This window comes from Emys orbicularis, chromosome 7 (genome assembly GCF_028017835.1).
Source record: "Emys orbicularis isolate rEmyOrb1 chromosome 7, rEmyOrb1.hap1, whole genome shotgun sequence".
NCBI lineage: Eukaryota > Metazoa > Chordata > Testudines > Emydidae > Emys > Emys orbicularis.
In genome coordinates, this window is record NC_088689.1 from 83197067 (window position 1) to 83453526 (window position 256460).

General features: G+C 48.3%; 2 protein-coding genes across 3 annotated transcripts; one reads left to right on the forward strand and one right to left on the reverse strand.

The window, feature by feature from the left end:
* The first annotated feature begins 78242 nt into the window (after positions 1 to 78242).
* Positions 78243 to 223075, forward strand: DNAH1 (dynein axonemal heavy chain 1). The gene is made up of 77 exons (XM_065408329.1): positions 78243 to 78320; positions 79191 to 79263; positions 81939 to 82113; positions 82774 to 82930; positions 83530 to 83662; positions 86832 to 86993; positions 87421 to 87673; positions 90198 to 90355; positions 91181 to 91392; positions 94011 to 94309; positions 94817 to 94967; positions 95443 to 95636; positions 99947 to 100172; positions 100930 to 101049; positions 102250 to 102332; positions 103074 to 103215; positions 104368 to 104523; positions 105987 to 106185; positions 107191 to 107444; positions 108253 to 108465; positions 116957 to 117121; positions 118240 to 118361; positions 119441 to 119546; positions 121112 to 121291; positions 122093 to 122233; positions 123825 to 123988; positions 129464 to 129577; positions 130283 to 130471; positions 131471 to 131576; positions 133067 to 133180; positions 135452 to 135601; positions 136130 to 136216; positions 136495 to 136681; positions 138373 to 138464; positions 139064 to 139218; positions 140579 to 140756; positions 141409 to 141603; positions 142303 to 142422; positions 143123 to 143281; positions 143597 to 143701; positions 145593 to 145733; positions 146268 to 146428; positions 147569 to 147726; positions 147920 to 148093; positions 148459 to 148497; positions 149823 to 150001; positions 150811 to 151041; positions 152391 to 152587; positions 153962 to 154097; positions 154430 to 154638; positions 155323 to 155494; positions 155901 to 156092; positions 157442 to 157552; positions 160550 to 160735; positions 168519 to 168710; positions 170647 to 170814; positions 173115 to 173306; positions 173849 to 173980; positions 174566 to 174691; positions 176082 to 176201; positions 177693 to 177842; positions 178190 to 178350; positions 179324 to 179549; positions 179651 to 179846; positions 196018 to 196169; positions 197914 to 198110; positions 198370 to 198514; positions 202289 to 202420; positions 204887 to 205057; positions 205571 to 205750; positions 206498 to 206674; positions 208666 to 208836; positions 217082 to 217212; positions 217935 to 218079; positions 220443 to 220649; positions 221449 to 221683; positions 222571 to 223075. Exons 1-77 carry the CDS (start codon positions 78258 to 78260, stop codon positions 222690 to 222692), a joined length of 12366 nt encoding a protein of 4121 aa, XP_065264401.1. The 5' UTR covers positions 78243 to 78257; the 3' UTR covers positions 222693 to 223075.
* Positions 223076 to 223172: 97 nt separating this feature from the next.
* Positions 223173 to 242166, reverse strand: BAP1 (BRCA1 associated protein 1). 2 transcript variants are annotated; one of them, XM_065408332.1, is made up of 17 exons: positions 242084 to 242166; positions 238978 to 239007; positions 238819 to 238873; positions 238213 to 238345; positions 237047 to 237166; positions 236440 to 236501; positions 236207 to 236349; positions 234350 to 234428; positions 232418 to 232487; positions 231762 to 231909; positions 231133 to 231317; positions 230258 to 230391; positions 227967 to 228439; positions 227546 to 227706; positions 226415 to 226507; positions 225632 to 225704; positions 223173 to 225058 (listed from the first exon to the last, which is right to left on the reverse strand). In XM_065408332.1, exons 1-17 carry the CDS (start codon positions 242118 to 242120, stop codon positions 224925 to 224927), a joined length of 2130 nt encoding a protein of 709 aa, XP_065264404.1. In that variant the 5' UTR covers positions 242121 to 242166; the 3' UTR covers positions 223173 to 224924. The 2 variants fall into 2 exon arrangements, with proteins under 2 accessions (XP_065264404.1, XP_065264402.1); XM_065408330.1 differs by having other exon boundaries at positions 232418 to 232541.
* Positions 242167 to 256460: the final 14294 nt, after the last annotated feature.

Here is a 256460-nt window from a genome sequence, read left to right on the forward strand (position 1 = left end):
GGCTGGTCAGAGCATCCGAGCTCGGACTGCTGTCCAGAGCGTCAACAGAGTGGTGCACTGTGGGATAGCTCCCGGAGCTATTACCGTCGATTTCCATCCACACCTAGCCTAATTCGACATGGCCATGTCGAATTTAGCGCTACTCCCCTCATTGGGGAGGAGTACAGAAGTCGAATTTAAGAGACCTCTATGTCGAACTAAATAGCTTCGTGGTGTGGACGGGTGCAGAGTTAATCCGATGTAACGGTGCTAAATTCGACATAAACTCCTAGTGTAGACCAGGCCTTAGAAGCTTACGTCCCATTGAAAGTCAAGTGGCTGCTGCGGGGGTGCAGCACATCTGAGAATCAGTCCGCTTAGTTAGGTACCAACAGGCGGATTCAGGTGACGAGCTGTAGGCAGCCACCTTTGCAAAGATCAGACAAGATCATCTTGTGTGGGTGTGCTGTCACAGCCAGAGCCACAGAGAGCTCTGCATGCCCACCTGGCATTACAGAGATCCCGAGACAGTCCGATCTGACCCCCCAGCAACCACCGAGCTGCCCTTTCTACCTTTTAGCTTCTCCGTTTCACTCACTTGATCTCTGTGTAATTCGTCTAGCTCTAGCAAACCAGTAAGAAGCCTTTTTGTCCTGAATGCAGCTAAGATACAGACCCTAGCCCTGCTCTTCCCCATCTCCCCCCATTCTTTAATCCCTCTCTCCTTCCCATACTCTCATTCCTATTCATTATTATTATTTGGTATTTGTATTATCGTAGCCCCCAGGATCCCAAGTCATGGGCCAGGACCCCGTTGTGCTAGGTGTTGTAGCGATACAAAGTGCAAAGCTGGTCCCTGTCCCACAGACCTTACGATCTTGCTCCCCTGTTTTCCTTCTGTCCATATGCCTGTTTCTCTGCTCGCCTTTCTATCTCACCATAGCTTCCCCTGCCAGGGGACACGGTATAATTTCTCATTACTATATAAAAAATTCCCAGGAATGACCATGTCCGGGGAAGATCCATTCCCTATCTCTGGCCAGGACTTTGGGACAACTGAATGTGAGACTGAACCCAGTGCATGCTGGGACAGGATTTGGGGACTGTAGGGCCAATGAAGTCTCCGCTCCTGTGAATAAGGGTTTGCAGGATCAGCCCTGGCTAAGGTGCATACCCAGGCAGCTCAGAGGTGTTGAGCTAAGCGGATCACTATGCACCTCATTAGCAAAGGTGAGATCCTTGTCCCATTGAAGTCAATGGCAAAACTCCCACTGGGCCAGACTTTCACTTGGAGTCTGCACTACTTTAGCTCAAGAAGCTCCTGGTGACAGATGATTTCATAGGGCCTCTTTTTCCATCCATTCCTCTGCAACAAATCACCAGCCATAAGAAATGCTAATGGTTCCAGGTCCTACTGACTGCCTGCCTTGCTCTCTGCATGTGAAAATCTTGCTGCTGGGTGTTTGCTCTCGGAGTTGACAGCAGTTAATGCACCAGGGACTGGCGCACTTTGCTGTTAGTGTATGTGTGTGTGTGTGTGTTTAATTTGCACACATGCTGCATCTCACGGCATCGCGTTAAACTTGATTCCAGGCAACTTCTGTGTCTCTAAGCTGCTGCAGTACAGCACAGAGAGAGATCGAATGATGTGGCAACTGGTACATGGACGGATGATGATGAGAGATGGATAGATGATGATGGGGATCAGATTTGTTTATGATGATAATTGGGGGATAGATATATAGATGGTGGATAATGATAATGGGGATGCATAGATAGATAGATGATGGTGATAGGGGAATAGCTAGCTAGCTAGATATGGATAAAATCACTTGGTTTGTGCCAGAACCTCTGGCTATTCCCTGCTGATCCCCAACATATGAGTACTGATCACAGAGTTGGGCAAGTTTCCGGAAGCAGGTTGTCATTCTCCCAGGCCATCTTTAAATGACATCTCGTTTCATCCTCCCCCACATCTACCCTTAAAAGTTACAGAGGATCTTCGGGCATGTGAAAGAGACACAAATGCTGGTAAATGATTAGCTTAGTTTAGCCAAAACACTTTGGCACTGGAAAAAAGCGATAGAATAGCATTCATTCTGCTAATAAACTCCTGGTATTTGCTTAGCACAGATGCAGGTCTGTCAGACGCTCGCTCCGGGATATTTATCAACAAAACACTGAACTGTGAAGGTCTCTGGACAGTTTTCTGCTTTCAAGATGCAAAAGGCTGCATTCTTTTTCCCCCAGCCACAAAAACTGCCTGTAAAATCCCCTTTGAAGAATGTTCCTCTTGCAGGGCTTTCTCTCTGCAAGCTCTCTGGAAGGTGTTTTTTTTTCTTTCTCTCACCCTCCCCTTTGGAAGACTTGCTCCTGCCTGATGCACCCTGGCTTTTTAGCAGCATGGCTCAAAGCTTCTGAGGTTTCTAATAGAGTTGGGCCTCTAGCTGTGGCTGCAGATTAATAATCCACAATGGCCAGTACAGTGAGTCATATGCAAGTGATGCAGGAGGGTCACAGAATCCCCTGTAAAGAAGATGGAAAGCGGACAGAAAGTGGCATCAGGACACAGCAGCAGTGGTTGGAGGTTTCCTTGGGATGCTGGAATATGTAAGGGGGTCAGCAGGGAAACAATGAAGGTGGTCAGTGACTGAGTGATCTAGTGAGAAGACAGTGGAGCGTAGGTGTGCAGTGACTTGTCATGAGATGCATATGGAGTGGGACCTGAGAACAGAGTCCCATCCATGCTTAACGTAAGAACATAAGAGCTGCCATACTGGGTCAGATTATGGGCCATCTTGCCCAGCATCCTGTCTCTGACAATGGCCCATACCAAAGCTTCAGGGGGAGTGCACGCAGCAGGGAAGTTTACTCCCTACTCTTACAGGATTCAAAGCCATGCATCTCAGCCTGCTCCTGTAAGGCTCCATAGCAGGGGGAGATGAAAGTTAAACATGACCCAGAGTGACACAGTAGGCAGAGCCCATAAAATGACCGTGTATTTCCCAGGAGTGGTTTAGAGTGTGGGACCTAGACCAGCCAGTCTGTTCAGTCCTATCCCAATCCACCTCTGCACCAAACCTATAACAGCAGTTCATCTCACCTGCCAGTCTCTCCTGCCATCTCTCTGTGAGCTGAGCGGTGCATTGGGCGAAGGGGGGTTTCCTTTCGGCAGTTTTGAATTTGCCTCCTTTCAGTTTCACTCAATGTCCTTGATTTCTAAAAATACTTTCTAAAAATGCAACAAGCACCTTTCTCAGACGTTTGGGACCACTTCCTCTTCTGTACGTATTTCAATCAATACGCTCCCTTTAAGTGCAGATAAGAAATCTAGATCAACAGAGTCATTTTAACTCTGACCAAATCCAGCTTTTCAGGGCATGGAATTTAAATATGCGTATGTGATTACAGCATATTTAGGCTGTATCTGAGGAACTCTACATTTATGACCCTGATTCAGCAATATACTTAGGCACTTGGATTCTCTGAATCATCCCATTGGAGCGACTGAGACTGCTCATGTGCTTACATTTATGCATATGCTTAAGAGCCCTTGCTCAACCAGCGCTTATATCCTTACATGGGTCAGATCTTCAAAAGTGATCATTTAGACGTCAAAATAAGTGGCCTAGGGTCAAGTGTGACCAGCTAAATCGAGGTAGAAGGTATTAACCTGTGTTTACATGAGGGAAAAGGTCCTGGCTAGGTTAGGGCTAACTGGCACATGTTAACTAACCCCAACCTCTTTTCCTAATCTTCATAAACCCATTAAAGGTTTGGAGGCTGGGGGATTGGTTTGTTCTAGCCAGTGGAAGCAGAGCCCTAACCAGGAATGCATTAAAAGCTGGTTAATTTCTTATTTGATTTTAAAACCTGTCTGGCTCCTCCTAATAAAAATAGATTAAAAAGCAAATAAAATGTTAATGGATGCATAAGTGGGGATAGACCTTGGCGTATTATCCTCACCACATGTCTCATTCACGCTGCCCCACAGATGTGCCCTACCCTGACTGGATATACCACCTCTAGAAATGAGCAGGCCCATGGCCCATTTAATCACTGGACTCCCTATTATGTCTGCCAGAGGTTTTGGGTCTCCCCAAGCATCCCTGACCATCTTGGCTAATGATGGATCTATCTTCCATGAACTTATCTAATTCTTTTTTGAATCCAGTTATACTTTTGGCCTTCACAACATCCCCTGACAATGAGTTCCATGGGTGTAAGCAGAGTCAGGATGAGCTCTACCCTGACATCTGGTGGTGAATTATGGCGAGTGTGGAAAAGAACTCCAGGGGCTGATCTTGTTTGCATAGGCACACCCACTCGCCTGGCATGGAACAACAGCAACTGAAAGTGGTTACTTTGGCTGGTGTGGGATCCCCAGTTTCTCTATTATTGGGGCAGGAAGAATAAAGTTTTGTTACCCTGATTCTGTGAATCAAGGCCAGTGGAACTGTTGTATGACAGAAGGACTGAGTGAGTCCTTCACCATTACCTAAGTAGCACTTGCTTGACAAGGGGCATGGGTTACAAAACCCAGTGAATTGAGAGAGGATGGGGACAGGTATTTGTACCTGATGGTATGGGCCCCCTCTGAGGGTTTGAAACACTAATTGCACCATCTCCTCTCTCCACTGTTGAATGTCAGAGCTAACTTTGATTCCATTAGGAGTCTAGTTATAGGCTGCTGAGCTGAATTCACTTTGGGCCAATGGTGCACCAGCACTAGGGCTCCCCTACTATTGAGCTGAAATTGCTAAGAGCTGAAATCACAAAAGAGCTAAAGTTATTAAGAGCTGAGATCACTGAGTGAAGTGTTAACAAGTGGGGGAGCCTGAAGCTATATTGCTCAGCAGCTGGCGGAGCAATTTGTGGGGACGACTGGAGGAGCAGCGTGGAGCCTTGTGGGGCCGGTTGGAGTGGCCCAAGGAACGGCGAGCGGAGCTGTTTGCGGGGACGGCTGGAACGGCTCACAGGTCGGTGAGCGGAGCGGAGCGGAACGGAGCAGCTTGTAGAGCGGAGCAGTTCGTGGGATGGCAGGAAAGTGGACTGGCTCGTGGTGAAGGCTGCGGTGGAACCCCCACGGAGAAACAGACGGCTGGCCAGCCTCGGATCACGTAAGGTGCCCCTTAACACCCTGTGTGCCCCCCCCTTCTGCTCTAGGGGCTGCACTGACCAGGGACAGAGACTTTGGGGGTTGTTGGACTTTTGGGACTTTGGGTGGTTGCTGGACCCAAGAGACTTTGGGGGTGTTGGACTTTGGGGACTCTGGGTGATTTTTGGGTTGTTGGATCCAAGAGACAAAGGGAAAGGACACAGCCCAATTTGCTGGGGTGAGTTTTGCTCATGGTTTGTGTTATGAATCCTGTTTGTGGTGTTTTTTTCAATTTTATGCTGATGTCGTTTACCTCATGTTATTAAACATTTTCTGCTACACTCAGACTCCGTGCTTGCGAGAGGGGAAGTATTGCCTCTTAGAGGTACCCAGGGGGGTGGTATGTAATTGTCCCAGGTCACTGGGTGGGGGCTCGAGCCGGTTTTGCATTGTGGTTATTGAAACGGAACCCCTAGATACAGAACCCGGCCCTTGCTGCTGCCAACTTAGATGGGCAGAAGGGTTACATGGGTTAATTGCACACTATGTGCAGAAGCACTTTCTCTTGTTTGTATTAAACCTGCTGGCTATTAATTTCATCGGGTGACTCCTGGTCTTTGTATTGTGGGAAAGGGTAAATGGCAAAGACTTTCTCTTAAAATTGAGCTAGAGGGGAAAGATTCCCCATCTCCATCCCCTGACTCCTCCATCCAGACTCTTCGGTGCATGTTCCAAATGTACCAGACAGCACATTACTGGGCCAGTTCCTCAGCTAGTTTCAGCCAGCAGAACCCTATTGACTCCAAATTGATCTGTGCAGATTTCCACCAGTGGGGGCTCTGGCCCACGGTAAGTCTCCTTCCGTCATTCCATGTTTCCAAGTATGAAAACTCAAGGCCCCTGGGAACCATCACAGGAATTCATGGCAGTGGAGGGGCTCCTCACAGCTGGCTCTTGACAGCTTAAGACAAGGAGGTAGCATTTTGCCCTTGCCTAGGGGAGAATCTCCTTCCTTTACCTCCATCTCTTTACTGCCTTTCTCTCCCTTTCTCTTTCTCTCTCTCTTCCTGCTTCTAGAGCCACGGTGCTCTGTTCCTGTTTGTGGTTGGGTCCACAGCTCTCCACCAGGCTTTTCCTCTGCCCTTCTGTGAACAAGAGCTCCCCCAACACCCCGCTCCTTATTCGGCTGGCACTGTATGAGAGGTGGGCCGGGGCAAGAGGGCTCGGAAAGGCTGGGCTGGTGGAATCTCACAGAGTCCTTTCAGCAGCTTCAGGCTATAAGTTTGTAAAAAATTAACTCCCGGTTGTTTTTTCATGTAATTGGGAGGAGGGGGCAGGGAGGAAAGTGGGCATTAGCATAAAAATCAACACTTCCACCCAGATCCCTCCTGCCTTGGCTAATTATCCCCTGATGGTCACCCCCAGAGCACCAGGCGTCCTACCCCCAGAGCAACAGACTCACCTTGCCACATAATGCCAATGACAAGCCGCTGATGAAAGATGAATTAAAGTACCATTGGTCCTCCTCCTTGCTGGCTTTAACCTTTCATTCACTGGTGGCTCCAGTGCTTTGCATGCCAGGGTGAGGGTGACTCTGGCTGTCCTGCTCAAACGCAACAGCCGACATCGGTGTTGTAACATGAGGGGTGGGTGATTGGTGAAGACCACACCTGGGTTAACACTTCCAGGGGAAGGTGAAACCTGCAGATGAGACAAAGGCCAGTCTCTGATGGAGATTCCAGTGCTCTGAACTAGGGAACATGGGTCTGAGTCTGCCGGCTTTACACTAATGTAACTTCAGTGGTGTCACAGGGATACAAAGCAGAGGTGAGGGAGGGGGATGTCTGGCCCCCCTGAGTCCAGAGAACACTGTACTGCAGGGGGGTGGGAAGGGGGATTGGAGGGGACACTGGAGGCTACTCGCTGTAACAGGAAGAGAGCCTGAGACCTAAGCCCTTCTATCAGAGGCCAGGTATGAGGCAGGACCTGCTCACAGAATTTGACAAGAACAGGGCTGATATTGCAGAAATACACATTCCTAAGAAGTGCTAGTCACAGAGTGTTCATGCAAACACATCCCGATATTAAATGGTACCAGAACATCCCGATATCAAGGATGGTATAAAACAGTCCCCAAGGATATGTTTTATACCAGAACACACTGACCACTTCTAAAAGGTAAGGTCAGGAGGACAGTACATAATAGAGATGTTTTGATTGAATCAACATGTACAAAATGGTGGGTGATAACTAGCGACGTCAGGGGGTAGTAACTAACTATATCAAAGGGGCAGTACTAACTTGTTTGTGTTGGGGTATAAAAATGTATCTCAGAGGAAGTATCTTTGGCCAGCCTAGAAAGCAGTGGAAAGTTCTGCTACTGACTGAGCTGCATCCATTGTTACAGGCAGGGCCGGCTCTACCATTTTTGCCGCCCCAAGTAAAAAAAAAAAAAAGCCACTCGGACTGCCGCCCCAAGAATGGACAGAAGGCAGCCCCTTAGCATGTGCCGCCCCAGGCATGTGCTTCCTCCGCTGGTGCCTGGAGCCGGCCCTGGTTACAGGCATACATGTATTAGCGGTCAGGTAGAGTCCGTGGGATACTAGTAGCGTGCTTTGTCAACAATAAACTTGGCTGGATGCCTTCATCCCTTAATGGATCTTTGGTCATTGGGTGGTTTGCTCAAGGTCTGCCATGCCAGCTGTCTGAGCAGGGCTGGGGCAGCACACAGATGACCACACACACAGCCAAACATCTAACCACACTCGCTACTGCATGAAAGTGCAAGGGGTAGCCCTGCTTACAGAAAGGGTCTGGGCACTGATCAGCTAGCTAGATGTTAGGGCTCAGATTTGCAGCTAGGTTCAGATTATCATTTGTACTACAGTAGTGCCCAGAGATGAGGATCAGGGCCTCATACAGACACCCAGTGAGAGACAGTCCCTGCTTCAAACAGCTTATGGTCGAAATAGAAAAAGGGGAGGAAAGGAAAGAGAGGGGCCCAGGATCACACAGCTAGTCAGTGGCAGAGCCAGGAACAGAACCCAAGTCTTCTGGGTCTTTGTCAAGTGCCCCGGCTATGGTCTCCTGGCAGGGAGAGAGCCAAGGTGTTAACTGAAGTCACAGTTCATCCTTTTCCAGAGAGATTGTCATCGCTTACTGCACACACACACCCCGCTTTTCACATTCCTAATGGCATTGTCAAAAACTCCCCTTCAGCGCAGAGGCTAGCGCAGTGTTGTGCAGCAAAGGGAATCTCACGTCTGTCGTGGAGCTAGCTTGATCTTGTTGCAGACAAGCAGACCAGGAGGTTGGGAACCAATTATGTTGGTACCAACTTTAGAAATCTCACTTAGTCTGGCTGTTCTTTGGGACGCTTGGTCAGAGCATTTAGTATTTATCATTTCGAGGTGGCTCAGAATGGCTTCAGAGAACAAATGGGATCAGGCTAATTAGTATTGACTGGGAGAGAGTGGAAACAGGAGAGGAAAGCAAAACAACCTATCTTTCTCCCAGAGCCTCGCTCTCTGGATGCTGCAGACTTAACCGTGTCTGAATGCCTATGTGCTGCTCCTACAAGCTTTTGGAGCTGCAAGCAGTTTTTGAATGGATCCCTATGTTGGATGGAGCAGAACAGAAGTTTGCTGGAGTGTTGTATAGATGCAAACCAGCCTTACCGTTTGAACTCTGCTTTTAGCAACATCAGTACCCATTGCTCAGTGGGCTGAGGTCATTTTATTGCTTAGGGAAGTGATGCCTCAGAATTCCTAGCATGCTGCTGCTAGGAAACATATTTCCTGAGTTATACCTTAGGGGTGCTAGCCAGCCATGTGGCTTAGTGCAGAGCCATTGCAATGGGAAAGGTACGATCCCTCTCCTATCGCCCAACTGTTGACTTAGGGGAGAGAGGCGGATGACTTTCTAGCTCACTTGAAGACCCCGGAGTTGGTGAACAGTGACCCTCATGAAGACAGACATGCCCCTCACGCTGAACATAGGGTTCCGAGCTTTGTGGGAGAAATGGAAGTGGCTGGGAGGGGCCCCTGCAGGGAGGGGGATCAGATGAACACCTGGAGGTTTGTGTTCTTCATCTCCAAGTGATCATGGCTGGGGTGGCTTCCTGCCAGTCCATCTCTATCCATTCTGCCAGGTTCGATCTGCACACCACATTGTGAACTAAAAGGCATGTGATTTTCACAGCTTTGGGGTGTGTCAACCTGAAAGAAGGAGGTGGCTGGAGTATAGATGAGATCTATGGGATTTTTCTAGCACCATGATGGCTGAATAAAGTCTTGTTTGATACTTGCTGCTTTGGCACATGGCTGAAAAAAGTGTGGCTTTATGATATAATGTCCAGAGCTGGCAAATACTGTGTGGTTGGTCCCGTTTCGAGTTGAGTTTGGTTTAGCAATGTTCACCCCCTTGTTGACTGGTTTTAGAATGGCCGGAAACCAGTCAAAAGATTAGTCTCCCTACCCGCATCTATCATCGGGGTTTAAGATTACCCAAAATAAAAACCAACAAGGGAGTGCAGGAGTAAAGCTCAGGTATGTTTATTAGAAACAAGGTAAGTAAACAGAGTGTGCTATAAAGGACTCCCAAAACAGGTAAGCAGGTAAAGGTGACACTATAACTGTACTGACTGTGACCAAAAAGGGTTTACTCCCTTCCCAAGATGGGTCCCAGGTAAGGGATATGGAAGATTTAAAAGGTCTCTACCATTTCTTGCAGCTTGTGTCTGGAACCTCCTGACCTCATGACGCAGATCGGGTCCGGAACCGACCAGGTGACTCAGCAAGGTGAGAAGTGGACCTCAGGCAACAGGTAGGTGGTAACTCTGCTTAATGCTGATGATTCTTCTTTCTTCTTCCCTGCGGCATCGTGGGTGCAAGTAAAATCCTGATGAGAGGGTGGCAGCTAGCAGCTCACCCTTGCATGCAAGTGTGTTAAACCCTCCCACAACCCTACAGCGCGGTGGTCTGGCTTACACACCTGAGTAGAACAAACTGCTGTGATCCAGTACTCTGCCACTCAGATGGGTAGCACCATCCCTCAGACATGCTAGCCCTACATGCCCTGCTGTTACTGGGCAGATCATGTCACATGGTTACCCAGTTTGCCACCTTTCAGCAAAAAGGGCGGGAAACTATACCTAAGGAGGGGAAAGAAAAGCAGCCAAGATGGATTCCCTGTTGTTAGGAATTCAAGATGGCATGTGGGTATTAACAACCAGAATAGAAATACACAAATTCTCCCCCCTACACCCTGTGTATTCACTCTCTGCAGATTGGTGTGACTGACTTTTCCAAGCACTCATGTTCACGGAAAAGGAATTTTAACCTCAAATACTCAGGGAACGTGAACTTCACACTTTCCAGGAGATTTTGCTCCAGAAACCTGATGATATGCGTTCCAGTCATCCACTTAGTGAACAGCAACAATACCACATTACCAACATAAGAATGGCCATACTAAGGGTGACCAGATGTCCGGTTTTTAAAGGGACAGTCCCATTTTTTGGGACTTTTTCTTGTATAGGCACCTATTACCCCTCACCCCCTGTCCCATTTTTTCACAGCTGCTATCTGGTAACCCTAGCCATACTGAGTCAGATCAAAGGTCCATCTAGCCCAGTATCCTGTCTTCCCACAGTGGCCAATGCCAGGTGCTTCAGAGGGAATGAACAGAACAGGTAATCGTCCATCCCCTGTCGCCCATTCCCAGCTTCTGGCAAAGGCTAGAGACACCATCCCTGCCCATCCTGGCTAATAGCCATTGATAGACCTCCATGAATTTATCTAGTTCTTTTTTTGAACCTTGTTATAGTGTTGGCCTTCACAACATCCTTTCCAAGGAGTTCCACAAGTTGACTGTGCGTTGTGCGAAGAAATATTTCCTTTTGTTTTTTTAAAACCTGCTGCCTATTAAAACCACAATCAAACAACACAGCTCAAAAGCAAAGAACCCAAATGCAAAACCCAGGAGCCAATGAGTTGGTAGAATAGTACAGTCACCTGATGACTTCAACTATCCATGCCCTGGCCCCCAGGTACTGACCAAGGAGATTAGCACAGTTCACTAACAAACTCCAGCAGATGAAGCACAAAGGGAAAAGATGAGAAGGCAGATGGGGTACAAATCCCTGATCTGATTCCATCCACTAGCAGCACTAAGACATCTCACAAGTATAGAGCATCGCAGCAAGGGAATCAAAAGACCGTTCTGTTCCTCTGCCATCGCCACAGCAAAATCCCAGCGCCGGAGCTATTCCGCAGAGTGAATTGGCTAATCCACCCAGATTGTGCAACCCAAACATCAGCTCCAAGCACAAGACCACATCCTACTTGGCTGCAATGATGGACCAAATAGATGCGGCTCTCACACAGGCAGGAAACTCTCACCTGGACCAGATCTTGGTAACCACCTGCCTCCATCACTCCCAATGGAGCCTGGCACCATCATGCACATGGATGCTCAAGAAGCCCTGAGAAATATTAGGTTACCCCCTGCAGAACGGATTCCCCCTCTTCCCTGGTCAGAGCCATTGGAGAATGGGAATTATCACTAGCCAGCAGCATACCTGCTGACCTCCTTGAAAACTGCTGTAGTCTCCCCAAAGTTCAAGGATGCGACTCTAAATGCCAGAGACTTTGTCAAACTCCGTTCATTCTCCAACTTCCCATCCCTAGGCAAAATCACTGAGGAAGGAGTTATAGCCAAGCAAGCACCAACAACAGTTGACATTTGCATTTTGCAGTTGGGCTTCAGGTCAGGGTAAAGCATGGGGACAGGCCAGGAACCATGAAGGTGACTTCCTCATGGCAAGGCCTATAGGCTATGTCTCTAGAATAGTCTGACTCGATCTCTCTGCAGATTTCAACACAGCCGACTACAGGGAGCTGCAGAGTCACCTCCATGGCCTGCCTGGAGACAGCGCAACACTAAACAGGTCCCAGTCATGCCTCTTCAACAGGATCCAGAAGATAGTCATGGCTGGGCAGCTCCTCCTTGTCCTCATGAGCCCTCCCTTGGGGGTCCCTCAGGGAGCCATCCTGACTCCCCATCTATTCAACATTTCCTCAGCAAGAGCATGAGATGGCACAGGCTCTGCTGCCCACAATACGCTGATGGCACTCAGCTGCCCATCTCAAGCTCTGAGGGCTTGTCTAGATGGACAGTTAGTGTGTGACGAGCTGGGGCATAAATCTACAGCGCGCTGGCCTGTCGGGTGCTTGCTGGCCATGTGGGCCCAGCTGCTGCACACTAAAAGTTCTCTAGGGCAGGTTGACGTAATAGAAGGTGATCAAAGCACACTGAGGAACTTTTAGTAAGTGATAGTAGGGTCCACACAACCAGGGAGTGTGCGGCAGGCTAGTGCATTGCACCAACTCTGTCTAGATGAGCCCCCATTTTCCATCACAAAGATGTTGCAGTGCTTACAAAAGAGCAGCACCGGGATGAGACACAGCTGGCTGCAACTGATCAAGAGGAAGCTGGCTGGAAGGGGGAAATGCTGTGAAGAAGGAGCACAGTATGGTTGGCTCCTTCCAGCCAAGCCCCAATCTGCATCTCACTCTTAAAAGCTAGGAGGAGCTGTGGGTCTTCCTTGATTCATCGCTGAGCCTAGATGGTCATGTACAATCGGTGGCCAATGACTGCCTTCTGCTTTCTAAGGAAGCTTCACCTTTGCTCTTGGAGGAGGCTCTGGCCACAGTGAGTGGTCCATTCGTTTGGCCCCTCCAGACTATACTCTGGTACCTGGGGCTGAACATGGAACCAATGGACAGCTTCAGCTTGTGCAGAATATGGCCATCTAGCACCTCAAAGGGGCGAGTGCTGCAAGCACATCACCACTGTGCTCTAGTCATTTCATTGCCTGGTCCTGCTCTTCAAAGCCATTAACAGTCAGGTCCCAGCTCCGTCCATGACCCACCACGACATCTGCGCTTACATGGTACAATGCAGCTTACAGTGCCCAGGTGGCAGCATGTGAGAGCTGGAGATAAAGCATCCCCGGTGGAGGAGATTCAACTGTAGAACGAGCTTCCAGAGGAGAGGAGATGAATCCAGAGGCGGATCCCCACTGGGCCATGCTGTCAGACTCCCATGCTTGAAAGAAGCTTTCACAACCTAATCAGAATGAGATTTTCAAATAATAATAATAATAATTACCAGTAGCAAACTGGGATACCTGTCGCAGGGCAGGGAGAAGAGCAGGAAGCTCTGTGACATCCATTAGGGACCTCATTGTGCAGGTCAACTCTTAGATATTGTGGTGATGGGCACCATAGCAAGTGCTAACGCCGGCCCTTCTAGCAGAGATGAAGTGGTAGGGGTGGGTGGCTTTGCCTATTGACTCGGGCAGTGTCATTTGAATGTGTCATGGGGTGATTAGGACAGCACCACCCTTACGGGGAAGGGGGACTCAAACAATCCCACTGAATGGAGGGAAATTGGTTGGGTGCTTCCATCCAAATGGAGTGTCACCCAGAAGGGGTGAGTGGAGATAGGGAAGAGACTCCAGCAGAATTCCTCTACCTCCCCACAAAAGAAGGGAGATGGATGTGAGCAGTGCTACCCACAAAAAGGGGAATTCAGGCAATCTGGGCAGGCATTCCAATCTGTCTTGCCACTCAGGCAAGCTTGACTCTGTGATAGATGGTCCCTTACAGTACATGAAAAATCACAACAGTATTCAGGTTACTCCCAGTCCCAAAGGCCCAGTCACTTACCCCAGGTCAATTGCACCTAAATCTCTCACCAAAGACTGTAGCAAACCCTGTAACAAACTAACTAAAGGTTTATTAACTAGGAAGAAGAAATGAGAGTTTTTTACATGATTAAAGCAGGTAACACACAGAAATGAGTTGCAGTCTTAAATTCCAAATGTTAGTAGAAACGTCAATAATAAGCAAACTTATATGTCTTTTAGGGCTAACCCAAGCTAAACAGTTGGGGATTCCTTACTTATGCTTAGAAATCCTCCCCCCCCCCCCTCCCCCACCGCCACCAGAATCAAAGCAACATGGAAATAATAAATTCTCCTTCATAGGCATTTTTATTCCCTTCCCCCAGCGTTCAAGCTATGATGGGACGACAGCTTGGGCCCGTCCCCTCTTCAGGGCTGTGGGGGAAGCAATCAACGAAGTCTTTGTTCCACAATGGCCCATTTGGTTTCCATAGTCCGTCCCGATGGGCAGGAGATGACACCTCTTGTGGTGAACAATTGGTAATGGTTCGCCCCTGAACGTGGGGGATTTACAGTGTTAGCAAACATTGTTAGAGCTACAGAGCTAGGATGACCAGATGTCCCGATTTTATAGAGACAGTCCCGAATTGGGGGTCTTTTTCTTATATAGGCTCCTATTACCCCCCACCCCCTGTCCTGATTTTTCACATTTGCTGTCTGGTCACCCTATACAGAGCCGACATTTAAATATTACTTTATAATATGGGCTTCAGATGTTACAAGGAGGATTAATACACGCAGCATCCTACAAGCATTCCATAAAGTCTAAACACGAAACACATTCTGATAACATTAGTATCTGTTTTAACTATACTAACCCACAGGTGAACCAGATTGGTTTCCAGCTCTGCATTTGTCAGTGTTCAGTGAGGCCCGGAGTGAGCTGGCACCTGGTCTGCCAGCGTCACACCTGTAACCACTTAAAATCCTAGGTCCTGAGAGCTGAGTGTCCGGATGCCTTTTGCCAACCATGGGAAGAGGCCTCGTGTGCATTGCAGGTTGGAGCTGCTTTCATTCTCTCTGCGTGTTCATATCTCCAAGTAACTCGCTGTCTTGGGCTGGTTCCCTCCTGCTGCACTGGCTTCCCCATCTTTGTCACTTTGCAGCACTCTCTGGTCCCAGTCCCAGCACTGCTGTTAACTGCTTCTCACTCCCACTTGGGTGGGGGACAGAAGAGGGGAGGGGTAGACATGGATCAGCCTGGCACTGGGCGAATCCCTGAGCCAGCTGACCCTGACCCTCTCTTGGCAGCGACAGGGATCTGAGGCTCTCATGTGGCCCAGATCAGTCCTCCCCCTCTCTCCCCTTGCAACCAGACTCGCTTGTTAGAGATGCAGGGATGACGGAGCCTCCTGACGGGCAGGAGGAAGCCAGCCACAGCCACTCCATCCATCAGGGCCCCCGCTTCTGCCAAGCGCATTAGGGGATAATTAAGTAAAAATAGGCCTTCAGACCAGTGTAGCTCATTAAGGGCTAATTAAGTTAATTAGTGCCAGGTGTGGATTGCGGCGCTCTCGCGCTTGGCTGTTGTTTGCTATAATTGCATTTTCTCAGCAGCTTCCTCCGTCGGGCTGGAACGCGGCCAAAGGGAAAGGTACTCAACGCCTACCACTGTTGGTGCAACAATGACTGGCTAATGTGCATCTAATGATGTCTGCGTGGTAAACAGGGCTCTTAACCCTTGCCTCCCCATACGCCCAGAATAATGTGCCACCAACAGAGAGCAGGGCCCAGTCCGGAGCCCCAGGCCTCAATACCCCAGAACCAGATGAGGCCTCTGCACTCTGACCCTAATCAAAGACTGATCAGCCTCCTGCAGGCAGGTTTGTGCTGGCTGATAGTTCTTAATGTGGCACAGACAGGCGCTGCACCTGTCTCTGGGACAGGCCGGCTGGCTCTGCCGTGGCTGGCTGGGAGCTAACCCTCTGTGCAAATTGCTGTGTCAGTGGGCTGCTGGCTTTTGCAGGGGGACAGTGCAGCCGTATTTATTTCTTTTGGTTTAGAGTTTTTTAAAGAATTGTTGGACTGGCTAGCAGTCAACCCCTTTTCTGTAGCTTTGAGCCCAAAAAGACCCAGGTGCTACTGACGAGTAGGGTTTTTTGAATGAAACAGGCTTCTTCCCAGTGACCTGGTCTAATCCACCAGTGAGTGTATCCCTCCGTGCCTGATCCACAGAGGATGGGAGGCCCAGGTCCTCAAAGATATTTAGGTGCCTAACTCCTAGCTCAGTACCTTTGAGGATCTGGTCCTGAATCTCTTACAGCCCACGGCCTGGCTCTTTAGTTCAACCTGTAGCCTCTGAGCTCCAATCCCTGGTGTTGGCTGCCCTGTGGCTGTGGCCTGCTGCTGTGTGTGATGAGGTGGGGAAAGGCTCAGAGGGAGACACCTACACACTACCCAGTGGGTTACACTAGGTCACTGTTACACCCTGAGGCTCCAGGTGTGGGTCTTGCCCTCCTCCTGTAGAGTAGAAGAAGGGAACGTGCTGCCTCAGTTGCCCCATACCTTCTTCCTCGGGAACCCTGCTATGGGTTCACCTTGTGCAGGAATGGGTGGGTTTGCTAGAAATTAAAACTTTCTAGTTTTTCTACCGAGTTAGGCAACAGTTCAAGATCTTTCCTGGGCTCCGGGCTCCCCACAAATGCACACACAGCTTCATCATTCTTAACCTCACCCACCAAGGAACCGGCCAGAGACTCAGCCTCTCCTGGTTCAGATCAGTGGCCTAGCCATCATGGAGGCTCTCTTGCTAACTTCAACCCCCTCTTCACAGCCCCCCCCCCCCAACTTGGCACATTCCAGATTCCATGCACTCCCCAGCCAGATACCTCAGCCAAGCTTCCTAATCCCCAGGCCCCAGGTCGGGCTGCACATTAACCACGTTTGACCATGTCTGGTTTGGTATTCCCACAAGCTGGTGTTGCAAACGGTTCTCCTACCCATGTAGACGGGGCAGACACGTTCACCCACCACTGCTGTAAGGAAGCACTGTTGATCCCTCAAGCTGGGTCTTCCAAGCGCCCCTTCTCTTATGTGTCTGGGAACTCATCAGGGCAGTCTGTTTGGTTTGTCTTGTACGGTATGAAGCACATAAATAACAGGGACTGACCAGACGTCTGGGAAACAAGCATTCAATGTGGCTACTCCCATCATCACCTGAGGAAGGACCATTTTTCACAGCGGCTCAGGAGAGAGCCAGATGTCAAACACAGCAGGTCTCACAGCATGGACAGAGGCCAGACAGGCACACGCCAACAGAGCATGCTGGCTCGGTCCACACCCAGCTGGGAGTGAACTGGCTTTCTGGGCCCAGCTGGACTGGACTCCAGTTAAAGGCTCGTAGGAAGAGGAGAAGAATCTGTATGGGGTTTCTGGGCCCACCTGGCATGGGTTCTGCAGCCCCAGTTTAACTCGTGGCTTCAGAGTGAAAGCTGCCAGTTCCATCTCTGAGCCTGAACTGCTGGAATCTGCTCAGCTCGCTTCACGACAAAGACACGTACTTTCCATCCAGGAGCCTGTCACTGTGCACTGCTGGAAATGTCAGATCAGGGGAATATCACATGCTCCCCCCTTATCTACCAGGAAACATCCAGCAAATGTCACAGGCTGACCACAGTGAGCCTTTGTGTTAATCCAATAATGGGGAGGGCGCATGGGGTGGGGGAGGGACAAACTGGAAAGAAAGGAGCAGCTAATACAGAAACTCTGCTGCTGCCCCCATTCAACTCAAGGGAAGCGGCAATTCAGGCAGGTTTGGGCACCCCACAATTTATTTTGGGCATAAACAGCCTGTGATAGCAGGGCTTGTGGGTCACCTCACCCTGCCGGACTTGGGGAGCAGAGGTGGGGCTCAGTTTACCTTACGGGGTGGAGGACGATAGAGTCTCAGTGCATCATGCTGCTGTGAGCTGGACCTGGGGTGGCCCTTGCTCCCTCACTGTTGATGCCCCATGCTAATGGGCATCTTCAGTGCCTCCGCTCATCTGTGTCAGCCCTACTGCAGCAGCTGGGAGAGGCAGGAGCAGCTTTGGGTTATGCCAGTGCAGCCACAGGGCACATCCTTGTGCAGAGGACTCAGGGCTCTCCCCTCCCAGAACAGAGGCACAGCTTAGAGGGAGCGGGGGTGGGGAATATGCAGAATGGGAGGGGGACCGAGCACAATAGGACCAAGTCTGCATGTGACATAAAGCCTTCATTTAGTGCCAGGCTGGGTCTTTAAGCACTAGGAAAGGGCTCCATGTGTGGTCCAGGGGATGGAGCACTTGACTGGGTCTCAAGAGACCTGGATTCCAGACCCAGCCCTGCCACTGACTCACTAGGTGCTATTGGGCAAATCACTTCCCCCTCTCTGTACCTCAGTTTCCCCCTCACCCTTTTTCTGTTTTGTTACTGGGTGCGCAAGCACTTTGGAGCAGGGAACAGTTGTCTCTATGTGCATGTACCCGGCCCTTGATCTCAGCTGAGGCCTTTAAGCACTACAGCAATAATGAAGTGGGGAAAGTTACTTACGCAGGGCCTCGAAGGTTTTCAAGCCCCTAACTTCCCTTGAGTTGAGGACCTGGGCTTTAATCGCTCGGTGTCAGCTGCCCCATCTGTAAAATGGGATAAGGGTTTCTACCTGCCTCCCAGGACTATTGAATGACATAAACAGCAGACTCCGGTAGCACACTCTGTGTGTCCTTTTCAGATTGTCATGCACGCCCACTTCACATGCACCGGCCGTCCCTGGAGAGGACAGGGTGGCATGCAGTGTCAGCACTATAGAAAGGGTCTGCGTGGGGAAAGGTCTGGAGGGAAAAGCAGCCCTGATTGAAAGTGGAAGCCAAGATCTTTACAGGGTCCAGGCCGAGTTACAAAGTGTCTGGAAGGAGCTTTCAGAGCCTCTCTAGGATAGTGGCTCAGTGAATTTGCTCTGGCGGTGATGAACAGAGAGCAGCAAAGAGAAAGGGCCGGAGAGAGAGATGATGGAAGAAAGCTGGAGAGTAAGCCTGAGAGAAACGCAGAGCATGTGCTAGATTCTGCTCTCCACGCCTGTGTGTACCTGGAGCGACTCTACAGCTGTCAACGGAGTCCCTGCATTTATGACGCTGGAACTGACAGCAGGATTCGGCTGATATTTTTAACATGTGCAACGTTCACTGAGCCCCATCTCCATGTGTTTAGTGCCCCTTCCACCACTAATGCCATTCTAGTGCTCATCCCCCGTGCGGCACAGAGCATGGCCCTTGCTGGTAACAGCCTAGCTCAGCATTGCTAACGCTCCCTCTAAAGAGAGAGGCTCAGAAATTATCCCTTGAAATATCGCTCCGAGCCAGCGAGGAGATGAATAAGCCAGGCGCGACTGCCATTTATTCATCAGCATTCTGCAGCTCTCTCCCCATTACCCCGGCGATGAATCAGAGCGAGATGAGGCAAGAGCCTCGCAAAGCTCCATCCATAATCTGTGCTCTAGTGCCGGTGCACACATCAGCCTCCCCGGGGGGTGACTTGTCTGCAGGCTCAGACCGATGGAAAGTTACTGCTCCTCACGCAGATGTGGCAGTGACAGTCCTGCAAGGGCGAAGGGAAAAGGAGGGGGTGGGGAAGGGGGGGGGCATTGGATTGTTACGTTGGCAGGCCGCTATCTCTCAGCAGCCAGATAATTGCCTTCCACTGACAGCCGAGGTCAGGCGTGACTGGCATCTCTGGGAGCATCTCCCTGCTCCGGGACCCCTGCCTGTCACTGCCACGCTTTAAGGCTACAACAAGTCAAGGCAAAAAAAGAACCAACCCCAAACCCTTGGCTTAGTGCCCCGGTAGAGCTGGGGACGGAAACACAAACAAAGCCCTGAAATTCAGAGCTATGGTGCTCGATCCATCTGTGCCCCATGGAGCCTTGCAGCTGTCGTAAGCCATCCCCCCACCCCAGCCCTTGGGGTACCCCAGTTGTTGGGGGAATTCCAGCAGGCATAAGTCAGGGCAGCTCACTCTAGATCACCCCCTGCAGGCTCATCTTGTGCAGGAGGCAGAGCGCGGGCATTCCTATGCCTTGGCTTATCCCTAATTGCTGGAGGCGCCAGTGGGAGCTGGCAATCAGGTGGATGCCAGGGCTCCCCATTGCTCCATCCCTGTGCTGAGCTCAACTCCACTGCAGGGCTAAACTAGACACCCCCGGCTCACACTGGAGTAGCCTGTGAATCATGATCAGTGGCAGTGGAGGCAGAAGCTCAGCTTCAGTCAATAACGCCCTGACCTCAGGACCACCTCTGTTCTGATTAGAGGCCAATCAATACCTGCCCTGCTGCTGCCCCTGACCTAGAAATAGCTTCTGCCTCCTCCCCTCCTGGGGCCAGCTTCTAGCTCAGCTGGCATCTATGCTCCCCGGTTTGTAATCTCAGGGAGGTCTCCTGTTGGGACGTCTGAGTCCTGGCTCCCTATTTCCCAAGGCCTGGTTCCTGCCTGGCTGCCCTTTTGCTCCACAAGCCACCTGCCTGGGCTTTTACCTTAGGAAAAAACTCCTCTCTGACAAAGCGGTTCTAGCTACAATCCACCCCCACCCCCATGTACCTCCCCTTCTCCTTGCAAAGAACAGCTGAGCTGGGGTAGGGGGAGGCTGCAGAGGTGGTTGGGGATCCAGCAGGGCTGTGCAGGGGAGCGGCGCACTGACTGGCTGCACCAAGGAGGCCAGGGTGGATGCTCGTCCCAAACAAAGGGCAAGTCTAAACTCGCCTGGAGCAGAGACGTAGGGAAGGGGAAGGGACCCAGGATGCTCTGCTACATGGAGCCAGTGGCCCGAGCCTCCCACATAGGGGATGTGGGGTGGCAGCAACAGAGGCTGTGCCCCCCTCAGAGTCCTGAGCAAAGCCCCAGTACTCAAGCATTGTGCGGGAGCGGTGAATTTCACCTTGGCTGAACAAACACAATAAGTCACATTGGTGCTGCTGAGTCCAAAAACCTATTAATTCAACCGCTGAACAGCTCCATCTCCATCTGAGCCTGATTCCCTTGACATTAGCCATAACAGATTCTAGTCCAATGCCTCTCCTCACCTCCCAGCCCCATTGTGTTCCCAAAAAGGATTCCACTGGAAGATGATGTGCCTTTGCAAGCCAACCTCTACAGAAGCTGAGCATCCTGTTTTTTCCACTACAACAGCTGATTTCAGGTGCTCATCCATTCTTGAAAGCTGGTCTGGCCACCTCCCTCCTTCCTGCCATGTTGACAGAATGATGCACCTTTTTGCTGAGAGCTCAACCTTTCCTGGGTCTCTGGCTACATAAAGCTTCTTCTCTGGCATTTGGAACAGATGCATTCTCATGGCTGAAGTTCTATGGTTCAGGTTTGCATTTAGGTCCTGTTTCCACTGCAAGAATCAACTGTGTGGAGGAGATCTGGCATGGCATGGTTCCCCCTTCTCCTGAAACAGTTCCATCTTGTAATGTAGATGGAACCAGATCGTGTCTTTGAAGCATGCGATAGTTGTTGGAGGCACAGTCACGTTCCAGCTACACTGTAAGGCAGAGCAGTAATTTAGTTGTGTTGTAGCCAGGTTGTGGTTGATTTTGTGTTTTAGACATGGCCAGAGGCCTGATCTACACACAAAGTTGTCCCAAATCAGTGCAACATCATGCCTTTAGTTAAACCAGTGCTGCTTGGGAGTGTAGAGAAGTTCTCAGACAGGTTTTGGGGGTGGAAGAGGCAGAGTCAAAAGGACAAGAACTGGGAGAGCAGAAAGGTTCCCCCTCTGGTGCACATATATAGGGCCTGTGAGCACTGGCAAATTGACTGCACTGGAGAGCTGTGTTATAAAAACACAGCTTGGTCTTGCCTGGGTTAATGGAATGTTGTGGTGTATAAGGACTGTGCTGGAATTTCAAGCTATCACTTTAAGTGTGTCGGGGATGGGGGGGGGGTGTCCTGGTTCTGCTTGCAGGCTAGCGGGCTCTGTAGGGGAGCAGGAGTCAGACTGGAAAAAGCCCACCTAAAACAAGGTGGGGTGAGTTGTGCCTTAGGGAACAGCCTGTTTTGTCTCTCTCTCTCTTTTTGGTTACTGTGTGTTGTTATTCTGGATTCTAAGAATAAAAATAGTGTTTTGTTGCAACCTTCCAGCAAGAGCATTTATGTTTTTATCTACCTGGTCACCAATGAACAAGGGGTTAAGTTCATATCAGCTGTCTCTTCTCTGGCACAAGTGCTCAGGGGTAAGGGCTCTAGGAGTGGCTGCTGTTTGAGAGGGAGCCATGAGAATACTTTTGGGAAGGCTCATAAGGAAGAGCTCTCTCCTCCCAACTCATTTTGATTTCTTGTTACAGACACTCTATGCCTTGAAGAAAAGACCTTGCTGCTTACAGTTGTGTTCTTTCCTGCTAAGTCTTTCCACCAGCTTACCTCAGATTTATCCAGTTCAAGCTTGTGTCAGTGGTTATTTTGGCTGAACTGGTTCCCAACCATCCTTGGCACAGGGAGATGACTAGTCAGTCGTATATGCAGCTCTTCCAAGAGGGACAGCTCCTTACATGGACCCATGAGAGGGTAGGTGTGGAGAACTTTAGGTAATTCGGTGATGGTGCTTTTCCACTGACGTGCATTTCTTCATATGCTGGGAGGAGAGATGCAGTGAGGTTAAAGTGAATGGAGAGTTGTGTCTCTGATGGAATTCACCATCTCTCAGGAGGCTACTCACACATCCCTGCCAGAGATCAGTTACCTCTGGGACCTGGAGAAATGACTCTGAGGAGCAAACGTCTGTCTCTGGATTGGATCAGGCTGCGCCACAAGGCAGGCATTTTAAACACCTTTTTTATTATGATTATTTTTGCAGCATCCCAAAATGCTCTGGGCCCTTCTTAATGCAGATGAATGACTTGATCCCTGCCTTTCAGCACTGGCAGTAGGAAAGCTTGACAAAGCACAGAAAGGAAGAGTTACAAACTGGCTGGAAGTACAAGGTTCCTATAACTGAGATACTGGTGGTGGTGTTCAGTTATCACTCAGTACTTATGGGCTTGAAAGAGCTCTGCTCTATTCTGTGACTGTGATCCATTCATTCCAGCTGGCTGGGCATAGCAACAGGTGTGTCTGCAGCATCCCGCCCAGGCTCTCCTTCTGGGAAGTCCAGCCCTTAAAGGCACAGTCCCCAGTACCACGCTTGTCATGAATGGACAAGGCCTGATCCAGCTCTCATGCACACTGGGTTTACAGCTGTATAACACCATTGACTTCAATAGAGTCACCCCAGATTTACATCAGTGTGAAAAGAGAATCAGAGCCATGCTGTTCACACCCCCATTTTGAATGACCCCAGCTATGTGCTCTGCTGTGCTAAAATACACTCGGGAGATTTTTCTGGAGTGAAGTCCAGTTATGTAACAACACCCCTCCTAGGATAACCTGCGGGACTGAACCCAGTTCCTATGGACCTGAAAGCACAAGCCCTTAGTGCATCGGCTAAAGGGCCAGGTTGCAAACAGCTCATAAAGTTCTTTACGTGGTGCACACACCAGAGTGAGCCAATGCTCCACAGTGGGTTAACATGGGTTACACAGACAGACCTATCCCAGTTCCTTTCTTCTCCCTGCTCTGGGGGTTTAATCACAGGCGGAGGGGGAAGCCTCTTGGTTCAGATATTGGCAGCACCCTTGTTTCGTGGTGGCCTCACCCACACCCCTGCGCTGCCCATTAGGATCTAGGGGGTATTGTGATGTCCCCTCTCTCTAGTGACAACAGAAGCAGCTGTGTGAGAATCTTGGCATGAACACCCGCCCCCACTTCTGTCAGTGCCACCTGCTGATGGATTACCCTGGCAGTGGGAGAGATCATGCTAACCTGCTCTTGTGTCTCATTCCTTAACGATCAGAGGAGGGCTGTTTTTTCCCTTTTATTCTCTCCCTTGACCCACCTAATGAGATTAAGATGCAGGGAAGGATCTGGGCTACATTCCTTGGCTCTCGCCTATGGAGAAACCACCCAGGGAGTGGAGCCTGCCTGTCCCGGGACCAGAGAAACACCTGGCTGTGCACATTCCCAGTACTATGTCACCTCTGGATTTACACCTCTGTCCCGGTACCAAGCATCAAATGTAAATCAGGAAGTGCTGGGAGGCAGGTCTCTTAAGCAGGCGTCTGGGTGGCAGGCGCTGGGCAGAGCCAGCAAGGAATGTTACTGCGCTGTGGGTGACATTCGATCACTTGCATCTCAGTCCCCAAGGCTGCGTGAGTTTGACACAGGTGCAGAGTTAGTGTATTTTTCACTACACCTTGCTGGCTGGAGCACCTGCAGTCCGGTGTCTCTTTGTGAACCTGGGAGGTGGGTGAGAACTTGTTAGTGCCTCTGGAAGCATGATTAATTGGAGGGAGAAACTTGGTGGGAAAGGTTTCTCACATCCCCCCCAAACTGGAGGGATAGAGGAGCCATAGGGAGATAGGCCCAGGGTGCAGGAAAGTTGAAGGGAGGGGGTGGTACTGCGGAAGCTCTGATAAAACAGGACTAAATTCTGATGCCCTTGCTCATGTTGAATAGGATCCTACTCAGCAGCTAGTCCTGTTGTAAGCTCTCTGAGGCAGGGGCTGTCTTTTTGTTCTGGGTCTGTACAGCAACTAGCGCATTGGGGTCCTGGTCCAGGTCTGGTTCTCCTCGGCACTATGATAATACAAATGATAACTAATACATTGAAGTCAGTGGGGTAAGATACCACCCAACACGAGAAAGGGTGTCAGAATCTGGCCTTGGCTGATCATCTCTTAGACTTCATTCGAAAGGATGCAGAAGTAGTTAATAAACTGGGTTCACTTCATTCACCCCTGAAATGCGGCCATCTCTGGGGTGGAGGGCAGCAGCCATTTAAAGTTCACATGCACAACTCTGATGCACTATAGTTCAGGACAGGACATGAGGAAGAAAACTACCTTCAGCTGATACTGCGGGGGAAGTTTAAGGACAGAATAAATTACCCAAGATGGGATTTGACAAAGGCGGTAACCTTGGACAAGTGTCTTGGGAGCCTGACCAACCACAAATGGTCCAGATCTCGGTTTTGCATCTTGTCCATATTATACTGTTCCTTAAATCCATGCTGGGGCATTGGCTCAGTGCTGACTCAGAGGGTCAGAGTGGAGGAGCCAGGACAAAGCCGAGAAGGAAAGGAAAGCTATAAGCCGTGGGAGTGTAGTTGATGGAGCACATTGGAGGCTAATACCGGGCAGTAGTGAGTTCTCAGTCTAGCCAAACATGGCAGGAAAAACAATGGAGTAGCACTGGGCTCCATTTGTTTAATATAGCACTAGTAACATTTTCTATAGTAAGGTCAAGCGGTGGAATGGAAAGTCGTCATTTTGTGCTCTCGCTGACAGAGGAGAACTGTGGGTATTTTTGGTGAAATGCAGAAGGATGGCATGGGGGCCACCTGCTTTTGGGATGATGGCAACATCTCAAAGATCCTGAGGTGAGCTGATGTGTCTAGTAGTTAGAGCAGGGGCCTGGCGTTCTGTTTCCTAGCACTGCCACTGATTTTCTGGATAACCTTGGGAAAGCCACACCATCCTGCCGTGCCTCAGTTTCCCCACCTATAAAATGTGGTAACAATGCTCCTGCACCGCCCAAGAGGGGGAGCAAGTATAATTAGTAGCAGTTTGTCTGCAGAGTTCCTCAGATAAGGAAAGGAGCTAGAGATGAGCAAAACATAATGAGGCTGAGCACTAAGGTTGTGCTCTGTGAGGCGGCTGCACTTGGGAATGCAGTGGTGGGAGGCAGGTGTAGCAAAGCATAATTCCTAAGGGGTGCTTGGAGAAAAAGCAGGCACATCCCAGCATAGTCCATTCAGTACTTCCTCCTGCCAAGATAGAGAAGTTGAGATCTGAGTTTACTTTCTGGGGATCTTTCAGAGGAGGACTTTAAAAACTTGGGTGCTCTCTGCGCTCTGTGGTTACTAAAAACCCTATGACACATCTCATATGGGGAATTACCATAGTCTTTTGGGCTGTAATTTCCCCTATTGTGTCTGGTGGTTACTGGCTCCCACCCAGGAGCGGCGCCAGGGTTTTTGCCGCCCTAGGCGGCAGCGCTCCTCCTCTGAGCATTCAGCGGCGGGGGTCCTTCCGCTCCACGTCTTCAGGGCACTTCGGCGGTGGGTCCCAGAGCGAGTAAAGGACCCGCCACTGAATTTCCGCCAAAGACCCGGAGTGGAAGGACCCACCGCCGCCGAATTTCTGCCAAGGGCGGCAAAATGCCGCCCCCCAAATCCTGCTGCCCTAGGCAACCGCCTAGGGTCACCTAGTGGAAGCACCGGCCCTGCTCCCACCCCAGAGCTAGCTGCATTTTTTGAATGCCTTGAGGCCAGGAGACCAACTGCTGCAAACACCACTCTTTGCATCAAAGCAAAGCTTGGCTGGGCATTGTAATTCTCATGGCATATGAGGCTGCAGCGAGGTGAGGAGCAGGCAGGTGGCTCATGCTAAGATCTAACGCCACAACCTCCCTGTGCATTAGTGGTTCTCACTCCCATCTCCACGGAGTGCGGCGCAGATGCTGACAGGATCATTACAGCTGCTATCTGGGCTGCTGTCTCTCCCCTCTCCCCTTCTCCTTTTGCATAATGGATAGGCTGTGAGTAATGGGAAATGGCAGGCCAGCCACGCTCGCTGGCAGCCCCTTAGTGAAGAATATGGAAATCTCATCAGTCCAATCAGGCCAGCAAATGAATCTGCCTTCCCCTGCCGATGTGAGCAGAAGGCTAAAGACCCGTGCTCCCCAGCTCCATGCCTCCCCCAGGGCGCCCCCACCTTTTGTGTCGACAACTGAGCTGTGAATTTAATTTTATGCAAGCGAAGCCCCTGACTTCCCCCAGCCTTCTCCCCACTTTCCTTCCCAGGCCTATACCAAGAGTTAGAGCGGGTTTGAGACTTTGTCCTGCTGCGGTTCCAGCAGCTCTGACTTCCCCAGGCAAGATCAGATTCTGGGGTTCTGCTGGTGGATGGCCCGTCTTGGCCTGCTGTCTCTGCTCTCAATCGATCTGCTTTCCCCAACTGCCTTGTGCGCCTCTTTCCCCATCTCCCCGGCCCTCCTAGGGGTCAGGCTCCGCTTCGGTCTCTAGGAGCTGATTGCTCCATAGCAGGTTGTTTTATGCCTCAACCCAGGCTAATGGGAGTTGATTCATTGTGGCGGGACTAGCGGAGACTCATGGGAGCCAGAACCACTCAGCACCCCCTCCCATCAGCGGTCTTGCCCTTGTCCGCTGAGCTTTCACCGGAGCGCCCAGCTCTGATAAGCGCCACAGTTCAGTGGCTCCCCAATCTCACTCTCTCCAGTTTATCCCTGTCCTCTGCCTGGGGTATCTTTTCTTTGCTGTGTTTAGCTGGTGAGTCTCTCGCGCAGGAACCACATGTTCGACCTACACCTAGCATGGTGAGGCCCCAATTCTTAATGCGGGCTCTGGGTGTCATGCACCCATGCCAGTTATGGACTGGTTACAGAGCTTGCTTCCGAGCAAAATACATACCAGATATGTTCAGTATAAAACCCTTTAATTGCCCTGTGGCTGATGTTAGCTTAAGGAAAGTGTGGTATATACAGGGCCACCTAGTGGCCGAACACTATAATACTGTTAGCATTCCATTACATCTCCCCCTTTTGAATACTACATTCCTACCATTTGCAAAATATACACTAGCCTCTTATAGTTGAAGTTCAGTGTCTCTGAATTGTGCTGGTTTTTTTTTAATTACACAATCTCTAGGTATCTGCCTTTCTATTAGTTAAAGTGACTAGCTATAGTCAGTGTGGAATTCTTGTGTAAGAACCTGCAGGTTTAGAACCTGGGACTATGGGGCTTTTAGTTGTTGATGCCTCTGCCCTGCTTTAGGAGGCTTTGACTGGGTGTTGATGGGAGAACTCTGTGAAGCTAAGCTTGGCAGGAAATACCACCCAGCAGAGCCTGAGTGGTGGCCCCTGTCAGTCCACTGATTGGCCGATACAAGTATTTAAGCCAGGAAGGAGACCTGTTTGAGCAACAGTGTAGACTGTCTGACTGCTTTTACTCCAGACCTTGCTTGTGATAGACCCCCGACACCAGCTTCTGACCCTGGTTCATCCTTCACTTTGCTATTCAATTGCTATCTGTAACCTGGTGCCTGACCCCGATTTCTTGGTAATCTGACCCTGCCCGCCTCCTGATGCCTGGCTCTTGGTCTGCCCTCTGGCCTGCCTTGGACTCTGACCTCCTGGTATCTGACCTGACTACTAGGTGAGAGCGCCTACATCCCAGTTGTGATACTTTGAGGAGTCATCTTCTTGTTTTGCATCTGCTATCTGTGAGTTTTCTCTGTTGATGATTCTTTTTGAGGAATAAACTGTAGATGTCATGATGTGGGCCCTGAATTCTTTTTCTTTATGACATTTGTCTATTTTTTTTTCTCCATCTGGTTTGACATGAACACAGTCACCAGGTTCTAGACCTAGCAGCTCTCCAACTCAGTGGTTCTCAACCTGGCACAGAGGTCTTCCAGGGGGTACATCAACTCATCTAGATACTTGTCTAGTTTTACAACAGGCAACATAAAAAGCACTAGTGAAGTCAGTACAAACTAACATTTCAGACAGACAATGACTTGTTTCTACTGTTCTATATACCGAAATGTAAGTGCAATATTTATATTCCAATTAGGGCTGTCAAGCGATTAAAAAAATTAATCATGATTAATTGCACAATTAAACAATAATAGAATACCATTTATTTAAATATTTTTGGATGTTTTCTACATTTTCAAATATATTGATTTCAGTTACAACACAGAATACACAGTGTACAGTGCTCACTTTATATTTATTTTTATTACAAATATTTGCACTGTAAAAAAAGAAATAGTATATTTCAATTCACTTAATACAAGTACTGTAGTGCAAGCTCTTTATAATGAAAGTTGAATTTACAAATGTAGAATTATGTACAAAAAAAACTGCATTCAAAAATAAAACAATGTAAAACTTTAGAACCTACAACTCTACTCAGTCCTACTTCTTGTTCAGCCAATCGCTAAGACAAACTAGTTGGGTTACAATTTGCAGGAGATAATGCTGCCCACGTCTTGTTTACAATGTCACCTGAAAGTGAGAACAGGCGTTCGCATGGCACTGTTGTAGCCGGCATCGTAAGATATTTACGTGCCAGATGCGCTAAAGATTCATATGTCCCTTCATGCTTCAACCACCATTCCAGAATATATGTGTCCATGTTGATGACGGGTTCGGCTCAATAATGATCCAAAACAGAGCGGACCGACGCATGTTCATTTTCATCATTGGAGTCATATGCCCCACCAGAAGATTGATTTTCTTTTTTGGTGGTTCAGGTTCCACATCGGAGTGTTGCTCTTTTAAGACTTCTGAAAGCATGCTCCACACCTCGTCCCTCCCAGATTTTGGAAGGCACTTCAGATTCTTAAACCTTGATTTGAATGCTGTATCTATCCTTAGAAATCTCACATTGGTACCTTCTTTGCGTTTTGTCAACTCTGCTGTGAAAGTGTTCTTAAAACGAACATGTGCTGGGTCATCATCCCAGACTGCTATAACATGAAATATATGGCAGAATGCAGGTAAAACAGAAAAGGAGACATACAATTCTCCCCCAAGGAGTTCAGTCACAAATTTAATTTACGCACTCTTTTTTTAATGAGCATCATCAGCATGGAAGCATGTCCTCTGGAATGGTGGCCGAAGCATGAAGGGGCATATGAATGTTTAACATATATGGCACGTAAATATGTTACGTGCCATATATGTTAAACATTCATATGCCCCTTGCAACGCTGGCTACAAAAGTGCCATGCAAACACCTCTTCTCACTTTCAGGTGACATTCTAAATAAGAAACAGTCCGCAGTATCTCCCATAAATGTAAACAAACTTGTTTGTCTTAGCAATTGGCTGAACAAGAAGTCAGACTGAGTGGACTTTTTGTTTTTGAGTGCAGTTTGTAAGTTACACTTTCACGATAAAGAGATTGCACTACAGTACTTGTATGTGGGGAATAGAAAAATACCATTTCTTTTATCATTTTTACAGTGCAAATATTTGTAAGAAAAATAATAATATAAAGTGAGCACTGTACACTTTGTATTCTGTATTGTAATAGAAATCAATATATTTGAAAATGTAGAAAAACATCCAAAAATATATAATAAATTTCAATTTGTATTCTATTGTTTAACAGTGTGATTAATCGCAATTAATTTTTTAATCGCAGTTAATTTTTTTGAGTTAATAGTGTGAGTTCACTGTGATTAATCGATAGCCCTAATTCCAATCAATTTATTTTATAATTATATGGTAAAAATGAGAAAGTAAGCAATTTTTCAGTAATGTGCTGTGATATTTCTGTATTTTTATGGCTGATTTTGTAAGCAAGTAGTTTTTAAATGAGGTGAAACTCAGGAGTACACCAGACAAATCAGACTTCTGAAAGGGGTACAGTAGTCTGGAAAGTTTGAGAACCACTGAGTGACATCTGCTGTAAACGTGTTCCTAAATTGTTCTACCCTTTTTATCCAATTTAGCTACTCTCTTTGTGTCTGGCCACTTTTGGAAAAGAATCAATCCCCACTTTGGGACAGTAGCTCTGAGTTGTCTTCCCGTCAGGAGTTGTGCTGGGCGGGCTAGATACAGTAGCTGCTATTGGGGTTGTTCTGAAGCTCAGAAAAGCAAGGAATGGCTCTTCCTGTTGTAGGATTTTCTTGGCTGTCTGTACAGCTCTCTGTCTCTCCATTCACTTGTGGGTAATGTGGGCTGCTAGTAATACGATCAAAATCAGATTTTGTTCAGAATGACTTAAATTCTGCTGCAGTGAATTGTGGCCCGCTGTCCATCACTAGTTCTTCTGGAATATAGAAGTGAGCAAAAGTGCACTTCAGTTTCTCGATAACACTGTGACATGTTATGTCTTTCAACTACATTATTTCTATATACCTGGAAAAATAGTCCATGACGACCAGATAATGATGTCCTCTGACATTGCATAAATCTGCAGCCAATTTCTTCCAAGGTCTGTCTGGCAGAGGTGTTGTTTTTAAAGGTTCTTTGTGTTGTGTTGGTCTGTTAGTTCCGCACTGTTCACCACACTGACGGGTTGGCCCATTCATGGCATTTAGTTAATCCTTGATGTCCTTCATAGATGAGGTTCAAGGATTCCTCCTCTCATTTCATTTGGAATAACAATTCAATTGCCTTTAATCAGAAGCCCATTTGACTCATTAATTGTCCTCACACTGAAAAGTAGTTGGCCAGCCAGCTTAGAGCTTCCTGAAGTTGTATATCTGTTAAGGTTTTTGCTTTTTGTAGCTGTTGTCGTCTCTTTTCTCATACTGGTCTGTATATATCCATGTACACCTTTACATCATCTTCAGGCTCACAGTCAGGTTGAGTGCAGTACTGCACTCTGTGACAGAGCATCTGCTACTAAAAGAATTTCCCCAGAAACATATTTAGCAATTTGGTTAAATTGTATTAACGTTATCAATAGACACTGGCATCTCAGCAGTGCTTGATCCAGGTCTTTTCCGCTGATGAAAGTTGCAAGAGGTTTATGGTATGTTATCTGGCTGGATTGGATTCATTTACACTGATATCTGTACAAGTTCTCACATGCCCATATGCTTGCCAGGCACTCCATTGCAATCAGTACATATCATTTGCCAGCTGCTGTGAGTGTGCAAGAGCAAAACGCTTCCACTCGGATCCATGTAGTTGCAATAAAACACCACCTAGGCCATAGCTGCTGTCATCCACGCTGACCATTGTGGATTTGTTCACATAATAGTACTTGAGAACTGGAACTGTTGAGATAATTTCTTGTACCTTTTTGAAGGCAATGTCTTGATTTGGCCCCCACACCTAAGATATGTTGGATTTTAACAGTTCATTTAGTGTTCTTGTCATTGTAGAAAGGTGCACTCAATTCTTGAATTGCTTTTACTTCCTCAGGGCTAGAACTGATTCCATCTTTATTTATTGTCTGTCCCAAAAACTCGCGTTGGGGTAGGTGGAAAATGCACTTTTCCTTGTTTAGCTTCAGTCCAGACTGACTGATTATGCTTAGGACTTTGTTGAGGGTTTTGTTATGTTTTTCCATCAAAGATCCATATATAAAATATTGTTAATGAAAACTACAACTCCATTTATGTCCGATAATAGTTCTGCCAGCTTTCTTTGAAAATTTCAGGTGCGCTGATAATCCCAAAAGGTTTTCTTTGAAAGCAAAATATCCCCAAAGGTGTGATAAAGGTAGTCAGTTTAGCATTTTCTTGCCAGATTCAGCTTGAGACATCCAGCTTAAAGAATACCGTAACTCCTTTAATCTTCGGAAGGAAGTCATCCAGTGTTGGGAGGATATATCTTTCTGTCACAACTGCTTCATTAAGACTTTTAAGATCCACAAGATTTGTTTTCCCATTTTTCTTTATACCTGGTACCATTGTAGCACTCCATGCTGTTGGCTCAGATTTTCTTGATTGTGCCAATCCATTCCATGCTCTAACTCAGGTTCTACATTATGACGTAATGGGATAGAAATCCTGCTAGATGCATGTACACTATCTGGTACAGCATTGTCTCTTAAGGTTATTTGTACTGGATCTCCTCTCACAAGTCCAATATCACCAAATAGTCTATCAAGTTCTTCCACCTTTCTCATTAGGCCCATCTTGGCTGCCACACTGCAGCTGAGAAGGTTTTTGGTCTGTGATCCTTTGATCACCTACACTCTGAGTGCAAACCTTTTGTCTTTTAAATTGTTTCTGTGATGTACTGGCCCATGCAGTTGAGAATACCTCCAGAGCTAGTCAGAGTGACTTCAAGTGACTTCAACACTGGGAGGGTGGCAGAAGAAGGATTAAAGCTATGATGAGATAACTGGCAATGTGGATGAAGGGAAAGCAGTGGATGTGTTATTCCTTGACTTTAGCAAAGCTTTTGATACGGTCTACCACAGTATTCTTGACGGCAAGTTAAAGAAGTATGGGCTGGATGAATGGACTATAAGGTGGATAGAAAGCTGGCTAGATTGTCGGGCTCAACGGGTAGTGATCAATGGCTCCATGTCTAGCTGGCAGCAAGTATCAAGCAGAGTGCCCCAAGAGTCGGTCCTGGGGCTGGTTTTGTTCAATATCTTCATTAATGATCTGGAGGATGGCGTGGACTGCACCCTCAGCAAGTTTGCAGATGACACTAAACTGGGAGGAGTGGTAGATACGCTGGAGGGTAGGGATAGGATACAGAGGGACCTAGACAAATTAGAGGATTGGGCCAAAAGAAATCTGATGAGGTTCAACAAGGACAAGTGCAGAGTCCTGCACTTAGGATGGAAGAATCCCATGCACTGCTACAGACTAGGGACCGAATGGCTAGGTAGCAGTTCTGCAGAAAAGGACCTAGGGGTTACAGTGGATGAGAAGCTGGATATGTGTGCCCTTGTTGCCACGTGTGCCCTTGTTGCCAAGAAGCTAACGACATTTTGGGCTGTATAAGTAGGAGCATTGCCAGCAGATAGAGGGATGTGATCATTCCCCTCTATTCGACATTGGTGAGGCCTCATCTGGAGTACTGTGTCCAGTTTTGGGCCCCACACTACAAGAAGGATGTGGAAAAATTGGAAAGAGTCCAGTGGAGGGCAACAAAAATGATTAGGGGGCTGGAGCACATGACTTATGAGGCGAGGCTGAAGGAACTGGGATTGTTTAGTCTGCAGAAGAGAAAAATGAGGGGGGATTTGATAGCTGCTTTCAACTACCTGAAAGGGGGTTCCAAAGAGGATGGATCTAGACTGTTCTCATTGGTACCAGATGACCGAACAAGGAGTAACGGTCTCAAGCTGCAGTGGGGGAGGTTTAGGTTGGATATTAGGAAAAACTTTTTCACTAGGAGGGTGATGAAGCACTGGAATGGGTTACCTAGGGAGGTGGTGGAATCTCCTTCCTTATAGGTTTTTAAGGTCAGGCTTGACGAAGCCCTGTCTGGGATGATTTAGTTGGGGATTGGTCCTGCTTTGAGCAGGGGGTTGGACTAGATGACCTCCTGAGGTCCCTTCCAACCTATGAAAGCAGCCTTGGGGAGGCTGTGCAGAACCCAGCTAATTAGAAGGGGGCTCATTGAGCCAGCCAATAGGGAGAAGGCTTAGTGGAGCAGGCAGTCAGGGCCAGGCTGGCCCATATAAGAAGGACTGCTGAGCAGAACAGAGGCAGTCTCTCCCTGGAGGCCAAGGGAGGAGGACTGGCTGCCCGGTAGGAGAGTTGAGAGAAACAGCACCATAGACAGAGGGGTGCTGGGCAGGGTCAGGGGAGCAATAGGGTTCTCCAGCCTGACGGCTGCCAGACCGAGGCCCTAATACAAGGGCGGAGAAGGTGCTAGGGCTGTGGGGAAGTGGCCCAGGGAAACAGATGGCGGAATAGGAGGAGGGGGCAGTACGTGGCTGCTGGCTATAGGGTCCCTGGGCCGGGACCCAGAGTACCGGAGAACTGGAAGTCCTGGCACAGTCAAGGAACTATGATGTCATTGGAATAACAGAGACTTGGTGGGATAACTCACATGACTGGAGTACTGTCATGGATGGATATAAACTGTTCAGGAAGGACAGGCAGGGCAGAAAAGGTGGGGGAGTTGCATTGTATGTAAGAGAGGAGTATGACTGCTCAGAGCTCCAGTATGAAACTGCAGAAAAACCTGAGAGTCTCTGGATTAAATTTAGAAGTGTGAGCAACAAGGGTGATGTTGTGGTGGGAGTCTGCTATAGACCACCAGACCAGGGGGATGAGGTGGACGAGGCTTTCTTCCGGCAACTAGCAGAAGTTACTAGATCACAGGCCCTGGTTCTCATGGGAGACTTTAATCACCCTGATATCTGCTAGGAGAGCAATACAGCGGTGCACAGACAATCCAGGAAGTTTTTGGAAAGTGTAGGGGACAATTTCCTGGTGCAAGTGCTGGAGGAACCAACTAGGGGCAGAGCTCTTCTAGACCTGCTGCTCACAAACCGGGAAGAATTAGTAGGGGAAGCAAAAGTGGATGGGAACCTGGGAGGCAGTGACCATGAGATGGTCGAGTTCAGGATCCTGACACAAGGAAGAAAGAGCAGCAGAATATGGACCCTGGACTTCAGAAAAGCAGACTTTGACTCCCTCAGGGAACTGATGGGCAGGATCCCCTGGGAGAATAACATGAGGGGGAAAGGAGTCCAGGAGAGCTGGCTGTATTTTAAAGAATCCTTATTGAGGTTGCAGGAAAAAAACATCCCAATGTGTAGAAAGAACAGTAAATATGGCAGGTGACCAGCTTGGCTTAACAGTGAAATCCTTGCTGACCTTAAACGCAAAAAAGAAGCTTACAAGAAGTGGAAGATTGGACAAATGACCAGCAAGTTGTATAAAAATATTGCTCAGGCATGCAGGAGTGAAATCAGGAAGGCCAAATCACACTTGGAGTTGCAGCTAGCAAGAGATGTTAAGAGTAACAAGAAGGGTTTCTTCAGGTATGTTAGCAACAAGAAGAAAGTCAAGGAAAGTGTGGGCCCCTTACTGAATGAGGGAGGCAACCTAGTAACAGAGGATGTGGAAAAAGCTAATGTACTCAATGCTTTTTTTGCCTCTGTCTTCACGAACAAGGTCAGCTCCCAGACTGCTGCACTGGGCAGCACAGTATGGGGAGAAGGTGACCAGCCCTCTGTGGAGAAAGAAGTGGTTCGGGACTATTTAGAAAAACTGGACGAGCACAAGTCCATGGGGCCGGATGCGCTGCATCCGAGGGTGCTAAAGGAGTTGGCGGATGTGATTGCAGAGCCATTGGCCATTATCTTTGAAAACTCATGGCGATCAGGGGAGGTCCCGGATGACTGGAAAAAGGCTAATGTAGTGCCCATCTTTAAAAAAGGGAAGAAGGAGGATCCGGGGAACTACAGGCCAGTCAGCCTCACCTCAGTCCCTGGAAAAATCATGGAGCAGGTCCTCAAGGAATCAATTCTGAAGCACTTAGGGGAGAGGAAAGTGATCAGGAACAGTCAGTATGGATTCACCAAGGGCAAGTCATGCCTGACTTGTTACCTCTGTTTCCCTAAAAACCAACCCAGGGTCACACTTGTATTAGTTTTATTACGATGCCGCTGAACAGATAGGAAAAAGATAGAGCTTATTCACACACACACACACAGTCACTGTATTCATACCCTCATGCACCCACCCACACACTTACACAGGCGGAGAGTTACCGGAGTCAGCATGGAGACCGAGAAGCCGAAGCATAGTGTGTCCGCCTGCGGTCACGAATCCAGGCTGCTGAGCAGGTCCCGCACACACCAACCAACTTGTGTGGCTGTTTCCTTTTTATTGGAACTGGGCGGCTCCTGTCACGTACACTGAGTTTCTCTTCTGTGTCCGTCACCGAGAAGCATTCCCAGTCCTTGCTCCTAGCTCCTGCATACCATGTTCTTCTTTTCTTTTCAGCACTTCCTGACTGCCTTCTCAGGGCAGATTACATCAGAGACACCTGTCTCCTGTCTCCTTGCAGTTTCTCTCCACCCAGTCTCACATTCACTCCCTTGTTCACACTTTCTTTGAATATTACAAAGCTTGGAGGGTCATACAAGTGGTAACTTGAGAAGGTTACAGATATAGTAAGGGTTACAAAACTTAAAAGGCTATATTAACTACAACTGAAATTACAAAGTTTGCAAAAGGGTTCTGCAAAAAGGTTGCAGAACTTAATAGATCTTACAATCGCATTTGAGCGGAGGCTTTTCATAACATGACTAACCTAATTGCCTTCTATGAGGAGATAACTGGGTCTGTGGATGAGGGGAAAGCAGTGGATGTGTTATTCCTTGACTTTAGCAAAGCTTTTGATGTGGTCTCCCACAGTATTGTTGCCAGCAAGTTAAAGAAGTATGGATTGGATGAATGGACTATAAGGTGGATAGAAAGCTGGCTAGATCGTCGGGCTCAACGGGTAGTGATCAACGGCTCCATGTCTAGTTGGCAGCCGGTTTCAAGTGGAGTGCCCCAGGGGTCGGTCCTGGGGCCGGTTTTGTTCAATATCTTCATTAATGATCTGGAGGACGGCGTGGACTGCACTCTCAGCAAGTTTGCAGATGACACTAAACTGGGAGGAGTGGTAGATATGCTGGAGGGTAGGGACAGGATATAGAGGGACCTAGACAAATTAGAGGATTGGGCCAAAAGAAACCTGATGAGGTTCAACAAGGACAAGTGCAGAGTCCTGCACTTAGGACGGAAGAATCCCATGCACTGTTACAGACTAGGGACCGAATGGCTAGGAAGCAGTTCTGCAGAAAAGGACCTAGGGGTTACAGTGGATGAGAAGCTGGATATGAGTCAACAGTGTGCCCTTGTTGCCAAGAAGGCTAACGGCATTCTGGGCTGTATAAGTAGTATCATTGCCAGCAGATCGAGGAACGTGATCGTTCCCCTCTATTCGACATTGGTGAGGCCTCATCTGGAGTACTGTGTCCAGTTTTGGGCCCCACACTACAAGAAGGATGTGGAAAAATTGGAGAGAGTCCAGCGGAGGGCAACAAAAATGATTAGGGGGCTGGAGCACATGTCTTATGAGGAGAGGCTGAGGGAACTGGGATTGTTTAGTCTGCAGAAGAGAAGAATGAGGGGGGATTTGATAGCTGTTTTCAACTACCTGAAAGGGGGTTCCAAAGAGGATGGATCTAGACTGTTCTCAGTGGTACCTGATGACAGAACAAGGAGTAATGGTCTCAAGTTGCAGTTGGGGAGGTTTAGGTTGGATATTAGGAAAAGCTTTTTCACTAGGAGGGTGGTGAAGCACTGGAATGGGTTACCTAGGGAGGTGGTGGAATCTCCTTCCTTAGAGGTTTTTAAGGTCAGGCTTGACAAAGCCCTGTCTGGGATGATTTAGTTGGGAATTGGTCCTGCTTTGAGCAGGGGGTTGGACTAGATGACCTCCTGAGGTCCCTTCCAACCCTGATATTCTATGAGTCTATGATTCTACCGTTTGGGCCTGGGTCCCCCCCGTCCTTTCTTCCCCCCCCACCCCCAATTGCCACTGAGGGGAGTGGCCGGTGCATGAACTGCATTTTCCCACTGAGGCGAGTGGCTAGACCAGAGACTGCAGTTTGCCACCAAGGCAAGTGGCTGGACTGAGGACTGTCGGGTCCTCAGAAGAGGATGGGGAGCGACGTGGATCCTAGAGGTGGAGGCAAGAGTGACGACAGGCGAGACACCACTAGACGAGGGCGCTCTGGCAAAATGAGAGTTAATTCCCAGGACAACCAGTAGGAGGCGCTGCAGTGGTGAGTCCCGCCCCATTACAGAGGGGTTGAAGGTGATTAAGTCCCTTCTGAGATGACTGTAAAGTTGACTCAGAAGCTGACATCACAGTCAATAGTCTTGCCATGAATGTACAATTTCACTCTCCAGGCAGGCTCTCTCAGTCATGTGATAGGTGCCAGAAACAATGGCTCTTGATTGCCACACTACAGCAGTTGGGGGTTGACTCATATTGCAGATAAATAGCTGGAAAATACCTATATTTTGTGAATATACTATACCTTGTGCCTTTGGTGAAACATATATCTGTTGGTCTATGACATTTTCCACACCTTGTGCATGTAGGCTGAAAGGCTTTGGTTTTTGCCTGAAATTTGTCACTTTTTATTTCAGGGGTCTTATGATGATTACTTTTAGCCTTCATGCTGTTTACCACTCCTGAGCTAGCTTCAGTTTGTTCAAGTTGCGCCTGCTTTTTGTTCTGTTTTGACTAGTTCAGACAGCTCTGCTATCCATATAGCTGTGTGTAGGGTTAAATCTGTCTTTAATTGGAGCTGCTGTAAAAGATTTTCATCTGTTAAACCAATAACCAGCCTGTCTCTGATATTTTCATATCTTGCAGTTCCAAAATCACAGCTTTCAGCCAATGCATGTCGAACTATTATAAAACATTCAACATTTTCTCCTCGTTCTTGAAATCTCTGGTGAAAACATACTCTATCATAACCCACATTCCTCTGAGGTATAAAGAAAGCATCAAACACAGCCAGAACCCTTTCATAGTCCTTTTTGACTGGCTTCAGTAAACCAAAGGATTTAAAGATATGTTCTGCCTGCTTCCCTATAGTAAAAATTAAAGAAGATACCCGAACATCTCCAGTTTCCTGGCAGCGCTTTGTAGCAATTAAAAGTCTTGCAAAATACTGCTTCCAGTCTCTCCATTGTGAAGGTTTGTCAAAGCTGAGGTCCACTTTAATCTAGTTAGTGTGGGTAACAGTAGTAGTGTAGGTGTGGTGGCATGGGATAGCTGCCCCAGTACAAGGCCACTGGGCAGCCTGGATATGTGTTCATGTGGCTAGTGTGTACTGGAGTCCATGCCACTGCCTCTTCATTGCTAATTAGACTTGAACTTGGCGGGATTGGACATGTTATCAGTGCAGGGTTGTCAGTGAGCCCTAGAATTCAGAGAAGACAGATTGCCTTTGGGAAAGAAACTGGATTGGTTGGGACTCGGGAGATGTGCTGTCAATTCCCTGCTCTGCCACACACTTCCTGTGTAGGGTGACCAGATGTCCTGATTTTATAGGGATAGTCCCAATATTTGGAGCTTTTTCTTATATAGGCTCCTATTACCTCCCACCCCCGTCCCGATTTTTCACACTTGCTGTCTGGTCACTCTGTTCCTGTGTGACCTTGGGCAAATCACCTGATCCCTCTGTGCTTCATGATAATATTTGTCTACTTAGGTTATAAATCCTTTTGGGATAGAAACTACATGTTTGTGCAGCACTTGGCACGAGGAGGCTCTCTGCTTTGTTGGAGCCATCAGGCACCACTGCAATACAAAAAAATAATTAGCTCTGGTTGGAAACCAGAATTTCCATTCCATCGGAAATTCCAACACTTCAAATTCTTTTTACATTCCAAATCAGAACAATAAGTCAAAATTTTGAGATTTCTCATGAAACGAAAGTTCTGACGTAAATTTGGGACCATCGAATGGTTTCATTCTATCATTTTGCTTCATTTTTTTTACTTACAATAAAATATTTTAGAAATTATGAGATGAATCCGAACACTAGAGCTGAAACAAAACATTTGTAACCCTAGTGAAACGAGAGTCCAAATGAATGATTTCAGTATTTTCCCACCAAAAATGTCATTGAAACTGGCATGTTCCCATGAAACGTCTCATCTTGGATAAAACCACTTTTTTTTTTTTTTTACGGAAAACTGTTCTGTCAAACTTTCCGACCATCTCTAATAATTCACTTCCACTGTTGCTCCAACAGCACCTGAATCTGCTGACTTTCAGCCTCTGTGCAAGGCCCATCGGTTTTCTTGGCCCTTAGACTGAGGACTCTTGGGTAGGAGAGTGCCCGTTGTTGAAGCATTAGTGCTGCTGGTTTAGGGTAATGTTTAATTGCTGGCTCTTGCAGCCAGCACATGGCTGCTAAATTGATGGTGTTCTTAAGCTGTGAATTTGCCCAGAGGGGCTGGGAGGGATATATGTCTTTATAAATCAAAACCACTGAAATAAACATACTCATCCAGCATGGTATAAATACACAAATATATACACGCTGTATAGTCTTTGTGTAGCATGCAGTGCTAGCTCAGGCTTGGAAAAGCCATTCATCTTCCCAAGCCAGAAGATTATGTCGTAAAACACTCTTAACAAGCAAAGACTGGTGCCCCGGCCTAGCTAGAGCTCAGGTGCTCTCCTGCATGTGCTGTCTGTATACAACAGTAATGATCCAAATGAGCTGCCACTCAATTCTGATCAATGTAAAACCACTGAAATTAAAGACTGAGGAGGCACAGAGTGTTGCAATAAATGTTTATGGCAACACTCTGTATCGTCAGATGTTGATTTTGACACTATGGAAATATGCAGTCAAAATAATGAGATTTGTCTGAAGCCATTGAACAGTGCCTGATGGGTGGTTAGAGAGATGCTAAACAATATGCAGTCTATAGTATGTGGCCATTCTTTTTTAAAAAAATTAAGGAATTTGCTGCCATTATAAACCATAATAGCAAACCTGGAGTCAATATAAACCTCCAAGGTAAAATTGCAGCCTAATAAAATGTACAATTCAGAGGATGCATTATACAATCCTATGGGATCAAACAGCAATAAATAACATTGTAGGCTACAAACGCAGTGTGTAATTTGCTGGAAAGTTGACATCGTTTACGGTTTGTCTCAATATATTTTTCATTTGTTTGATCTTCTAAATTTTTCTTTGTTCAGTCAGAAAAGCAAGTCCAGGAACTTCCAAGGCTGCTTAGCTGTGGTGAGGCAACTCAAAATCATTAATAATGTTAATGATCTTATGTTCATAGACCCAAAGCATTTATAAATTGTTTCATCCATTACTGAAATGCTGGCACTTTTGGGGGTGTAATACAGCTGCTGTGCTAACAGCAAACAGCTCTACGCTACAGGTTTGGGCAGGAAATGAAGGAATTTATAGAACCCAAATGAAACAGCTTAATTGTCTGTTGGGTTGGAAATATATAGGTCCATCAATGGCTATTAGCCAGGATGGTCAGGGATGGAACCCCATGCTCTGAGTGTCTCTGGCCTCTATTTGCCAGAAGCTGGGAGTAGACGATGGGATGGATCACTTGATGATTGCCTGTTCTGTTCATTCCCTCTGAAGCACCTGGCATTGGCCACTGTCAGAAGACAGGATACTAAGCTAGATGGACCATTGGTCTGAATATAGCCGTTCTTATGTTCTTATACATAATGCTCTTCCACTTATCTGGTGGGAGGATGAGAAGGAGACTTGAAGAACAATCTTAAAATAACAAAGCAGTTGACAATTGAGGATCATCTGATGAATTTTTTTATATTGATCTGAAAGTTTAAGATACTGGATTTTATTTAAAGGATCTCCAGGCAAATCCTCTCTCTCTCTCTCTCTCTCTCTCAGAAAAATGATCCCAGTTAAATATTCCCATGCAGGAGCCTTTGACCGATGTGCATACGAAGTGCTGGCTGGTTGGCTATGCAGAATGGTTAGCATTAAAGCATGATTGATACTGCAAAAGACTTCCCACACATTTTCCTCAGGTTTTAAAAACAAATTGTCATTGGCTGTGTTTATACCCTTACATCCCTCTTAAGCTGTTATTTAGGCAACATAGAATCCGGTCCTGCACTCCTTTCACCTCCCAAAACTCTCACTGAATTCAGTGGGAGTTTTAGCTGCACAAAAGGATACATTTTTTATCTCGGCTGATCTATCTTTGTTCAGTTTTATTAATATTGTAACAAACTGGCTAGTATTTTTTCTGCCCTCTGCTGGGTGGGATCAGAACTACTCATCAGAATATCATTAACCCTATATGACTAAGAGCTAAGGAGACACTTCCTTTAGTTCAAGCGAAAAGAGGCTGTATTTCAGGGTCAGGGGACCAAGGCCCTGTCGCAACGGGTCATGAAATTCCCAGTAGCTGTGGTATGCATCATGGTGACACTCTGAAGTCCTAAGTATCCATGGATTGGCTATGATATCAATGCAACATTCTATTTATTGGTCTCCCTGACTACGGTCTTCCTCCTCTGTAGCATTCTGAGCAGTTCACTTGTGAGGAGGAGGTGGCTATAAAGAGAGACCTATAATATGTTGCATCTTTCTTTTTTTTTTTAAAGAGTCTCAGAGGGACTTGGTGCAAACAGAAGCAACACTAAGCTGGCGCTACCTAGGCTGTGTTAGTTCAGGGGAAGGTGGGAGAGAAATCACTCTGGGTTTCCTGCTGCACTGGAGGTTTTAGGAAAGAATATAAACAACATGTGCTTTCTGTGTTCCTGCGACTTCATCAGACAAGTCAAATCTGAAGCACCTTGACAAGATGTTAGCAGCAGTAGATCTAACACTGCCTGCCCACCTGGTACTATTTTCAGGAACAGGATGCACTCAGTAGCCAGTGAAGAGCAAGCACTCCCACGAAGAAGGGATGTGCAATGTAGAGACACTCGGTGCAGTTACGTTGCACAGATCACCTGGCACTTTGCAGAGTGCCCTAAACTAAAGAGAAAGGGGAGATTTAGAATTAAGAGATGTAGGAATGACACAAGCTCCGTGCATACTGGTGATCAGGGCTGAGCTGGAGTGCTGTACTTGTATGGATTGGTTTAAAGGCCATGAAGAGGTGGACTGGGAACTGGAAGATGGACTTCTAGAGGCTTTGTCTAAACAGTGGTACAGTGGGTCCACGCTGGCTAGGATGTTGTGGGTGCGGATCAGGTGCAGTTCTACCTGTGGTTAGATATTTGGCTGCATTTGTGTGTTGTCCCTGTGTGCTGCCGCAGCTTTGCGGAGACAGCTGGCACAGCAGACCTCAAGCGAACTGCCCGATGACCACAAGACCCGTTAAGGTACGAAGGCACCAGGCCTTGTTGACAAAGCACAGTAATAGCACCTGGCAGACTCTACGCGGATACTAAGACATGTGTGCCCGTGACAATGGACGCAGCTCAGTCAGTGGCGGGACTTTCCATTCCCCCCGGCTGGCTCAAAACACTCTCTCAGAGATACCTCTTTATACCCTAATACAAACAAGTTACAAGTACTGCCCCTCTGACATAGTTAGTTATTGCCCCTGACGTGGGTAGTTGTTACCCATCTCCTTGCACATGTTGGTTCAATTAAAACATTTCTATTCATTACACTGTTATCCTGACCCCTCCTAAAAGATAAGGTCAGGATGTTCCTGTTATCCTTTGGGAAATATTTTTGTACCATCCTTAATATTGGAATGTTATGGTACCACTCTTCTGGAATGTGTTTGCATGAGTACTCTGTGCCTAGCACTTCTTAGGAATGTGTGTTTCTGCAGTATCAGTCCTGTTCTTGCTAGATTCTGTGAACTTGCAAGCAGGCAGAGCCTGACGTTTGCTCACTGCCTAACTTTTGCTAACTTTGCTTTATATCAGCAAAACTTGCCCACTACTTTAGCTCAGGCCTCATACCAGGTCTCTAATACAAGGGCTTATATCTCAGGCTCACTTCCTACTACACTACCCTACATCTACACTGAGGGTGCCACAGTGGTGTGGCATTAGAGTATTTAACCCACAGTTCCTGGCATGGCTCCTTCAAGGAAAGGCTTCTAGAATCCACTAGGCTTTCCAGGAGCCCTGTGAGTCAGTGGGTGAGGCAGTGGAACTTCCTTAAGTCCCTTGCTGATGGCACCATTTCCTAATCCTCCTCTCACAAGTGAGGCCAATGTTCTTGCTAATTTTTTCTTTGGGAGCTTTTGGAAAGCAGTCATGAGGCATCTAAATGGCTGTGATCATGCCTTCAGAGAGCCAAAGGCTGAGCTGAGCAGTTGAGAGATCAGGAAGCGATGGTCATCATGCCCACTGCTGCCTGCCTGGATGAATGGGTGCGTGGATGGGTGCTGTATTGGTAGATAACTGAGTGGTTGAAGCGCCACTTAGGGGGCATTCTCTGACCAAACAGATGGGAGCAGCAGTAGGTACAGAACTTCAGAGCGAGGAAGGAGACTCTTCTGTATTGCTGTGATAATCTTGCCCTGACACTGCAACACCAGATCCTGAGGATAAGACCTCCCCTTGGCATTCTTTCCCATGGTAAAGAGGAAGGATGGCCCATGGGTTAGGGCACTAGCCTGGGGCTTAGAAGGAGAACTGAGTTCTCTTCTGCCACTGACTGCCTGAGTGACCTTGGTCAAGTCACTCTTAGTGCCTCTGTTTCCCATCTGGAAAATGGGTATTAAAGATTGAGGCATGCAGACAATAGAGTGATGAGGGCCATATAAATACCTCAGATCTTGTGGAAGCAGGCTATCCTGGGTAGATACCAGTGAGTAAGGAGCTGAGTAAGGAAATGAGGGGCGCTGCTGTAGTAGAGATTTGTGTAGGGCCATGCACTGTGGCTTGCAGGGACAGATGTTCAAGGCATCCAATATCCCAGATTAGTTAGGAATTGACTCATCTGGGGTAGCCAAACTGTGAGGAAGTGCTAAGAGGGCCCGTGTGCCCATTCTGTGTTCTGCCCCCACACTCTCACCAGCAAGCCCTGGAATGTATTGACAGAAAAGGGTACTGGCCAACTGTGATGCTGGCCTGAGTGTGTCACCAAGGAAAGTTTGTGAATGTATGTGTGGGAGAAGCAGGCAAAGTGTGTGATGTTACCAGCATAACACACTGGACTTCTCGTGAGCAGGAAAATGGGACCTCTGCACCTACTGAACAGCATGGACATTGAGGGATTTTATATCCCCATTCTGGTTCTTGGAGACCCTGCATATGCACTCCTGCCATGGCTAGCAATCTTCTCCTGACCACCCAAACCCGGAAAGTGACAGAGGCAGGGTGGCGGTGGAGTGTGCATTTGGGAGACAGCAGATCTGCATCTTACTTTCAATGTCTAGTCGGTAGCTAATGATTATCAAATCCGCCTGCTGCATTTTGCACAACATACGTGAAGGTGAAGGGAAGGTTTCAATGAGGCACCTGGACCAGCATCAACCAAAACACACTCAGACAAGTGGTCATGGCTGTGAACATGCTGCAAAAACTAGACATGTTATGGGTGCCCTTACATGCTTCGGTGTGACCCAGAAAAGTAACCCACCACTTCATTGTATATTGAAAGCAAAGTATATTGATGGGTGTGGTGTACTGAGGACTGTTGGAATTGCAAATTATCACATTAAGTGCATGTGTGGGGATTTTCTGGTCCTGGCTGCAGGTTAGGGGGCTCTTTAGGGAAGTGTGAGATCAGAATCAGGCTGGGAAGCACCAGCCTAAACAAGGTGGGGTGAATTATGCCTCCCTTCCTTAGGGAGCAGCCTGCTTTGTCTCTTTCTGCTCTTGGTTAATGTATGTTCTGGATTCTAAGACTAAAAGTAGTGTTATGCTGACCTTGCAGCAAGAGTATTTTATATTTTTATCTAACATCTCTGTGTTTATGCTGTGACTGTAACAGGAAAGACTGCTGCAAGTGGTGTCCTGCCTGAAGAGGGTGACAGCTGAATAAAAACCTTTTGTCTTGGGTACCTGACCAGGGGCCTAGCTTGCAGCCACAGCACCCTTTATTAATCATCCAGCTCTCTTGAGCTTTTCAGGTGGTAGGGTTGTACTTTCAATGGTTTTATGCTCTCGTGGTGAGGGGCGGGGGTTTATGGAGGAGTGAACTGATTGTATTGCTATGAAAGGACCGTGATGTGCAGAGTGCACAGTCTTGTTTACAACCTCATGCACCAGCTGCAATATGGAAAGTGCATGTACAAGGGCAATATAGATATTCTCTTGCAAGTGGCTAGCGTGCATCTCATTAGGATACAGTTCTGCGGGGGGAGGGGCGGGGGAGTGTAGCTTGGGAAAAGATTGAGACAGCTAGAAAGTAGAGGGTAGTCCTAGAACTACAATCCTGACTGATACCATGGTATTGGTACAGGCAGAGTGGCAGGGTCTAAATGTTGGGTTAAACCAGCGGACAATTTTTCTTGTGCCTTTAAAGCTCTCAGTACATATTCCCCATTGGAACTGCCTTTTGTGTCTCCCTCTTGTTCCTTAACAATCCACTAGCAGGGTCCTAGGACCCAGGTTCTGAGTGCTCGCTGACCCGAGTCAGACTGGTTAGTGCGTGACGCTCGGGGGGGAGTGCTCAATAGTTATTAAAAATGAGGCTGTTTAAATGTTTCAGGATCCCTAGTTATGTCTGTAAAATCCTGCCTGTCAGTTAGGGAGCCTAAGGGATTTAGAGGCCAATTCCCATTAAGGAGTTGGGTGCCTCTTTCTGAGGCTCCTTTGATGACCCTGGCCTTGAGATTCCTGGTCCTGCCACTGATTTGTTGGGCAAGTCACTTAAGCAAAAGGCTTCAAACGTCTGCTAATTTGGGGAGGGGGGGGGAAGCTTCGGTTTTAGGGAGCTAAACTGGGTCACCTGGAGGGGGTTGCAGGGGTTGAGTTACCCATGGCTCTCATTGGCGTTGCCGGGGCTTGGCAGCTGTCAGGAGCCTAATGTTTGTGACGCACTGAGCTTTGTCTGGTGAAGGTGCCACAGAAAGGCAAAGCCCTATGCCGAGGGAAAGCAGCTCGGGGCTGGGGAGCATGAGGCGGGTCTGGTGGGTTTTGTTGTGTCAGGTAAGAGCAGCTGTGGTGGGAGTTGCAGAAAAAGAGAGATGGAAACAAAAGGCTTTTTTCCGGTGGGTTTGTATTTCGTGGGGGGGGGGGGGGGGCAGAGAGTGGAATTTCTTTTCTTCTCCCTAAAGTGCTTTTCAGTGCTGTCTTCCCTGCATGGGGCCTTGGTCAATAACATTCCTCACTCTGACCTCACGGAAGGAGACTGGCCACTCAAGCTGCCGCTGAATGAAATTCCTCTCACCTCACCCCTTAAGCATCCGGAGAGTCTGGCCCCATTATGACTGGGCACAAAAGTCTGGGTCCACAGCCGAACAAAGGGAACCGGGAAAGGGGGGGGAGGGGGGAGAAAGTGCCGGTTGCCATGGCAATGCTGGCCAGGCCGGTTGTTTTTATCAGCACGGGGCCTGGGTTTTCTGCCTGAGTTACAGGAATCCAAGGCAATTTATTTCAATTGGAGACAGAGGGGTTGGAGGAGAGCAGAGGGAGGGTGGGCAGGGTTGGAGCAGGCTCTGGCTTCGCACTGCCGTGGGGTATTTCCAGCAGGGCAGGTAAGGAGAGAGAGACTGACTCAGCCAGTATGGGGATCCCAAGATGGGATGTTCCAGTTTTACACACACACACACGGTTAGAGCATGGGAATGAAGCTTTAACAGGTCATGTCAACTCCCCCCCGCCTCCCATTATACAGCACCTGATCCCTCCCTGCCAACCCCCTCATACAACATATGCTTCTTCCTAGCCTCCACTCTCACCACCTGCATGTGGCATCAGCTCTGCTCCTGCCCTTTACTTCCTCATTGATCCAGCCCCTGCACCCTCTTTCCCCCCCCCCCTCCGTTGGGCATTCCTGAGTCCCTCTAATCTATTCCCACCCTCCACTGTGCCTCCCAGCCCTTCCTGACACCAGGCTGGGTCTTATCTGCAGAAAAGCAGATTAGGGGCTGTGACCTCCCCAGCTGGGACTTGGAAGTTGTGCTCAGTGAAGGGGAAAAGCTGGAGAGAAGTTGGAGGAAGAGAGCGGGTGCTTGGAGGAGCTGGGGCACTCTCTCAATACTGGCTGGTGGAATACAGACTTGCCCCTTATGTCTGGCTTTCTCAAGTGGTCGTCTGTCCACCCTGGAGGTTTTTTCTGCCTGACATCTTGCATCAGCACTTTGGGAGCTGAGACCTTTTCAGTCCCTTTGATTTTAACACACACACACAGAGCACAGACCCCCTGATGAATCAGAAAAGCACTTGCCCAAACAAAAAGCCAAATCTGCCTTCCAGGGACTCCTTAGCAGTGGTCACTGAGCTAGTGACAATTATTCCTTGGAGTAAGGGGCTGGGCTGATCTGAGGAGGTTAATAACTTCTTGGGTAGGGAACCAGCTGTGGATTGAAGTGTGAGGGGATCAGTTTAAGCCTGGGTAATACAAGGCATATGGCTGTGGGACAGAGAATGGGGATGAGCTACACATGCCCCTTCTGTTCACTGCTGCTATCCACCCAACTGAGCTTTACTCTGTTGTTTTGGTCTTCACTGATCCCCAGCACTCAGCGTGACCGAGTCTATACCACAAAGGCTCAGCTGGTTCTGGGCTCAGACAAACTGAATCTGTCAAGTTTGATCTGGCTTCTATTTGCAATTGTAGTTTGGATCGGCTTTGCCATAGACTCCTCCCCCAATTGCAACTTCAGGCCCAACTGATATCAATGGAAATACTTCTGTAGATTTCAATGGGCTGTGTGGAGCAGGCCCCCACTAAATATTCTGCATACAAACGTGCACTCATGCATGCTCGTGGAACTAGCAAGGCACCGGCCTAACTTCCCTCTTAGATGAACGCAATGTGATTGATCACCCTTTGCAATTCCCTCCCTTGTTGGCAAGTTGTGTTGCTGAATTGTAACTTCTTCAGGGTAGACATCATTTCTCTGTAAGGGGCTTAGCACACTGTTGATTTTAAGTGGAGGTTTTAGCCCTGGTGACAAGGCCAAATTCCAGTCTGGGTAACTACATTTGGCCTCTCTAAATTCCCCTGCAATTCCAAGCAGATGCAGTTCCCTTCACTCCCTGTCCTAAAAATGTCCAAACAGCTGTTTGATGTTGGTGAAGCTGAATGGCAGCTGCATTTCCCACCCTCATCCCTAGAGGGGGTGCATTTCATGGTGAGTGAGTGATCCATCCACACAATGCCAAACTGTGCTCAATACACCTGTGCTACCTGACTGATTTCAGTGGTACTGTGCAGGTAGGGTGACCAGATAGCCTGATATTAGGGGCTTTGTCTTATATACGCAACTATATTTTCCCCCTCTTTCCCCCCCCAAAAAAAGTGTCCCAATTGTTTACATTCACTATCTGGTCACCCTATGTGCAAGTGTAAATGAAGGTAAAATTTGTCCAAGTCTCTAAAGTCTATTTGGAACCTGCTGGATGAAGAATGTCTCTCGAACACACTGTCAAAAGAACAGTAAAGTTGCAAAGCCAGGCAGTGAAAGTTAGGAAATGCCAAAATTAAGGCTCCTTGCAAAACCTTATTTCAGCCCCCTATTGGGGGAGGAGGGTGCATTATGAGACTGTCTCTAATTATCACATACTATTTCTTTTTGCCACAGGACCCCAGCTTTATTCCGTGAATAGAATGGACCTGCTCTGGAAATGAATCAAAGTTACATAGTGAAGCAGGCTGTTGTATGTAGGAGGCCCTGCCTCATTTTGTTGCAGAAGCAGGAAGGTATGTAGTGAATGAGGCAGTGGATTGCACGAAGAGAAAGGATGGACTTGGTCCCAGTCTCCGCCCCATCCCCCACCAGCTTCCAGTCCCAGTCTCTCACTTCCCTTTCCTTGTCCCTACTCCTGTCTGCTGGTCTGGCTCATGTCTCCTCTGCATCTGATTCAAATGACTTCCTCCTCCACTCTGCCTGGGCTTAGAAGGGGTGTCACTGAATGCACAGGAGAGATGGACTCCCTGCTCTCCTTTCTGGCACCTGGTCCTGGAGCACAGCAGCCCAGATCGGCATTTCCAGAGAAAGGCCTGCTTAGCCCTGGGCTGAAATTTTGGGGAAACTAGCTGTCAAAATCCATGCATGTGCAACCTGCAATTTTTCAAAGGCTTACAACGTGGCCAAATGTGGGCTGATTTTCACTGGGATGGCAAAAGGCACATCCCAGACCCAAAGGCCCAACCCCCTGTTAAATTTCAAGTCATTGTTCCAAAGTATGGGGATGCTAGAACTTTTCAAAGAAAAGGCTGCCAGAATTTAACATGGGCAAAACCATATTTTTTCCTCTAGCCTTGTTCTCAGAAATGGCTGAACCGTTTTGGATGTTTTTTTACACAGAGAAAAAAATTAGCTTGAGGCAGACACCGTCCATGGAAAATGTCAGCCCAGACAATTAAAGCTTGGCAGAGTTATAAGCAACTGAAAAGAGGAGCTCATAATGGGAGGTGTACGGCAACCTTAATAATAGGTGGTGCTCGCAGCCCTGCCTATAATATGGTATTATTAATAATTAAAACAGAAAGGATCTGCATTCCTTATACTACTTAAGGTGTCAGAGATGCTATCAGCTGTAACAAAGGAAGTGCAAGACTATGATCTTGATTGGGTCTTTACAGGTACATGAAGGAAGAACTGGCTTTTAAATTTGATTTCAAAATGCTAGGTCACTTTTAAGTCTGCAATATACATTTGATTTGATCCTGTAAGCAGCTTAATATTGTGAATATTCCTGTTAATTGTGAAAATGGCCAATTTACCAAATTTTGCAGAAAGCAGTATTTCAAATGGCCAGAATACAAAATAACAGGAGCTTTCACTAAATTATCTTTGCCAATTTGTCATAGCACTTCTACATTGCTATGTCATCTTGCTATCTTCTATTATCCCTATATATTTATCACAGTATGGCCAAGGCATCTTAACATGCATTATCATTTCCTAGCTATGTAATGTGTTTATAACATGGTTGTATTATCAAATCCAATCTGTTTTATGCTTTATCTAGGCAATGATACCCTGCTGAGAGACACAACATGGTATTGCAACTTGTGCATGTTATGCTGTGCACTTTCTCATGTCCCAGACTGGGTCCCATGATCTAACATCTTAATCATAGGACTGGAAGGGACCTCAAGAGGTCATCTAGTCTAGTCCAGTCCCCTGTACTCATGGCAGGAGTAAGTATAATCTAGACCATCCCTGACAGGTGTTTGTCTAACCTGCTCTTAAAAATCTCTAATTAGGGAGATTCCATAACCTCCCTGGGCAATTTATTCCAGTGCTTAACCACCCTGACAGTTAGGAGGTTTTTCCTAATGTCCAATCTAAACCTCCCTTGCTTCAATTTAAGCCCATTGCATCTTGTGCTATCCTCAGATGTTGTCTACATGTGTGTGTGTATATATGTATGCCCATGAGTGGATACACATGTCAGCATCTGCATGGATGTGTGTGTTTGTGGATAGGTACATGTGTGTGAGTTTAAGGACCCAGGGACAAGAACCCAGGTCTGCAGGGGGTTGGGCAGTTGATAGTCACACAATGCCACTGGAAGGCCCTATGGAGGCACAACCTGAGAGCACTGTGGAGAATAGGTGCCGTAGGACATACCACCCATGAGACCTAAAGTGATAGTACCCTGTGACCCTCTGATTGGCCAAGTGTCCCTAGTTAACTCCAGGAGTTGCCCCAGGAAGTTGTCTAGGTAACCACGCAGAGTCCTCAGCCTGCTGCAGTGCCAGACTTTGCCTTGTCTCCTGATTTCCGGACCCTGACTCCGGCCTGACTCTGACCCGGATTCCTGCCTCTCAGTTCTAGCCTGGTACTGCCTCTGATCTCTGGTCTCTGACCCTGACTCTTGTTTATGGGACCTGGCCTTGCAATTCTTCCAACACCTGCCCGGTGACTCCCATCCCTGGTGGGCAGACCTCAGCCCCGCTGTAACCGCTAGACCAGACTGCCTATGCCCAGTCCCTTACAATGAGTCTCTGTGGGTAATTGTGTGCATGTAAGCACATAGGCACGTGTAATGGGCACGAGCATACAAGTGAAATGTATGTGCCTTGGCCTCACATTGCTTCTTATTGGAAGAAGATGGGTTTGCCTCTAACCTTCAGGAGTCTGGGCCTTTTGGTTGCCATGGCAGCCTGATCATCCAAATTAACCAGCACCGGGTCTGGAATCTCTGCAGATCCCAAGGGCACGGTGATGCCCCATGAGGCAGCAGAACAATAAAAGCCTCATCTTTCTTCTCCGTGCCTTGAATCAAGAGGAAAAGACAGTGGCAGCAGCAGGGCCTGGATTACGGTACTTGTTGCCATTTCCTGTTGCCAACAATAATAAGAGGGCATCATTAGTTTCCTGGGCAACGGGCTTTGTATCTGTGGCTTTTCAAGGGCCTCTTGCATTGGGGCCTTTATTGAGGACCCTATTTTCCCCCCCTTTGTCTGTTAGAACTATTGCTCTGTCTGATCCCACTCAACGCACCCTTCTCTGCTAGTCTTTCATTCACAGGAAGGCAGGCTTTTAACCCTCTCTTTCATGCTACCTGCTTTGACCTTTGGGCTAAAACAGCTGCTGAAATCCTCCCCGTCCCTGTTGACCCATCGGCCAACACCAGCTGCTTCTGGAAACCATGAAAAAGGAAGGTTGAGAAGGTGCAGTGAGGCAGCTCGGGGTGGACTGGAGACCGGGGATGGCAGCCCTTTTGAAGTGAGCTTGACAGTTGGAAACATGACTAAAAAAAGCCCATTCCTTCCCCACGTAATGGTGTCTAGGTCTGACCCTCCTCTAACTGACACTGGAGTGACTCCATTGAGCTCCATGGCCATTCAACAGTATACATCAGAATCGGGCCTCGCAGACATAGAAGCCTCATCTGCTTATTCTATTGGCTCAGGCAAGGCTTCATGCCCATAAGTCCTCTGCAGCCTGTTCAGCTTTGGATATGTCTACATTGCAGCTGGGAGGTGTAATTCCCAGCTCAGCTAGACAGACATGCACTAGCTCCGGACTAGCTAGCGTGCCAAAAATAGCCATGTGGCCGTGACAGCACAGACAGTGGCTTTGGCTAGCTGCCCAAGAGCAACCCCCTCTGCGGTCCTACATATGTTCTCACATGGCTAGCCCAAACTGTGTCCACACTGCTTGGACATGTACATCTACCTGAGCTGTAAATTAGACATACCTTTAGAAAGCAGTAACTGGGTTCTATCTTGTACCATGGTGCAATAACATGAGCTGACAATGTCCCACAAGCCCTGTTCAAAGGGCACAGCATAGCCCCAGGAAAAGCATGGACAACCTGGTGGACTATCTAAGTGTTAGGGCTTGGTGTTTTGGGAACCAGAAAAAAGCTGAAAATAGTGGTGTGTGGGTAAAGTTGAACAAAGCTGAATATTTCAAGGGACTTACTGAGTGAAATTCTCTGGTCTGTGTTGTACAGGAGGTCCAAGGAGATGGTCCTCGTGTTCCCTTTGGGCGTTAAAATCTATGAAGCTGTGTGTTTGTTTTTTGTGGGTTTCATTTTGCTGCAGAGCGCCCAATGCTGGGGCCACAATCATGTGCAATCTCATTGTGTGGCTGCGCTTTGCCATCCAGCAAACAAGAGCAGAGCTTAAGTCTGTGGTGACTCCTAGAAGCAATAGCCTGTGAAAACAAAGGCACAAAAACTACTAATGCCAGCATGCATCCCTGGGATTTTCCCAGTGCCCTTTCTCTCATAGCTTATTTCTGTAATGGGGGAGGAAACTGAGCAGGGAATCTGATATTTTGGCCCTACCCCAAGAGATGCAAATAAACATTCCAAATACACATAGCATGAAATTGGATCTAAAAGAAATGGGGGGGGGGGGAGATGGAGGTGGATCCATTATTCATGAAGGAGATAGTACTACAACAGTCATCTTGAATGGCCCCAAACAGTTCAGTGTAATGTTACTATAGTGACGCTGGCTAGGGATGGCCAACTCTGTGTCCTGTTAAGAGATCACTGCATAACGTAGAGCGATCAAAAAAGCCATAAGCTATGCACACACACACCTCTTCAGTGTGGAGAAGAGCAAAATAGGGCAGAACCCTCCCCCCCGCCCTGGTATTTGGGAGGGTGCAATTGTGCTTCCAGGGCATGCCCCCCCTTGACTCCTTTACAGGCCACAACCGGAGATCTGTGGGGCTGGGAGGGGCATTGCAGGACAGGGAGGGGCAGGCGCTGGATATGGTCTATTGCCCTTGGCAGAGCATGGATTTCTCAGCTGCCTGCTTTTGGAGAAGGGGGGGTGGGATGTAGGCATGAGCGCCAGTGGCAGCACAAGTCCTCTGTGTCAATCAGACTTCCTCCCCCTAAAGGGGTGATTGTGATTTTATGTTCCTGAACTCCTCAGTATGAAGACCATTTGCAACCCTCCCAAAGATGGAAATGCAGGATGGCTCCAATGTGAGCTTGTAACTATGGCTCGGCTATGACACTTTCTAGCTGTCTTTTCATGGATGATTTTTATTCTGTCTTCCAGGCAGAAGGGTTCTTTCTCTTCTTTGCTGCTTTGTCTCTTTCCTTTACTCTAAAGTCACTGGCTCCTGCTTAGCAGGCTGATTTCAATGGGTTTTGTGGTGCTGGATGGGTGAGTAGTGGTCATTACCACGCTTTGCACGTGGCTGCATAATGCCAAGTGGTGTAACATGGAGGCTACTGCATAGCAGCTCTCCTGGGGAATCGGAGGTTTCCGGGCACTTGGGGTTATGACTGTGAGTGCTGATTTGGCTATATACTGTTAGGGGCTATTCCCACAGCATACTGTGGCATTCTTTCTAAGGGATGGGAATGCGGATAGCTGGGAGAATAAGGACACAGTGAAGAAGAGGGGGCTTACAGAGAGACTGAATTGGAGAGAGCTGTAGAATTTGTGGATCTTGCTTTCCTCAGTGTGTTACCTGCAATAGTCTCTTTATTAGTGTTGCCTAAATTGTGCCTAATTTATTAGATGGGCTAAACTCTCACTTCTGTTTGCAGATTGTCACTGTTGTTTGTCTGTATTACAATTTCAGTGGCTACATATGTGTGTGGTGTGTGTGGAAAATGGCTCATTTTGTTGAAAACAATATGACTCCACAAAATGTATCAAGGCAAGGGTAATTTCTAGAGGAGAGAGACCCAAATCAGAAAGGTCAGATTTTCAGTCCTATAACTGAACATTTTAGCAGAATCTCACTTTGTGAAAATGTTTGAATGGTTTTGTTCCCATGTAGAAAGTTGCTGCGAAACTGAATTGTCGTCCTCTGGTCAGCTCTAAAATATAAAATACAACCCCTGAGAAGACAGTCCCTGCCCCAAATAGTTCACAATCTTAGTCTAAGATGAAAGAGAACAAGTAGATCCACCAAAGAGATGGGGGAGATGTGATGGGGCATCCATCCCACACTGGCAGAGAAGGGGTTAATAGAGCCCTGGGGAGGCTGCGTGGGAAGCAGCCAATAGGAGAGGGGCTGTGAGGAACAGCGAATCAGGACCCAGCAGGTCCATATAAATGGGAGCTGCAGAGCAGATTAGGTCAGTTACTGCAGGAAGCTCAAGGGAGAGGACTGGGCTCCTAGAGGACTTCAGGAGGGTAGCACCTCAGACAGGGCAGCTGCTAGCAGGGACTGGGGGAGCTAGAGAGTTCCTGGCTGGCTCCTGAGACTTCCAGGCTTGAGGCCCTGGGAAGAGGGTGAAAAAGGTGCTGGGGCCATGGGGAAGTGGCCTGGGAATTTGAAGCAGAACTGGTGGAGTAGTTAAGGAGAGGCAGTGGGAGGCTGCTAGCTACAGGGTCCCTGGGCTGGGACCTGGAGTAGTGGGTGGGCCCCCCTCACCACTGGGGAAGTGGCTAGATTCTAGAACTGAGAGGCCCCCCCCCCCAAGGGGGAAAACACAGTGACATGACCAGAGGGTCAAGTCAGGCAGAGGACGCTGCAGTATTTGGACTGAGGCGGGTCTGCAGGCAGTGACAATGATGGGTGAGGCAGGAAGAGGGCACACTGTCTAACAGAGCTACTTCCTATGACAGCCAGCAGGAGGTGCTGCAGTGGTGAGTGAACCCGTGACAGGAGAGCACAAGGTGGCAGTGAGATGATCTTGTTTAGTGTAATAAGTAGTGCCCAGTTTGATGGGCTTTGGAGCAGGCCCATAGGGAGACTCTGTTTTCCCCCTGTTACACCCCTTGCTAGCTGAGTGAATTTCATTAACTTGCAGTTTTTCTTCCAGACCTATAGCGAAGATGCTAAATAAGATGGGACTGAGCCCCAAATCCAGTGGTACCAAGCTATGCACCTCCACTGCCCCTCCCCAGTTGGACTGGCATTGCCAATTTCAGCTGCTTTCCAATTAAAGTGGCAATGTTTGCATCCACATTGACTTGCATTTCCTCTGGGCCTGCTCCTGTGAGGTGCTGAGCACCCTTGGCTGCCGCAACCTTCAGTAGGAGCTGAGGGTGCTCCATGCCATGTAAGACCAGTCCTGTGAGAGTAAGATTTGGTGAGACATTAGCATGTGTTATGCTAATACAAGTATATGGTGACTTCTGTTTTCACTTCACTCCTTCCTTGTGTAGTTCTAGCCAATAAAAGGCAATCACATGTCTTGCAAGACTCATGCTTTATAAACTCTTGCTTATCATGTATGGTTGTGTGTTACCTTCTGGAAGGTTATAGATTTCCTTCTTAGGAAGAAACCAGACCAAATACTGGGGGCAGGAGTCAGATTTGCCAAACAGTAACTACCCCTTCTTGCCTAGTCTGTTTATGGATACTGCATTCACTCTTCTCTAATCTTCTTGGGCCTTCCCAGTTCTCCGTAACACTTCAAATACCATTGCCAGTGATACACTGAGGGCCAAATACTGATCTGCCTCCCCATGCAAAGTGGCCTTTTAGGATTTATCTACTCAGGACAGGATGCACAGCAAGCTAGGGTGTGAATCTACAGGGAGCTAGCTTGCCACACAATAATGTTCCTTGTAGACAAGCTCTTATGTCACGTTAGTCCTTTTGCAGTGGATGGCTGCTGGTAGGGTAAAGTACTACCCAACGTGAATAAGGAGATCAGAATCTGGCCCTATATGTATCTAATTCCTAACATCCTACATCATCCAGAATTAGACTGAGTAACATGTTTTTTCATTTTCATGTGTTCCCTTAACTGCTCTTATCAATAGGCCTTGTAGAAATGTCTTCTCAGTATTATTTTTGCTTTAAAAAAGAATATTTCAGCCATTTGTATATTACTCTGTATTCCATCCTTAACTCTTTCGACGAGCATTAGGTCACTGTACCTTTGTACAGAATGAAGTGAAACACATACTCTCACAAGTACTCCTTGCTTATGCCAATACTCCATCTGTGTCAATAGGTTTTCTCAGGTGAGCGAGGATTGGGTTCTGTGGTTTTCCTTATGATCCTTGCAGGTGATGACACCAAATCATTGTGCATTGTGATGCTGTATCAAGGGAAATCTCGGGTTCAGCCACACTGGCTTGGAGCACAGACTATGCGCTGTGCTCATTCTGCCAAACACTGCAGTCGGAAGCATTTGGTTCTCACCTGGAATATGCTGGGCGGTGTATCTGGAAATTAAGGGTTGTGGTTTTTTTGGTTGGTTGGTTTTTTTTAATTGCACTTGGCTTTTCTGATCTTCCTGCTGGTGGTTGGCCTCTTGTTTAAAAAATGTCACCCATCAGCATGTGGGCCCAGTGTCAGACTATAAGCAAGTCCCCATCTGGCTTTAATTACTAGTGTCACATTGGCAGAAGAACATGCTATTCAAACACAAATGTTTGACGTTTGGGATAGAAAGCTCTTGATCATCTCCTTGACTAGGTTGCAGGTTAGGACTGAGGTGCATTGTTAGAGCTGTATCTACCTATCTAAGGTACTTATATGGGCCCCCTCACCATAGTGTTGGAGTGCCTTGGTCCTTAATGTATTTATCCTCACAGCACTCCTCGGGGGCAGGGCAGTGCTATTAGCTCCATTGTACAGATGAGGGGAAATGCACGGACTGTGACTTGCCCATGGTCACACAACAAGTCTGTGGCAGAGCAGGGAATCCTTGGCTAGTCCCCTACCCACTGCACCATATTTTCTGACAGGGAGCCCAGGACTGGAACTGTAAGTGATGCCCAAGATCAGGACTGAGGTGCATTTGTGGAGCTGGGTGGAAACTCAGGCCTGGAGTACCAAAGGGTGTACATGTGAGGAATTAAGGGACATTAGACTTACTGCCTGTGGCAGGGGAGATCAGATCAGGAATAGAAGGGGCTGATGCAGGTCTGGACTCAGATGCTGGGTGGAGGAAAGTTGCATGGTGCAGTAAGTACTGGAGTTCTGAAATGCACTCTGTGCGGACAGAAGGGACGCTTAAGTTCTTATAATGAACGAGCCATTCTATTGGGACGTGGTCTGGGTGGTTCACTTAGAACAAAACATATGGACTGTCTGAATGTGTAATTCTACACATGCCATTATTGGAAAGCTGGGAGATAAGGAGAAAGGAATGAATGGAGCCATCTTCTTTAAAGCAAGCCTGTCTGATCCCACAGGCTACATGGTGGTTCATGCCAGAGGCTGATGAAAGAGCTACTAAAATAGCATGGAGACTTGACCTCTGTCCATAGCTTGGCTTGATCATCTCCATAGAATAAAGTGCAGTCGTCATGCCCCAAGTCTAAAGCCATTAATGCACACCCAGGAAGCTAGAGGAATCAGGTTGTCCTTGGATCTGACTTGCCAGCACGGTCTTGGTACCCTTCTCCCCAGAAAGGAAACGGGACAGGAAATGGAGGGTGTTAAAGGATGTTTTCTCAAGGATGCTCCAATTCCATTCCCACTGACTCCAATAAAAATCTCCATTGACTTCATTAGACTTGAAGGGTCTAATCACTGCTTCTTTAGGGTGACAGTCACCTTGCTCTTGTGAGGCAAAGTGCTGATAATGGACCCAAAAGTCAGTGGGGAGAGCTTACTAGCCCTGAGGGGCAAGAGTCTGATCTTGCTAATTTAGCAGACTTAGCCATTCTCTCTCCCCTCCACCCCATTGCCACCTGTGGATAATATGGGACTCTGGGACTTTGGGTGAGAGAAAAGCAGACAGTGGCATGATACTTCACAGGACTCCTAGCTAGATTGCCAGATAGGGGTACAGAGGAGCACAGCTTCTGCTTGCTCCTAGGCATATATCCCAAGTTAGCTGTGGTATCCCTCTTTAGCATTGCACAAGCATCACCCAGAACACATGGCCAAATGACAAACTGTGGAAAGTACAGCTCCTGGGCTATCTCCCTTTGGGGGAAATGGTGCCCAAACTCACCAGAGTTGGGAAATGGGATTGTTTCCTTTCCTTGCACTGTCTGGTGGCTGCTGAGGCTGGCCTGAAATGCTTCGACAGCTAATTGTGACTTGTTACTTACTTTAGCTTGAGTGTGGGTGGGGGTGTATGTGTTACAGAAGATGTCGGCATAACAAATGTCTCCTCAATATATCAGCTGGCACCAGGGCTTCTTGGTGGCAGCATGTTTGCCTGAGTTCAGATTGCCTTGTTGTCCTCTCCAAGGAGCACTGCTTGGCTTGGCAAACTTTAAAGACAAAATGTGACAGACCAAAATCAATCAATCAGTAAATAAATTGTCCGTCTCGTTCCTGGGATTTTGCAGTTTATTAACACAGCACTGATGAAAAATAGCTGAATGCTTAGTAGCTTCATGAGACTAATTATGATAAACAGCCCCATTGCTGTTAATATCCGGCCATTAATTCCGAGATGGAGCCGCGGAAAATGTCAGGAATGGAAATGTCAGCTCTCTAAGAGGACCTGGCAGCTGCTGAAGTGGGGACTGTAGCATCAACACATGGAGGGGGAAGGGGTGAGCCAGAAACCAGCATGATGATGATATATGGTAGGAATTTATAATTATTTGACTTGATTTCCCATTCCTTTCCTATAAGGTGCACTTCCTGCAAGCCCATGGCTAGGGTTTACTTCAAATCTTGGGTCCTGTGCTATTCCTCGCGTTGAAACAAACGAGCTTGCATCCACTGGGTGTGCGTTACACGCTCCCCCTGGCTAGGAAAGCTCATCTTGAGCTTCTGAAGTCCCGCAGCTTCAAAACCCCATATGGGCTGCTACTTGTAATGCTGCACTTCAGTGAGGGTCACAGACAGTGGGGAGCGAACCTGTGACTTCTGCATCTGAAAGAATGACAGGTTTCAGAGTAGCAGCCGTGTTAGTCTGTATCCGCAAAAATAACAGGAGTACTTGTGGCACCTTAGAGACTAACAAATTTATTAGAGCATAAGCTTTCGTGGGCTACAACCCACTTCTTCGGATGCCACAAGTACTCCTGTTATTTTTGCGGATACAGACTAACACGGCTGCTACTCTGAAACCTGTCATTATGCAAGGCACTGCATTTAGCCGTATGGAGTGGAAATCCATCAACTTCATGAAAAAACTCGTACTTCTGCATCCGAAGAAGTGGGTTGTAGCCCACGAAAGCTTATGCTCTAATAAATTTGTTAGTCTCTAAGGTGCCACAAGTACTCCTGTTATTTTATCTGAAAGAATGAATCTCTACTGCCTGAGTTGAGTCCATAATTTTGTCTCAGCCATCACTAGAGGGGGACAGAGTACTACGCAGAATGGGTGCGCATTACATAAACTTGTCACAACTCTAACACAACAGCAACCAGAGTCTGGTGTCCACTGAATCCTTCATCTACCTCCCTGATGTATTCTCTCCAGAGCTCCAGGAAGGATGGCCTTTGACAGGCATTCCCCACATTCTTGTGAACCAATGACCGCTGCTGCATGCAGCTGTATAATGGGGGAGGAGGGACAAAAAGGATTTGTTTGTTTGTAATATGGTTGCACACAAGGGCTGCACTGTCAGGTGCTGTGCATGCATGCACACAAACACATCTGACAGTCCCTGCTCCAAATTCATGTTTATTCCTTTCAATTTCATATTGTAAACACTGTTACAATAAGCCTCGTTTGTACAATAGCCAGACAGAATGTTGTACAAAATTCCATTTATTGCATGCTTCCCTCGAATATTCTCCTATCATTTGTGTGAGTGTTTCAAAGGGAAGCTCACCAGAAGATTCACTACTGAGTAAGCAGGAAGGAATTCCAAATATGCAAATAAATGATGGGGGGAAATAGGGATATTGACGATCCAGCATGGCTTATAATAGAAAGCCAAGCTGGTAGTTGGTGCAATAAATCAAGTGATGAAAAAGTAGCAGGAAGACACACTTGGGTGACAGGGTCCAATCTATATATAGAACCTAGAGTGGCATCATGCTACATGAGTCAACAATTCAGATGTTGGCATGGCTATGTCATATTCCCCTGGAATGTTGGGATGTTTCTCAGTTCAAGGCCAACGCTGTGTCTCTGTAATGCTGAATAGTAGCTCTGTTAAGGCTCCGCTCTGAACTGGTCCTGGGTGTGTCTGATTTGAATGCTGGTCTGTTCTGTATCTTGGGCCAGATCTTCAGCTGGTGTAGATGGGTGTAGTTCCATTCAACTCAAAGAAGATGTGCTGATTTAAACCAGGGGAGGATCTGGTCCCTTGCATTTAGGTAGCCACATTTGAATGATAGGACTGCTTGAGTCCCAATAAGGCAATACATTTCCCTAGCAGCTACTGTTAAGATGTCATTCGGTATTTTAAAGGGTATGGATGGCATTTCCTAGAAGAAAAAAGTCTTCTTGTGCATCGTATTCTGCAGGCTGACGTGGGAATAAGCATGGACCTTCTTGGAATTGTGGACAGTGCCAGAAAATGCGACCTTGTTGGCCATATACTTTCCAGCAGAGACTAGGGGCATTTGATTCCACTGTAAGCCAGATTGTGTGACTCTGATCTGCATTGTACCTAACCTCATGAATAATGCCACAGATGGTGAGCACTACTCAGTGTGAGTAAGGGTATTGCAGTTGGCCTTTTGTTTAATGATCACTGGTGACTGGAAGCACGAATAGTTTCAAGAAGGTGGAGAACTGTCTGGAGGACAGTTTCTGTGGGACTCTAGAATTCTAATTCCCCTTTCTTAGGTGCAGTGACTTCTCTGTGCATCATCTGGGACTGCATAAAATCTGTCCATTTTGTCCTTTTATGCTGGGACTTTCGAGGGAGCTAGGTGCCCAATTACCATTGAATTTCTCCTTGCCTCTAACCTTTCTCAATTCGGTTTGCAATGTGGACCTCAGCAGATGTCTGTTCCCAGCTGCAGCCACCTTGGGGAGGTCTGAAAACCTGACTCTTCTAGTTTGCTTGGTCTATTATCCGAAAGAACTGATCTAGGTGTGACGACCTGTCCTGTTCACTGTCTGTGGCATTGTGGTAGAGATTGGGGTAAAGTCTCCGCTCTGTTTAGTTAACAAGCCCGTCTTCACAATTTCATTATGATTGCAGTTTCAGCATGAAGGTTGCATTGGAAAATGTAGTTTAAAAAGGAGGATTCATTCCATTGATTTATTTTACAAGGGACAATACAAAATGGGTAGGCTCACCACTGCATTCTGGCTGCTCGATACTGCTCCAGCAAAACAAAAGACCCATCAACTAATTTTAACTGGCTGGTTTATGGCTGTTTTGTATCCTCAGAGCAGTTGAAAGCAGCTGGAACATAAAAGGGAATCTGGACTATTATTTCCTTCCCAAATTCAAACAAGAACCTAAAGGGGTCTTCATTGGTGTGTGTGTGTGTGTGTGTGCGTGTGTGACTCATACAAAGTCAAAATTGACATAGCCTTGACTCTCACCATTTCTAGATGACTCTTCCTGGTGATATTGTATTTTAAGATATGATGTATTGTTAGGGTGTTAAATGAACATGTGGTGTTTACTCTAGATTAATGCCGTGGCTTGTGTGTGGGAACACATCTAGGCATAGAGATGGCAATCTAGGGCCTGATTCTCCAGTGGCTTTGCACCTACCTCACATAGTCATTTACACCCTCTACAGAAAGAATGTTGTGTGTGTGTGTAAAAACACTACTATATCTGAGAGTGTTCTACGCCCACTTTCCCTAGGATGACACAAAGCAGCAGAAAATCCAGCTCTTCATATCCCACCTCGTCTTTAAAGTCCATGGGAGTCGGACGTTTTTATATTGTAACTTTATTTTACATTTTTAGGAAGGGCATTGTTAAAATTCACTGGCAGTTTCAGGAATCACTTTGAGTGGTGATGGCTTTCAGAAATATCCATTACTTCAGTGTCCTCCTACTGTGAGCGAGATGTATGGGCCTAATGCGCTTCTGCCAGAGAATAGAAGTCAGTGTGGAATTGAGGCTCCTAGATTTTACACTTAATGGATGAGAATCAAGCCCTTTATATGCTGGAGGTGAGCAGTGATTTGTACAGTATCCACTTACGGTTGAAATTTGTATGCTTGTTTTATGCATTTCCTCCTCCAAGACTTGGGTTCAAATGCTGACATCCTATTAAAACTAGCTTGATGTTTCTCAAACAGGACTCTAAGGTTCCAGGCTAATGCAGAAATCTTAGCTCTGTTACAGGCCGTGGGGCTGGATTCTGATACCCTATCTCGTGCTTGCACCCTTAGCCTGAAAATCATCTCATTGGAGCCAATGAGGTCACTCACAGGGCTGTAGCTGTGCAATCAGCCTGAGTCGGGGCAGTGCGTAGGTGTGACCGAGTCGGTCTGCTTCCTGTTTTTCCCCCCACTTTGCTCTGTGGGCGATAATCTGCTCCAGTCCTTTCACTGGCACAGATTGCTTCCCTGCCTCCTCTGCATAGGCTGTATTGGGACGGAGCCAAGGCTGTATTTGTACCAAGTCCACTGGCATTGCTCCCATGTGGAGGTTTAGTAATATAGGTGGCCTGTAGAGGGGAGTAAAAGGGTGCTGACTTCCCAGCATAGGCATGCAGCCAGGCTAACCAGTAAGCCTAAGGTAAGGTTCTCCTCAACGCTTGTCTAGGGTCTTAAGAACAATGCAGCATCCTGTCTAAATATCATCAGACCCAAGCCTCAGACGGAGAGGGAGCAGGAGAAAGAACTGCTGTAGGAAATGCTATGCTAACACTCCCTGCCGAGCCCAGCTGGAGCTGCTGTTTCATGCTCACATCAGAGATCCAAATCGCAGTGGGATGATGTGAGAACGATAGTGCATAAATACATCAACAGCCATTGCGATGGCTACTATCAGCTGCCAACCACCCAAGCTTTGTGTGACTCTTATGCACCCATCTAGACCTAACCCTCCTCTGGTTCAGCCATCCTGCACCAAAACAGCATCCTTGGGAAACTGGGCAGCCGCTAAAGACTGTGGCAAGCAATCGTTCCCGGAGTGTATCTCCCCTTGGGGCATCAGGCTTTGCCTCTTTCAAAGGAGGGTGGGGAATAGGAGCAGTCAATACACACAGACTTCGTGCACGGTGTGTCACGCACCCGTCTGGTCTCTGTTATGGCTCGATAGCTTCTTGAAAGCCTAAAAGTTTAACCAGCTGGGCTTTCATCTTCTGACTCACTGAAGCATTTCATATCAACCCTTGAAATGCCTGGTGAAGGGAGATGAGCTGAACCACAGGGGCAGTGCCAACCTGCTGTGCATTCATTTTCTCCTGTTGCTGAGGCCAAAGCTAGATCACCTGGGCTCTCCATTGGGAATACTCAACCAGGGTTTATCTCCCCAGCCTCTCTCCACCTTTCAGTAAGATCTGAGTTCCAACAACTGGGCAATGTAGAAGGGATATATAATGATATCAAATACAATCAACACTAGCCACTGTCCCCCCTTTCTAATAAGGCACAAGGCCTGGGGTAACCAGCGGGCACACCCAGCTGGGACTTTCCTCAACAGCTGCTACTTTGGCGGGGGTATGGAGCAGCTGAGCTCTGGGTGCATCAGCTTCTGTGACCCTTCTGCTTCTGGGGAGTTGATTATCAAGTTGCTGTGTGAGAGGTGTGTGTTGCTGGAAGGAAGCCTGTGAGCAGGAAAAGGCTGCTATGCCTCTTGCCTCTGGGACCACCCTCCGCAGCTCCCATTTCACTCAGCCTAACCCTGTTTGCAGTGCAGTTGTAGCAGTGTTGGCCCCCAGGATATTCCAGAGACAAGGTGGGTAAGATAATATCTTTTATTGGACCAGCTTCTCTTGGAAGAGCTCTTGTGTAGCTCAAAAAGAACAGGAGTACTTGTGGCACCTTAGAGACTAACAAATTTATTAGAGCATAAGCTTTCGTGGGCTACAACCCACTTCTTCGGATGCATAAGTGGGTTGTAGCCCACGAAAGCTTATGCTCTAATAAATTTGTTAGTCTCTAAGGTGCCACAAGTACTCCTGTTCTTTTTGCGGATACAGACTAACACGGCTGCTACTCTGAAACCTGTCAAAAAGGACAGAAGATATTATGTCCCCCCACCTTGTCTCTGCCTAACCATGACGTTTTCTTGCTTGCAAATTTTCGGAATGCACCAACGCTTCCCTCGCTGACTTAACCGCTCAGTATCTGCTGGCTTTGTACAGAGCCCGGCTCCACCCGCACCTTCTTAATGCTTGTGACAGCTATGGAATCCTGTGGTCATTGTGTGAGCTCTGCTGTCCCCATGAGGCCAGATTCTCTGCCCCAGTGCTCTAATAGAAGCCCCTGTCCCCAAGAGCCAAAAACGTCTGAACCGTTGCGAGGTTAGATGTTTCCAGCAGAATTTGTGTCCACACTAGTGCAGTCTGCATATAGCACTCCTTCTAGCCATTGCTGCAGCTGTGTATTATGGCACCTGTCACTTAAATTCCAGGTACAAGTCTCTAAGCAGCTGAATTGCATGGTAGCAAGTTGCACGTGCCAGCAGCATCAACTGCCCATGTGGCCAAAACTAACAGGGGTGTGTGGGGATGAAGGCATTTCTGCTACAGTATAGTGGAAGGCTCTAGCACCAGGAGCAACATTCAGACCTTCTGTCTCCAGCCACCTACACATCATCTCCTCTATGCTATGCACTTTGATCCAACCTCATATCTTTCTTCCTGCATGTTCCTCTCTATTCTTCCATCATTCCCTTCCCTTCTCCCATTTTTTTATCCCATTTCCCTTCTATCTACCCCCACACTCCCCACTCCAAAAATCCATGGAATGAACAAAACCAGTAGCAATTTTCATCCTAATAACTTGTTTACATGTTATATCCCTTTCCATCACTTTCTGCCCATTTTAGAGTGCAAGTTCTTTGGGGAAGTAGCCATATCTGTCTATCACAGAATATCAGGATTGGAAGGGACCTCAGGAGGTCATCTAGTCCAACCCCCTGCTCAAAGCAGGACTAATCCCCAGATAGATTTTTTTCCCCAGATCCCTAAATGGCCCCCTCAAGGATTGAACTCATAACCCTGGGTTTAGCAGGCCAACACTCAAACCACTAAGCTATCTCTCCCCCCCTATGAGTGGGTACAGCTCCTAGCACACTGGGGCTCTGATCCTCCTTGGAGCCTTTGGATACTATTACAGCATAAATCATAATGGCTGGCATGTTCCATGCATTACAGTTGTAAAACTTATACCTGGTTAAAGCCTACACAATTGTATTGCAGAGATGAACCTGTTACAGAGGTAATATAAATTGGAGGAGAGGGATTCTATACAATAAAGGGCACAACCCTGAGATAAATTAATCAATCACACACCTTTGCTACTTCAGCTGCTCTTTGCCCATGACTCCATTACAGTGAGCTTTATACTAAATTTCCAAATCCCCTGATCAAGTTCAAGCAGCCCCACTTTTAAAAAAAAAAAAAATCAACCTGCCTCCAGGGTGTTTCTTCCTTCCTAGATTTTAAGCCCAGAAGGAGCTATTATGATTATCTAGTGCAACCGTAACACAGGTTAGAAAATTTCACCCAGCAATTCCTGCATCAAACCCATAACTTGTGGCTGAGCAAGGGTGTAATTTTTAGAAAGGCATCTAGTGTTTGCTTATTTAAAGATTTCTTTCTTACCCTCCCTACTCTGCAACCTACTGTAGATTCTCCCCCACCCTCAAAATAGCACTGGCCTGAGGCACAGAATGGGCAATAATGTGACCTGAATCAATAACAGCTTTTCTTCATTACTTGTGTTACAGTAGCTCCCAGTCAGAGGCTCCAGTATAAGCAAGCCCCATTGTGCTAGGCACTGCACAAACTCCTATTGAGAGACAGCCCCTGCCCCACCTAACTTACAGTCTACCGAGAGAAACCAGGCAGGGGGTTATGCATTATTAACACCATTCTGAGGGTCACCTTTTGCCAGCACAAGGACTGGAACCCAGATCTTCAGCATGCTAGTTCAGTGCCAGCCGCAAGGGGATGGCCCAGAGGTAGCCTCGAGGGCAAGCTATAAAAGCAGTGGCTGTGGGACTCCCTTAACCCAAGTCCTAGGCACTACAGCTGCTGGGTGCACTAAGTACCCTTCCCTGCCTTCCAGACCAGTAGGCTGCTGCACTGACCACCGAGTAGCCTCCCTAGCGGCAAGAGAGGCCAACTTCCGGGTTGGCATGGGACGTTCTAGCATGCAGCTCCGTCCCACGCTCCTCGTTTTCCACTTTCCCCTTCAGGCTCTGCGTGGACGCAACCAAATTCACTAAAGGCGGGAGGGCGCAATGCACGTTCAAACGCCATACAAACGGGGGGAAGCCTGACCTATGGGAGCAGAAGTAGCCCTTATAGGAACGAACCACTGAATTTAGGGCTGTTAATATTTCACAGGCGGGGTGGGGGGAGAGTTGAACCCCCCTCCCTGCTGGAATGGTTTTGTCCCCTAGCAACAGGCTCAGGCGTCTGATGCTTGACGACGAGGCCATTCCACAGCACGGGAGGGGGAAGCTGGGCAGGCTGGTGCGTACTCTCTGCTCTGCCCCCGGCTGGCCTAAGAGTCGGGGGGTGGGGAGGCCCGGAGGACAGCCCATGGTTCAGCCCGGGGGAGGGGGGCACCGCCTTAACACGGCCTGGTTGAGGTCCCAGCATGCAATGCTCCTGCCCCCCATAGGGGGCACCCCAGGCCTAGGCATGAGACCCTTCCTGGGAATAGCTATGGGCGCTGCTCATGCCCCTCAAAGGGGGCGTGCTGGCCTGCCCCACAGCTAGGGTTGCCAACTTTGATTGGCAGTATTCCTGGAGGGTTCATCATATGACATAATCTTTTAATTCCTGAAGACTCTGGGACAATCCTGGAGGATTGGCAACCGTACCCACAGCACCACCTTGGTCCAGGTAGACCAGGAGGGTGGCTGTCTTTGTGGGGCCATGCTCTGCTGTACAGGTCGCGAGAGCCATGGTCTGCCCCGTTTTGCTGCCCATGGCCTTCTGGCAAGTCGTCACTGTGGCCCGCAGAAGGAGTTGGGGCATCCCACGATAGGGGTTGCATGCCCACCCCGTGGGCCTAGGTGTTGCTGAGGTGGCCTTTAGGGTTGGAGGAAGCGGGTCAGAGTTTGAAAATGTCGATGAATTATTTGTCATTGCTGAAAAGGGTTGAAATTCTTTCACAACTTCTTGTTGCTTTTTGTCCAAGTGTGGGACTCGGAGCCAGACCACACCCTGATGCTGCTAGCTGTGGGAATCAGAACCACACCTCCCCTGGATGCCACTAGATGTGGGAGTTGAATCCCCAACCCCATCATTCCTGGATACTTCTAGAGGACTCTTATCTGCCCACCCCCCACATGTCCATCCCTCCAGGGCCGGCTCCAGGGTTTTGGCCGCCCCAAGCAGCCCCCCCCCCCCCCAAAAGCCGCGATCGCGATCTGCGGCGTCAATTCGGCAGGAGGTCCTTCGCTCTGAGGCGGAGTGAGGGACCGTCCGTCAAATTGCCGCCGAATAGCTGGACGTGCCGCCCCTCTCCCGAGTGGCCACCCCAAGCACCTGCTTGACAAGCTGGTGCCTGGAGCCAGCCCTGCATCCCTCTCCACATTCAAACAGCCACTAGAAACATTCATTTTCAGAGGAGGGTGTTTTTACTAATCTCTGCTCCCTCATGAGGCCCCCTTCCCCTTTTGGTAATGATGGCAATTTGACCCTTTTTTTGTATTCTTGATGTCGCATGTATTATGATGTGTTAGGGCCCAATCGAATGCTTGTTGAAGTCAAAGATCAGATCCTTAATACTTAGTATTGTATTTTAATTGGTTTTGCAGTATTAATAAACATCTAGGCGATGGAGTGAAGGGATTGCACTTTATGAATGAAAATAGTATTATCAGTGGCACTGTCTGAACACTTTAATAGCTTTTGTTACAAGGAACACCCAAGGCTGGTATAACTAAAGAAAATTAGCCAACTATTTCCCCTATTCTTTGTCTGATTTCTTTGTGAATTTTGGCAACACTTTGTTTATAGTTAGTTTCACTGTTTCCCCTGGGTAGTCAATGTCCTTTGTTGTTTGTGTGGGTCTTTTCTTTAGCAACAGAGAGGGAAAATACATTTAAAAAAAAACCAGGAAAATGGGATTGTAAAACCACCACCACTGTCAGGGGGATAGAGAAAGGTGTAGTACTTGAAACTATTTTTAACTCTGTTTTTGGAAAGGACAAGATTCAAGTAGATTGAAGTTTAAAGGCATATGTAGGTTGCTCATCACTATATTGAACTCATGTTTTATGACTTATATTAAGGCATGAAACAATTCCCATGTATTTATTGTCTAGAAACTGTGGTGACTGGGGCATTAGGAATGCATATATAGATTGTTTTGAGAAAGGTAGAAAACTAGTATTCATCTATCTTTCTTTCTTTTCTTTCTTTCTGATTTTGCCCTTTTAACTTTTTGTTGTTGGGATTGATTTTTTTAAAAGTACTTTTCTTTGTCTGTTACAACCACTGAAGCGTTTTTGGACCTCATTTTTTTTTAAATGATGATTTTCTTAGTTGGTTTGATTGAAACCATGGATCAAAGAATCGAAGAGGAGGCAAGAGATCAAAAGCTCATACCACTCTGAGAAAAATGTGTGGGAGTTTGACTTCTTGGATATGTAAAAACTGGATTTACTGAGAAATTGTAATTATAGTTTTGCTATCCTGCCATACACACTGTAGCTAATGTTGTGTCAGCAGTTCCATTATAATATGATCTCATTTTGCATAGTTCCATTTAACCACTTTATAGATATATAGATATATGAAAGTGTATATATATCTCTCTCTGTGTGTGTATATTGTATTCTATTGTTTAATAGCGCGATTAATTGCAATTAATTTTTTTAATCACTTGACAGTCCTAATTTTTATATATATGTGTGTGTGTGTGTGTGTGTGTGTGTATATATATATATATATATACACACACACACACACACACACACATAGATATAGATATATATAGATACACACATGCACATATATACAGGTATAGAGATACAGAGAGAGAGAGAGAGAGATACACACACACACACAGAGATACAGATATAGATAGATAGATACACACACAGAGATATAGATATGTAACACATATACACACAGATACAGATATATATATATAATAGTATACACACACAGACTTAGATACATACACATATACACAGATATAGATAGATACGTACACACACACAGATATATATATATATATATATATATATATATATATATATATATATATATATATATACACATACAGATATAGATACACATACAGATATAGATACACACATATATACACACACACACACAAATCTATATCTATATACACACATACATATATATAGATACACACACAGGTATAGATAGAGATATAGACAGATACAGTCACATAGATATATAGATATACACACAGATATAGATATATGTAGATACACAGATATAGATAGATACACACACACGCACATATATACAGATATAGATACTCACACACACACACACACAGAGATATAGATAGATACACACACACACGGATATACATGCACACACACAGATATAGATATATGGAGATATACACACACATATAGATATGTAACACACACAGATATATATATACATACGCACACCTATGTACACACAAAGATATAGACATATACACGCACACACACAGAGATAGAGATATACACACCCACAGATACACACACATATAGATATAGATACACACACACACACACACAGATATAGATATATAGATTAGATTAGATATATAGATAGTTTTTGGAGAGTATTGGGGACAACTTCCTGGTGCAACTATGGAGGAACCTCCAGGGGCCGTTCTCCTCTTGACCTGTTGCTTACAAACAGGGAAGAATTGGTAGGGGAAGTAGAAGTGTGAGGCAACCTGAGCAGCAGTGACCATGGGATGGTTGAGTTCAGGGTCCTCAGAAAAGGAAGAAAGGAGAGTAGCAAAATACGGACCCTGGACTTCAGAAAAGAAGACTTTGACTCCCATAGGAAACTGATGGGCAGGGTCCCCTGGGAGGCTAATATGAGGGGAAAAGGAGTCCAGGAAAGCTGGCTTTATTTTAAAGAAGCTTTATTGAGGGCGCAGGAACAAACCATCTCGATGTGCAGAAAGAATAGCAAATATGGCAGGCGACCAGCTTGGCTTAACAGTGAAATCTTTGGTGAGCTTAAACACAAAAAGGAAGCTTAAAAGGAGTGGAAACTTGATCATATAACTAGGGAGGAGTATAAAAATATTGCATGCAGGGGTGTAATCAAGAAGGCCAAAACACAACTGGAGTTGCAGCTAGCAAGGGATGTGAAGGGTAACAAGAAGGGTTTCTACAGGTATGTTAGCAACAAGAAAAAGATCAGGGAAAGTGTGGAACCCTTCATGAATGGGGGAGGCAACCTAGTGACAGAAGATGTGGAAAAAGCTGAAGTACTCAATGCTTGCTTTTTTTTGCCTCCGTCTTCGCAGACAAGGTCAGCTTCCACACTGCTGTCCTGGGCAATACAGTATTGGGAGGAGGTGAGCAGCCCTCAGTGGTGAAAGAACAGGTTAAGGACTATTTAGAAAAGCTGGACATGCACAAGTTCATAGGTCCAGATCTAATGCATCTGAGGGTGCTGAGGAAATTGGCTGATGTGATTGCAGAGCCATTGGCCATTATCTTTGAAAAATCGTGGCAATTGGGGGAGATCCTGGATGATTGGAAAAAGGCAAATATAGTGCCTATCTTTAAAAATGGGAAGAAGGAGAACCCGGGGAACTACAGACCGGTCAGCCTCACCTCAGTCCCTGGAAAAATCATGAAGCAGGTCCTCAAGGAAACCATTTTGAAGGACTTGGAGGAGAGGAAGATGATCAGGAACAGTCAACATGGATTTATGAAGGGCAAGTCATGCCTGACCAACCTGATTGCCTTCTACTATGAGATAACTGGCTCTGTGGATATGGGGAAAGCGACTTTAGCAAAGCTTTTGATATGGTCTCCCACAGTATTCTTGCCAGCAAGTTAAAAAAGTATGGATTGGATGAATGGACTAGAAGGTGGATAGAAAGCTGGCTAGATTTTTGGGCTCAATGGGTAATGATCAATGACTCAATGTCTAGTTGGCAGCCGGTATCAAGCGGAGTGCCCCAGGGGTCGGTCCTGGGGCCGGTTTTGTTCAACATCTTTAATAATGATCTGAACAATGGGATAGATTGCACCCTCAGCAAGTTTGCGGATGACACTAAGCTGTGGGGAGAGGTAGATACACTAGAGTGTAGGGATAGGGTCCAGAGTGACCTAGACAAATTGGAGGATTGGGCCAAAAAAATCTGATGAGGTTCAACAAGGACAAGTGCAGACTCCTGCACTTAGGACGGAAGAATCCCATGAACCACTACAGGCTGGGAACCGATTGGCTAAGCAGCAGTTCTGCAGAAAAGGACCTGGGGATTACAGTGGATGAGAAGCTGGATATGAGTCAGCAGTGTGCCCTTATTGCCAAGAAGGCTAGCAGCATATTGGGCTGCATTGGTAGGAGCATTGCCAGCAGATGGAGGGAAGTGATTATTCCCTTCTATTCGGCACTGGTGAGGCTACATCTGGTGTGTATTGCGTCCAGTTTTGGGCCCCCAACTACAGAAAGGATGTGGACAAATTGGAGAGAGTCCAGCGGAGGGCAACGAAAATGATCAGGGGGCTGGGGTACATGACTTACGAGGAGAGGCTGAGGGAACTGGGTTTGTTTAGTCTGCAGAAGAGAAGAGTGAGGGGGGATTTGATAGCAGCCTTCAGCTACCTGAAGGGGGGTTCCAAAGAGGATGAACCTTGGCTGTTCTCAGTGGTAGCAGATGACAGAACAAGGAGCAATGGTCTCAAGTTGCAGTGGGGGAGGTCTAGGTTGGATATTAAGAAACACTATTTCACTAGGAGGGTGGTGAAGCACTGGAATGGGTTACTGGGAGGTGGTGGAATCTCCGTTCTTAGTGGTATTTAAGGCCCGGCTTGACAAAGCTCTGGCTGGGATGATTTAGTTGGTGTTGGTCCTGCTTTGAGCAGGGGTTTGGACTAGATGACCTCCTGAGGTCTCTTCCAACCCTAATCTTCTATGATTCTATGTACATACATACACACACACACACACACACACAGAGAGAGAGAGAGAGAGAGAGAGAGAGATACATACATACACACACACATGCACATATATATGCACACACACACACAGATATATAGATATATCGACACACACAAAGTTTCCAGGTGTGAAATGATATGTGGCTTTGTTTGGCTGGATGATGAGTAGTGAACTACTGGAAAGATGTGTTAAAATGCTTATTGTAGTTAAATGGTTTAGGACTTGACAAAGCCAGTTGTCCATTTGCCAGTGTTGTGTGCGGAAATTTTCCTTGGCAAATGTCTGGGAAGTGTGTGTTGTATGTGTGCACATGTGTGTGGAGGCTGTATCCTCAACTTTTGAATAAGTGTTGCTTTCAGGAGATTTTGACTTTCAATGAGAATCTTGTGTTTAACTCCCATTTGTGCATTTGAAAATCTTCTGGAAGAAAAGTTTTCCAGCCCTTGTGGTTCCAAATAAAATCTTCTTCTAAATATGAAGTGAGTGTAACCTGCTGAGTCTGCATAGAGATGGCTTCATTGCCTAAGATGCAGCAGCAGTAGAATTAAATTAACAAGACATGAGTCAGTTTCACATTGCAGCTGCGTTTGATAGCTGTGAGAAACAGCAGAGGCAATTCTTGAGGAAGAGGATCCAAAAAGCAGAGGTTGAGGGAGGTAGAGTGTACCTTTCGACCCCCTGCCCCTCATTTGCCTCAATTAGGAGGCTGAGAGAGAGGTAGAGTATCTGAGAACCTCTTCCATTTAAACCAGCCCAGAGGCTGTGGATGCGAGAGAAGAGATAGACTGCGGAGTGAGCATCTGATTTATCAAATGTCTACTAGCTAGAGGCTGATATGAAATATGTAACCCCCAAGCAGGATCCAGGAAGAGCACTCTGTAGAAATCCCAAGCACCTCCAGCAGCTTGGGTTGCAGGGGACTGGGATTTCCTCTGGATTTGCTAGTGCACCCATTCTCTATTACCTGTATCAAACTCAGGCTAATCATTTTAATTCTTTGTCCAGTAGGTGGCTGGAAAAATTTTCAAGATCTGATTTTGGACAGTGTGTCAATGTTACATTAGCCAGGCATATACATTATCATCTTCTCTTGTGTATCTGTGAGGGCCTGGCAGATGGGTCTTTTTGAACAGGATGCTGAATAGGGGTTTATTTTAATTGGTGAATAAATTTAGTGATCATAAAGGACATTCTGGAGGTGTAAATGACTACACAAGGTGTAAAGCAGTGGAGAATCAGGCCCACTGTGGGTAAGTGTGGTACATACTTCCTCCACATAGCTGTCAATGGAACTCAGCCCTGACCTGCAGCAGCTTATGCAGTTTCAGTCCTGGGCAGGAACTGCCAATCATGCTAATGTGTGTGGGGGGAAGGAAGGGGTTGTGATGTTCACTAACATAGTCTAGGATGATACTTCCATGCTCACTTTTGTATTACACAGGCTTTGAACTCAGGTCTTCAGAGGTGAAAGGCTAGTGTGGTAACTTGCTGTGCCACCTAGGCTTCCCACAGAGCTGTCATCTCAAGAAAGCCTCAGCAAGGTCATTTTGCATTACTCTGTTCTGCAGTATTGGTGCACCAGGCATAAAAGAGTCCAGCAGTAATTCATCAGGAGTCCTTGGATCTCAGCTGATACCAATCAATCCTGCTGTGCTGCTAAAATAGATATGGCCAGAGCATAAAATAACTAATAAAAAACAAAATCCTCCATGGAAAATTCATTCTTCAGGGTATGAGCTCCCAGATGCCAAACAAAAGAGAGGCTGGGAGGAGAAAGTATTTGGGTTTTCTGGGTTGGGGTGTTATTGATCCTCCCTCCAAAGTCTCCCCACTTCACTCATTTACTCACATCATGGTAATCTTAATTTATCGGTTGATTTAAAAAAAAAATCACTCAGAATTGTTCACTGATTTGAACACTACAATAACAAACCTGTGTGCAGTTATTCCCTGCCATCTTAGGTGTGTATGTAATGCTTTCCTTTCTGTGTGTGCCTGATTCATTCTTGTAGGCAGGCAGCTAGTTGAAATTTACAAAATTCATACTCTCTGAATAGAGCAGATAGGATGTTTTGTAAATTTCACTTCACTACCTGCGTTCAAGAACAGAGCAGAGGGTCTCAGTAGGCAAATGTATGTGTGTTGTCACCTCTGAGTGACAGAGAAACCAAAAACAGCAACAGCACTAGTTTTAGACTATAAGCCTTGACAAGACCTTTTTAATGAAGATCCACTGTGGCAAGTCAGAAAACTCTCAACCAGCAGATTGTTGGGCAAACATTTTATCCCCCAGGATTAAACCAGACAGAGCTACAGGTCTTTCCTGGGATGCAGAACAGGCATCTCTGTAAATCATAGAATCACAGAATCATAGGACTGGAATGGATCTTGAGAGGTCATCTAATCCAGTCCCCTGCACTCACAGGACTAAATATTATCTAGACCATCCCTGACAGGTGTTTTGTCTAACCTGCTGTTAAAAATCTCCAATGACGGAGATTCCACAACCTCCATAGGCAATTTATTCCAGTGCTTAACCACCCTGACAATTAGGAAGTTTTTCCTAATATCGAAACTAAACTGCCCTTGCTGCAATTTAAGCCCATTGCTTCTCGTCCTATCCTCAAAAGTTAAAGAGAACAATTTTTCTCCCTCCTCCTTGTAACAACTTTTTATGTACTTGAAAACTGTTATGTCCCTGCTCCGTCTTCTCTTCTCCAGACTAAACAAACCTATGGGAAGAATATGGGCTATTCTTCACTTACGACTAGACCGGGGTGGGCAAACTATGGCCCGTGGGCCGGATCTGGCCTGCGAGCCGTTTTAAGCCGGCCCGTGAGCTCCCGCTGGGGAACAGGATCTGGGGCTTGCCCTGCTCTGGAGCTCCAGCCGGGGCACAGGGTCGGGGGCCGCACCACGCAGCTCCTGGAAGCCGCGGCATGGCCCTGCTCTGGAGTTCCAGCCGGGATGCAGGGTCGCACCATGCAGCCGCGCCATGTGGCTCCCGGAAGCTGCGGCATGGCCCCGCTCAAGCTCCTAGGCACTCCAATGGCTCCCTCCGGCGCTCCAATGGGAGCTGCAAGGGTGGTGCCTGCAGACAGGGCAATGTGCAGAGCTGCCTGGCTGCGCCTCTAAGAGCCAGAGAAGGGACATGCCGCTGCGTCCAGGAGCTGCTTGAGGTAAGTGCCACTCAGAGCCTGCACCCCTGAGCCTCTTCTCACGCCCCAGCCCTGATTCCCCCCTCCCGCCCTCCAAACCCCTTGATCCCAGCCCAGAGCACCCTCCTGCACCCCAAACTCCTCATCCCCAGCCCCACCCCAAAGCCCGCAACCCCAGCCGGAGCCTGCACCCCTTCCTGCACCCCACCCCTGCCCCAGCCTGGAGCCCCCTCCCACCCCTTGAACTCCTCATTTCTGGCCCCTCCCCAGAGCCTGCACCCCCAACCAGAGCCCTCACCCTCTCCCACACCCCAACTCCAATTTTGTGAGCATTCATGGCCCGCCATACAATTTCTATTCCCAGATGTGGCCCTCGGGCCAAAAAGTTTGCCCAGCCCTGGGCTAGACTTTAGGCCCAGCTGTGAGCAAGGACTGGTGCACTAAGCTGCACCACCCCAGAAATAGCCTTCAGAGGTATTATGATGTAGAATTCCCATACATTTATGGTAATAAGCTATAACAGGATAAACATATTTATACCTGTATAACTGCATCAACACTAGGGGAGCTGTACTGCTTTAACTAGTCCAGTTTAGTTAGAGCAGTAACATTTTTGTATTTAGACAAGCCCTTACTTCAGGGCTGAATATTGCAGCCCTTGGTTTTACATTAGCATCTTGCCATGAGTCTGAAGGCTGCACTTCATTAGCATCTGCAGTTATGTAAAGATTTTTTGTATCAAAAATAAATGCACACATCGGTAATATCTGCCTGTACTTGTCTCTCCCCTGATGGAGGAATAGAAATTGTGAGTTGAGATCACCAGCAAAAAAATAAAAGAAATCCCCTGCAGTAAAAGGGAGCGGGGAGCTTCTGGCTATATTTTAATATTCAACAGGCCTCGCTTAGACACCTCTGCTTTAATTGTCTGAGACGGAGTCAGAACTTACATCTGGGACTAGCTGGGTGGGGTACCTGGGTTTAAGTTTACTAGAATCAAGTTAAATTTGGAGGGGACTGTTACCTTTAAGGGATTTGGTAAAGCCCCTACATACCTGATAGGGGCCCATAGCTCATAGGGGCTCATGTGATAGTTTCAGTGCGGGCCTGGATTGCTCCAGTTCTGCTGGCAGTCTCTTGGATGCTGGGAAGTCCCTGCTGTTTCAGGAAAGCAGCTTTTCAAACGTCGGCTGTTGAGTTTTCTCCTCCAAAACCTGTGTGGAATAATGACGGTCCCCCTTTTGCCCAGGCTTAGTGAGCCATCCAATCAGCTGGGTGAGACAGATGGCCACCAGGCCATAAAAGTAAAGTGTGGGATCAGTCATGGCAGGCGGTCAAGTGCATCTCGTTACCCACTCATCTACTTAGCGAACCAGCAATGTAAAAAAACGCTGAGAGGTATTTTACAAGCGGTGGAAACACAGTGTTAACGGTATCAATTGGTTTTCTTTCCATACGGCCCAGGATTGCTTCACAGCACCTTTCCTCTGACTGGTGGAGGGGATGGATAAGACAAAGAAAGAATTGACAAACTCGCTGGGGAGGAGCCCCTATTCTCCTCATTCCAACAGCCAGGCTCAGGCCTTGGACCCCAACCCAGGAGCCAGTTCAAGCCCAATAGAAAGCATCTACAGGGGGACCAACAGGAAATACCCAATGATTAAACAAAAGGGATTTTACTCTGATGTGCTCTATCCAGGAGCCACAGCTTTCTTGGGGGTAAGTGCAAAGAGCCTCCTCTTTCTTCATCTTTTCTATTGGAGATCCACAGATCATCCTAGATCTAAGGATCCATGTGAAAAGCAGATAATCTGCAAGGCTTTCTCATGCAGAAAATAGGACGGCAGCTTAGAATGACACCTACCAATCACAGAACTCCTTGGCTTTCTTGTCCTCTTTTCTCTTGCCCATAATTTCCCCCCCCTCTGCTCCTCCCTTGGTCCATCTCTTCACCCAAGCTGCTCAGAGCAAGGCAGGGATCAGGCAACAATGCCAGGGTCCTGCATCCTGTCTCCCATTCTGCAGCTGTTCCCCTAGGTCAGAGCCCTCATAGGATTTGACTTTTCTGGGGTAAAGCAGCAATGCTTTGTCTATCACAAATCATGATTTCCTTGAATTACTGGGGGGTCTGGCCCTCAATGCAGTCACAGTGTTACGGTTATTATCATGTTATTGTGGGCAGGGCACAGAACTCCATGCGCTAGTAAATGTATGAGGTTGGATCTTCAGTTGGTGTAAATAAGCATAGCCCAACTGGCTTCCTTGTTCTTTAGCCCTCTCTCTAGAGATCTCTGGTTGGTTTCAGGCTGCATTCTCTTAGCAATCCCCTGCCTCTGTGTTTGTGGTGCTATGTGCCCTATCCCTTTCTGGAGATACTCCCTTTGCTTCTTACAGTATCCATGGCACTCTGTTTCAGCATGTCCTCTCTAACTCTGGTACTTCAAGCCCTTACTGAAGGTTCTTTCTTCCTCTCCCTGTATGACACTCTCTATGGATCCCCTTACTACCCTCTCTCTCTGTTACTTTCTGTGGCCCCTCTCTCTTATCTCTGACTCACCCTGGTGATATTCTTATGTGCTGGATTTGCAGGATGTGTGCGCTGGTCCCAGTGTGTACAAGGATTTACTGAGACAGGCTGATCTTGAGCAGCACACACCAAAAGGTAAATGCACTGAAAAGAATAATGCCGCTGCCTGTAGGCATGCTGGGAAATGGGGCCTTAAAGGGTTAATGTTGGTAGCAGTAGGCATGCTGGGAAATTAGTGCTTCAGCTGATTACTTTAGGCTAGAAGAACACTGGAAATACTCCTGTGATTCTGTTCTCAAAGCCAGGGATGATCCCAAGGTGATGGAATCACTTGGGAATGGTGGAGTGAAGTGAACCCCCAGGTCAGTAGAATGATCTCCTTCATGAGCAAAAAGCGATTTACCAACTGTCAGGGTATATCTGGCCCCTGTGATGCCCACAGAGCATTTGGGTCCATATCTAATCTTAGGAGGCAGCTCTTGTAGCTAGACCTATGGGGTACCCTGAGAAGAATAACAAGATTAATGTCACTCTGGGCACTCTGTCCTTCACAGGTCCATTATGCTTGAATATGGAGCACAACCTCCACTCCATAGGCACAGAGGTTACCAACAGCAGTGGAATGTGTCCATTACTGCTGAGGGAGGTGCCGGAGTTGGCCAGGCAGGAAATGTACACCCTCCCCTCATCTTCCCTCCCCACCCCATTTTGCATGTTCTGGAGTCCAGCTCCACACTCACTCTGCAGTGGAGCTTTGTGTATTGGAAAAAGGGATCTGCCACTCCTTTCCCACATGCAAATGGTGCACATGTCCTGGAGGCTGGAGTATGGCCATAGAGACTGGCTATGAGAGGAAAGGATCTTTCCCTTCCCCAGAGCCTGGCAGACCCACAGGACGCAGTCTGGTTATTTGGATTGTAGGCTGGGGAGAGATGGAAGCCATATACCACCTTACTGTGCTTTAGATGTGCTATTTATTGTCCTGAGTAAGAGGAAATGACTTCATCCACAAGTGAATCTTGATAAGACCGACTCATCCCTAACAAGTGGAGACGGATCTTTATTTATGATACTCTACTTATTTAATGGGGAAAAAATCAGGCTGTAAGTATAAATGCTGATGACACATTACGTATTGACATAAATAACTGATAATGCACAAAGTGCTGCAATGAATAGCTTCATAGATTTCAATGAAGTGGAATGCCACCATGGGAATAATAGCATTTACTGACAGTAGATATAAACCAGGGCAGTTCTGTGAAGAAACCAAATCAACATTTGTGCAGGGTTAAAGATATTCTGTTCAAACCTCTGTGCTTTCATTGACTCTTCAGTAAAAGCAAATCTTCAAAAAAAATCATAAACCTGTACATTGATATGGACAATTCATGATTCTGTACAATATTTGATTAATTATATGAATAAAAAGGAGATTAAATATATAGAGCAGCCTGTTTAGGATTGATCTCCATTAGTCTAAATGTTATTTTTATAAAAAGCGAATGTTAGATTGGTATTTTTGTATTACAAGGATTCTGATCCTGAAATATTATTGACATCAGCATTTTGCTTTCAGTGAAAGCTGCAGGTGGTCAGTGCCTCACAGAATTGGTTTCAAAGGCCCCGATCCTGCAAACTGCTCTGCATAATTGCTTTAATGTCTGTAGGGCTCTATATGGGCACCAAGATCCAAGTACACAGAGCAAGTTGCAGGATTGGGTCCAAAGTCATTAACAACCTTAATCACATCCAGGTGTCCAATTTAAGGCCCCAAATCCAAAGTTTTTCCTTGACCAGTATGAAAGTTTCTCAAGCAAGAGATGAAAAGATCCCACACTCCCTCAAAGTCCTTTATCTTATTTTTAGCTCTGTGTTAGGCTCTCTCCAAGGAGATGATGCTCTTTACATCTTGCAGCCAATTACTTATTTCAGGTAAAACATCAAATTCCCAGCTTCTTGCAATTCTTTTATTTGCAGCTAATGATGGTATACTTAGTCATCTAAACATTTATGTTTTATTTATAGGTTATCTAAGATGATGATTTTCTTTGGGTCAAAGCCTTGGAGATCTTTACTTGTGGTTAGAGCACACTTCCCACTGAAGACAATAGGCCAAAGTCCTGAGATTGTTAGTCAGTTTGTATTCAGGCCTTAATCAGACAAATTCCGGTTGAAGCGAATGGAAATTTTGCCTGAGTGAGAACTGAATGACTGACTCCTTTTGAGGTTTGCCTGAATAAAACATGAGTAAGCCCTTCAGAATTTACTGGTTATCTGACTTGCTCTCAGTCTAGATTTATATGCCTCTCATCACCATAGTATCTGAGCACCTCAGTTATTAATGAATCTTACCCTCACGATAACCCTGTAGGAAAGTATCTTCTCCATTCTACGAATGGGGAGCTGAAGTACTGGGTAGATTAAGGGTTTTGCCCAGGTCTCCTGAGTCCCAGTCTAAAGCCCTATCCGCAGTCCACATACTTTATAGTAATTCTTAATGCCCATTATTGCTGTCACTGAGCCCATAGTGTTGGTTTGGTATTATATAAACACAATAACATGTATAAGCACACAAACAAAGAAAGCTAGGGAGAAAACAAGGTTGGCTTCCACTCATCAGGACAACCTGACTCAGGGTCTGCTTGACTCCTCCACTCACTCGTGTAGTTCGGTTGCTCTGCCTCTTGCAGATTGTCCACATGTGCACCCTAAGGGGTGGCATAGTTTTTCTGTCTGAATGTGCATGTGAACATAGATACATTGTTTTATGAACTTAGGACTTTGCTTGTTTTTTTGTTTGATGTCAGTCACAACATTTGAGACTCCCGAGAACATTGAATCTTACCTGGACAAACAAGTGATTGGACCAACCACTGAGATCCTGGCCAAGTCAGACTTCCCACTGCAAGCGTTTAAGCCAAAGGTGCAGCTTCCCTTTCAGGGGTTGCCAGGACAGTGCCCTCGGAAGATTGAGATAGAGAGGTAACCTCAAGAAGGGGGACAATGTGATAGCTGTTGTATACATCGAATAGCCACACAAGTACCAGATATTGAATTTCGCTCTGAAGATGCGGAAGTGCTATGTAGATAATGTTTCAAGAGGGACAGTGTTTTATTGTAGGGTTTAGCCTTACCCCTTGCCACCTGCACAACGCTGTTGACTTAGGCTGCGTAGAGAGAGGATCACATGTTGACAGAATGACTTAAGCTTATTGTGCTTTGTAGATGTTGGAGATGGGAAAGACCTCTGAGATCACCCAGCCCACCTCTGACAATGCAGGAATGATCCCCTAGAATAAATGTCTTAGGAAGGAATTTTCAAAGTGCTCAGCCTTGGCCTAACCCGGCTCCCACTGGGGTCAATGGTAAAACTCCCACTGAAGTCGTGGGTGCAGAGTTAGGCCAACCCTGAGCGCTTTAGAAAATCCCACCCACAGTATGTTGTTCAGTAAGTATTAAAAGTTCCATTGGTCTGTTCTGCCTTCTGGGTAGTGTCCAATTGTTACTGCATTGGTGCCATATTGAACCTGTAGTTATTAGCACAGATGTTCTTCCCTGTAGCAGACTGAAAGACAATTGAATAATGACAATTCATATAACTTCATTAAGCATAACCATTCAATCTCATTGACGCCTAACTAGGAGAAGACGGCTATATCTCAAACTAGATATTGCTCAGCTCTTAGCCAAAAAGGGGATAGATTCCAATCAGCTGATGCCCAGGCACCAAGACCCTGACAATATGCCAGCCATTGAGCAAAAGAGAGATCCTCTCTTTCCCATCTACCTCCCACTGCAGGTAAGCGAGCAGCTTCAGAACTGTCATGTGCATTACTACTGACGCTCTCGGGACTCACTGAAAAGAGCAGGGCACATGATTTAGTAAGAAACAGAGATGAGCAGGTGACTATTTTAGAATAGAAGCCATGGGGGCTGGGATCCATCGGAGTCAATCTTGCACGGTGCTGAGCACCCCCTGTAAGTTAATGAGTGCCCACAACTTTCATTACAGTCAATGGGACTTGAAGGTGCTCAGCATCTCGCAGGACTGTTCCAAAGACAGTGGTTTAGGCTTCTTTAATACCATTATTACACAAATTCAGATTTCCTTCTGAATGCAACTGTCGGCAGCATTGGTTGCTGGGACTTCTCCAGTTGAGAGTCTCCTCCCCATCTCTACTATCTAGAAGAGAGGGACTAGTCTAGATGCCACCTTTGGAAATAAGTCTTTCATAAGGCAACACATTATGCAGTTTCTGCACCTTTGCTGTTTCCCCCGTTATATAAAATTCAGGGAGTGCGTGTTTCTTTTCCTCTCATAAATTTCTATGCCATGTTGTTATCTTCTTCCCCAAGCAGGGATTCATTTCCATTGCTTACAATGTCTTGCCTATGTAGATATTTGACGATGAAGAGTATGACTGCCGGACTCCAGAAGAGTGGCTCTTGCTGGGGTTGGAGCCAGGATCTCAAGACAGAAAACCAGTTCCTGGAAAAGCACTTTTACCTACAGATGATCAACTGGGACACGGTAAAGCATGGCTGAGCTATAGTTTGGGTGCTCTACACAGTGACATTGGGCTAATGACACTTACAGGATCGTTGCAATAGAATGGTTAGCATTTGGAATGGAACTTTCCAACTTAGATGAATATAATGCTGATGAATGGAACACAGAGATGATTAAATGAGAGTGAGTACTCGGGTAACAGGCTCTAGTGGTTAGAGGAGGGGACTAGGAGTCAGGAGAACTGAGTTCTGCTCTCAGATCTGCCACGCATTCATTGGATCTTGTTTTTAGAAATAGCTTCTGATTTTGCAACCACATTTCTGTGCCTGGAAATAATTGCAGGCTAATTTTATAGTACTTAAATGTTTATTCCCTGATCAGACCTGCAAATCAATAAGTTAGAAGTCTAAATACTATGAAACATGTCCGTGTTTACCTGTGGGTGCAAAACTGGAGGCCAAGTTGAGGGTCTTCTGAAAATCGGAGCCACTGTGTGTGTTATCCAGTCCTGTTGTTCCAGAACTTAAACGACGGGAAGAACACATGGAGCAAATGTCAGGAAGCAATTGCATGCATGACTATTCTGCATTGTTGTGCTGGGCACTTTATTTTATGTATTTATTTATTTTTTAAAGAAATCTTCAGCTCAGAGCAACTGAGGTTGACCTTACGGGACATATGACAGTGAAGAGGAGCAACTTCAGCCCAGTTATTTTGATTGGGAAATACCTGAGAATCAACTAAACCCTTTTTAGAACATAAGAGCCTAAGAACAGTCATACTGGGTCAGACCAATGGTCCATCTAGCCAAGGATCTTGTGTTCCATTGGCCAGTGACAAATGCTTGAGAAGGAATGAACAGAACAGGGTAATTTATAGAGTAAAACATCTCCCGTCATCCAGTCCCAGCTCCTAGCACTCAGAGATTTAGGACACCCAGAGCAATGGGCTGTATCCCTGACTATATTGGCTAATAGCCTTGATGGACCTATCCGCCATGAACTTATCTAATTCTTTTTTGAACCCACTTATACTTTTGGCCGTCACAACATTCCCTGACAATGAGCTCCGCAGGTTAACTGTGCGTTGTATGAAAAAGTACTTCCTTGGGTGACCCATGGTTATGTGTTTATCTTGTAAAAAGCAACAGAGGGTCCTGTGGCATCTTTAAGACTAACAGAAGTATTGGGAGTATGCTCCCAATACTTCTGTTAGTCTTAAAGGTGCCACAGGACCCTCTGTTGCTTTTTACAGATTCAGACTAACACGGCTACCACTCTGATACCTGTTTATCTTGTGTTATGTGAATGGATGGTTCACATGGTTATCTTGTATTATGTGAACGGATAAATAACACTTCTTTTTCACTTTCTCCTCACCATTCATGATTTGATAGGCCTCTATCATATCCCCCCTTAGTCATCTCTTTTCTAAGTTGAACAATCCCAGTCTTTTTAATCTCTCCTCACATGGAAGCTGTTCCATACCCCTAATCATTTTTGTTTCCATTCACTATGCTGCTTCCAATTCCAATATATCCTTTTTGAGATGGGGCAACCAGAACTGCACACAGTATTCAAGATGTGTGTGTACCGTGGCTTTATATAGTGGCATTGTGATATTTTCTGTCTTGTTATCTATCCCTTTCCTAATAGTTCCTAACATTCCATTAGTTTTTTTAATTGCCGCTGCACATTGCGCAGGTGTTTTTCAGAGAACTATCCAATCCACAATGACTCCAAGCTCTCTTTCTGCTGGTTACATCTCATTTAGACCTCATCATTTTGCATGAATAGTTGAGATTATGTTTTCCAATGTGCATTACTTTGTATTTATCAATGCTGAATTTCATTCACCATTTTGTTGCCCAGTCACCCAGTTTTATGAGATCCCTTTGTAAGTCCTCTCTGTCAACTTTGGACTTAGCTGTTGAGTGATTTTGTATCATCTGCAAACTTTGCAACCTCAGTTAACCCCTCTTCCAGATCATTTATGAATACATTGATGAGCACTGGTCCCAGTACATATCATTGTGGGCCCTGGTATTTATCTCTCTCCATTGTGAAAACTGACCGTTTATTCCTACCCTTTGTTTCCTGTCTTTTAGCCAGTAACTGATCCATGACAGAACCTTCCCTCTTATCCCATGACAGCTTACTTTGCTTAAGAGCCTTTGGTGAGGGACCTTGTCAAATGCTTTCTGAAAGTCCAAATACACAGTATCCACTGATCATACTGAACACCCTTTTCCACATGTATGTTGACTCCCTCAAAGAATTCTAATAGATTGGGGAGGCACGATTTCCCTTTACAAAAACCATGTTGACTCTTCCCCAACACATCGTGTTCATCTGTGCTTCTGATAATTTTGTTCTTTACTATAGTTTCAACCAATTTGCCTGGTACTGAAGTTAGTCTTACAGGCCTGTAATTGCCAGGATCCCCTCTGGAGCTTTTTTTTTTTTTTTTTTTAAATCAGCATTATATTAGCTATCCTCCAATCGGAGGCTGGTGCGGTAGGTGATGTATCACAGCTAGTAGTTCTGCAATTTCAACTTTTAAGTTCCTTCAGAATTCTTGGATGAATCCCATCTGGTCCTGGTGACTTATTACTGTTTAATTTATCAATTTGTGCCAAAACCTCCTCTATTGACACCTTAGTCTGGGACAGTTCCTCAGATTTGTCACCTAAAAAGAATGGCTCGGGTGTGGGAATTTCCCTCACATCTTCTGCATTGAATACAGATACAAAGAAGTTATTTGGCTTCTCCTCAGTGGTCTTGTCTTCCTTGAGTGATCCTTTAGCACTGGTTGCTTGGCAGGCTTCCTGCTTTTGATGTATTTAAAAAAAATTGCTGTTAGTTTTTGTGCCTTTTGCTAGTTGCTCTTCAAATTCTTTTTTGGCTTGCCTAATTATATATTTATCCTTGACGTGCCAGAGTTTATGTTCCTTTCGATTTTCCTCAGTAGGATTTGACTTCCAATGTTTAAAAGATGTCTTTTTGTCTCTAACTGCCTCATTTACTCTGTTTAGCCATGATGATTTTGTTGTTGTTGTCTTACTGTTGTTGTTTTTTTATTTGTGGTTTACATATCGTTTTAGCCTCTATAATGGTGTTTTAAAAAATGTTTCCATGTGGCTTGCAGGCATTTTACTTTTGTGAATTGTAATGATTATATCTTTCATCAGAGGATCCCAAAAGCCACGAGTTGATCTATAAGTGGGTCAGCGTTGGCGTCCTGGATTACGACAAGGAGACAAAACTGTACTTGGTACATAAGACAAACAAGAGGGGAATGGTACGGGATGAAGAAGGGAGGCCTATTCTAAATGGAGGAGTAACTCCAGAAGGTGTGTTCTGACTAGGGTTCATTAGGAGATGGGATACGTTCATTTACCCCTGTTTGCTTCCTTTTCCACCACCAGGGCCCTGCATTGTGATAATACTTTTCCCTCTCCTTCCCCACCATTGGAGGGCTGGACATGATTCTTTCTGGAACCAATGCCATTCGGGGGTAATGTGGGTAATTTGGGGATATTCGAAGTACTCACCATTTGCAGGGGTTAAGGATGCTGCCATTTCAGCACTGCAATCCCCTGCCAACTGAGACCTGAACTCTGATCCCTCATTTGGCAGCCTCTTGTACTGCCACCACCCCATCAGCCTGACCTTGATTGTATATTCAATCTATTGGCTACAATAAATAGGGAATCTGATTTCTGCATTCACTGTGGACCCCAGTGTGTGTTATTTATGTCTTCCCTTCTTTCCTCCCAGGGAGAGCCCCTCTTATGCCATGTCAGTACTGGGTGCCACGAGTCCGTCTGCTGTTTCTTGCGGAAGACCCCCATGTATTTGCCCAGCGAGTGGTTTCTGCCAATACCCTGCGTAAGGAAACACAGGCACTGTTGCGGTACAATCTGTATGTGGACTGCATGCCCGTGGATGGGCTGAGGAGCATTGATGAGAAGAGCCTAGGTAGAATGAAGCAGCTGGCAATGAGCACTTCACACCTGAGAAAAGAGATACGGTGAGTATCCCATTGATTCTTCCCTGGGGGCTAGAAGAGGCTCATTGAAAGACTCAGATCATGGCTGTGCTTTCAGTGTACTGTACTGGATGTCTGCATAGTGTGACTGACTTCCCTGGGGTGCAACCTGGAACTGGGGTACCGCTGGGGTACCTTTGTCTTACCAACCTGGGCTCCCTCTCACACTGTGCTGCTCTCACACAAGCTGCAGATCCCTCCAGATCTGCTCTCACACAAACATTCACAGGCAGGGACACACCCAGCTGTGTTACATGAGTGCTTTTACCAGTCACCCATGAACCAATAATAGAGAGGCTCCAGCCAGTTCCCCACAGTTCCCCAGCCTAGGACCCCAGAGCTGTACTGTCTTGCCCTGGTCAGAAGCCTGACCAGTGTACGTTTATTACCCCATACGCGCCTCCTTCAATGTGGAGAGGACGTTGCACCAGCCCCTGTTCTTGAGCAGATTTCCCTTTGGACTTCAAACAACACACCATTTTAGGTAAAAAAATATAAAACAAATTTATTAACTACAGAAAGATATAATCACTTAAAAATCTAAGAAATAGCATACAGGTCAAAGTTGGTTACCTAAGAAATAAAATAAAATTGCAATCTAAGTTCTATACACTAGATAGGATTTGAATCAAGAAGTGTCTCACCCTGATGGTACAAACAGTCCACCAATCTTCCATACACAGGCTAGAAATCCCTCAGCCTGGGACCACATCCTCAGTTCAGTCCTTGTTCCTAAGGTTCCAGCTGTTGAGTTGTGGGGGGAGTGAGGCCAAGTGATGATGTCACTTCCCCCTTTTATAGTTTCTGCCTTGTGGAGGGAACTTCATTGTCCCAAACAAAGCCCCCAGCACAGTTAGTGGAAAAGTATAGGCACAAGATGGAGTCCTGTGTCACATGAGCTGGTCACATGCCCTTGCATACTTCAATGAGTCATGGCAGGGGCCATTACCTATATTCTGGCTAGAACATTCACAGAAAAGTTCATCAGGTGGGAGTAAGCTTCTTTTATGGCCTATTGTATTTCTTGATGGGCCATCACCTTGAATGGTTTATCCACAATGTGCTGGCAAGACTGGATGTAAACTACCTTGTGGGTGTTAACCAGGAGCAAACACATTTGAAATACTGGCATAAAGTCAATATTTCTAACTTCAGATACAAAAATGATACTTGCATACAAATAGGATAATCATATTCAGCAAACCATAACTTTTCCATTGACACCTCACATGACATATTTTGTACAAGATTTGTTGCAATTATATAACACTGGTGAATATGGGAGCGCCAGGATGTTGCTTTGGGTACAGAGTGTCACAGTAGGATAATGCCGAGAGATGGAAACTTTCATAGGAGCTGCACATTTTCAGTTACAGGCACTGGAAACAGCTTCCAGAGCACAGATTGTCAATGGTCCCTACATTAGGCTATGGACGACCAGCTCTCTGCAGAGTGCTTCCTGGTGGTCAGCAGAGAGCTGTCCAGTTGTCTGGTGCCAGCTGCCTTTGTGGCTGATCGTCAAATTAAAAGAAAATATGCATAGGGATCTTGTGTAATCAAATAGAAAAGGAAAGGAGTAACCTGGTTAGAAATGAGACAGTTTCTCTGCTGAGATACAGCCTAGGCTAGGGAAAAGTTTTAGAGTCCCTGGGCTTGCTGAATCATCATCTACCAGTGGTGGTATTGCCTTCAGTCCCTTGGAATGAACAACTGCATTGACCCCCTTCAGAAACGTGGAGGTGTGAAGAGCTGTGTGGTCTAGCAGCCTTGACTGGAGAGTAAGGTCTCTGTTTATGAACAGAGATGTAGCCAGAGAGAAGTACTCTGCTTGGAGTGAAAGACAATAACATTATAGGATAATGGCAGCTGGAGTTCATGATCAGGAAAATCAGGAATTTTATACTTTCAGTAAATATTCAGAGGGGCATTTGGGAAGACGGCACATATACCTCAAGCATTCCTAGCATTCACACACAGCTTTCTCCAACCCTTAGGTTGTTTTTCTTCCCCCTTTGTAATACTTTTCTTCTCACATCCCTCTGTCCAAACCTTATTTCCCTTCCACTTTGTTCTGTAGCAGCGATTCAGATATGATGATCCTAATCAGCTGCTAGTCAGTTTCACTTTGCTGCAACCAGTGCAAGCAGAACAGACTAGTACGGAGACAGCTTAACAACTGGAGGGCAAGGAGGAGAGAGACAGGAGTGCTAGTTCTGGTTTCAAATCTGGTCCTCTCTCACACTCACATACCACCCAGCTGGGTGGGACACCTTTGCAACGTCACTATTTTGTCCTGTGGCCCCACACTCTGCCAATGAACCTCAAACCTGCAGTATCATCTGCTGTTCTGTTCCTGGGCCTCCATAGCTCTGCTAATGTAATTCAGATATTTTTAGTGAGCAACCTAAGTGTAAGTGAACCCAGGAGAAATAAATTGGGGATAAGGCTTTGAGGATTGGTGCAGATCTGAGTGGTCACTGTTTATTCATTTTATAATCGTCATCAGTGTGTTGAACTGTCTGCAATGCCTGGAAAAGGAGGTGAGCCTAGACTATGAACGCACCATGAACAAGATTATCTTTGATGGAGTCATCACATCCAAGCCCCAGACGTTTTCATATGTCACCCTGCCAGAGAAAGAGGAGGAGAAGGTGCCAGAAAGAGGTATGGGATCTGGCGAAGAAAGTTGTGCTCCAGTTGGGTTGCAAGGATCCTTCTGTGAAATGATTTCTTCATTATTGTGGGAGACCTTCAGACACACAGGTTTATAATGCAAGAGGATGTACAAGGTGGTATGTTTGCCAGTTATTCTGGGGGACCAGCAGACAGCCAAATTAGATGCATGCATGGAGAACTCCTTTACATTAGTGGGTTAGGTTATGAATGATCCTTGGAAACTGTATATATGTATGTGGGAACAGAATTTGTCCTTGGCACTTTGAGTGAGATTGCACAAGCTGAGGCATTCCATGGACAGTCCAGCTTTATTAACAGTGGCTGGAATGCTGGGGGCAAACAGTGGAGGTTTCAAGGCCACGTTTGGGAGCGAGGAGGCCTCTCATTTTCATTCATGTTCAGAATCTTGATTTCTTCTTTGTGGCAGCCTCTGCGCAGTCCCATTGTGGGACATGGCCCCCACCCCTGGGCCATTCCTGCCATAACAAAAAGAACCTCATGATGGAGGACCTATGAGTCAGAACATCAGAACTGTCCTGGGGTCAGGGCTCCATTTCTGTGCACGGACAGGGCAGATGTTTGTTAGTTATGAAGTCCCCTAAAGTGGGGAAGTGAAACCTTTGGTGCCAACACCAGCCCTTTCATCCAGCTTCAAATAGGCAGAACACTTGGTGTCTGCTGGGACTACTTATGTATGTAAGGACTACTCACATGAGTAAAGTGTTATGGGATCAAGCCATATGTTGGTTCCAACTTAAAAAGGGATTGCAAATGCTCTTCCTCTTAAAATGACACACTTTCTTTTGCTGGCAGGGCTGGTCAAGATCCCAGACTATCCATTTGATGAGCAACGGGCATCTTTTATTTTTGTTTCGCTCCTGACCAGGCCAGAAGTCATCCTTGCCTTATCGCAGGTGCGGGATGAGTGCAACAAAGCTGCAGCCATGTCTCTGTTTCATTCAACCTTGTCTAAGTATGGCCGGCTAGAGGAGTTTGAACAGATCCAGACGCAGACCTTCACCCAGGTAAGGAAGGGCAGGGAGGGAACATTCGCTTAAGGGGAGGGGAGATACAGAACAATCAACAGGGCTCTTAGCATATACCAACCAGACCAAGCCAGACAGATCTTAGCAATTGTATAATTGATTTATTGCAACTGGACAAAGCTTTTCTAAAAAACATGGGGCAAAATCTGCATTGTAGATTTCCAAATTGTTGTTCCTTCTCCCCTTATTGTTATAAGAAACCAGAGCTTTTATTCCACTAAAAATACTGATTTTTCTTAAGATCCCCTCACTTCTTTAACCACAGGGATAATGAAAAAACAGAATTTTTCTGAGTTCTTATTAGTTTTGTTAGATTTTTTTCACACAATTTAGTGAAAAAGCTTTAGTTACTAACAACCATAGAGTAAAACAATAAAACCTTATAAATCTCTTATATCTTTCGTCAGAGGACTTTCATACACTGTACGAGGCTGCTTTATCCTCATGGGAAACTGAGGCAGGGAGAAGTTGAGAGACTTGCCCAAGGTCACCCAATCTGGGATATGAACCAGCCCGGAAAAGAGTGTTTCATTTTAATAGGCAGAGTGTTTACAGTGACTCCTCACTTAACGTCCTACCGCTTAACATTGTTTCAAAGTTATGTCGCTGCTCAATTAGGGAACATGCTCGTTTAAAGTTGTGCAGTGCTCCCTTATAACGTCGTTTGGAGGCCTGCTCTGTCCACTGCTTGTAAGATTCTGTGGAAGAGCAGCAACTTTACAAGGGAGCATTGAACAAGTTCCTCTTCTCCACCTCCTCCTCCTCCCTCCCAGTGCTTCCCCCACCGCCAAACAGCTGGGAGGGGAGGGGGAGGAGCGGGGAAAGGCCGTGTCTCCACTCCTCCCCCTCCCTCCCAGAAAGTCCTAAGCGCATAGCGCTGGGAGGGAGGGGGAGGAGCGGGGAAGCGCCGCGTCTTCGCTCCTTCCCTCCCCCCCAAAAAAAGTCCTAAGCGCCTCCAAACAGCTGTTTGGTGGCACTTAGGACTTTCGGGGGTGGGAGGGAAGGAGCGGGGATGCGGCGTGCTCCGGAGAGGAGGTGGAGTGGGGGTGGAAAGACGTGGACCTGGAGTGGAGCGGGGACAGGAAGAGGCGGGCCTGGAGCATTCCTGGCAAAGTCGGCGCCTGTTCTTCTCTGGGGAAGCTGCCTCTGCTGCTGCGAAGGTGCTTCCTAATGTCCTTGCCTGCAGCTGGCTGTGCCTGTGTGGGGTAAGCCAGGAGCACTTCCCAACCATAGTACAGTACAGTACTGTACAGAATATAATGCCTTTTGTCTGCCCCCAAAAAATTTCCTTGGAACCTAACCCCCCGCATTTACATTAAATCTTATGGGAAAATTGGATGTTTAACATCGTTTCACTTAAAGTTGCATTTTTCAGGAACATAGCTACAACGTTAAGTGAGGGGTTACTGTATAAGGACCCCAACCCTCCTGACCCTCAGTCCTGTACTCTATCAATGAGAAAATGCTGTCTCCCTTTGCACTGTTGAAATTTGATTTCTACACGCAAATAGCAGAAGTCCATATAACAAGTTTGACTCTTAGTAGCATTTTAATGAATCAAAGCATTGCAGGAGTCTGCTGCCCTTCAGTTAGCACCTTCCTATCACTTTAATCAGTTCCAAAAGAAGACAAATGTGCATCCCTCATTTCTCAGTCATATTTTACAGAGAGTTTTATGGGGGACCCCTATGAAATACAGCTTCTGATACTGTTCTGTAGAAAACTATGGGGAATAGTAAATTGGAAACTAGGAGCAGGGCCGGCTCCAGGCACCAGCTTAACAAGCAGGTGCTTGGGGCGGCCACTCCGGAGGGGGGTGGCACGTCCAGCTATTCGGCGGCAATTCGGCGGAGGGTCCCTCACTCCGGCTTGGAGTGAAGGACCTCCTGCCGAATTGCCGCCGCAGATCGCGATCGCGGCTTTTTTTGGGGGGGAGGCCTGCTTGGGGCGGCAAAAACCCTGGAGCTGGCCCTGACTAGGAGAGCGGTAAATAATGAAGAGGACTGATCCAGAGCAATCTGGATTACTTGGTAAACTGGGCACAAGCAAACAATGTATTTTAAGATGGCCAAATATAAAGTCATACATATCAGAAAACAGAATGTAAGCCATACTTACAAGCTGCAGGGACTCTGTCCTTGGTAAGTTGTAGTGGATTCTCCATCTCTGGATGTTTCTCTAAAAGACATACCCTAGATCAAAGAGGAAGTATTTCAGGGAAGTTCTGTGACCTGTGTTATGGAAGATGTCAGACTAAAAGATGATCATAATGGTCCCCTCTGGTCTAATTTGTAACAACAGGGATAGAAAGCAGAAGCTTAGGTGAAATGGAGAAGCACAGCTCTAATGTTTTCTCAACAGCAGGCCTTTTCATGACCCTTTGTTAAGGAACTAGATATATAATATGTTGGGTATGTATCCATAAATATGAGGGTTATTGGTCAACCAAAATGGATCGGAGATGACAGGACTTGTTTCATAGCACATTGGTATTGGACTGGGCACTAGTGGTCCCTGCCAGTGGTCAATAGTTGCCCTATTGTTTTCCCATCAGTCCTCTGAGGATAAATTCTTCACTGCATGTTTCTTTGTTCTAGGTTCAGATGTTTCTCAAGGACACCTGGATCAATACTCTCAAGATAGCAGTAAAGAGCAGTCTGAGGGAGATTGGTAAAGGGTGGTACAATCTGTATCAGTCCAACTGGGGTGTATACCAGATGTCCAAGCTACATAAGCTGATGGAGCTCATCAAGTTCAACTTGCAAGACTCTGTGCGCTTCCTGGTCCAGGACTCCCTGGTCAGCTTCACTCAGCTTTTGCTGGATGCTTGCGGCAATGTCCTGAATTGCTCGGAGGATATGGAATGGGGAGGGGACCTCATCAACAGCCCATACAAGTAAGGAGGGGAGAGATGGGAGATTAGGCTTGGGGGAGAACAGGGGAGCAGGGAAGAATATCCATCTCTTTGTATTCGTAATTACCATAGATTTTTACAGTGACACTTTGCATTTGAGTTGGGGTTTCATGGTGGTGCTTATGATGAAGAGCAACTCATTCTATCCCTCTCTCTTGACATGTCTCCAGCACAAACCCTGGAGCCAGGGGAGGAAGGCATAGAGCTGGGCGAATCCCCAGCTGTCCTGTTAGTGCAGGCCTTATTGGAGGCCAGGATCTGGTTCAGTATTTTCAATGCACTTTACTAATGTTAGCTAATGAATTCTCTCAACACCCCAGGGAGGAAGGTGACCACTACTAGTTCCATTTTAGAGCCTAGGGAAGTGAATAAGGCCATATGGCTGGTCAGTTACACTGTTGGGATTTAAACACACAGCACAATAGCAGTGTTGCGGGTGCCATTCTTTCTGCAAACAGCCACGTAACACCCCATCTCCTCCCTTTGCAGGCCACGAAAGAATCCTCTCTTCGTGGTGGATCTTATTCTGGATAACAGTGGGGTTCACTTCAGCACACCTCTGGAGAACTTCGAGACCTCCCTCATTTCTCTGTTCGACAAGGGAATCCTGGCGACCCACACCATACCACAACTGGAGACGGTGCGTTACTCTGAGGAAATATTAATATGACAGAGACTAAGTGGCAATATAACATAGACTAGAGACCCAGAATGTATGGCAGCTGATGAGGGTGGAATCATGAATGGCAATAGCATGTAGACTAGTGGCCTCAGACCTGTTAGGGAAAGTCCCTTTGGAGTATATCCTCATCTCGCTGTTGAGAGGGATATTTGTCTTCCAAGATCCTCCCATCTTTCCTCTATATTTATCTTTTTATTGGGGCTGGGGTTGGATGAATGAAGTAATTCCTGATGCAATGGAGAAGGATGGACTACATAACCTTCTAGAGGTACCTTCCCTCCTGATGATGATTGTATGACCCATCTTACAGAGCAATACATTGTGGAGAATGTGAGTTCTTCACGCTGTAAAACCTGTTCCCCTGCTGGAGACCGAGAAGCGGCAGGGTGATCCCTGCTTGTTTTGAGTGACCTCTCCTTTTGCACTCTTCCAGTATGTGCTGGAGAACATGTTTATTAGAGGCACACCACTGCTGGAGTCGGTGGGCCTGCACGAGCCCCCTGTGGAAGAACTGCGCAACACTATCCGATCTGCCATCTGCAAGGCAGTGATCCCCCTCCAAGCCTACGCCAAGCAGTATGAGAACCAGTTAGAGCTGAATAATAATGACATCAATTCCTTTCTAAAGTAAGTAACATCAAGAGGAGACACCACAGACCTGACTTACATGTCCTTAGAAACTTATTACTACAGTACATCCCCATCTCATGTATCCTTGCTTAAGTGTGTGTGTATGTATTCGCTGTTCTGTGCTCGCAAAAGTGTGTGGCATGCACTTCAGTGAACAGGTACAAGGAGTGAGCAGAAGGAGACTTCACTGATTGGAAGGCATGAGATGCACTGTCCTAGGGATGTGGGTCCCCGACCACCACTCCCCAGAGAAGGAGGCAGATGGTGGTGGTCGGGGACTCCCTCCTAAGAGGGACTGAGTCATCTATCTGCCGTCCTGACAGGGAAAACCGAGAAGTGTGCTGCTTGCAAGGAGCTAGGATTCACGACGTGACAGAGAAACTGCTGAGACTCATCAAGCCCTCGGATTTCTACCCCTTCCTGCTTCCCCACGTGGGCACCAACGAGACTGCCAAGAATGACCTTGAGTGGATCACTGCAGACTACGTGGCTCTGGGAAGAAGGATAAAGGAGTTTGAGGTGCAAGTGGTGTTCTTGTCCATCCTCCCTGTGGAAGGAAAAGGCCCAGATAGAGACCATCAAATCACGGAAATCAACGAATGGCTACGCATGTGGTGTCAGAGAGAAGGCTTTGGATTCTTTGACCATGGGATGGTGTTCCAAGAAGAAGGATTGCTAGGCAGAGACGGGCTCCACCTAATGAAGAGAGGGAAGAGCATCTTCGCAAGCAGGCTGGCTAACCTAGTGAGGAGGGCTTTAAACTAGGTTCACCGGGGGAAGGAGACCAAAGCCCTGAGGTAAGAGGGGAAGTGGGATACCAGGAGGAAGCACAAGCAGGAGAGCACAAGAGAGCACTGAGAAAGCAGGACAATCAGCGAGTTATCTTAAGTGCCTACACACAAATGCAAGAAGCCTAGGAAACAAGCAGGGAGAACTGGAAGTCCTGGCACAGTCAAGGAATTATGATGTGATTGGAATAACAGAGACTTGGTGGGATAACTCACATGACTGGAGTACTGTCATGGATGGATATAAACTGTTCAGGAAGGACAGGCAGGGCAGAAAAGGTGGGGGAGTTGCATTATATGTAAGAGAGCAGTATGACTGCTCAGAGCTCCAGTATGAAACTGCAGAAAAACCTGAGAGTCTCCGGATTAAGTTTAGAAGCGTGAGCAACAAGGGTGATGTCGTGGTGGGAGTTTGCTATAGACAACCAGACCAGGGGGATGAGGTGGACGAGGCTTTCTTCAGGCAACTAACAGAAGTTACTAGATCAAACGCCCTGGTTCTCATGAGGGACTTCAATCACCCTGATATCTGCTGGGAGAGCAATACAGCGGTGCACAGACAATCCAGGAAGTTTTTGGAAAGTGTAGGGGACAATTTCCTGGTGCAAGTGCTGGAGGAACCAACTAGGGGCAGAGCTCTTCTTGACCTGCTGCTCACAAACAGGAAAGAATTAGTAGGGGAAGCAAAAGTGGATGGGAACCTGGGAGGCAGTGACCATGAGATGGTTGAGCTCAGGATCCTGACAAAAGGAAGAAAGAAGAGCAGCAGAATACGGACCCTGGACTTCAGAAAAGCAGACTTTGACTCCCTCAGGGGACTGATGGGCAGGATCCCCTGGGAGAATAACATGGGGGAGAAAGGAGTCCAGGAGAGCTGGCTGTATTTTAAAGAAACCTTATTGAGGTTGCAGGAACAAACCATCCCGATGTGTAGAAAGAATAGTAAATATGGTAGGCAACCAGTTTGGCTTAACAGTGAAATCCTTGCTGATCTTAAACACAAAAAAGAAGCTTACAAGAAGTGGAAGCTTGGACAAATGACCAGGGAGGAGTATAAAAGTATTGCTCAGGCATGCAGGAGTGAAATCAGGAAGGCCAAATCACAATTGGAGTTGCAGCTAGCAAGGGATGTTAAGAGTAACAAGAAGAAGGGCAGGGAAAGTGTGGGCTCCTTACTGAATGGGGGAGGCAACCTAGTGACAGAGGATGTGGAAAAAGCTAATGTACTCAATGCTTTTTTTGCCTCTGTCTTCACGAATAAGGTCAGCTCCCAGACTACTGCACTGAGAAGCACAGCATGGGGAGGAGGTGACCAGCCCTCTGTGGAGAAAGAAGTGGTTCAGGACTATTTAGAAAAGCTGGATGAACACAAGTCCATGGGGCCAGATGCACTGCATCCGAGGGTGCTAAAGGAGTTGGCGAATGTGATTGCAGAGCCATTGGCCATTATCTTTGAAAACTCATGGCGATTGGGGGAGGTCCCAGATGACTGGAAAAAGGCTAATGTAGTGCCCATCTTTAAAAAAGGGAAGAAGGAGGATAACTACAGGTCAGTCAGCCTCACCTCAGTCCCTGGAAAAATCATGGCGCAAATCCTCAAGGAATCAATTCTGAAGCACTTAGAGGAGAGGAAAGGTGATCAGGAACAGTCAGCATGGATTCACCAAGGGCAAGTCATGCCTGACTAACCTAATTGCCTTCTATGATGAGATAACTGGCGCTGTGGATGATGGGAAAGCAGTGGATGTGTTATTCCTTGACTTTAGAAAAGCTTTTGATACGGTCTCCCACAGTATTGTTGCCAGCAAGTTAAAGAAGTATGGGCTGGATGAATGGACTATAAGGTGGATAGAAAGCTGGCTAGATCATCGGGCAGTGATCAATGGCTCCATGTCTATTTGGCAGCTGGTATCAAGCGGAGTGCTCCAAGAGTGTTCTGGGGCTGGTTTTGTTCAATATCTTCATTAATGATCTGGAGGATGGCGTGGGTTGCACCCTCAGCAAGTTTACAGATGACACTAAACTGGGAGGAGTGGTTGATACGCTGGAGGGTAGGGATAGGATACAGAGGGACCTAGACAAATTAGAGGATTGGGCCAAAAGAAATCTGATGAGGTTCAACAAGGACAAGTGCCGAGTCCTGCATGTAGGACAGAAGAATCCCAATAGTGTGCCCTTGTTGCCAAGAAGACTAACGGCATTTTGGGCTGTATAAATAGGAGCATTGCCAGCAGATCGAGGGACGTGATCATTTCCCTCTATTCGACATTGATGAGGCCTCATTTGGAGTACTGTGTCCAGTTTTGGGCCCCACACTACAAGAAGGATGTGAAAAAATTGGAGTCCAGCCAAAGGGCAACAAAAATGATTAGGGGGCTGGAGCACATGACTTATGAGGCGAGACTGAGGGAACTGGGATTATTTAGTCTGCAGAAGCGAAGAATGAGTGGGGATTTGATAGCTGCTTTCAACTACCTGAAAGCGGGTTCCAAAGAGGATGGATCTAGACTGTTCTCACTGGTAGCACTAGCAGATGACAGAACACGGAGCAATGGTCTCAAGTTGCTGTGGGGGAGGTTTAGGTTGGATATTATGAAAAACTTTTTCACTAGGAGGGTGGTGAAGCACTGGAATGGGTTACCTAGGGAGGTGGTGGAATCGCCTTCCTTAGAGGTTTTTAAGGCCCGGCTTGACAAAGCCCTGGCTGGGATGATTTAGTTGGAGATTGGTCCTGTTTTGAGCAGGTGTTTGGACTAGATGACCTCCTGACGTCCCTTCCAAACCTGATATTCTATGATTCTAAGGGATTAGCCATACCAAATCAGAACACTGGTGCATCAAATCCAGCCTCCAATAGTGGCCAATAACTGATCCTTTCAGAGGAAGGCAAAATAGTTACTGGTGGAATGCTGTATATTGTTGGTAGCAGTAGGCATTCCTGTCTGCCCCTGACAACAGTCAAATTCCCTTCTGATCTTACTGGTCAGAAAATTACTCACCCCTTTTGACAATCTAGTTAGCGTGTTTGTCCTCCTGCAACTCTGCCTTTTCAGGCTGATGACATGGTGTAGGAAGTAGCATTTCCCTTTGTTTCAACCTGCCTGTTCCCACTGCTAAAACCCCCATCCACACCTCAGTCATCCTTTTGCCTCATTTACTTTCACCTTCTTCTTTTCAGGCCTCCTGTCCTCGCCAGTCTTTAAATTGCGCTTTAAAACCCATTCTCTCTTCCTTGAACAGTTGTCAGTTGGGTTATTGTGGGGTGTCATCTCTATCTTAGATTGTAAGCTCTCAGAGGCAGGGAATGCATCTCACTCTATGGTTCTAAAATATGTAAATTCAGAGAAATCTGTGGGTTTTTAATAATAAATGCACCTGTCATTAATTTCATCTCCTGAACTTTTGGACAAAGGTCTAATGACATCTATGTGAATGTGTATATATGGCATGTAGGGATGAGTGTTCTCATGCGCTGTATGGTATGGGTTGGCTTGTCTTTGATTATATTTCTGGTTGTAGAGAGTACCAAGCCCAATGCCCCTCTGCCCAGGATGTGAGAAATATAGTAAACCTGCACTTGTCTGAAAAGGAGATGCTGGACAACACTCTGCCAAGCTCCATCATCATCGGTCCCTTCTACGTCAGCATTGAAGGTGTCAAGCAAAATCTGTCCAAAAAACGCAAAGCCCTAGCCACCTCCATGTTGGACCTACTGGCTAAGAACCTACACCTACAGGTGGAAAATGTAAGTTTCACACTTCTCTGTTTTGTCTTGCATCTGTCCCCCTATTTCAGGAGGCACCACTGCAGAGAATTTGGGATTGCACAGTGGCCAAATGATAGCAATTGAGGTCACTCTAATGAGGAAGTTTTCCAACTCGCATTGGAATGGTTAGGTAGGACTAGTGGCAGAAGCCAATTGAAAAAGGCTAGAAGGGAGATGTGAAGAGCCAGTTAAATCAAAATGTGCCTGCATTCGTAACAAATTCTGTGCAAGAAAGCTACACCTATTGGCATGGAAATATTAGTGGCTCTCTACCATCTCCTAAATAGTTATGTTCATGGATTTAAAATTATCTGCCTCACTGCCAGTTGGAAGTTCCTGCAGGAAGCTGATGAGGTTAACTAGAATATATAGACAGTTACATGTGTGAGGCAGGTGATGAAGGGCTACTAACAGGAAGAACTAGAATAGTACTGTATATTTGTAGCTTTAGACCACCCTTACAGTGGGTCACAGCCAGCTTTTTGACTTAAACTGGAGTCTGGCATATGAGAGATTGGTGGCCTGATTTTCATAGGTGCTCCACACACACAATTGCCATTAACTCTAATGGGAATTGTGAGTGCTCCTCTGAAAACCAGGTCTTAAGCCTCTGTTGTAGTCCACTGATTAAAGGTAGTGACCCCATAGGAATGAAACCCTGTAGCCCATTAGAGAAGGCTGCAGCTGCTCCTCTATTCAGTGTGTGCATTTACACATTCTTTGTGTCCTCCTGCAGATCTGTGAAGCATTCAAAGCCATCAGCCGGAAAATGTATGAGAAACCAAACAGCATTGAGGAGCTGGCTGAGCTGCGGGAGTGGATGAAGGGAGTCCCTGAGCAGCTGAAAGCGCAGGAAGTAGGGCATGCTTTTCTGATCAAAAGGGGGTGCCCAGTAGAGCCAGGGGATAAAAACTTGGGAATAGAGTGGATGGAGTCTTGGAGGTAGATCTCCCACTGCTTTGACATTTTATTATCCAGCTCTGAATCTTCCTGGAACAATAGGTCATTGCAAAAGCTGGTTCAGCTCCTTAAATTAATCCATGTTTGAAGAAATGAGATCTGGCCAGTCAGTCCAATTACCTGTTTTGTTGCTTGGGAAACCTTGCCTCTGATCCAGGCTGTTATGAAGCTTTGAGAAGTTGTGTGGTGTTCACAAGCTTTGTAGCTACTGAGCCCCTTAAATCCAGATTTTCAGCTGACATATGAAATTTAACCCCAATGTCACTTATGCAACTGGGCATGTGTGTATAAAACCAGTGTGTCTATGCAAATTGGGCAGTCAGATGCCTAGCTACCAGACTGGTATGTGCTCAAGCAGGTTAGGTGCACGCAAATGTCTTTGCAGGGGAAACTTGCAAAGGCAATTGAAAATGTTGTCCTTAATGTATGCTGTATATCCCTTCTACTTCTTGGTTAGCCATTCAATACTTCTGCACAGATATTGGATCTTGACTTTTTCTGTCTTCTGAAAATTAATTACAAACTTTCAAACCATAAAAATATTGCCATGATTTTCCTCTCATACCAGTTATAAACAGGTGTAGCTCCAGGGACTTCAATGAAGTTACTCCTACGTTGTACTGGTATGGTATATTAATATTATAATTAATTTGGCAGTAATACCACCGAGTTATTAGACAGAGCTTTTCATCTGTAGATCTCAAAGCACTTTACAAAGGAGGGATGTATCATCCCAATTTTATAAACAGGGAAACTAGGCACTGAGCAGTAAAGTGACTTGCCCAGGGTCACTCGGGAGGCCAGTGGCAAAGTCTGGAAAGAGCTGGGTTTCCCAATTCCTAATCCAGTGTCCTACCCACTGGGTCACACTCCCTTTCATATATGTAATCTGAGGATCACTCACACCATAAGTGTTTAGAGACTCAGACCCACTGCTTTTGTGGTATAGAAGTCCTCTGTGTTGGGGTAAGGTTGTGTGACGATGGCATGTGTCATGCAAATGCAGTGTGTATCCTGCCAGACAATCCCAATAAGCAATATGTTCAATACGTGTGATTTGGAGGATGTCTACTTTTCTCTCTGTCTCCCTGTGTAGGAACTCATAATTAAGGTCATGGAAGATTATGAGGTTATGGAGGAATTCCTTTACAACCTTACCCAAGATGATTTCAATGACAAGTGAGCATTTCTCTTACTGTCAAAGCAGCCTATTTTGCAGCTATTACCATTCTTAATGTCTCAGGGTTTGATTTGTATACCAGGTGCTTCCGATATTTTTATGTGGCAGTTCAGGCTAGATGTGCATTGAACACCTGATTCAGAAATTGAGTCTGTAGAGGTGTGCAGGTTCACACTGTCTCCTGGCCTGGGCATGAGGCAAACTTGTAGTAATGGACCTCTTTAACAAATAAAAGACCTTATCTGCCAGCTTATTTTTATTTTTTGTTTTATTTTATTATTTCTATTGCTGTAGCACCAAGAGGCCTCAACCAAGATTGGGGCCCCCTCTTGCTAGGTACCGTGCAGAAAAATTGTAAGAGAGACAAAAACAACAAGGAGTCTGGTGGCACCTTAAAGACTAACAGATTTATTTGGGCATAAGCTTTCGTGGGTAAAAACCTCACTTCTTCAGATGCAATCCACTCATCTTTTACTAATACACCGGATTTCTCTTTTTTTTACAAATTCCTCTCCCTTTCCTGAGCCTTTTGTTACTGAACAGTTTAGATGCAGACACTGCATATCAAATAACAAAGCACCAAAAAATATGCTTTGAAACCTTGCACGTTTCTGTTGCTGGTCAGCCTCCTTCATCAGTTTGATTGGGTTATCTAATTGTTACGCTCATCATCATTCCAATAATAGGCCTCAGGTTGCTGCTTCTCATCTTTTTTGTATTCTCATTCCATCTGAGCTCAGGTGGGCTGCGAGCAACTGGCCTCTGAAAATCGCCACACAGACGGAGATGATTCGGCAGCAGCACCTAGAAGATGAAGAGAGGTTCCGCAAAATTCAGCTCATGGATCAGAACAACTTTCTGGAACGGCTGGATGGTCTGCAGGTACTAATAATCTAGCACTAGGGGAGGCTGTCCTAAACCAGCCCTAATCACAAAGACTTGAAATCATTGCTGTCAGCTAGCTGGGGTATATTCAGGAGCATTTGCAATTCTACGATCAATGGTAGGGCCAGTTAAATTTTTTTTTCTAAAAACTGCTTTTGGATGAGAAATTATTTGAATTCCATGGAAAACTTCTATTTTTCATGGAGAAACTGAATGCTCGAAAACAGAAATATTTTTGTTCTGAAATGCTGCCGCGGTGCCTCGAGGAGCTGCTATGGGCTGAGCTCCCCAGCTAGACTTCATCTCCCATGATGCACCACCTCTCCTCACCAACAGGGAAGACCATGATGCACCATAGGAGCTGTAGGCTGGGTTCCATGTCCAGACTAGATAGGAGAATGAGACTGAGGCACCTGAACAGCAACTCCCAAGAGATGCAGTGGCAGTGTTTCAAAATCAAATATTTCAGATTTGATTTTTCACCAAAAACTTGAAATTATCCATAGGAAAAACTCCCCATTTTGGACCAGCTCTAATCAATGTGCCAACTGATTTCAAAGACTCTCTCCAATGGGTATCACTAGGGGTAATGGGTTGAAATTAAGCAAAGAATTTCCTAAAAGTGAAGACTGGTTGGCTGTGGAATAGTCTACAAAAGGAAGTGATAGAAGCCCCTGACACTTTAGTTTATTAAAAAACAAAAAAAATTGGACAAGACCCAGGAGAATATAATATAGGAAACAATTTTTTGGGATGGAAAAAATGACCTAGTAGATCTTTCATTTTAATTTCTGTGGTTCCACGTTGCTAGCGGTACAGCTCAGAATAGATAAATTTGGGCATGGACTGATGAGTGGGTGGCAATCAATTGCAAGAGGAAGAGGCAGCCAGCACCCACATTTGTTCTTTCTGTCAGCTGATCTTGATCAGGGCTTATCATTGCCTCCTCACCACCTTCTCCGTGGCCTGAAGAGAGCTGGAATTAGAATAGGGGAGAGAGAATGTGAAATTTAAAAAGGGCTTTAGTGAGAGCTGTCCGATTCTCTACATGCTGGAGAGCAACAAAGAGTGAGCAGTGAAGCTGAGATTCTAGAAAGCAGCATTCAGCGTTTTCAGCCTGAGTTCCACATACTGCCTTTTCTTTTCCAGCTGGTCGTGGCTGGATTTTCTGTCCATATGGACATTACACGAGCACATGAGATAGCAAATGAAGCGAGAAGGGTCAAGAAGCAGTTGAAGGAGTCTCAGCAGATGGCGCTGCTTTACAACAACAGGGAGCGGATATTTGGATTGCCAGTTACTAATGTAAGTGTCAGATCATGGGTTCTGTTGTGTTAGCCTCTGCAAACAACAGACCCTTGGTCCTGACTGGGGCCTTTGGGTGCTACTCCAATGCAAAAAAAATAAATCCCCTAGGTAATAACATCCCAATTGTGAGCTTAAATAATTTCTTTCCTTCTCTATCATTTTGGCTTATCCATCAGTTCTTATGTTAACTAGAGAGGACCAGCAATCCATTCTGATGGTCACTCCATTCCAATGCTCTCTGCTCATCTCTTCTATGCTGTGGAAGAGCTGGTCCAAGAAGACATGGAAGGGTGAGCAAGTTCATAGGGTATTTAATTGCCACTTCTGTGGCAGAGCTCTACCTATCCATGCTCCTGGATCAAGAGTTCATGGGGTAGTGGTAGCCAGGTGTATGGGAGGCTTGGCTCCTGGATCATAAAGATGGGAAAGCTCATGAAGTAGCAATTAGTTACATTCATTACTGTTGGAGAGTTACTGCACAGAATATGGGCATGAGTGGCTGTAATTACTTATGTCACTAGTGTTTTATAGTCACATACAGGAAAGTGATTTTGTGAATTTGGAAGGCAGAGTGTTGTCTTGAGGAAATAATTTTAGTCACAAACACTAGTGGCTCTAGCTACTCATAAATGCCCATGCACATTTTCTGTCTCTTTCCTTTATGGCTATTGAGTAGAATTATTTGCTCTAATAATTTTCTGTATCTTAACTTTCAATAGCTTAGTGTGATTTTTTTTCTTTACTGTTACATCCACAGTTGCAACTAGGGTCCTTAACAGGTACGTCCTCAAAATGTGTATGGATCCATTGCATCCACAAAAAATCTCATATTACTGATGCGATAGAGCATTTGCAAATGAAAATCAGCTAACTGCACATCAGATTAAGTGTTTGCATGCACGGATATGGGCTTCTGCAGGTGCAACTCGAATGTATGCATTTTGGCCAGCATGCTTGATGCGCCCTCCTTTGAGAAGTTGGCACTAAATGTCATAGGAATAAATTAAGTCATGGTTTTAACTTGGATTAGAGTTAAATGGAACTGTGCCCATGAATGTAAGGTTGAATTTGGCCTAGAGGGCCTTTGTTTTTCTGTGTATGTCCTGTCTCTATCCACAATTTTGTATTGTTTCATGACTGATTGGTAAGGGCTAGGTTGTGCCTTGGGAGAGCACAGGGTCTTCCCCCTCCAAGCATCCCCAGGGTTGCAAGTCCCCTGAGAGGGAGCAAGCTGGAAGTGACGCTATGACCCTGTGCCTGTCTGCTCTGGCTAGCAGTGCAGAGGGGAGCCTAATAAATCATCTTAAAGGATACTGGACCATGTGCATTCCCCTTGCTTACTCAGGAGCTCCAGGTGGGATTGTGCCTTTTTGCCAGGGCCACATGGTTCTGTAAAATATGAGTCACTGTTAGAGGAAAATATGCCCATTGTTCATTAATACTTTTTTTTCTTCACAAAGTATGATAAGCTGTCCAGGATGGTTAAGGAATTCCAGCCATACTGGGATCTCTGGACCACAGCATCAGACTGGATACGCTGGTCCGAGAGCTGGATGAACGACCCCCTCTCTGCAATTGATGCTGAACAGCTAGAGAAGAATGTCAATGAATCCTTTAAGACCATGCACAAGTGTGTGAAGCAGTTCAAGGATGTACCAGGTAACTGGGAGAGTTTGGTTTGTGCACCCCAGCACACAAGGCTATGAGGAGTGTCATGAAGACCTCACTCCTGTGATTCAGCAGGTTATCCCATATGTGTTCTGTGTGAAGTGAGCTTGGGTGGTCACATGCAGCTCTGCAGATCTGCGTAAAACTATTTCAAGTAAATGCCCCCACCCCCCAAAAAATGAAAAGAGATTTAAATTTGTAGGTAAACTTCCCCATGTCCCAGTCCAGGATTCCCAAAGATGCATCCACCAGTCTTCTGAAGTAGTTCTAAAACCATCTTCCAGTTGGGTTAGAGTGAAATATATTCTGCAGTGGGAGATTTTGATTTATCCTTTTTAACTTGAGCTCTCTCCTGAACAATGCAGTGAATCATCCCCAGTGGAGGAGGTTGTGAGTGGATGTGACTCATGATAAGTAGAAGCAATAAGAATACCTGCTTTTGATCTTTTCATTCCACTGCTCCTCCAGGATGTAGTTCAATATCCACTAAGGCCATGAGTCTGCCAGTCCTTGTGTGACACATAGCAGGGAGTGCAAGAATTCAAGTGCAACCAGAGGCCATACTTGGCTGCAATTAAAGTTAATTCCTAGATGTAATTGACATACTAGGTGGAAGTACTACTAAATTTCATGGCCCTGGCATGCTCACTGCCTTACTCTAAAGGTGCTAGAAAAGTGCAGGCTGTGGGCAGTGAATAGGTGTGTCTGAGGAGACGTGGGCTTACGTGTTGTTTCCAATATGCAAATATGGCACTTGACTATGCTCCTCCCTTTTTGGCCTTATTCCTGCTATGAGGCAGCATCCTCATTAATGCAAGCTTGGGTTCCCCAATGCTCCCTGTCCTGCCGTTCACTTTTTGCATTGTGTTGGAAAGCATAGCACCGCTCACCTGCACTGTTCAGAATCCAGCTCTATATGAAGCAGCATCCTCCACCCATCATCTCATTGTTGCTGATGTTATCTTTTTTGGTTTGTTTTTTTCCTGCTCCTTTAAGCATGCCAGGATGTAGCGGTGGAAATCCGGGGCAGGATTGAAGAATTCAGACCATATATCCCCCTGATTCAGGGCCTGCGCAATCCTGGCATGCGGAACCGGCACTGGGAGATGCTTTCCAAGGAGATCAACATCAATGTTAAGCCCAAGGCCAATCTGACATTTTCTCGCTGTCTGGAGATGAAGCTGCTGGACCACATTGACAGCGTTGCCAAAATAGCTGAGATAGCGGGCAAGGAGTTCTCCATTGAGAATGTGAGGAGAGCATCTAATGAGGGTTTCCTTTCAGTGTCATAGTTCATGCCCCAAAGTTGTCTCTAGATGGAAGTTTTCCTTATGACAACTCCATGCTTTCATGAGCATTAAAATTCACTCTGAGTGTTACAGAAATCCCAGAGAGAAGCAGAATGCAGTTTAGAATGTTGGTGTCCTCGCATGGCTGGACAAATCCTCTGTATCTGTGTCAGGGAGATTAGACATTGGTATGGTGAATCAGCCATCATACAGTGTGTGTATGGAAACAGGGGAGAAGACTGGATGGCTCAGTGGAGTCGTTGGTTATATAGATATAGTCTTTCACCTTCACGTCACAAGTTCAAATAGGGCCTAAGATGGTCAGGACTGAAAGTCACTATCATCTGGCAGCTTTTTGTTTTGTGAAATGGGTTTGTGAGCTCAGTCCACTTCCCAGTGGGCAGATATCCATACTGCAAAAGCCACCATTACCACTGTCTCTAACGGCGCTCTACTACCAGACTCAGTGGAGGTGCCATGGCATCAGTGGGCATGGAAATGAAGTTACTTTCCCTTCCTTGAAGGTGGTCCTTCAGGATAGAGCTGAGGCTCTTTGGATGGGGCAGAGGAAATTTGTGCTGTTGCTGAATGTTCTGTGATTAAATAGATGGCTATAGTTTCCAGTGTGGAAACCAGCACCAGCACCTTTCACAGGAATTAACATTCACCTAGTTTTCAAATGATGGTATTTGAGTGTAAGTGGAGGAAAGCATTATGCCATGTCCATGTATTGAGACCTAAGGTTAAATTGCTTCTCCTCATTTCCCAGGCACTTGATAAGATGGAGAGCGAATGGGTCTCCATCCTGTTTAATGTAATGCCCTATAAAGAGACAGAAACCTTCATTCTGAAGAGCCCTGACGAAGCTTCGCAGCTCCTAGATGATCATATTGTCATGACTCAAAGCATGTCCTTCTCACCGTACAAGAAACCCTTTGAAGACAGGATGAACACCTGGGAAACCAAGCTGAAGATGACACAGGTACCAATTTCCCACCTGCTGCCAAAGGAGGGATTGGGGCTTTTTGACTCTGTTTGAATAGAAAGAATGTGCAGTTCATAGAATACCAGGGTTGGAAGGGACCTCAGGAGGTCATCTAGTCTAACCCCCTGCTCAAAGCAGGACCAATCCCCAGACAGATTTTTACCCTAGTTTCCTAAATGGCCCCCTCAAGGATTGAACTCACAACCCTGGGCTTAGTAGGCCAATGCTCAAACCACTCAGCTATCCCTCCCTCCAGTTGCAACCAAGGAGCTTGGTGATATGTAGATATTCACAGCACATCTGTGCTCAGGGAGTCAGAGGGGCTCTCATAATTCTTCTGCTTTAGTAAATGGAACAAACCAGGGGCCTGATCCCACAAATAGCAGGGGTGAAATCCTGGGCCTATTGCAGTCAATGGCAGCACTCCCATTGCCTTCAATGGGCGGAAGATTCTACCCCAGGTGTAGTTCCTCTCGCCGTGAATAGTTCTATTGACTTGCATAGTAGTTAGCACTTCGCCTAGTGATATTCAGGCCCTACCATAGTCAAACTGCATGTTAAGGGCTTGATTCTGCAAGGTGCTATGCTTTCTTATCCTGATCCTGCAAAGCACTTAAAGCACATGCTTAACTTTTATTAGCATATGAATAGTTCCATTGGACTTTAATAGTCTACATACATGCTTAAAGTTAGGCACATTCTTAAGTACTTTGCTCATTCCAGGGTAGAAGAGAATGCTGAGCACCTAGGAGGGATCACACTCTACTTGATGTTAGTTGTAGATGGGAGCAGGAAACAAATCCTAATTAGCTAATGTTTGTAGAGTGTTTTATAAATTCTAGAAGTAACAGCATTGTTGTCTGTTGTTTATAATTATTTCATTTTACTTATGGGAGCTTACCTGCCCATGTGTGATTGGGCAAGGGGTTGTCAAATCTGCTTTACTTGGCTAAGAAGGACACACAAAGGCACCCTTGACCCTATGGAAGCAGGTGATGTGGTAATCTGGCTATATTTATATATATATTGTGTGTTAGTGTGTGTTTTGGCTGTGACACTGTGTGTGTTTGTCCCTGGCTGCTGTTCTTTCTTTTTGCCATTTATTCCTGTCACTAAAGGTACAGAGTTCCACAGAGTGACTGCACTGATATTTCTGCCAGGATAGCGAAACTTCTCCACGTATTTCTCCTTTCTCTGATGTAGCAAAAACAGTCTCTGAAGTCCTGAGAGTGAGGGAGATGGCCTTATAGAATTGAGTGGCTCTAAGGGTTGAACAGCTTAGTTATTACTAGATGTACTTGTCACATTGGCTGGAGTGTTTCACAACTGAAAATGCCAACCTCAGAGCAGACTGTCAAAAAGCAGGGCAGACACCCCAAACAGATTGTATGTTCTATCATTAGAGTTTATCAACCCAGTAACATGTGTGAACTTCTGACGCACTATAAAGTCTTACCATAGAGTCACTGACAGACCTCTTGGGCATTCCAGGCAGCTTGTCTGGGTGTCAAGATAGGATTTATGATAGTTGGTTGCCATACACCAAAGATCACATAAAATTCAGGTTACTTCCAGTCCCAAGAGACCAGTCACTTACCCCAGGTCAATTTGTACCTCAGATCTCACACCAAAGACAATATCTGTAGCCAATCTTACAGTAAACTAACCAAGGAATTCTTAACTAGAAAAAATAAATGAGAGAGTTATTTACAGGTTAAAGCTGGCAAACACATACAGAAATGCGTTACTGTCTAGGGTTTTAAAAAATGACAGAGTTGTAGCAATCTGTCAGCATGAATGTCTTTTGGGGCTAACCCAGGTTGACTCTGGAGATCTCTGCTTCTGTTTCCTAGCTCCAGCCCTGTGAGAGTCCAAACAGCAAAGAGATGAAAAATGTTCACATCAGCTATCTTTATTTCCTTCTTCCAGAATTCAGGCTGATGGGATGAGTTCTTTTGCACGTAGCCTGTGCAAGGGTGATTTAGCAAAGTCTTTGTATTTTGATGTTCCACAATGGCCCATTTAGTTTTGATAGCCCTTCTTGATGGGCAAGAGGTAATACCTTTCATAGGGATTTAGCACTAGGTAAAGTTTCTTATTTGGTGAGTTAGATAGTTCAGAACAAACATTTCACAGCTCTATAGCAAATACTTAAGTATTACCTTATAGCATGGAATACAGACATTATAAGTAGGATTAATACATGTAGCAACTTCCAAGCATTTTGTAAAGTCTAAACCCATCGTTATATATCCAATACCCATCTTAACCATACTAACACACACGTGAGTTGCACTGGTTTCCAAGGATGAATTTTTCAGTGCTCAGCTGAGGCCTAAAGCCTTGTCTGCCAGCATCACAGTATGGACTGTACTTAACTGGGGTTGCTTTAGACCAGGGGTAGGCAACCTTTCAGAAGCGGTGTGCCGAGTCTTCATTTATTCTCTTTAATTTAAGGTTTCGCGTGCCGGTAATACATGTTAACGTTTTTTAGAAGGTCTCTCTCTCTAAGTCTATATTATATAACTAAACTATTCTTGTATGTAAAGTAAACAAGGTTTTCAAAATGTTTAAGAAGCTTCATTTAAAATTAAATTAAAATGCTGATCTTACGCCGCCAGCTTGCTCACCCCACTGCCAGCCTGGGGTTCTGTTCACCTAGGCCTGCAGTGGGCTGAGCAGGGCGACTCGAGGTCAGGGCAGAGGGCTGGGGTGTGTGTGGAGGTGCAGGGCAGAAGGCTGGGTGTGTGTGTGGGGGGGTTCAGGGCAGACAGCTGGGGGTGTGTGGAGGTGCAGGGCAGAAGGCTGGGTGTTGGGGGGCAACTCAAGGTCAGGGCAGAGGGCTGGGTGTGTGTGGAGGTGCAGGGCAAAAGGCTGGGTGTTGGGGGGAGGTCAGGGCAGAGGGCTGGAGGGGTGGGGGTGCAGGGCAGAAGGCTGGGTGTTGGGGGGCAACTCAAGGTCAGGGCAGAGGGCTGGGGGTGTGTGGAGGTGCAGGGCAGAAGGCTGGGTGTGGGGGGGGGGGGTTCAGGGCCGGGGGGTGGGGGTGTGTGGAGGTGCAGGGCAAAAGGCTGGGTGTGTGGGGGGGTCAGGGCGGAGGGCTGGGGGTGTGTGGAGGTGCAGGGCAAAAGGCTGGGTGTGGGGGGGGTTCAGGGCAGAGGGCTGGGGTGTGTGTGGAGGTGCAGGGCAGAGGGCTGGGTGTTGGGGGCGACTCGAGGTCAGGGCTGGGGGGGTGTGGGGGGTGCAGGGCAGAAGGCTGGGGTGTGGGGGTGGTGCAGGGCAGAAGGCTGGGGTGCTCGGCTCGTGGGGGTGCTCCCAGCCCCCTGCCCTGAGCAGCTCATGGCAGGGGGCTGGGAGGGATATGCCCTGTTCCACCCCCTTCCCCCAGGCCCGTCCCTACCTCTCTCTGCCTGCTCTACAGAGCTGTGTGCAGCCTGCCGCTCTTCCCCCTCCCCCTCACAAGGGCCATCCCGGCAGGGAGAGGGAGGAGGAGGGGCAGAGGGGCCGGAATGCACCAAGCTGTGGGAAAAAACGGGGGAGGAGGGAAACTTGGCTGCCGCAGGACCAAGCTTCTGCCTCCTGCCCCCGCAGGGGAGAGAGGTGGGCGGGGGGCCAGGACACACACCCCCCACCGCTCTCCCCTGCGGGGGCAAGAGGCAGAAGCTTGGTCCTGCCGCAGCCAAGCTTCCCTCCTCCCCTGCTTCTTCCCCCAGCGTGGCGCTTTCCGGCCCCTCCACCCCTCCTCCTCTCACCGGCAGGCAGCGTGCCATTCAGAATCGGCTCGCGTGCCATGTTTGGCACGCGTGCCGTAGGTTGCCGACCCCTGCTTTAGACTATTTAAAGACCATCTGTGCATTAAAAATACATGGCAAATTCCATGAGAATTACTGTGGGATTCTACCCAGCATCCATGGGAATTTTAAAAGAATTCTTTATTGATGGGATCACAACCAAAGCCAAAAGGGGAAATCCTCCTTTAACACTTAGGCCTGGTCTACACTACGGGGTTAGGTTGAATTTAGCTGCGTTAGGTCGATTTAAAAATGAATGCATCCACACAACCAACCCTGTTTCTGTTCCATCGACCTAAAGAGCTCTTAAAATCGACTTCTGTACTCCTCCCTGGCAAGGGGAGTAGCACTAAAATCGACTTTGCTGGGTCGAATTTGGGGTAGTGCGGGCACAAATCAACGGTATTGGCCTCCTGGAGCTATCCCAGAGTGCTCCATTGTGACCGCTCTGGACAGCACTTTGAACTCCGATCCACTAGCCAGGTACACAGGAAAATCCCGGGGAACTTTTGAATTTCATTTCCTGTTTGGTCAGCGTGGCAAACTCAGCAGCTCAGGTGACCATGCATTCCCCCCAGAATTGTGGAGTGTAGAATGTTTCCACGCTCCCCCTATCATCTCTGTCCCTGAGGTTATCGCAGATTAGAAGGCGAAAAAAACGTACTTGTGATAACATGTTTTCCGAGCTCATGCAGTCCTCCCGCACTGATAGGGCACAGCTTAATGCATGGAGGCATTCAGTGGCAGAGGCCAGGAAAGAATTAAGTGAGCGCGAAGAGTGGAGGCAGGACACGAGGCTGAGGCTAATGGGGGAGCAAACGGACATGATGAAGCATCTGTTGGAGCTGCAGGAAAGCCAACAAGAGCACAGACCCCCGCTGCATCCACTGTATAACCGCCTACCCTCCTCCCCATGTTCCATAGCCTTCTCACCCAGACGCCCAAGAATGTTGGGGGGAGGCTCCGGGCACCCTGCCACTCCACTGCAGAGGATGGCCCAAGCAACAGAAGGCTGTCATTCAAACAGTTTGATTTTTAGTGTGGCTACAATAAGCAATGTGGCCTTGTCCTTCCCTCCTCCCCCACCCCACCTGGGCTACCTTGTCCGTTGTCTCTCTTTTTTTTTTTTTAATTAATAAAGAAAGAATGCATGGTTTCAAAACAATAGTTACTTTATTTCAAAGGGAGAAGGGTGGTTGGTTTACAGGGAATTAAAATCATCAAAGGGGGCGGGTTTGCATCAAGGAGAAACACACACAACTGTCACACCGAAGCCTGGCCAGTCATGAAACTGGTTTTCAAAGCCTCTCTGATGCGCAGCGCGCCTTGCTGTGCTCTTCTAATCGCCTGGTGTTTGGTGCGAAACCATTGTCTGCCGTTGCTTTCACGGAGGGAGGGGCGACTGATGACATGTACCCAAAACCACCCGTGACAATGTTTTTGCCCCATCAGGCATTGGGAGCTTAACCCAGAATTCCAACAGGCGGAGACTGCGGGAACTGTGGGATAACTACCCACAGTGCACCACTCTGTAAGTCGATGCTAGCCACAGAAGTGAGGACGCACTCCGCCGACTTAATGCGCTTAGTGTGGACATACACAATCAACTGTATAAAATCGATTTCTAAAAATCGACTTCTATAAAATTGACCTAATTTTGTAGTATAGACATACCCTTAGGCAGCTTTGAAAATCTCAGCCTAAGAGATTTGGCCACTGAATTCCTAGTCATTTTAATTGGAATTGGGTATCCAAATCCCTTAAATAACTTTACAATCTCATATTTAGTGGGTTTCAACTTCATCTACACATTTATTTTATGTATACCTTTGTGAGTGCTCACAGAAACCTCTCTTCTGCCTGTCTTTATAGAAAAGACACATAATTATACACCTGTCTGCCCATGCAATATAAAGAGCAGTGAGTAAAGTGAACCTGAGAGATTAGGAGCACTTGCAGCTGCCAGTGAAGTTTGAGTGCTCAGCACTTCTGAAGATCAGACCCCTGTGCTGTGCTTTTCTGTTTTTAACTTGGCTAAAACACTTTGCTACATTTTTTTTAAATTAAAGATTGGGGCCCTCCTGTCTCTAAGTAGCTCCTTTGTCCAGCTGCTCATATAATGCTTTATCTGCATCACTGAAGTTAATGGGAGTTTGGCCAGTGATTTCCGTGGGACCTGGATCGGGCCTACAGGCCCAAACTGTGCCACTCAAAATATTGAGTTAAGGGAGCTATGGAAAAAACAATGGGCCAGCCTGTGCCAGACTTGCTCACACTGAGCAGTGCCTTGCGCCATGAAGTCTCATTGATTTCCATGGGGTTATGCATGGCATACAGTGCTAATCACTGTGAGCAAGTCAAAAGTGCTCAGTCTTGCTTTAACTCTGCCAATGGGAGCAGAGTTCAGCCAGTGCTGGCTCTTCTGCAGATCCCCTCCAAAGGGGTTGTAAGGAAATGACCCTTGCTCTTTATACCTGTGGTAGCTTCTGTCAGGGTGTGGCTGGCACTGCTGCTCTTGATGTATTCACACTCTCAGCAAGTTATCAGGTTGCAGTCACTTGCTCCTCCTCTTATATACATGGAGGATTTAGTTAGGATGAACAAATGGTTATTACAGACCCAACTGATTTTTCCATACTGAATACACTGGTTAGCATATGTTCCATTGTGTTCAGCTCGATGCTCTGGAAGACCCCAGGGTGAAGTTTCTTAGCCTCTGTGATCTTGTGTTAAAACCCAAGTCACATAACACTTAGGAGCTTCTTCCTGAAGGCTGCCATCTGCCTAAAGACTGGCTTTGTTTGAGAGATTAGCAGTATGGGGTGATCCAGTGAAGAGGCAGTAAACAGGCCCTGTCTAAACTAAAAATAACCCATGTTTAATTGTGGCCGACAAACATGGTTGTGACTAAATCATGTTATACCATGACTTATTCTTGTCTGTATGGACAGGACCATGTTTTAATTTAAGAATCTGCCTGGGATAATATGTGGTTCTTTAACCTCGATATAAGGTGGCATTTTTTTTTGGGGGGGGGGGAGGGATAGCTCAGTGGTTTGAGCATTGGCCTGCTAAACCCAGGGTTGTGAGTTCAATCCTTGAGGGGGCCACTTGGGGATCTGGGGAAAAATCAGTACTTGGTCCTGCTAGTGAAGGCAGGGGGCTGGACTCGATGACCTTTCAAGGTCCCTTCCAGTTCTAGGAGATGGGATATCTCCATTAATTTAAATTTATTTAATTTATTTTCCTGCCACACAGCTGAGGAAAAAACAGAGTTTGACTGCATCCATGTTTAACCAGTTCTTTGTAATTTTTGTCCCTCTGTTAGCCCCTGAGGCTGCATTGAGCATGTTCTCTCCCCAACCCCGGTGCAGCTCCAACGGTGCTAGCGATGGCGGGAGCACTGCTGTGGGTCAGATTCAGGCATTCTTATCACGTGTCGTTGACAGCTGCTCTGATCAGGGTTGGCTGACACAGTAATAAAATGAGCAGTATCCGGTCCACAGTAGCAGGTGCACTATTGCTAGAATTGGAGGGGTTGTATTGGTGCCAGAGAAGCACAAGGAGAATTTAAGAAAATCTCTATGTGGACGCAGCCTTCAGTATATATTGCCATCAGCTGAAAGCGTGTCACATCCTAGGGACACTCTACAAAGCTTTGCAGGATTCTATGGAACTTGAAACATCAAGTAAATGAACATTGAACAATGAGATGTTATTTCCATGTCTTAGCTGGTTCTTGAACACCGTGTTCTGAATCCCTTTCAGGCAGTATTTCCTGTGTGTTTTCTTATTTTAAATGTTTGGAATTTATCCAAATATTTTATTTGAAATGTTCTTAATTGAAGTTTTCATTGAGCACTCTGTGAACAAGGTCAGATTGAGCTGGTATTGGCGGGAACTGTATGCTAGCACTTCTCTGGCAGCCACATCAGATTCTGCAGAATTTAAGCTTTCATCTTAAAACATAGTAAAAACTTTGCACTTCCTGTTGCAAAGATAACCACCTTAGGGCTAGGCTCTCTGGAACAGCAATGCACCCCATGGGGATTTGATTTCTAAAGTGCACTGTGTTGCACATTAATTGGTCCATGTAGCCTCCGCTGGAATGCAGTAAAGGTTCCCTGGTGTTCCTTAACGTAGTACTGTTTGAAACAGCACTTTGTTAAAGCGCACTAGGGAATCTTTAGTGCACACCAGCAAGGTCTGCACAGACCAATTAATGCACAAGACGTTAGTGTGCTCTAGAAATCACACCCCATAGGGCGCATTACCCCTCTGTGTAGACAAGCCCTTAATGTGACCTGATGTTGTCCTGTTGTCTACAGGCAGAGAGAGGAATAGCTCTAGCAGCTTAATGCTGCACCCTTAAGTCTGTGGCTATTTTAATGTTTACTTCAACGGGAGAAGGATAGGGTCTATGTACAGATGTGAACCACTCCCATTCATCCCAGTGGATGTTGACTCTGATGCCTATTTGTGAGAATTTAAATGTCAATGTTAGCAATGAAATAATAGGAAATTATTTTAGTAGAGACAACCAGCTGCTCTGGGTGGATTTTAGTATTGTGGGTGGTGTTTTAGGAGAAGATCACCTCTCTTATCTCCAATCTGAGCCCACGGCATGTAGAGAGGAACTGTTTTAGGAACTGCACTTATTGCAGTAGGCCTCTTGACCTGATTACATGACTTCCCACCAGGATGTCCTAGAGGAGTGGCTGACATGCCAGCGCTCCTGGCTATACCTGGAGCCCATCTTTAGCTCAGAGGACATCAATAGACAGCTGCCAGTAGAAAGCAAACGTTACCAAACCATGGATAGGACCTGGAGGAAGATCATGAAGAATGCTAATGAGAACAGAGAGGTAAGGCTGTGTGTGCTCACATGGCATGTGTGTGTATATGTTTGCATGTGCACACTTGTATACTGCATGCACACATCTTTGCCTGGGTATTACTATCTTAGCTGCTTGAGTATGAATTACAATTGAATCCTTTTTTCCTGTTGCATTCTTTGTTCACTTGCTTAGATTGCAGACTTCTCAAGGTAGGGACCATGGGCCAAATTCAGTCCTGATGGAAACAGATGCAGCGATAGTGACTTACCTGCAATTGTGCACACTTATTCTAAAGCTACATTTGGCCCCCTTTTCTGTACTTGTCTGTAAAAGCACCATGTGCAGGTATGGCACTGCATGAATAGTACCCTTGGTCAGGGGAGCTTGCTAAGATTCTTCTTTTAAAATGCTGTTTACATTCCAGAAACCAGGGGTGTTTCTAAACTGTGTGCTGAGCCACTCGCCACAGCTCTGGCACTTCAGTAACTTGCCCACATTTCCACCTCCCCATCAAGGGTGAGCTGCAGAGACCTGCACCTGAGATCTGCCCCACGATATGCAGTGGGATGCAAAGTCTGTTGTTTCCCCCACATTCCTGTACAGCAGAGCCACAGCCTTTAATTTGCTTTGGGCCCTTACAAATAGGGCATCTGGTGACTTGTTCCGTAGGCTAATCCTGTCAGGTGCTTTTGCAGCATGACCTGGCTCCCTCCCACCACCCACCTCCTGGTGCCTGATTCCCATTTTCACTTCCACGCACCACCTGGCTCCCTTCCCTCACCCCACACTCTACCTCCTCAGCCCCATTCCACTGATGCTGGTACTACCATTCTGCACTCTCCTGCTGCCCAGCCCTTTCCTCCACAGAGACTGTCGTTGTTTGTATTCAGTGTTTGAATGTTGATCATCACTGTTTGGTATCTGGACAACTCCAAAAAATGTAGATTTGTTTTATCTCTGAATGTAACTGCCTCTCCTGGCCCACAAAGCTTGTGTCTCTATACAGCCATGTGAAAAAGCTCCTATGAATGAGCAACTCTGAGCCCAGCAATAATATCTCTCTGTAGCCAACTTGCCTCCAATGTGGTTATCTAACTAGGACTTAATATACTGATGCTTTTTTTTGATGTTCATGTCCTTTCCAGGTGATTTCCCTGTGTCCTGATCCCAGGCTGCTGGAGAGCCTTCGGAAATGTAATCAGCTACTTGACCTTGTGCAGAAGGGGCTGAGTGAATACCTAGAGACCAAGAGAGGAGTTTTCCCCAGGTAATCCCAAGACTGAAGGCCATTCTTAGGTGTGAAGTCAGAGAATCACTCTGATTATGGCTCCCGGGAACAAGTGCATCATTCTTTCTCATCCAAAGCACAATCTCATGGAACTCTCATGAGTTTGCAGGTCTCAAAGAGGCTGCTTCTTTCAACCCAGAGATTTGATGGAGGAAAAGATAGGGCAGACTGTGTGGAAGTGACAACATGCCATGGCCCAGGGTTGAGGTGGGGGTAGTTTGATAGCATCACCACACGCCTGCACCTTTAAACATCAGCATGAGGAAGGGGGGATGAAGTGAAATGAGGGGAAATTAAATACTTTGGGCCTTACTCTTTTTAGACCTACACCTAGTGTGACAGACCCAGACCAGTGGGGTACAGGAGTCTGGTAGAGGGCAAATATACTGGTCACTGGATGAGTAGTTTTCTGTTCCCTGAGTGACCAGAGAAGGGGCTGCACTAGAGTAATCAGGAACCTGCTAGAACCAGTTAAGGCAGGCAGGCTAATTAGGACACCTGGAGCCAATTAAGAAGAAGCTGCTAGACTCAATTAAGGCAGGCTAATCAGGGCACCTGGGTTTTAAAAGCTCACTTCAGTTTGTGGTGTGAGTGTGAGGAGCTGGGAGCAAGAGGCGCAAGGAGCTGAGAGTGAGAGGGTGTGCTGCTGGAGGACTGAGGAGCACAAGCATTATCAGACACCAGGAGGAAGGTCCTGTGGTGAGAATAAGGAAGGTGTTTGGAGGAGGCCATGGGGAAGTAGCCCAGGGAGTTGTAGCTGTCATGCAGCTGTTACAGGAGGCACTATAGACGGCTGCAGTCCACAGGGCCCCCTTCAGGGGAAGGACATCAGAGAGTCAGGCCCTTTTGCGGCAGAGAGAGACTCTCATTTAACTGGACTATGGTCACTGCTCTTCTGCACCAATGCAAATAATGCATGCTGACCAGCAGGATATCTTGAAGACCACCGCAATTGCTCTCACCAAAATCTCAGGACTGTTGCCCACTACTGCCAGGACTGAGCACCAAACCGCAGAGCATAGACCAAAATGAGCTGCTAGCTCTGTCTCTGTTTTCAGGTTCTACTTCCTTTCGGATGACGAGCTGCTGGAGATACTGTCTCAGACAAAGAACCCCACTGCTGTACAGCCTCACCTCCGCAAGTGCTTTGAGAATATTGCACGGGTAGGTAAAGCAAGCTATTTCCTCTGGGACTAGCAGGCATGTCTTGATGTTAGGAGTCATGTATTATGGAAATTTAGAGCAATTCTCAAGCATTGCGGTAAGGGGAGGAGATGGGGCGGACACAGGCTCGCTGCCTTGTGAAGCCAGCACCTGGATTCTTTCAAATAGCCTCTACATCTCCATGTGAAAGAGAAGAGTTGAACTGGCTTTGTTCTCTTCTAAACTCCATTAAGGTGGCAGGTAGTTCTAAATTCTACACTTTTTCCTCAGTCGTGATTATCATTAAAACACATCTCCAACATTCTCAGTGGAGACGTATCCACACCATCATCACCACAGCTGGTCGCCTTGTTGATAGTCTCAGGAGATGCCAAGAACTGAACCCCCCTTGGTCCTTCAGGGTTGAAGCTCACTAGCCCGGTCATATGGGGGAAGTTTGGTGTTTTATTATTTCTAGAACAGTGGCTCTCAACCTTTTCAGAATACTGTACCCCTTTCAAGTGTCTGATTTGTCTTGTGTACCCCAAGTTTCACCTCACTTAAAAACTTACAAAATCAGACATAAAAACACACAGCACTCTATTACTGAAAAATTGCTGACTTTCTCATTTTTACCATATAATTATAAAATAAATCAGTTGGAATATAAATATTGTACTCACATTTCAGTGTATAGTATACAGAGCAGTACAGACAAATCATTGTGTATGAAATTTTAGTTTGTACTGATTTCACTAGTGCTTTTCATGTAGCGTGTTGTAAAATTAGGCAAATATCTAGATAAGTTCATGTACCACTGGAAGACCTTTGAGTACCCCTAGGGGTACATGTGGCTCTGGTTGCGAACCACTGTAGTAGAAGACTTCAAATTCCAGGACTGTCAATCCCACATCTCACACCAGCACTAAAAATACATCTGATCGTCACTAGCCTGGGAATAAGTGGAAAGGAAGCTTAGTTGGGGGTCCGATGCAAAGCCTCCTGGAGTCATTAGACAGACTTCCATTGACTTCTTTGAGCTTTGCATCGGGTCCTTACACTTTTATTCTTAAAACAAGGAACTCTAACCCTGGGGACAGTGGAAGAACAGAATAGAGAGTAAAAAGGGTTTACTGATTCCTAGCCATGCAATGAGACGAATTCAGCCCACATGTAACTTGGTTCACTTCATTCGAGTTATACCAGGGATGAAGTTGGGCCCCATGTTGTCATATAATCCTCTTTCACTTTATAGAGAGACATGTTGATTTTACACATGTGTAGTACATTTATTATCGGTAACCACAACCAAATTGTGGGCAGATCTATAAGTAGCCTAAATCAATGTAGCTCTATTGACTTGAATGGACCTACAAAGCTTTGCACCAGCAGACAATCTGGTCCTGTGTGATTATTTTTGCTGTAGACCTGGAGGTACAGCCGTTTTACTGTCAGTAGGACAAAAATATTACACATATTCATATTGAAACAATGTCTCAATTCCTTGTGTCTTGACCTATGTTGATAAGAAGGCATGGATAGAAGGGAAACTCTCCACTAATTTCATGCTGTGATTCCCCCATTAGCTGCTCTTCCAGGAGGACCTACAGATCACACACATGTACTCTGCAGAAGGGGAGGAGGTGAAGCTGGTTTTCCCCATTTATCCCACTGGCAATGTGGAGAACTGGCTGCTGGAAGTCGAGAAATCTATGAAGGCCAGCGTGCGGGACAATATTGAAAGATCGATCAGGGTTTATCCACATGTGAGAGTCTTACACCCCACACTGTTCTTCCGCTCTTCACCCGCAAATACAGGTGGAGTTCAACAAGTGGCATTTGGCATGTCTTGGCTCAAGAGAACATGGTCATCGATGACAGCCAGCAGAATTGTTTTTCTTACACCCTACGGTTTTTATAGTGTAGCCTTTGACCCTGCTATATGATTCCATTTCTACTCTCGCTCTGTTCTGCTCCCTCCTTGGGATAGGGCTCCCTCTTTTATCTTCTCCTCCAGCGCTTGGGTCGATCATGTAGTGCAAAGAGATGGTAGTAGTAACATAGGGCCAGATTAATTCCTGAGGCCAATGGATGTACACCAGGGCTGATTCTCAGCCATATGTTTCTAAGGACGCAGGTAGACAATCGAGATCACACTTTAGTTGGTGGTTGGGAGAAAGGAAGGTAAAAAAAGATGGGGCATCAGAAATCTCAGGCATTATTATACTCTTGGAATAAGATGCGCCAATAAACCGGAATTCGCTGTAGGAGTGGAAGCTTGTTCTGCTGGTTCCCGGTCTTCACCTGCCTTTGGCAGTTCTCCACATCTTGCATAGCCAAATGATCTGTTGCAGAGAAGGCACCGAAGCATCCATTGTCTGGATGCCCAGCATCTTGGGGAAGCTTTTTCATAGCAATTGAAGAAAATAGGGTAGACAACTAAGTAGAAATTGTTATATCTGACGTGGAATTGGTTAGGTTCCAGGCAGGGGGCATGAGACAAGGGATCATGAAAGAAAAGTTATTCGTAGTGCTTATTACCAATATAATGTATGTCTTTTTTAAAGACACCACGTAGTTCATGGGTCTTGCAATGGCCTGGGCAGGTGACCATCGCTGGCTGTCAAACTTACTGGACAAAGGAAGTATCTGAGGCCCTGGAGGCTGGGGATTTGTCCACCAGGCTGTTTCCACAGCTGAGCGCTCAGGTAGGAAAGATGAATAAGTGCAGACCAGGTTTAAATTTCTCCACACAGACACCTGGTCTTTTATCACCTTGTACATGTAAAACAGTCCTGACTTCAAATCAATCAACAGCCATAACCTGAGATACTGATGCAGCTGCATCTAGAGCAGGGAATCTCAAACTCAAATCACCACGAGGGCCACATGAGGACTAGTACATTGGCCTGAGGGCCGCATCACTGACACCTTTTCATATAAAGATACAAAAGCCCCCCGCTCTGCCCCCAGTCCCGCCCCCACTCCACCCCTTCCATGAGGCCCCACCCCTGCCTCACCTCGTCCCACCCCTTCCCCACCCGCATTCCAACCCCTTCCCCAAATCCCCGCCCCTGCCCCGCCTCTTCTCCGCCTCCTCCCCTGAGCACACAGCTCCCCGCTCCTCCCCCCTCCCTCCTGGAAAGCGCTGTTTGGTGGCGGGAAGCACCTGGAGGTAGGCAGAGGAGTGGGCACACTGCGCGCTAGGGGGGTGGGGAGATGGCGGATGAGGGGAGCTTGGTGGCCGCAGGAAATAACTCGGGGGGGTGGGACGGGGAGCTTGGTGGGCCGCAGCAAATAACTTCGTGGGCCGTGTGTTTGAGACCCCTGATCTAGAGAAATTTTCCAAAGTTAGGTCAATTGTTTTCAACAGTATGTTACATTAGTATGTGAAAGAATTGAACTCCAAAGATAATGGGAAAAATAGTGAATGCAGTAACATGAGATCTCTAAGAGTTCTGCCATTGTTTTCTTAACCTGCACATACCTCATCTAGCATATGACCTTATCAGAGCTATGCTCCCATAACTTGGTCATGCTCTAGCATGGCACTATGGGATACTGTCCTTTTGGAGGTGTGGTCCTATGTAACAATGGGGTATTTCATCAGTGCATCCACATCCTGCCCTGAGTCACAGTTCAATATTTTGTATGAATGGTGATACCTCCCATCATCTGAATGCCTTGCAATCTTCAATGTATTTATTCTCACAATACCCCTTAGAGACAGGGCAGTGCTATTATCCCATAGTACAGATGAGAACTGAGGCAGAGAGAGACTGAGTGGCTTGCCCAGTGTCATAAAGGAAGTCTTTGGCACAGGAGGGAATTGAACCTGGGTCTCCCCTGGTCCAAATTAGCGCCCTATCTACTGGGCCGTCCTTCCTCTCCTCCTTTGGCCATCATTCAGTACAGGGGTTCTCAAACTTCATTGCATCGCAACCCCCTTCTGACAACAAAATGGAGCCCACCCAAGCTCCGCCCCCCCGGGTGGGGAGGCCAAAGCCAAAGTCCAAGGGCTTAAGTCCCAAGCAGGGGGTCTGTACTCTGAGCCCCAATGTCCAGGGCTGAAGCCCTTGGGCTTCAGCTTTGGCACCGGGTGGTGGGGCTCAGACTTTGGCCCCATGCCCCAGCAAGTCTAAGCCAGCCCTGGCAACCCCATTAAAATGGGGTCGCGACCTACTTTGGGGTCCCAACCCACAGTTTGAGAACTGTTGGTTTAGTACCTTGTTGGTTAGAGAATAGACGTCAGAATGCAATTCAGAACCGGTTCTGACTAGCTTCCCTTTCCTTGCACAGCTAAGTGATCTGGTAGCCCTTGTTCGAGGAAAGCTGTCGAGGATGCAGCGAACAGTGTTATCAGCTCTCATTGTGATTGAAGTCCATGCCAAGGATGTCGCTGCTAAGCTGATTGAGGAGAATGTGATGAGTGAGAATGATTTTGAGTGGATCTCTCAGCTCAGGTAAGGGAAACAGCCATCAAACCTGGTCTGGATTCACTGGCCACCATCCATTATCATTACCTATCAGCAGCATCAGTAACATGAAGGGAAATCAAGTGTGTTTGCATAGTGTGTCTATTTAAGACTAATCTTAGGGTATGTCTACACTACGAGAGTAGTTCGATTTTACTTAAATCGAATATGTGGAATCGATATTGCAAAGTCGAACGTGTGTGTCCACACTAAGGACAGTAATTCGACTTTGTGAGTCCACACTAACGGGGCAAGCGTCGACATTGGAAGCGGTGCACTGTGGGCAGCTATCCCACAGTTCCCGCAGTCCCCACTGCCCATTGGAATTCTGGGTCGAGCCCCCAATGCCTTCTGGGGAAAAAAATGTGTCGAGGGTGGTTTTGGGTAACTGTCGTCATCCAACCGTCACTCCCGCCCTCCCTCCCTGAAAGCGCCGGCGGGAAATCAGTTCGCGCACTTTTCTGGTCAGTGACAGCGCGGACGCCACAGCACTGCGAGCATGGAGCCCGCTGCGACCATCGCTGCAGTTGTGGCCGTTGTCAACGCCTCGCAGCTTATCATCCACCTTTCCCAGAGGCAGATGCAGATAAATCAGGCGAGGAGGCTACGGCACCGCGGTGAGGGCCTGAAGTCTGAGAGTAGCACAGACCTGTCAGAAAGCACGGGACCCAGCGCCGAGGACATCACGGTGGCAATGGGTCATGTGGATGTTGTGGAACGGCGATTCTGGGCCCGGGAAACAAGCACGGACTGGTGGGACCGCATAGTGCTGCAGGTCTGGGATGAATCCCAGTGGCTGCGAAACTTTCGCATGCGGAAGGGGACTTTCCTTGAACTTTGTGAGTTGCTGTCCCCTGCCCTGAAGCGCAATGACACCCGGATGCGAGCAGCCCTGACTGTCCAGAAGCGAGTGGCCATAGCCCTCTGGAAGCTTGCAACGCCAGACAGCTACCGGTCAGTCGCGAACCACTTTGGCGTGGGCAAATCTACCGTGGGGGTTGTTGTGATGCAAGTAGCCAACGCAATCGTTGAGCTACTGCTCTCAAAGGTAGTGACCCTGGGAAACGCGCAGGCCATCATAGATGGCTTCGCCGCGATGGGATTCCCAAACTGCGGTGGGGCTATAGATGGAACTCACATCCCTATCCTGGGACCGGACCACCAGGCCAGCCAGTACATCAACCGAAAGGGCTACTTTTCAATGGTGCTGCAAGCACTGGTGGACCATAGGGGACGTTTTACAAACATCAACGTCGGATGGCCGGGCAAGGTTCATGACGCTCGTGTTTTCAGGAACTCAGGTCTGTTTAGACGGCTGCAGGAAGGTATTTACTTCCCGGACCACAAAATAACTCTTGGGGATGTGGAGATGCCTATAGTCATCCTCGGGGACCCAGCCTACCCGCTAATGCCCTGGCTCATGAAGCCCTATACTGGCGCCCTGGACACTGAAAAAGAACTCTTCAACTACCGGCTGAGCAAGTGCAGAATGGTGGTGGAGTGTGCTTTTGGCCGTCTCAAGGGGAGATGGAGAAGCTTACTGACTCGCTGTGATCTCAGCGAAACCAATATCCCCATTGTTATTGCAGCTTGCTGTGTGCTCCACAATCTCTGTGAGAGCAAGGGGGAGACCTTTATGGCGGGGTGGGAGGTTGAGGCAAGTAGCTTGGCTTCTGATTACGCCCAGCCAGACAGCCGTGCGATTAGAAGAGCCCAGCAGGACGCGCTGTGCATCCGGGAGGCTTTGAAAGCTAGGTTCCTGAGTGAGCAGGGTAACCAGTGACTTTTCAGTTTGTGTACAGAGAAGCTGAACCTGCCCCCGTTTCTTTACCCACTAAATGTTCAGTATCCTCTCCAGTTACATACCCCGTTCCCCCCCCTTCCAACACATGTTTAAAAATAAAATCACTTGAATTTTGTTAATGAACACCGTTTTCTTTATTACTGTTTTCGTGGGAAAGTGTTGAACCTGGGACGCAGACTGTGGTGGGGAGCGGGTGTAGTGTAGCGATGCAAATGACGCTTCCAAACTCCAGGAATGACAAGCTCCGCAGTGGTGGACTGGTGGTTTCAACGGACCCTGCCACCCCTCCTGTTCGGGACTCTGTGTGTGGGGGGGCTATGTGACTTTGTGGCAGGGGGAGGACGGTTACAGATCCCCTGCTGCGTGGCTCTGTGATCCAGGATAAGGACCGCTGCATAAGATCTGTAACTGCCCTCCCCCGCCACAAAGTCACAGAGCACCCCCCACAGAACACTAAAACCACCTCCCAGACTGACCAGGGTAACTAGTGACTGCAATGTGTGTGTGCCCTGCTGCTGAACCTGCCCCCGCCTCTGTACCCTGGTAAAGGTGACTGTCCTGTCCAATTACCAACCCCCTTCCCCCCCTTCAGACAGACTCTCCTCTAAAGAACACGATGGAAACAGTAATTAACAGAAACGTATTTTTTATTAGCAACTACACATGAAACTGGGGGGTGAAACTTGGACGGGGGCTTGGGTGAGGCGGGAAGGAAAGGATTTGTCAAATTTTGGGGAATGAGAGCCTTCTAGTAGTAGAGCAGTCTGCAGGGGTGGAGTGAGAGTTTTCACGGACTCTGCCGCCCCTCCTTCTTTGGACTTTGGGTGAGAGGGGTATGGGACTTGGTGGCGGGGGAGGGCGGTTACAGATAGACTGCAGCGGGGCTCTGTCCTCCTGCCTCCGGTCCTGCAGAACATCCACAAGGCGCCGGAGCGTGTCCGTTTGCTCCCTCATAAGTCCAAGCAGCGTTTGAGTCGCCTGCTGGTCTTCCTGCCGCCACCTCTCCTCCCGTTCCATGTGTGAACGGTGCATTTGGGACAAGTTCTCCCTCCACTGGGTCTGCTGTGCTGCCTGGGCTCGGGAGCAGCCCATAAGTTCCGAGAACATGTCCTCCCGTGTCCTCTTCTTCCTACGCCTAATCTGCGCTAGCCTCTGGGAGTGTGATGCCAGGCTACGTTGGGAGACAGTCGCAGCTGTGGGAATGGGAAAAAGGGAGTGAATTCCTCAGAAAGATAAATTTAGTTGTGAACAAAGAACATAGTCTTTCTCTGTGAACAAGACCATGCACAGCACCTATCACATGCGCACTCAGGACAAGGTCGAATTTTCGGCCTTCGCATTCAGTGCCTGGGGTCTTGCAGTGCAGATCTGACAAGCGGGGCAGGACAGCGGAATTCGGGTAGCAGGCTGACATGGTAAGCCGTAGACTTGTGGCTGCTTAAAACTTTAATAGTTGCACTGGCCTCCTTTCACATTGAAAGCAATGCCAGTCCCTGCTGCCAGCAATCCGGCAAGCATGAACTCTGCCCCTGTCCCACCCCCTCGCGGCTGTCCCAGGGAAAGATCCCTGTATGCTGCCCCTCTCCCGCCTCCACCGCGTGGCTGTAAACCACCGGTTACAGTTCTGTAAAGGAACGTGCAAGCAGTCCCAATACTAACATTCCCCTACCTAATTCAAAGCAGGTCACCATGAGCGACATCACCCTGATGAGGATCTCAGACACGGAAAAAGAAAGAATGCTTCGGGAAAGTCTGCAAAGACCAGGGCCGTATGCCGCCATGCTCTGCAGGGCAATGATCCCGGAGTACTTGCTTGTCTCCTGGCGCGGAAATGTCTGCTATTACGGAGGACCCAATAAGGCCGCTCTCCCCAGGAACCTGATGCAAAGGCTTTCCAATTACCTCCAGGAGAGCTTCGTGGAGATGTCCATTGAGGATTTCAGCTCTATCCCCGGACATATAGACCGCATTTTACTGTAGCTGCACCGGCAGGGACTAAACAGTAGAGCGGCTTGGGCAGAACAATCATGCTAAACCAGACATTGTTAGTTTTTTTTCAATAGTTGCACTGCCCAGGACTGAAACGTTAAGTGCCTAGGGCAAACTAATCATGAGAAACCCATTGTTGTTATTGTTAATATTCCTGTTCTGTTAAAAATAAATGTTTAGATGTTTAAAACACTTACTGGCTGATCCTTCCCCTTATTCTGTGTCCGGGTTAACGGCTGGGGACGGTTGGTAGGGGATCTCTGTAAGGGTGATGAAGAGATCCTGGCTGTCGGGGAAATCAGCGTTGTAAGCGCTGTCGACTGCCTCGTCCTCCTCATCTCCTTCCTCATCTTCCCCGTCCGCTAACATGTCCGAGGAACCGGCCGTTGACAATATCCCATCCTCAGAGTCCACGGTCAGTGGTGGGGTAGTGGTGGCGGCCGCACCTAGGATGGAATGCAGTGCCTCGTAGAAACGGGATGTCTGGGGCTGGGATCCGGAGCGTCCGTTTGCCTCTTTGGTCTTCTGGTAGCCTTGTCTCAGCTCCTTGATTTTCACGCGGCACTGCGTTGCATCCCGGCTGTATCCTCTCTCTGCCATGGCTTTAGAGATCTTCTCGTAGATCTTTGCATTCCGTCTTTTGGAGCGCAGCTCGAAAAGCACGGACTCATCGCCCCACACAGCGATCAGATCCAAGACTTCCCGATCAGTCCATGCTGGGGCCCTCTTTCTATTCTGAGATTGCACGGCCATCTCTGCTGGAGAGCTCTGCATCGTTGCCAGTGCTGCTGAGCTCGCCACGATGTCCAAACAGATTCAAACTGGCCAGACAGGAAAAGGAATTCAAATTTTCCCGGGGCTTTTCCTGTGTGGCTGGTCAGAGCATCCGAGCTCGGACTGCTGTCCAGAGCATCAACAGAGTGGTGCACTGTGGGATAGCTCCCGGAGCTATTAGCGTCGATTTCCATCCACACCTAGCCTAATTCGACATGGCCATGTCGAATTTAGCGCTACTCCCCTCGTTGGGGAGGAGTACAGAAGTCGAATTTAAGCGACCTCTATGTCGAACTAAATAGCTTCGTGGTGTGGATGGGTGCAGAGTTAATTCGATGTAACGGTGCTAAATTCGACATAAACTCCTAGTGTAGACCAGGCCTTAGAGCCAAGTGGATTGAATGTCTTAGGACTATATCATAGTCAGTTACACCATCACGATTGCGCATCTGTAACCCATGCCTGCCTCTGTCAGGCTATGTTAAGACAGACCCAGGCTCTGGGGCACTTTCTCTTTGCATGTGATATATGGATTAGACTGTGCCGCAACATTCTAAAGGCCTGCCCATGCCCAGTGGGGAGGCATGATTCTTGACAATGTTATCAGATGTCCTAACCAGTGAGGATTGTAGACATTCCCCTTGCACAGCACCTCCTGCTTACAATTGTCTCCTGGCACCCAGAGAAGTCAGGATTGTCCTTCCAGCCAACACCACTGCCTTCCTAAAGCAATTACTTATTATCTCTGACCCAGTGCTGAGGTAGCGCATGACTCCTAGAGCCTGGAGTGCAGTAAATTTTATCAGCCACAAGCAGTGTCTCTTTTAGCTCTTGCTATTATTGTACCTCTGCCAGTACTTCTTTGTCTTTGAGATTCCATTTTCACTCACCATTAGATACTACTGGACAAGGAATGATCTGTACATCCGAGCAGTGAATGCTGAATTCATCTATGGCTATGAATATTTGGGAAACAGTGGACGCCTGGTCATCACACCCCTCACTGACAGGTACAGAGATTATTCAGAGAATAATAACTAAGCATAACTAAGTAGTTTTGGGGGAACAGATCTCATTCTGAGTTAAATCCAGGATCTTCCTCTGCCAGCCTTACTCCTGCTGAGCAGCACTTAATTACACAAGTAGCCTTGGGACTGTTTGTATAGCCAGGTGTTACTTGAGATGAGGTAGACTGGGCCCTTACTGATGTTGGATCTACAGGATTCCTAATGATCCATGCTCCCACCAACCAGTTAAAGATTTATGCTATGGCATGATTCTTAGTGAACTGCTCTGAGACATAAAAAAAAATCCAGCTGAATAACAAAGGGCTCATTCTATTCTTGGTGATTACACATCCTTGGACAGATAAACCAGTACCATGGAGTATGTGTGTTTCCTAGTAACGATAATAATAATACTTAGCTCTCTTATAGTAATCATACTCCTTACAGACAGACAGTGAATTTCCATCAAATTGTACAAGGGGTTAGCCATGCAACTCCCATTAATGTTAACAGAAACCGCTTAGCTAAATCCCTGTACACTTTGCTGAATATGTAAGTAAAGCTCTCTGAATAATATGGGATGGATTTTCAGTGATCATGCCAGGCAGATAGATAGAGCAGATCACCCTAAATAATGAAATGGGATCTACAATTCTTAAGCCCAAGTAGGAACACTTCTAATGATCACTGGTTTCTTCATTGCTGTAGGTGCTACTTGACACTTACTGGAGCTCTGCATCTAAAATTTGGAGGAGCACCTGCAGGACCTGCTGGAACAGGCAAAACTGAAACAACTAAAGATCTGGGGAAAGCTCTAGCCATACAGACAGTAGTGTTCAACTGCTCCGACCAGCTTGACTTCATGGCTATGGGAAAATTCCTGAAGGGACTAGCCAGGTGCAAAAAGTGAAAAATAAAAATGCCACCTGTGGGTGGGAGGGGGGAGGTGCTGGCAGTCTGGATGAGGGCCTTGGAGCGATAGCCATAAGGAAAAGAGGGGAGCCGTGGCATAGCATTAAGGGGGAATGAAGAAGGCCTTTCTGCATTGTTTTAATCATCTAGGAACTTTGCAGTTCCAAAACTAATGAGTGATGGAACGGCCGCAGGATGCTAGCCTTATGCCTGTTGGAAGGAAAGATAGAGGCATTGTTGTGCCAGTATAAAGGAACAGTTGGATTCTTGCCAAGCAAAAATAAAATGTTTTACACCATTGGGGCTGTCTACAAATGCTACCAGCTCAAATGTACGTCTTTGACCCTTTGCATACTATCTTACATGTCCGGCTAGGGTCAGTCCTCAGACCTTTTAAATTTCCAGAGGAGAGAACCTGCTGACCATAGCCATGACTGAGTAGCCAGGAGAGCCTGTAGTGGTTCCCAAGGAATCCTTATAGAATTGGCCCTCTGTTCTCTGCATAACAGACAGAGCTGGTCCAATTGTGCATTGCACACGTGCAGCCAATGCATTCCGATATCCCTTGCCAGACCTTTTTTTGCAAGTAGTTTTATGTCCTTTTTTGAACATCCCTAATGATGAGAGCACCTCTCTCATGCACAGACGTCTCTTCCTGGAATGCAATGCAGGCATCTTAGATGTCTAAATTATGTCAGCTGCACCTACATTATGGGTACAAAATGAAAGGCTGAGTTGATGTCCCTTTCAATAGCAGGCCTGTAATATGCTGTGTTTGTATCAGGCTGCCCATATGGTTACCTGCCCAGGTAACAATGGTGTAGTATCCTAGCAGCAATGCTGAGGACTGTTGGATTCGTTTCCTGCCTCTCTCTCACATGGCCACCCCCACACAGAACTGATACATAGGGCTGGTTGAACTGCTAGAATTTCTCCCTATCTCTGTGTTCCTGACACTTCTCTGGTTTTCCCGTCCCTTCTCAGCTCCGGTGCGTGGGCTTGCTTTGATGAGTTTAATCGCATTGACATTGAGGTGTTGTCCGTAGTGGCTCAACAGATCACAACCATTCAGAAGGCCCAGCAGCAAAGGGTGAGTCTTCAAAGATAGAGAAGGGCAATCCAGACATTGTCCTTTACTTCTCTGTCCTATATTTGGTTCTAATCTTAGAGCCAATGTGGACACTTAGTGACACAGATGAGACTGTGCTACCATTCCTGATGGCCTCCACTGCAATGCAAGAAGTAAGATGTACTGTTGTGACAAGGAAAAAGTCAACATAGTTGCTGTAAACGTGCGGGACTCACCCCTGCTGGTGTCCTGGGAATTAGCTCTTGATCCAGCCTCCGGAGTGCCCTCTGCAGGCTGGTGTCCCCCTTCTGCTTGGTCCCCATGTCCCTTCCAGACCCAGTGCCCCGTTATCTGGGGTGCTGCCCCCTGGCCATACACCCCTCAGTCTCGGGGTGTCCCCTCCCTGGGGAACCCCCACCCACTATCCCCACCTTGCCTCAGTCTGGGCTACTGCCAGTCCTCATCTAGCCCCCGCTCCCTGGGGCAGACTGCAGTGTAAAAGCCACTCATCATAGGCAAGGTTGGGTTTGGACCTGCTGCCTTTGCCTACCCCTGGGCTGCCCTCTGCAACCCCTGGTACCTGTTGGCCTTATGCTAGGCCGCAGGCTGGAGCCTCCCCAGCTCCTCTGCCTTTCCCCAGCCCTGCTCTACTCAGGTCCTTGCAGCCAGGTCCCTCCCTCTCAGAAGCCTTTTTATAGGGGCCGGCTGTGGTCTGATTGGGGCGTGGCCCAGCTGTGGCCACTTCCCCAATCAGCCCAGCTTTTCCCCTGCCACAGCCCTCTCCCAGGGCTGTTTTAAGCCCTTTCAGGCAGGAGCGGGGGACCACCCCGCTACAGTTGCTCATAAGTGATTGGAGGAATTCACAGTGTGTTATCCAGCCCCTAGATATTTCCAAAGCGACCCTCCCCACACACACACACACACCTCTGAGTTCTTGATCCCATATGGAGATTCAGCAGTCAGTAATTCTAACAGCCAACCACTGTGCTGCTCCTGGGAGGATTGATAAAGGTTAAGATCCGAAGCTGCTTGACATTGGCTTAGTAGAAACTTGCTTGCAATGAATTCTGCTGCTTTATCCACCATCTGAAACTGTCCCCTCTCTCTTAAAAGGGATTTCAGGCTTTTTCTTGCCTCATGCCACAAATTAATTCTGTCCCCAATTCACAGACAGAATAAATGTGAAGGCATCTGTCTGTTTATAGCTGGGGGTTGGAAGCCTCTTCATGAGCAAAAGAAATATTGTAAGTGATCAGTAAATCTTCTGTCTAAGAGCCGGGCTCTTCATAAAAGGAGGAGAAATACTGCTCGTAAGACTGGGTTTCTGTATGGGAGCCAGAGCTAGTCATTCATACCAGTGAGGTGACCCATACCTGTCCCTAGTAGCTAATTTCAATATAGAGGGGAAAGTGGTTGTTTTTCTGGTACAAAGGAAGATCCTGTCATCTGCTTATTTAATTCTAGAGTCCCTGCCTTTGTTTATTGGGCATGGCCGTGTTTTGGTTTTCTAGGTGGACCGCTTCATGTTTGAAGGAACTGAGATCCCATTGGTCCCATCCTGTGCAGTCTTCATCACCATGAACCCTGGATATGCTGGACGCACTGAATTACCAGATAACTTAAAGGTCAGTAAACACCATCACTGCACTAGCACAGAGAGGAAGGATAGTTCTATGGTCTGCTAGTCTGACTTGGGAGACTTGGGTCCAATTCCCTGCTCTGCCACAGACTTTCTGTGTGACCTTGGGCAAGTCATTTAGTGTCTCAGTGCCTCAGTTCCCCATCTGTAAGATGGGGATAATAGCTCTGCCCGGTCTCACAGGGATGTTGAGAGGGTAAATACATTAAAGATTACTATGATACTATGGAGATGGGGGCAAAATAAGGACCTAAACTATCCAGATCATTACTGAAAAACTAATATATGCTGTACCTCACCCTCGCATAGAGATGGGAGGGGGATATAGCTGCCCACTTGGGATTATGGCAAGTCACAGGAGTTGAACAGACAAATATTTAAGGGATTGAGAGACCTAACATTTAATAAGGGAAGCCTGTGGCTGCTGTTCCATATAGTAAAGAGGCATCTTAGAGTGGGCTGACCTGGGGATTTAGCAGCAGCCCAGCATGGAAGACTCAGTTTCAGGAACAGCTTACTGACTTCTTGGTTCTGTCTTTAGAGGGGATTTAAAAGAATGACACAGCTCGTGATTACAATGTCTTGCGGCTACAGTGCCTTTTCCACAGGCACACCGATTTCCCAGGTGTTGTGGAGACTCCTTGCTACCTCCAGTGAAATTGCACCACCTAAGCATGAGTGTTCACATTATTTCCTGATGGACCAGTACCCTGCCAGGGTGTACAGGAGGCCACGTGCATTGCAGTAGCCCTGGCATAGCCAATCCCACAGCTCCATCTCCCAATGCCATACCCCTTTAGCAAGCATGAAAGCTGAGATGCTCGCTGAGGCTGGTCTCTGCCCTGCTGGGGAAATGGCTGGAAAAATACTCAGCACAGAGTGGATGCAATGAGAAAAATAAAATGTAGTTAGAAACATCCAGATCTCCCTCTCCAAAGAGCCAAGCGATTTTGGGGCCTCAGCTGGAGAGGGCCTGATTTCCTCAGTGTGCTGAGTGCCCGATGAAAATCCAATCAGGCATGTTAAGTTGGGCTCCCAGAAATGGAGGCACCTAAAATCACTACCTTCTTTAGAAAACAGGCCCTTAACTTTACAAACTTCATAATGACTGTGAAAGAAGCAAACAGGTTTTCTTGTTGCTTGCACCTGAGCTGAGTGTGACCTGGCCTGGCTAGTGGGTCCAGGTGAGCTTGTGGCACAGATAGTTAAAAATTAGTCAGTTATAACAATGTGTTAATGAGAGACACTAAACCTGCATCTCCATAATGCCATTTTTATGCTGTACCTTTTCAGGATGGAACTCCACCTTGGTATTTACACTGTTAATAGTGAAACTGTGGATTGTGCAAAGTCTGAGGCCAGAGTCACTGAAACTGTAAATTGCTCCTCCCTCTCTCACCTGGTGACCCACCAGAGATTCACCCGAAGAGAGGGCAGAAGGTGTTACAGCTGCTGCCCTCCTTCAAGATTTTAACTGGGACAGGGCAGCTATCCATTGTGGTTGGGGATCCATAGGAGCCCACCTGGGGAGGCTGCTGGGGAGATGGACTGAATCAGTCTGTTCTCTGGCTGTCCAGGCTTTGCCTTCTCCTCTACCACCATTGTGTCCTATGTGAATAGCACTGATCTCCAGCAGACCTCCCAGAAAAGGAGAGCTTGTGTGGCTTTTTTGTGCCACTCCAGCTTACCCACCCCAGTTTAGCCAGCATGAACTGAGGTGTGATTCTGAACCTTAGAGAACAATGTATCCAGTATTGTAAGAAATGGACAACACTGTGCTTCTGCCAGTCAGTGTAGCAGGGTGGTTGGTGATCTGGGCGTGCCCATGCCACAAGAGATAAGAGAAGATGCTTTGGGTAGGATTCTAGGATCATTTTGATATCAAAAAACACATCTGTAAGTAAACACTGAGACTGAGACAGATCCCACAGAGGAGGGTTCAAAAGAGAACTAGATAAGTTCGTAGAGGATAGGTCCATCAATGGCGTCCCTAGCCTCTGTTTGACAGAAGCTGGGAATGGGTGAGAGGGGATGGATCACTTGATGATTGCCTGTTCTGTTCATTCCCGCTGGGGCACAGGATACTGGGCTAGATGGACCTTTGGTCTGATCCAGTATGGCTGCTTTTGTGTTCTTATGTTCTAAAGCTCCTGCTGCAGCCTAGGAGTAGAATTCACACAGGTCTAGACCTGCTGGAGGCGGGAGCAGGGAATAAAGTAGTGTCTTCATCCCGTCCTAATGGATTTGTATATTCCAGGCTCTCTTCCGTCCTGTGGCTATGATGGTTCCAGATTACTCCATGATTGCAGAGATTTCTCTCTACTCCTTTGGGTTCAATGACGCCAAGGTCCTAGCAAAGAAGATCACCACTACGTTCAAACTGTCATCGGAACAGCTCAGCAGCCAGGTCTGTGACTTCTTGATGTATAGCTTTTTCTAAAATGGGAAGGGCATGGAGTATTGGAGTGTCTCTCTTAATTCAAGACTCCATAGTAGTTTAATGTTCCACAGGCCCTCGAGCCTTTCCCACTTTCACAACCACATCTGTGGCCCTCCTTCATCCATCTCATTCTTCTTTAATGCTGATTTGCATCCAATTGTGGCCCAGCTATCCCTCATGCTGTAGTTTCATTTACTTTACACGAATGTTCAGAGCTGCTCTTGCATGACACTTGGGCCCAACAGCAGTTCCTTTTAATATCTCTCTTCATCCAGTTACCCTCCACCTCCTCACCCAGGATAATGCTCCTGGGGCATAATACTTGCTGTTAAAGGAGATGACTTTTCTAGCTTACCTAGCAAACTGATGTGGGTGGGAGGGCTGCTGTTCCAAGGAAATACTCCCTTCCCCCCAACTAATAGATTGAGATTGCAGGTTCATTGTTCCAGGATGATGCGCTGTCTAATTTAGTCATTTCCTCTATGCCTGCTACAGGACCATTATGACTTTGGAATGAGAGCTGTGAAGACTGTGATCTCAGCTGCTGGCAACTTAAAGAGAGAGAATCCTACCATGAATGAAGCAAGTACACTCTAGTTTCATCCATTATGGTTCCACACACATTGTTCTATATTCACCAGCAGTGGTCACTGCAGTCAATAAGAATTCCAGGGAGATAGAATTTTAAAGGGCTCACAGAGGTGCAACCTGAGAAAAAGCAAAGAACAAAATAGACATGACTCCTGAAGTGAAGACCCTGGCAAACCAGGCTGAGGATGATGGATGTGACGGGCATCTTGCAGAAGGAAGCAGGAAGGGGAGCAGAGTTTGTTTAACTATTGGTCCTTAATTCCTTGCAGGAGCTGATCTGCCTTAGGGCCATCCGGGATGTCAATGTACCCAAGTTCCTCCAGGATGACCTCAAGCTGTTCAATGGTATTGTCTCTGACTTGTTTCCCAAGATCAAAGAGGAGCCTATTGAATATGGCATCCTAGAAGAAGCAATCCACAAATCCTGCATCAAAGACAACCTGAAGGATGTTGAAGGTAAGTGGAAAAGCTCTTAAAGGTGAATGGCAAAGTGAACTAAAGTGTGTGTGTGTGTGCGTGTGTGTGTGCGTGCCTACACACGCACGCACATGCATGTGCTGCCTTCTCTATGGCATGTGAAAATAGCTGCATCAACTTTTTTCCTAGTGTTTTACTGCTTGGTACAGCAGAAATATCAGGTCCTGACTTCCCTCTCTTTCACAGGGGTCTGAAGCAATGTTTGGAGGACTTGGAGAGTGATATCACAGTTGGAGGTTAAAGCCCAAGTGGCAGCCCTCCTATCCCCTAGGTCAGTGGTCTCCAAAGTGGGGTGCGTGCACCCCAGGGGGTGCACAAGAGGATCCTTGGGGGTGCGCAGCAGGAGGAGCGCTTTTTGTTGTTGTTGTCGTTGTTGCTTCGTCAGTTCGGGTTGGAGTCCGAGTGGCTTTTTTTTTGTTGCTTCGGCAAAAATGGTAGAGCCGGCGCGGCAGGGGGTGCGTGCTCAAAAAATTTTTTACTGATAGGGGTGCGCGATCAAAAAAGTTTGGAGACCACTGCTCTAGGTGACTGTGTGAGGGATGTTGACTCTTACACTGGGAGACCTGCACCTTGGATTTCAGTCTCCAGCTATGGTGTCATTTTTCAATGTCTCCAAAACTTGTCAGAGGCCTCCAGAAAAATGGAATAAGTCAGGACCTGATATTTCCAATGCAAAGTTTAAAGTTTAAAACAACCAAAACACATATTTGAGAAAATCTTTATACATTATAAAGGAGCAGTAAAGAGCTCAAAACAATTGTTTTCCATTGTTTTGCCATTTATTTAATACTGCAGATGATACCTTTTATTCAGTGCCATGCTACTCAGGGACAGTGCTGAACAGTGAAATGCAGGGATCCAATACAGAATGTGGTGTCATCTGTTGTTGTTATTGGATGCATCACTCCTTGATGAGCTATTGAAATACAATATAGATATTAAGGCACTGGGTGATTGATAAGGGCTGAATTACTCTAATGCAGTGATACTAAGACTGAGGTTCCCGAGCCACAAGTGGCTTTTTAATGTGTCTCCTGCGGCTCTTTGCAGTACATGATATTAAAACACTGTGTGATTTAATTCTTAAGCAATCAGGAGGCTTTTGCTGTGTTATGAACCAATTGAAGTTGATAAAATAATAATACTTGGTCAGTCATTTTGCTGTAAAAATAATATATATATATATATGCGCACACATTATGTGTGTGTACATATAGATAGATAGATAAAAGAGTAAATGAAACACTGAATTCACACTACAGTAGCTCTTTTGGGTAATGCTGATCGCTAATTTGGCTCCTGAACCACTGAGGTCTGAGTATCACTGCTCTGATGATTATGGCCAATGACTATTTGGCCAAAAGAACCAACTATATGCATCACTACCTATGGGGCCCCGATCCTACTTAACTTTGTGGCACCTGCTTAACTTTAAGGATAGGACTAGTCTCATTGTCTTCAGTGGGACTGCTTTTTGCTTAAAGTTCAGCACATAGGCGAGTGCTTTGCTGGATTGGAGCCAGGGTCATTACAGGCCAATAAAACCGCACTGGCTTATGACATGTGGGCAACAAGTCCATTGCTCTGCCAGTTGGAGCATGCAGCCCTCGGATTTGCTGGCAAGTGAAACAGATTACAAGATCCACATTCAGAATCTTGTTCCTTCTCAGGTTTTGTGACAAAGTGCATCCAGCTATATGAAACCACTGTGGTGCGCCATGGCCTCATGCTGGTGGGGCCAGCAGGCTCGGGGAAAACAAAGGTAAAGGTGATTGAGACACTGCATTGGGTACAGTGAGCCATTGCATGTATATGAATAGCTAGATGGGAGTGGAATGGGGAATCATAGAAGAGTGTTAAATCTTGCACAAAACACTAATGATGTAGCATTTCCAGCTCTCTATGCATAGCAGCTATGGGAGTGAGAGATTTTTGTTCTGACTTGAAATAGAGATGAAAATATGGATTTGTAGCAGTGGTGAAGTATATTAGCAACCTGCTCTTCTGGGCTTTGCGATCAGTCTCTGAGGCTTACTAGCGGTATCCTAAACTTCAGAGTCCCATGCAGAAGTTTGAGGATGGTTTTGAGGCTGGCCAGCTTCAACTACTATCATGTAGGGTCTCCAGATATTTCACCAGCCGCTAGTATTGGTGATTTAAGTTCCTTCCCTTCTTTTCTGTGATCAGCCTCTTTCTTACAGATCCATTTCCCAGGCTACTTCCAGACACTTGCAGAAAGTCCTTCATTACATCTCCTCCTTCCTCACTGTCTTCGGAATCATGTCCCTGTGAGTTTACTTCCCCTCTGATTGCTGTCATAGAAGCCATAATATTTAATTCCCTTCCCTTCTGTCTCTGCAGTGTTACAGAGTTCTGGCAGCTGCAATGACCTCTCTGAAAGGTCAGCCTTCGGTCAGTGGTGGGAATTATGAAGCAGTCAACTACTTTATACTGAATCCGAAATCCATCACTATGGGCCAGCTTTATGGAGAGTTTGACTTGCTAACGCATGAATGGTAAAGGACAAAACCCATCCTCCTCCTTCTCATCTGGTCTAGGGCTTCTTGTCATCCATCTAGGTCTATGAACTCTGTAGGATACAGCACCTTAAAGAGCTTTACTTGCTTTAGAGGAAAGAGTGAAGAATGCCTTTTGTGGGGTGTAAATCTGGCTTGTGCTGATGGCCTTCTGTAACTAAGGGAAGATAGTCAAAGAGAAGTTAGGTTCCCAACTCTCATTGCCTGCCATTGGGAATTAGGAGCCTATCTTTGTGCTTGAATATCTCCCCCCTACTTATTATTTCAGAGGTTCTCCATCCTCATTCTGCAGACTCCTTATTGAGAGAGACTCATCTCCCTTCTCGACAGCCCACTTATCACTGGCTGGGCTTTTAAATGTTCCTCTCTGAGGCTGGCTCAGAAGGGCTTGGTGGATTGATAGAGATCCTCATGCTATAATGTAAGATCCACTTGCATTATTGTAACGCTTCCTGTCAAACCAGCCAGATGCTTAGGAACAAAGTTAAAGAACGTATGTTCCAGAAAACTATGAAAACCAATAAAAAAAAAAACCTCTGAGAAAAGCGAAAGCAAATAAATTTCTCATACTGTACCCTGAAGCTCACTAGCTCTGGGCTCCAGTGAATCTTTATTGAAGGATATTTCTATAGTATATTCCAGTTAAGCTTGACAGCTTATTTATGATGTGGTTCCTGCCCAAGGGCAGCACATAGACACATCAGCGTGACAAAAAATACAGTCTCTATATAAAACACATTTAGAGACATAAATCTATCTCTTTTAATCAGCTGGGCTTCAGACTAGTCTGTTTTCTTTTGATCTCAGTAACAATGGCCATGAACATCTGTGGTGCTATATAAATAACAATAATTATTTAATAATGGGAGTGCAATTGAGGGTCTGAGCAGCAATTGCACTGTAGACATTCACATACAGATTAAATCCCAGACGTCAACATCCATCACTCTCTCCTCCACTATCCCACTCATCACCAGCAGCACCACTGGCATTGTATGGATGCATTATTAGTGTCCATGTTGTGCTATGTATATAGGAGCAACAGGAATTGGGGTCTTCACTCACAAAGTGGGGTAGGTTTTCTAAAAATGTTATGCTAAAAAGATGTGCAGATTCTAGAGATTTACTGGGGAAGGAGAGAGACATCTTTATCAGCTCACTTTAATAAACTTGCGAGGCACTCAGATACACCGTATATGAACCCAGAGTGAAATCCCGCTCCAGGGAAGTTGGTGGAAATTTTGCTATTGATTTCAACAGGGTCAGAATTTCACTTGGAGATAGATATAATGAAAGCAACTGTTACAGCTTCTCTTGCCTCTTTCCTCCCATGTTACAGGACGGATGGGATTCTTTCATCACTCATTCGGGTGGGAGCAATCGCCAGTGATACAAATAAGAAATGGTATGTGTTTGATGGGCCAGTCGATGCGGTCTGGATTGAGAATATGAACACCGTGCTGGATGATAATAAGAAGCTGTGTCTTAGCTCTGGAGAAATCATTAAGCTAACAGAGGTGACTAACCTCTCTCCTCTTGCTGTCCTGTTTCTCTCTCCTCTCTAGCTGTTCTCTCCTCTGTTTGCTCGCTCTAACATGGCGCAGAATTGCCTTTGCATTTCCAGTTAACATTATGTACAGGATGGATTCCTGCAGAGATTACCATCTGTAGAGCAGTAATAGCTAAGAGCCCTCATCACGAACCAGGACCCCAGTGTGCTAGGTGCAGTACAGACAGAGAACAAGGCAGTCCCTGCTCTAAAGAGCTGACAAGCTACATTTGGTTCTTTCTGTTTGACTGCAGTATATGCGCCGTACCTCTGCAGGCAGGCACTGAGCCTCAGATTTTCAAAGGAGGGCTAAGCCAAATGCTACTGACATTCAAGGGGTGTTGGGAATTGTAACTTCTTTTGCTTCTTTGACAATCCCAGCTTGAGTCTGAGTCCACTGAGGTGAAAATCCCAGGGAGCCCCAGCATTCGCTTTACTCCCCTGCGGCATTATCTGCTTCCCTCCCAACACCAGTGGCAGAGAACTGCATTATTAGAGCCGATTCCTTTGAGCCGAATAGGTGATCTTATCATTGAGCCATGCTGAAAGACCCTAGGAGCCTTTCTTTCCTAAGGCTGAGCTATGCTGACAGATCCTTGTTTTCCATCCATGGTTTTCAGATGATGACCATGATGTTTGAAGTACAGGACCTGGCTGTTGCCTCCCCGGCCACAGTATCCCGGTGCGGCATGGTTTACCTGGAGCCCAGCCTCTTGGGGCTCGAGCCCTTCACTTGGTGCTGGCTGAGGAAAATTCCAGACATCATGAAGCCTTTCTCAGAGCAGTTAGCATCCCTCTTCAGCAGATTTCTAGAGGTGAGCTCCTGTCATGTTCCAGATCTCTCCCAGTCTGTCTGACAGACCTGGCTTTAGGATGCCAGTTGCTCAGAACCTGTTGGGTTAGTTTTAGAGTAGTCGGTCCTTCTAAAGATCTAAGATTTTAGCCACATCTAAGATTAAATGCCTAAATGATTAAATGCTACCAGTACCCAGAGTGAATCTGCTGGTCTTAATAACGTATGTACTCACTAATCCATGTAGATGTGACTTCTTCATACTGGCCCGAAGGACTGTGTGGTTTTTTATAATCAGCACGCCAGATTCTTTCCTGCGGTAACTTCTGTGGAGTTATTCCACGGAGGGACGTAGCTCTGAATTGTAAAACTGAGCCTTGCTATTTCCATCATTTTGATGGAAAACAACAGAGCACTGTCGGAAATATTTTAAAAGCTATTTATCAGCAATGATGGCAAAAAGAGCAGGACTGTTACTGTATTATAATCTATTCAGTATTAAATAGAAGAGGTTTACTCAGACTCTCTCCTCGGCCTCCATTCTCTGGCTGAAGCGACCGGTATTTGGGGCACAGCTTGAAATAGCAGAATTTTCAGCTGTGACCTCCCTGATAAATGTAACATGCAGTGAGAAAAGGGGAAACTGAAGCCCTAGGAGGTAAATAAACTCTTGAAAGGAAGATGACACAGGAGCTGAGCTGTGTCTGCCTGATCCTTGCAGGAGTCCATCAGCTTTGTCCGGAGTTCAGTGAAAGAGATAATTGCCTCAACAGACAGTAACCTGACGATGAGCCTTCTCAAACTACTGGAGTGCTTCTTTGAACCTTTCATTCCCATTGAGGTAGGAATTTTTGTATCATCCGTTTGTTGCTATCGCTGCTCATGGCACTAGAGGGTTAAACTGCAGAGTGTAGGAGGAACACCAGAGCTACCACCTGTGCACATTACAGGATGGAAGTTACAGGGAAACAATGTGTTCTATGCATAGTGCTGGAGGGAGCTTGGTCAGTTACTCTGAAGCTCATCTACATACAGCATTGCCCTGACTCATGCTGAATGCATGGTTATATTGAGGATTATCTGCAGTACACCAGAGAAGGATGACTCTAGCTCTGTACACAATAGAGGATTATACTATAAAGCAAGAGGATAATCTGCTAACTACAACAGTAGCTCGACAATTATAGTGCTGGATGAAATAGGTTGCACATTTATATTTAGGAATACACCCGGGATAGTAGTTTCTTTGTATTGATATTGAAGGAGACAGGCATTAAAATCCACAGGCCAAATTCTGCTCTCATTGACAGTAACAAAAATCCAGAGTAACAATGGAGCTTCTCCAGATTTACACCAATGTAACTGAGAGCAGAATTTGGCTCACAGTCTGTAATGAATGGACTCATCTAAGAATCATTCAGAGAAGCAGTAAATAAACTAAATGGAGGCATCAAGATTTTCATTGAGGTGCACATATTTAACCCCCAATCCAATTGAACTGTGTGTGAGGATTAAATTTGTGCTGCTTATTGGATGTTCAGGGAATTAGGAAGGTTCCCCGTGAGAAGGCTGACCGACTTGGAGAACTGATTGAACCCTGGTTCATGTTCTCCTTGATCTGGAGTGTGGGTGCAACTGGAGATGCCCAAAGCCGCGTGGCCTTCAGCATGTGGTTGAGAGAGAAGATGGCAAGTGAACAGGTAAGTGGATGTAAAGGTAATATTAGCTCATGATGGTAGCACCTGGTAACAGGTGTAACAGAGCTCCCTGAATTTCCAGAAGACTTGTGTAAGGGTCCCTCATGGGGTATTATCTACAGGGGGGAAACTTCAAGCTTCATCAGAACATCTGCATCAAAACCTCTAGGAAAGAGGATAGAGAGAGATAAGCCATATGGACTGGACAGAATTTCATTGCTGAAAAGTAATGTTCTCCATATTAGCCTGGTTCCTGTTGGTCAATTGATCTGGACCAGAGCCAGGTGTGACATTCATGCTCTGCTTTATTCCCCACAGATCCAGTTACTTTTCCCAGAGGTGGGGCTGGTTTATGATTATAAACTGGATGATGCTGGGCTCAGCAATCCTGAGGAAGATATAGATGAAGATGTTGTCAAGGAGGTAAAGACTTTACCCACCTCTAACTTATGGATTAAAAAGCTGAGCAATTCATCAAACTAAAGAATAGAAGGGAGGGACCAGCAGCTAAGGCTAAGGTATTGCACACACAGTAAAATCTACTCACCAGGGGCGAGCAGGAGCCTTGCCATACTGGGTGGAGATGTCTAAAGAGAAATTGAACGTTGTGTTTAAAAAAAGGTTTCTTACCCTTGTGATTGTGAAGTAGGGCTTCCAAATGCAAGTCTGCAGACAGTTCCAGTGCCTCTGCCATTGCTCAGGGCTTTCCTCTGGTTGGGAAATGTCCAAAGTCTGGTCAATTTCACTGCTGTTATTCAGAAGGCTGGAAGGGAGAGAGAGAGAAGTAAAAATAAGAAGATTCATGTCAATTTCATGGTGCTGGTGCTTGGGATAGCCATGAGCAAACTGAATATGAGTCCTCAATGTGATGCAGCTGCAAAAAAGGCTAATATTATTTTGGAGTTTAACAGGAGAGTTGTATGTAAGACACAGGAGGTAACTGTCCTGCTCTAATCTGCACTGCTGAGGCTCCAGCTGGAGTACTCTGTCCAATTCTGGGCACCACAATTTAGGAAGGATGTGGACAAATTGAAGAGAGTCCAGAGGAAAGCAACAAAAGGTTTAGAAAACTTGATCTATGAGGAAAGTTTAAAAAAACTGGGCATGTTTAGTCTTGATAAAAGAAGACTGAGACCTGATAATAGTCTTCCAGTATGTTGAGGATGGTGATCAATTTTTCTTCATATCCACTGAAGGTAGGACAAGAAGTAATGGACTTAATCTGCAGCAAGGGTGAGTTAGGTTAGATATTTGGAAAACCTTTCTAATTTTAAGGGTAGGTAAGCTCTGGAATAGGCTTCCAAAGGGAGGTCATGGAGTCTCCATGATTGGAAGCTTTTAAAAACAAGTTGGACAAACACCTGTCTGGGATGGTCAAGGTTGACTTGGTACAGCCACAGCTCAGGGGGCTGGACTTGATGACTTCTTGAGGTCCCTTCCAGCCCTGCATTTCTCTGGTTCTCTGAGCAGTGGCAGAGGCAGCATTGGAGCTACACCTCTACCCCGATATAATGCTGTCCTCGGGAGCCAAAAAATCTTACTGCGTTATAGGTGAAACCGCGTTATATCGAACTTGCTTTGATCCGCCGGAATGCGCAGCCCCGCCCCCCCGGAGCACTGCTTTACCGCATTATATCCGAATTCATGTTATATCGGGTCACCTTATATCAGGGTAGAGGTGTGTTTGCACTGGGGAAAGACCTCAGAAATGGAATCTGGAGGAGGATTCTCTGAGCCTCACTGGTGGACCCATTCCCTAATCTTTGGACTGGCCTTGAGTTAGTAGGTTTTGGCCTCTGGCTTTTTTCAAGTGGGATGGTAATTCATTTCATGCACACATATAGCCTCTCTGCCCCATGCATTTCAGGTGAACACAGGAATGGAGTCTGCAACAAACAGAGAAAGGTTTCCAATGAAACAGTCTTCCTCCTTTTTAGTCAGATCTATTTCCCTCTTATGGTTTAAGTCTCTGTTTAATGGTACTGTCTGTTCTTGCAGCTATCTCAAATGTTCTGTCAACATTTGAACCAATTTTTCGGAAAGAATTCAAGAGTGAGTTACTTTGGGGGCAACAATCTCTAACCCTCAGGCTGCCCTTAGTCCATAGTAAAAGTGTCAGCTGCTTTGGGGGACAATAATATATAGAGAGATGTTGTAGAGAGGAGAGCAAGGGACCGGGAATCAGGTCACCTAAGAAATCCATTCCTAATCTATACAAAGAGCTTTGAAGAGGAAAAGCACAGTATAAGTGCTGACTCTTATTATCACCGTTTTACAGGCAGTTGCTTCTTCCAGTAACAACTCTGTCTTTCAGGTGGGCTGGGTGAATTGGATGGATTACACTGCACAGTTCACCATAGTTCCTGACACAAGTTTCTGTGACATTATAATCCCCACAATGAATACTGTCCAGATGGCCCACCTGCTGGAAATGCTGCTCACCAATCGAAAACCAGTATGTGTCTTGACCTTGCCTTTGCTTTTGGATATAACCTTTGTCTCTTTGGCTGTGGTCCCATTTTCTATATGGTGATAGGTGCCTTAGAAATACTTTATATAGTTAAATTCTCCCCCTGCTGCAGACATTCATTCCTGTAGTTGGACATGGTACTTGGCTTACAAGCATCATTATTCCTTTCCCTCAGCAACTGAGCTGATGCCAACTTTACATAGATAGACCGAGGCAGTGCAGATGCCGGATTCAGCCTCACTTGCTCTAACAGGTCGACCAATCACCACCCAAGATTTCTCCACTCTCTAGGGCTCCCTCCCCTACTTCTCCAGTTCAATTCTTTTCATTGTGAGAGAGATCTGTTATCCTAATCTGCCTCCCTAACGAAGAGAGTAAACTTTTTGTTCTTGACTGGTTTTGGTAGGAGTCTGTGTCGTCCCCACTGAGCCAGTCAAAGCAAACCAGTTGACAAATGGTTATTCTATCTGCCCGGGTTTACACTGCAATGATGACTACCTTTCCTTTTTCTCACTGCAGGTTCTCTGTGTTGGTCCAACTGGCACTGGGAAGACTCTCACGATTTCAGACAAACTTTTGAAGAACTTGCCTCTAGAATACATCACCCACTTTCTAACATTTTCTGCTCGCACCTCAGCCAATCAAACCCAGGACCTCATTGACAGCAAACTGGATAAAAGGCAAAACTCTTGCGCTAGCAAAGGCAGCACTCCTGTCATTGATATACCTCTCTGTTAATACCTTTGTCCTTCGGTTCCATCCTGAGCACTGAAAGGACACAGTCCAAATGTAACTCTGGCTGAGGGAAATAAAGGGCACTCCAATCCTAACTTTGGATCAGGGAGGGCTAGAAACATTGGATGCAATGGCCAATAAAAGACAGTAGTGAGAATCTGTTGATGTTGCACGATTCCTTGTTATCCCTTAAATGCTACACAATTTGGCCTAACTAGCAGCGATCATTCCCGAAATCCGGGTACTGGATCTTCAAGGAAACTGGTGAGGGGAGGAAACGTTAGCCATTGCATGCCAAGAATCATCCAGCATGGGCTAACAGCATTCATTCTTAACCCCAAAGAGGCTTGCTTCACCCTTCACCATTCACAATCTGGTTTGATGCATCCAGTGATCAATCGTGTGAAACGCATATACAGGTCTGTCGCATCTTACACGCATTTAACATGCGTGATTTCAACTTTACGCGGTCGGCAAAAACAAAAAACAAAAAGAGAAAAATAACAATTTTAATACTATACCTGTAGTGCGGGCGATTTCGCCCGCCATTGAACTCAATGGAATTTTGGCTATACGCGGTTTTCGCTTTACACGCTAACCGCAGAACGGAACCCCCGCGTAAGATGAGACAGACCTGTAAGACATTCTCTCTGATTCACTTCAAGTTCTCCTGACTGACAATATAATATTTAGGGGTATATTTCGCTACTTGAGATATGCAGGTGACTCCCATTGTCATTAATGGGTCACACATGCATTCATCAAGGGGGGCAAACAGACTGATGGGACCAAATTCTGGTCAGTCTTACACCACTGCAACTATACGGGCTTCATTGGGATTGCACAGGTGTAACTTGAGACAGAATTCTGAAGTAACCAGAGGACTTCACCTGAACACTGTGTTGTGCCTTTTCGGGAGATAGCGGGGGTGGAATGCAGATCCAGAGAAGGGGGGTGAATCCATAGGCAGCTTATGCAGTGGGTCCTTTGGACTGGGTTGTGTCAGGAGTGCTTTGGTGATGGAAGTGTTGGGTTGTGCTCCCTTCAGCCATCTCCATTCTCACATACTTTCTCCATCCTTGCAGGAGAAAGGGGGTGTTTGGTCCTCCTCTTGGCAAGTACTTCATATTTTTCATTGATGACCTAAATATGCCGGCACTGGAGACCTATGGTGCTCAGCCACCCATTGAGCTGCTTCGGCAGTGGATGGACCACCAGGGCTGGTACGACAGGAAACAGATTGGTATGATCCAGGTTCTTTGCCTAACACTGTTTATATTCTCTAGGGTTGGCATGCTGACTAATTAGGCTAATGCGGAGGTAACCAGCCTCCAGTGTATATACATAGCGAGTGAGACGTAGGATTCATAGAAAACATTTCTGGTTTAGGCTTGGCATGCAGCTACACCATTACTCTCCTCTGGATTATTTCCCAGGTATCTTTAAGAACCTGGTGGATATTAACTTCGTCTGTGCCATGGGCCCCCCAGGCGGAGGAAGGAATGCCATCACGGCACGCCTCACCCGTCATTTCAACTATCTTTCCTTTACGGAGATGGAGGACAGCAGCAAGAAGAAAATCTTCTCCACCATTCTTGGCAGCTGGATGGGTAAGTTCTGAGAACACAAGGCTTTTCCTCTTCACTTCGCAAGTCTCTGCCCATCTACATCCCCCCTTGGTTAAGAATTAAGCTAATGAGGGGATTAAGAAATGCTGGAATCTGGAATGAAAAGTGTTTCTGAGAAACTATCATTTGACTCTGAGCAGCGGGGTAAATTGGCACATTTTCATCATGTTCAGTGGAGATGTGCCAATTTACCACCATAGAGAATCTGGCCCTGAAAAGTGTACATAAAATCTGACATAGCCTAGTCCTCTTAAAAGGGATTTTCTGTGTGTTGGACAAAGTGCTGTGGATATTATCTATCTTTGCCAATAGAAAACAATCTTTGTTTTTCTTCCTTGATTTTCTAGCTGGACTCCTTGGAGAAAGAAGTTTCAGAGATCCAGTCCGTAAGTAAAAGTGGCTGAACACAAACCATACATTGTGAACAGGACAGGGCTCACGGAGTGCTGAGAAGGACTCTAAAACTATGAGTTACCCGTATCCTTCAGTAGACTCGGACATTTGCCCAGATGACTGGGCAAGATGTGTTGCATGATCTCTGCAGTTGGCTTCAGACTTTGTAGAAGAAGCAGGGGTTTCTTTTATTCTCCAACAGCTGTAGCCTGTGAACAGCTGAGCAGTGAGTACTGGAGTCTGCAAAGGTGCTGTAGCCACCCAGGGAAAAGATTTTCAGAATAGAACAAGTCACTTAGAATTGATTTCATTTTGTGTCATAGTCTCATCATCATTTGTCCGTTTCTAGTTTCCTTTTATTCCCATCCATGGGCCTGAGCTGGGTGGTTTGGGACCAAGGTGTGAATTTGAGGTCACATCCACAGAGCTGAGCATCTGAGTGTAAACACTGGAAAGGAATATGAACATCAAGCTGTAACCAAGGGCCAGAGCAGAGATTTCTGGGCACCCATGCAGGGATTCTAAGCAACGACAGGAGATGTTGGCTCCTAGGTATGAACTTGGGGCCATAGCAAGGTCTGTGGGTGTGAGTCAAAGGTACAAGTAGTGAATTTGGCCATGTTTGGTGGGATCTTAGTCAGCATCGTAAAAAGTGGGCATGATTATAGGGTGTGACAGGGCTGTTACAAAGGTATTTTTTTATAAGAAACTGGATTAGGATAAAAAAATGTTTTGGTAACTGGCATGCTTTTAATCCTGCCATTCACCACCCTCAAGGGAAATCTTTCCTTGAGGACCCCACGTTAATTGAGTTTGATGTATGACAAATGTATCCCAGAAACCCAAGATGGCATAGTGCTCATTAGGCACCCCCCTATTCCCTTATTAGTGACATCCCCCATTACTTTCTACTCTCTTTTCTTTAATCTTCCCCCGCACATAAGATACTTTTTTGTACATGTTCAGTCTCTACAGATGCTTCTGAGTGTGACCTTTGTACTGCAGCTGCTGCTTAGTAGGTCAGGGTTGCCTCCTTGGTAGGACAGGATTGATACTTCGCTACTGAGCTCACGTGTGTGGACTAGTTGGACAAAGTCTGGCTATGACTGGTGAAGAGTCTCCCCTTGAGTATTGGTCAACACTGAGCCCGTTGGCTGCAGATTCAACAAGTATGGCAAGCTGAGGAGATGGCAAGGTCCACAATGAGTGTTACTGAACAATAGCAATGGTGGCATCAGTGTCAGTCTGCCTGCCTATTGTGCTTGAATTCTGTCAGTCCTTCACACCCCTAAAATGCCGCTGCCTTCTGTTCCTGCAGCTGGAGCCCCTGGAGTCGAGCACTTGAATGAGCCCCTTGTCGATGCCACCATTCGTGTGTATTCAACCATCACGTCCCAACTGTTGCCTACTCCAGCAAAGTCACACTATACCTTTAATCTGAGGGACCTCTCCAAAGTTTTCCAGGGGATGCTCATGGCTGAAGCCTGCAAAATCGAGGTGAGTCCTCCCACCATTTTATCTCACATGATTCTGTACTGCCTGGGGAATTCCAGATCTCACTGTACGCAGGTCAAGGTTCAAAATGGACATAGAAAAGGCAAGAAGCTGCCCGAGGCCTTGCGTTATTAGTAGGGACTTGTTGCACTTCCCAGGTTATTCAGACTTGTGCATTTTGACACTACTCAAGTGTAATAAATGCACAGAAATACCCTATTTGTTGTGTCTTTTTGCACAATTATAAATATGAAATCACGTGTAAACTGGAATGGATGCTGCTGGAGGAGTTCCAACACCCAGGATGCTGTCTTGGGTCAGTTTTCCTTGGGGAAATTGTGGGTTCTCCACCACTTGAAGTCTTTAAATCAAGAGTGGATGTCCTTCTAAACAATATGCTGACTTAGTACAGGAATTGCTGGCGGAAGTTCTTTGGCCTGTATTCTGCAAGGCAGGTTAGATTATCATAATGGGTCTTTCCGGTCTTAATCTCGGACCTTTGAAAATAGTAATAAAGGAAGAATTAAAATCTAATAAGAAATGACGGATTGAACTCTAACAATGTGGATTTTAAAGTTACCCCAGCCTGGGGAAGAATAGCACAGATATTTATTGCAGTGTTAATTAACTCCTCTGTAGAGCACATGCTTTAGCATGGAATGCTGCTAAGAAAGGGGTTTAGCGGTGTCCTTCCAAATTCTTCTTTTTCTAACTGAGAGTTAGAAATGACCACATGTTCTGGAGGTAACCTAGCAATCATGCAGGAGGGACTCGTAGCCTAATGAACATATCTCACTGGGATTCTCTGCCAGGACAAACTGCACCTGCTCAGGCTCTGGTATCATGAGAGTTGCCGTGTGTTCCGCGACCGCCTGGTTAATGATGAGGACCGCAACTGGTTTGATGATCTGATGAAGAGCATGATGGCAGAGTGGGACACCACCTTTGAGGAGGTTATCCCCTACCAGCCAGTTCTCTTTGGGGATTTCATGATGCCTGGTGCTGATGTCAAAATATATGAACTAATTGATGACCAGGAAAAGGTAGAATGCTTTTGATTCCTCCCCATTTTTATTACTTTCTTTTCCTTGTATTCACTCCTATTGAACACTAAGAAGGCATAGCTGATACAAGCTATGGGTTTTCTCTAGCTGAGTGTTTAGAATGTGTCACCTACCCAGAGTTAACATTGCCGGGCTATGTTGAGGTGGTTAGGATATGATCCCATACCCAGTGCCAACCATGTAATGCTCTACAGAGTCAGGCTAGGCTCTAAATGAATGATGGACACAATATGAGGACCTGAATGAAATTGAACTAGGAAGTGATGTCTTTCCGAATTCCCCTACATCTTCTGGTGTTTGGGCAGGTAATAATGATCCTGCAAAGAGCAATAGGCCACCTTCTGTGCCAACCCTCCTAACCTGAGTGCAACACTCAGAACTGGAGGATGGAATTGACTAGGAGGAATCCCAGCCTTATGTTCAATAGGACAATGCTAGCCTGTAAGATCTTTACAATTGACCTTTACAAGTAATTATCATTACTGCAGGATTCCCTGTTGGGGGAGAGTAGTACTACTGTGGTAATGTTAATAAGCAAAAGGTAAAATTATAAAGATTTTAATGATGAGCAATGTAGTTTGCACTCGCTACCGGAAACAAATAATATCATCACCTCTCATCTCATGATTGCTAAATGAAATACATTCATTAATTAATTCAGCCTCACAACATCCTCTCTGGTAGGTAAATGTACCCATGCCCATTTTATAGATGGACAAAATACACAGTGAGGCCCAGATCCACAAAAGTATTTAGACTTCTAATTTCCATTGATTTCAATCCGGGCCCAAGAGATTAAGTTACTTGCCCAAGTTCCCACTGTGAATCCATGGCAGAACTGAGAGTAGAACCCATAAAATATTAACCCCTGGTCCATTGCATTAACCTCTGGGCAACACTGTTGAAGAAGACCCTGATGGAATTGGCACACGATACTGTTTAAATAATCATGTGGGTGAGACGTTTTGGCTAGGGAGGTTAAACTCAATGTAGTATTTCCTCTTTTCTGAAGGGGTGGATTCAGGTGAGTCTTTGTCTGGTTTATTTCTCTTTTTCAGCAGCTACTCTTTCCATCTTGAGTCCAGAAAATGAGACCCACGTGGCCCCTAATAGACCACTTCATGGCCTAGTCAGCAGGAGATGATCAGATGTAGTGCTGGTGGCCCCTTCTTGAAGTGAGCACCACTTCAGGTGTACGTTATTTCCACCTACGTGTGGTTCTCAAGGATCGTTTCTGCCATGAGGGGCTGGTCTTTCCCTTGGATTGCTTCTGGGAAGCTGCTGCGCTTGCCATGTTGTTGTTCTTACCTGTCTCTATTTACCTGCAGCTTATGCGTGTGATTGAGGAGTACATGGAGGAGTACAATCAGATCAACACCACCAAGATGAAGCTGGTGCTCTTTATGGATGCTATGCAGCACATCTGCCGGATCAGCCGGATCCTGCGCCAGGCACTGGGGAATGCTCTCCTCCTGGGCGTTGGAGGAAGCGGAAGGGAGTCTCTCACCAGGCTGGCATCTCACATGTAAGAAAAAAGACTTCTGTACAGCTAGCACCAAGCAGCTGTGCCAGGGCTGCCTTTCTATGAATCTCAGAGTCTGTTAATTAATACCATAGCCGCTATGGTAGTGCTAGCTCTCAACACCTCCCATTCTGTCCCATGAGAAAAACACCAAAGACCAATCCAGCCCAGCCCAGCCCAGCGGTGTGCTCTACACAACAGTATGAAACACACAGGTTCAATTCCTGGTCTCTCTCCCATGCCAGCAGGAGCTCTGGACAGCAGGAAGGCAATGGCATGAGTTACAAAATAGTATAGTACAAAATAGTAACCCCTTAGTAAGGCATGGTATTGGCAGGCTGTGAAAGCAATACCAAGCCGTCCTTCAGAGCCAGGGGCTGGGAGGTATGGATCTTGAGAGCAGAGAGGTGTAAACTTGGGGAGAAAGGGTCCTGGGGACTGATGAATATAGATAACAGCTCAACAAAAATACACATGTTGGTGTTTCTAAGGCAGGGGTGGGCAAACTACGGCCCAGGGGCCACATCCAGCCCTCTAGATGTTTTAATCCAGCCCTCAAGCTCCTGCTGGGGAGTGGGGTCAGGGGCTTGCCCCACTCCGCGTGGCTCCCAGAAGCAGCAGCATGTCCCCCCTCCAGCTCCTAAGCATAGGGGCAGCCAGGGGGCTCCGCATGCTGCCCCTGCCCTAATTGCTGCCCCTGCAGCTCCCGTTGGCCGGGAACCGCAGCCAATGGGAACTGCAGGGGTGGAGCCTGCGGACGGGGCCACACCTCCATATAGAAGCCAGAGGAGGGACATGTCGCTGCTTCTGGGAGCTGCTTGAGGTAAGTGTCCCCCAGAGCCTGCACCCCTGACCCCCTCCCATGCTCCAACCCCCTGTCCAAGCCCTGATCCCCCTCCTGCCCTCCAAACCCCTCAGTCCCAGCCCAGAGCACCCTCCTGCACCCCCAATCCCTCATGCCCAGCCTCACCCCAGAGCCTGCACCCCCAGCCGGAGCCCTCACCCCCCCTGCACCCCAACCCCCAATTTTGTGAGCATTCATGGCCTGCCATACAATTTCCATACCCAGATGTGGCCTTCGGGGCAAAAAGTTTGCCCACCTCTGTTCTAAGGGGAATGGACTAATCCTCTTGCAGGGTAAATGCAGGTTTTATTCCAAACCTCCCTTTCGTTTATCTCTGATTGCACTACAGTACCACGCTCCTAGTGAAATGTGCATAAGGATAGCAACATGCTCATCATTAGGAGGTATAAGAAAACACATGCAATATGTTCCATTTGACATACAAAAAATCCTGGAATGGTTGGAGTCTCTTATGAAAGAAGCGGAGTCCTGTTTAGAGCATGATTTTTACTTTGAGTCTCTCTCCCCTCTAGGGCCGATTATGAATGTTTCCAGATTGAACTTTCCAAAAACTATGGGATGGCAGAGTGGCGAGAAGATGTCAAGAAAATCATGCTGAAGGCTGGCCTGCAGAGACTGCCCATTACCTTTCTATTCACGGACTCACAGGTACCAGAGTGTTATCAGAGTGGAACTGCTGAAAAAACAGCACTAGTTCCTCCTGGTTCCAAGGTCATATTTCAGAATTTCACCATGGATTGTGAGCTCTGCCAGATGGTTCTACATCCTCAGGAAATGGTTGAACATTGTGTTGTAAATGTTGATACGTGCCATAAATGTTGATACATGCTATGCATCGTAGCACACTTCGCTGGAAGCCAGCCAGCTTTACAAGGGATCTCCTATCATGGAAGCTGAGATATTTCGGGGTGTGATTTATATGATGTCTGGAGAACCAGCTCTGTTATTACCACGGACACTATTTTTATTTTTCCATCTAGATTAAAAGCGAATCTTTCCTGGAGGATATCAACAATGTGTTGAACTCCGGAGACATTCCCAATCTGTATGCCCCGGATGAGCAAGATCAGATCATGACTACTATGAAGCCCATCGTTCAGGACCTAGGGCAGCAGCCCACCAAGGCCAACCTGATGGCAGCATACACAGGACTAGTTCGCAGTAATATCCATATGGTCCTTTGCATGAGGTATGAGCCCTCCCAGCCTATGGGTCAAATCGTGAAATGATGTTGGGGACCATAGAGCTGCCTAGACTAAGCACAAGGCCTCCTCTCCACTCGTGCACAATTAACCCTTTTGTTCAGGGTAATAATGTCTCCAAATAACACACTAATGCATTTGTGGCTCAGTTCCACCACACCTACTCACATAAGAAGTACTTTATCCATTGATTTCAATGGGGCTACTTGAGGAGTAAGGTACTGTGCCACATGGTAAGGATAGCAGGATTGGGGCTACAATAACTTGCTCCAGATAGACTTAACATCAGTTTTACTTCTCAGATACCATCTTATAGGCTGAATATTCCTGTACTGTTATACTTCAGTAGCCCTCTGACAATCAAAGGAGGTGGATTTCCCCGAATACACACCATAAAACTTCCAAAGAGATACCTATCACTATAGCCATTCCTGCCAAGGGGTCGGTAGTAACCATAGAGCACTGTATGGGGTGATCTCACTCCTACTTCCTTTCTCCCCTCACGATTCATCCTGTAATAGACTCCCTTGCTAACTGCATCACCTCCTCCTTACGCTGTAGGTATATAGTATGCGTTTAAGTGAGAGTCGGTATTTCACCCAGCTCTTTGGAACCTATCATAATGTGCTGTTCTCCATTCTGTCCCCCTCAACCCAATCCTTGCTGCCTAGCCCTATTGGAGAGGTCTTCCGTGCACGGCTGAGACAGTTCCCCTCTCTAGTGAACTGCTGTACTATTGACTGGTTTAATGAGTGGCCTGCAGAAGCCCTGCAGTGCGTTGCATCTTCCTTTTTGCAAGAGATCCCAGACCTTGAAGCCACCTCTGAAGTTATAGATGGAATGGTAAGTGACATCCTTAAAATATAAGGCAGGTGTCCTGTGTATTCAACATGTATTTGTGCTGGATGATTGTTAGATGCAAGCGATGCAGGACGCATGTAAAAAGTCCTCATTTACCTTGTCATGGAGAAAAATTTTCTGGTGGTCTGAGTGAAATCAGGAACTAACTTTGTTACAGTTGGAGATGGTCATCTCCTCTCCTTTTCTTATACTTCTGTGCTATCGTGGCCTTTAGATGGGACTGCTTGGCCTTTCTCTCTCATTGTAGGCCAATTGTATGTAAGGGAATAGTAGTTTGGTTACTTTTGTGCTCCTCTCCAAGTCTCGTGCGACTTACTTCAATTTTGCTGGTGCATATACCCTGTAGGACACTTCTAATAGATTGGTCGTCTTTCCCTGCTCCTTGTAGATTCAGGTGTGTGTAGCGATCCACCAGAGCGTAGCAGTGAAGTGCAAAGTGTACCTGGCCGAGTTGGCCAGACACAATTATGTCACTCCCAAGAGCTACCTGGAGCTCCTTGGCATTTTCACAGCCCTGATCGGGAAAAAGAAACAGGAGCTGAACACAGCGAAGAAGAGGATGAAGAGTGGCTTGGACAAGGTTGGTTCCTCAGAATCAGGGGAGCTTTGGGCTCCCATCATCTATTTAATTGGTGTATTCTTTACAGCTAAAGATCCTGCAGTGATATCCCCCACCCCGCAAGCTGCCACACTGCTGTTTACTCATAGTTATGCAATGAGAGAAAACATCTACATCTAGCTCATGCTAATATAGCGTGGGACTGTCCCCCTCTCCTCTAGTGGCTAGTCCCCATAGAGGTTATATGAGCCTGCTACAGCCACTAAGCTGGTTCTTCAGCTCAGGTAGTAGGGGCTCATGTTTTTAGATCCAGAGGCCCCTGGGTTCAATCCTATCTGCCAGTGACCCATCTAGGATGCATACAAGGGTGTGTGTTAAGGCTTAGAGTTGGCTCTGAATTACCTGGACTGAAAACAGAACTTGAATGACTGTGGGACACAAATGTGCCTTTTGAGAACCCCGAGCCATATTACTGGGGTCATGGCTGTGTGCCTCTGACAGCTACTGCCCATGTGCTATTCTGCCTAGAGAGGAAAGCAGCCTCCGCTGTTGGTGGGAGGACTGCATGTAGCTGTGGCAACTACTAAACCTTTGCTAACACGTGGTGTGTTCTCCCCTGGCCATGGTGTTTAGCACTGTGGGTGCCCTTACCTTGCTCATGTGGAGTTCAAGCACATCCATTCTGGCTATGCTTACTTTGTGTGGAAAGGACAAAAGAAGAACATAAAAGGGGCCTTCCTTTCCCATTCACTCCCTGTGCAGCTGTTTGGGGTAGCTAGTATCTAGCCCTGTGTCCTCCCGCCCCACCACTGTGTGTATAAACTTTGTACAGTCCTGGAGCAGACTCTGAGCTTTCACGAGCACACGCTTGTCCTGTAGGCTTGAAAATAGGATCAGCATTTGGACTAGAAACATCCCCCACCACAGCTTCAGCTCATTGCTACTGCTCCCGAGAGCAATACTGCTTGCAAGGTGTGTTTTCCCAAATTTTCATAAGGGCCTTTTCACATAAGTTGTGTAGCTGCGCAACAGACAGTTGCTCACACAAATGTTCATAGTGCCACACAGATGCGAATATGTGCAGCAGGATCGCACCCATTTTGCAGGCAGCACTAGGTGCCTAGAGCTGAAAACGTGACCCATCGGTCAGATACTGTGAAGTTATTTCACAATAAGATTGTTAATTAAAAAGGGCATTCGCGAGCCTCCTGCAAGCACCCATTCATTGTCAGACACCATGCAGCCAATTCCATCCCTGGGGGCAGTATTCCTGACCTTCACTTCACCTTCTCAAAAGCTATGGCATCGTATTACCTTGGCATTCACTGAACAGGGTACCTAAGGGACTGAATTGCTCTCGCTTCCTCTAGCTACTGCGAACAGCAGAAGATGTAGCAAAGATGCAGGAAGAGCTAGAATCAGCACGTCCCCTTCTGGCAGAGGCAGCCAAAGACACACTGGCAACCATGGAACAAATAAAGGTACAGGATGCTTATATAGAGACACAGCCTTTCCCCCAGCAAATGGTGCAGAAGACACAGGCGAAGTTAGGTGGGGTATTTTACACTTCAAAAACAGATTCTTCTCCTTTCTCCCTCCCCACTCCCTGTAACATGGTGTAATTGACATGGGAAGCTGTGCTAAAGAACCTACTATATGGAGTCATAGATTCTAAGGCCAGAAGGGACTATTGTGATCATGTAGTCTGAACTTCTATATAGCATAGGCCAGAGAACTTACCCACAATAATTCTTAGAGCAGAGCTTTTAGAAAAACATCCTGCATTCATTTCAAAATTGCCACAACCTTTGGTAAATTCTTTCAGTGATTAATTACTCTCACCATTAAAAATGTACACATTGGTTCCAGTCTGAGTTTGTCTAGCTTCAACTTCCAGCCATTGGATCACGTTAGACCGTTCTCTGCGAGATGGAAGAGCCCATTTTAAAATATTTGTTCCCCATGTATGTACTTACAGACTGTGATCGAGTCACCCCTTAACATTCTCTTTGTTAAGATAAATAGATTGAGTTCCTGGAGTCTATCACTATAAGGCAGGTTTTCTAATCCTTTAATCATTCTTGTGGCTCTTCTCTGAACCCTCTCCAATTTATCAGCAGCCTTCTTGAATTGTGGGCACCAGAACTGATACAATATTTCAGCAGCAGTCACGCCAGTGCCAAATACAGAGGTAAAATAACCTCTCTACTCCTACTCGAGATTCCCCTATTTATGCATCCCAGAATCGCATTAACTCCTTTGACTACAGCATCATACAGGGAGCTCATGTTCAGCTGATTATCCACCACAACCCCCAAATCTTTTTCAGAGTCACTGCTTCCCACGATAGAATCTGCCATCCTGTAAATATGGCCTACCGTTTTTGTTCCTAGATGTATACATTTACATTTAGCTGTATTAAAATGCATATTTGTTTATTTGTATCCAAGCAATCTAGATCTCTCTGGATCAGTGACCTGTCCTCTTCACTATTTAATACTTTCCCAATTTTTGTGTCATCTGCATATTTATCACTATGATATTACGTTTTCTTCCAGGTCATTGATAAAGAAGTTAAACAACATAGGGCCAAGAATTGATCCCTGTGGGACTCCATTAGAAACAGACCTGTCACTGCCTGTTCCCCATTTACAGTTACATTTTGAGACCTATCAGTTAGCCAGTTTTTAATCCATTTAATGTATGCCGTATTAATTTTGTATCATTCTAGTTTTTTAATCAAAATGTCATGCAGTACCAAGTCAAACACCTTACAGAAGTCTAAGTATATTACATCAATACTGTTACTTTTCTCAACCAAACTTCTAATCTCATCCAAAAAAGATAGTTAATTTGACAGGATCTATTTTCCATAAACCCCTGTTAATTTGCATTAATTATATTACCCTCCTTTAGTTCTTTGTTAATCGAGTCCTGTATCAGCCACTTAATTATTTTGCCTGGGATCAATGTCAGGCTCACAGGCATATAACTACCCGGGTTATCCTGTTTATCCATTTTAAAAATTGGCACAATATTCGCTTTCTTCTAGTCTTCTGGAAATCCCCCAGTGCTCCAAGACTTACTGAAAATCACCATTAATGGTCCAGCGAGCTCCTCAGTCAGCTCTTTTAAAATTCTTGGATACAAGTTATCTGGACCTACTGATTTAAAAATGTCTATCTTTAGTAGGTTCTGTTTAATATCCTCCAGAGCGTCTAGTGGAATGGAAAGAGTGTTATCGCCATATGATGAGACTGCATCATCTGCTTTTCCCCAAATACAGATAGAAATATTGATTGAACACTTCTGCCTTTTCTGTATTATTATTGATAATTCTCCCATTTCTATCTAGTAATGATCTAATACCATTAGCAGGATTCTTTCTGTTCCTTTTAAAAACATCCTTTATTATTTGAATGTGTATTGTCGGGCACAGTCAGCCATTTGAGCATTCTATCAGTGCATTCCCAAGTGCTTGGTACAGAGCATATAAAGTGTTTTTAACCTTGACCATGTGTAAAAACCATGCTGAGCCAGGCACTTTACAGTTAGAAGCCTTGAAATTCACGGTTGTCCTCTGCTGGAGGGCCGGTATTGATGCTGAGCTCTGTAATTGTGGCTCTCCCTTTCTTTGAGAGAGACAGGTGCTCCTCAAGTGGCTGTGTCCCATTTTGCCTAAGGCTATACCCAGCAAGATATGGCAAATCAGCCTGATCACATGTAATAAGCTGCTCAAGTTTGCAAACAAGCCTAGATCTATAGTGGCCCTGTGGGACAGTCATTTTCAATCTATTTATTTTCCCCACACCTCTTCCTTTAATTGATCCACTCATAAGAAAGGCCCTGTTTCCATTGCATTTCCCCTCTTGGACTTCCCAAGTGTTTTTTTAAACCATGCAAGACTGAAGCTGTTAAAAAGCCTAGGTACAGTCAGAAAAGTGACTTAAAAAAGAAGCACCTTGTTACTCAGAGCTGTCACTTAGGTGTGTCCCAATTCATGTCTGCTCACTGTGCTGCCAAAAATAAGCATTTACTGCAGTTTATGCCTGCAGAGCGAATGCAGCAACTATGGGAGAGGGAGCTGGAGGCTCTTCCAGCTCATCCATCAACAGAGCAGTGACATAAATGTCAGCTGAAAAATCTGTACTGCTAGCAGCAATGCACAAACTAGAATAGACTCCCATGCTGACGTTCAGATCCCACTATGAGTCTGTGATGCTTGAGGAGAATTCATCTTGTACCCTGTGCAGATTTCATCAGGCATCAATCTCTCTCTCTCTCTCTCTCTCTCTCTCACACACACACACACACACACACACACACACACACACACACACACACACACACACACTCTGTAGTCGGAAACACTGGATGTTGTCAATGAAAACAAGGCCCTGAGCCAAGCAGCGCAGGTGCATCAGTTCAGGCCTTTGGAAAACGGTGCCCTTGTTCTGAGTCTGTGTCTGGCACTGCAGGTGGACACGGCCGTGGCGGAGGAGACTCGAAATGCTGTGCAGGCTGAAGAGATGAAAGCCAAAGTAAAAGCTCAGACAGCCCAGGCCATTGCAGACGATGCCCAGAAGGACCTGGCAGAAGCTCTCCCTGCACTGGACGCTGCGCTAGCCAGCCTAAGAAACCTTAACAAAAATGATGTCACGGAGGTAATAGAAGGTGGAGGGAATTAATGCTTTTCGTGAGTATGTCTTTCTTGTGCAGCCTTCTCTGAATCACTGTGTCAACGAGTGCCCCTAGGCACTGTGTTATGGAGCAAGGCTGCATCATAGCTGTAAAGGACACTAGCAGGAGAATCCATACATATGCACAAATCTGCAATCTCCTTTCTGAAGCCATGACTGGGTTCTAGCATTCAGGATTCCTGGTCCTTTAAAAATCTTAAAGTACATTTTTGTAGAGCCTTACCATGCTGAGATGCCCAGCAGCTTCACAGTAATGTTTACTAATGTGAATCCATATCATTAGAAAAGATGAGCCCGGGGAATAACAATGGGTAGGGCCCTACCAAATTTACAGTCCATTTTGGTCAATTTCACTGTGGTAGGATTTTAAAAATCATAAATTTCATGACTTCAACTATTTAAATCTGAAGTGTCACAGTGTTGTAATTGTAGGGGTTCTGACCCAAAAAGGAGTTGTGGGCGGGTCACAAGGTTATTGTAGGAGGGGTTGCGGTACTGCTACCCTTACTTCTGCACTGCTGCTGGCCAAAGAGTGGAGGCTGCTGGCCAGGAGCTCAGCTCTGAAGGCAGAGCTGCCACCAGCAGCAGCACAGAAGTAAGGTTGCCATGGTATGGTATTGCCAATCCTTCTGGACAGCTGCCTGCAGAGCTGGGCCCTCAGTCAGCAGCCGCCACTCTCTGGCCACCCAGCTCTGAAAGCCGCAGCGCAGAAGTAAGAGTGGTATGGAAAAATATTTCCACCCTTACTTCTGTGCTGCTACTCTGCTCTCCAGCCACCCAGCTCTGAAGGCAGTGCAGAAGTAAGGGTGGCAATACCACAACCCCCCCTAAAACTCTCTTTTGGGTCAGGACCCCCAATTTGAGAAACGCTGGTCTCCCCCGTTAAATCTGTATAGTATAGGGTAAAAGCAGACAACGGACCAGATTTCACGGGGGCGGGAAGAGACCAGATTTCACAGTCCGTGACGCATTTTTCAGGGCCATGAATTTGGTAGGGCCTTAACAATGGGATTTGGAGCAGTCACATTGAAGTCACCATTTCAAAAGCTGCCCAGGCAAACAGTGATCAAAGAGTTGGCTACCAGGTGAAAGCATTTTAGTGGCTTTGCGAAATGGATCTAAGTGAGCTAATGACATTAGGAACTGGACCAGCATCCACAGAGAATCATAGGACTTTGGAAGGGACCTCGAGAGGTCATCTAGTCCAGTGCCCTGCACTCATGGCAGGACTAAGTATTATCTTGACCATCCCTGATATCTCTAACCATCATGACAAGCAGCAGCCCCTTACCCCCTAAGGCAAGTGATGAACAGCCATATAGGTTTGGCTACCTGTACCCATCCAAGTGGTCTTATCTCAGCAGGGAGAACTGGCTCTTAAACAGTCCAATCACTTGCACAATCTAGATGCAGACTATTAAATAACAGCTTTAGTCACAGTCCTCTCACTCCTAGCCAGCACATGCAGCTAGCTGGTCTGCCTTCAGTATTTTTAGGCTGTCTATAGGACACCAGGGATGATGTGTTATTGTGAGCAGATGCCAACTGTCCACACCATCATGGTATAATAGGCTGGTTAGATCAGGTTTGGAGGTTTAATGGCAGGGCAGCTTAATATAGCTTGCACTGCTGCTACAGGAGCTCTCTCTCTTCTCTGGCCAGAGAGGACTTCAGTGTAGATGCAGGCTTGAGAGGCTGGACACTAAATATCTTTTTTAAAAAGGGAGGAAGTGAACAGAATTAGCGTGGTTTAATGGAATTCAATAAGTGTCTTTGCTTTAGAGTTAACCACGAAGAAAGGAGGCCCGTTCCTGATTTCAGTAGGTGAGCAGTGCCAAGCAAGCCCACCGTCAAAAAAGCTCTGAGCTAAGCCACACATTTCAGCTCTGGAGCAGTACAGGAAGGAGGTCTTTAGCAGATGGCCTTGGAAAACAAGCTCCCCTTTTCCTTCACAGGGTTGGGTTTGGAGCAGCAGGGGAGATGAGACAGATGGAACCAGAAAGGACAGAGACAGATGCACACATGCCCCTGCCCCATGATTATGAATCAATATCTCATTTGGAAAAATACCATGAAACATGCCTTTATTTTTTACCTGTCCACTGCTGCCCCACTCACACCATCCTTCCAGCCAGCTCTAGCCCACCGCACTGGGTGAGGAGTGTAGAATTCCAGGCACTCACCCCTCCCCTGGTCTGCCCACACAGTGCACTCCCCTTCCTACCCCTCAGCCTCTGTGGGCATAATGCAGAGTTCTGTGAGGTTTCCCACTGTGAATCATGGAAGAGCGTTAACTTCTCTTCACAGTGGCCTGTGCACCATGAGAAACCCACCCACCCTCAGTGACACAGATTTTATACATGGTAGGGGCAGGTTTCCACCCCAGTGTCAACCCCAGGTACAAGCCTCATGGGGGGGGGGGGGGATTTGATCTTTTTACTGTGAGGAGGAGGACAGGACAAAGTAATATGTAACTTATCAGTATAGCAAGGATCTCTGCGATTCTCCACCCTTTGGGGCAAACACTTCCAGAACAGGCAGCAAAAATCTCCTCAACCTGCTCCCTTGGGTGCTGGGTGGAGTTGTTCCATTGCTGAGCCCTAGGAGAAGGCTAAGGCCTGTGTCTCCAGCTGCTGCACCACCTCCCTCAGCCGGTTGGCATCATGGAAGAAGTGCACATAGAGATTGCGCTCCGTTCGCTGGAAGTGGGTCTGCAGGGATTTCCGTTTGGCCTTCAGGTCACTCAGGAGGTCCATCAGCATCTGATAGAGTTTGGCCTGTGTGGCACAGAGTTGCTCCATAGGCTCAGCCAGCTCCTGCAGGGAACGGGGAAAAATCCAAACAACCGTGTTGTGGAAGTGTAGGAAAGGAAAATCCTCCTGCCATTACATTAATGAATCATGGAGCTGAAGGAGAAAGCAGCTCCACACCAGCCTATCAGGATCCCCTATAATCCAAAGGGGATGCTGCAAGCAAAATACAGATACCTCTGCAACATGACCCATGGCTGCTGATTGGCTGGCAAGGTCACATGATTTTAGAAGGCCTCCAGAGAGACCATGTGGAGAAGAAAAGCAAGTGATGACACCACCCCAGGGGTTGGGGGTCCTTGCACACCTGGGCATTCAGCAGTAGTTGATTGGAGTCACTATACATCATCTTATAGAGCATCTCATCATCAGACTCCAGCATGGGGAGCTGGGCTGGGGACACTGCAAGCTGCACCTCCAGCATCCTCTGCTCCTGGCACAGGCGCGAGCCACGGCTTGCCAGTGTCTCGTAGGTGCGGAAGAGTTGCTTCTCCTGGCCCTGCTTCTCCAGCATCTCCCAGAGCCTGAGAGAGGGGGAAAAAGACAACACAGAGTGAGGGCAACAGCCAGAGCTAAGGAGCAATGATTCCCTTAGGGACTGGATGGAGCTAGCACCCCCACATCTCTGGGAGCCCATCAGATTTTGCAGAATTTAAGCCTTCATTTAAAGAGTGTGACTAGCTCTAATGGTTGTGAATAGGAGAGTGCCCAGATGCAGTAGGGTCTGCCTGAACCTCTAGACCGAGAAGATAGCAGCTCCGAGTGAGCTGCTCCCATTCATCTCAATGGGGACGTGCGATCTCTCAATGCCCACGAAAGCAAATCAGGCACACACCTAGGGATTGCCAGACTGGATCGGAACCATGGTCCATCCACTCCATTGTCTTGTCACTAAGAGTAGTCCTCACCAGGTGCTTCATAGACTTCAACTGTCCATTACCAGGTTATCTGCCCACAGAGGAAGTTTCTGTGTCAGCAAAGGGGTTCCAAATAGCTGTAGAACCCACTGGCTGGAGCATGGCTGAACATATGCCCTTGTTGATGCATAGGGAGGGAGATGGGTGTGGAAGGTCCATGCTCCTCCCTATGCCCACAGCTCTGCATCTATCTGGCTGAAATGTCTGCATCATTGGTGCTAGAGACTATTTTTGGTGCAAACCTGGCAGAGGAACAGTTTCATTTTGTAAGACTGGTAAGTCAAACAAGAAGCTTATCTACCCAGTTTCTGGCCCTTCACCTTGTATTATGAGAGGGGAAAAGGAAGCAATAGATTTGCCTTTTCTAGACTATTCATTATTTTGGATCCATCATACTCCCCTCTTCTCCTTCTCTTTTCTAAACATTTCTTCATATGGCAGCATCTCCAGGTCTCTAATAATTTATGACTTACTCCCCCACTGATGGTCATCACGCCTCCTCCCCAACTCCAAGGCAAAGCCATTTTTACCGTATGGTGGTGACATCACTGGGATCTATCAGAGTGCGTGGACAGATCTTGATGTACAGGCTGGAATCCTCAAAGCAGGCGAGCCGCCCTTGTAGATTGGCACTGGCTTCCTGCAGGGCAGCTAACATCTTTTCCAGACAGGTCCCCACCTGCTGCTGCTCCTTCTTCTCCAGCTTCAGTTGCAGCCCCAGCAGCTCCAGACGGCTATGCTGGGCCATCAGCTGCCCCGCAACCTCTTCCTGCTTCAAGGTGGTATACCCAAGGTGAACTGCTTCCCCATCGAGCTCTGCACGCAGGACAGGCAAGTGAAGGAGGTGAGCAGTGGCCTGAAGGAGGGGCACAAGGTGTTGGGTTTGGGTCTGGTCTATATCACTTTGGAGGGCGCACAGCTGCTCCTGGAAGGTGGCTATGTGAAGGCTGAGCTCATCCTCCACCATCTGCAAAGCAGAGCACAACCAAGAGACATGCACTCACAGATATGAAAGGTCTTCCTGAACTCTGCAGAAGCAGCCCTGGGTGGAGCTTTATCTCCCCTTGTAATATATACTGGCTCCTACCCACACCTAAATCAGAGGCTTTCCCACAGCCCATGTGCCACTGCTACTGGAAGGGTGGAGGACAGGAGCAGGGAGAGAGGAAAAGACCCCTACCTTGTTCTCTTTGCTGCTCTTCAGGGCCCTCTCTGCCCACTGCAGTCCAGCCCAGATACCGTCAACTTCTGCTGAGGTGGTGATTAGCTGTTTCTGGCTGCAGATGTAAGCCAGTGCCATGCGCTCCAGCTCCTCCTGGTAGCTGCCTAGGCTCTCTAAGAGCTTGGCTTCAGGACCCCCCATGCTCTCCAATAGCATTATGTGGGCAGCTTCTGCTAGTCCCTTCATCATTTCCTGGCAGCTGTCCTGACCATATAGGGCTTCCACACCCGCAGCCTCTGCTTTGGAGCGGTTGTCCTCTTCTGGCAAGGATTTCTGGGGGACCCCTGCCACTGTCTCCCTGACCAGTTCCTCCTGGGTCTCTACACCCACTTTGGGATCCACCTCACACTCATTGAGACTCCCAATGTTCTCTGGCAGCACAGTCTGAGCTAACCCTGCCGGGGCCTGAGTATCCGGCTTTGCTTGGGAGCTTCCCTGTCTCTTCACTCCCTGTAAGCCTGCCCCCTCAGCATCTGGAGCCTGGGTGGTGCCTGGCAGTGCCTTCTGGATGAATGCCACTAAAGCCCTTGTGGCCAGCTCCTCCAGCTCCATGTAGTGGCCCAGATCTGCTTCAGACATCAGCACCAGAAGCCTCCCATTCCCAGCTTCCCTGTACCACTCCGCCAGCTGGTTTGCTGCCTTGCAGACCTGGCTCAGAACACTGTTGGTTTGAGCATTCTCCATCTCTAAGTCCAGCTGGGCCTTCCTCAGCACCCGGCCCACCTTCCTTTCCTTGTCTGCCAAGTGGCACAGCTCCTGCTTCAGGCTAGCTGCACGGATCTGGAGCTTGTTGCGCCGTCGCAGCTGGCAGGCTCTATGGCTATGCAATGCCTGTGTCTCTCGCTCCAGTGCCTCTAGGGGCAGAGCCTCATCCTCGTACATGGCACCCTTCAACTGCGGGCATTGGCGGCAGGTTTGCAGCACCTGCTCTAGGGCTTCACCTTCCAGAATAGGCTTCCCTGAACTGAGCAGGGTCTGATAGGCTTCCACTTCCCCAGGACTCAGTACATTTTCCTCCCCCACTGTGTTACAGAACCACTCAAGGAACTGCTCCGTCTCAGGACAGTCAAAGAGCCAGTCAAAGTCCTTCTCGTGAAGGGCATCAGCCATGGGGTAGACAGTCTTCAGGGTCTCCACGAACTCTGCCCCTCTGTTGACCGTGTCCAGTAAGAAGCCCCTGGAGCGTCTCCGGGTGAACATGGCAAGAGTAGTTAATGCTGAAAAAAACCAAAAGACATGGTGTATTTCTGTTGTCCCCCCATGGAGGCACAACACTCCCACAGCTCTGCTCAGCAGCCACCAGATCTACCCTGTGCAGCACTCTCTGGCTCCAGCTCCGGGGAGGACTCCAATCAGTCTCTTCTCCAGCTCTGAAGACAAAGCCCTGAGTTCAGGGCACACCTTCCAGCAACCCCCCCCTCAGGGCAGCAAGAGATCAATAGGAAAACCCAGGGAGTCAAGCAGTGAACCCACCCTCACTGCCCATTGTCTCAGGCCTATTGGCTGAACCCATCTGAACACACCAGGTCTGTGTGGGATCCAGGGGTTTTCTAATGAAGGCAGATCATGTAGCTACCGCGCAGTAGCATTTACAGCCCTAAGGAAAGTGGAGAGATACCCATCCCAAAGGATCAAGGACAGGCTCCTGGTAATACTCACCAGCACTATCGTTCCTACTTAAATCTACCAGCACTTGAAGGCCTCACTTAAATGAGTCTTTCCTCATCAATCATGCTGATTTCACCTGTAGCCATGAGAGCCCCCGACCCCCTCTCCTGGATCAGAAGCCACACCTGCTGGTTCAGGTGAGATGCTTTACCAATCATTGTATTCAGTAATAATTTTGCTCATGGCCTTAGCACTGAAAGAATGACAAAGCAGAAACCCCAAACCCTGTAAGACAGACTGTGTAGCCTGAATAAAAAGGAGGGATAATTACATAGGGGTAAGAAATCATAACATGCATGCTAAGGTTCTGATTAGGTATAGGCAGTAGTTAGATTATATCCCACCTCACACACCACTGAGATCACTAGCTAGTGATATCATGTGCCTCACGTCACTATTTTACAGAGTGTACGAATGACCAGTATGCATGGCATAAAATCTGCTTGTATGTTAAACACAAGTCAGCACATGGGTGAGAGATCCTGAGTTGGGGGAATGGCTATAGCAGTGATACAGAGAATCCTGCCAAATAGAGACAATCAACTCTTACACTGTTGAGAATCAGCAAACCCAGATTTAAAGGGACATTGTAAAGTTCACCATCATGGGGGAAGTGGTGTCTGGCAATCTGAACAGAGAACTTAGTGTTTCCCTGGATGTGGTTCCTGGCTGTGCCACTGACTGACTCTATGGCCTTGGGCAAGTTTCTCCACCCCTCTACATGCACTGTATGGAAGGTTGTGGTAAGAAATTCCACTTTGGATAGTATATGACAATAATACAGAATTCAGTCCCCTTCCTGTGTCAAAAGCTGGGCTGGGCAAACTGGTGTTCCCTAGTGCTAAGGGAAGGAGTTACATCTCCACATTGGTGCCATGAAGGGACCCTCACCACCCCTGTGAAGAAGACCCTTCTTCAAACACAGGGGCCATATAAACAGAGACCACCTTTTTAGGCCTACACACAAGGAGACAGAGTTAAAGCTCCTAGTGCTTAATTGCTCAGCCCTTATGTGGCATCAGCACCATCTATTTTTGGCATGCAATAGTTGCCAATATGCAGTGCAGAAAATCAGGTTAAGGGCTGTGTTGACCAACTCCCCATCTTACAGGGACACTTATTTTTTCTAGGTGCGAGCTATGCAGAGACCTCCCCTTGGGGTGAAGATGGTGATTGAAGCTGTCTGTATTATGAAAGGAATCAAGCCCAAGAAAGTGGCTGGAGACAAGCCAGGCTCTAAGATGGATGACTACTGGGAGCCGGGCAAGGGCCTTCTTCAGGACCCAGGGAAGTTCCTGGAAAGCCTGTTTAAATTTGATAAGGTAAGTAATGGCAGAAGGCAGAGGGATGGTCATGTAATTGGAACTCAGGGATCTGTCCACCCTTGAGTGCCCCAAAAGTCAGAAGGGATGTGCTAGGCCTACAGGTAATGAGCTGACGTTATGGGTGATGGTATTATGCCAGAAACAGATAATTGGAGCCAACTTTCAGCCCAGAAGCCACTAAGGGCAGTACATTTTAAGGAGTGTGAAGGGGATGCTAGGGTACATGGCCTAGGGTGGGGATTCACTTTTGCTAGATAATCAGTGGTTCTTGCATGGTTTTGTTGTTTGATCACCTTGGGCAACAAGAAATTATTAAAGACATAATAAATTTCCCCCTTCTGATTCTCTCCTTGCCTTGCTCAGGAGCAGCGTTGGAGCACACACAACTGCAGTTCTAGAAAGGTGGTTCCCTAGTCTTGCACAAGGAGATTGTAGCGATGCAGGACTCACCCTGCAGCACCTCCTGCAGGTCATCCAGGGAATTAGCTTGTCCAGCCTTTGGGACACCCTCTGCAGGCCAATGTCCCACTTGTCGCTGGCCCCTGTGTCCCTCCCAGACCCCAGTGCCCCTTTAGCTTGGGTGCTGCCTCCTGGAAGTACCCCCACTCTCTGGGCTCCCCTCCCAGGGGAATCCCCACCCTCTATCCCCACCTTGCCTCAGTGTTCACTGCCAGTCCTCATCTAGCCCCAGCACACTGGGACAGACTGCAGTCTATAAACCACTCATCATCAGCAAGGGGGGTTTGAACCTGCTGCCTCCGCCTACCCCCAGGCTGCACCCCCAGTACCTATTTGGCCTTAGACAAGGCCTGCAGCATGGGGGTTTTCCAAGCAGGAGTTCCCCAGCTCCCTTGCCCTATTCCCCAGCACTGCTCTACTCCAGTACCTTTCAGTTCCCAGACAGCCAGGTCCTCCCCTCTCTACCACTAGAGAGGGACTACCTGTGCGTCTGGCTCACAGCCTTTTATATGGCCAGCTGTGCCTGATTGGGGTGAGGCCAGGCTGTGGCTGCTTCCCCACTCAGCCCAGCTTTTCCCCTGCCACAGCCCTCTCCCAGGGCTGTTTTAAGCCCTTCAGGGCAGGAGCAGGGGACCACCCCGCTACAGAGATGAACAAGGAGCCATCATGCCTCTGTGCTGCAACAGTTTATTTTGTAAAGCTCTTAAGTGTCAGCAACACCACAGAAGCATAACTGTCCAGCCCAGAACCCAGTGGCTGCAGTGCTTGGGAAGTCCGGGCTCACAAGCAGTCTTGGACCTCTCACTACATAGCAAGTGGAGCTGAGATTCCATAGCTTTCTTGGGGTCTAGCAGGAGGATGATTATCTGCTCACTACCCCCAGGTTTCTGGTTAGCTGGTTCAATCAGCAGCAGTGACATAATAGGAGTCCATGTGTTCCCTCTCCTGGTGGGAGGATAACTGTAGCACTTGCTGTGGTCTGGCAGGAATGGGGGAGTTAGAGGCTGAAGAAAGGTCAGTGAGGACTGTGTCTGAGGATACGGGAGATGCTTGCAGCCCTGTTTGAACTGGCCTGCATTTAGTACCCGACATAGCAAGGAAAGACATTCACTTACAGGGCTTGTGATCAGGACTAGGATAACACAAAGATAAAGAGAAACACAATTATTTTAGCCAGATTTTCCTGTTCTACAAAAACCTGCTTAACCACAAGATTATTTTTCTGCAGCCACAAAGACTGAATAAACAGAGACTGATTCACCTTCATCCAAATAATAAGTGAGGGAAGGGCACCAGCATGGACAGAGGGGCAGCACACAGACGGTTTCACACAACAGCAGCATGGGATTTCACACTGTCCTGCTCATAGCACTCTAAGCCCTTCACTCTCTCACTGCGAGATCTCCCACTGGCCCCCTAATGCTCTCAGCCCTTTGCTCACCATCTCTCACCCCCCCCCCATCATTCCTTCCAGGACAACATTGCAGATTCAGTAATTAAAGCCATCCAGCCGTATATTGACAACGAGGAGTTTCAACCAGCAGCCATAGCCAAAGTATCCAAAGCCTGCACCTCCATCTGCCAGTGGGTGCGTGCCATGCACAAATACCACTTTGTGGCCAAAGGAGTGGAACCAAAGCGGGTAAGAGCATTGCTTGTGTGTGACACACTGGGGTACATGGCACCTGGTGAGCCTGGAATAAGGGCTTGCCTACATTTACAGCGCTGTACCCCTGCAGCTGTGCTGCTGTAGAATGTAGTGAAGATGCTACATATGCTGATGGGTGGAGGTACTCCACCTCCCTGAGAGGCGGTAGCTGTGTTGACAGGAGAAGTCCTCTGAGCCACATAGCGCTGTCTACACCAGCGTTTAGGTCAGTGAATCTGCATTGCTCAGGGGTGTGGCTTTTCCATTAAAGTGAATGGGACTTACAGCCCTTCCTGGTGGGAGGTAGTGAAAACTGCCAGCCACGTGGGAGAGACCAGAGAGTATTTAAAAATGAACAGAACAAAGAGTCTGAGCCCAAGCGCGGGGAACCAGGTATGAAATGTTAGCCCAGAACAGGCCCTCTGGAGGAATATAGCAATCCCAGCAAAATCCCTTATCCCAAACATCCCCAAAACTAATACTTTGACCAGTGCAAACTGTATTTAGAGGAGCTCCCCATATCCCACTTGTATTTTAACTTAATGCTCTCTACTGGGGGTGGGGGGCAGGGAGGAAGGGGAATGCAACCTGGGCCAGCTCCTCAGCTGGGTGTCAATCAACATGGCTCCACTGAAGTCAGAGCAGTGCTGATTTACACCCACTGAGGAGGTAGCCCCTGAATCCTGCTTTACTACTTGGCTTGTGGGCTGCAGTTAGGGTGACCAGACAGCAAATGTGAAAAATCAGGACGGGGGTGGGGGGTAATAGGAGCCTATATAAGAAAAAGCCCCAAAAATCGGGACTGTCCCTATAAAATCGGGACATCTGGTCACCCTAGCTGCAGTAGCCATCTGGAGACTGAGCAGGTAGTTGGATGGGAATTGAAAAAAAGTTATAAAATCATCGCATCACCGCACAAATCTACTCCTCCATCCTCCTGTGATGGCAGCGAAGAACACCAGCGATCTTTCATTTGCTTGTCAAAATAATTACACGCCTAGGCCAGCTAGAGAGTTTGCAAGGTTACTCCAGAAACTTTGGGCCCCCCCATCCCAAGTTCCACCCCTTTGGAGGTTGTCAAGCAATGATCCAAGAGTGTCTAAGCTGGATCCTCAGCTGGTGTAGCTCTGCATAGCTCTGATTTACAGCAGCTGAGGAGCTGGCCCATGTCTCCCTCTAGCTGTAAGAACCAGCTGGTGGCTTTTTTCAGGGGTAAAGAGTTGATGTGGGTTTAGACTATTGCATTTTATGATTAAGTGTTTGGTGGCGAGGCAGACATTGCTCTGTGCCCACAGAGGGCCTACCTTCCCCTCCTCAGCACATGCACTCTAGAAGGGGGTAAGGGCACAGGGCCCTTGTGCGATGCGGGGGAAAGTTTAGATGCCGTATTTGTCACTGGATTTTTTGTACAGAAGGTAAAATGTAAGTTTGTGGTTTAGAGACAATTGTGGTCTAGGGGGTTAAACTTTCATTCTAATCCTGGCTCAGACAGCAATTCTTTTGTGAGCTTGGGCAAGTCACCATGTATCTGCTTCAGTTTCCCTATATATCAAGGGGCGATAATATTCACCTGTCTCTAGGGGAGTTTGAGGAGTGATTAGTTGATATTTGTGTAGTGTTTTGAACATGGAAAGTGCTACCGTTGTATTATTATTATTTTAGTTCCTGTGGAACACTATCATTTTCAAGCACCTTATTGCCCTTGGAGAGGTCTTGGTGCTGTGTTTCCTGGTTAGAGCTCCCCAAACGTCTATTTGTCACCAAACTATAGTCTGTTTTCTCTGCAGAGTCAGGATTTGTGTGTGGGGGAGGGGGATAACAGTAAATAACAGTGCTTAATTCACGTCTGTGGCCGCTACTACTAACAGCAAATCAGGTTCCTAACAGCCAGTGGTTAATCTTGATAGACCTGACCCTGAAAGATATTGGGCCCCCAGCTCTTTCCCCCAGTGGTTTCAGAGACACCTGGGAATGCTCAGCATCTTTGAACCTCAGGCTGTTTATTTGGGTTCCTAAACACTAAAGTAGGTTCTTAATGTTAAACACCCTATTAGCCCAAGTAGCTTGGCCAAGGCAGTGGTGAATTAAGCTATGGGTTGGATAAGCCAAGGCCCACGGTACCTTGGAGATGGGATAGTGGGAAAGCAGTAGCATTCAGGGGTGGGGGTGCTGAATTCTGACTGCATAGCATGAATAGCCTAGGTAGTTTCTTATGAATATAGTCCAGCTCTAAGCCCTCTCCCTTGGTGGTGGAAGTCTGATCTGGAGTTCCAATGCATCTTCTATTTTCACAGCAAGCCTTGCGGGAGGCAGAAGAGGACCTGCAGGTCACTCAGAAGATCCTTGATGAAGCCAAGGACCGCCTGAGAGAAGTGGAGGATGGCATTGCCACCCTGCAGGCCAAGTACAGGAGCTGCATCGCCAAGAAGGAGGAACTGGAGATGAAGTGTGAGCTGTGTGAGCAGAGGCTGGGCCGGGCTGACAAGGTGAAGGATGGAGCCAAATTCCGACATCAATTCCATGGCAAACATGCTTTTGGCATATTCCTTACTAGTAATGAGACATGCTGCTTGGGGGCTCATGGGGCTAACAATAAAAGTCTCATCTCTACATGCTGCTTCTAATGGCATTTTCTGCCACACAGCTCATACCAGTAACAGGATAGACCCACTGGGCCAGATCCTGGCCCCAACTGTGACAACACAAAGGAGTTAGGAAGCTGGTTTAAACACCCAGCTGCCGATTGCTCTGGTGTGGGAGAATCCCTGGGTGACAAAGCTGTCTTCCCCCACTCCCGTCCCAGCCCCAGTGTGGAGGGTGTGCCTGAGATAGGCCAGGGGCATGACGAGAGCGTCACTAAGCCCTGGCGATATGCAGTGCTTGGGGGGCCATTGTGGCTGATCATAGTTTAAAAGAGTCGTTGGAGCTGTGGCACAGCTAGGGCACCCCTCGTAGGGATGTGGGCCATAGGAATGGGGTTGTGCTATGAGAAAGCTGGATGGTGATCTGGTGTGTGTGGTTATTCCAGTTAATTAATGGCCTGGCAGATGAGAAGGTGCGCTGGCAGGACACAGTCCAGAACCTGGATTATATGATCAACAATATCGCAGGAGATGTGCTGATTTCAGCTGGCTTCGTGGCATACCTGGGCCCTTTCACAGTAAGCAGATAACAGGAGCTCTTTCTTTGAAGGAGCTGAGTACAGCTTTCCACCTCTCTTAATCCCGGGGTCTAGAATTCAGCCTCTCTTCTTTGTTGGTAGATCAGCTTCCAAAAGCTGAAGGGAAAAGCAGATCACTGGGACAAATTCAGCTCTCAATGATGCCAAGGCAGTTGCATTGAAGTTGAAGAGATTGTGCTAGTGTTACAGCACAGAACTCGGTCTGGTGCCCAAGAACTGTCAGGCTCACTACAGTTATCCAATTCAGCTAGTAATCGGACTGCCTGTGGGGTTCCCAAAACCATATTCTCTATGTTTGGCCCTTAAAGAGGGAAGATTTCTGATGCAATTTGAAGGATGTCACCAGCAAGTCTAAACCTTGTAGAGGCTGTCCCATGGAGCACGCGTGCAGCAACCAGGCAAATGGACCTCAAGTTTCCCCCTGGTCTGTTAAAGAGGTTAGGCTGAGCCATGGAGCTGGATTTGAACATGAACAGCAGTCAGAGGGTTGATTTTAAAAGCAAATCACGCCAATGCATAGTTCACACTAGTGTCTAGCTGATGGAGCGTTGCTTCCCTTGGCAGGGCCAATACCGCACAGCACTATGTGAGGACTGGCTAAAGAAACTGGAGGAACACGATGTCCCGCACACCAGGGAGCCAAACTTGATAAGCACTCTGGGAGACCCAGTGAAAATCAGATCATGGCAGGTATGTGGTGGACAAGAGCATTAATGCAAACTGATGTGTTGCATGATGCTAATCCATTCTGTGCAATGAAAACCAAAGGATAATGCCAGGGACAACGCAAAGAGTTTGGATAGCAGGAGCAGCCAGTTCCCTGGCACTAGTGACCAAGGGAGAGATCCCAGAAAGGAGCAACCTGTACAGCTACCAAAAGCACAGGAGCATCCCAGCAAGTGATCCAGCAGGAGCAGCCAAAGGCCAGTTATGTAGGGCACTGATAAGAACAGCACAGCAGTAACTAACACCATACTGTCTGACTGCTTGTACTGATAGCAAATATCTGGAAGAGGTTCCTCTCCCCAGGCAGACCTAGTATAATGAAAGGAAGAATCATCCCAGTCTTCGCCTGTGAATTAGCTGCACCGTGTAATGGATTGCCTGTCTAGAACCATATGGATTCCCACCTATGCTACAGATTTCCCTGTGTTATAACATTGTAGTGCCCTGGCCACGTTCAAACAGCTTTGACTCTGTGGAGGAGACCAAGCCATGTAACCACATATTATGGAATAAAGCTAAAGCCCTGGACCCAAATCCTGAGCTGTTCGCAGCAAGGCCAGTGCAAAAGTGACTTTAAGCCACATTTAATCTTGGCATCAGCCAGCTGCCAGGCTAGCTCCTGGCACATATCAGAGCAGCAGGAGGGCCATTCTACACTAAATGCCCATGCCATCAAGAAGCTGTTCTCGTTGACAGGATAGTGACATAGGGATGTATAGGCCATGTCCCTTCTCCTTGGCTCCCCACCTCATGCTCTACATCACCCAAAGATCCCCCTTCACAATGGGAATCCTCAAGAGGCTGGTTATGGTGACTTTAGAGTTGTTTTGAGCAGTGTAAAGGAACTTTATTGTGGTGGAGGACCTGGCCCTGGTCTCTGCATGTCTGTAACACAGCTCTGTGTCATGGCATGGTTCCCTCCACAAAAGCAAGACCAGATCCTGTTTAAACACTGCTGGTGCTAGCAAGACTCTAACGCAGCTTCTCTGATAGTGAGGAGAGGGCTTTTTGGTGAGAGTGATGTGTTAGAACCATGCTTGGGGAATCTAGCCTAAAAATGGTTTGGCTAGCACATTTCTCAAGAGAAGAATTACTGTCCTCCCTGGTCAGAGAAGCACTGTTAGAACCTTGCTAGCTGCAACGGTGTTTAAGTGTGGTTGTAGTTGGCCAGGTTCTGAGTCCAGTGTGTATAAGATCCATGTGAGTTACTCAGATGTGTGTATCAGACGTTAATGTGCTGTGAGATGGATAGCTCTGCAATTTATCAAACACTGAACTGTGGCAGGAAAGAATGCCTATGTTGTAAGACACAGTTGCTGTTAGACATCTGATGTGCTTTTTCGGCTGTGATCAGATTGCCGGCTTGCCTAATGACACCCTGTCTGTGGAGAATGGAGTAATAACACAGGTTTCACAGCGCTGGACTCACTTCATAGACCCCCAGGGACAAGCCAACAAATGGATCAAGAACTTGGTAAGGGCTTCTACCACTCTTGACAAGTGGGTAGCCAAGTTTGCTGGGATCCTTCCATTGTTCTAGCCTCAGGGTCAGAAGATTCCCAATGGTTCCTTCTATTTTTTTCCCTCCCTCTCTCTTCCTTTCCTTCCTTTTACAATAGACTCTGTTTGGAGCTGTGTATAGAGAGGCCTTAAATCCCTTGGGGGTGGGATTTTTATAGGAAAGGGACAAGGAAAAAATCCAGCCCACCACTGCAAAGCCTCACCCACCCCAGAGTCAGGCAGAATAGATGGGCTTTGCAGTTTGCCTTAAAGGTCCACAGATTCAGGCTACTTTCACTAAGGTGGGAGAAGAGTCCAGGGCCCTCACTGAGCACTCCTGTTGTTTTATACCAAGGGGGCTCCAGCCTGAAACCGTTTCCTGACCATAACTGTGGCAGGATAGCTCAGGGAAGAGAGAGGAAGTCTCCCTTGCGGGCTTTGAGAGGCAGTGTGGCCTAGTGACTAATGTACTGGACTGGGATGCAGGAGACCTGGCCTGTTGGGTGTCTTTGGGCAACTCACTTTAACCGGTCTGTGCCTCAGTTCCCCCCATCTGTAAAGTGGAGATAATGATACTGCCTCTTGTGTAAAGTGCTTTAAAATCTACTGATGAAAAGTGTATAAGAGCTAGGTATTATTATTAGAACCAAAGCACTCACCATGTCTTGTGTTCGCCTGCCGGGAAGCAGTTTGTTCTATATGATCTGCCTCCAGACTCCTGTACATGCGGAGTGTTTCCAGAGAGAGCCGCTGGTGCTTTAAAGTGGTGGAGTTGGGGGGAGGGGATTTAGCAACTTTCCTTACTGCTGCTGCTGCTCCTCTACTCCCTGGAGGCTTCTGTAGTCCCACCTGACTGCTCCTGCCTTGCAGGCTAGTCAGAGGCAGATCTTTGAGCCCTTAAGCACTGAAGGGCAAGGGATTCCACTAAAGTTGCAGCTATGAAAGTAGGAAGTCAGGAAATGCAAAACATACCCATATTACCTTGGCCACATTGCGCTTAGTAGGCATTTGCTACAAGGTCCTGATAGGTAACACAGATGAAGCCTTTGTACTTCCTTTTTTTTTTTTTTTTTTTGTATTTGCAATCTTAATGTTGCAGTAGCACAGTTATTTGTTTAGGCCTGGTCTACACATGGGGGGTGAGCTAAGTCGGTCTAAGTTACGCAACTTCAGCTACGAAAATAGCGAAGCTGAAGTCGAAGTACTTAGAGCTACTTACTGCGGTGTCTTCACTGCAGTAGGTCGACTGCTGTCGCTCCCCCATCTTCTCGCTCTGTGGAGAGTCGACGGGAGAGCACTCAGTGGTCGATTTATCGCATCTTCACTAGACATGATAAATCAACCCCCGGTGGATCGATCACTCTGCCGTAAGTGTAGACATGCCCTAAAGTGCATAAGCAGTTTGGCTCCCCTGCTTTGCCCATCCCTACACTCTAGACTCCCCTCTCACCATCTTGTCCTTCAGGAGAAGGAGAACGGTTTGGAGGTGGCTAAGCTGAGCGACCGGGACTTTCTGCGCAGCTTGGAGAACTCCATTCGCTTCGGAAAGCCGTTCCTGCTGGAGAACGTAGGGGAGGAACTGGATCCGGCTCTCGAGCCCGTCTTGCTGAAACAGGTTCTCCCCTGCTGTTTGTCTGACGAGATGAGCAGGAAGGCTGGCTGGCCTGGAGCTGGGGTGGAGTGGGCTCTCCAGCACTGGCATGAAGAACGGCTTTGTCCTCCCTTAGTGAAGATGTGTCTAGTAAGGTTGAGATTTTGGATGCAAAGAATTTAGATGCTCAGTACAAATTAATGGAAATTGTGCCTCTAAGTCTCCTAAATAGCTTTGAAAATCTTTATCTAGCCAGCCTGCAATGGAGCCAGATTAATAATGGGACTCTCTCTTTGGCAGGCTCTCAACACATCTATGATTTTTAAATGTAGACATTCCGACCTGTGTTGTCCGTGTCCCTCTTTTTACAGACTTATAAACAGCAAGGCAGCACGGTATTGAAGCTGGGCGATACGGTTATTCCATACCATGAGGACTTCAAGATGTACATCACCACCAATCTGCCCAATCCCCACTACACGCCAGAGATCTCCACCAAGCTCACGCTGATTAACTTCACCCTCTCGCCCAGGTAACTGGTCACCCCTTTGTACCAGTAGCCACTGAACAGTTGCAAATATTGGCCACTCTCCTGCTCCTGAGCTATTGAAATCAAACTCAACATGGAGTGAGTAAGGATGGTCCTGTGCTTAGGGTGCGAGCCTGGAATTCTGGAGTTCTGGGTTCAATTTCCTGCCCTGCCACAGACTTCCTGACCTTGGGCAAGTGACTTAGGGGCAGGTCTACACTACAGGGCTAAGTTGACCTAAGTTACGCAACTCCAGCTACGTGAATAACATAGCTGGAGTCGACGTACCTTAGGTCAACCTATTGCAGTGTCTACACCATGCTGGGTTGATGGGATAAACTCTCCCGTCGATTTACCTTATGCTTCTTATTCCAGTGGCATACCGGAGTCAACGGGAGAGCGATTGGTGATCGATTTAGTGGGTCTTCACTAGACCCACTAAATCGACCCTTGGTGGATCGATTGCTGTGCAAAGTGGAGACAAGCCCTTAGTTCCTCTGTGGCTCATGAAGATAATAGCCTTTCTCTGCCACACTGGGGTTTTGTGTGGTACTCAGGGATTATAGTGATGGGGGCCATGTACGTACCATAGATAGTTGCACCATGTGGCTCCAGAGGAGATGGGACATTTAGTTCAGTGGTTCTCAACCACGTGTACGCAGAGGTCTTCCAGGGGGTACATCAACTCATCTAGATATTGGCCTACTTTTACAACAGGCTACATAAAAAGCACTAGCAAAGTCAGTACAAACTAAAATTTCATACAATGACTTGTTTGTACTGTTCTATATACTATACACTGAAATTATTTTATAATTATATGGTAACAAGGAGAACGTAGCAATTTTTCAGTAATAGTGTGCAGTGACACTTTTGTATTTTTGTCTGATTGTGTAAGCAAGTAGTTTTTAAGTAAGGTGAAACTTGGGGGTATGCTCCGACATCCCAGCGATAACATCCAAGGGTTTTGTTACAGTGGCTTGGAAGACCAGTTGCTGGGACAAGTGGTAGCTGAGGAGCGACCGGACTTAGAAGAGGCCAAGAACCAGCTGATCATTAGCAATGCCAAGATGCGACAAGAGCTGAAGGAGATAGAGGATCAGATCCTCTACCGGCTAAGCTCCTCCGAGGGAAATCCTGTCGATGACTTGGAGCTCATCAAAGTGCTGGAGGCATCCAAGCTAAAAGCAGGGGAAATCCAGGTAAGTGACTGATTCACAGGCACAGACACCCAGCCCTGGTCAGTTTAATCCTTTACAGAAACATGAAATGTGCAGCTGTGATCCTCTGAATGGTCCCACAGGCCAAAGTGAAGATTGCCGAGCAGACAGAAAAAGACATCGACATCACTCGTCTGGAGTACGTGCCTGTAGCTGTCCGCACTCAGATCCTTTACTTCTGCGTCTCTGACCTGTCCAACGTTGACCCCATGTATCAGTATTCGCTCGAGTGGTTCCTTAACATCTTCTTGTCCGGAATCACAAACTCCGAGAGAGCAGGTACCTCTGAAGGGTTAGGGTGCTTGCTGTGAAAATGTGATCATTGCACTACTTTGCTCAACACCTGGGGGCAAATTCAGCCCTAGTGTAAGTGTGAGACTTAGGCCTGGTCTACACTACGAGTTTAGGTTGACTTTAGCCGCGTTAAATCGAATTAAGCCTGGACATGTTCACACGACGAAGCCCTTTCTTTCGACTTAAAGGGCCCTTTAAACCGGTTTCTTTACTCCACCTCCAACGAGGGGATTAGCAATAAAATCGGCCTTAGGGGGTCGGAATTGGGGTAGTGTGGACGGAATTCGACGTTATTGGCCTCCGGGAGCTATCCCACAGTGCTTCATTGTGACCGCTCTGGACAGCACTCTCAACTCAGATGCACTGGCCAGGTAGACAGGAAAAGCCCCACGAACGTTTGAATTTCATTTCCTGTTTGCTCAGCGTGGAGAGCACAGGTGACCACGCAGAGCTCATCAGCACAGGTAACCGTGATGGAGTCCCAGGATCGCAAAAGAGCTCCAGCATGGACAGAACGGGAGGTACGAGATCTGCTCGCCATATGGGGAGATGAATCAGTGCTGGCCGAACTCCGAAGCAGTAAACGGAATGGCAAAATATTAGAAAAGGTCTCCAAGGCCATGAAGGAAAGAGGCCATAACAGGGACGCACAGCAGTGCCGCGTGAAAATTAAGGAGCTAAGGCAAGCCTACCACAAAGCCAGAGAAGCAAACGGAAGGTCCGGGGCTGAGCCGCAAACATGCCGCTTCTACGCGGAGCTGCATGCCATTCTAGGGGGTGCAGCCACCACTACCCCAACTGTGTGCTATGACTCCCTCACTGGAGAAACACACAGGGAAGAGGGTTCGGAAGAGGAGGATGGAGGAAATGTAGATAGCTCACAGCCGCAAGGAAGCGGAGAAACCGGTTTCCCCAACAGCCAGGATATGTTTGTCACCCTGGACCTGGAACCAGTAACCCCCGAACTCAACGAAGACCCTGAGGGCACACAGGGGACCTCTGGTGAGTGTACCTTTGTAAATATTACACATGGTTTAAAAGCAAGCGTGTTTAATGATTAATGATTAATTTGCCCTGGCAATCGCGGCCAGTACAGCTACTGGAAAAGTCTGTTAACGTGTATGGGGATGGAGCGGAAATCCTCCAGGGACATCTCCAGAAAGCTCTCCTTCATGTACTCCCAAAGCCTTTGCAAAAGGTTTCTGGGGAGGGCTGCCTTATCCCGTCCGCCATGGTAGGACACTTTACCACGCCAGGCCAGTAGCACGTAGTCTGGAATCATTGCATAACAAAGCATGGCAGCGTATGGTCCCGGTGTTTGCTGGCATGCAGACAACATCCATTCCTTATCTCTCTTTGTTATCCTCAGGAGAGTGATATCATTCACGGTCACCTGGTTGAAATGGGGTGATTTTATTAAGGGGACATTCAGAGGTGCCCGTTCCTGCTTTGCTGAACAGAAATATTCCCCGCTGTTAGCCACGCAGTGGGGGGAGGGGTGAAGTGATCATCCCAGAGAATTGGGTGTGGGGGAGGGGAATTAGTTGGGTTTGTGCTGCATGTTAACCCTGAAACCGCAGCCCCTCCTTTTACATTGCAAACCCATTTTAAATGGCCAACCCAACGGGTGCTTGGTATGGGAAATGAGAGCACTAATGTTTGAAACCATTCCCACATGTTAAGAAGGTTAAAAAAGCCAAAAGACTGTGTCTTACCATGGCTGCCTGCAAGCTGAAATCTGTGGCCTGGCACTGCGTGAGTGATCTCTCACACCAAACCGGCAGACCCTCAATATAAGAGGAAAAATGCGACCTTGTAACGAAAGCACATGTGCTGTGTAATGTGAACAGCAAAATTTAACGTGAAAGAGTGTACCCATTGTTCTCTAAAATGTGTCTTTTTAACCACCTCTCCCTTCTCCTCCACCAGCTGCAAATCTTTCTCCTTCACAGAGGCTAGTGAAGATTAGGAAGAGGAAGCGAAGGACACGTGATGACATGTTTACAGAACTACAGACTGCCTCCAACGCTGACAGAGCACAGCAGAATGCGTGGAGGCAGTCAATGACTGATTATAGAAAAGCCCAATATGAACGAGAGGAGAGGTGGCGTGCTGAATCGCGGGATGAACAGAGCAAGTTGCGGGCTGAAGATAATAGGTGGCGTCAGCTTGCAGACAGAAGGCAAGAGTCGATGCTCCGGCTGCTGGAGCATCAAACTGATATGCTCCAGCGTATGGTTGAGCTGCAGGAAAGGCAGCAGGAGCAGAGACCGCCGCTACAGCCCCTGTGTAACCAACAGCCCTCCTCCCCAAGTTCCATAGCCTCCTCACCCAGACGCCCAAGAACCTCCGGCCACCCAGTCACTCCACCCCAGATGATTGCCCTAGCATCAGAAGGCTGGCCTTCAATAAGAGTTAAAGTTTTAAACTGCAGTGTGTCCTTTTCCTTCCCTCCTCCCCCACCCATCCCGGGCTACCTTTGCAATTATCCCCCTAGTTGTGGGCTGAATTAATAAAGAATGCATGAACGTGAAGTAACAATGACTTTATTGCCTCTGCAAGTGGTGCTCGCAGGGGGGAGGGTAGGGGAGGGTGGGGTGGTTGGTTTACACGGAAGTAGAGTTAACCGGGGAGGGGCGGAGGGTTCATCAAGGAGAAACAAACAGAAGTTTCACACCGTAGCCTGGGCAGTCACAAAACTCGTTTTCAAAGCTTCTCTGATGTGCACCGCGCCATGCTGTGCTCCTCTAACCGCCCTGGTGTCTGGCTGCGCGTAATCAGCGGCCAGGCGATTTGCCTCAACCTCCCACCCCGCCATAAATGTCTCCCCCTTACTCTCACAGATATTGTGGAGCACACAGCAAGCAGCAATAACAATGGGGATATTCCTTTCGCTAAGGTCTGAGCGAGTCAGTAAGCTGCGCCAGCGCGCTTTTAAACGCCCAAATGCACATTCCACCACCATTCGGCACTTGCTCAGCCTGTAGTTGAACAGGTCCTGACTCCTGTCCAGGCTGCCTGTGTAGGGCTTCATGAGCCATGGCATTAAGGGGTAGGCTGGGTCCCCAAGGATCACGATAGGCATTTCAACATCCCCAACGGTTATTTTCTGGTCCGGGAAGAAAGTCCCTTCCTCCAGCTTTTGAAACAGAGCAGACTGCCTGAAGACGCGAGCATCATGTACCCTTCCCGGCCAGCCCACGTTGATGTTGGTGAAACGTCCCTTGTGATCCACCAGGGCTTGCAGCAGCATTGAAAAGTACCCCTTGCGGTTTATGTACTCGGTGGCTTGGTGCTCCGGTGCCAAGATAGGGATATGGGTTCCGTCTATCGCCCCACCACAGTTTGGGAATCCCATTGCAGCAAAGCCATCCACTATGGTCTGCACGTTTCCCAGAGTCACTACCCTTGATATCACCAGGTCTCTCATTGCCCTGGCAGCTTGGATCACAGCAGCCCCCACAGTAGATTTGCCCACTCCAAATTGATTCCCGACTGACCGGTAGCTGTCTGGCGTTGCAAGCTTCCACAGGGCTATCGCCACTCGCTTCTCAACTGTGAGGGCTGCTCTCATCTTGGTATTCTGGCGCTTCAGGGCAGGGGAAAGCAAGTCACAAAGTTCCATGAAAGTGCCCTTACGCATGCGAAAGTTTCGCAGCCACTGGGAATCGTCCCACACCTGCAGCACGATGCGGTCCCACCAGTCTGTGCTTGTTTCCCGGGCCCAGAATCGGCGTTCCACGGCATCAACCTGCCCCAGGAACACCATAATTTCCACATTGCTGGGGCCTGTGCCTTGTGAGAGGTCTATGTCCATGTCAATTTCCTCATCACTCTCGTGGCCGCGCTGCAATCGCCTCCTCGGCTGGTCCTGGTTTTGCTTTGGCATGTCCTGGCTCTGCATATACTCCAGGACAATGCGCGTAGTGTTCATAGTGCTCATAATTGCCGCGGTGATCTGAGCGGGCTCCATGATCCCAGTGCTAGCTATGGCGTCTGGTCTGAAAAAAGGCGCAAAACTAATATCTGACGGACCAGGGGAAGGAGGGAGGGAGGGAGGGGCGAGTGATGACATGGCGTACAGGTACAGGGAATTAAAATCAAGAAAGGTGGCTGTGCATCAGGGAGAAACACAAACATCTGTCACACAGAATGGCCCCCCCAAAGATTGTACTCAAAAGCCTGGGTTTAGCAGGACGTTGATTTGACAGAGGGAGGGGGGAAGCAAATGAATACAGAACAAATCTATTTTTTACATCTTAAGACGACGGTGCAGCATGACTGATAGCCCTCGGCATCTTCTGGGTGCTTGGCAGCAAATACTGGGCGCTTGGCAGTAGCCTTCAGGCCTATTGCACGATCTGCTGCTCAGGGAAGACTCTGCTAATGTGCGATGAGCCAACAGGGCGCTTGGCAGAAAATGGCATACTACGACTGATAGCCATCATCGTCATTGTGAAGGCAGCAGGATGGGGGACTGGGGGACATACAGAGTTCCAGCCACTGCTGGACTGACCATGTCTGCCCAGGTGCCCATGATTGACAGCCACTGCTGTACGACGAGGACGGTTACCAGTCGTAATAAACCAATTACTGCCAAAAGGCAAAAGGCAAGGGCTGGTGCAATGCAGCCCCACGGCTGCCAGCACCCAGATCGCCGATGAAGGCTACCAGTCATGCTGCACCATCTACCGCCAAAAGGCAGTTAGCTGCTGCTGCTGTGTAGCAATGCAGTCCCACGTCTGCCGGCACCCAGATGACATATGGTGACGGTGAGCTGAGCTGAGCGGGCTCCATGCTTGCCGTGGTATGTTGTCAGCACAGGTAACCCAGGTAAAAAGGCGCGAATCTATTGTCTGACGTTGCTGTGACGGAGGGGGAGGGGCCTGACGACATGTACCCAGAACCCCCCGCGACACTGTTTTGCATCATTCGGGCATTGGGATCGCAACCCAGAATTCCAATGGGCGGCGGAGACTGCGGGAACTGTGGGATAGCTACCCATAGTGCAATGCTCCAGAAGTCGACGCTAGCCTCGGTACTGTGGACGCGGTCCGCCGACTAGAGCACTTAGAGCACTTTATGTGGGGACACACACAATCGGCTGTATACAACCGATTTCTATGAAACCGGCTTCTATTAATTCGACCTAATTTCGTAGTGTAAACATACCCTTAGATCTGGCATAGGCAGGTTTAGTGGAGTTGCTGCAACTCCACTAAACCTGCTTATGCAGGATCTAAGGCTATGTCTACACTACAAAATTAGGTCGGATTTATAGAAGCCGGTTTTATAGAAACCGGTTGTATGCAGCCGATTGTGTGTGTCCCCACATAAAATGCTCTAAGTGCATGAAGTCGGCGGACCGCGTCCACAGTACCGAGGCTAGCGTCGACTTCCGGCGCATTGCACTATGGGTACCTATCCCACAGTTCCCGCAGTCTCCGGCAGTCTCCGGCGCCCATTGGAATTATGGGTTGAGATCGCAATGCCCGAATGATGCAAAACAGTGCCGCGGGGGGTTCTGGGTACATTGCGTCAGGCCCCTCCCCCGCCGTCACAGCAACGGCAGACAATAGATTCGCGCCTTTTTACCTGGGTTACCTGTGCAGACAACATACCACGCCAAGCATGGAGCTCGCTCAGCTCAGCTCACCGTCACCATATGTCTTCCGGGTGCCGGCAGACGTGGGACTGCATTGCTACACAGCAGCAGCAGCTAACTGCCTTTTGGCGGTAGACGGTGCAGCATGAGTGGTAGCCTTCATCGGCGATCGGGATGCTGGTAGCTGTGGGGCTGGCAGCCGTAGGGCTGCATTGCACCAGCCCCTTGCCTTTTGGCAGTAGATGGTTTATTACGACTGGTAACCGTCCTCGTCGGACAATCATGGATATCAGTCATAGTATATTATTTTCTGCCAAGTATTGTCTGCTGAGCACCCAGAAGAGGCCGAGGGCGATCTGGGTGCTGGCAGACATATGGCTGGCACACGTGGGGCTACATTGCTACACAGCAGCAACCCCTTGCCTTTAACCGTCCTCGTTGGACAATGATGGCTACCAGTCGTAGTATACTATTTTCTGCCAAGTATTGTCTGCTAAGCACCCAGAAAAGGCCGAGGGCGATCTGGGTGCTGGCAGAGATGTGGCTGGCACACGTAGGGTTACATTGCTACACAGCAGCAACCCCTTGCCTTTTGGCAATAAATAGTATATTATGATTGGTATCCATCATCATCATACTGGTACGCGCCCAGTATTTGCTGCCAAGCACCCAGAAAATGCCGAGGGCTATCAGTCATGCTGCACTGTCGTCTTAAGATGTAAAAAATAGATTTGTTCTGTATTCATTTCCTTCCCCCCTCCCTCCGTCAAATCAACGGCCCGCTAAACCCAGGCTTAGGAGTTCAATCTCTGGGGGGGGGGGCATTCTGTGTGACAGTTGTTTGTATTTCTCCCTGATGCACAGCCACCTTTCTTGATTTTAATTCCCTGTACCTGTACGCCATGTCGTCACTCGCCCCTCCCTCCCTTCTTCCCCTGGTCTTTAGATACTAGTTTCGCGCCTTTTTTCAGACCAGACGCCATAGCTATCACTGGGATCATGGATCCCGCTCAGATCACCACGGCAATTATGAGCACTATGAACACCACGCGCATTGTCCTGGAGTATATGCAGAGCCAGGACATGCCAAAGCAAAACCAGGACCAGCTGAGGAGGAGGCGATTGCAGCGCGGCGACGATAGTGATGAGGAAATTGACATGGACCTCTCACAAGGCACAGGCCCCAGCAATGTGGAAATCATGGTGTTACTGGGGCAGGTTCATGCCGTGGAACGCCGATTCTGGGCCCGGGAAACAAGCACCGACTGGTGGGACCGCATCGTGTTGCAGGTCTGGGACGATGCCCAGTGGCTGCGAAACTTTCGCATGCGTAAGGGCACTTTCATGGAACTTTGTGACTTGCTTTCCCCTGCCCTGAAGCGCCAGAATACCAGGATGAGAGCAGCCCTCACAGTTGAGAAGCGAGTGGCGATAGCCCTGTGGAAGCTTGCAACGCCAGACAGCTACCGGTCAGTCGGGAATCAATTTGGAGTGGGCAAATCTACTGTGGGGGCTGCTGTGATCCAAGTTGCCAGGGCAATGAGAGACCTGGTGATATCAAGGGTAGTGACTCTGGGAAACGTGCAGACCATAGTGGATGGCTTTGCTGCAATGGGATTCCCAAACTGTGGTGGGGCGATAGACGGAACCCATATCCCTATCTTGGCACCGGCGCACCAAGCCACCGAGTACATAAACCGCAAGGGGTACTTTTCAATGCTGCTGCAAGCCCTGGTGGATCACAAGGGACGTTTCACCGACATCAACGTGGGCTGGCCAGGAAGGGTACATGATGCTCGCGTCTTCAGGCACTCTGTTCTGTTTCGAAAGCTGGAGGAAGGGACTTTCTTCCCGGACCAGAAAATAACCGTTGGGATGTTGAAATGCCTATCGTGATCCTTGGGGACCCAGCCTACCCCTTAATGCCATGGCTCATGAAGCCGTACACAGGCAGCCTGGACACGAGTCAGGACCTGTTCAACTACAGGCTGAGCAAGTGCCGAATGGTGGTGGAATGTGCATTTGGGCGTTTAAAAGCGCGCTGGCGCAGCTTACTGACTCGCTCAGACCTTAGCGAAAAGAATATCCCCATTGTTATTGCTGCTTGCTGTGTGCTCCACAATATCTGTGAGAGTAAGGGGGAGACATTTATGGCGGGGTGGGAGGTAGAGGCAAATCGCCTGGCCGCTGATTACGCGCAGCCAGACACCAGGTCGGTTAGAGCAGCACAGCAGGGCGCGGTGCGCATCAGAGAAGCTTTGAAAACTAGTTTTGTGACTGGCCAGGCTACGGTGTGAAACTTCTGTTTGTTTCTCCTTGATGAAATCGCAGCCCCCCCACCCACCCGGTTAACTCTACTACCCTGTAAACCAAGCACCCCACCCTCCCCTACCCTCCCCTCTTCAAGCACCACTTGCAGAGGCAATAAAGTCATTGTTACTTCACATTCATGCATTCTTTATTAATTCAGCACACAACTAGGGGGAAAATTGCAAAGGTAGCCCGGGATGGGTGGGGGAGGAGGGAAGGAGCTAACAGGGAGTTTCGCAAGGGAGTTCTCCAGGTGAAGGAGGAGCTAATACAGCATCTGTGGGGTAAGTGACTGTCTGTAGTGTGTGTTTGTTTGTGTTTGGGGGTTACTTGCTGTGTGCTGAGCTTGTGTTTGTTTGTTTGGTTGTTTGAGGGACCGTGTGCTCTGGCTGGCAGTTGGAGGCAGGTTTGAAAGCTCGAAGCCTCTGGTAATTGGCTGAGCCTTACTCAGTGGGCGGGGCATTCACTCAGGCCAGGGCTTTATAAAGCCGCGCACAAGCGACCAGGGGCTGCTAACAGGGAGTTTCGCAAGGGAGTTTAGAAGGGGAGTGGGAAGGGAGTGGGAGTCCCTCGCCAGCCGTAACCCCATCCCCGTGGCCCCCCCCTAAAACCTATAAACCAAACCACATTCCAAAACTTCCTTCTGTAAACCACCCTTTCACTAACTAGGATACAATGCAGGCAGAAGCCCAGCAGCAGAGTGGTGGCTATCCAGTTTATTGCACCGACTGTTGCATGTATGATTACCTGCCCTGTGGGCGGGTGGCGTATGTGTGCAGTCGGTGCAAGGAGCTCCTGGCCCTCAGAGACCATGTACGGACTTTGGAGGCCAGGGTGGCGGAACTGGAGGAGCTGAGAGAGGCAGAGAGGTATGTTGATGAGGCTTTCCGGGACACTGTAGAATTGTCCCACCTCCGCTTAGACAGCACCTGTGCTGTTAAGGAGGAAGAAGGGCCCAGGGAAGTAGAGCAGTCAATGGGAGCAGAGGGAAACTTTCCCGTAGTTGGGACCCTCCTTCCAGATGGTTCTGGGGTTGCCTCTCGCACTGAGGTTGCCTCTCCGGGGGAGGGAACTCCAGTTTCTAGGAAAAGGCAGGTGTTAGTAATGGGAGATTCGATTATTAGAAATGTAGATAGCTGGGTCTGTGATGACCGGGAGAACCGTATGGTGACTTGCCTGCCTGGTGCGAAGGTTGCGGATCTCTCGAGGCATCTAGATAGACTTATGTGTAGTGCTGGGGAGGAGCCGGTGGTCGTGGTACATGTAGGTACCAATGACATAGGGAAGGGTAGGAGAGATGTCCTGGAAGCCAAATTTAGGCTGCTAGGGAAGAGACTGAAATCCAGGACCTCTATGGTGGCATTTTCAGAAATGCTCCCAGTTCCACGCGCAGGGCCAGGTAGGCAGGCAGAGCTTCAGAGTCTCAATGCGTGGATGAGACGATGGTGTAGAGAGGAGGGGTTCACGTTCATTAGGAACTGGGGAAACTTCTGGGATGGGAGGAGCCTATACAGGAGAGATGGGCTCCACCTAAACCAAAGTGGAACCAGACTGCTGGCACTAAACATTAAAAAGGTTGTAGAGCAGTTTTTAAACTAGGAGATGGGGGAAAGCCGACTGCTGCAGAGGAGCGTGTGGATCGGACACAGACTTCCCTTAGGGGAGAGTCTGATGATAGAGAATCTCCAGGTTATAGTCAGGAGCAGAGGACTGAAAAGTATAATGTAAGGGCCGGATCAGATGATAAACAGCCACATAAAAAAGAATCTGGCACATCAGAAAAAGACAGGCTAATAAACAGGGACAAGTTTTTAAAGTGCTTGTACACAAATGCCAGAAGTCTAAATAATAAGATGGGTGAACTAGAGTGCCTTGTGATAAAGGAGGATATAGATATAATAGGCATCACAGAAACCTGGTGGACTGAGAGCAATCAATGGGACACAATCATTCCGGGGTACAAAATATATCGGAAGGACAGAACAGGCCGTGCAGGGGGAGGAGTGGCACTATATGTTAAAGAAAGTGTAGATTCAAATGAAGTAAAAATCTTAAGCGAATCCACAGGTTCCATAGAGTCTCTATGGATAGAAATTTCATGCTCTAGTAAAAATATAACATTAGGGATCTATTATCGACCACCTGACCAGGACAGTAATAGTGATGATGAAATGCTAAGGGAAATTAGAGAGGCTATCAAAATTAAGAACCCAATAATAGTGGAGGATTTCAATTATCCCCATATTGACTGGGAACATTTCACTTCAGGACGAAATGCAGAGATAAAATTTCTCGATACTTTAAATGACTGCTTCATGGAGCAGCGAGTACGGGAACCCACAAGGGGAGAGGCGACTCTAGATTTAATCCTGAGTGGAGCGCAGGAGCTGGTCCAAGAGGTAACTATAGCGGGACCGCTTGGAAATAGTGACCATAATACAATAGCATTCAACATCCCTGTGGTGGGAAGAACACCTCAACTGCCCAACACTGTGGCCTTTAATTTCAAAAGGGGGAACTATACAAAAATGAGGGGGTTAGTTAGACAAAAGTTAAAAGGTTCAGTGACTAAAGTGAAATCCCTGCAAGTTGCGTGGGCCCTTTTTAAAGACACCATAATAGAGGCTCAACTTCAATGTATACCCCAAATTAAGAAAAACAGTAAAAGAACTAATAAAGAGCCACCGTGGCTTAACAACCATGTAAAAGAAGCAGTGAGAGATAAAAAGACTTCCTTTAAAAAGTGGAAGTCAAATCCTAGTGAGGCAAATAGAAAGGAGCACAAACACTGCCAACTTAAGTGCAAGAGTGTAATAAGAAAAGCCAAAGAGGAGTTTGAAGAACGGCTAGCCAAAAACTCCAAAGGTAATAACAAAATGTTTTTTAAGTACATCAGAAGCAGGAAGCCTGCTAAACAACCAGTGGGGCCCCTTGACGATGAAAATACAAAAGGAGCGCTTAAAGATGATAAAGTCATTGCGGAGAAACTAAATGGATTCTTTGCTTCAGTCTTCACGGCTGAGGATGTTAGGGAGATTCCCAAACCTGAGCTGGCTTTTGTAGGTGACAAATCTGAGGAACTGTCACAGATTGAAGTATCACTAGAGGAGGTTTTGGAATTAATTGATAAACTCAACATTAACAAGTCACCGGGACCAGATGGCATTCACCCAAGAGTTCTGAAAGAACTCAAATGTGAAGTTGCGGAACTATTAACTAAGGTTTGTAACCTGTCCTTTAAATCGGCTTCGGTACCCAATGACTGGAAGTTAGCTAATGTAACGCCAATATTTAAAAAGGGCTCTAGGGGTGATCCCGGCAATTACAGACCGGTAAGTCTAACGTCGGTACCGGGCAAATTAGTTGAAACAATAGTAAAGAACAAAATTGTCAGACACATAGAAAAACATAAACTCTTGAGCAATAGTCAACATGGTTTCTGTAAAGGGAAATCGTGTCTTACTAATCTATTAGAGTTCTTTGAAGGGGTCAACAAACATGTGGACAAGGGGGATCCGGTGGACATAGTGTACTTAGATTTCCAGAAAGCCTTTGACAAGGTCCCTCACCAAAGGCTCTTACGTAAATTAAGCTGTCATGGGATAAAAGGGAAGGTCCTTTCATGGATTGAGAACTGGTTAAAGGACAGGGAACAAAGGGTAGGAATTAATGGTAAATTCTCAGAATGGAGAGGGGTAACTAGTGGTGTTCCCCAAGGGTCAGTCCTAGGACCTATCCTATTCAATTTATTCATAAATGATCTGGAGAAAGGGGTAAACAGTGAGGTGGCAAAGTTTGCAGATGATACTAAACTACTCAAGATAGTTAAGACCAAAGCAGATTGTGAAGAACTTCAAAAAGATCTCACAAAACTAAGTGATTGGGCAACAAAATGGCAAATGAAATTTAATGTGGATAAATGTAAAGTAATGCACATTGGAAAAAATAACCCCAACTATACATACAACATGATGGGGGCTAATTTAGCTACAACGAGTCAGGAAAAAGATCTTGGCGTCATCGTGGATAGTTCTCTAAAGATGTCCACGCAGTGTGCAGAGGCGGTCAAAACAGCAAACAGGATGTTAGGAATCATTAAAAAGGGGATAGAGAATAAGACTGAGAATATATTATTGCCCTTATATAAATCCATGGTTCGCCCACATCTCGAATACTGTGTACAGATGTGGTCTCCTCACCTCAAAAAAGATATTCTAGCACTAGAAAAGGTTCAGAAAAGAGCAACTAAAATGATTAAGGGTTTAGAGAGGGTCCCATATGAGGAAAGATTAAAGAGGCTAGGACTCTTCAGTTTGGAAAAGAGAAGACTAAGGGGGGACATGATAGAGGTATATAAAATCATGAGTGATGTTGAGAAAGTGGATAAGGAAAAGTTATTTACTTATTCCCATAATACAAGAACTAGGGGTCACCAAAAGAAATTAATAGGCAGCAGGTTTAAAACAAATAAAAGGAAGTTCTTCTTCACGCAGCGCACAGTCAACTTGTGGAACTCCTTACCTGAGGAGGTTGTGAAGGCTAGGACTATAACAATGTTTAAAAGGGGACTGGATAAATTCATGGTGGCTAAGTCCATAAATGGCTATTAGCCAGGATGGGTAAGAATGGTGTCCCTAGCCTCTGTTCGTCAGAGGATGGAGATGGATGGCAGGAGAGAGATCACTTGATCATTGCCTGTTAGGTTCACTCCCTCTGGGGCACCTGGCATTGGCCACTGTCGGTAGACAGATACTGGGCTAGATGGACCTTTGGTCTGACCCAGTACGGCCTTTCTTATGTTCTTAAGGAAAAGGACACACTGCACTTTAAAACTTATTGCACTGGAAATCATCTAGGCTGGAGTGATTGGGTGGCCAGAGGCCCCCCCACCGTGTTCTTGGGCGTCTGGGTGAGGAGGCAATGGGACTTGGGGAGGAGGGCTGTTGGTTACAGAGGGGCTGTAGCGGCGGTCTCTGCTCCTGCTGCCTTTCCTGCAGCTCAACCATACGCAGGAGCATATCACTTTGATGCTCCAGCAGCCGGAGCATCGATTCTTGCTTTCTGATTACAAGCTGACGCCACTTCTCCTCTTCAGCCCGCGTTTCAGCACGCAACCTCTGCTCTTCAGCCCGCCACCTCTCCTCTTGCTCATATTGGGCTTTTTTAAAATCAGTCATTGACTGCCTCCACGCATTCTGCTGTGCTCTGTCAGCGTGGGAGGCAGTCTGTAGTTCAGTGAACATTTCGTCACGCGTCCTTCGCTTACGTTTTCTAATATTCACTAGCCTCTGTGAAGGTGAAACATTTGCAGCTGGTGGAGGAGAAGGGAGAGGTGGTTAAAAAAGATACATTTTAGAGAACAATGGGTACAGTCTTTCACGTTAGATTTTGATGTTCACATCACACAGCACATGTGCTTTCGTTACAAGGTCGCATTTTTCCTCTTATATTGAGGGCCTGCCGGTTTTGTGTGAGAGATCACTCACGCAGTGCCAGGCCACAGATTTCAGCTTGCAGGCAGCCATGGTAAGACACAGTCTTTTGGCTTTTTTAACCTTGTTAACAAGTGGGGATGGTTTAAAACAGTACTGCTCTCATTAACCATACCAAGCACCCGTTGGGTTGGCCATTTAAAATGGGTTTGCAATGTAAAAGGAGGGGCTGCGGTTTCAGGTTTAACATGCAGCACAAACCCAACTAACTCCCCTCCCCCACACACCCAATTCTCTGGGATGGTCAATTCACCCCTCCCCCCCACCGCGTGGTTAACAGCGGGGAATATTTCTGTTCAGCAGAGCAGGAAGGGGCACCTCTGAATGTCCCCTTAATAAAATCGCCCCATTTCAACCAGGTGACCGTGAATGATATCACTCTCCTGAGGATAACAAAGAGAGATAAGGAATGGATGTTGTCTGCATGCCAGCAAACACCGGGACCATACGCTGCCATGCTTTGTTATGCAATGATTCCAGACTACGTGCTACTGGCCTGGCGTGGTAAAGTGTCCTACCATGGCGGACGGGATAAGGCAGCCCTCCCCAGAAACCTTTTGCAAAGGCTTTGGGAGTACATGAAGGAGAGCTTTCTGGAGATGTCCCTGGAGGATTTCCGCTCCATCCCCATACACGTTAACAGACTTTTCCAGTAGCTTTACTGGCCGCGATTGCCAGGGCAAATTAATCATTAATCATTAAACACGCTTGTTTTTAAACCATGTGTAATATTTACAAAGGTACACTCACCAGAGGTCCCCTGTGTGCCCACAGGGTCTTGGGTGAGTTCGGGGGTTACTGGTTCCAGGTCCAGGGTGATAAACATATCCTGGCTGTTGGGGAAACCGGTTTCTCCGCTTCCTTGCTGCTGTGAGCTATCTATGTTCTCTCCATCCTCATCTTCCTCGTCCGCCGAACCCGCTTCCCTGTGTCTTTCTCCAGTGAGGGACTCATAGCACACGCTTGGGGTAGTGGTGGCTGCACCCCCTAGAATGGCATGCAGCTCCGCGTAGAAGCGGCATGTTTGCGGGTCAGCCCCGGACCTTCCGTTTGCTTCTCTGGCTTTGTGGTAGGCTTGCCTTAGCTCCTTAATTTTCACGCGGCACTGCTGTGCGTCCCTGTTATGGCCTCTGTCCTTCATGGCCTTGGAGACCTTTTCTAATATTTTGCCATTTCTTTTACTGCTTCGGAGTTCGGCCAGCACTGATTCATCTCCCCAGCTGGCGAGCAGATCCCGTGCCTCCCGTTCGGTCCAGGCTGGAGCTCTTTTGCGATCCTGGGACTGGGACTGGGACTCCATCACGGTTACCTGTGCTGATGAGCTCTGCATGGTCACCTGTGCTCTCCACGCTGACCAAACAGGAAATGAAATTCAAACGTTCGCGGGGCTTTTCCTGTCTACCTGGCCAGTGCATCTGAGTTGAGAGTGCTGTCCAGAGCGGTCACAATGAAGCACTGTGGGATAGCTCCTGGAGGCCAATAAAGTCGAATTCCATCCACACTAACCCAATTCCGACCCCCTAAGGCCGATTTTATCGCTAATCCCCTCGTCGGAGGTGGTGTAAAGAAACCGGTTTAAAGGGCCCTTTAAGTCGAAAGAAAGGGCTTCGTCGTGTAAACGTGTCCAGGCTTAATTCGATTTAACGCGGCTAAAGTCGACCTAAACTCGTAGTGTAGACCAGGCCTAAGTCTGGCCCTAGTTGTTTACTGCCAGAGCTGCTTGAATGTGGTCTCATTGCCGTCAAGCTTGAAAGTTCCTTCTTTTTTGAGACACACACAGCTGTAATTCAAGATGAGACATGGAGGCATCCTACATCAGCTAGCTTGGCATTGCCAGCATGAGAGAATTTTCTCTGGCTGGGAGCATCTTTCTCCTCCAATGGTTCTCTTCTGAAGGGCCAAATTATTACCTGGTACAAAACAGGGGTAAAGAGCTTGTCCTTACCAGTGAGTGACTCTGCTCCTTCATTTGGGGATTGCTTTTTCGTTGCAGTAAACTTTATTAAGCCCTTCGAGTGCCTCTCAGAGCCTAAGCATCTACCAGTTCTCTCATTCCAATGTCCATCAACATGAAGTCATCAGCATGACTTTCTGAGGAGCGAGACAAAGCTCAGAGGAGCTCTGATCCACTCTCTGACAGCATTTTTCCCTGCCTCTGGGCCACCAGGCCAGTCCCATGCAAAGATGTTTAATTTCTGGTCAGACTGCTGCTGTTAATTAGAAATACTGAATTTCATGGATCAGGGCATTTAAAATACTGGCAGCACACAGTAACCTTGAAACTGATGCAAGGGTAAATTCATCTCCCTCAGCCACTGCCACTTTGCTGACATCCCAGGAAGAGCACAGATATCCTGGCCAGATGCATGTGCCAAGATGTAAACAGGGGGCATAGTTCATTAACATACCACAGCAATATTCTATGCACCTGCAATTAACAGTAATATCGTAAGTGTATTTATAATGGGCCACATCTGGAGGTTCTTATCAGTGTTTGCCTGAGTCAGTGCCCTCAGGTTTGGATACCCCACTGTTCCTTGTGAAGGAGCAAACTTTCCTGAGCCAGATCTGAAGGAAGCTGAGATTGACAGCAGGAAGGGGCTAAGAGGGATGTGAGCTCCCTGCATAGTTTAAACTCATACACTGAAACATACCCAGAGCCCGGCTGGCAAAGGGCCGTGTCAGTACCAAGTGTGGGTCCTTTCTCCTCCACTCTCAGCATTGCTGTTCTGTGCCTGGTTCTTTTCAGACACCCTGAAGAAGCGGATAGTGAACATAAACAATTACCTCACCTTCAGTCTCTACAGCAATGTGTGCCGCAGTCTCTTTGAGAAGCACAAGCTCATGTTTGCCTTTCTGCTGTGTGTCCGGATCATGATGAATGAAGGGAAAATCAACATGGTGAGTAAACAACAAACTCCCTCGTCTGTTTAAATGAGAGAATATCCTGGGACAGCCAAAGTCCAGACTGCTCCTACTCTTGAAACTGGGAGCCAGTGTACTTTGTCTGTACAGATGGTTCTCCACCAGGGTCTGATGATTTGGATTATCTGTCCAAGTTTCTATTCATAAGGGAAGAGTTACTCATCCTGGTCATCTGTTAGGTTGATGTTCTGAATCTTCCAAATGTTCATACATCAAAACAGGAGTTCAATCTCCAGGGGTCTCTTCTAGGTAATTTAGTCTAAAACACACACCTTTCTCCAGTATTTGGCTGTGACAAAAATGAAGGGAATTCAGGGTGATCGATTCTGGCTCATCATGGATGATCTGCTATCTGTCCCATTAAAACAGCTTTTCAGTGCTTCACAAGAGGATTGGCAGATGGTAGAGTGTCTTACCACGCTTAAATAACCAGGGTTATGCAAGGGTTGGGCTTTCATACAGAGTTTTGCTTCCAGAAAGATCAAGATGAATCTGGCTAAAGAGAAGGGATTTTACAGAAAATGGGCTAACCAAAATAAGACTAAGTATCAGATGGGTAGCCGTGTTAGTCTGTATCCACAAAAACAACGAGGAGTCCGGTGACACCTTAAAGACTAACAGATTTATTTGGGTGAAAGCTTATGCCCAAATAAATCTGTTAGTCTTTAAGGTGCCACCGGACTCCTCAAAATAAGACTTGCGGTTTTCTTTCCAGGTTAGATGTCAGTGTCCTTCCTTTTCTTGCCTTGTTAATTAGCTTTCTGCTTTAGGCATTGCTGCTGAGTGAACTTTACAGTGGACCCCCTTGTGCCACAATCAGATCCCAAACCACCTCATCTGCTCATAAAACAGGACTCTGTAGCAGGGAATTAACCACCCATTTGCCGATCCTGTTGTAGGGTCTCTAAGGAATGTAGTAGACTTTCTCAAATCCTAGAGAGATGAGGATTGAGGTGCATTGGCAGAGCACTGTGGAGGAAATCTAATGATCTGATCCTGTGACTGTATAGTCAGATCTGTCACTTACCACATGGATCTGTTAGATTGGAACAGTAAGGCAGGGAAACACAGCATTAAGTTACTGTAAGACTTTGTTTCTTTAACATAGTGTTAGTGCTGTGGGGTGTTGCTATTGCTGCTGGTTTTGGGGGCTCCTGTGTACTTGGCAGCAGCAAAGAGTGCAGCTTGCTGATTCAGCAGACCTCGATGTGATTTTTCTTTATGAATACCAGGCTTGGTTCGGTGGCAAAGGCGATCAGCCAGGTTTATTGTCAGCAAAGCACGGTATTTGCGCCCTGTGCTGCAGGTCACAGGGACACTAACACATGTATGCCTGTCACAAGGTAAAGGCTCAGTCAGCATAACAGGATGCTGTCCCCTACACTGATACAAAGATGCCCCACCTGTGACTTCTTCTTTTATACATTGATATGAACAAGTTACATATTACTTTCCATGTGTCATTACTATCCTGTATCTCGTACCTGATCATTCGAACAAAATGTCCTCTCAGGCCAGGAATGTGCTTACTTGGTTAGCTAATATGTGGTGTGTTGCTATTCTGCCAAGGGCAGGCCTACTTTGGTTCACCTCCTTTGGTTCATACTGTTCTTCATGCCCCAGCAAGGCTACACGCAGTAGTGACTGTGTCCCACAGTATGACGCTGAGATCTTCAAGGCCGAACAGGCTGGCTGTAAATGTGTGCTGTGTGGTCCACAGGACGAATGGCGTTACCTCCTGTCTGGAGGTGCCATTAAAACGATGAGAGAGAACCCAGCTCCTGAGTGGCTGTATGAGAGAGCGTGGGGTGACATCTTGGCCTTAACCAACCTGAAGAATTTCTCCAGCTTTGCGGATGATTTTATTGACAATATCCAGGAGTTCCGTGCAATTTTTGACAGTGCTGAGCCGCACAGGTGAGTCCTTCACCCCTTAACTGTGGATCTGAATTCTGTCTCTGCGTGGTGGGCAGTACAGACCCTTCTCCCATAATAATACAGCCATATTGCCTGGAAAAAGAATCACTAAAATCCAGGCACTGACCACACATGATCTCAGAAAATCCTGGTACATATTCACGTGGTTTTAGGAGACTTGTTTTCCTTGGGCTGATGTATTTTGCATCTGTTCCATCCCCAGAGAGTAACCCAAAGTCAGCATGTGATTCTTTTGCAGAGAGCCCCTGCCTGGGAAGTGGGACAGCACGTTGGACTCCTTCCAGAAGCTGCTGCCCCTACGCTGCCTGCGAGGGGATAAGGTCACCAACGCCATGCAGGATTTTGTGGCCATGAATCTGGACCAGCGCTTTATCGAACCGCAGGTAACTGGCCAAGATAATGCCATGGCAGAAGGCATTTCCATTGAGAATGGATGGGAATGATGCAAACCGACTGCGCGCTGCCCTTGATCACCCCAGCCAGGCTAGCGGCAGAGGCTGATTTAGCTTTAAATGGATGCTTTACAACATCCCTTGTTTAAATAATGCCTAGCTCTTATACAGCACTTTTCATCAATAGATCTCAAAACCCTTTGTAAAGCAGGTCAGTGTCATTATCTCCATTTTGCAGATGGGTAAACTGAGGCTTTGAGCAGTGAGGTGACTTGCCCAAGGTCGACAGGCCAGTGGCAGAGCCACGCATAGAATCCAGGCCTCCTGAGTCCCAGTCCAGTGCTCTATTCACCAGCCACACTGTCTGTACTCACTGAGTATTGGGTGGTGATGGATCCACCCACTGCCCTTTAACCTCAGAATTACTCTTAATCTGGAACTAACAACCATACACTGGAAACTACCCAGTACAGGGGTGGGCAAACTTTTTGGCCCGAGGGCCACATCGGAGAATAGAAATTGTATGGAGGGCCATGAATGCTCACAAAATTGGGGTTCAGGTGCGGGAGGGGGTTTGGGCTCTGGGGTGGGGCTGGGGATGAGAGGTTTGGGGTGTAGGAGAGTGCTCCTGGCTGGGATTGAGGGGTTTAGAGAGTGGGAGGGCAATCAGGGCTGGGGCAGAGGGTTGGGGCATGGGGAGAGGCTCAGGGGTGCGGCCCCAGACCCAGTGCCCTGGCCAAACCGCGTGGTGCGGGCCTGACCCAGCACCCCGGCCGGAGTGGGGCCGAGCCACGTGGTGCAGCCCCCGACCCAGCGCCCCGGCTGGAGTGGGGCCGAGCCACGTGGTGCAGCCCCCGACCCAGCGCCCTGGCCGGAGTGGGGCTGAGCCATGTGGTGCGGCCCCGGCTGGAGCTGGACCGAGCCGTGTGGTGCGGCCCCGACCCTGCGCCCTGGGGGCTGGCTTAAAATGGCTCGCGGGCCGGATCCAGCCCGCGGGCCGTAGTTTGCCCACCCTTGACCCAGTAGGATCAAAGGCAGAGAGGAGGCATGGCTGGAGGTTACAGCGGAGGTTAGGAAGGCAGAAGGCCTAGATTCTGTTCTCCACTTTGCTCTGAGAACTTGAGCACATCACTGGAATGACGTGTGCCTCAGTTTCCCCATCTGGAAAAGGTAGGTACTTGCCAGCCTTTTGAAAGCCGTGTGAGAGAGGTGGGTGAAAGATGCCATAGGAATGCAAAGCAGCATCGTCATCGTCAACATTGTGCAGAGCAGAGTTTTCCAATGCAGCATCCGTAATAGATCACTTGGAAGTGCAAAGTAGCATTTAGGCATGTACAGTCTTGTCTACACTAGAAAGCTGTAGTGCTTTAACTACACCAGGATAATGACCCCCCTAGTGTGGTTGCATTTATACCATTATGAAGTTGCTTTATACTATAGCTGTTCTCATATAGGAAGGGAAATAACCTATACATCTACAAGGCTTCTTCATACCAATATAGCTGCATCCATACTATGGGTCGTGCTGATCTAACTTAAGGTACGTCTACCATTATGGCTGTGCATAGAGTAGAGACACTGCGTGCCCAGCTAACACAGGTATAGATAGCAGTCTAGGCAGTGAGGCCCAGTTTACGCGAGTAGAGGAGAGTAAGTGCCCTACATGCCTGAACTATTAGGGTCTGTACTCTATATAGCAGGGGTCAGCAACCTTTCAGAAGTGGGGTGCTGAGTCTTCATGTATTCACTCTGATTTAAGGGTGGTACCTGTACACTATTGGCTGCCAGAAGTGTAGACATAGCCTAGATCTGTAAACAATCATACCCCTAACTGCCCTAGTTATACCAGGACACCTTTCCGATGTACAGCAGGTCTTAGTAACTGGTTTATGCACCTGATGCCAGTCAGCAACCAAAGGTGGGATTTTAACATCTTATGAGAAGTATCCCCATATTTACAAATTGGGCCCCCAGTGTCAAAGACCTGGCAGAGCCAGGGGTAGCAGACTAAGAAGCAGTTGTTACATATCGTCTGCTTGCTAGTTTTAACATCAAGCAGTTCAAACCACCCTTTCGAGAGCATTCTGTAAAGAGAATGCAGGAATTCCCATTTGTCAGCCAATGGCTTCCGTTTGATTAGGGTAAAAGAGACGTGTCTGGGCAGAAGTGTGTGGGTAGCTGTCTGCCTGCCAGGGCCGGCTCCAGGCACCAGCTTAACAAGCAGGTGCTTGGGGCAGCCAAGGGAGAGGGGCGGCACCTGCGGCAATTCGGGGGCGGCAGGTCCCTCACTCCCTCTAGGAGTGAAGGACCTGCCGCTGAACTGCCGCCGCCGATCGCGGCTTTTTAAAAAAAAAATTTCCAATTGCCGCCGCCGATCGCGATCGCGGCTTTTTTTTTTTTTTTTTTGCTTGGGGCGGCAGAAATGCTGGAGCCGGCTCTGCTGCCTGCCAAATGCACCATTTTAAACCAGTTACACATCGGGCCACAATCTTCAAATATGGCTGCCCAGAGTTAGGCACCTAAATCCATATAAAAGGGGCTGGATTTTCAGAGGGGCTTCAGTGGTGGTACCAAGTAGCGATTCAGTGGAGGCAACAGGAGGAGGAGATCAATGGCTCCTGGAGCATATGGTGGTGGAAGACATTGCCCACAGGGTGAGTGAGAGTGACTAATGCAGGGAAAGGAGGAAGGAGTTAGAATGGATAATTAAGGAATGGAAGGGGACCAACGCTCTGATACAAAACCCACCACAATCAATGGAGCGACTCCCTTTGGCTTCCTTGAGCTTTGGATCAGGCCCCCAGGAATACAGTGGCAAATAAGTTAAAAAAGGAGGAAGCGAAGGCCTCTGCACTCGGCCTCCTGAAGCATTATCTGGGTCGAAGACCTGTCTCTAGAACAGATTATTTCCACTCATCAGGCTAACTGTGATTCCTGAGGACAGACATGACAATGAACATAGGGGCAGAGGCAAGGCCGTTGGACCTGAGAGAATGCCTTCTCCCTTTGCTTGCCCTCCCCAGCGCAGGTCATCAGATATTACTCTGAGCGAGAAGCCTTCCTGTCTTTCAGACTTCAGACCTCACTGCAGTGTTCAAAGAGTCCACCTCTACTACGCCTTTGATATTCGTGCTCTCACCTGGGACAGACCCAGCTGCTGATCTCTACAAATTTGCTGAAGAAACGAAGTTCTCCAAGAAGCTGTCGGCTATTTCCCTGGGCCAGGGTCAGGTAATTCACTGGTTCCACTTCATTCATTCTGAGCAATATAGTCATCTCAGTACACAAGGGTTTACTCCAGGAAAACCAAATCCTAGCCCACCATTCTGAAAACGCCCCCTTTGGTCCCAGCCGGTCGCAGAGGTTCGTAGTGGCTTGAGGGATTCAATCAGCAGCAACATCCACTCAAATTTCTTCAATGGCTTAGAAATGCCTCTAGTTGGATGTTTGTAGTTTCTCTCTCCGATTCTCTTTTGGAGCAGATTTTTTTTTTTTTTAAAAACCTTCATTATAAAAGCACGTGGAAAGCAAAACTAACTTCAGGCATAGACTTAACTGTGGCCTATGTCCCTCTTATATTGTTAAGATGCTTTTCTGAGACACTGGTTTGGTTGGAATTTTGGCATCAGACCAACAGTTGAGTGGAAAAGTAGCTTAAATGGTTTGAATGTCTTTGAGCACTGATGTCACATGCAGTCATTCTAACAAACCATATAGCATACAGTAGGTATGGTAAAGTTGGGGAATTTTGGTTTTCTTCCTTAGGGTCCCCGAGCCGAGGCTATGATGCGAAGTGCTATGGAACGTGGGAAGTGGGTCTTCTTCCAGAACTGTCACTTAGCCCCAAGCTGGATGCCTTCGCTGGAGAGACTCATAGAGAGCATCAATCCTGACAAGGTTACACAAACACACACATGGATGTTCTCCTTGAATTTCAGCCTGGTGTTTTATTCCACAGCTTTACCCAGCTTCCTCTGGACCAGGAAGGAGACTATCTTATCCTGTGATCTTTTTCCCCACACCCATTCAGTGTGGGCAGCGTTAGTTGCCTATTTGGTAGGATGTGCTCACCAGTCCCATGATGCACTGCTGCCCTGTGCACACCTCCTCCTCCAGCCCAATGTTAACAATTCTTAACACTTACCTTTTCATATATCAACTCAGGGACATCACTTCGATGGCACGATAATTGCTCCTCCTCCGCCAGTCCAGTTAAGTACCCTCCCTCCGTTATCACCTTCCCAGTTCCACCCGCTGTTTCCATCCCACTGATGGAACATTGCACTGGTGTCCTGGTCACTCATTTGCCTTATGGTTGAAGCCATCACCCCTTTACTGTCATAATCACTGGCTGACGTTTCCAGCCTGGAGTTGAAGCTTCTATCTTACACCAACCCTCTTAAGGAAATTACAGATGTTACTGACCTGATGGAGGAATGATGGCCAGGCCTTGTCACTCTAGAGCTTTCTTCTCTCTTCAGAGAGCCTCTCCAATGACAAAGAGCTGCCTGGGTTGGCTAGAGAGTGGGTAGTAGCTTACAACACTACAAGGAGCACAATAGCAGGAGGCCCATGTCCAGTGGAAAAGCCTCCAGTGGATCTGTTTAGTCTACAAGCCTGGACCCATTTGGGGCACTAAGGGGAAACCCAGCAGCTAGAAAAATGTAATTGTTACCACATGTTAGGCACATATCCTGTGGTCATCACCAAGGGGGCTGTAGGTGCTGGAAGCAGTTTTTCTATATCACGTAATGTTTAAATGTTATCGGGCATCCAATATGAAAAGAATCATAAAATCACAGAAAGGACCATAACTCATAGAAACATAGCTTAATTTTGAGCAAAATGAGCAGGAAGCTTAATTGATAATGCAACTATGTATTCAAAATAGTACCGTTTGGGAAAGTTTGGGAAATATTTAGCCCCAATGATTTTATGCATTTTCCCGTACTTTTGTGCCATTGGTTATGACAGTATGAGTTTGTTTCCACCATGTAATGCATCAAAATATTTGCCATTGTTGTAGAGTGGACTGATTTGAGAAAAAAATATAGCATCTGAATAACAAATATAACCATACATTCTTATATAACCCTACATCTAACTATGAGCTACTGAATGTCTAATGCAACACCCCCTCGAGTTATATTTACTCACAAAAGTAGCCACAGTAATCGGCAGATAGTTGAAACATTTCTACTCCCCCACAGAATCTGTATCCAATGCATTCAATACTCTGTTGCTACTCTCATCACTTACAGTTGCATACATTGGAGCACACCAAGTCTTCCTGCGGCATTTGCAGCTCCTTGTTGCACGGGTACTCTCAAAGCCACGTTGCACAAAGACGAGGATGACTTCTGGAGCAGGTGGTGGCACCGTCATTTTAGGAACAAGATGTCCTGTGCTATCTATCCCCAATCCAATGTATGTGTGACTGATAAATTGCATGTTCCAGGAGCTGCCTGACAGAGGCCATTGTTGGTGGCAGTTTCTCACTTGTTTTGTTCTTCTGAGCAAACAGCTCGCACCCACCTTATCCAGAGATGCTTGCTTCTTACCACAGTCTAGTACAGATACCAGTGAGCCATAGGCTGCTCACTGAAAAAGCTGCATTTGGGTTGGACTGCAGTTACTTACCTTCGAATCTTGCTAGTGATACTGAGCAGGGACTACTTCATTCACCCACTGCTTGGTTCTTCATTAACTCTCTAGTTAGGTCAGGTCTGTCCATGTCATGAATTCAAAGTAGTAGTCCTAATTTGTGAAGCCATCAACAGGCAGAGATGTAGCTACCTCCTAGACTGTCATATTATCTTTGATGACTGACTGTGTCTGAGTGTTTCTGCTCTTTGCCCTCAAACTGCTCACGCGTGATACAGAAAAACTGCACCATTTCCAGCAGCTACATCCACCCTGGTGATGACCACCAGAGATGTGCCCACCATGTGACAGCAATAGAATTTTTCTAGCTGATGGATTACCCTACTTTATTAATAAAAACCCATTTTAAAATCTGGCAGGCAGCTTATTGCATTGTATTAGAACTTTGGGCGATAACAATGTGCCACACATCTTGGTATCTAACTGGGATAGGTCTGCTCGTCAACAGAAAAGCCTTTCATGCGGCTGGGTAGTTGAGCAGGGCATCTCTGCTGAAAGAGTTTTCAGTGGTTCTGAGCACAGGGGATCTCAGGAGAAATGGATCCCTCTGGAGAGGTTTGTTCCATCTGAGTTGGGAAGAGCATTGCCTGGTAGTGAGGGAGGAGGACCTCCAGTTAAGAAGGCTTCCACTAAACTTCCTTAGTAAACAGGTATTTTAAACTTAACCTCAGCGCACTTACAATCCCTTTAATTGTCTAGGTGCACCGTGACTTTCGCCTTTGGCTCACCAGTTTACCCAGTAACCAGTTCCCAGTGTCCATCCTCCAGAATGGCTCCAAGATGACCATTGAGCCCCCCCGAGGGGTCAAGGCCAATCTGCTGAAGTCCTACATTAGCCTGAGTGATGACTTCCTGAACTCCTGCTCCAAGGTAAGAACCACGTCCTTTCCCCCAGCTCTCTGCCTGGACCACTTGGCTAGACTCATTCTTCCTGCTGCCATTGGATCACTGAGGAGCACACTGGTTTTGTAGGGCCTTATGGGCTGAGTGTCCCTCTCCTGGCATGGCACCTCAGCAATATGGGTTCCGTCACATATTTCAAACAGCAGGAACTCTGGGGCCTTTTGGAAATATTGTGGCCTACCTTTTCAAACTGGGATGTCTACAATTCACCCTCATATCCATATTTAGAATCATAACTTTAGACACTCACGTTTGAAAATGTTGGCCCATGACTTTCCCAAATGGCATAGCCAGAGCCAATATTCCATACCTTTGGGCTGGGCTCCTTGTCAGCCTTCTGAAATCAGCAGGTTGGGCACTTTAGCTTTCCAGCTTTCCGCCTGCTGATGTGCCTAACAGCATACATATCTCATCCAAAAAGAGAGAGCCAACCACTTGTCAAATAACACTTGCTCCTCTTATTGTCCCCATGTCCTGTAGATCTCCGAGTTTAAGGCCTTGCTGCTGTCACTTTGCCTGTTCCATGGTAATGCCCTGGAGCGGCGGAAGTTTGGGCCACTGGGGTTCAATATCCCGTACGAGTTCACGGATGGAGACCTCCGCATTTGCATCAGCCAGCTAAAGATGTTCTTGGACGAATATGCAGACATCCCGTACAAGGTGGGAATGGAGAGCTGGTCTGCCTTACCTCTGAATGGGCGCTGGAGAGGTTGCTGGTGCATAAGGAGGCTGCATGTACTCTGTTGTGAGTGTGGGAACTCTACACAGCTGGGAAAGTCCATGGAAGCAGTATAGTGTGTGATAACGAGGGGGGCATCATTGAAGGTGTCTGGAGACAACCTAGGAGATGTTGGTTAGAGAACTAGGATTTCAGAAGCTCGATCTGCCTGTGTGTTCAGTTTCAGCCCCTCTGACTGTTGTGGAAAGTTGCATGGAATTGTTTGCAGTCTCACACAAATCCAGCAGCAGCAAAATATACAAGCCCTGATTTGCCCTGCGGAACCTGCGTGGAATGTCATAACTCCCATTGCATGGGCCAGCTCCATTCTTTGCCATCCCTGGGCTTCTGGTGGGCCCCTATGTTCGCCATGGAGACCAGAGGACTGGAGTGCCCCCTGAAGTGATTGCCCTACCACCCACAATTCCAAAAACCATATAAATTTAAAGATATTGCATGCAGTAGTCTGTATTCCTACCATTGCAGGCTTGTTCCCAGCAGTAATTTCCCTCATGCTATGGACTAGAAATTTATAACAGACCATGCAGCAAGACAGACTTTCCCAAAGATTTACCAAGTCATCCTTCACTTCCTTTCTTGCTGAGATTCAAGTTCATGTCCCAGCTTAACATTTGCAACGAGTTTTTTGGGGTAGGATGTTGCTTCTAAGGTAACATTTTCCTTTGCAGGTTCTGAAGTATACAGCTGGTGAGATCAATTATGGAGGCCGAGTGACAGATGATTGGGACAGGCGATGCATCATGAATATATTAGAAGATTTCTACAAGCCGGAAGTTCTAACTGAGGATTTTGCTTATTCCGAGTCAGGGATCTACAGACAGATCAGCACCACCTATGATCTTAATGTAAGTACTCAGCTCGTAAACCCACATGTTCTCCTAGCCTCACAGGCACAGAGCAGAATGCTAAATAGAACCTGGAGACTCCAAATGTGAGATCATCTTCTGGAAGAATGTGATATTGTCCGAGTGAATTAGCAGAAAGTACAAGGTAATAAAAGCCTGCAAATCCACTTTTATCTGACTCTGTACCTGCATCTCACAGCAAGAGAATCAACATAGATTGTAAGCTCTGTGAGGCAGGGCTGTCTTTGTCTGTGTTTGTACAGCACCTAGCACATTGGGCTCCTACGCACTACCATAATATAAATAATAATGATGTAAAAGTATGTCCAGCTGCACAATAGAAGACTTTCTACTGAGGACTTCTGATGGCAATAGAAGCGACATGAGTGATTCTGCAGTAGCTTGTAACTATTGTCAGAATCCCCAAAGTAAGACTCTACCCTTATACAGTGGTGAGCTGGAGCAGGTTCACACCGGTTCGCGTGAACCGGTTGTTAAATTTAGAAGCCGGTTTAGAACCGGTTGTTGGGTGGGTAAACTATGTGGCCCGTGGGACCGTCCTGTCCAGCCCGCCTGAGCTCTAGGCTGGGGAGGCTCCCCTGGCCCCTCCCCCGCCTTCCCCCCCTCTCGCAGAGCCTCAGGGTGCCTCCTGCCAATTTGAGTGGCATGGTAAGGGGGTGGGGCTGCGAGCTCCAGCGGGCCGCGTGGCATCCATACACGCTGCCCTGAGCAGCATAGTAAGGGGGCTGGGCTGAGGTTGGAAGGAGGGGTTGGATAAGGGGCAGGGAGCGGTTGGAGGGGGTGGAGGTTCTGGGGGGGCAGTCAGGGGACGGGGAACGGGGGGGTTGGGTAGGCGTGGGAGTTCCGGGGGTCTGTCGGGATGGTGGTGGATGGGGTCGGGGCAGTCAGGGGACAGGGAGTGGGGCGAGCTGGGTAGGGGGTAGGGTCCTGGGGAGCAGTTAGGGGTGGGGGTCTCGGGAGGGGGTGGTCAGGGGACAAGGAGCGGGGGGGGTTGATGGGTTGCGGGTTCTGAGGGGGGCAGTCGGGGGCAGGATGTGGGTTGAGGTCAGATGGGGGGGGACAGGCACGTGGGGCTTGTACTCACCGGGCGGTTTCCTACTGGGTCTTCGGCGGCACTGAAAGACCCGCCGCCGAAGTGCCACCGAAAACCCAGAGCAAGTGAAGACACACACACACACACACCCCACTGCCGCCGAAGTGCCGCTGAGAACCCGGTAGGGAACCAGTTATTAGGATTTTGGGAGCTCATCACTGCCCTTATAATATGTAGTTTGAGTATAGATTATTATCTAGACTAATACCACCCAAAGTGGACACAGAGTGGAACCCTTACCAGCATTAGCCTACAGCTTTTGACACTTGCTTGTCTATCTTGATGAGTGTACGCAGTGGTGGTGTAGCTGTGTCAGTCCCAGGATATTAGAGAGACAAGGTGAGTTAAGTAATATCTTTATTGGACCCACTTCTTTTGGGGAGAGAGACAGAGCTCTGCATGGCTCGAAAGCTGGTCTCTCTCCCCAACAGAAGTTGGTCCAATAAAAGATACACTCATTAAAGAGACAAGGTGGGTGAGGTATGTGCTGCTTCTCCAGATCGCTGCGCTCACATCCCTTCTCCTTTAGTGCAGAGCCGAGCTCCACCCCACATACGGCATTCTCCTCAGCTTCTCTCCCAGGTCAGCCCTTCATCACTCTTGTTACCATTCTCTGACTCCTCTCCCGTCCCCTTTCTGGTGCTAGGGCATCCCAAACTAGCCACGTCTGACAACATTCTGTTGGTGCATCACCATGTAAGATAAGTTTATCACATGGCTGTATAAAAGCCAGAAAGTCCAAAGGCATGTGTCATATTCCTCTCCTCTTTCAAACTCTGCTGGGTCAATAACCATCAGAATATAGCCATGCTGTTTCTCCCTCCTCCCTCCCAATGCACACTCCTCACCTCAAATCTTGTGGCTGATTTCACTCTAGGGATACATCCAATACATCAAGAGTCTGCCACTCAATGACAACCCGGAGATATTCAGCTTACATGACAATGCCAACATCACCTTTGCTCAGAACGAGACCTTTGCCCTGCTCGGGGCCATCATTCAGCTGCAGCCAAAGACGTCCACCTCAGGAGGCCTCGGCAGGGAGGAGGTGTGTAGCCAGGGTTGCTGGGCTTGCCATTCGCTCAGTGTAACATACGCTGCTCTGTGGTTTGAATTGCTGTGTGGGACAGAGAAAGGTAAAGCCCGCCCTCCACTGGTTACTGCTGCCTACTACAGCCATATTCCCTCTAGCTAGATTTTACAAGGCAAGCAGGATCAGGTCTAGTCAGTCCTTGGAGGGAAGGTCCTTCGCTCCTGCTCCTCAAGGAAAACCCAGGAGCTACAAGACATGCTATTAGTGAGTCAGTAGCTGGCACTCTTCTCCCTGACTCAGGACTGAAGGTAGGGTGCTCTGCAACTGGACGTAGCATTCAGAGACTATAAAATAGTGTCCTGACCCCTTCTGCTCATTAAAAAACACACGGCATTTTGCGCAGGGGCATTAGCCTTTGTGGCCTGGTCTGGGGATGTGTAACTCCCTTGGTAGTTTCCAAAGGATAGTGTTCTTCACATCCTGACTGGCACAGTTGTTCAGCATTGCTGAGCACTGCTAAAGCTTTCTTGCCTCCCATTCCTAAAGACATGGGGGAGGCTTTCCTATTCTGGGATCATGTAGGCATTGTGTACATGGAGCGAAAGCAGCTCTGGGATGGTGGGAAGTGTTGATTATAGGGATGGAATGTAGTTCCCTTCCCATTACACCATTATTGGGAATGAGATTCCCTAAAAGATCTGGCAGGAAGCTGGGCAGTCGTGTAACAGCTGATTTTGAGTTAGGGCTTCCAGTGGGGTTGGTGCACTGTATTTCAACAAGAAAATGTCCTCTCCTACACACAGCTGTGATATCAATTCAGCTGGGTGAGTCTGTGCCACCTCCTGGTGGATGAGAGAACAACATAATAAAAGGCGCTAAATACATAGGCCCAGATCCTCAAAGGTATGTATGTAATGTGATGGGGCAAGGCCAGATGGCTACAGTAAAGTAGTGAAGAACAGGTATGTTAGCCCCAGGCTAAACAAATCCCTGGTACCGTGGTAACCAAATGGCAGTTGCTCCAGGTTGTTCAAGACATCTGGGGCCAATTAAGATCCTTCTAGAAGGCAGTGGAGATAGCTAGATTGATTGGGACACCTGAAGCCAATCAAGGACTGGCTGGAACTAGTTAAAAGCCTCCCAGTTAGTCAGTGAGGTGTGGGTGTCAGGAGCTATAGGAGGGAGCTGTGCTGTTGGAGGAACGAAGCAGTACAAATCTATATCAGGTGCAAGGAAGGAGGCCCTGAGATAATTGTGAAGAAGATATTGAGTGGGGGCTGCTGTGGGGAAGTGGCCCAGGGAATTGTACATGTCCTATTTCCAAAAAGTCAGCTTCCATAGCTGCTAATTTTAGGGTCCCTGGGCTGGAGCCTGGAGTAGAGGGCGGGCCTGGGCTCTCCCCTCCCCTCCCTGATTAATCACTGATACTGGGAGACAACAGAGACTGTGCGAGGGAGGGTTGCTTCTCCTCACCTCCCTTGCTGGCTTATGGTGAAAATGGCTCAGTAGACTGTGACCCTTGCCTCTAGAGAGAGAAGGGCTATGCGGAGGGTCACAGTGAGCCTCTGAGGCTAGCAAAATCCATCAGGAAACGCAGGACCCACGGAGTCAAGGACAGAACTTAGTCACATTACTAGCTCTAGACCTGAGGAAGAGCTCTGTGTAGCTTGAAAACTTGTCTCTCTCACCAACAGAAGCTGGTCCAATAAAAGATATTCCCTCCCCCATCTCAAGTTGCTCAGTGTCTCAAGCCACTCTTGGCAGCCATCCTTTCTTCTTCGAGTGATTGTTCACGTCCATTACACATTAGGTGTGCGCGCGCCGCATGCACGAACGTCGGAAACTTTTTCCCTCAGCAGCTCCCGTCGGGCCTGCAGGGTCTCCCCTCCCGCCAGAGCGGCGCCCCGCTCTAGCGTATATATATCCCTGCCGGCCCGACCCTCCCTCAGTTCCTTCTTACCGTCCGTGGCGATGTTGGAACAACTCTGTCTCTCATCTGAGAGTGTCCCTTAGCATAGTAATTAGTGTTACAGTTATCAGTTCGTTAGTAGTTAGTAGTTAGTGTTAAGCTAGCAGTTATCAGTTCTTTACAAAGGTTTAAACTCTTTGTGTTAGGTGTTTGGCTAACCCCGGCACCGGCCCTGGGCGGCGGGGCATGCCGCACGCCCAAGGCTTCAAGGCTTGTGCCACGTGCCGCAAGCCTATGCCATTGAGTGATCCACACGAATCGTGTCTCTGTTGCCTGGGGGAAGCACACCAAAAGGAGCGCTGCAAGATCTGTAAGGATTTCAAGCCCAGGACTAAGAAAGAGAGAGACTTTCGCCTTAAGCAGCTGCTCATGGAGTCGGCGTTACAGCCCTCCACTTCTACGGCACCGTCAACCTCGGTGCGGAGTGCCCCGGCATCGGTTCGGGATCCGATGCCGGCGGGGCAACCTAAGCCTACGGCACCGGCTCGGACGGAACACCCCCGGCACCGGTCCTCTTCACCGGCTAAGCCGAAGGGCCAACCCAAGGCCCGAGGACGTTCCCCGCACAAGAGGGTAGCGCCCGCGAAGACCGCAAGTGCCACTAAAGCCGTTGCGGTCCCAACACAGATCCCGGTGCCAGTGGCTCCGGCGCCGAAAGGCCCGTCGAGCCCCGGGATAGGCACGTCGAGTGAGGAGGAAGGGCTGGAGGAACTGTTGGAACAGCCCTCCACCCCGGACACATTTGAGGCAGCAAAGGACCTCACTGAATTGTCCGCTGAAGGCACCCTCCGCGCTAAGGACATTCCGCCGAGACTGCCGTCCAAAGGCAAGCCGGCGATGATGCGCCCATCACGGTCGCCATCTCGGCACCGTTCGCGGCGCCAATCCCGGTCGAGCTCCGCCTCGGTGGACTCCCGGCTTCCCTCCGCGCAGCGGGCCGCACAACCGTCGGGCCCCAGCAGACGCGAGGCACCGGCCCAGCAGCCCTGCTCGAGCAGGCACCGGGACGTTTCGGTCGCGCGATCCCTGAGACCGTCCTCCCGCAGCCGCTCCCGGTCCCGGGGCCACCGGTACCGATGCAGGTCCAGGTCGGCACGGCGCTACTCCCGGTCCCGGTCACGAAGGCACCGCTCTCCAACCCCGGACCGGCACCGCCCCACGGCACCGCCGTGGCCCTCTAGATCACCGTCCATAGTTTCGGAGGTGGACTCGGGCCATTCCAGCAAATATGCCCACAGAGCGCAGGCCAGTAGGGAGCACAAAGCCTCTTGGCAACCACAGTGGGGCCACCCAGGGCAATGGTCATTCTGGACCCCTTGGGCCTACCATCAACAAGGCCCCCCATCCAGAACCTCGAGATTGGGCCCCTCAGGACACCGGTCCCGCTCCCCACGGTGGCGCCCACCCTCCCGCAGGGAGTCCACGGTATCCAGGCCGCCAGAAAGGGAAAGGGCCGACTCGGCACCGAGCCCGGCACCGTCTCAGGCCCACGTCAGAGAACGCACTCCGGAGGAGCGCCCTGCTGATGAGGAGTTACAGGAGGAAGAGGACGCACAAAAGGCCATGACCTCCTCCTCCTCACCAGACGAAGCCGTGGCGGGCACAACAGTGTCCGGTCCTCCCCCGATTGACCATCGGGCACACCAGGACCTGCTCCGCCGAGTAGCCCTCAATTTGGGGTTGCAGGCAGAGGAAACCGTAGAGCAGGAAGACCCTATGGTCGACATTCTAAGCCCGGAAGGCCCCTCCAGGATTGCGCTCCCGCTCATAAAAACGGTCCAATCTAATTACAAGACCGTATGGCAAACACCAGCCTCCGCGGCGCCTACGGCAAAGGGCGTAGAGAGGAAATACTTCGCCCCATCCAAGGGGTTTGATTTCCTATTCTCCCACCCAACCCCATGTTCGCTGGTCGTCTCCGCGGTCAACGAATGGGAGCAACATGGCCAACAGGCTCCGGCCCCCAAGGCCAAGGAGGCAAAACGCTTGGACTTATTTGGGAGAAAGGTCTACTCATCCGGAGGCCTCCAGCTGCGGATCGCGAACCAACAAGCGATCCTGAACAGGCACAATTTCAACTCCTGGGCATCGGTGTCCAAGTTCAAGGAAGCCTTGCCTCAGGGCTCGCAACCCGAGTTTGCTGCCTTAGTAGACGAAGGGAAGGCGGTGGCCAAAACCTCCTTACAGGCCTCACTTGACTCCGCTGACGCAGCCGCTAGGACAATTGCGTCAGGAGTGGTAATGAGACGCTCGGCATGGCTGCAGGCTTCCGGCCTTCCCCCAGAGGTGCAAAACACCCTCCAAGACCTTCCGTTCGAGGGTTCAGGCTTGTTTTCGGACCAAACGGATGCCAGACTACACAGCCTTAAGGACTCTCGAGCTACCCTCAAGTCGTTGGGGATGCACACCCCAGTGACGCAGAGGAAGCCCTTCAAGCCCCAACCTCCGCAGAGGCAGTACCACCCTCATCCTAGACAGGAGCCGTACCGCAGGAGGGGCAGGGATAACAGGCGTAGACGCAACAACACGCCCAACCAAGGCCAAAATCAGGGCCAAAACAAACCGCAGCCGGGAAACAAACAAGGGTTTTGAAGCTGCGATCGAGGACAGTGTACCAACCTCTGTTCCGGATCCCCCCCTGTGTTTCAGGGACCGCCTGTCCCATTTTTACCGTGCTTGGTCATGTATAACATCGGACCGCTGGGTCCTACGCACGGTGGAGGCAGGATACACCCTTCAGTTCTCCTCGCCCCCTCCCTCCCACCCCCCAACCCCGTCCCTCTTCAGGGACCCCTCTTGCAAGAGGTGCAGGCCCTCCTCACAGTAGGAGCGGTGGAAGAGGTTCCTCCGGACCTCAAAGGGAAAGGGTTCTATTCAAGATACTTCCTCATTCCCAAAGCAAAAGGGAGCCTTCGTCCTATTCTGGACCTACGCAAGCTAAACAAATACTTGCTCAAACCACGTTTCTGTATGGTCTCCCTTGGTACCATCATTCCATCCCTGGATCTGGGGGATTGGTACGCTGCCCTCGATATGAAAGATGCCTATTTTCACATCGCTATCCGACCGGCCCACCGGCGGTTCCTGCGCTTCACTGTCAGCCAGCGCCATTTCCAATTTACAGTTTTGCCCTTCGGCCTGGCAACAGCCCCGCGCGTATTCACGAAATGCATGTCCGTGGTAGCAGCTTTTCTTCAAAAAAGAAGGATGCGCGTCTACCCATACCTGGACGACTGGCTCCTAGCGGGCCGTTCGGAGGCCGAGGTTCGCTCCCATGTGGCATTGACGCTACAGGTGTTCCACGAACTCGGTCTACTGGTCAATGTACCCAAGTCATCACTGGTCCCTACGCAGAGACTGGACTTCATAGGGGCAGTCCTGGACTCAGTGGCGGCACGGGCGAGTCTCCCCGTGTCGAGGTTCCTGGCCATTCAGAAGGCCGTGAGCTCCATCCAGCAATTCCCCACGACCACGGCCAGATGTTGCTTACAACTCTTGGGGCACATCGCGGCCTGCACCCACGTAGTCGGACACGCCCGCCTCAGACTCAGGCCACTGCAGTTGTGGCTGGCCCAAGCATATCGCCCCAACAGAGACCCCTTAGACCTGGTCGTGACTATCCCGGCTCGGGTGTCGAACGCCCTCCGTTGGTGGCTCGATCGGCAGCAGGTTTGCGCGGGAGTCCCTTTCGCCGCCCCACAGCCCGTTCTGACGTTAGTAACAGATGCGTCGGACTTGGGTTGGGGGGCGCACCTGGGGGACCTGCGCACTCAGGGCTTGTGGTCCAGGGAAGAAAAGTTGCTTCATATCAACCTGAAGGAGCTAAAGGCGGTTCGCCTCGCCTGCCAAACCTTTCACGCTACCATAAGAGGCCACAGCGTGTCGGTTCTGACGGACAACACTACCGCCATGTTCTACGGCGGTAGAACTACAAACAGGGCGGGTCCCGGTCCTCTCCCCTCTGTCACGAGGCACTCCGCCTCTGGGACTTTTGCATATCCCATTCAGTCCACTTACTAGCGACATATCTCCCGGGGGTCCAAAACGGACTAGCGGACCACCTCAGCCGGTCCTATCTCATGCACGAGTGGACGTTGAAGCAGGACGTCCTGCGTTCAATCTTCCGGAGGTGGGGGTTTCCCCAGGTGGATCTCTTCGCCACCGAGGACAACAGCCAATGCCCCCAGTTTTGTTCATTCCAGAACCACAGTCCGGGCTCATTGGCAGATGCCTTCGCAATCCCGTGGGGCGGGAGCCTGGGGTATGCCTTCCCCCCATTCCCGCTCATCCACAGGGTCCTCCTCAAAACCCGCAGGGACAAGGCGACAGTCATCCTTATTGCCCCGGTGTGGCCACGTCAGCACTGGTTCACGTCCCTGTTGGAACTGTCCGTGTCCACTCCGATAACCCTCCCCCTCCATCACGACCTCATCACCCAAGACCGAGGTCGCCTGCTCCACCCGAACCTACCGTCGCTGCATCTCACGGCGTGGTTTCTCTCTGGCTAAACGATAGGGAGCACGGATGCTCTCATGAGGTCCAGCAAGTCCTCCTTGGTAGTAGAAAGCCCTCCACAAGAGCGACCTACCTTGCCAAATGGAAACGGTTCTCCCACTGGTGTGAGCCTCACCACATCCAGCCTCTGCAGGCCTCAATCCCATCAATTCTAGACTACTTGCTACACCTCAAGCATCAAGGGCTCGCCCCCGCCTCAATTAAGGTGCATCTGGCTGCCATATCGGCGTTCCACCCTGGGGAGTTGGGGGTTTCGGTGTTCTCCAACCCCACAGTAGTCCGATTCCTCAAGGGGTTGGAGAGGGTGTTTCCCTACTCGCGCCCACCGGTCCCCGCGTGGAACCTCAACCTGGTCCTCACTAAGCTCATGGGGCCGCCCTTTGAACCCCTAGCCTCTTGCTCCCTCCTGCACCTCTCATGGAAGGTAGCGTTTCTCGTGGCCATCACATCGGCTAGGAGGGTATCGGAATTGAGAGCCCTCACTTCGGAACCTCCTTATACAGTTTTTTATAAGGATAAGGTGCAACTGAGGCCGCACCCCAAATTCCTTCCAAAAGTGGTCACGCACTTTCATATGGGGCAGGACATTTGTTTACCGGTGTTCTTCCCCAAGCCCCATACGGACCCCAGCCACCGCAGCCTGCATACCCTGGATGTCCGTCGGGCCTTGGCGTTTTATCTAGACCGCACCAGGCCATTCCGCAAATCGACTCAGCTGTTTATTGCCGTTGCGGAGCGAATGAGAGGCCAACCTATTTCGACGCAACGCTTGTCGGCATGGATTGTGCTTTGCATACGCACGTGCTACGAGCTCGCCAACGTACCAGCCCCGGAGATCAGGGCTCACTCAACTAGGGCCCAAGCGTCCTCGGCGGCCTTCTTGGCGCAGGTTCCGCTCCAGGAAATCTGCAAAGCAGCCACCTGGTCGTCGGTGCATACGTTCACAGCCCACTACGCGATCCATCATCAGACCAGAGAGGATGCGGTGGTCGGCAGGGCTGTGCTTCAATCAATTATTCCTTGACTCCTACCCTCCTCCAATGGTAAGCTTGTGAGTCACCTAATGTGTAATGGACGTGAACAATCACTCGAAGAAGAAAAAACGGTTACTTACCTTCTGTAACTGTTGTTCTTTGAGATGTGTTGTTCACGTCCATTACACTTCCCACCCTCCTTCCCCTCTGTCGGAGTCACCGGCAAGAAGGAACCGAGGGAGGGTCGGGCCGGCAGGGATATATATACGCTAGAGCGGGGCGCCGCTCTGGCGGGAGGGGAGACCCTGCAGGCCCGACGGGAGTCGCTGAGGGAAAAAGTTTCCGACGTTCGTGCACGCGGCGCGCGCATACCTAATGTGTAATGGACGTGAACAACACATCTCGAAGAACAACAGTTACAGAAGGTAAGTAACCGTTTTTTCCTTTGCATGTGGTCTATCACCACAAATACTTTGCCTTAATTTCCCCAGCAAGCCTGTCCATTGAGCTCCTCAAGGAGTCCCCTCAAGGATGACCTTTAGAGAGTGTCAGGGAGAGGCCTTTACTTTGCAACTCAAGAATTCCCGCCTCAGGGAGCATTTTTTGGAGGAAATAACCAGCAGCAAAGTTACTGCTAACCCCATGTGTAAGTCCGGCCCCGGGGAACAGAAGCGATTCATTTCCCCTTTGACCTTGGTCAGGCTCGTTCCTTCTGCTGACAAGTTAAGAAGGCCTCTGAAGTTCTCTACCCAGAAGCCATTTCCAGAGCAGCTTCTCATGCCTTGTTCCATCTGCTTTCTAGCTTGTAGAGGAGACATCAAAGGACATCTTGAAGAAGGTCCCTGACCCCATTAACGTGCAGGAGGTGATGCTGAAATACCCGGTGCTGTACGAGGAGTCCATGAACACAGTGCTGGTGCAGGAGGTGATCAGGTAAAGCTCTTACTCACACCCAGCCTTCCAGTCTGCAGGTACACACCTCCTCTACAGAATCACTAGGGGAACTGGCATGTGAGCTTCTGCCCCCAGTGGGAAAGGATATGGCTACGCAGGCTCTCAGAGCAGCCATTCCTGGAGAGGGGAAAGCAGCAACTTAGCCCCTTTTCAGATGGTCCTTGTGGAAGGTACCAAGTGCCTTTTGCACCACATGTGGTAAGCCTGGAGTTCCAGTGTTGATTAGGTTCAGATGTTGCCTTAGTGACAACAGATAGGGCCTACAGCCTTATAATCCCACCTGTCCTGCAGGGATCGAGTGTCTTTTCAATACAGGAACTCCAGGTTATTCAGTGGAATTCATCCTGCAGTTGAAGTTTGAAGGTTCAAAGACATAAAAGAACCACATAGACAAGAGGTGTCATTTATCAGAGAGAACTTACTACAAGTTCCCATTGTTAGCTGAGCATTCTGGTAGGGTCAGAGTTTAGAGACATTTTCCATGCTCTTCAAAAATCTCTCTGGGTTGGGCCTGCAGGCCAGAAGGCCACACTCCAGTAGGGCTAAAGTCACGCAGCACATCAGAAGGGCGTTGTTTTTACGCATTGATGGTGATGGTCTCATTCCTCAGCATTGGAAGACCTCAGCCAGTGTTCATAAATCACGGCCTTGGATTGCTCTGCTCCTTCCCCAGAACTCCTATCTTACTCTTTGTTGCTCAGGTACAATCGGCTGCTGGAAGTAATTGCACAGACACTGCAGGATTTGCTGAAAGCTCTCAAGGGCCTGGTGGTGATGTCATCCCAGTTGGAGCTCATGGCCAACAGCCTGTTCAACAATAGCGTTCCAGAGCTCTGGAATGCCAAGGTATGCATCCACCTGCCTGTTCAGGAGCATTGGCTCATCAGGTTTTGAACATCGCCTGCATGGTCCTTCCTTCATGGTGAAGCAGCTCAGGACTCGAACAAAGGAGACTTAAGAGCTGGCACAGGGGTCAATGAAACTAGAACTTCCCCATTAGAAGGGTTCTGATCCTGATCCTGTTACATACTGAAATGAATTAGTGGGTCTTATGCTAGTCTCCAGTGGGCTCTGATCCACACCAAAAAAACCACCCCACAGTATGACATGCATACCTTGGGCTGAAAATGCAGGCATGTTGCAGGTCAAGATTGAGGTGCACAAGCAGAGCTTTACAAATAGGTTTGCAAGTCTTACCGCCCTCTTAGTCCAGCTTAGGCATTTGCAGCTATTTCTCTACTAAGTCCCACATTTACCTCTTAAGAACATAAGAACGGCCATACCGGGCCAGACCAAAGGTCCATCTAGCCCAGTATCCTTCCGACAGTGGATAATGCCAGGTGCCCCAGTGGGAATGACCAGAACAGGTAATCATCAAGTGATCCATCCCGTCGCTCATTCCCAGCTTCTGGCAAACAGAGGCTAGGGACACCATCCCTGCCCATCCTGGCTAATAGCCATTGATGGACCTATCCTCCATGAACTCATCTAGTTCTTTTTTGAACCTTGCTATAGTCTTGGCCTTCACAACATCCTCTGGCAAAGAGTTCCACAGGTTTACTGTGTGTTGTGTGAAGAAATATTTCCTTTTGTTTGTTTTAAACCTGCTGCCTATTAATTTCATTTGGTGGCCCCTAGTTCTTGTGTTATGAAAAGGAGTAAATACACTTCCTTATTTACTTTCTCCACACCAGTCATGCTTTTATAGACCTCAATCATATCCCCCCTTAGTTGTCTCTTTTCCAAGCTGAAAAGTCCCAAGCTTATCTCTCCTCACAGAAGCTGTTCCATACCCCTAATCATTTTTGTTCCCCTTTTTTTGAACCTTTTCCAGTTCCAATATGTTTTTGAAATGGGGCGACCACCTCTGCCCGCAGTAGTCAAGATGTGGGCGTACCATTGATTTATATAGAAGCAATATGATATTTTCTGTCTTATTATCTATCCCTTTATTAATGATTCCCAACATTCGGTTCACTTTTTTGACTGCTGCTGCACATTGAGTGGATGTTTTCAGAGAACTATCCACAATGACTCCAAGATTTCTTTTTTGAGTAGTAACAGCTCATTTAGATCCCATCATTTTTTATGTATAGTTGGGATTATGTTGTCCAATGTGCATTACTTTGCATTTATCAACATTGAATTTCATCTGCCGTTTTGTTGCCTAGTCACACAGTTTTGTGGGATCCCTTTGTAGCTCTTCACAGTCTGCTTGGGACTTAACTATCTTGAGTAGTTTTGTATCATCTGTAAATTGTGTCACCTCACTGTTTACCCCTTTTTCCAGATCATTAATGAATATGTTGAGTAGTACTGGTCCCAGTACAGACCCCTGGGGACAGCACTATTTACTTCTCTCAATTCTGAAAATTTACCATTTCCTATCGCTTAACCAGTTACTGATCCATGAGAGGACCTTCTCTCTTATCCCATGACTGCTTACTTTGCTTAAGAGCCTTTGGTGAGGGACCTTCTCAAAGGCAAATGTTCTGCCATGTTTTGAAAAGCAGCAGGACTCTTTTATCTTGTGGTTCCCTATGGAAAGAACCCAAATCACCCAGAACCTTGACACATGCCCATTCTTCAGCACCTTGGCATTACTTATTATACCTGCCTGGAATTGGCTCAGCCCATTGGAGGGCAGGGATGCTCCCTAAATATCCATGCACAGTGGCAGTTACTCAGATATGCAATTCCCAGCTGGGACAGGTTGTGGGAGTCTTATTTGCATAAAATCACTGTACAGTTATTTCTCAGCCCAACACTATGTGAGTCTCTGCACTCTGATTGACTGGTGGGCACTAGCTGGAGGGCAGGGATTTGCATAATCACTCTGTGGTTGTTTCCTAAGAACTATACAGTGAATATGCAAATCTGTCTACTCCAAATGGAAATGGAAACGGAAACACTGCACCCCGTGAGAAGCAGAAAGCATCCAGATTGGTGTGGAGGGTTAATGGTGTGCACAGCCTAGACCCTGGCACAAAGGCCCACCTCCTAGCTTTTTTGAAGCAATCCCTTCCCTACCCCTACAGGCACTGGTCTGGACAGGAAACAGGGCCTTTTTCAAGACACCCCTTCCCCACTAGCCTCTTGTGGGTTGGTTGGCTGCAGAATACAAGCAGCAGGTGCAGCCTATTACTGGTGACTGAACTAGCATGAGGATTCAGGACAGCACAAAGCACTCCCTTGTTGGTCTCCTGCAGGCGTACCCATCCCTGAAGCCCTTGGCCTCCTGGGTTAATGACCTGCTGCAGCGGATTGACTTCCTGCAACGATGGATCACTAAGGGGATCCCGCCTGTGTTCTGGATCAGTGGCTTCTTCTTCCCCCAAGCCTTTCTCACAGGGACGCTGCAGAACTTTGCCAGGAAATCAATCGTCTCCATCGATACCATTGCGTTTGACTTTCAGGTCAGTGTCCTGGGGGAGTTACATTGAATCGGCACTGGCTGGCTCTTCAGCAGTAGGAACCAAACTCAAGGAGAGTAGAGACCCATATCCCTTTGACACCACTGCCTAACAGGTCAGCCACGGAGCACTATAGCTGTGTGCATCACCTAGCCTGGAGTGCTAATTGTAGACTGCCCTTTGCATACCACTCAGGCTACACTACGTTTAACTGACTTTTGGAAGTTAGGGCGCCAGTGGGGGGGGGGGGGGGAAGAATGCTTGTCCATCCCATCTAGCCTTGTTGGAAGAGCCCAGGGACAAATCCCAAACACGCTCCTCCTAAAAGCCTCAGCACACGGGCCCAAAAGCCTGACTGAGGCATTTTAGCCACCACCTGCTGAGAGCAAGCAGTGCCCCACTGTGGCATTTATATGTATGTGCACCCACATTTTCACACCCCTCCACTGCAGGGCCTGGTTTCAGAGCTGCCGACTACCCCCAGCTTCCATTGACTGTGGTGAGAGTTGTGCATGCTCAGTATTCCTGAAAATCTCAAGCTGGAGCCTGAAAGTCAGGCATCCCCCAGGGCTGTATATGGCCACCATTTTCAGAGCCTTTTATGAATGGGACTGACTGGCTGGAACACAGCCCCTCCTGGGAAGCAGCACAGCTGTTAGGAGCAGGAAGTTTACACTAGTTCCTGGTGCTAGCTAGCGGAGGGGCGGGGTGGAGGGTGTGTGCACTCAGTTAGGAGTTGATCACTGTCCTGATGCTTAGTGGTGGGCGTCTTGTGACATTCTGCTCTTCCTCGGGCCGTTAGGTGATGAGAGAGTCAGTGAACGAGCTGGCCCAGCGTCCCGTCCAGGGTTGTTATATTCATGGCCTGTTTCTGGAAGGCGCTCGCTGGGATCCCCTCTCCTTTCAGCTAGCAGAGTCACGCCCCAAGGAGCTTTACACAGAGATGGCAGTGATCTGGCTCGTCCCTGTTCCCAACCGCAAACCTCCAACCACGGGCTTCTACCTGTGCCCAATCTACAAGACGCTCACTCGAGCAGGTAAGGAGGCCAGGGAGGGCTCCCAAAGCAAAGGCTGTAAGGGAACTGCACTAGCACCTAGTGAGATAAAGCAGCAGCTGACAGTTAGGCATAGGCTCTTTCTCCTTCACTGCAGGGCTAGTGCTCAAGCTCAACGATCCTGGCAAGATGACACTATATTACAGCTCTCATGTGAATGATAGACCTGGTTCCTGCTGGCCCCATTGACATGAATGGCAGGATATGCATGGATGACAGGATGACAGAGCGACCCAATTTCTTAGACGTGTAATAACAGCCTTGGTTGGGCTGCTTTATTATATGTGCTCCAGAATATGCAGGCAGAACCTATTAGCGTGATGCTAACAGAACAAGCAGGAGTATTTTCTTATCAAGCCGAACCTTATCCATTAACCATCCCAGCCCTCAAGATGCATTTCTTTGCCCATGTCTTCCCTAATAAATATACCTGGTGCTGTGTTTTATATTTAATACATTTTAAAAAGCCTTCCAAGGCAAGACACGATACGCCGCTGCCTACACTTCTCCCGCTCAGCCCTCAGGAGAGGATAAGAGAACCAGTAGGTGCTAGATGTATCATCAGATTGCTTAATGCACTCCTAGAGGATGCTTAACTAGCACAGTGCTGAGTGCTGTATAAAAACGAATACAGGACAGCACGGTCCCATCTCATCTGCAGAAACATTACTAAATGACTGGCTCGAGACCCACTGTAGGCAGAATAGTACAAGAACAGGATGCTCCTACAGTAACTTTGATGCTAGAGCAGCCCCCACTTGTCCATGAGTCACAGCAGGGGGTGAGAGGGATGAGATTTTTTTTCTTGTATAGAAACTTACCAGCCCTGGGTTCATGTTCTAATACAGCTTTACCTGTTTCCATTACAGGGACATTGTCAACAACAGGTCATTCTACCAATTATGTGATTGCGGTGGAGATCCCCAGCAGTAAACTCCAGAGGCACTGGATCAAACGGGGTGTAGCCCTGATCTGTGCGCTAGACTTCTAGGAAGCCATAGCAGCAAGGGGTCTGCGCACCAAGGTACAGTTGTACTGTGTATTTGTAGGCACTGCTTGGTTGGTGCAGTCAACTAGGGCTAGAACAGGCTTGTAATTAAACCCTGCTCTGGCTGCCCCTGCCTCTCAGAGCTCTTGTTTAGTTGTCATAAATAAAGAAGCTGTTCTATTTTACTAATATCGTGCTTGTTTCTTCTAATCAGGTGCCCCCTCTCCTCCCACTAGTGTTTAAACTAGGCAGCAGCTCAAGTCAAGGGCCAGGAAATGCAGAGACCAGCATGGTTCCCACTGCAGGAGCTGGTAACTGACTAGAGCAGCTTAGGCCAGGTGCAATTATTGTGTGTCTGCTGATATTCTACCTGTTGCACTGACTGCTTTATATTTCTATCCAAAGACTCCCCTTCGCAGTGTTCTAAGTACCCAGCCTGCACCCCCCAGCCTCTGTTAACCATTCCTTCCCAAAACAGCCATATGCTATGGGACAGCTTTATTCTTTCCAACAGGGCTGCTATTTACAGCATACGGTGTTAGACACAGCCAGAGACCGAGGGCACTCACCCTCAACAGGGACTAGCAGTGGTTTCATTTGACAGTCAAGCTCTGTATAAACTGGGATATTTGGTGAATCCAGTTCTTCCCTGAGGCAGGTCTGCTTCCACCTGCACCACCACCCTTCCCTTGAAACGCCATTAACAGCTTTGGCTGGCCTGGCAGCTAGCCCCCACCTCCTGCAAGGGGAGGTACTCAAGCCCCTGTGTTTCCTTCGAGAGACAAGCCTGAATGCTGCTACTGGAGAGGAGAAACCCCCTTTCAGCAGTGCTCACAGGGTCACTGTGGGGATAGGACTGCCTACCTGTCAGGCTGTGACAGTATAAAAAGGTAACCTGGCCCCCTGTGTGGAAAAACTCTCACCCAGGCAAGCATGAGCCAGACTCCAGCCTTGGGCAGAGGGGAGAGCAGCTGTGGATACTAGCTCCTTGTGGTGCTTCCACCTCGCCTCAGCTGCAGCGCACTGGGGTCTGTTTAGTTTACCTACATGATGGAAATAGACAGAGCAGCAATTCTTCACTCCGGTGATTGGGGCAGAGCTAGCGCTCCACCCCAGCCTCCTTTTAAAACTATTTGCAGGGATCAGCCATTCAAAGGCCCAACATTCCTGCCTGAGAAGAAACACCATGGAAGGGGGGGAGGGGGTTGTTGTGTTTCACTAAGGTTTCCTGCCCAGCTGTTTGTTTTGAGTGGAAGGCCATTAAACAAATGCTGCCTCTGCAACCTTTCCCCCCTGGGGCTGAAGCATGGTGCAGCAAGGGCCTAATCTCAGCATGGAATGACACCATCTCAGGAACTAGAGCTTCCTCCAGCGGCTGCCCTGCCGTGAAGTCACTTAGTCTGAGTGCTGCACCGACTAACTAGCTCCAGCAGTGATCTCCACTGCATCTGGAATCCATGACCAAAGGAGTGTGGGTGGGCCAAGCCAACCCAGCAAGAGAAGGGATAGTGGGTAAGCATGAGAAATCCTACCACACACACCAGGCTCCAACAGAGCAACACACAGTGCTAACCCCCCGAAGGCACGCTCAGAGGTGAGCAGCCCACCATGACTAACACAAGGACAGCAGCAGCTCAGAGGCATGTCACTGCAGCCCAGAGATGGCCATCAGGGAGCCAGCTGTGCTCAGGGACGATGCTGGCAACATTGGTCAGAACCACAAAATAAACAGTTGTGAAATAGAAAATTGATATCAATGTCCCAGAACAGTGTGGAGCTGAAGGCCTGGATACTAGAAACCAGGAGCCATAGCCAGCTGGGGCCAGCGCAGTCACCCACCAGCATCATCATACCGACTCCAGCTGCCTTTCCCTCAGCAGATTGCTGATTTCCATCAGTCCTGGGTTAGAATGCCATGGAGTATGCAGAGCAACCTGGGACACACTTGTCTAGTAGATCCAAGTGTCTCTGTAGCACTGACACTAGAACCTGCCCTTCACTGCTGCAGGGAGTGCCCATTCCCAGACTCCACAGGCTGATAAAATCCAAATTCCATTTGAAACAGTGTGGGCTCCAACACCACTGAGGACATGAGTGGAAAGGACCCAGTCCTTGTTGAGTCCATCTCCCCTGGGCACAGGGCAACTGGTCCAAGTGCTTGTGGATACAAGCACCAGCTAGCATGAGCAATGTGGGCACACGGTTCTGCTCCCCCTCTTGACCACAAGGATGCCACTACTGGCGCTTGGCTTTATATGGACGGGAGCGTTTCCGGCGATCCGGCTTCCTCTGCTTGTGGAGACGCCCAATGCTGACTCCTTGGCGTCTGCGGACAGAGATGTTCTGCTCCACGAGGCTGGCCAGCATTCCTGCAAGAGACAGCAGACAAACCGGAGAACTAGCTCAGAAGAACAAGTCTCTCAGCCACCTTCCAGGGTGGAACGTAGACACCTGACACCACATTGTCCCTAGTGAGTTCATCTAACCTCCTACCTAACCGCCCCAGCCCAGTTTTAGGATTCCCATACCAGCAGCTTAACCGTGACCCTTTTTCTAAGCTGGAGACCCTGGACACTGGCTTCCCAGTTCATTCTAGGACAGAAAGTCCTCAGATCCCAGAGCAAAAGGCCCATGCTTTCCAGGGAGGTGTAGGAATGTCAGCCCCCATGCTTGCTCCCCTGCTCAGGGCCTCTCTACCGGCAAGAGACCATGAGTTAGTCTTGTGTAGTGCGTCTCGAGTGGACCTTTCAATGTGGCAGCAGTGTGCTAGGAACCCCTGCAGAAGCAGCTGATGAGCTCCAGTGAAGTGCAACAACAAGGCAACCCCTCAGCAACTCCCCGTCTTCAGACAGGCAAGTGGGCATGCCGATTCCAAGGGGTTATGAAACCAAGCAGCTCCAAGCCTCCCCACACTTGCATTGCAAGGAAGCAGCCAGCCTCACCTTCCTGAGCCAGCATGGAGATAAAGGTGCAGATGAATTCATCATAGTTGTGGGTTCTTCTCTGGTCATCAATCTGCAAAGAGGTGGAGGAAGAGAAAACTCAAGGTGAATAGCTACTTCCCGGGGCAGTCATCAAACAGAGCCCAGAACCTGATCCGATCCCTAGAGACAGGAGCCTGGGGTCACCTCTTGGCTGGTTTGGGTTCTAAGCTAAGTCCACAATGGATCTGAAAGCAACACCCCAAACCCAGCTCCTGGCTACTGCCTGTATTGATGCGCTCAGACAGGAGGGATCAGGGAAAAACACAGTTAAGGTGGCCAGATCCAAGGGCAAAGGGTATCTAAAGTGGATTGTCAGGCAAGGAAAGATTTGCCCCAGTTCTGTTTTGCAGACCTACACAATAAGCCATGTGCCCTCAGGGAAGTGCAGTACAGATCAGAACTAACTGAGTGGGGAGAGTGGAGGAATTCTGCTACGCAGCCAGGCAAGCCCAGCACTTTTCCTGCAGGTTTCTGCCTCAGTTCAGCTGCGCTGCTCACTCAGCGTCCCCAAAATTTTTAATGCTGCTTAGGCAGTTTGTTTGTCCTGACCAGGCTTTGTCATCTCGGGACAGGAAGCCTTCCTAGATGGAAGGAGAGGGCTGGTAGAGACCATTCCTTCCTCTCCCCAGGCCTTACCTAAAGAAGTCTCTCCCTGTATGCCCAGAGCGAAGGGCATGTCCCCTGGGGCTATAGCTTGGTTTAGCCTCCTAAGGGATCCAAATAAGCAATCAGCCAGCACACCTTGAATTTTTTCCTCTTCTCCACCTCCTCCTTCAGGCAGGCCTCATAGTTCACAATCTCGGCTTCCACGCACTTCAGCAGCGCCAGCAGCTCCTGGAAGAGCCGAGCAGAGGGAACATGAACCACCCTGTCCCTGCTGCAGCTCAGTGCCAGGGAGAGGGTGCAGGGAAGACCCCCTGTAATGCCTGAGCCCAGCAGCCTTCCTAGATCAGTACAACTGGTGCACCAGCCAAGCAGCTCCAAGTCACGTTGCCCCAAGCAGTGGGAAATGCAGGCATGGGGGCTGTTGGCACAGCAAGGCGTGCCGATATCAAGCCCTGTGTTACAACTAACAGAGGGAAAGGGCTCCTCTCACAAGCCACAAGGCTTTGCTGGACAGCAGCATTAGAAGCAGTTCTAAGGGACCGATGAAGTTCCATTTAACTGCAATAGAGTTTGGGACTGCCAAGAGCCCAGGGAGTCAGCGTGGTGGATCTCGCATGGAAAGTCCCAGCATGTCAGGGCCTGATGAGCAAGAGCACAGCACAGATGCCAGGATGGCTCAAGGCACTGGCACCAGCACACACAGCTTTTCTCCTCTAGGAGGGGCAGTAAGCAGCCATCAGCCATTTGGGGCACTGTATAAAATGAGATGGTGGACTCGGCCCAGTTCCTAGCGGACACGTGTCCCTGTGACGAAGCGAGTGGCAAAGCCCGGCCTGCCCTCCCATTCCCAGAGATGGACAGCAGCACCTCAGGAGGGCAGGGTGGGGTAGCTGTGCTAGTGCTGCTAGCTCGGGAGATAAACGGGCTCAGCGGCCATGGCTCGCAGGCCAGCACCTTTCACCAGTACCAAATTCCCTACAATCTAAGGGAATAAAGGTGGCAAGGCTGGTGGACTGAGAGATTGGGGTTAAAGCACGGGCAGGCTACAGGCAGGAGCTTCCACAGAGACCAAACTGCAAGGAGCAGGTTGTAAAGAAACCTGACTCCTGGCACCCAATGGTTAATCCAATGACTGCACTTGCTACCTGCCCGCGGAAACCAGCTCCTGAGGCCTCTGGCAGAGAGGCTGTGCCCCCAGCCGCTAAAGCAGGACCCTGGCTCTGTGGATCTGCTGCCTCGCTCAGGGAAGAACGACAGGACACTCACTTTGGGAGAATACTTCTCCCCGCAAGGGTGATCGCTGGGCCTGCAGAGAGCAACCTTCTCTTTGCTGTCACTTGGCTCGCTTGCCTCCTTCTCGTCCATTCTGACAGCAGATTGGGCCTCTTCTCTTTGCTTGCTGGAGAGAGGGGAGCTTTTCCCATCGTCTGGGCACACCAGGAAAGAAAGAGTTAGGTACTGTGGCCAGGTGCTAACACTTGCTCCCTGCGCCAATGGACATGCTCCCCCCCACCTCGGCATCCAGATAGAAGCAACATTCCATCCCTTCCCTGGTCGTCTCAGGGCCCAGCATCCCACCCTCTCACCCATGGCAGAACCGAGGTCTTTCCCTTCAGCCTACTGCCTTGGGAGAGCCCTGGGTCCCCCATCTCCCACCCAGAATGACTGGTCCTTCCCCACCACCTACCTGTGATGGCAAGAGGGCAGAACACCCCTTCCTCGGTGAGGCACAGCAGGCCAGTGCTGATGATAGGCCCCAGGTCCCTCACGGCCCGGTTGTACCGCATGCAGTCCACACGCAGCAGGCTGTCCTCCTCCCCAAAGAGCACCTTGGAGATGTGGGAGGTGACGGGGCTGGAGGGCCGGGTAGGGTTAGCCGAGCGGATGGGGGAGCGCAGCGGGGAGTTGAAGGCGCTGCCGATCTCCGAGGCAGTGTCCGTGCTCTCGTTGCTGGGCGTGGGGGAGGGCTGTGAATGGGCAACCACGGCTACGGTGGCGCCCCCGCTCCCGGTCTTGATGGAGAGGGGGATGGAAAGATCCTTCTGGGACTCCTTGAGCTTTTCCGCCAGAACGTTGATGGTGTTGGGCTGGAGGATGGAGAGCTGGCTGTCTGCTGCCCCGGCCACAAGCTCCTGCTTCCCCTGCCCCTTCCTCTTATACCTGCCCAAGGACGCAGAACAGGAGATCAAGCACAGGTGACAGCACGTATGGGGAGGGAAGCTGCAGGCGGCACCAGGTCTGGCACCCCAACAGCTGGGGAAGGCCGACATGTTACAGTCCCTAGCACTCACAGGCAATTAGCTAGGACACAGAATACAGAAGCAATGCTTGAAGCACCTCCAGGAGTTCAGATCACTCCGAGCCTGGCCCAATGGAACACGGCAAGCCGGGGAAATGGGGAACAGCTCATGTGACTGGAAAGGTCAGTCAGTGCTTTGCCCCGCACAGCCGAGGGCTTCCCAAAGGCACAGACTGATCAGCTCAGCCTTCATGCTCTAGCGCGTCCGACGTGGGAACAGGAGTGTTAGCAGCTCAGGGTAGGGACCTACTCAGCACCCAGCGCTCTAGAAATAATGACAGTGGCAGTGTGGACTCACACACAGAAGGCCTGGTCTACACTAGGAAATTAGGTTGGTCTACCGATGTGAAAAATCCACACCCTGGGCGACGCAGTTAAACCAACTAACCCCCAGTGTAACCAGCGTTAGGTTGACGAGAGAACCCCTCCCGTCAGTGTAGGTAGTGTCTACACTGAAGCGCTATTTTAAGCGTAGACAAGGCCAGAGTCTGTTTTTTCACTTTTCCCTCTCTAGGGAGGCATCACTGAACCGCAATGCAATGGGCCAATCACAATGTCATTCCATCTCATTTACAGCGTCACCGGTTTGGAACTCACCATAAGCCATTTCCACCATGCAAATAACACTTCACACTTCTCTGCTCCCTTCCCTCTGAGGATCTCAAAGCCCTCCACAAACTCATGGATTTAGCCTCCCGACACCTTTCAAAGCCACCATCCGGATTGCATGGATGGGGCCAAACGCAAAGATTTCAAAGCCATCCACTAATTCCGAGTGCTCACCTTGTCACCTCAGTTCTCAGAGGGGCTGGACACCTGCACTTGTTGCTGACAACAATGGGAGCCGTGGGGGCTCCCAGGCCTGATAGACAAGCTCCGGGGTCCTGATTCAGAATGGGAGCATTTCACACCCACTGGGCATTGGGGTAAGTGACTGTTCAAGATGAAGGGCAGTGGGGAACCAGGGCTTATGTGCCTCAAGTTGGGCACCCAAAATTAATTGAGCCTTGAAAATTTGTACGTAAACCATTTGCCTCAGGCCACAATGATACGTCCCCCTGCCTCTCAGTCTTGCGTTTAAACCACAAGATCATCCTTCCCCTACACATTCCTAAAACTGATCATCATTCAAGCACAGCACTAGCCTCCTTTACCACCACCAAGATCCAAGTAAGAGCGCTAGTCCCCACCCCGCCACGCTCCTCTGGTCCTCTTTCGCTTTCCCTCCCCCGCCACAGTCCCCCAAGAGCGCAGCACGCTGTAGGAGCTGGTATGAGCCGACTCAGGGAGGCATACTTGGAGATAAGCCCCAGCAAGGTGTGGCTTAAGCACAGACTAGTTGAAGAGATCAACTGACCACGGCTGGATGAATATCCAGCAGGGCCTCTTTCGCCAGCCAGTCTGTGCTCAGGACACACACACACACCCCGCCCCGCAAGCACTCCATCTGCCAGGGCTGCCTTCGCATCCAGCCAACACAGGGGATCTCGGTTGGCTGGAGCGACTGCTCACCTAAATGGTAAAACACTTCCCTGGGGCATCCTCCGCCTCACTCGTCTACACTAGGGAACTCAAGGGTCTGGGGGGAAAAGCTCGCCCCCTGCTGGGGGCACACTCTGTTTAAGCGAAAGCAAGGCCTTACGGTCCCAGCAGCCTGAGATCTCAGCTCCATCCATTACCTGATGGCAGGGGCAGTGTTACAAACTTCCTCCTCCTCCTCATCGTCATAGTCATCCTCATCATCGGAGTAGTGCTGGTGCTGGCGGACCGGAACCCGGCTACGGCCCACTCCCGCTGCAAGGTCCTCCTCTTCCTGCAAAATACACCCACTCACTGCCTGAAAGGCCCATCCTGGGCAGGGGACCACATGCAGTCAGCCCTCCTTGGAAATGGGGCAAAGACACTTCAACGCAGGCCTGAGGCTGGCTGCGCCACATCCCTAACCGCAGCCCAGGAGTAGCCCCTTTCTCGGGGAAGGGATTCAGAGATTCAATCCTGGGCACACGCACACACACGCTGACCAGATTCTCCCTGGGGCACTTCTAGGTCCAGCCAAACATGATCTCAACATAGAACTGAACCCATCAAAGCTCAGGAACAAAAATCCCAGGGCTCAGTGCTTTGGCCTCTATTTCCCCACAGAAACAAAGTGAAACAAACGTGCCTAGAGCATGGTTTATCTGGTCATGTAAATCCAGAACAGGCTAAAAACCCAGCAATGCATCCCCAGAGGGGACAGCATGAGAGATACCTTTTAACAGATCAGTGGAAACAGAGCGCGCCCGACTCCATTTGTGTCTTGTTCTCTCTGGCGTATATAACCTGGCTCTGCCTGTATTCGTTCATAAGGAACTGTGGAAGAGCTACAAACCTCCAGCCAGACCTGGGGCTCTATGGGACCTGACCCCGCACTCTGGTGGAGTCAGTTGCTGGATCCAGAGGGGCAGAAAGTTTCACCAAAACTTCATTCATGAGGCTTAAGAGGCACAGCCTAGAACAGTGGCTTTCTCCGGCCTGCAGCCCCCAATGGGAAGAAAGGCCAGACCTCACGTACCTGCATGGGCGACTTGGCGTAGTTGTGGTTATCCAAGAAGGCTGGGAGTCTCTGCACAATGGGATTGGGGTTTGCGGGAGCACCGTTGATGCAGCTACCAGATGGCTTTGTTACCAGTTTGGATTTGTTGGGCAGGCTCTGTGTGGAGGCAGGGTGGCCCTGGCCAGTAGAGTCCTCAGTGCTCTCTGTAACACACACACACCCTACATCAAAGAGAAGCTTTTCCCGATGGACTCAAGCTCCTTTGATTCTAGATGCTCTACTTAACCTCTTTCCTGCCCCACAACAGCAGTTGAGCTTTTGTGCCCCTCTCCAGCCCAATACACTGCCAAGAGCAATAATAAGCATGGCGTAAGTTCTGCCTTTCTCAAATTCTGTAGCTGCATCCCTACCAGCGGCAGGGCACAGGCCAGCAAATGGGGGGGGGGGGGTATAGACCAGAGTAAATCCATGCCCCGAGGCCCTGGGACAGCATGCACAGCTGTATTTGGGAGCAGAACAATCAAGGCCAAGCCAGCACTGCTCCACCCTATTCCATGGAGGGACCCCGGACTCCAGAGTCAAGTTATCAAGCCACAGCTGGGTGCCTTTGCGCCAGGACTATCATCCCGGCAGAGTGAGTCCCATACCTGGGTGTGAACTCTCCGGGGCCAGCTGTGCTCTGCTCGTCTCCAGTGCCAGACACGCCTTGCTGCTGGCCGGCTTGGACTCCTCGGCCAGCTGAGACTCCTGGGACTTTTGGGTCTGAATCAGCTCCGGCTGAGTTACCCGGATAAGCTTGAAAGCAAAAGACAATCTGCACCTGACTGTTGAACCGGATGCTTCTCATAACCAGTCACGCAAGTCACAGGGCTATGGGAGGGAAGCAGATGAACCCGCACTGCTGAGCCAACTTCCCAGCACCCACGTGCAGCCAGGAAAGGAAGTAGAATCAGCTGGTCACTTGCCCTGCTGGAATGCCACCGGGTTAGAAGTGATCGACCACTGGGCTAAATGGTCAATAGAGCAAAGCCTGGGAAATGCAGGGCATGGAACTGAAAGCCTATGCAGGGAAAGCAGCCACATGAGACTACACTGAGCTCAGCTACAGGATGGAGGCATAGAGCATGGTACCAACCACAGGCAAAGGGCGACTGAAGGTGCTCCTCCCACATGTCCTAGGAGCCAAGCTCCCCACAGGCTGGAGTGAGAGAGAAAGCAGGGCCGGGCAGTGCCTGGAGAAGCCAGAAATTACAGGCTGATGGTAAACCCAGCTCATTCGTTCAGCTAGCTCACCCATTCCTACCTGCTGCAGGGCCTCCAGTACAGTCTGCCTGTTCATCTTCAGGATGTGCAGCTTAGATTCGTATTTCATCCTCCGGTCGGGCACCACCGCCATGAGGTTGAAACGGATGTCATGGTACGGCTCCCTGAGGCAAACCACACCCAGCACGTTAGCCTTGGCTCAGCCAGAGGAAGGAGCTGCCCCAACAAACCGCTGATGGGTGTTTGGATGCCACCAGAACGCAACAGCAGGTCCCAGGCAGCAATGCAGGTTAAACCAATATACTCATGGTCCACACAGCATTCCATGAGGCAATAAAACAGCTTCACAGCACCCAGAAAAACAGCGTGCCGTTAACTTAGTCTCAGTGTAAGAAGACACACGGTCATGCACATTACGTGACTTTTACGCCACATGCTGAAGACCTTCCTCCATTTGTACTCCCCTATAAATGGGGCACAAGGAACCCAACTGGCCGAGCAGGGCTCCAACTGTGTGGCTAGCTGGGGAGGAGATTCCTTAGCCAATTGGCAGGGCTGTATGTTGTCATTGAGTATTTGGGAACAAATTGATGATTTCAAGTCAGATAAGTCACAGGTTGCCTCATCTGTGCTTCACAACATGGCCCCTGCAGGTACATCCTTACTGCACTGCAGGGGTGGGAACCTGGGGCTGTTACTTTCAGAGGGCCGGCTGCGGGGCAATCAAAACTCACCTTGTACGGAGGACAAAACCCTACCAAACTTTGACCACCACAGTTTGGGTCACAGAAGTTGTGACTAGGAGGGAAGGGACATTCTTACACTTGGGAGTAAGGTTCATTGCCTGCCTCTGCTATGGATTTCTAGTATCACCTTAAGCCAAGTCACTTCACCTCTCCACACTATTGCGGTTCCCCTCCTGAAAGTGGGGACCCCCTTCCCTCCGCCCCGAGGCGCTGGGAAGCGTCAGACACTACCCTGGACAGGATCACGTAAGGCCCGAGGTAGGTAGTTACAAAGCCATAACAATTCATCCAAGCAGCAGCCCATTGGGAAGAATGGAAAGCACTCATGCTGCATGGTGGCACAGCACACCCACAGGCTGCTGCAGAACTTGTGAGGTTTGGGTTACTTGGTCCCACCTCCTGAGCCACACAGCAGCCAGGGCACTCCTTCATTAGCCCAGAGGCCTCTCCTAAGGCAGATGGTAATGGAGGGAAGGCCAGCCTCCATTCATTCTTGCCACAGACACTTCTGGGAGAACAGTGGTTTCTTGTTCCCAAGATGGGCGTCAGAATATTCACTTCAGGGGTCCCTCATTCACAAGGAAGTGCTCTGACACCACATCAGACGATCATTGTCTGTCCTACAGCAGTCAGGGACGAGGAGCCCGCCAGGACATTCCCACAAGTGGAAACCCAGTGGCTGCTAAACCACGTTCTGAGTAACCGAGAGCATAAGTTACACAGACATTTGGGCCCTCACGCTGCAGCATTTGTGGGTGCTCTGAGATCACAGCTGAGCCCCTCTGCAGACTTCCTAAGAGGCCCAATTCAACAACAACAGGGTCAAGCAAAAGCCACATAACTGGTCTCCAATGTTGCTATGACTAGGGATCTGTGCAAGTGAAGATCCACCGTTACCATCCCTTCTCCTGCATTCTGATTGGCTGCATAGCTATTCGGAGAAACATCATGTTGCAATGAGAGAACATTTCCCTGCCTCTTCAGACAACTAGTCAGATTGCAGAAGAGACAAAACAAGTTAATAGGATTCATGGCCTACACACATGTGAAGCGTCTCACGCTCCTATGGCATGGAGTAACCCTCTCCCCTCTATGTGGGGCCCAGTAATCCAGGTCTGAAAAGTTTGCTATTTGCTAAAATGCACCCCTGAGCTGTCACGCTGTAAAACAAACACCGAGGTGTGTCGAGGGAAAGCCCACCCCCCTGAGCTCATCTGGGCATTTACCCTGCTGTGGCCAGGCCAATTCGCTCCATGATCACCCTCCTGGCTTTGTCTGTCCACTCTTCATCCTCAGCCCAAGGCCCTGGGAAAACAAGAGAAAGCAAGTTAGTAAAGCAGGCCAAGACCCCCAACTCAGACTGGACCAGCACAGCAGCTAGGCCGCTTGGGTCCAGCAATCCACATAGATGAGCAGCATCTTCTGAATAGTCAGTTCCATCAGCAAGTCACGCCAGGGATGGGGACCCACTTCCGTCTCTAAGACAATATCAATCCTGCCTTGGGCTCACTTTACCCAGTCTAAGCAACAGGGGCTCAATTCTGGTGTGTACTGCGTACGGCTATATACAGCACATCATCCCCTGCTCTGCCCTCCCACAACAGTTGGGGCTGGGATTTGTGCTGGTGAGCCAGAGATGCAAACAAGACACACTTAGAGCATGCTTGCCATTCACAGGATAGATTGCACACCAGTCCTTCTGCCAGGAGATTCCCTCCCTTGTAACCTTGCTCTAGCTGAAGAGTGCAGAGGTAGTTACGATTTCCTGGATGGGAACAAGTCTGGAGTCAAAAAGCCCAAAGCTTGACCCATCGAAAGGAAACAGATTTAGATCCTCACAACATAAGAACATCCATACTGAGTCAGACCAAAGGTCTATCTAGCCCAGTATCCGGTCTTCTGACAGTGGCCAATGCCAGGTCCCCAGAGGGAATGACCAGAACAGGTAATCATCATGTGATCCAGCCCCTGTCGCCCACTCCCAGCTTCTGGCAAACAGAGGCAAGGGACACTATCCCTACCCATCCTGGCTAATAGCCTTTGATGGACCTATCCTCCATGAACTTATCTAGTTCTCTTTTTTGAACCCTGTTAGTCTTGGCCTTCACAACATCATCTTCACAACTGTGCGCTGTGTGAAGAAATAATTCCTTTTGTTTGTTTTAAACCTGCTGCCTATTAATTTAATTTGGTGACCCCTAGTTCTTGTGTTACAAGAAGGAGTAATTTATTTATTTACTTTCTCCACACCAGTCATGATTTTATAGATCTCTATTGATTTTATAGATCCCCCCCTTAGTCATCTCTTTTCCAAGCTGAAAAGTCCCAGTCTTATTAATCTCTCCTCACATGGAAGCTGTTCCATACCCCTAATCATTTTTGTTGCCCTTTTCTGAACTTTTTTCCAATATATCTTTTTGGAGATGGGGCGACCACATCTGCACGCAGTATTCAAGATGTGGACACACCATGGATTTATATACATGCAATATGATATTTTTTGTGTTATTATCTATTCCTTTCTTAATGATTCCCAACCTTCGGTTCGCTTTTTTGACTGTTGCTGCACATTGAGTGGATGTTTTCAGATAACTATCCACGACTCCAAGATCTCTTGAGTGGTAACAGCTAATTTAGACCCCATCGTTTTATATGTATAGTTGGGATTATGTTTTCCAGTGTGCATTACTTTGCATTTATCAACATTGACTTTTATCTGCCATTTTGTTGCCCAGTCACCCAGTATTGTGGAATCCCTTTGTAACTTTTCACAGTCTGCTTTGGACTTAATTATCTTGAGTAGTTTTGTAGCATCTGCAAATTTTGCTACTTCACTGTTTACCCCTTTTTCCAGATCATTGAGGAATATGTTGACTAGGACTGGGCCCAGTGCCAGAGGGAGATGCCCATCAGGAAGGTCAATTCAATGAGCCTAATGAGATGTCAGGTGTGATGCAAGTGGTCACTGTATGTGCTCCAGCAACGTCAAGGAAACATACACAGCAAGTGTCATGTCCTGGGGTCACACACAGGCGAGGTCTTTTCTAGACATCCCTGTGGCTGTGGGTGCTGGGGCTCCTTACCATGGTCGATGGGATAGACCTTCAGCCCGTCCAGCTCGAAGAGCCGCCCCTTGATGGGAACGTAACTGACGAAGTGAAAAGCCTCCATGGTCCGCACAGCGCTGATTCCATTCTGCTTTTCGGGCAGGTGCCGAGGCTCTGGCCTGCAAAGGCAATACATCCGAGAGGTCAACGCAGCAGCAGCAACCGCCCTTCCCCCAGGAAGCAGAGCTGCTGGGGACACCCACACTCACCTGGCATGGCTGTTATGGGCCTTGGCCAGCTCCGGAGCATTCCCAATAGCATAGCCTTTACTCTGCAAAAAGCAAAGGGAGATTATAAAAACCCCTGAGGTGGAGTGACGCGATAGCTGGAATCCCTCAACTCAGCACCTCTAATCCATGTCTCTGGAAACGCCTCCCTCATCTGTGGGCACCTCATTAACAGATTTACACAGGGCTTTACAAGAATGGATCATGACCTGGAGAGACAAACCCAAGGTAAAGACATAGTACCAGTTCCAGAGGAGGCGGCCAAGGGCATTACTGTGGGGAAGGAAGGAGGAAGTGCTTGAAGAGGTGGGTGCTTGGCTAGAGGGTATGGAGAATATTCCAGACCTAGGGGACAGCACAGAGCTAGGCAAGAGCAAAGGAGATAGACTAAGGGGGAAGTAAGGAGAAAGGATTAGGAAGAACGTAAGACCAAAGGGGGAGGAATGAGACCAGAAGCTTGGGTGAGGGCATGACTACCTAAGGAGCCATCCCTTTACAAAAACCTCACAGGAAAGGAGCAGGGTCCCCACAGCAAGACGCATCCCTCAGATGCTCCCCCAAAGCCCCACCGCCACAGGCCACCCCATACCTCTGGGCTGAACCCCTTGGTGAAATCCTTCATGCGACTCAGCGTCGGCCCCAGGTCCACATTGCTGCAGTTCAGGAGGACACTCAACAAGGCATGGGTGGCACAGGAATTGGGAATCAGCTAAAGGGCAAATTTAAGGTCAAGTTAAACAACAGAAACAGGATGATACTTCAGCATCACCACCTGGGAGTTACTCAGCACCCTGCAGTAACTGGTGCTGAAAAATAGCACAACAGCTGCCTGGAGCACTAAATTGACCAACACAACCCCTGTCCCCAGGTCAGTGTCCCCAGGTCAATCACACCATACCCCTGTGAGCAGCTGTTCAAGGCAAAGGCAAAGGCCAGGCCTCGTGCAGATTGACTGGACCTCTGTTGTAACAGCTGACTTGGATTCCCTCAACCCTTCCAGCCTGCTGCAAGGTCCCAGAGCGGACAAGGGAAGAAGCTAGACATACAGCCATTTAATAAAGTTTACGGAAAACATGGCACCATGGGAGAATGCAGTTCCAGAACATTTGAGGGCTGGAGTTGCACTCATTTAAGCGTCCTTCTCCCAAAATGCTGTGAACCCCCCGATTCACCTCCAGCATGGGACTATACCAAACACATCAGTCGATGCTCTGCAAGATCACAATGCTGGCTAAACTCCTGATCCCTTTCTCCAGAGCAGGCTGCACGCCTTGTGCACTCAGCACAGCACTCTGGGCTCCAAAGAAATGCTAGATCCCAAGCAAGTCCTCTGGCCTTTCCTACCAGCCATGTGTTAAGGAGTGATCCAGGGAAAGTGTTAGTTTCACATATCCCCACTGTTCAGGACTCCCAAATCTCCCAATCTCTGTTGTTCAGTCCCCATTTCCAACTGCCCCTCAGATAGCTGCTGCCTTCATTATGTCCCAAAATACACCTGGGTGACTAATATAAAAGCCAAACCTAAGCTGGGACAAGGACTCCTGATCAGCGATAGGCTAAGTGTACAATCCCCACAGAACCATGCTTTCTACCAACCGGGGTAACTACTCTATACCTATTGACCATTCCTTCCCAAGTCTTCCACATTTTGGGTAGCTACAGATTATACCAACGCATGAAAGAGTCCTCACTGCCCACTCTCCCGCAGCGGCGTCCAGAGAGACACGCCTCGCCCTCCACTCCCAGCCAACCTACCTGATGAGCAAAGAACATATTATTGACGATGTCATCATCAATCACCGATGTCTCGTCCACCAAGGTGGAGACCTTCCGGCGGGACCGGCGCTCTTCGATCCATTTGAAGAGGAAGATGAACCCGTACACTGGGCTGGCAGGGAAAGAAATGCAATGGGGGTGGAGTTAGCAGCTGACCAGTTTAGAAGGGTTTCCATCAACATGAACTGTGCCGCTCCAGTCAGTCAAGCGCCAGAGGCGTTTTCAGTTTAAACCACAATTTGTGGGAAGAAAAAAGGAGGAACTCGCGGGCCGCAGAAAACAACCCCGCGGGCCGCATGCAGCCCCCGGGCCGCATGTTTGAGACCCCTGCTGTAGACCATGCTGGTGCGAACTAAAAGCTCTCTAGTACATGTTAACTTCATACTGAACAGCACTGCATGAATGTGAAATAGGGAACTTTTAGTGCGCAGTAGGGTCTACAAAACCAATTAATGCCAACTTATTAGTGCCTTTAGAAATCACACCCTCGTAGTCCGTGTTACTACTCTGCGTAGACATGCCCTGAGAAGTTTTTGCTTGATGAAATCTACTTCAGCAAGTCGTGCTGCTGAGTGAGTAACTTACCCCTGGCATTTGCTTTGTAGATCATAGATCTCCTCAACCTGCACCCCTTTAACTCCTACAAAAAAAGAGAGCAGGAATCAGTGCGACGAGACCAGCAGAAGGGAGCCAGAGCCCATGTCACAGATGAAACCCATCTTGCAGAAAAGCTCTCGTACTCACCAAAATCCTCTACTAACAGGGTGAAGAGACCTGAAGAGGAACAAAACAGAGAGATTACTTCTGGCTGCGAAGTTCATGCTGCTACATGAAAGGCAGACAGAGAATCTTCTGCCCCTTACCTCTGACTAGTGCTGTAGGGCTCCCATGGCAAATTTTGAAGGAAACTATAAGTTTGGAATTGTGATTAAAAATAATGCACCACAACAAGATTTGCTCCTGACCTGGACACTGCCCCATAGTTCTTACCCGAGTGGTTTCCTGGCTCATGCTGCCTGAATAGAGATTTTTTAAAATATTTTGGGTTTAACATTTTTAGGAGACCTTCTTCCCAGCCTGATCTTCCTGCTCAGCCCTGGTGGAGAGGATACCTACACATCAAGGTATTGACGAAAATGATTGATGAAACAAAAATGATTAGGGGGCTGGGGCACATGACTTACGAGGAGGGGCTGAGGGAACTGGGGTTATTTAGTCTGCAAGAGAGAAGAGTGAGGGGGGATTTGATAGCTGCTTTCAACTACCTGAAGGGGGGTTCCAAAGAGGATAGAGCTCGGCTGTTTTCAGTGGTGGCAGATGACAGAACAAGAAGCAATGGTCTCAAGTTGCAGTGGGGGAGGTCTAGGATGGATATTAGGAAACACTAATAGGAAGCACTGGAATGGGTTACCTAGGGAGGTAGTGGAATCTCCATCTTTAGAGGTTTTTAAGGTCCAGCTTGACAAAGCCCTGACTGGGATGATTTAGTTGGTGTTGGTCCTGCTCTGAGCAGCGGATTGGACTAGATGACCTCCTGAGGTCTCTTCCAACCCTAATATTCTATGATTGACCCACTACTGCCACCAAACTATCTAGGAAGTGATATGAGTCCATCATACTAGGAGCCTCCCAAGCATTTAAAAAGAGAAGTCATCTCGCTTTCTTCCCATCAGTAGGAGGAGGAGCTTAATTTGTTTATAGGATATTTTATTTATTTATTTATGTTTGTATGAAAGTAGAAGAATAACTTATTACAGGAAAGCTAGATCAAAGAAATTAGTTTGCCATTTAGATCTGAGAGCTGTGAAACATGTCTTCATTCTTCTCTCTTGTGGGAGTGAGTACCATAAGCTAGGTCCAGCTGGTAGAAAACTTGTTTCCCACATGTACAAGATGAGAGACACTATCCTGGAATGCAATGAGACCAAGACTGTGGTAAACAGCCAACCAAACATGAGTTGCCAGTGTGATGCTGTAGCTAAGAAGGCTAACATGAACCTCAGGTGTTTAAGCAGGGGGAAGATCAAGTAGATGTAGGGAGGTGGTTCTGTATATGACAGCAGAGAGACCATTCATGGACTACTATGTACTGGAAAGAGTTCAGAGAAGAACGATTCAAGGACCAACAAGTAATAGAATTGAAGTCCATATACAAATGCGATGTCCTAGCCTAATAAAAGGATTCTCTCCTTGAAACCACAGAGATAAAAGTTATGGTATATCAATTACAACAACGCTCATCAGAGCACACAATATAAAAGATGCACTCTACACCACAGCCTCAGGTTTATTTGCAGGGCAATATTTGCATGTCTCTGTCCAACAACAGGACAGGAGCCAAGACTTAGAGGGTTTTGGTCTATATATAAACAGCGCTCAGGGCTAGACAGAGCTATAAGAGCAAAACTGAGCTAAGAATCCCCCAGTTTCTGTAACTCAGCCCTGAGGAATGCAAGCCCTGGAGCGCACGGGGGGCCTTTCTCCTCATAGACTCTAAGTGTATGTCTACACTGCAGCTGGGCAGGGTAATTCCCAGCTCAGCTAGACATACACACACGGGCTAGCCAGTCGAGTACATACCTAAAACCTTGAATGGATTGTATTTAGGCAGCTAGCCCAAGCCGCCACCAGTGCTGCCGCAGCCACACAGCAGTTTTTAGCACACTAGCTTGATCCGAATTACACCTCCCAGCTGCAGTGTAGACGGACGCATAGAATTTACGGCCATAGGAGACCATCTAGTCTGACCACCTTTTGAGGGTGCCACAACGCTCGATATCTTACGTTTCCCAGGCTGTCTTCAAGAACATGTAGTACAATGCTAGGGATCAATGTAGGCAGATGAGGCTAGTTTTGACTTCACAAGTTTTGCTTCTGATTTATCTGCAACCTCTAAAATCACTTTCATTTCACTTCATGCATTCAGCAGTTACTTCAGCATCCATCGAAGAGAACTGGCCTACCATCCTGGTTGATCCAGGGACAGGAGCTTTTTAGATTAGAAGTTCTGAAGGGAAGCTACCAGTACAGGGCACGTAACTCAAAGCAAATGGCCTGAAGACCCCAAGTTCCCTCTCCATCCTCCCAAGAATCCACGGTGGGGAGGAAGAATAGTGTTGAGTCACAGCAAAGTAATCATGCAGCTGATACAATACATGATGATGATGAATTGAAAGGATACCCTAACTTAGACCACATCTGCACTGCCACTTATGTTGGCATAACTTTTGTCGCTCAGGGGTGTGAACAATTTAGTGACATAAGTTACGCTGACCTAAGTGCTGGTGTGGATACATATGATTGCCCAGGGCGAGTATAATTTTATCACAACACAGAACAGCGGGGAATCCCCTCGGTGTTCACAGCCTGATAGTTCACTCATACACCTACCGTCCTGAGCCATCTAAAGATGTCTGGATCAACGGTGAGTTTGAATACTGGTCCCATGCTACCCTCCATTTCTGAGAGCCCATCTCTCAGCCTCGGCTAGGAGCTATTTTCTGGACACCCCCGAGAGCTGTTACTGTGTGCACGTAGGAGTCTATCAGCGATGCCCAGGGACATCACCAGCCTAAAAACTGAGGCTGGGAGGCCAATATCATGGGATTAACGAGAGAGGGGCCCAGGCAATCGGGGCTTCAGCCCTTTTCTTTAACTGTCTCACTGGCTCCTATCCCGTTTTGGGGAAAGTTGCTCATACCACACACCCTGCTTTACCCAGTCCCCCCCCTTGTCTAGCCCCATAAGCCCCCCTCCCCTATGGATCTCCATGGCCCTCCCCCCACAACCCCTGTGCTCCCCCACAACCCCCCTCGCTTTCCCCCCATAGTCCTGCCCTCCCCCGCCTCACCGGGGTCGCTCTCCAGCTCCAGCCAGCCCTTATTCATCGTCCCCCGGGCCGGGCCTCAGCCAGCGCCATGTCCGGCCCCTCCCCCCTCCGCTGCCCGGACGTTCGGGCCCCACAAGCCCATCCGCCTCCGGCCACGCCCCCAGCCCCATACGTCATCGCGGCGCGACCCATAGCGCAGGCGTCCGGAGAGAGGAAGGGGCGGGAGATAAGTCCCGGCCGCGGCTGTCAGGCCGACGGCAGCATGAGATAAGTCTCGGGGGTGCAGGGGCTTCGCCAGGCCCCCATCTCCGGGCGCATGGCGCCAGCGGCGGGTCCCCTATCGGGAGGCGCGGAAAAGGCCGGGGTCACCCCGCCTCTCTCCCCCGCCAGCCCATGGTGTGGGTTCCCGAGTCCAGCCAGGGGCCAGCCTGCCCCTGTCCTGCCCCTCAAGAGCCCGATGTCCCGCCGCGCTGCGCGCTCGCCCCGCACCTAGCTTCTGAAAATCGGGCCCTGGGAAAGCGCAGGCTTCAGAGCGCGGTGCCCAGCAGCTCCCACCGCGGCGCTGACGGCCAGAGCCTCCCCAGTGCTGGGCACGGCGCTTGCCAATTTGCCATCCCAACGCCCCCCCTTTACCTGAATGGGAGACCGGCTCTTCTGAAAATCGCACCCTGATCTCCGCCGGGCAGAGGGGGGCTGAGAACTGGAACCTGGGCGCGGGCAGGCAGTTAAAGCCAGGGGACGCTCATCGCTGCCCAGGCCACGAGAGGAGCATCTGACCTAGGGAGTATTGGCAAGGGAGCCGACGAAAGGACAGAGACGGAGAGTGTTGTAAGAAAGCATCCATCTTTCAAACGACCACACGATGGCACCATCACCACAGGGACAATTTAAAGGCCTGCTATCAACCCCCTAAAGCCCTGAGCACACCCGCCATACAACACCAGGGGACCCTGAGCACACTTGTACAAAACCGGGGACCCTGAGCACACCCATCGTACAACACTAGGGGACTGTGAACACAAGCGTTGTACAACTAGGACAAATGTCAGGCCCGCACGTTTATTGCACATCTTGGGGAAATGGCCTTTTCACTCTCGTTGCAGAAGTAGCCCATCACCAGCACAGACCTTGGAGCTAGTAGTTTAAAAGGATTTCTCTTTCAAAGTAAGCTGGAAGAATCCTGCTGTGGGAATAGCAGCTGCTGGCGGAACAGCAAGTCTTGCACTGGAGCAGTTGCTCGAGACAAACCCAGAGGAGACTCAGGAGTGACTGAGAAGCCAAAAGCTAGGGGGAGCTTTACAAGAGTTGTGCTCAAAGGTGAGTGACAGCTCGGCACAGGAGCCAATGCAGCAGGCAGACAGCACCTGGAGAGTCCCATTCTGTGACCAGACTAGCTCCGAGAGCTGCCTCCTGCTATGGCCAGAGTCTCTGGTTACAGGGCTAACGTTGCTGGCAAACCCTGTGGCTCCTGGTTTCTTCAGGCTGTGTTTTCACTGTGGCTCTAGGATAAGTCAATTTCAATCAGTTTCATGCAAGTCTGAAAGTGCTGGCAGTGGCGGATCAGGGGAGTGCAAGCAGGTGCTAGGGAAGATTGCATGCATGCCAACTCTGCCAGTGCTCTCAATGCCAGCCTGCAGCCCCCTGCTATTCCAATCCTGGGCTCCACACACAGCTCTGCCAATGCCCCTCCATCCCAACCTGTAGTCCCCCAGCTATCCTAGTCCCAGGCTTCTCTTAAGCAGAAACAGCCCATGGTTCTGTGATATGGGAAAAATGCTGCTGTGGACTCAGCCCAGCCCATTGAACTCATGCCACTAACTGCCTTACCCAGGTCTAGGGAGAGAAAAGCTAGTGCATTAATGAATACATCACAGCACTGCCATGTATGGTGGCTCTAGCTTACCACTATTCCACCCTGCTCCCTCACACAGATAGGCCTGCTCAGCTTGTTGCAAGAAAGTCCTCCCCAGACAGCCAGAGAAGGGAGAAACCATTAGGATTTCTGCGTGGCTTTTGCATATTCTCCTGTTCCCCATGCCAATCTCCCTCACACACACCTTTCTTTACATGCTGCTAAATTACCACGGATCACCATCACCAAAGGGGGGAGGGAATCTCTGAGTGATTTGAACTCTTTCTCAGGAAGGCAACACATTGGTAACCCCAGCAGTAAACACAGGAGCACTACCCTTTGCTAGCCATCCTCATGCTTCGGGGCACAAGCTGATGATCAGCTGGGGTCAGGAAGCAAACACTCCCCACAACCTAGTCCCACACAATCAGAGGCATAATGGGGGATTTGCATCTCCTGTAGCAGCTGGCATTGGCCGCTCATACAGTGCTCTAGTATAGCACAGCCTATGTTCTTTCCAACTTGCTTCTTATGCTGTGGGAAACCCACCCACAAGCCTTTCCTGTGTGCTACTCACAGCGCTCAGAAACCCAAGGGCTCTGTTAGGACAGGAGCTGTCACAATGATAAATTGTCTGTTTATTACATCAGCATGTGGGGGGAGCGCTCCACTGCCCTCGCCTTCAGCCCCTTGCTAATAAGCCAGGACCAGCAAGGGAAGATCTGGGCCATCTGGAGGAATCCCACTTGGTAAGTTCACTGGTAGCAGCTGGAAGAGAAAGCCCTCCCCTTCCTCTCCAGGGACAGCCCATCAAAGCAGTGTGTCCAGAGGTGTTTTCATTGCTTGTGCCGTGCTCAGCACTCCTTCAGTCCCAGCCATGGGACCTAGGAAGCAGGAATACAGAAAGTGTGGGGGCTGCATCCAAGGCCATTGTTGTTATTATGGGTGCATGAGTCCACCTGTACAGCTCTGACTGCAGGATTGTGGCTGTCATAAACATACAGCCAAGGGGAGCATAAAATCCCTCCTTTACCTGCAAGGGGTTAAGGAGCTCAAATAACCTGGTTGGCACCTGACCAAAAGGACCAATAAGGAGTCCTTGAAAGGAGAAGATACTTTCAAATCTGTGGGGGGAGGTTTTGTTTTGTGCTCTCTTTGTTGTTCTCTGGGGGACAGAGAGGGACCAGGGCAGGAAAAACCATCTCCTAAAACCCTACCTGAAATAAGCATCCAAGTTTACAAAAATTGTAAGTAATAACAAGGAAATGTGTTAGATTATCTTTTGTTTAGCTTGTGAATTTTCCCTATGCTAAGAGGGAGGTTTATTCCTGTTTTTTGTAACTTTGAAGTTTTGCCTAGAGGGGAATCCTCTGTGTTTTAAATCTTATTACCCTGTAAAATTACCTTCCATCCTGATTTTACAGAGGTGCTTCTTTACTTTTTTTCTTTATAATAAAGTTCTGCTTTTAAGAACTGGATTGGTTTTTAGTGTCCTAAAAACCCAAGGGTCTGGTCTGTGCTCACCTTGTTTACCTATTTGGTTGGTATATTATTCTCAAGCCTCCCCAGGAAAGGGGGTGAAGGGTCTTGGGGGGATATTTTGGGGAAACAGGAACTCCAAGTGGTCCTTTTCCTGAATCTTTGGTAACTCACTGAATCTAACTCACTTGGTGGTGGCAGCAATACCGTCCAAGGACAAGGAAGAATTTGTGCCTTGGGGAAGTTTTTAACCTGGTAGAAATAAGCTTAGTTGGTCTTTTATGTGGGTCGAGTGGGGAGGGAACCCTGACAGCGGCCATGACAGGGGGCTAAGATGCTGCATTCCTCGATGTTGTCCTGAGCTGGCCAATGAATAAGCTGGGGGGAAAGTATCCCTTAAGCTGCTGGCTGCCAGGTGAGTCACACCCACTGGAATGAAACCACCCCACGGCTGTGTGGAGCAGGCTGGGCTACTCAACACAACCAGGCCTTGGCTGGAGATGGCCATTCGCCAGCTTTGCTGGGAATGGGCACCAAGCTAATCCCGACAGCTCATGCTGCCCTGGCTGCTGCTCTAGCAGGGGCCTCTCTCTCGCTCACTCCCTTCTCTCTCTGCCAGCGTTCCAAGGACACGGGGGCTCAGACCCATCCGCTCTAAAGCCACAGGCTGCTGCTTCCGCTTGGGCGAAAGGGGACTCCCTGCTAGGCTGGAGGGCCCCCACTCAGCTGCCAGCGCTGCCCAGTACTGGAGCAGCACTGCGGACCCTCCCTGCTCTGCTGGGTTCCCACTGCAGGAGGTGGTGGGAGTTGGGGCCTGATCCCCAGTTCACTGAGCTCAGGCCTTAGCAGCAGAGGGAAGAGGGGTAGAGTGGGAAGGCAGGACCCAGTCTGGCTCTGCCTCCGGGCACCCAGAAACCCCTCATTCCTCCCTGCACAGCACTCCCTAGTGCTTCCCCAACACCACACAAAACTGGGAGGGAGGGAGGTTTAGCTGCAGTTAGCTAAAGGAGGTTTAGCTGCAGTTAGCTAAAGGAGTTGCTGTGGGCAGATCCCCTGGCAGATCCCCTGGCACGCAGGGCTAGGCAGTCAGATACACACCAGCAATTCTTTCCTCTAACTTCCCCCCTAGGCTGCATTAGCCTCACTCAGCTTAATTAAAGCTCAAGCAAACAAGCCCCTGGGTGGCATTTTCCCCATGTTTGCCTGGTGCTCGCTTTAATTAGCAGGGAGATTGCCAGGAGCTCCTTGGTTGTGTTTGCTTTGCCCCATGGAAATAACACCTGGTAAAGCCCTTTTAGGTCGTGTTGTTCATGGGCCTAGTTTTTCGGTTTGGTGGCCGAACTGAAAAAAAAAGTCATAATTTTGGGCCGACCTCAAACAAACAAAACACAAATTGGATTTTTTTTGGCAAAATGAAAAAGTTTAGTTTTGGGTCAGGTGAAATATTGTGATTGACATGAAATTAATGTTTCATTTGGGTTGAGAGTTTGGACCAGAGGATCTAGTGGTCCCTTCTGGCTTTAAACTCTGTGATGTGAGTAGTACTTTGAGCCTGATTTGAAATGTTCCAAGCAAGTGGATGGTCAGCCCTTCCCTAGAGAGACTGCACCCCAGCCCAATACATCCCCGTGGGGGGTACTGTGTTCTGAGCATCTACTGCAATTTCCTCCTAGTGTCACAAAAGAGAAAGATTCATAGAGTCATAGATTGCAAGGCCAGAAAAATCCACTGAAGCTTCAAGAGAAGACGTAGGGCCTGATCCAACGCCCAGTGACGCCATTTGAAGGCTTTTGAGAAGGGGCTGAAACATTCCCCCTTATTCTCCCTCTTTCAGGAGAAATTTTCTGTGACCTGACAACAGGGAGCGTTGTCAGCGAGTCCATTCCTGTGTAGCAGGTAGGCTCTGCAATAGCATTCTTGCTTGGTGAAGAAATTGCTCCCTTGCTCAGACGCCACCAGATAGCAATGTGATATTAACCCTCTAGTGCCTGAGGGGTTCAGACTGGGTTTTGTTTTTCTCCATTGGTCCCAGTTACGCCCTGGACCCACCCTAAATAACTTTTTCCCCTCCTTGTTGTTTACACCCATCAAACATTTGTAGACTGGCATCATTTCCCCCCCTCTGTAGTCAGCTCTTAGCCAAGCGACACGTATTTCACTCCCACCTTTCCTTGTAAATCAGTCCATTCAATATCCCTGATCTCTTTTTTTTTTTTTTTTTTTTTTGTTCTTCCCAGAGCCTTCTCCAAGCATCAGCATTTCTCTGGCAAGGAGGTGCCCAGACTGGCCCTCTGATTGGAGTGGGACATGCACACTTGGAAAGGATGAGATGAAAACAATGTGACTGCCATGTGATGCAGTGGGCATGGACTTAGCCCTGCGATCCATGGCCATCACAGACCAAGTCCTGCCCTCTGTTACACCTCTGCAACTCCACCAGTGTCAGCAGCTGTAACTGGGGAGAGCCATTGGCCCAGAACATCTGCAGACCCCAAAGAGCTAACACTGCAGTACGAGTGGGCTGGAACCGCCTGGATCTTTCGGGAAGGCCAGATCAAACTGCCCAGTTGAGGCTCCTCTTTGTAAGATGGCTCAGAAGCAGAGCCCGAGGTCTGAAAAGACGTGAACCTTGGAGAAGTTGGGATTCCTCCTTGAACCCAGTCAGAGAGTCACTTCTTGGGCCCCCACATCGGAGTGGAGGATGATGTTCTATGGACCGACCACTGAGCTGCCTCCACTGGTGCCGAGCACAGCTTGGGGTGGGGAGGCAGGGGTGGCTGGACTGAGAGGCTAGCACCAGCTGAGATCTCGTCTGATCCGGTCCCCCATTATAAACGTGAACACTACAGCCACGGCCCCCAAGGCACCATTCCAGCAGCCCACCATAGCCAGAGCACAGAGGCAACCCAGCCCTGTCGCCTAGACCAAGGCATCCTCAGATGGACTGCTACGTTGGCTCCCTGCCACCCAGGGACCCCCTGGAACAAAGGGAATCCCTGCTTAGCTAGTTGAGCTAGCTCTCCACCCCCGGAGCAGCACACAGCAGAGGCTTTGTACATTTCGAGGGAGGCGATATGGCAAAGATCGGTTGTTTAGCATTACCCAGGGGAGAATGAGGCTTTGGTCTGTGCGCCAGGCCACCCCAGGCCAATGATCACTTCCTCTCTCCCCGACAAACATGAAAGGACAGCTGCCAAACAAGAGCCACCCCTCCCGGCGCTGCACGTGCAGTTTTGTTCCAGCCTTAGAAGGATCCTCCTGCATCCTGGGGCGAGGAAACCTCAGCAAACAGGGAACAATTCCCCATTGTGCTGCCCTGCGTGGCAGCAGCTTGCAGACGCCCACCCCGGCTGGCTGGGGTTTATCGCCAGCCCCTGGTTGGTTTAGGCTCAGCCCAGCCCAGACTTTGGCATGTGATTCCTTTCCTCTCTCTCTCTTTTAACAAAGCCCTTCCCAGCAGGGCCTGTGGTTCACACTATTGTGTGGGGTCAGGGGCTGCAGGAAGGAGTGAGATCCTTATCCGCCTTGGGGAGATTACTCAGCGAATGAGATCATGCTGGCCCTGTGGAAAAGGAGCTGCTGCTGGCTGCCACAGAACTGATTTCCCCTCTGCCTGGGGACTGGAGAAACAGCTCCAGGCAGCCGCACCTCACCTGGCTTCCTGGGGTGGAGCTGGGCGCGCCGCTGCCAGGGCCGGTGAGCTGCAAAGCTCTCAATGCCTGCTTTACCAACAAGTCCCTGAGCAAGGGAACGGGGGCTGGCCTCCCTCACCTTGCTGCATTCAGACACGGGGTGACCAATCCCCCAGAATCCTTTGCGGCGGGTCCTGACTCCACGGACGAGGCCTGAGCGAAGCTGCGGCAGTCAACCAGAGGAATGCGAGGGGGAGAAGATTGGTAATGCCAGCTAACTGACCAGGGCTTTCATGGGGGTCACGGCTTCCAGCCTGGGAATTACTACCTGGCCTAGGGCTGGGACAGGGCACCTCAGGCTGCTGAGCCCCCACAAACTGCTGAGCCCCCACAGCCCACTGAATTGCCATGGGCACCTCTATTCCAGAGGTTCCCTTGGACAGCCCAGTCCTCGTCTGGAGCAGAGGGTGACATGCAGGCGAGCAGAGGAAATGTGTTGAATTTCCCTCCCATCTCCCCCTTCAGCTTCTCTCTGCTCAGCCCTGCCCTGGCTCCGATTCCTCCTCTACAGCCACGAGCTTGGGAAAGTTTTAACCACTGCCCCTTTGCCCAGCCTCTCTGCCTCCCTCTGATCTGCTAGTGACAGCACTCGTGGGCACCTTTGCTTCCAAAACCAGCATGGGCACATTCCGCAGCCAAGCCCACCCCCCCACCCCCCCTGCAGGGCTGGAATATGGACCGTGGGGCTGAGCCCAAGTGGGTAGCGTATCTGTATGCAAGGGGTGCAGGAAACATCTGGGAGACAGTGGGCTTGGAGCTGCTCCTGGCTGTAAAATACAGACACAGACCCGGATCAGCCTCCCTTTGGGGTGTCAGGCCTGGTGTCCAAGAATCCAATGCTGAACGGCCCACAGACACCCTGCCTCATTCCAGTGCACCGTGGCCAGCTGGAGCGTGAATGGCAGTGGGCCCTGGGCCTCTCCCCTGCCTGGCGGTGCTAGGAGCTATCCCCTGAGCAGAGGGAGTAACAGCTTCTCACCCCCACCTGGAGCTGAGAGTTCCCTCACTGTCCTAGCAGCTAAGCAGCCACCAGCTCGGGGCAGAGGCCGCGTCGCGGTTGGGCGGGCGCATGTAAGCACATCTGGCACCTTCAGGATGCCCCGGGGGCGTTCTGATGTGCAGCGATCTGCAAGCAGGGACCATCTTTCCCTGCCAGCCCATCTGACTCAGGGCACAAGGGCCAGGCAGGAGGTGAAACCAACAGTAAGGCATGGCCCAGTCTCAGCAACTCTGCCCGGAAGGGAGCGAGGGGCGGGAGCCATTTCTAAGGGGAGCTCAAGGGCTAACGTGAAGCCAGAGTGCGTGTTCTCCTTGTAGGGTCCCAGCCGCAGAGACGAGACAGTGCCAGGAGGAGGAGGAGATTTTGACACAACTTCAGCATCATGGCAGACCCCCGGGGAATTTGCGACCGGGCATTTCAGCTGCTGCTCTAATGGGAAGCGGGAGGCCACCAACTGAGAGCTCGTCACACACAACACAATATTGTGCAGCGCGGATACATAGAAGCAGCAGCTGGGGAATGGGCAAGGAGGGCAGAGGAGGGCAAGTTGGAAGAAATAGGGTTACCATACGTCCGGATTTTCCTGGACATGTCCGGCTCTTTGGTCCTCAAATCCCCATCCGGGGGGAATTGCCAAAAAGCCAAACATGTCTGGGAAAATGCCGGCATCCCTGTCCCTGTCCCTGTCCCCTGCTTACCTGAGCGGCTCCGGCAGGCTGCGAGCTGCAGGCGGATTCCCCGCTGCGGCGGCGGCTGCTGCTGCTCCCCCCAGACACCTCAGCTCTGTGTAGCTGAAGAGCCCCAGACCCGCTGCACCCCCGGCCAGGCACTTCCCCAGCGCAGCCGGAGCCCGGGAGGGGAAGCGCCGGCCGGGGGTGCAGGGTCTGGGGGCTGCCCGGCAAACCGTGAAGCCGGTAGCGCTCGGGCAGCTGTTTCGCATGGCTGGGAGGGAGGAGGGGGAATGCGGGGCGCTCAGGGGAAGGGGCGGAGTTGGGGCGGGGACTTTGGGGAAGGGGCGGAGTTGGGGCAGGGTCTTTGGGGAAGGGGTGGAGTTGGGGCGGGGCCAGGGCCCCGTGGAGTGTCCTCTTTTTTAAAACCTTAAATATGGTAACCCTAGAAGAAAGAATGAGAAAGGAGAGCGAAGGTGGCAGGGGGAATATCACATGGGACAGGTCAGGAGAGAGGGACAGTGGGAGTCAGATTTCCTCTGGTTCTGGCTCCCAGCCCTGCAGCCTGTCCCTGCTAATGAAACCCGCAGTGGGATTTTCTGCCTATTTGAGCTGGAGGAAGCTGCAGCATCAGCTCAGATATGGAACACGGGGGAGCTGGGCCCCAGTGATCAGACAGTGGCCTCACGCTGCTGAAAGTCACCTGAAAGCTACGTCCTTTGATGGGGATGCCAGGAATTGCCCTGCAGTCCTGCACTCTGGCTCTTCCAGTGCACCAGGGGAAGGCACATGAGAGCACTCTCTTTGCGATGCACCCTGCCGTGGGTGGCACCCTTTCGTAGCCTTTCCTCTGCCCGGAAGCATAAACTTTGATCATGCTTCTCAGCTTAAATTGCACAGCTCCAAGTGTTATCAGTAAGTATGAATCGCCCGGGCCCTTTGGAAATGCCACCCCTTGACTCTGATGACCTCCTGTAGCAGTGAGTTCCAAAGGTCAGCTATACCTGGCATATGGAACCCTTGGGAGGCATTCCAGGAGGTTGGCATGTGAGGCAGGAAGTGGCAGCAGTTGCAGTCAGGATTTCACTCATGAGGAGCGGGAGCAGGGTCAGTTTCTCTCCTTGTGTTCAGGTGCAGGGGAGGGAAGGAGCTAACAAACAGGGAAGGGGAAGCTACAGGACTGGTGCCCACACACTCCCCAACCACTTCCCATCCTGAGCTGCACCCACAGGCCAGCTATGGACATCACAGCTCTCGGGAAACGGGATGAGTGGGAGACAATGGGCAAGATCTATCCTCCAGCCCTCGCTGTAGGAACAGTAATGAAATGTGTCTGTACCCCCCCACACACACCTGGTCCGGGAGCAGTGTCACGGCTGGGGGGGGAAGCGGGGACTGGGCCAGGAGCGGAACCACAGCTGGGGGCTGAGAGAGGCCAGCAGCCGCGATGCAGCCAGGAGTGGAGCTAGTGGCCGGGAGCGGAGCTGGGGGCAGAATGGAGGCTGGGGGGGACGCTCCCTCCCAGTGGGGGCTGGCTTGAGCCCTGCCACACACCCCTGGACGTTCCTTCATGCCCCCTAAGGGGACATGCCCCACAGTTCGGGGACCACTGCTGTAGGGAATGCCTGGGTCCCTGCAGATTTCTGAGCCTGGCTGAAAACCAGTTCAGTCACCAGCTCCCCTCTGGGGGACAGAATAAGGCCCCACACTGCTAACAGAGAGTCTCCCTTAGCTCAATGGCAGGGGTCTGTTACCATCTATGTCCAAAGGGCCACAGTGACAGCTGTTATGTGCCTAGATTAATTATACTACTAATACATTTTACATTTGGGGGACGAGGAGGCTTGCATTTCCCTAGATAAAGGTTTCATCTGGTTTCCTTACCCCCTTTTCCTTCCCCTTGCTTTCGAGGCTGGGAAGGACAAGGTCAATGGCAGAAGCATGCCTGCTCCCCGACTGGTCAGCACCCTTCTCATCTGTTCCCAACTCCCTTCCTTTGGGTGGGCTTACCTGGGCCAAGGCTGCCTTCCCCATCACAACCGGCCTGTCCTTCCAGCCATAATGGAGGAGAAGCTATTTATAAAATAATCCCCTCCCCTGGGTGGGGTTATGGTAATGTGGGGGGGGGGGAGTTAGCCTATATATAGCTGAGAATTGGTGCCACTGATTGGTTGGTTTTACATGCACTTAACTTTGATTGGAAGCTTTCTGGGGCAGGGTTCTCCTTTTGGTTGTGTTTGTACAGCACCTAGCACTGTGGGGTCCTGGTCCATTACTGGGACTCTGGGGTCCTACCACAATACAGATAACAACAACAACTCTGTACAGGTGTCAAGGACTCAGGCCACTTAGCACCACAGGCTGCTCGCTACCATTGGCTGCTGGCTTCCAGCCCCCTGTCCACACGGTATTGGACTGTTTGTTATTTTACTCCCTTTCCTGCTCACTTTGAACATTATCGCCACTTTCCAAAAATAAATGCCCCGTAGCTGCACCCAAGCCAGCTGCAGGAAAGTGCTGATTGTTGGCCTGCCTCTCCTCCCCCGCACTCAGGCTACAGAGCCTGTCCTCAAAGCCCTAGATGAAGGCCAGCCAGTTACTCATAGGAAGTAGCTAGGGACGGCGAAGATCATTGATCCGGCCCCCTGCAGAGGCAGGAGGGAGTTCCTCATCTCAGGGCGTGTCAGATAAATATACTACAGTATTAACACAGGGCTGCATTCCCCTTATTACAGTGCTCTGCAAAGCAGCACCTAGCTAAGGGTTTTCCCACCCTTCCACCCCAGTATGTCTAAGCACCTGAAGGAATTCAGCCCAGCAATCGTCTGGGGTGGTAGGTCAGTCTCATTTTACAGATGGGGAAACTGAGGCCCAGAGCGGCTCCAGGAGTGACTCCCCTGAGGTCACGCAATGAGTGGCAGAGCGGGCACTAGGACTCCCAGTGCTAGAGTCCAACCCCTACAGCACAGCAGGGCTAGCTTGGTGTAACAGACAGGAGAATCCAGCCCTCGCTCCGTGGAACTTGCATTGCCCATCCTCCACCCCAGCTGCTCACATTTTCCTCTGTGGCACTGGTGCTTTATAACGTGCAAATCAGACCCACCTGGCGCTGGCTCGCTGTGTTTAATCAGGAACCAGTCTGACCAGTGCCAGCACTCGGCTTTTTCCCCACTCCCACTCTCCCAGGTCACCTTGGGTAAAGCAAATAGTTTACACTTATGGAAGCCCTCAAAGCAGGGCTAGAGCGCGGCCTCTCTGCATAGTTGGAGAGCGTTAGCCTTGGGACAGGAGAGGCAGACAACACAATTCAGCTAAATAGCATAAAGGCTTCCCTTCCCCACAGCTGCCCAGCCAGGGCAAGCTAACACAGAGCCCCACCCCCTGGAGGGACCTCAAGGAGGGCACAATAACCCGGAAGCCAAGAGTATGGGGGAGGTGGTTGGTGCACGGCCTAGCAGAGAATGAGCATTGTTTTCATGCTTTAGGCTCCCCTGCCATTGCGCTCCTGGAGAATCTCCATTAGCACTCAGCTATATAGGGCCTATGACACACAATTCAAGACAGAGTATCTTCTGTTCTCATACCTATTGTGTCTGGCCTGGCAAAGGGAGTTCACAGGTGGTGTAAAGCCAGCATAGCCAGTTCTTATGCCACCCCTCCCCAGCGTAGGTATGTGGCTGAAGCGCTACTGCGCTCTGGCTATTCTTGGCTGGCCGACAGTCCCTCTGAAAGGATTGACAGAGGGTGTAAATCAGAGCATCCCCTAGGTTGCTCTAACTGGCACCAGGGCCAAGCGGAAAATCAGGTTGCTACAACTGGCTTCCTGGTGGTCTCTTGAAGTGGCCAGGTCAGGTTGAGTGGATTCCCAGCTGCATCAGAGATCTGATCCTATGATTCCCAGCTAGCAAAAGGCAGCCAGTGATCTGTACTAGCCAGATCGTTACAATACCGATCAGCCATTACGCTGGCACTCTCTCTCTTTGAGGCTGTATCTGTGATGGGTTTGAGGTCAAGCAGTCTGATTTGGGAGGAGACTACAGAGAGCTCTAAAGGACTACTCCTAGGGGGGAAAGCCCCTAATAAATCAATAAATACATAAGAGGATCAAATCCTGACACTTAGACTTTTGCTGCCTAGTCACTGGAAATATACATTGCTCTAGCAGGAGTTGGAAAAACTCCACCAGCTTCAGTTTCACAACTGGAACTGCATTTTGGAAGCAAACATTAATTTCAGGCATCGCTCACCAAGACAACGTTCAGCACCACAGCCAACCCCACTCAATGGACACAAAGAGGCAAGAGACTCCCTGTCTGCACTTCCACAGCAATGGGCTGGTTTATTTGTTCAGAAAACTGATGGATTTCACCAGCAGTCAGTGGATAACGGGTCTGCGGAGGGGATCGCCTAGTTCGGGGATCTGCAGGGAGAGACGGAGCCTTTCAGCTCTAGGTCACTGGCTCAGTGAAGACACCCTCATTCCTTAATGTGCTGTAGGTAGGTGAATGCTGCAGCGTTCCTCGAATGGGTGAACCCTGCCAGGATGTCGAGCGGGCGGGGGAATCCACGGATAGGTGAATCCTGCCACGACGCTGAGCGGGCGGGGGAGTCCACGGACAGGTGAACCCTGCCATGACGCCGAGCGGGCGGTGGAGTCCACGGACAGGTGAACATTGCCACGATGCCGGGCAGGCGGGGGAGTCCGCGGCCGGGTGAACGTTGCCACAACGCCGGGCAGGCGGGGGAGTCCGCGGCCGGGTGAACGTTGCCACAACGCCGAGCGGGCGGGGGAGTTTGCGGACAGGTGAACCCTGCCACAACGCCGAGCGGGCGGGAGAGTTCGTGGACAGGTAAACCCTGCCACAACGCCGAGCGGGCGGGGGAGTTCGTGGACAGGTAAACCCTGCCACAACGCCGAGCGGGCGGGGGAGTCCGCGGCTGGGTGAACGTTGCCACGATGCTGGGCGGGCGGGGGAGTCCGCGGCTGGGTGAATATTGCCATGACACCAAGCAGTAGGGGGAGTCCATGGCCAGGTGAATGTTGAGGTGTGTTCTGTAACCAAGGGCATTCCTGACAGAGCCTGACTGAGGCCACATGTAAAGTGACTAGCTGGGCCCCCTTTGTGACTGCTGCCCAGTGCCAGGCTGGGGGGAGACAGCAGGGTTCCTGTGGGAGGCAAATAACGTTCAATTCCACCCTGGTGACAGTTCTGTCCATAACTAGGCCGAAGCTCTGATGAGACTCACTCCTCCTCCTCTGACTCCCACAGTGCCGTGGGAGATGGCCAGAGGAGGCAGACGGTATCCTACTGAACAGCTGGTTGTGGCCCCAGCTGGGTGTATAGGAATTGGCTCTTCTCTCCGGGGCACTCAACCTGGCTATCCCAGCTCCACACCGAACCCACCAAGACATCCCAGTGCTGCGGGAGTGGTGGTCTTTTCCTTCTCTCCCATCAGGGACGTAGCCAGCTCCTGCTTACCAGCCTCTCCATCGGCCCTTCTGCTCTGTATCACCCCTCAAGCTGCCAGGCTCCTACGGAACATCACGCCCTTCCGGGGCTGCACTGAGGATTGTGGAGAGCCCCACCGTGATCGTTGAAGGCACCTGCAGCCTGGCCGGAAACAAGACATCCCCAACTGGGAGAGATGCTGGAATGGGGTGGGAAATGGATGCTCCGGTGGGACGGGGGAGCTCCCCGAGCCGTCT

Excerpts from the sequence above, each read along its gene's own strand:
- DNAH1 (XM_065408329.1), top strand. The coding sequence starts at position 78,258 with ATGATTAAACAAAAGGGATTTTACTCTGATGTGCTCTATCCAGGAGCC. Across the intron at positions 103,216-104,367 it reads AACGGCTGGATGGTCTGCAG|CTGGTCGTGGCTGGATTTTC; the intron begins GTACTAATAATC and ends TTTCTTTTCCAG. Across the intron at positions 117,122-118,239 it reads ATGCTAATGAGAACAGAGAG|GTGATTTCCCTGTGTCCTGA; the intron begins GTAAGGCTGTGT and ends TGTCCTTTCCAG.
- BAP1 (XM_065408330.1), bottom strand. The coding sequence starts at position 242,120 with ATGAATAAGGGCTGGCTGGAGCTGGAGAGCGACCCCG. Across the intron at positions 231,318-231,761 it reads CCCGGAGAGTTCACACCCAG|AGAGCACTGAGGACTCTACT; the intron begins GTATGGGACTCA and ends TGTGTGTTACAG. Across the intron at positions 230,392-231,132 it reads ACGCCAAGTCGCCCATGCAG|GAAGAGGAGGACCTTGCAGC; the intron begins GTACGTGAGGTC and ends TGTATTTTGCAG.